Source organism: Dermochelys coriacea, chromosome 6 (assembly GCF_009764565.3).
Source record: "Dermochelys coriacea isolate rDerCor1 chromosome 6, rDerCor1.pri.v4, whole genome shotgun sequence".
Taxonomy (NCBI): domain Eukaryota; kingdom Metazoa; phylum Chordata; order Testudines; family Dermochelyidae; genus Dermochelys; species Dermochelys coriacea.
This window is the reverse complement of record NC_050073.1, coordinates 60,433,557-60,662,678: the sequence shown is the minus strand read 5'-3', so window position 1 is coordinate 60,662,678 and position 229,122 is coordinate 60,433,557. Positions and strand designations below refer to the sequence as shown.

The 229,122-nt window shown below is 43.8% G+C and overlaps 1 protein-coding gene, 1 long non-coding RNA gene and 1 pseudogene across 7 annotated transcripts; 2 read left to right on the top strand and 1 right to left on the bottom strand.

Annotated features, from left to right (window-relative positions):
• Positions 1-30,853: 30,853 nt before the first annotated feature.
• On the bottom strand, positions 30,854-228,363 carry SMOC1 (SPARC related modular calcium binding 1). Of its 6 annotated transcripts, XM_043517477.1 has the most exons (14): positions 228,012-228,108; positions 170,968-171,124; positions 164,670-164,841; positions 158,971-159,083; positions 130,784-130,883; positions 122,688-122,735; positions 86,810-86,899; positions 82,716-82,796; positions 60,164-60,356; positions 56,968-57,050; positions 52,739-52,844; positions 39,432-39,679; positions 34,410-34,460; positions 30,854-31,178 (listed from the first exon to the last, which is right to left on the bottom strand). In XM_043517477.1, the coding sequence occupies exons 2-14, from the start codon at positions 171,058-171,060 to the stop codon at positions 31,162-31,164; spliced, it is 1,395 nt and encodes a 464-aa protein (XP_043373412.1). In that variant the 5' UTR covers positions 171,061-171,124; positions 228,012-228,108; the 3' UTR covers positions 30,854-31,161. The 6 variants fall into 6 exon arrangements, with proteins under 6 accessions (XP_043373412.1, XP_043373411.1, XP_043373410.1 ...); XM_043517476.1 differs by lacking the exon at positions 170,968-171,124 and having other exon boundaries at positions 30,854-31,175; positions 228,012-228,363; XM_043517475.1 differs by lacking the exon at positions 170,968-171,124 and having other exon boundaries at positions 228,012-228,362.
• Positions 41,811-126,155, top strand: LOC122460815. Its single transcript, XR_006282331.1, has 3 exons — positions 41,811-41,889; positions 107,379-107,471; positions 125,764-126,155. It is a non-coding gene; the product is annotated as an uncharacterized LOC122460815 (long non-coding RNA).
• Positions 171,506-172,585, top strand: LOC119856722 (annotated as a pseudogene).
• Positions 228,364-229,122: the final 759 nt, after the last annotated feature.

Here is a 229,122-nt window from a genome sequence, read left to right as displayed (position 1 = left end):
AGGGCAGCAGGGTGTTCCTTTTTGCTTTAAAGTGAAGGTGAATTCATGTAAATAATTTGCTCTTCTCACATTTTGGTGCATTCGAGAAGCTTTGAGGCATAATATGCCACTCAAAGGTTTTGAAGCATCATCTTAAAGGGTTTACTTTGTCCTTAAAAACACACATGCTTACCAAAGGGAAAAGGTTCATGATGACTCTTCATAATGCCTCTCTTGGCGTCAGGGCCAATTGATTTCCCTATGTCTTTAAGGCCAAGTATGTCCTAATGGATGATGACCCACATCTGGTTACTGTAATTCACTGGGATCAGATATGCTGAGCAAAGATGACACCTGTCTCCTTTTCGGGGAAAAAACAAAACCAAATCAAAACCATATAACAGTATTTTTCCAGTGCATGGGTCATTTCCCATTTTGATTTGTATCATGTCTGCCAATTTGCTCCTTTAACACCTGTTGTTACAAGGATCAGAGCTCCACTTGTGGTCTTTGCTAGGTTAAGAGGTACAGTACGGTCTTAAAAACTGCCACAGATTTTAGGACAATCTGTGTCATCTTAAATACATTTTAGAAAAGCACCCTTTTAATTTTAAGTGCATTTTCTAAAGAAAAAATAAAAAGGGGGAATGTGAGCAAGATCTCATATGAATTACATCAACAGCTGTGAATTGAAATGTTGAGTTGGTAAAAAAATAAAAGCTATACTTATATCTCTATAAACATATTATCTATATACATATTTCTTACGTGCAAGAACTGGAAGAGGGCATTGCAGCTTCATTCTTTTTAAAGTGTTTTTAAGATGAAGATGTTTTCTTCTGTCAAAAACTTAGGTACTGTAAAGGGAAATGTCTTCTTCATAAATTTCACACTCATTAAACAAGCCTGGAGTATTAGAGAGTAAACCAGGAAATGAAAAGAGGTCCTTCTTTACCTGTGTTTTCATCAGAGTGAGTCAATGCGCTGATAATGCCTTAAAGGCTGGGCAAAAGCACACAGAGGGAAAATAGTGATGGGAATGAGAATTGTGTTATTTTGTTATGGAAAAGAAGATGCAACATGATCTCAGATGTATGGAAGAGTGTGAAAATGATCCTTAATTGACAAATGAAATATTTATTTTCATACAGATGTGTATCAAGTATATATAAAAAGTGTGAGAGGGAAAGGAAAGATTCTTCTCTCAGATATGATATGAGCAATGGGTGCTTTGCCTGTTGAAACTAGCGGTGGGTGAACAATAAAAGGTATGAATCCAATAAGCACCCACGTTTTCTGAATGCTTATCCTCACTTTAGCAGAGCTTTTTGGGTCTGCAACATCAGGCAAGAAAACGTAAGAACAGGTTGCCTACTGAGATTTTTAGTATATCTTGCTTCCAGAATGCCAAGAAATACAAGAAGAGCTTTTGTTAACTTATTTCAACATTGCAATTCTCATCCTGGCTGTGACCCAGGAAGCAGAGGTGCAAGAAATTGAAAACACAAAAAAAGGTTTGAAAAAAACATGGTTTGAATTTGGGGCAGAGGCTCAGATGGGTTCTTATTTTATCCAGACCGGTTCTCCCATTCCTAGTTGAAACCTGGCTTGAGTATTTGAAATGCTGTTACGTTGCTTGCGCTGTATCAAACACATGCTTTTCATCTGCTTCTTTATTAAGATCACTTTGTCGGGGGATGAGGGAGGGTTAGCGGCGAGAGGGAGGAGACTATGCTAGTGCCAATCTTATAGTTACTTTGCTGCCCCCCTTACATACACTGAGAAAAACTGCTCCAGGCCAATAACATCTGTGGAGTGTTTCTTTCTTTTATTTTATTTTTTACATAATTAAAACAATACAAGAAAAGAAAAACAAAATCTTCATTGCCTTTTGTTTTGTTTTATTTTTGTTGTGGAAATTTGCATGGAAGCATTTGTACTTTTCTTCCCCTCCCCCCTACCCCTTCCTCCTCCCCCCCTCCCCCCCACCGTTTGTCTCAATTAGATTTTGCAGGAATAAGCCACCTAAAGTTGCACCATGGATGTTTTGCACACAGGAGACCTCACTTCTTCATTAGTTAAAGCTCACTGGTTTCATTGCCATTGTTCCTTGCTCTTTGTTTTTCCTGTCAGCTTCACACCTCGGTCTGGAATAAAAGCCGCTTTCCTCTTTCTGTTGCCTTGTTGCTTTTTAAATCACACTCTACAGTTCCTTACCAATTTCTACAAGTTCCTTCTTTTCTCCTTCCTTGATTGCTGGATGAGAACACATTCTGAGCAGATCTGAAAGTTAAAGGGGCGAGGAACATTTGGAACTAATCATTAGGTGTGATTTTTTTTTCCCTCTTGTAGGTACTGCAGGAAAACTGGTAAATCCCTCTTACCTCCTTGCTGTAAGGACCCCAGAAGCATTTGAATTTCTTCATACGGCTGCTGATACTATGCCTGCTGCCAAACTGGATTTTGATTGGAGAATCAGTCTTGCTTGGTTTGACAGATGAATAAATACTAAGACCAGTGATAATATTTTTCATGCCAAGTAGATCAAAGTGCTTTGCAAAGCAACAGCTAGAGATTAAAATGGTATCATGCAATTGGGCTGACCAAGATTTCAAGCCTCAAAAAGGGGCCTCGATGCTATGCAAGAATGTCCCAGTGCTGTGACGGGTCTCACAAAAACCATGAGAAGTCCCGTTGCCCCCTTCATGAATGTAAGAAAGTTGGCCTAGTCAGATTCAATTTAGCCTTAAACAATTTTGTAATTAGGTTTTACTTTTTCCTACCCATGGGTGAGCTAGTGTGTCACTGCAATAGCACCCTCTTTATCCCAGAGTTCACCCCATCTGGCAGGGTGGTCAGGGCCTCTATGGTAGCCCTTGTCTGAGCTATGAAAGGTGTTAGCCTCAGTCCTGATGGGTTGTGTGGGTTTTCTCCTTATACATGGCTGGCGTCAGCTGGTCCTGGTGCTCAGGGGAGCCTCAAAAGCCCTTAAATCTCCCAGAGGAAAAATAGGGGAACCTAGGCACACCCACTCTCCTGGGTTTTAGCTCAGGGCCCTTAAACCAGGCAGAGTCAAGACTCAACAACTCCTGTTATGTCCTGAGCGCTAACCTGCCTCCCTGGGTTTCTGTCGGCAGCTCCAGCCTGTAGGGTCAGGCACCCTTTTGTCATGTGGCTTCTCAGCTGCTTGCTGGCTGGAGTTTCTTCTCCTGCCTGTTTGCTCCTCTGGCAGTCCTTCCATCCCCCTGCTGCTCCACTCTTTTATTCTCCCAGCTGCTTTGAGACGGCCAATCAGCATTGACTGGCAGTTCCGACACTAACCTGTTGGTGGCCAAGCCAGGATGAGGGCTATACACCCATGTAACCCAAATAAACAGGCTGGTCATTTTACCTCAGGCAACAGTGGACTAATTCATCACCTGACACACATGACACGTGCATGCTCGCTACCTGCAACTTTGCTGCAAAACTCATCCAGGGTTTTTCCTGGTCATTGCCTCTTTTTTTGATTCTCTGTACAGGAGGATTTTTCAAATAAAATGCAATGCCCGGGATTTTTCTGGAGCAGACCCTGCAGCTCAGAAATTTGGTCTGCTTCCCGATTGGGTCCCCCGCCGCCGGCATCCACATCTGATTGGTCCCTTGCAGCTGCTAGATCTTGCCCTCTGAGGCCCAGGCTCCCAGCCCTGGGCAAGGGCCCCGCAGAGAGGCGCTGACATGATGGCCAGATGCCTGTCGCTGCGGCCCAGGTCTGCACCAACCATCCTGATACTGTGACAGGGAACGACACTGCCCTCCCCACCTCAGCAGTGAGGCGCCAGGTACATATGCCAGCATCCCACAGGGACCGCTCCCACACACCCTAGTCCATACGCCCTCCAACACCCCCTTCCCCCCAAAAAAAAAACACACCTCGCCCAGTGCATGCACACATATCCAGCAACCCTCCCAGTACACATAACCACTGCCACAACCTCCCAGGTCCTCTTCCCAGTACACACACACACACACACACATTCCAGCACCCCTTCCACATACACATCAAGGTATGCCTCCCAGTATACACACCCTCCAGTCTCAGAGCTCCAACATGCCCCCAGGTACCCCTCCCACTACATACACCCGCCTCCAGCACCCCTGCCAGGGAACCCTCCCAATACAAACACATTCCTTCCAGCACCCCTCTCACTGCCTCTGCGCACATACTCCAGCACCCCTCTCTGTACACAGAACCCCTTCCAACACCCGCCCCCAGATACGCTTCACAGTCCATTCACATCCTCCACCACACATACACCCCCTTCCAGCACCCCTACCCCTGGTACCCCTCCCCATACACAAACACACATATGCCCTCCTAGTACATATAGACTCCTCCCAGGGCTACCCAGGTACCCCTCCCTGTACATGCACAAACCCTTCCAGCACCTCCTCCAGTACACAAACACCCCTCCATCACCCCCCCCCCCGAAAATACCCTTCACAGTAACGTACACCTCTTCCAGCATGCCTTAGGTGCCCCTCCCCACACACACATCCTCCCTACAGCCACACACACATACCCCTCCATCACCACCACCCCCTGAAAACATCCCTCTAGCAGCCCCCTTGCACCCCTCCTAATACACACACCTGTTCCGGCACTGCCACAAATACCCATCCCAGCGTGCGCACCCACATACCTTCCAACAGTCGCCCAGGCAACCCTCCCTCTCATATGCCCGCCTCCAGCACCCTGCCTGGTACCCCCTCCCCTTACGTATAGATGCCCCTTCCAGCACCGCCCTGCTATGCCTCCCAGTACACATATACACCGACAGAGCTACCCCCTCTCAGTGTACACACACACACATCACTACTCCTCCCAGTACACATAACCCCTTCATGCACACACCCCTCCAGGTACACCGCCCCGCCTCCCCTCACCCCCACTGCCCAGCTACACAGCCACACATACACCCTTCAGTACCCTGCCTACTACGTAAAGATGCCTCCCAGGATCACCCAGGTACCCCTCCCAGTGCACGCATGCACACACACACACACACATCCTCCAGCACCTCTGAGGCCCCCCCCATACACTCCTTCCAGCACCACCAGGTACCCCTTTCAGGACACACAAACCCCTTCCAGCACCCTCCCACCCAGGTATGCCTCCCAGTGTGTGTTTGCACGCGCGCGCGCGCACACACACACACACCTCCAGTATCCCTCCTAGTACATATAGATGCCTCCTAGGACCACCCAGGCACCCCCTCCCAAACCCTTCCTGTACACCCTCCAGTACACAAACACCCCTCCATCATCCCACAAATACCCTTCACAGTACACCTAAACTTCTTCCAGCACAACTCAGGTACCCCTTCCAGTACACACACCTCTCCCCGCAGCATTGTCCCCTCCCCCCCCCACAATACTCCTCACAGTACACACACACATAGCCGTACAGCATCCCACCAGGTACCCTACCAGTACTTATACACCCCAGCAGCACAACCCCAATACCCCTCACAGTATATACACACACACCATGAACCCCTGCCAGTACACCCACCCCCAATTACACACGCCAACACTCCCCAGTTAACCCTCCTACTTCACACACACACCTTCCAGCACCACCCAGGTACACCTCCCTGTACACAATCACCTCTTCCAGCACTGCCAAGTACCTCCTCCAGTACACATACACCCCCTCAAGCACACCTCAACACCTCTCACAGTGTACACACACCCCTCCAGCACCCCACTAAGTACACATACACTCATCCGCCAGCACCCCAGGTACCCTTCCCAGTACACACATCCCTTCCAAACCTCTCAGGTATACTTCCCAGTAAACATAAAGCCCCGCCCCGAGGTACCCCTCCCAGCACACACACCCCTCTAGCACCTCCCGGTTACACAGACCCCCCCCCCTTCCAGCCCCATTAAGTACCCCTCTCACAACACATACACCACCCCTCGGGTACACTTCCCAATACACACACCCCCCTTCCATCACCCCGCCGAGTACAAAAACACCCCTGCCCAGCATCCTCCAGGTATCGTGCTCAGTACACAAAAACCCCTTTCCAAAATATTCTCTCAAATACCCTCCTAGTACACACACCCCTGCACCGCCACACGGTACACATACACCCTTTCCAGAACTGCCCCATAGACCCCTCCCAGTAAACAAACACCGCTCTGCTTCTCCAGTACACAACTATTCCTTCCAGCAGCCCTGAGCTACACTACCAGCACACACACACACACCCCCTGGTATCCCTCTCACTCCACACCCCTTTCAGTACCCAGGTACCTCTTTCAGTACAAACACACCCCCTTCAGCACACACACCCTAGTACAAAAAAACCCTCTAGTACACCCCCCAACCCCCGGCAAGGTAATCCTCTCAGTACACACACACTCCTTTCCAGCACCCACCAGGTAGCCCTCCCAATGTACATATGTGACACTGACAGATCCCCCCCCACCCCTGATCGTTGGGTGGGATTGAACCTGAGGCTTCTGGAATTTAGTGCATGACCTGCTACTGCATGAGCTAAAAGCCAACTGGCTGTTAGCTAAGACTGTAGAGCAAACTCATTAAGCTCTCTCTCTCTCTCTCTCTCTCTAAGTGGTCTTGGTGCCACTAGACAGGACAGAACACCACACGCAGAAGTTGTGTCACACACACACACACACACACACACACAAGTCCAGCATTCCCCAGGTAACCATCCCAGTATACATAGACCCTCCTCCAGCACACATAGCCAGTACAAAAACAGTCCTTCAGCACTTCCCAAAGTCTCCCCAGCCCCTTCCAGCACCTTCCCCAAATACCTCCACAGTTTACCCTCCCCCCCCAACCGTACTTGCCCCCTCCTACCATAGCCTCTTTTTGGGAACTTGAAACATGGTAAACTTCTCTCTTTGGCATGGAAGATTGTGTGTAAAATGGCCAGTGTGCATCTGGGGCAGGCGGGGTGGGGGGGAAAGGAGGGGAGGAAGACATTGGAAATGCACCTAATTTCATTTTCAGCGGCACTCAAATGTTGCCAAACATTTGTACACTATGGTCTGCACCGTGCACTATGTAATCCTGGCTAGTGTGCAATAGAACAAGAGCCCTGAGCAGAATCATTACCCAGTATTTTAAGACAGCTGGACGCTCGTGTAGGTGGTGGGACTTGCTGGCCAACTCTAAGCTATGGTAGTATAATGCTGCAAAACTTCAGCCATACAGTAAAGCCAGGCTAATCATGGATGGGGTGGGCAGCAAGAAAGGTAGGTCCTATCTGTAGCTGTACCTTTGGGAGTGGCGGGGGGTGCTCAGCACCTCTGTAAATAGCAGCTGGAGCAGAACTAGTATGTGTCATGCTCAGGAGAATGCCACCTGCTGAGGTCTTAGCCAGGGCAGGGTAGTGATTAGGGCAAGCCCAAGTGGTTAAAGCCAGAAGGGACCACTAGATCAGCTAGACTGACCTCCTGTGTATCACAGCCCACAGACACCACCCCTGCACCGACACACTAAACCCTGCAATGGCAAGGAGATCCACAGGAAACTAGACTACTACATGCCACAGGCTGAGAATAGGAGTGATCAAGGTCCACCAACGTGTGAGTGAAACGATTAACTGAGCGCTACATGAGCATCCTTGCAAGTGATCCACATGACATGCACCGGAGGAAAGCAAAATACTCCAAGTGTCACTGCCAATCTGAGCCTGGTGGGGGCAGGGGGCGAAGTCTATCCCAACTGCATATATAGTGATCAGCAGGGAACCTGAGCCTCTGAAAACTTGGCTTTCATTCCTGAGTTCACTATTGTCTGTCATCACTGTGGTGTGTGAACACTTGCCTCAGGCTCCCATCAGTAAAATGGTGTATAATATTACTTAACCACTTTCATAAAGTGCTTTATTAGTATTATTACGTGTCTGCAGGGCAGCCACCAGACTAGTAGCTAAAATTTGAGGACATGGCTGAAATGTACTAAGAGCAAATAAGAGGTGATTAGTGTCAGTTTTTAAAGGCCCAAAAGATGGACACAACACAGCTAGTAGCATTGGAATAACATCACACATCACGCAAGGTGCTGATGAGCTGCCACAGCCACTGGGCATTGAGGGCCCTTAGCATCTTGCAGACGTTACTCAGAATCTTACTGTCTTTGCCTGATGAGCTGCACCATAGATTTCACTTAAGATCTGCATATATATGGAGAACCTGAACTTGGAGTTGCCTCATGGGCCACCAGCCAAAGCCAGTCGCTCACTGATGCTGTTTTCGGTTTGTAGGTGGTGGAGTATGGTTTTAGCAGGAGGCGTGGCTCACCTGCAACTGATTTGCCCTTTCTTGCAGGACAAAAGGGACTTAGCTGCATTCATTTAATTAACAAAAGGGCTTGCTCAGATCATGACAACAGCATTAACCTTTGTGGCTTAGTTAGTGAGTTCAAAGAGACATTGCAGCCATCCAGTTCAGTCCAGCAGTAGGAGCAGTCACACACTGTGAAGAGCTTATCGCTACGAATAAAGTTGGCAATGTAATTTTTTAAAACATTTTGAATCACAATTGTCATGTCTGCACCCAGTGCCAGAGAGGCTGCTCTTTGTGACAGTGGCAGGTAGTGCCCAACAGGGGAGCCTGTGAATGTTTCTAACTTGCTGTACTGGGGCTAAAGGAGTGCTTCTTAGGTAAACACAATGTTTAATTTCTAGGTAGTTAATATTATGGGGCATTCAAATTATTATGCCCCTACCAGGCAGCTGTGTGCTGGGAAAGCTCTGTGTCCTCACCAGTGAGGGGAGGAAGCGCTGCAGGACACTGCTGGATAGCCTTTGAAATGGAGATAACTAACACGCCCCAATGCCTTCCTAACCCAGACACTACCTTCTGAGGTCACTAGAGCAGGCAATGGCAGAAGCATCCTGTTCCCGTCCCTGCCCCTCCTCCAGCAAAAAAAACCTGCAGTCAAATTGCATCTGTCCTTGGTGTGGGTGTGTGAGCGGATTTGCGGGAGGAAGGGCTCTTCGTCTGCTTTCCCAATCTATCACTTGACCCTAAATATCCTCTGATTTTTTACATCAGTGCTAAAGCTGGGTGGAAGCTGGGTTATGGCCTTTGACCTCACACACTACTAGTGTCACACAGGCCATCACTTTCCAGCAATTCAACATGCGGCTCTGAAAAGACAACTGGCCTGACAAACTATTTGCTCTGTGTGACACCTGTGACAAGCTACATTATGGCAGCACCAGCCATGGTGCCTCTGTTACTGTTGGATTTTGCACCTACAGCAGGCATCTTCAGCCCCTTTATTATTAATGACCTAGCCAAAATTTCATTGGCAGCATAAACTTTCAGAAATTTAAATGAACAATTGTCAATTAGTTGGCGCTAATTAAATGCTGTGTTCTTTAAGAAATTTTGCACCCTGTGTCAGAACTACCAATTCCTGCCCAAGTGATTGTTTTAACATACATAAGAATGGCCATACTGGCGCAGACCAATGGTCCATTTAGCCCAGTATCCTGTCTTCTGACAGTGGCCAATGCCAGGTGCCCCAGAGGGAATGAACAGAACAGGTCATCATGTGATCCATCCCCTGTTGTTCACTCCCAGCTTCTGATGAACAGAGGCTAAGGACATTTCAGTGCATGGGGGTTGCATCCTTGACCAGCCAGGCTAATAGCCATTGATGGACCTCTCCTCCATGAACTTATCTAGTTCCTTTTTGAACCATTATAATCTTGGCCTTCACAACATCTTCTGGAAAAGTGTTCTAAACACTATGCGGTGTGTGATGAAGTACTTCCTTTTGTTTGTTTTAAACCTGCTGCCTATTAATTTCATTGGGTGATCTTCTAGTGTATGAGTTATGTGAAGGAGTAAATAACAAACATGTCCTTATTCACTTTCTCCACCGTAGTCATGATTTTATAGACCTTTAGCATAACCCCCTTAGTCATCTCATTTCCAAGCTGAAAAGTCCCACTCTTTTTAATCTCTTCTTATATGGAAGCCATTCCATTGGCCTAATCATTCTAGTTGCCCTTTTCTGTACCTTTTCCATTTCCAATATATCCTTTTTGAGACAGGGAAGTCCAAATCTGCACACAGAATTCTATATGTGAGCATACCATGGATTTATATAGACGCATTATGATATTTTCTTTCTTGTTACCTATCCCCTCTCTTACGGTTCCTAACATTGTTAGCGTTTTTTGACTGCAGATGTTTTCAGAGAATTAGCTCCAATGATTCCTGAGTAATAACAGCTAATTGAGACCCCATAATTTTGTACGTATAGTGGGATGACATTTCCCAATTTGCATTTATCAACATTGAATTTCATCTGCCAGTTAGTTGCCCAGTCACCCAGTTTTGTGAGATCCCTTTGTAACTCTTTGCTGTCTGCTTTGGACTTGAATAATTTCAATTATTCAATTAACTATCTTGAATAATTTTGTATTGTCTGCAAATGTTGCCACTTCACTGTTTACTCCGTTTTCCAGATCATGTACGAATATGTTGAACAGTACTGGTCTTAGTACTAAAGCTTGGGGGAACACCACTATTTTCCTCTTTCCATTCTGAAAACTGAGCATTTATTCCTACCTTTTGTTCCCTATCTTTTAACCAGTTACTGATTCTTAAACAGACTTTTCCTCTTATCCCATGACTGCATACTTTGGTTAAGTGCCTTTGGTGAGAGACCTTGTCAAAGGCTTTGTAAAAGTCTAAATAAACTATCCACTAGATCACCCTTGTCCACATGGCACATGCTTATTGACCTCCTCAAAGAATTCTAATCCCTTTACAAAAACCAGGTTGATTCTTCCCCCAACAAATCATGTTCATCTATGTGTCTGACAATTCTGTTCTTTACTGTAGTTTTAACCAGTTTGCCCAGTACTGAAATCAGGTTTACTGGCCTGTAATTGCTGGGATTGCCTCTGGAGCCTTTTTTTTTTTAAATTGGCATTACATTAACTGTCCTTCCGTCATTTGCTACAGAAAGCTGATTTAAATGATAGGTTACATACCACACTTAGTAGCTCTGAATTTTTCTGCTCTTTTCAGAGCCTGGATGTAGTAAAACAAAGTCCCTCAAAAGGTCTAGCTCTTGTTAGAGTCACTCTTACCAAGAGTTTTAAAATAATACATAAAGGTGAATCTTATGACAAAAGGTCCCTTTTTCCTGAGCAAACTAGAAAAGTCCCCTGCATAGCACCAGCCATTTTGAAAAACTTCTAAAACTGCTCCAAATTTAAACATGGATTTACTAACTATGGACATGTCTACACTTGAAATTTTAAATTGTTTTAATATGTTATTCTGTATTCTTCCCTCCCACGCTCTAGCTTTTTGCATCTTAACTCTGCAATGTCCTATCTTATGACCAAATTAGATTAGGGTAATTATTACACCATTAGCACACTAACAATCTACTGACAGGAATTTCTTTAAAGCATTAATAATTTAAACTAATCTAATTGGAATAAATTGACATCTTTTTCCAACAAGATTTTGTTTGTTTTTATATGAACATCTTCAAGTCTCCTAATAAAGAAACCTAGTGTAGTGTTCATAGGTTGTGTGTGGAGATTCAGTCAGGACTTTAGAAGATCAGAATGTATTTTTGTGACATACCAGGGTACAATCCAGATGAACGAGCAGCTATGCTATGTCACACCTGCCTTGCAACCTTGGGTGCCTTATAATGCCTTGCTTTGGGCCCACTCACAAACAGCCTTCCAATATGCAAGCCACATCCTGAGTGTATGTGTGTGTAACTGCAACCTGCCAGCCACAACTGGATTATACTCTGGCTCTCACCAGCCTAGGGTATACTGCAGGGTGATCCCACCACACACCCAGTCTTAGATTCTCCCCCTTCCCCACCCCAAAATCTATGTCCTGTACTGCCTAGCCATCTCCTGGACAATACAAATTATATAAAGTCTGTTATTTCTTTATTAGAAATAATATGCACACAATTTACCACCCCAACTGGACTTTCCCAGACACTTCAATAACACACTGGATTAGATAAAAAATTTATTAACTACAAAGAGATAGATTTTAAGTAAGTACAAGTAATAAGGCATAAAGTCAGAAATGGTTACAAGAAAAATAAAGATAAAATGCAACTAGTGGCTAACTTAAACTACATTAAATTCAAAGCAAAGTTTTCTCACCATATGCTTTCAGTGGTCTTACAGACTAAACTTCTTAGATCAGAACCCCTTCTCACAAAATCTAAATAACGCTTCTTTTGTCACTTCAACTGCTGTGAATGTGATGGGTCGGGGGAGAGAGAAGTGCCCCATGGGGTGTTTGTCCTTACTTTTTATAGTTTCAGTCCCCCTCTTGAAAAACATTTCCAGCTGGGTACCAGGAGACACAGTCTATGGGGAGGGATGTTCCCTGCTGCTTTTTCCTGTTTGAGCTTCCTTTGTCTCCCTTCCTGCTTGATGAGTGTTTACTGCTTAAAATGCAAATTAAGCATAGCTCACATTCCTTTGTTTGAGACAGACCTGTTTGCCGACCTCGGTTTGGAACTTGTGTTAATAACACCATAGAGTGGATGCTCATCATTTGCATACAGTGTTGCAACACATGTTTTGTCAAGACAATAATGACCAGCAAATTATGAGTTTTCAAATGATACCTCACAGGGCATTCATTGTACAAAGATTATTACAATAGTGTGTATAGTGTGGACGCAGAGGTACATTCTGTCACAATCATTTATTCGATATTCAGCTCAGGAACTCAAAGTCTGGTGTCACTATTCAGGAGGCTGTGTCACAACTGCCCGCAGTTCCCCCTAATGTATCTATTCAGCTAAGCTAGATACAGTTCTTAAAGGGATATAAATTCACATCTCCCCTTTTCCAATTAAAGAACTTATTCAGCTTAAATCAAAACTATATCTATCAATCTATTTACACTTAAGCTTGGCTTGTTATAGCTTTAACTATTCTCAATTAGTCTTGGAGGTTTTCTGTGCAGTCTGGTGATCTGCATGACAATGGTACTGTCTTTGCTTCAGTTGGTCCAGCCATCTGCTGTTCTGTCACATGCTCCACTTCCCTTTCTGTTTCAGTCACTGAAGTTTCCTCCTCATCCTCCCTCTCTTCTGGAACATGTTGCTGATGTCTTGTTTCAGCAATAACTGGTTGCCCATAAATCAATACTTGAAATTTCCTGTGACCGTGCACCAAAGGTAAAGTCTCCTTCTCAATTTGTGCATATTGACACAGTTTAAGTGAGTGCCCTGGAAGTTTTAGTGAGTGACACTGGTCTCCAGTATTCATCATATTTTTCTAGTAAAATTGCCCCTACACCTTCCTTTGAGGCATCTGTGGCTACCTTAGTCTCTCTTGCAATCATAAGATGTAAGGACAGGAGTTTTCTTAATTAGCTGTTTCAAGTTTTCAAATTCCATCTCTAGGTTGGCATTGCATGTCCATTGATTAGTTTTGTGCAAGAGTGCTCTAAGGTTGCTGATTTTAGCATCCCAATTAGGTACATACTTTCCCACAAAGTTGACCACCCCTAAGAATCTTTGCACTCCTTCTTTGCCTGCTGGAGATTATATGTTTTTAATTACCTGAACTCTGTTAGATCTATTTGGACTCCATGTTCTGTGAGACTTTCTCCCAGGTATATGATCTCTCGAACATGATATTTACATTTCTGCTTGTTTCATTTTTAATCCTACTGCCCTAGCCCTTTCCAATACTCTCTGTAACCTGTGGCCATGTTCTTCCCCATATTAGAATGTCATCTTCTTTATCTTCAAATATTTGTTGTGCTGTTTGCTGAAATGTCTCTGGTGCAGATCTTAAATCAAATTGCAATCTGCAAAAGCAGTGTTTTTCATATGGTGTATTCAAAAGTACATAAATATGTGCTACTGTCATCTAAGGGGATTTGCCAAAAGCCTGCTGATGCCTCCTACCTGGAGAAATATTTAGCACCGGCCGTTGCTCCAAAACTCTCTTCCCGAGGGGGCACATGCTCTTTTAAGTTCTCTAGGGTCTAAACACACTGTAAGGAATTTTCTACAATTACTAAGGAATGAACCCATTCTGTAGGTGGTTCTACTTTCTTGATTATCTTTAGTGCCACTAATCAATCTAGTTCCTCTGAGTTTTTTTCCTCATGGACAGAGGAACATTCCTAGGGAAATGTATGATGGGACAAATAGGCTCTGCCAATTCAATTTGATATTCTGTTGGCAGTTTTTCTATGCCCTGAAAGACATCCTGAAACTGCTCCTCAGTACCCGAGTTCCCTTGCCCCTCTAATGAGTATAGTCTCTGTACTAGCCCTAGACCTTGACATGTTCTCAGAACAGGCATTTTTTTTTTCTTGGCACAATTACCTTTCAGTCTTATTTTTCAGCTTTCCCTCTGGTTCATGTGTCCAGAGTAGGAATGAGCTCTCCCCTGTAAACCCTTGAATTTAGTGGTCTATTTTCAATGTACTTGCTTTTTTTCTTTAAGCCCTATAAAATATATTCTGTTACCACATTTGCTTGAGCACCAGTGTCTAGTCTGAAAGTCACAAAAGTTCCAATCATTTAGTGCAGTGACTTTACTCAAAGCTCCTGAAGAAAACTTTTCTTTTGTGCTGCCAGCAGTGTTCTTCTCCTGGCACACAGCATGCATACATGTTTTTTTTTCTGCGCGCCTGCTGTTCCTGCTGGCACAGTCTTGCAAAAGGATTGAATCTGTTTTACTTGTTGCCACATTGTCCAAAGGCAGAACATTGCTGAGGTCTGTGTTTGATTCCACCCCTTGTGCAATTCTTTATGTTGTCCTCAATAACATCCTTTCTTGCAGGCTTCTTGTACATTTCTGCTCTGCACCGCCTTTGGGCTGTCCAATTCTGTCCATCAAAGCAGCGTCTTGTTTTCCCTCCAAAAGTAGTCTTACTGCCTCATGATCTTCCAATCATAGGTGCCGGCTCCGTGGGTGCTCCTGGGTTGGAGTTAGAAAAAAATGGTGGGTGCTGAGCACCCACGAGGAGCCCCTCTAACAGAACTTCCCCCTCCCTGCAGTGCCTGCTGCCTGCAGGAGGGCCCCGCCAATCAGCACCTCCCCCTCCCTCCCAGTGCCTATCAGAAGGTGCTGGGCTGGGAGGAGCGAGGGCACAGCATGCTTGGGGGAGAGGGTGGAACTGGATAGGGAAGGGGTGAGGCCTAGGTGGAACAGAGGGTGGGAAGAAGCAGGATGGGGCATTGGGGGAATGGGGGCAGGCCCTGGGCAGAGCCAGGGAGAAGCACCCGTCAGCAGATTAGAAATTTGGCACCTATGCTTCCAATGGTCTTTTTCTAATCTTTGGATCTTGAATAGCCATCATCTCTGATTACTGACTCTGTGAGCTGTCCATAATTAATTGTTTGGCTCAACAGTTTGAGATCCAATATAAATTCTTCAAACGACTCTCCTCCTCTCTGAGTTCTCATGTGAAATTTGTGTCTTTCAAAAGTTTAATTTATCTTGGGCATGCAGTAGTTTTAGACTTGTGAAGTACCATCTGATAGGATGCTTGCATTGTCTGACTTAAGTGCACACAATTATAAACATCTAGCACTTCGGGCCCCACAATATTTTTCAAAAGAGCTACCTTCTGCTTATCTTTTTCAACAAAGCTGCTTACTTGCTTATACAGGCTGAACCTCTGATGACTCTTCTTCCCGTTACCTGCTGCACTGACAGATAACTTCAACTTTGGTGGAGTTAGCAGCTGCAAAATTTTCTTTACCCCTTTTTTTCCCTTTACTTTTTGCTCCAATCACTCTTATCCATAAATATGTGATAAAACATGTGAATCCACTCCTGCTACCATGTAGTGTTTGTGTGTTCTGCGTACGGAGATTCAGTCAGGATTTTAGGAAGATCAGAATACATAGTTTATTATAGATTCAGTTCAGCCATTCAGAGTCTGGTGTTACTACCTAGGTGGCTATATCAGAACTGCTGGCAGCTCCTCCAATGAATCTGTTCAGCTAAGCTAGGCACAGTCCTGAAAAGGGTCAGACCTTCTCACCTATTGTAAGAAGTGAGCAAATCAGGGCTGTAGGTACAGTCATTTGTAAGAATGAGGCCCACAGTGACTGTATTTTTGCATATAAACCACCTAAACCCAGAACATTATATTATGGAATTTGCCTGGTAATATGGGTTTAAAGATCACTCTTATTATTGAGTACATTATAGTACTGCAGTAGCACCACCATGCATCTAGTCATCTGTTTAAAGGTCAACGTTAAGATTGCATCTAGTCATCTGTTTACAGGTCAACCTTTCTAAGTCCTCTACAATTGACCTGCGTAGTTGGATTTCTTTGAAATCTGGTGTGCTTCAGGAGGGTGCAGGGTAGGGTTAGAGACCCAAATCTGGAGTCTAGGGGTTCTGGAAATATAAGCTTTGTAAACATAGCCATTTTAAAAAAAAAGATTTCCAGGTTGGAGGAAGCAGGCATTGTACAAAGCTAGAGATCAAATGATTGATGTGATCCAGGTCAAAATGGTCTCAGTTGGTCAAGTTTATCCAAGGTGGTACATGGCACCCACTAAGTCTTTGGAGGATCCAAATTGAGAATGTTATTTAAGAAAGGGTCCATTTTTACTCTACATATGCACCAATACAGAAAAATAGACAGGTTTCCATCCCTGTCATTTTAGATGCATGAAAGCTTGCCCTTTGGAAATGCTCTCAAACCTGTACAGTTAATCGGCCTGCTGTGAAATCTGGTGTGCCCATGGGGATGGGGCGGGGAGCATTAGTGATACAAATTTGGCATCATTTGACCAAAGGCTTCCCGAGTTATCAGTGCCCTAAACAAACCACTTTCCTTCTGCTGCCTTGTGTGGTTAAACAGATCTCTGAGAGTGATGGGTGTGAACTCACCCTTCAATTAACCTAGCTAAGGATAAATTAATCACAATCCCCACCTAAGACAAAAGGCGTTTTAGATAAAGTGCCTGGAAGTTGCTACAATTTGTGAGTTATGGGTGGCAATTTCATTTTGGAGGAAATGTAATCAAAATATTTGGGGGGTGGGGCATTAGATGTATGAATGCTTCTTGGGAAGAGAGGCATATTGGGGGCAAAGGAGTGAGGGAATAGGGGCTGTATGAGGGAAGGGGGTTATGAGGAGGATATATGGGAAGGGATGGTAAAGGAAGCAAGAGAGGTTGGGTGCAAAGGTGAGAGAGGCATGGCATCCTTGAGCTTTGCCAGCTTACCCCAACCTCTTGCATGCCAGCCCCTTGCACTCTCCAGCTCCGCCAGTGAACTCCAACAATACGGCATGACAATCTGCAGCTCTGCCAGTGCACTCAACACTCCCTACAGCTCCACATCTCTGCCAGTGACCAGTGGATCTCAACCATCCTGCACCCAAACACTATGCCACTATAACATGAATGTCCTTCACTCCAGGCACTGGAGGTGACTGATTACAGGAATGGGAGGTAACTGCAATAGAAACATTTGTAGACCAGGGAGTGAAAGCTTTGGGGAAATGCGTTCCCTGCTTGCAGTGGTGAGGGAACAAGTTGGGGCTCTGCAGTGAATGGGTTGGGGATGTAGCTGGCGAGATGTCATGAAGCAGGGCTGGTAAGGCACAGTAGATAGGTTTGGGGGGGTGGATGAGGCATACTGGCTCAGGGCTAGTCTACACTGGCAACGCTAACGCTGTGGCAGCCCCTTAATGTGGCCTGTGTGGTCGCGGCATAGCGAGATTGAGAGGTCGCCCAGCGCTCTAAAAACCCACCTACACGGGTGCTTTACAGCGCTGAAACTTGCTGGACTGTTTTTTCACACCCCTGAGGGAGAAAGTTGCAGCACTGTAAATTGCCAGTGTAGACAAACCCTAAGTACACTACTTGCAGGACAAGAGAAGTATAAATGCCCAAATGACTGCTAACGACATCATTATCTTCTCCTGGTTTTTTTGAACCCTAGAAAATTAAATTGCAAAAAACTACATTAACACAGAGTTAAGGTTGCTTGGTGGTCTGTCATCCCCTTGAAGAACACTGAGTTGAGCAAAACACAAACTTTCCTGGTTTTCAGAATGCAGAGTTAAAGTGGCCCATACACCCTTAACTCTGCCCTCTTTCAGCAATGCCCCAATATGCCGTTAACACACACACACACACACACACACACACACACACACACACACACACACACACCCCTTTACTCTGCCGACCCCCTCACTGCTGAAATGTACAAGTACTGCAACTCCTGCTACAGACCATTCACGCTCACCTATGGGATTCCAGCTAACACTATTAAAGAACAAAAAGGGGTTGGGAAGGAAAATTGCCCATGTCACCTTCCCTCTATCCTCTTCGAGCAATGGCTCGCTATGCACGTAGGCACTGCTCACCCTGGTGCTTGGCACTAGAAGATTCAGCAGGGGCCAGAACCTGGTGTACACTCACATTGAGAGCCAACTCCCCAGAAAGCATACCACATCTGTATTAAGAACCACTTCCCAACCTTTTTCAGCACTCGTACACTTACTAACGGGATACCATCTCAATCTACACTTCCACTTAACCATCATGAAAGCACTGGAATCTTCCGAGAGCCCATCTCACTGCTGACAATCTCCTTAGTAATAAAAGCCCTATGCCATGCTACCAGCATAGCCTCCACAATTTTGCACTGAAATGATGCATGCTGCGTCCTGAACATGCATCTCTTCCCTGTCCTCCCACACAAGAGAGGGGAAAACATAGATCTCACATCATAGGCACTGCTCCGTCACACACCTCAAAGTAATCCACAGATCTACCATTCAGGACAGCTACACCTAACACTGACCACACTCACACTACCTGGAGTGCAGACAGATACTAAATGCTCAGCCTGTTCTTGTATCCCCGCTTGCTACAGACAATGCCCTTTGTAATAACCTTCCTAGGCCCTGCTTATTTTATGCTGTACACAATTCTGCATACTGGATCCTGAAGGTATACATGCAGCTCTTTCCTTTGCTCACACACACTGGAAGATGCAAAACTCAGAGAGTTCATCATATAATCACAGCTGTCACACATCTTGATGCAACCCACACATCCTCATATTGCAAACACGCCTTTACCAAGCAGTCCCAGCTACTGCCTCCACCGTTTAGTGTAGATACACCTAATACACTCCAGGTGCAATCAGTGTATCCAAATAATTCCTATTGGCTACTTTCAGCTCCAGAGGAACTTGGGGGAGATGGCATAGGCAACCTAATAGCGTGAGCTGGAATCCTGTGGGTGAGAGTGAATGGGCTGTAACAGGAGGTGAAGAGCTTGTACATTTCAGCAGCTGTGGGGTGAGCAGAGTAAAGGTATGTATGCCAATGGGGCAGACTGGGCCCTGGCTGACAGAGGGAAATGCTGTGCATGTCCTGGTTTTCAGAAGTTTGAGTTTTGCTCAACTCAGCATTCTGCAAGGGGACAACCTACCACCAGGCAACCTGACCCCAGCGTTAACCTAGTCTTTTGCTGCCAGCTATGTATATACTTGTGTTGTAATACACGCTTACCACTAACTCTATATCCAAACTATTCAAATCCCAAGGCTTTTCTGAACTAAAGCTAGTCACAGCCTATTGGGTGGATGGCTTAACCCCCTTAAAAATAAAAATGCCCTTTAAAATCATTCATTCAAAAGAACAGCTTAAGAAAACATCATCGCTTACAAAACAGGTGGCACAGGCCTGCTAGGAATGGCGCGATGGAGCAAGACAAAGTTAAGGTTCCATGAATAGCTTAGCTGTGCATACCCATGCCTTCTAGTGCCTGTTAGGTGGAATGTATAAAGGAAATGATGTTGTAAGGTATTTTCCAAAGTAATTTGTAATCATCCATCTCCCTCATTTAACACAAGCTTTTGGAGTTTGTTTGGGGGGGTTGTTTGTTTGTTGCACTTGGGAATTGATTACAGGGCCTAGAATTTGAGAGGCCAAAAGGTCAATGATGTATTTTTATTATTTATTTCAAAGTTCAGAAAAATGAAATTTGAAGGAAAGGGCTCCTGGAAATGTTGCTGCTGGGAAGAGTACTGTACACAGCTCATTTTTATTCCTGTTTGCTTTGTGGGCCTGCAGCAGCCCTGACCGACAGAGCTGGATTCTATTCCGAATCTTGGAGCATCAGCTAAACTGTCAACTAAATTTGGACTTTGGCAGTCGTAATTACAGGTAGTGATGTCAGAGGCAGGAATAACACAGCTGCAGTTTCAGATCCCAGGTGGAATTTTTAGAGCTGACAGTTAGAAAAATCATCCCTTTCACTGATAAATTGAGCATATTTGCTTTGGACTCATTGAAAGATTGCTCCCCACGATGCCCACTTTGCCGTTACTTTTCTGTCTATAACTAGAGAGAGACTGAGGGGTATTTCAGCTGGAGTGAAGAAAAATACATTTGCCATTACATAATATTGGCACTTGAACACATCACGTTCTGCAGATTTACATTACATATATTTTTTAATTTAAGTTGCTAACCTTAGTTGTGAGTAAAAGCTTCCCAATGTGATCCTACTTCAGGGCTGTCTGAGGCTGCAGAGATAGAACCAGTAGTTTTATGATCAGCATGGACTATGCCATTGCTCTCATTATGGTAACTAGAGGAACAGGCTGTCAATCCTACGGCCAATATTTACCAAAGTGACAGGCGATTTGGGTGACTTCATTTTCGAGTGCCCAAAATGAGACACTTTAGAGGAGCCTGATTTTCCAAAAGTGCCAACCACCCATGCTCTGAAAACCAGGACCCTTTAAAGGGTACCCAAAAATAGAGGCTCACAAAATTATTAGTCACTTGTGAACATTTTAATTCCTTCCTTAATATTCAGGTAAAGATCTTATGTCAGATCCGTAATGATATTTCAGCTCTGAACATCTATTGAAATCAATGTGGTTGCTCTCTCTCTCTCTCACACCACTTCAGCAAATTCTTACAGCTCTTATAGACCTTAGTACTCTGCTTTGAATCTGTAACAGAACTGCTATTGCTACACACCTACTCCTTCAAGAATAATTTTCTCTTCAGGACTCCCATTGGTGTTCTGGGACCCCAGCCTCAATACAGGTCTTACCTTCATACCTTACCTGGTAAACAATGGTCTGCTTTTAAAAGCAGAATACTCCTGGGCTTGGATCTCCACATGATTAACTCCCTGTCTGTGAGTGTGGAATGAAAACGGAGGCCAGGTGACTCCCATGGTTTGGGATTTCACAGCCAATGTTCTGCTGAGCCCTTCTATGGGCTAGAGACGGTTGCAGACAGGAATGTGGGGTTTGATTCCTTCCCTTGTTCCACTCTGCACTTAGGAATATTCAGATCACAGCTTGACAACTCTGGCATGTCTCTGTACTGGAGCCTGCAGCAGAGACTTTGCTAAGGACATGATCTGAATCTACCTGCCCTGAATGTTCTGTTTGGGGTGCTGAAAGAGATGATGGGGATTCTCTGGTCCTAACAAGAGGATGGCCAAGAAGTTATTACTAGTCACAATCACAACACTTCTGGGAAGTGAGAGAACGTGCAGCCATTTGATAAGGCAGGAGAAAGCATGTGTGAACAATGCCTTAAGACCACTAGCATTTTTCATTGGTAATTGTTGAAAATGCCCATGACCTGTAGGTGGCAGTATTTGCTCTGCTGTTCAGTTCACTAGGGAAACATGCTTATATAGTGCATTGCCTAAAGTATTTTATTAAAGCTAATGTTAAAATTATATAATACACAGGTTGAGAAAAGTGTGTCTGTACATCTGGGTATAGTGCTTGGATTGTCCACAAATACAAAGTTTGTTTTTTAAAAGTCATATGGTACATATAGTACATAATCAGCAATAACCCAAATTTAGGTGAATAAATTTAAGAATGCAGTTTAGATATTAGCATCCAAGTATTCGGATACATCTTTCAAGAAAAGTTGCACAGAGATTTTACAAACCACATAGACAGTGCAACTGAAATGCCACCACCTCTGAGTGAAGAACAGCAAAGCTCAACCCAGCTCCGCCTTTGAGAGATCCTGGGCTGATTCAAGGGGCTGTTTTTGTCCAAGTTTCACTTTGAGCTCTTGGGTGTGTTTCACCCTTCTCATGAAAGTGACGTGTGGGGCTCACCCCATGTGGGCCAGAATAAACGAAGGACTGGTGTGGACCACTGTGAACAGAAACTGCCCAGTTCCCAAGGTTCTGCTTAGGCAACTATCAAGGTGAGCTGCAGAGGAAGGGGATGAACTCTGGAAATTAAAGCTCCACAAGACTCCGAAGCAACATTTATCATTATTTTATTACAAAACCAAAACCGACCAGCCACCTGTCAGTTGAATGAACAATGCAGTAAACAGAACTGCTGGGGGAGACAATACCAAATTTACTTCATTGGTGATCAGTGAACAAGGAAGTATCTCCCCCTCTAACAGGACCAGTGCTGGATGTGGACCTACTCTATGGGGCCCTTGGCCTCTTCTCCCTTGTCCTGGCTGTTTCCACCACTCACTCAGCACAGCCATGAACATATTCAGAAGGGTGGGCGAGACATGCACAAAGTTCTGCTTTCCTGTACACCGGTGTGACCAATGGACTTCAGTGGCATAAATGAGAACAGCATTTGGCCTGCTACTGCTGGGGAAGGATGTGCTCGGCTCGACCTCCCAACAGACAGGGGTGGCACTCAGCTCTCTGGTGGGAACTATAGCACTGCTGCTGGAGAACTTGCTGCTAACATGGCTACTTTTAGTTCTAGGAGAACTGGCAGAGAGCAGCAGCCACTGTACAGTTTTGATATGGACAACTGAATGATTGATTTATGCCACAGGGCCAGGAATCAGTGCGACTGTCCAACACACAAAAATCTAGACCACATTTATCGTGCAATTATGGTCCGCTGCACAGAATCACTCAGAACCTCATGCACGGACAGTAATGTAAAGCACAAGCCATGCAAGAAACTGCTCTGGACCCTATGTAAACCCACCAACTCAGAATGCTGCGACTCATTCTCCAGCGGGAACGGAAGGGACAGCAGCATACTGCTCGATTCCCATTCCATCAGCAGAACCAGGCCGGAAGGCAACCCCCTGGCAGATTTCACCTAGGACCCCACAGGTTTTGAGGCTGGCCCTACAAGCAGATAATAGCTTGGCTTCCTTGAAGAGGCGCCCAGAGTATGAACTTGCAGACAGTAGTAGCATCCTTTAGAGAGAAGGGAGGCAGGGCTGACAGCAGGACAAAGGTTGCAGAAGGGTTTACATGGCAATAGGCAATGTGAGCTCACTGGCTTAAAAGTTTCCAGCAGAAAAGATGTAATGAGTTTTAAGAGTGTCAGCCACCAAGACTGGATTTAGGGGGTTTTACTGCCCTGAGCAAACAGGCAGTGACCACCTCTACCAGCCAGCTTCCGATGCTGAAGATTTGCTGCTCTCAGAGACCATATGAGAAAGCCTACCCTGGCATCCAACTCTCTGCTCGTGCTGGCTGTAGCTATAAGTGAGAACAGCAGCCAGAGCTTACCATTCCTAAAACTAGTATACAAAGAAAAGGTGTTTTTACAAAGTTGGGTTCATTCTTCACTCCTACAACAGGATTAGAGGAGGAAACTGACATTTCTTATTATACACCAAACCAAATCGTTTCAACGTACACATACCCGCTGCCCCAAAGTATAAAAAGGAAAAGCCAGAAGAGAACATACAATGTATGTAATTTACAATGAGAAGCCAGCAGCAAGCACTGCTGTTCACTAAAGACAACAGTTCTTCTTTATGGTGGGTTTGTGAGATTTGTGCTTCAGGGAGACACTTGTCATGAGTTTGTTGCTGTTGATTTTTTTAATCCAGACCAAACACTTTAACTCAGCTTCAATCCTGCTCTCCTCCAGGAGGTCCCAAGCTCTGGAATCCAATGAGCAATTTGTTTTTGTAATCAAGCCCTGCTCCCTCTGAATATTTAATTAGTGAACAGTGTGGTGTGAACTTGCTGTGTCGACATGTTGGGATGTTTGGGTTGTGATGCAAGTGCAGCACACACACTGCTGTCACTAAGCGAAGTCACCGCAGCACCCTGTGAGTGTGCTACATCACAACACCATGTCACAAAGCCACGCAGCCCAGTGTGATGCCAGGCCTCTCTGCCACAACGCAGTGCTGCTGTGAATCAATGTTCTGGGGTCACCCTACAACAGCACGGCACAATGCCTGGCACTATCAGCAGTATCCATGTCAGGACACTTCAATGGTATTGCACATATAGCTTTGCCACTGCCAAATCCGGACTAGTTTCAAACCCAGATCACACAAACAGTGTACAAATTGGTGCCTGCCTACCATTTCTCATTAGCCTGAGAGTAGATTACACATTGCAGGTGTACAAATGAGAGAGATGAGAAATCCTGTTCACATTATATGCAATAACACAGCAGCCCCGTTGTGAGCTGACTTAGGATGAAAATGGCTCAGTAGACTGTGACCCTTGTCTCTAGAGAAAGAAGGGTTACATGGAGGGTCACAGTGAGCCTCTGAGGCTAGTGAAATCTGCCAGGAAACACGGGACCCACGGAGGCAAGGACAGAGCTTTGTCACAACTGGTGTCAGGGGTGGGATTTTGTTCACAGCGTAGCGGAAGAAAGAGGGTTTTTTTTGTTTTGTTTGTTTTTTTAAAAAGTGCACTGGGGGGTTTGGATTTTTTTGTTTTTGTTTGTTTGCTTTGTACCACAATGGAGGAGGTGGTAAGAGCTCTGCTACAAGCCACGGCAGCCCAGCAGGAGGCCACCCGGGTTCAGGCAATGGCACAACAGGAGTCTATGCAGCTACAGCAGGAAACCAATCAATTATTGATGATCCAGGCGACCCAAGATCGTGCTCTCTTAAGAGAGGTGGTGGACCAGCGGAAGAGCCTCACCACCCAGGCCCAGGGGTCCAGTAGGACGCAAACCCTGAGGGCCACTGGTTGTCTGCCAAAGATGACGTCAAGAGATGACGTAGAGGCATATCTCCTCTCATTCGAAAGGACTGCTCAGCGTGAGGCGTACCCCCAGGAGCAGTGGGCCAGCATCCTATTTTGTGTGGAGAGGCCCAGAAGGCCTACTTTGACTTGCCTGCCACAGATGCCACTGATTATACACCTCTGAAGGCAGAGATCCTAGCACGAGCAGGGGTAATGGCAGCGGTAAGGGCCCAGAGGTTCCATGAGTGGAAATACCAGGAGAACAAACCCCCGAGGTCCCAGCTATTCGACCTCATACACCTCGCACGGAAGTGGTTACAGCCCGAGGTGTGCAGGCCGGAGAAGATTTTGGAAACCCTGGTCATAGACCATTACATGCGGGGACTGCCGCCAGATCTCCGCAAATGGGTAGGCCAGAACGATCCGTCTATGTACGACGAGATAACACTGGTAGAAAGACGGATGACAGCCAGGGGACTGATCTGACTACCCAAGGAAGGCCCCTTTCAAACCAAGCATCCGACTCCAACCCTGGAAGTTTGGGCAGCCAAACCCCTGGGGAGTCCTAGGTGGAAAAAGGGGGGGGCACGAAAACCAGCGGGGATCCCAGAAGGAAGGGATTGGCCTGAGTTGGGGGAGCCCCGGGACTAAATCCCCTAACCCCCGGGAGAGGGGAGTGATTAAAAGCAATTATAGATGTTATACATGTGGGGAGTGCGGACACATAGCAGCACAGTGTCCCACCACCGAGGAGCCTATGCAATGTAACTTGGGGGATAGGGAGGTCCCATGCTCCCTTATCCACCTTGCAGGGGCTGCATTAGCCCCGTATAATTACACCAGGCCAGTGAGGATAAATGGAGCAGAGACTACAGCGCTTGTGGACTCTGGGAGTGCTATCACCCTCATATCGGGTAAGCTGGTAAAAAATAGTCAGCTGCTACAAGCCAAACGCATAGCAGTGACTTGCGTGCATGGGGCCGTGAGTCATTACCCCACCATCCCAGTGGAGATAGAGGTTCAGGGAAACCCCATTGAGCTGACCGTGGGCGTAATTCCTAAACTCCCATATCCCGTAGTCATTGGGAAGAACTATCCAGGGTTTGATAATTTACTCCCCCTGAAAAGGCTGGAGGGAGGTGGGGACCCTGAGGACAGCGACTTTTCACCGGGGAATGTCAACCCCCGATATTCGCTGAGATTTCTCAGGATCTGTTCTCAGCCCCCCGAAAGACCTGGAAGACAAAAAAAAAAGGAGAGGAAGGCGGCGAAGGCCTTGGGAACCCAGATCCTGATCCAGGGCCAGAAGACCTCCCTAGTAGGCAGATGGACGCGAACAGCCAACAGAGAAATTTCCACCACAGAAGGGGAGCCAGAAGCTGCCCCCAGCCATGACGGTAGCGAGCCGTTGGAAGAAGCAGAAGCCAGCCCCTGGGAACTTAGGCAGGTTAGTCCCGGGAGAGAGACTTTTGGGCGGGACCAGGTGGAGGACCCCAGACGTGATAACGCCAGGAAAGAGGTGGCCGAGATTGATGGGATACCCGTGGATGGGAAGGTCCGGGGTCCCGGACCTTACTTTATAGTGAAGAAAGATCTCCTGTACCGCATGGTGCAAACGCAGGAGCAAGAGATACAACAACTTCTGGTGCCACGAAAACATCAAAAAGCCATACCAAGTCTTGCCCACAGTCACCTGTTTGGAGAACACCTAGGGGTAGAGAAAACCCAGGCCTGGATCCTGCGGAGGTTCTTCTGGCCAGGAGTACATGAAGATGTCCGGCGATACTGCACCTCTTGTCCGGAGTGTCAGTTACATAGCCCTCGCCCGCTCTTGTGGGCTCCTTTGGTACCTCTTCCAATAATAGAGGTTCCTTTTGAACGAATAGCCATGGATCTGGTAGGGCCCCTAGAGAAGACAGCTCGGGGCCACCAACATGTGCTTGTTGTACTGGACTATGCAACCTGGTACCTGGAAGCTGTTCCCCTGCACAACACAGCTTCCAAGACAATAGCTAAGGAGCTAGTACAGATCTTTGCCTGGGTTGGGCTACCCAAGGAGATATTGACTGATCAAGGGACACCTTTCATGTCCAAGTTGATGAAAGATCTCTGCTCACTGCTCCATGTACAAGCCCTACAGACCTCTGTATATCATCCGCAAACAGATGTGGAAAGGTTCAATAGGACCCTCAAGGCCATGATCAGGAAAGTGGTGAGCCGGGATGGGAAAGATTGGGATACCCTATTGCCTTACCTCATGTTCGCCATCCGGGAGGTTCCGCAAGCCTCCACAGGTTTCTCTCCATTCGAACTACTATATGGGCACCACCCTTGGGGCATATTGGATATAGCCAGAGAAGCCTGGGAAGAGGAGCCAAATCCCGGAAGGAACATAGTTGAGCATGTACTGCAGATGAGAGATTGGATAGCCCGAGTTACGCCCATTGTACGGGAACACTTGGGGAGAGCACAGGAGACCGAATGAACGCATTACAACCACCAAGCGAAGCTTCGATGGTTCCAACCAGGGGGATCGGGTGATGGTACTGGTGCCCACAGCAGAAAAACTGTTGGCCCAGTGGCAGGGACCCTACAAAATAATCGAAGCCGTGGGAGAGGTGAACTATGAGGTGCGGCAGCCAGGCCACTGGAAATCAGAGCAATCTTCTAAAACCTTGGCATGATTGAAAGACATGCTTAGTCATGCAGGAGACCCTTCCCCAGGAGGATAACTTACACGAGCAAGTGAGGATATCATCCGACTTGACACCAAAAGATTGAGGCAGCCGACATGATTAATCGGAACAGAGATGTGTTCTCTACAAAACCAGGGCGGACGATTGAGACCTATCACCATATCCGCACGATCCCCGGAGCCAAGGTAACATTGAGACCCTACCGAATCTCAGCAGCCAAAAGAGGAAATCAAAGCCGAAGTAAAGAAAATGTTAGAATTAGGGGTTATTGAAGAATCTTACAGTCAGTGGTCCAGTCCAATTGTTCTAGTGCCTAAACCTGACGGTACCATGAGATTCTGTAATGACTTTTGCCAACTGAATGAAATATCCCAGTTTGATGCATACCCCATACCATGCATCGATGAACTGGTTGACCGATTTATGACTACACTGGATCTGACAAAAGGGTATGGCAGACTCTTCTGACCAAAGAAGCTAAAGAAAAGACAGCATTCTCCACCCCGGATGGGCTATTCCAGTACACCGTCCTCCCTTTTGGGCTACATGGGGCCCCAGCCACATTCCAGCGCCTCATGGATAAGCTGCTGCGCCCCCATACTAGTTATGCAGCTGTATACCTAGATGATGTCATCATCCATACGCCAGACTGGGGAACCCACTTGGAGAAAGTTGAGGCAGTACTGCGCACCTTAAGGCGGGCTGGCCTCACTGCTAATCCCGCTAAATGCGCCATAGGGCTAGCAGAGACTAGGTACCTGGGATATATTGTGGGAAGGGATATAGTGAAGCCCCAAATGAATAAGCTAGAAGCAATTCAAAACTGGCCCCGGCCAACCCGAAAGAAGCAGGTCCGTGCGTTCCTAGGCATGATAGGCTACTACCGATGGTTTATTGCCCACTTCGCCACTAGGGTAAGTCCCCTAACGGACCTGGTGAAAGCCCGAGGTCCAGACATGGTAAAGTGGATCGACACAGGAGAGGGGGCATTTACAGACCTTCGGACGGCCCTCTGTAATGACCCTGTACTCATAGCCCCGGACTTTAACAGGGAATTTGTTTTACAAACAGATGCTTCCGAGGAGGGGTTGGGAGTAGTTCTGTCGCAAATGGTGGGAGAAGAGGAACACCCAATCCTCTACCTAAGCAGAAAGCTTCTCCCAAGAGAACAGAAATATGCAGTAGTCGAGAGAGAATGTCTTGCTGTCAAATGGGCTATGGAGACACTGCGTTATTACCTCTTAGGCCGGCAATTTACTCTTGTGACGGACCATGCACCCCTCCAGTGGATGCAGCGGAATAAGGAAAAGAATGCAAGGGTCACCAGGTGGTTCTTATCCCTCCAACCATTCCAGTTCCGCATATGGCACAGGGCTGGATGCCACCATGGTAACGCTGATGGTCTGTCACGAGCACACTGCCTGGCGTCCCAATTTGCCCAACTCTATCGTGTTAAGCAGAGCGGGGGGATATGTGACGGGGCAAGGCCAGATGGCTATGGAAGAGTAGTGGGAGATAGATATATTAGCTCCAGGCTAAACAAATCGCTGGTACCAGGATAAGTGAAATGGCAACTGCTCCAGGTCAATTAAGACACCTGGGGCCAATTAAGAACTTTCCAGAAGGCAGGGAGCAGGCTAGGTTGATTGGGACACCTGAAGCCAATCTGGGGCTGGCTGAAACTAGTTAGTCAGGTGGGGGTGCATGTCAGGAGCTGTGGGAAGAAGTTGCGCGGTTGGAGAGGCTGAGTAGTACACAACATATCAGGCACAAGAAAGGAGGCCCTGAGGTAAGGGTGAAGTGGAGCTTGAGGAAGTGAGGGCTGCTGTGGGGGAAGTAGCCCAGGGAATTGTCCATGTCATGTTTCTAAAAGGTCAGCTACCATAGCTGATACTATTAGGGTCCCTGGGCTGGAGCCCGGAGTAGAGGGTGGGCCCAGGCTCCCACCCCCACCTTTGCCCCTGATTAATCACTGAGACTAGGAGACAACAGAGACTGTGCAAGGAAGGATAACTTCTCCTCACCTCCATCGCTGGCTTATGATGGAAATGGCTCAGTAGACTGTGACCCTTGTCTCTAGAGAGAGAAGGGTTACGTGGAGGGTCACAGTAAGCCTCTGAGGCTAGTGAAATCCTCCAGGAAACGCGGGACCCACGGAGGCAAGGACAGAGCTTTGTTACAGGTGCCAAAAGTCCTCCTTTTCTTTTTGCGAATACAGACTAACATGGCTGCTACTCTGAAACCTATGATCTCTGAACGCAGCAGCCTGTTCAAACTGAGCCACTGCCAGGGCTTTAATAGCGTGCATCATTATGGCTTACACTAGAGACATCAGAACATAGAGACTGATGTGAGGTGGTAACTGTGATATATCACACTACTGCGTGGGAAGATAGTTATGGATTCACACACAGCAAGGAACCCATGGTATGATCAGCTATTGTTCAGGTTGTAATGAATAATGCCTTCTTAATGGGCATAGGCTAAAACGACAGAGATGAAACTAGATTCCCAGACACAGGCCTCTGGCTGTATCTTTCTGTGTTGACATATGTGCTCTCATCTGTAGCATTAAGCAGGCTGCAGGAGCACAGCAGAGCTACATCATGCTTTGTCTTTTGTATTATTCTTATATATGATAGAGGGTATTTCTATGATCACTTTGTGATACATGAAGATACAGGACTTTAGTGCCAGTGGAGTACAGGGAAGGCACAGATGGGGCCTATACTGAGCCCTGCCACTGCTGGCACCCCTTCTTGTGCTCTTGGAGCCATCTTTGTGCCTCCCGTGGTTCAGGTTTGAACTTTGCACCCATTCCTGCTGGTTTATCTGCAGTTCATTGATGGAAAGGAGCGCTGTTCTCTCAAGGGCCCATTCCTGAACACTGCAGCGGGCCCTCAATTCTAGTGGCAGCTGGGTGTATTCAGTTACTCCCAAGAAGCATCTGGCCTACTGCACGAGTGGGACCTGCAGTGCACATCTGTGAGCATAAGCTGTGGCAATACACTTGCTTTTATGCACACGGAGGTGTTAGAGAGAGACAGCAATTTGTGGCCAGAGGATGGATCGGTTGCAGACATCACTGCATTACTGGATTCCAGAAGTCAAGGTGTCCCTTTAACCCTAACAGCCTATGAAATCGAGGGAAGGGACCAAACAGCGACCCCAACCCCTGTACAAGACAACTGTACAATTTACATATATATTTATATACAGTATATAAAAATCTCTCTTCGAGTCCCCGTGAACTCAGAAACTTAAGTTGTCAGTAGCTGTCCAAATGTTTTTGTTTTTTTAAAGTCATGCTCTCATTCCCCTTCCCCCAAAGTATTAGATAATGGCATTAAAGAAAAACAAACAAATAACCAATCATTAAAAAAAGTGCAAACGTTCTGGGTGCCACTTCTGCTACACTAGATGTTGCCAATGCCACATTGCAGCCGGGTGTCCGTCTGTCCATCCTTCGGGTGGCCTCCTGTCTTCTATTCATATCTGCTCCTAGACCAGGCGTCCTACTGAAGGAGGTGGGTCAGGCAGAATATTGGTGTGGGGAGGCAAGAGGGGAAAACCAACATTAAAACCAAAATTATAGCCAGCCAGTGCAAGCATACTGTACAGCCTCTCCGTGACAGAAAATGCTTCTGGAGGGCAACGATTTCATAGTGAGCTACAAGGCTGACAAGGACTTAACAAGTAATAGCCTTGTGGAAGAGTCAGTTTTGGATGAGTCACATTTACAGCCTTAGGCACAGATGTATTTTTAAACACAAACCACAGCTGCTCATTCCCTCCTGTGGAATGGTCTGGGCAAAACAACCACACCCTCTCTTCCACCTAAGGCCAAATCTTGTTCCCACTAAAGAGCAGAACTCCCACTAATTCTAATGAGAGTCGGATGGAGCTCTCACTCCACTACCAGTGTGAATCATCTCCAAGGGTGGCCAGCTGGGTTCTTTCCCATCAAGCAAGCAGGTTTGCCAGGAATTCAATCACACGTCAAAGCAGACTCTCCCCAACCGTCCAGCAGCAGTACCTGGAAACCTCTCTGCTAACCTCTCGTAGTGGCATTCCTGGACAACATGCTCCAAAGCCCACTGTGCTGCTGAAGCCCCATCTCCAAAACTAATGCTGGGGTTTTAGGAAACCCAGGAAACTTGGAGCGTGGATTCATTGGGAGGGGAGGGATGTCATTACTTGAAAAGCCCCAGAGCTCTTCTAAGATCTGGAGGAGCCACAGCAGTGAGGGAGTAATGGGGTTGCTTAGCCAATTGTATTGAGGTTCAGATACATTGCTGTTATGAAAGGCCTGAGGCTACAAACTGCTGCCACGTGGTTCCAGTAGCAACCCTTCTGAGATTAGAAATTCCACACCGAGTAGCATAAAACAAGGCTGAGAGCGACTGGAAGCAAAGCTGCAAGTGTCACTAGTGCACTGGCCTTCACTTAACTGGAAATGAGCAAGAGACACATCCTTGTACTTTAATGGAGTTACACATTTTGCCCTGCAGTACATCTCCTCTTATGGCTTTCCTGTCCTGTTAGCCAAGACTGGCATACAGATGGTGTTCACATTACTGGCCCTTGCTAGCCCATTGGACCAGGTTGTGGCTGGCCCTTGTGTGGATACAGAAAGGATTTAATAGCAGGAAGGAGGCAGAACTATGGCTCTGTCCCCTTCTGTACTGGCCGGCAGAGCTGGCTGGTCATGGAAAGGAGTTACACTCTCCTATAATGGTGGCTTAATGTCCATGTTCCACATATGCAACAGGGAGCTCAGGGAGGACTGAAAATTGCCATTTTTACCTGAAGGCAAAGGGGAATGTTCCTGCAAGGTCTGAACTAAATTAATTTGATAATCTGAGCTACAGTTAATTAGAAAACTGCCCTGGTTTGAAATTTTTCTTGCCTAATGTTTTGTCAAATACTATTTCTATTCTAAAATAAAACAGCTAAAATATTTTAACAAAAATTCTTCTGTCAATTGATCAATGTTCGAAGGATTACAGTTACATGGGAAATATTAAGATACAAGAATCAAGATCACAACACATAAGAAATGCAATAATCCATGGTGAGAGTTACAGGTTGTTCCATTATTTTAACAGATTCCGAGATTTTAAAGCCAGAAGGGACCATTTCATCACCTAGTTAGACCTCCTGTATCCCACAGGATATTACATATCACCCAGTACCCCAGTACTGAGTCCATTAACTTGTGTCTGACTAAAACATGTCTTCCCAAAAGGCACCCAACTCTTGACTTGAAGACATCAAGAGCCAGAGAATCCACCATTTCCCTTGGTAGTTTGTTCCAAGGGTTAATCACCCCATTGTTCAAAATGTGAGCCTAATTTTTGAGTTTGTCTGGCTTCAGCTTCCAGCCATGGGTTCTTGTTATGCTTTTCTCCACTTGATTAAAGAGCCCTTTAGTATTCAGTATTTTTGCCCGGTGAAAGTACCCGTACACTGTAATCAGGTCACCTCAAACTTCTTTTTGCTAATCTAAACAGAGAGAACTCCAAGTTTCTCATTGGAAGGTATTTTCTCCAAGCCTCAAATCATTTTTGTGGCTGTCTTCTGCAACCTCTCCAATTTTTCCACCATCCTTTTAAAAATGTTGTGCAGTATTTCAGTCTTGGTCTCACCAATGCTGTAAACAAAGGTAAAATCATATCCATACCGCTAATCACTACTCCCCTTTATAAACATGAGGATCATGTTAGCCCTTTTTGTCACAGTTTATGTTGAGTTGTTTGTTCTCTATGATCCCTAAATCCTTTTCAGGGTCAGTAATTTCCAGTGAACAGTTCCCCATTCGGTAGCTATGGCCTGCATTCCTTGTTCCTAGACATATGACCTTGCAGATGTATTAGAAAGAATTTTGTTTGAATGGGCCCAGCTTCCTAAGCAATCCAGATTGCTCTGTATGACTGTCCTATCCTCATCATTTGCCACTCTGCCAATCTTTGTGTCATCCACATCTTAAATCAGTAGCGATTTACTTCCAGGTCATTGATAAGTGTCGAATAGCATCAGTCCTAGAACTGATCCTTATGGAACCCCACTAGAAACAGCTCCATTCCACATTAACAGATCTCAGAAAGTAGTTGTCAGTTAGCTAGCTCTTAATCCATTTAAAATGTGCTTTATTGATGCTGAATTACGCTAATTTTTTTTTAAAAGGAGAATGTTGTACGGTAGTAAGTCAAACATCTTACAAAAGTCTATTACATCTACACAGTTACCTTTACCAACCAAATTTGTGAGAAATATGCATTTCTTAATTCTTTAAAAGAATCATGTGCTTGTTTATTATGTGGGCAACATAAGATTTATCACATCCTTCAACTGGCTTTTGAAATGCAATTTGTGGTTTTTGGAAATTTTAAATAGATTTGAATAGGAAGCACTGTAGAACAAGGCCTGAAGTAAATTCAAGGTTCTTTAATAACCTACCTACTTTATAAACAGTGGATATTATTACCCTGTTTGGAAAACTGATGCTCATGTTAAAAAATTACTCAAACTCACACATGTTGACTGAGAGGGTGGGGAATGAAATTCACAGTCCCCTGATTCCAAATTCCATGTCTTAGCTACTCTCAGTCTGTACTGGGAAGTACTGTACTGCAGGATCAGCTCATTGGACAGATGTCAGGCAAGAAAATTGGGAGGGACCCATGAATTTTGAGGTATGTGAGTGCGACAGAAGAAAAAGGAAACAAAAAGAAGAGATAAATACTTACTGAAAGGGTTAATGCCTTGTCTTTTTCCATGGGAGAAACTGCTAGCACTACCTGCAAAATGAAAGAACATTATTTGCTTAGCACTGTGAGCAGTTTTTGATTCTTCTGAGTTTGGGGGATAATTTTAGGAAAAAGCAATGATTGCTCTACTAATGACAATGAAGGACTATTGCTGACTGCAGCTGGGTGCAGTAATGTAGGCAGGCTCTGTGAAAAACTCCCTTATACTTACACACACCTATCTCCGCCATCGCATCTGAGTCCTGGCCTGCATCATCTCTTAGAGTTAGACTTTTAACATCTACATTTTAATCCAATTTAAGATCTGGGATTGTGATGTGGGAATCTCATGAAATCCAAAGGTTCAGTTTGGGTAAGAAGCCCCAAATCCCAGGATTAAACTTCTCTGCCTTCTCCTGAGCAGGAGCAAGAGCAGTAAGAACTGAAGGATATTTAGTGGTACGAGTTTCCTGAGACTTCTTCCTACTACTGGAAAACAGGACAGAAGAAAAACACTCAGGTTTCTCTAAAGGCCACTAAGAAGAATGGACAGTTTTATACAGTGCTCATACTGGATGAATGGGTGGCCCAAACTTATCTGAACGTCTGGTGTCTACAAAGTTAGGCCAAAATGTTCACACTTGGATACCCAGGCCCACACTGAGGGAGAAGTGGCCTGATTTTCAAAGGTGCTGAGATTGCATCTCTCAGTGGGAATTCAATGGGAGCTGCAGGAGCACAGCACGTCTAAAAGTGAGCCCATGTCCATATAGGTGCCCACATGTAGCTTTTAGGTGCTGATTTTAGGCACCAATATTTGATAATTTTGGTCACTCTCTGGAAACAGAGGAAAACCAGCACGTCTACTTCCAGCCAGAATCAGCAAGTGAGCTTTCCATTTCCATGCTGGGCTGGAGACAGACACATGCACAATTCAGGGACTTTGATATCTATGTGATTTAAACTGGAGGTGCAAAAAACTGATTTTTCACACACACACACACACACACACACACACACACACACACACACACACACACACGCCAACATTTGAAAATCTGATCCTGACTGTGCAGGAGAAGGACAAAGGGACACTTAGAAAGATGGAGGGAGGGAGCCACAGGAGAACTGTGGAGACAGAGGCACAAGCAGTAGAGTGAGGAAGAGAACGGAGAGAGAGAGAAGTCAGGGAGATAGTGGAGTTTAAAATTAGAACCCACCATACAAACCTGTTGGATTATTTAAATCATTAATAAGAGGAACTGTATAAATGTGGTAAATTATTTAAAGCCCCAAGAACACCAGTTTCGTGCCAGCCACCTGTCCTAGTAAGGTCAGAGAAGTTCTAGCTAATCTATTTCATTGCCTGTGGATCAGGATGTAGAAGAAAAAAAAAAAAAAAGCACAGCTCTGTTGTCAAAAGGTAGATTCTTCTATAGCTAACTGGGGCTCTACTCAGGGTCCTAGCAATAAAAATTCAGGATCTCTATGAGTTTCTCCTTCTTTTAGGTTTCAGAGTAACAACCATGTTAGTCTATATTCGCAAAAAGAAAAGGAGTACTTGTGGCACCTTAGAGACTAACAAATTTATTTGAGCATAAGCTTTCGTGATGCATCCTATGTAGTGAGCTGTAGCTCACAAAAGCTTATGCTCAAATAAATTTGTTAGTCTCTAAGGTGCCACAAGTACTCCTTTCCTTCTTTTATCTTAGACACACGTACAGATCTGGGTGTCACCAACTGGCTGACACCTCCTGCAGAGGCCTCTAGGAGATATTGCTCAGTTCTGCTTGAAACCACAGTTAACTGCAGTGGTTTTTCCTCTGAATATTTTGGGTGTCCTACAGAAGCAAGCACCCTTCCTATTCCTCCCGCCACCAAACACATGAATTTAAAGCATTGTCATACACCTGTTTACCCCTGGAACTCTCTCGAGTGGAAATCACACAACAGAATACCTTTTCAGACCCACCCAGGCCCTGTTCATTCTATAAACTAGTAAGGCACCTTGTGCACCCCAAAGCAATGCTTCCACCAGTGTACCCGAGTCTGATGAGCAAGAACACAGAGCCAAGCCTGCTCTCCCATGGCAGTTTGAGCTTCCGCGGGACTTTCAAACATTTCTCTGTGAATCTGTGTTATTGCGACTGTACTGTTTGAATATGGTTGAAAACAACCTGAAGTCTACACTTCAGTAACTCTCAAAGGTTTATTTCCCCTCCTGGTCTTAAATGGGTAATTGCTTTTACAGAGACTGTTTACTCCTCCTCTAGGCCAGGCAGAATTTACACATGAAGAAGGAGATGCTAGAGAAAGCCCTTTGCATTCAAATTTGGTATTGCGGAGCCAGACTGCTGATCGTGACAGTCATTTAAACCTGCTCATCTTTAAAACACAAGTGGGAAAACTCCAGGTAAATTGATACTGAAGATCTAATATGGCAGGCAGACAACTCCACTCCTCAGATCCAAGCAATCTTTCTACCATAAGTGCGTGAGAGGCTAGCAGCCCTGAGTATGATCCCATCTCAGCCCATAAGCATGTACTCAGGGTGGCAAGCTCCTGGTGCCATGGAGGCTACACTTCTATTTTTAGTGGGCTAGCTTGATCCGAGCTACTGTGGGTATGTCTCCTCAAGCTGGGATTTACACTTTCCAGCTCGAGCGCAGACATGGTGGCTGGGAAAGGTGAAGTGGAGTGTGGGACGAGCTACTGGCTATTTTTAAAATGGGAAGACTACAAAGGAGAGAGGCAGAGCCAACCTACTCTTCAATTCTTCACAGACTCTTTGCTTCTTTCATTGGTTGTTTAATGCCATCTCTTTAACCACAGAGAAGAGAGAAGAAATGGCAAAGGAAGATTGTGTCCCAGGTTCCCCCATTCTATGATATCCTCAGTAGCACTCTCTAATGTTCAGTATTGTGCCTCCACCCCATTCCCTCCCCCACAAAACTCACCCACCCTACTTGTGCATTTGAATGCGACATGGAGAGGATATTACAGTGAGGGGGAACCTGGGATAAAGAATCTTCCTTTGCCATTTCTTCTCTCTTCTGTGAGGCCAATTTTTTAAAAAGGCTCCAGAGGCAATTCCAGCAATAAAAAGCCACTAAACCTGGACTTCACGACCAGGCAAACTGATTGAAATTATAGTAAAGAACAAGAATAATAAGATATAGATGAATACGATTTGTTGGGGAAGAGTCAACACGGTTTTTGTAAAGGGAAATAATGCCAAACCAATCTACTAGAATTCTTTTAGGTGGTTAATAAACATATGGACAAGGCGGATCCAGAGGATATAGTGTACCTGGACTTTCACAAAGCTTTTGACTCGGTCCCTCACCAAAGGCTCTTAAGCAAAATTAGCAGTCATGGCATAAGAGGGAAAGTCCTCTCATGGACTGGTAACTGGTTAAAAGATGGAAAACAAAGGGTAGGAATAAATGGCCAGTTTTATGAATGGAGAGAGGTAAATAGTGGTGTCTCCAAGGGGTCTGTGCTGGAACCAGTATTGTTCAACATATTCAGTAATGATCTGGAAAAAGGGGTAAACAGTGAGGTGGCAAAATTTGCAGAGGATACAAAACTTCTCAAGATAAGCAAGTCCCAGGCAGCCTGTGAAGAATTACAAAGGGATCTCATAAAACTGGGTGACTGAACAACAAAATTGCAGAGGAGGTTCCATGTTGATAAATGCAAAGTTATATAAATTGGAAAACATAATCCCAACTATACATAAAAAATGATGGGGTCAAAATAAGCTGTTACCACTCAAGAAAGAGATCTTGGAGTCATTGTGGATAGTTCTCTGAAAACATCTGCTCAATGTGCAGCAGCAGTCAAAAAAGCTAATAGAATGTTAGGAACCATTAGGTAAGGGATAGATAAATCAGAAAATATCATATTGCCTCTATATAAATCCATGGTATACCCACATCTTGAATACTGTGTTCAGATCTGGACGCCTTATCTCAAAAAACTGATATATTGGAATTGGAAATGGTTCAGAAAAGGGCAACAAAAATGATCAGGGGTATCACACAGCTCCATATGAGACATGATTAAGATGGGACTTTTCATCTTGGAAAAAGAGACGATTAAGGGATGTGGGAATATAGAGGTAAAATCATGACTGGATGGAGAAAATAAAGAAGGAAGTTTTATTTACTCCTTCTCATAACACAAGAACTAGGGGTCACCCAATGAAATTAATAGGCAGCAGGTTTAAAACAAAAACATATGGAAGTATTTCTTCACATGACACACAGTCATCTTGCAGAACTCTTTGGAACATTCTAAAGCCAGATAGCACTAACTCTGATTTTTCACATTAATCTTAGTGAAAGAAGGTAATAAAATTAAGGAATACAGTTACTATTATTGTATTTTATTCCACGGACTGGGGAGTAGGGAAAAACTTCCACTACACTAGGGAAGCCAGTTGCTTTAGCATTCTGGACCAATGATCTTCCAGGCTTGCATTAATTAAAGTTTGTAATGCACATAGAAGATAGCACCTTAATATTAATGTTAGAACAACCAAATGCAACCACCCAGTGCTAATCTGGAGCAAATGAGTTTTGCATGCGGCATCAAAGACAGGGCTGACTTGGAGAAGGTTATGCATGGACACACACACACACACACACACACACACACACCCCTGATGGCTTGGTCCAGGAGTTGTAATTGTAGCCAAGGGGCACGTTTCCCCCTACACAGCATGTTAGATCTACAAAATTTCCTGTGGTGAACCCCACTGGCTGTGCCCCTTCCTTCCCGTAACAAAACAAATAATCAGTAAAAATAATAATAAAACAGCCATCACGAAACAAATAATCAGTAAAAATAATAAAACAACAAGAATGAAGTGCGTATGCAGGGCTGGCTGCTAGATGCGCACATCTTTTTGCCTGTAAGCTGAGCAGCTCAAACATTCAATGCCATGTTGCTGATTTTGTTTTAACTCAGCACAGCTGGCTGCCTTGTTGCTCCAGTTCCGAAAGGAAAATGGCTCACCTCCTTCCTTGCTGACTCCCAAGCACCCCTTCAGCTCCTGCAGTGAGATAGACTTGTCCTTGTTGAGGTCGCAGTAGTCGGCGAAGCGTCGAGCACATTTCTTGGGCTTGGCTTTCTTCTTCACATACCGCTTAAAGGGCTTCATCTCCCGCTTGTTGATGTCATTGCTGCTATTGTTGTCCAGCTGGTTGAAGTACCAATGTACCACCCGCTCCTCCAGTGTGTGGCTGGGATCCGGCTCAGAGAACCTAGAAAACAAAATACACAGGCCCTCATACAACCAGGATGCTCTTGTTAATGACTAAGTGCCTTTTCCCTGGCCAAATCCCTTGCTCCGTTTATGACAACCTGTATCGTATTTTGCCTCCTATGACCAGGAGAAGCAGATTCCTGGTCTGGGAGGCTGTTATTTCTAGAATAGGCTAGGTAACCTGGATAAATATTCCTCTGTGATCACAGGTCTCAAAACTCCTCCCTCTATACTTACGTTTCATGGACTACGGCTGGTTTAGGAGAGGCATAAACAGAAAAAGAATGGATTTGCACACCACTGAAAGGTAGCAGATGGACAGGCTTAATGACTGACATCTTTTCTATATCCACGGAGCAGGGACAACCCAGGCAGCAGCAATACAAACTTCCCTACCACTTTCTCCAAAGCACTGTGCCTCAGCCTTGTCCCAGAGGGATCTTTTCTTGGGGGAGACTATAGTTCAGTCTTCATGGCCCATTTAGTTCTTGGTCTCTCAGCTGAGACTGCCAACAAAGAGAACAATTAGTGCCAAGTGTGACAGTGGTTATATGATGTGGACCCCAACCGTTAGGAACAAGATCAAGCTCTTTGAATTGATTTAATGCAAGATGCATTTATTTATTTGAAAAAAAAAAAAAAAAAAGTCTTGGTCAATTTTGCTATGCCTATCTATGTGATCTTGCCTCACATATTTTATTCACTGCATTTTTTTAAACTGTTTTCACATTGTTTTAAGGCATTTTTCAATACTGCAGCAGGAATAAGGAATAAGGAAAAATAAGGAAGCAGGAATAAGGAATAAGGAAAAGCAGGAATAAGGAATAAGGAAAAATAAGGAACTGGCAAACTCATTTTGCCTCATTTCAAACTCCAACATTGCAGGATTGATGCAACACTAGTGGGTTCAAATTCTGCTTCTGTGAAAAAAAGGAGCAGAGCGAGGGAGAAAGAAAAAATGTGATGAAAAATCCAGGGGTCAGGACCAGCGATGTTCAATTTCAAATCATTACTTCACTAGCAAAGAATGGTGGGGAAAATAGCCACTGTTTTTGTGGAGCCATTAAAAAAAATCAAAACGTCTTGTGCTCTGCATGCTGCCTATCTAACTGCAGTGAATAAACAGTCCTCAATGAGGAAGAAACAAAACATGTTCAAGGGAATGACGCTATAAAAGCTGAATGGCTTCCAAAGGTGACCTCCCTTTTCTTTCCTCTGCAAGTGGAGTTAGAGACAGGGCCAAGACAGATTAAGACTAAACCAGGACAAAGACTTTAGTCTCTTTCTCAAGAGTGAAGTAGCTCAGCCAGCCCTCCCCAGAAAGTAGCTTGTAGGCAGTAATCGGATGGCTGCACTGCTACCTGGTGCTCTACCTCTGACTTACTGCTGTAAGACAACCTCCAGAAGTGCAGCCCAGATTCCAAGCATGCTGTTTTACTCCACCCCAATGGTGACAGGAGGAAGGTTGGCTAATTATAAATTCAGATTCCTGTGTGGGTTTCGGGTTCTATGGTTGTGGGTGCAAGTATATATATCTAGATTCAATCCCATTATAGGTGAAACTTCTGAACACATTGAAACAAGACTGGTGATAGTTTTAGAGACTAGCGGTCTCCTCTGTATCAGGGATCTATGTGAAAAGGGCAAGGACGACATCTTCTCTGTTGCGCAGCTGGGGAGAAGAAAGGGCTGCCGTACTTTGGGCCCTCCAACCTTCTCAGCATCCTTCGACAAAGCAGATACTGTTGCTTAAGTAAGTGAAAAACAACAGCCTCGTCAATCTTCACTTTAATTCAGAGCAGTAAGGAGTGGGAGTCTACAGCATGGCATAGAAGGTCGTGATCAGAGCGTGGGGGAAGATGGTGATTACTGGCAAGCTTCTCAAACAGCTTTACAAGTAATAAAAATAGATTTTTGAAGGGCAGTCTCTGCCCCAAGGCCTTGGGAAGCCTGAAATAAATACAAATGAACCTTAAAACCAGGGAGAATAAAATAAACTATAAAATCTATTTAAAAGATTTTATTTGACAATTTCTTATGCATAATTCACTTCTGGGCTGTGTGGCAGACAAGCATGCAGAATTACAGCATCTGATCAGTGCCCAGAGTAGAAGGCAGGCAAGGAGGCTGGCTTAGCTCTCAGAGCCAAAATACAAGCCAAACCACTGGAGCCAGGGGAACACACAAAACAAAGACAGCATCATGAAAGTAAGGGGCCACCTTGATTTTTCAGAGCTTTGAAACTCTGCATGAGGTACAGGTTGACAGGGAAGGAGAAAATGCAAATTAGACCTTGTTATGACTTGCATTTGTGAATGTGGTCATTGGCGCTTTTTCCTTTTGTAAACTAGTTGGCTATCGCCCGAAGACTGGCTGATTTCCAAGGCTTGAGGGAACCATTGGGGTTCGGTGTTGTGGAAGAGAGAGGAGTTTTGGTTGCTGGGCTACAGAACTAGGCTAGGACTCCTGACCGGACTGAGTCCCAACCAGCCTTACCTCCAACCTGCACAAACACTTCCCCAACCCACCCATGTCAATCTGCCCTGCTGCCATTTCCCAGCCTCTTTGTAAGGCTGGAACTAGCAGGGCTGAGATGGCTCATGGCAGAAATGGTACAGAACTCAGAGCAGCAGCTGAGAGGAGACAGGATGTGACTCAGTCTGTTGGAAGGACAAATGGTGGTGCTCAGTAGGGGCAGGTGTCCAGGCAGGGAAGAAGTCTCCCTGTGTTCAAGAAATATAGCAAGAGTGGGTAAGAAGGAGGGGCTCCTCTTGGTGGAGAAGGAGGTGTGGGGGGGAAATATAACCATCTCCAACGCCTTGGTAAAGAACACAGAGGACAGGTGCAGCCCTTGGTGTTAATATAAACATACCAAACCACTGGATGAGGATAAATCTAATACAATCATTCCAGCCAATGTGGGTGCTTGTACTGAAAATTGCAGGATGGTGGTGGGGGGTAAAGCCATAAGGATTACTTTAAGCTAGTGTGTAGTAGTGGGGAAGAGAATATATAGCTCATCTTGATCTTTAGCACCCTTAATGACTAGCTATGCAGTGCTGCAGTCTCCAAGGTGGTAACCTGCCCTTGACTGCATGGACATAGGCCAGTTTAAGAGAGAATGGAGCAGAAGAGACTTAGAGGGATCCCTTAAATATCACAATTCTATGTCCAGGGTTTCCCTGGTTTACTATTACATTAAACAATATAATAAAAACATCTTGAGATCTATGTTTCCACATAAAGATGCTCATATTTCATCAATGTGACATGGCTTTATGTGATCTCATATCATTACTATGCCTCCATGTTTTGAGGCTGCATTGTGATGCAATGTCACTATATTGCAACAGCTGAACTATATATGGGACTAGAATTGTCCTGCAAGCACAATGCTCACAGGTTGTGGGACTGGCAAATTTCAGAGGACATGCATTCTGCTGACCCTCTAGTCCTGCCACTAAGAAGAGAGAGCTCAAATCAGCACTTGGAAGCAAAGGCCTTTCCTGAGCTGCCTCTCTCCTGATCCAATCCATCAAGAACTAGAGAAGACTGAGTGAGAGCAATGTCAGCTGCTCAGTATGTTACTACATCATCATCTCCTGCTAATACTAGCCACATAAAAGGTCCACTGAACATTCCAACTCTCTTGGAAAGGTGCAGTAACTCATTGGGTAAGACCAGGGGAAAACACACCATACCAAAACCCCAAAACAAGTCATGCGCACAGTACGGGAGGTCCCCTCAGCCTTCTCTCATTGACCACATCAAAACCATGCTTGCCTTTATCCTGACTGTGCTCTTTAATGCTGCGTGGTGAAGCAACCCATACAGGAAGGATGATTAATAATTCAGAGAAACACAAAAACTGCATCATCCCCTTCCCCATCATATGCAGTGAAGCCTTTCAATAGAAGCAGGTCTTTAAAAGAGGGTGTGTGTTTATTTCATCATTTTGGAGGAAGAGAATTAGCACATCTCAGAGAGATTGCCTCACTTTTGCATCTACTGTGCTAATAAATATTTATATACCAATAGAGGAGGGAGACTGATCTATAGGTCAAAAGTGCAGGAGTTGGAAGCAGGGTTCCTATCCCAGCTCCCCCAGTGACTCACAGTATTGCCTTGGGCATATCATTTTCCCTAACTACATCTTGATTTCTCCACCTATAAAATGAAGTAGCATCCACCTCACAGGGGAGAAAAAGAGTATCCATTTGTTAACTTGCAAATGCTTTGAGATTCCTCGATGAAAGCTGCTACCTAAGAGCACAGTATTGTTATGATTCCTTTGTACGTCTGTAGCACACTTTGATGCTATTTGGTTAAACTGGCATACAGACAAAAAAGCAAAGAGGTCATAAGTATGTATATGTGTGTTTTTAAGTGATCGTACTGAACTCTGAAGCAGAGTAGGTGGGAATAACCTGAAAAGATTCCAAAAGGACAGATTTCCTGAACTGATGTCTGTGCGCTGTCTAAAACATCTTTAAGCCCCAGGGCCACATAGTCTGTCCTGCTAGCAAGATGCAAAGAGTTAATGTGGCAGCAGAGAGACAGGATAATGCGGAGGAGAACAGCAGTGTCAGACATCACTGATACTCAGGACCACAGTCTGCATTTGATAAATCTCATTATCTTCCATAGGATTACAGTTGGTGTAAATCAGAGCACAGTAATCGGAAAGAGGATGTAGCTAGTAAATTGAAATCTGTACACACAGTAATGGATCCATTGCTTCCCACTCACTCACAGCATCCTCATCATCTCCAAAGGCAGGCAAACCAGATACACAATAGGTACAACTAATGTAATGTCTATGTCTAATACAAAAAGACTGTAATTAGACAGAGACCTACTGTAACTGTGCGTTAGTATAAGTCCTGATCAAGAACACAACCCCTTTCCTGTCACCATGAGAAACTGTGCACAAAGAAAACTAAAAGGTGTGTACACTTTGGGACACATGGCATGTACCCCATGGAAACCCATTAAGAAACCTCCCCATTTTGATTCAACCTCTGTTTGGCAATGAGAGTAGCTCCAGGATGGAGGGATGTGACTTGTGCAGTACCACGAAGGCCATGGTTGCATACACAGGCTACTGACTATAAATCAGAGGAAGTTATTCTCATCCCATGCAAGCTGGAAGGAAGAAGTGGGGAGGAATGCAAGGTTGCTGGTAGAGTTAGGGCAAGGAAGAGACATAGTTAATTCAGCTTCCATCTCTTAGGATAAGGATGCGCACAGTCAGAGTTTTAAGAACTAACCCTGACATTTTCTTGCAATCATTTATACCTGCTTGGTGGGGTTGCTGAAGAAAGGATGGACATGGGTGAAACTAAAGAATTAATAGGATAGCCTCTGCCAGCCTGTCTATGCCTGTGAGAGCTGATGTCTAGATAGATGCCCAAAAGGAGGAGTAGAGGGATAGGAAGTGAAAGAGTTTAATAACCTGAGATTAAATTCATAATTGTTCTCACTTTGCTTCTATTTCTTTGTTTCCTTTTATTTTTCTCTTTGTCCCAAAGTTAAATCACTAACTGTGGTACATAGCTTGAATGGAGGCAGGTTACTCTCATTAAATTGTGACAGGGTCGCACATTTGTTTGCTCAGCCTCCTTTTCCAAAAGAGCCAAGAAGCTAATCTCAAAATATGATGTGCTCAGACTAAACAAAAAGCTACCCCACACAGTCCAAACTCATTATGGAGAGACACACCACCCTTTCATGGTTAAAACTGAAGTTCTCTTCCTTCTGTAAACCCAGTTTTTACCCCTACCTCCACCTAATCTAAACCCAAAGCAATCCACCTGAAATTATACATGTGACATATCATTCTTAATAACATTTTCTCGGGAAAGTATGGGATAAATCATTGGGGGAGGAGGGGTTTGTAAAAATGGCCACCATTCACTTTTCAAAGATCCACACCCTTATGGTTTTTTATCTTGTATCTTTCTTTAGGCTTGAATTTCCAAATAAGCCTAAAGGGAGTTTGGCACACAACTCCAACTGAAATTCAATAGGAGAGGGACATCTCTCGTGCTCCTTTGAAAACCCCTAGCTTTTGTTCAAATAACTTCAGAATGTTTGGCTTAACTTCAGAATGCAGTGGAGATGTTCAAACCGAAGTTAGCTTTTTCTTCGCTTGCTCCAAATTCCTTGTCAGGAGCGCAAACGGGGATCCTCAGGGGTGATTTTGGAAAGGAATCTTCAGAACTCTTACATAGGGTATAACTGGTAACTTAAAACAAAGGGATACACTTGCTCTGCTGTGATGTGCCATGCATAGGGGAGCTCCTGAAAACTGCATCCTAAACTAAAGTTTCCCAGGATGTTACACGACCAGCAAAATTGCTAACAAGTGACAGCACACACATTTTGACATTTAACATTTATTTGTGGAAGTTAGTTCTCTACCACAGACAGAAACTGAAACCAGGTATTTAGGATAGGGAAATCCCAGTAAGGATCACCCTGGTCTATTTTGGAATATGAATTTCTGCACCATATGAATGGGCCCGGCTCTTGCAAAATTAATCATAGATTAGAATGTACCCCAAATCAGCCAAGTGTAACAATTTAAATTAAAAAAAATGAAGCTTCCATTTGTGTTTAGATTTTCTTCTGTATTACTTTGGCTGTGGATATTTTTTCAATAAGGGCACCAAATTCAGGATAATAAGCCAAGTCTCTGCTAAATATATGTTTAATTACTTTTGGAACTGTATACTAACAGATATGCCCAGCTCTATTTCATGAATGTAAAGTTAGAAATGCATTTTACTAGAGATTTTCTATTTTTAAAAGGTTGAATAAAATCTATTTAGCTATTTGCTGGTTATGTGAACTGGGGTTAGGGGGAGGAAAACATAAGGTCTGATCTTATTTGCATTATTGTAAAGTAGGAGGAGTAACTCCATTAGAATCAATAGCTTTGCATTTGTGTAAGTAAGAGTTATGCAGATGACAAATTTGATTTTTTGCATGTCCAGTAAAACAAAAAACAAAAACAAAACCAAAAAAAAGGTCTTACCAGGTTTTTACTGACATTGCCTGAAGCACTACAGAGTTGCACAATCCCACAGTTCTGCAGCTAGATTTTTTGGGTGTAAATATAGAAGGGTGCAGTTTAGCACAATTCTACTTACGTTTTAAATGCAATTCTCTTTTTCTCCCCATCTTTGTCTTTCCCATCTCAAAAAAAAAAAAAAAAAAAAAACAATACAAAGAAGGAAATTAAATGTGAAGCCACATGAATGGTTTTGTGGTATTAAAGATAAAAATTTGAATGTGAAAAGATTGAGAAGTTCTTGTTTCTTCTCATACTCAGATTCATAGGTTTAAACCAGGCAGAAGGATCCATTAGACAATCTAGTTTTACCTCCTGTATATCACGGGCCATTAAATTTCATCCAGTTAACCCTTTAATGAATGCAATAATGTGTGTTTGACTGAAGAACATCTTCCAGAAGGGCATCCAGTTTTGATTTAAAGACTTCAAGGGATGGAGAACCTACCATTTCCCTTGGTTGGTTGTTCCAATGGTCAAATCACCCTCACTGTTAAACTGTGCCTTATTTCTACTCTGAATTTGTCTGACTTCAGCTTCCAGACATTGGTGGTTCTTATGCCTTTCTCTACTAGACTAAGGAGCCCTTTCGTTCCCAGCCTGTTCTCCCCGAGAAGGTGCATATACACCATACTTAAGACACCTCTTGATCTTCTTTTAAACAAGCTAAGTGGACTGAGCTCCCCAAGTCTCTCAATGGAAGGCATTTTTTTCCAATCCATAAATCATTTTTGTGGCTTTTTTCCTGCAATTTCTCTGGTTTTTCCACAACTTTTTTTAAATATGCGGACACCAGAATTGTTTACAGTATTCCAGTATCTGTCTCACCAACGTCATACACAGAGGTAGAGTTTCCTTTCTACTCCTACTCGCTACTATCCTGTTTATACCTCCAAAGAGAACATGGGCCCTTTTTGCCACACCATTGCACTGGGAGCGCCTGTTCAGTTGCTTGCCCTTTATGCAACCTAAATCCTTTTCAGAGTCACTACTTTCTAGGATACAGATTCCCATTCTGTAGGTCTGGCCTGCATTTTATGTTCCTGGATGTAGGAATTCACATTTGGCTGTATTAAAATGCAAGGGTCCAGCTTACCAAATGATACAAATTACTCTCTATTAGAGTTGATCAGGAAATTTTCAATGGAAGTTTTTCCTTGGAAAATGCCAATTCCCTGAAACCAAAACTTTTTGAGGGAACATACCAGTTTTCATGTAGCTACCATTGGGAAAAGTTTCTCAGGTCAAGGATGGAGAGCGGACCCCACCCTCCGAATAGCTAACAGCCCAGTAATCAGGGTACTCACCTGGGATGTGGGAGACCAAAATTCACATCCCTGGTCTGAATCAGGCAGAGTTGGGACTTGAACCTGGGTCTCCCGAATCCCATGAAAGTGCCCTAACCATTGGGCTATTGGCTATTCCAAAACGTGTCTTTTGGCTGTCTCTTTTTACATCAAAAAACTTAAAAATGTCTTGGTTTGGTCCTGATAACAAACAGGAACATTTCTGAAATCTCAAACATTTCAGCGGGATGAGAAATTTATTTCCTGCCCAGCTCTACTCAATATGACTGCTCTGTCCTCATGATCATGTATCATTCTGCCAATCTGTGTGTCATCCAGAAATGTTATCAGCAATGATTTTACATTTGCTTCAGACCATTGGCTATTTTTGCTCAAACTTAATAAAATAAAGTAAAATAAAATAAAATAAAAATGGGATGGCAGTGAGACTATTTGGGCAGACAGCAAGCACTGGAAATTTCAGCCTGAAAGATGAAAGTGTAGTAAAGTTATGAGAAAGCAGAAAAGGGTATTAGAATGGAAATCGTTGTGCAAGCTTAGTTGGAGTGCGTCTGGCTGCTATAGTTGTAATATGGGTGGTGATGGCCACACAGTAAATGCAATTTGTCTCACAACTTTGATCATCTCAGCTGACATTAAAAAAAGTAAACGAACAAAGCCATCATATTTTTCTTCTTTCCTCTCACATATGCCCAGTCCGTTCAGAGAACTGTAAAATTAACAAAAAGAAAAGGAGTACTTGTGGCACCTTAGAGACTAACAAATTTATTTGAGCATAAGCTTTCATGAGCTACAGCTCACTTCATCGGATGCATTCAGTGGAAAATACAGTGGGGAGATTTATATACATAGAGAACATGAAACAACGGGCATTACCATACACACTGTAACCAGAGTGATCACTTAAGGTGAGCTATTACCAGCAGGAGAGCGGGGGTGGGGGGAACCTTTTGTAGTGATAATCAAGGTGGGCCATTTCCAGCAGTTGACAAGAACATCTGAGGAACAGTGGGGGGTGGGGATAAACATGGGGAAATAGTTTTACTTTGTGTAATGAACCATCCACTCCCAGTCTCTATTCAAGCCTAAGTTAATTGTATCCACCTTGCAAATTAATTCCAATTCAGCAGTCTCTCGCTGGAGTCTGTTTTTGAAGTTTTTTTTGTTGAAATATTGCCACTTTTACGTCTGTAATCGAGTGACCAGAGAGATTGAAGTGTTCTCCAACTGGTTTTTGATTACAGACCTAAAAGTGGCAATACTTCAACAAAAAAAACTTCAAAAACAGACTCCAATGAGAGACTGCTGAATTGGAATTAATTTGCAAGGTGGATACAATTAACTTAGGCTTGAATAGAGACTGGGAGTGGATGGGTCATTACACAAAGTAAAACTATTTCCCCATGTTTATCCCCACCCCCCCCTTCAGTCCCCACTGTTCCTCAGACGTTCTTGTCAACTGCTGGAAATGGCCCACCTTGATCATCACCATAAAAGGTACCCCCCCCACTCACCCCCGCTCTCCTACTGGTAATAGCTCACCTTAAGTGATCACTCTGATTACGGTGTGTATGGTAACACCCATTGTTTCATGTTCTCTATGTATATAAATCTCCCCACTGTATTTTCCACTGAATGCATCCAATGAAGTGAGCTGTAGCTCACAAAAGCTTCTGCTCAAATAAATTTGTTAGTCTCTAAGATGCCACAAGTACTCCTTTTCTTTTTGCGAATACAGACTAACAGCTGCTATTCTGAAACCTGTAAAATTAACATTTATTATGGACACAGTGGCAAGGTTTTGGTCCAGTATCTCATAAACCAAAGATGTCACAAAATGTCAGGGCTAATAATGAGGGTTTTAGCCTTTTCAAGAGTTAGGAATACCTCTTTCTACTAGGATAAAGATTTAGGTTCTAGCACTGGTAAGAAGTTGGACCTTATATATAAAACAGAGAGAATAAAAGAACAATTTGAGGTCATTTTTAGAAATTTCTGAAGTGTATTAGAATCCCACCCCCGGGGAGGACTGTACAGTGGGACTTGCAGCACTAAGGCAGCTGGCTGACTCTGCAGACTCAGAGATCCAAAATAAAAACTGTACCAATACATTATTTATTTCAAAGTCTCTGATTCCTAAGATGCTTTCTCTGCAAGATATATGGTACCAGAATGGTGTGGTACAATGGAAAAGTTGGACACACACCCTTTGGAGATGGCCTGGTGCATGTGGAAATTTATGCCAGAGGAGTTTCTTGCATTTAATTATGGCTGCAGGTATGCAAAATATTTGGGTGGTGGAGCAAATTGCCTCACTTGGAGTGGACTGTTGAAAGGTTTCTTTTTCCCCTTGTGCACTGGCTGTTGATACTGTAGCTTGAAATAAATCAGCATGAAGATTGTGAAGAGCAAGATAGCGAAGGATGCTGCCAGAAAGGGCCCCATTAAAAGGTTAGAAATACACAATGCTTTGAAGACTTAGGAAGTAAGCATGCAAGGTTTTTAGAAAGGTAGCTGAACATCTCTTCTCCCTACAATACTGCTTTGTGGTCAGCTTTATTTGCAAGAGTGCAACAGAGAAATCCAAAAGGGATGCTAAATAAATATGAAATATTCTCGAGGGCTTGCCTTTATCCACATCCACTGTTTTTGTACCATGCAAATTTCACAAAATTGGCATTTGGAGTGCTTATATCTAGGAAGGCAACAATGTGTCTCCACTTTAGTGTATTTAACTTCTACTACTGTACAAACATTTTTCATTCTGTTTGTATGTATTCTGATATGCCAGGCATATTGTTACCTGATGGACTGTACAGTATGCAGTTCATAGGCGCTCAGCCACCATGATGACTCGGCGGACGTTAACTAAATATTGATGCACAACTACCAATACTGAGAATAACTGGGCATAAGGTGAAAACCTCAAAAATAAATATTTATGTCAGGCAATTAGAGACCATTCTGCTCCCTTCAGTATCTTCAAAGATGAAAGTCTAGTACATTTTCACATTGACCCTCCCACATCAAACACATGCATGGCTCTCACTTTCTCTGGAGCAATAGGGTATGCCAGCGTGACTGCCCTAAATAAAATATACCCATACATGAATGTCTGTCATGCACACCTCTAAATACTTCAACATGCACACCTTTCTGCTGGCATTAAACACTTCAGTGTTATCCAGCAGATCATACATAAACCAGAATAATCATCCTTTGCCTTTCTATACACCAAGACCTCACCAACACCAACACATTAATCCTCACATTCCTGTGAGGTAGGACAGTGTTGTTAACCCACTTTACAGATGGCCAACCACAGGCATGGAGAAGTTTAAAGGCTGCCTGACGTTACATGCACCATCTGTGGAAGAGCTGGAAACAGAACCCAGTGATGCCAACCACAGAAGTTCAAAAATCATAAGCCAGCCCTCAAAATATCATGAGATTTATTTTAAAAAGATTGCACTGGGGGGGTTGGCCTGTCTTTTGAGGTTTGAACTCCCCCTGCCCAGCCCTAGTGTATATGTGGCAGTTTAAACAGCTCTCCCAAATGTACACAGTGAGGTGATGTTGACGTCAGCTGCAGGAGCTCTCACTGGCTGCCTGGCTTCTCCCCAAAGCCCAACATTCCAGTTAATTCATTCTGTGTCCCCACCCAGCCCCACATCTGCCCATCTCTCAGCTCAGCAATTTACTAGGCACCTCCCCACACCAGTTCTGCCTGTGCCCCCAGCACCACCACTATTCCTCTTGCAGCTCCAGGGATTCTTCAACCCTCTCTCCCAGGTCTGGGGGGCTACAGCAGGGTCCCTTCTCCCCCTTTCCAGAGAGGGAGAGAAGCTAAGAGCAGAATGGCCCATTGTTCCCGGGGGGGGGGGGAGGAGGGAGCAGAAACACCCCAGCAGCTCTGCTCCCTCCTCTCCTTCCCCTCCTGTGAGAATGGTGTCGGCTGCTCCTTCTCACCCCTTCCCCACCCAAAAATTCCTCTCGTCTCCAAAGGGAAGGGGGAGAACTCTGCTTACCTCCCACAGCAGCCTGATTGGTTGCTCTTCCCCAGGAAGTGGGGAAGGCATTCAATCAGAGGGGTTTTCCCCATAGGTACTGGTCAGGCTGCCACACCCCCTAGCTTAAAGTTGTTTCATTATATACAAGGTTTACAGTTTGGCTCAATGGATCTCAGCACCTGCACTATAAAAATTGTTCCAGTGCTTCTGGACCTGGCTGAAATTTGCAAGAGGGTTGGAGCTTCTCACAACATGGCCAGAGGGCCTCTAGCCCCAGCTGAAATTGCAAGAGTTGGCAACACAAGAATTCTGATTCTCAGTCCCATTATAGCCACTAGTCCACAGAGCCTCCATAAACAGATCAGAATTTTATTAGGCCTCTCTTTATGCCCCAGAGGATGAAAGACAAAGTGACTTCCACCTACTGAGCTCTCATTACACACTGTAAATGGGATGAGCTGATCTTGATGGTAGAACAGCTTCACAGGGGCAGGTGGTCAGGGTTACAGTGACAGAACAGAGTTTGGAGCAGTGGCATTAGTTCTCCTTATATCCAGTAGAATTAGAATGATCTCTAGTTCAGAGCAGGAAACCCCTACCCCACTTAACTCGCGTCCAGAGCTCTGTAACTGTCTCATTCATGTTTGAAATCTTTCCAGACTCACCTTCCACCTCCAGCAGGTGCGGCTGAGTTAATGGCCTGTACCATGTCCGTAGTCAGAGCGTCCAGTAAGCTTGTAATAAATTCTACTTTCTTCCCTTCTGGGCAGCCTGCAAAACATGAAGTGGAAGAGTATCTTGAGAACACAGAAAGTCAATCTCCTACCTTGATTCAATGCTATTCAATGGGGAGATAGCATAGTCTCTGTATCTGTAGGGTTGAATATGGCACCATTAATAAGTCTCTAACCAAAAGGTAGAAGAATCCTTGAGCAGCTTTTAGCCTCTCACATGTACTTAGCTAATTCCAGCCACCTCCAGATCTGCCTGTGTTTTCCATGACTACTACTTTTGTTCACTTCCTTCCTGGTTGGTACCCCCAGTTGTCTGTCTTTCTCACTTCATTGGGTGACTCCTCTGGGGTCTAGTAATGGCCTCAGATCACCAGCTTCCCCTGTTGACCAGAATCAGCATTCACTGCTCATTCCTGGCATGCTCACGGTAACCCCTGCCAGGAGGATAGCCTCTCACCAACACAGAGCACCATTGTCAACATTTTCTGCGTTCCCATTTGCGCACACACGACCCATGACAGTGATCTAGAAACTTACTACAATCACTTTGACAGCTGAAAGTGACTTGCAAATTATTGTAACTAAATTCCTCCTTTGCAGTAATGCAGGCTCCATTTTCTGCCATACCCAACCTAAGAAAAACAGTCACTAGCATGTCCCCATATCATGTATATTACACACACTCACCCGCCCCTTAGTGCTCATTTGGCAGGCAGTCCAGAAAATGTCAGCAACTTAAAGGGTAAGCTGCTATAGCAGCAGCAGTAGACCTCTAACTTAAAAGAGCTTTTTTTTTGCAGAAATGAGAAAGTTGAAAGCTGTTTGCTAGAAGTCATCTCCCAGGGGTCTCAGCATCTCACCCTCTGCTGGGACTACCAGAGTTGCTTGCAGATAGCAAATGACAAACTCTCCTTCCTTCCTTCTTCTCGTTTTTGTGGAAGCAGCCATGACACGATTTGTATAGCATAGTATGTGCGCGTGTTCACATGTGTGTAGGTAAGTTTCTCTCCCCTTGGTATCTGCAGGATTTTTTATGAAGGGGCAATTAACGTAGTGGCTGTAGTAATGTAGGTTTCAAAGGATGGAGTGACTCTTTGGACAACCACACTGAGTCCTCCAATAAAGGGGTCCCTCTCAGACAATTAAGAGTAATTGGGAAGATCTCACTGATGTTTGGCTTGGGAGTATTACTCAGTTCGGGGAGCACATAGGAATGAGGAAGTACAGAATATCCTATAGCTCTCCTCTCCTTCCCTCACTCCTTTGATGCGACTGTGTGGATCGCTAATGGCTCATCGTACCTAAGCCCAGTTAATACATTGACGACGTGATAGAAATCTCCAGCCTGAATCAAATGGGATGGTATGATGAGACTGCCTACAATGGCACGTAGCCAATCTCTGACTGTTCGTAGCAAAATATCCCCAGTGGCCCATGATGGGACATTAGATAGGGAGGACTCTGAGTTACTACAGAGAATTTTTTTCCCAGGTGACTGGAGCACGGGTCATTTGCAGGTTTAAATTAGTGTAAATGGCGGATTCTCTGTAACTTGAAGTCTTTAAATCAGGATGTGAGGACTTCATGAACTCAGCCAGAGGTTATGAGTCTATTACAGGAGTGGGTGGGTGAGGTTCTGTGGCCTGCAATGTGCAAGTGGTCAGATTGGATGGTCATGATGGTCCCTTCTGGCCATAAAGTCTATGAGTCTATAAATGGAGTCACAAATGAACAAGAACCACAGCAGTTCTCAGACAGTTTGCAGCTGGGGTCAGCAACCCTCTGCAGGGGGGGGGGGTGTTCCTGAACAACACCAACAGTAACCATCGTGCAAGTCAATACACCCAAGCATCCAGCTGAAGGAGCTGCCCAATACATCTGGGGAGGAAGAAAGAGGAAGCTGCAGGGGATACACATTTGCAGAATCTGCCATTGAGACCATACCTCATCTCTGCCACAGTATGCAGTCCGCTCCCTATTACAGTGGTTGCTGCCACCTGTCCTGCTGCACTGCCTTCTCAAGCAGTGTCCCAAAGGACAGGGAGCAGTAGCTGCAGTTAGGGCTGGGGCAAAGGAAGAAGAGATGCTCTTTTCTGGAAGCTCTAGACCCTTCCCTTTCCCCAAGGAGCAGAGCGAGGTTCCAGGGAAGGAGCCCAGGAGCAAAAAGGATGGAGAGGAAGAAGTGAAGCAGGCCCCGAGCTACTGAGCTCTTTATAGGCTGGAAGGCTCCATTCCCTCCCCGCAGTGGGAAAATGTGCCAACCCAGCCTGTTTCCTCCAACCTCTCTCCCTCCCTTTTGTGAAAATAAGTTTGGTCTCTGAGCAACTGGGCACCTTCTTTCTGTTCCTTAGAAGGGTGTGAGAGAGCAGGAGGCAGAGTAACAGCAGCTGGGAGGACAGCTCTCGGGGGAGAGCACACAGCAGGGTGCCCAGGAGAGAGTGACTGGATAGCAGCCAACAGCGTATGAGGGAGAACAAACAGCCCAAATTAATTGTACCTGGGAGTTTGGGGAGTGGAGGGCACTACAAGTGGCCACCTACATTAGCTGAGGGTGGGGCCTAGGCAGGGGCCATCCATCCCTCTCCAAACCCCCTTTCCTTGATGCTCCATGAAAAGCCCAGGCAGGGACTCTTCCCTCAAGCCCCACTAAGTATCTGGGGCAGAGATTCTCTACCTCACTCCTTCGTTAATAGATTGGAACTGATTCATTCACTTCCCTCATTGAGGAAACATCCTTGAAAATAGGTTCTATGTTTCAGAACCATTATAACTGTTTTTTATGGGGCAATGATTCTTCTCTAAACCCATGACATCTTGAGATAACGCTTCCATACAGTGTGTCTCTTGGAACATGCTGGTGAGGAGGACCTCTTTCTGTAATGCAGAGGTTGTGATAAGGTCCTCTTCCTGATTGCCCGGGATATACTGGGTGATGGGAGACTGGACCCTCTCTGTTTCCCCCAGAATACGCTGGCAAGTAAGGCACACACTGCCCATTCCCCCAGGGAATGCTGGGCGAAGAAATAGGGCCTTCCGTCGGTTTCCCCAGGGCATGTTCTTTTAGGCTGTATCTACACTAGCACTTTTGTTGGCCGGGGTGTGAAAAAAATACCTCCCTGACTGACATAAGTTTCACCAACAAAAGCACCAGTGTGGACAGCACCGTGTCGACAGTAGATGCTCTCCCGCTGACATAGCTACCGCCACTCGTTGAGGGTGGTTTAATTTATGCAGACGGGAGAGGTCTTTCCAGTCAGTATAGAGCAGTTACATGGGAGACCTTACAGAGGTGCAGCTTACAGAGGTATAGCGGTAGGGCTGTGCCACTGTACGGTCTGTAGTGTAGACATAGTCTTACTCCAGCATAATACCCAATTTGTGTGAACGTATTTAGGCATTACACTTCTGATAAACTGATTTTAAAAAGCGACTATGCCTCCCTACATTTGTCCTGCCTTTGTTTTTCCTTCACTCCACTTTTCTTTTCCCTTCTACTGAATCTTATATCTTTTCTCATCTTTTTCAGCATTAATTTCTTTATTCTAGTTTTCTGACAAGGTTAACAAGCAAGTTGTTCCTTTATTTCCTTTTTGCCCTCTATCTCCTAGTGCTCTGTGTTTTGTTCTCTCCTTTCTTAATTGTGTTATTTTAATTTCTCCTTCTCCCTTTCCCAGTTTCTCTCTGCCTCCTCCTATTCTATGAACATTTCCCTCAGCTCATTACTTCTACTTGCTTCTCTCTCTCTCTCCCGGCTGCCACCTGTGGTCTCTGCACCAATCATTTTTCTGTTCTCAGACAGCTGTATTTTCCTATGTGCAAAGCCATACACCCAGCTATTTTCTTGCACGCACGCACGCACACACACACACACTAGGTTGGGGCAACCCTGCAGTTTCTACTCCATGTCCAAGCTCCATACAAAGAAGGGAAGGGGCCAATTTTCACCCTCTCCCTCCAAAGGGAAGGAGGCAGCAATTAGAGTACACAAAGGTGGATTAGAAGCGATTTTCATCCTCTGCCTTCAAATGGTGGGGAACCACAATATCCATGCTAAAACATACACATACAGCAAATCCCCATTCTCCTAAACAAAGCATGGACTTTCCCCTTTTCGCACGTAACCAGCATTAACGACAGACAGATGTCTGCTCCACTCTAACCTGGAAGCTCTCGGTCCTTGAATGGATCATCAATCTCTGTGCTCTTTGATCTGGCGTCAGTTTCACACACTGGGGTCTCATAGCTGGAAAAGGAAGAGGGGAAAGAGGTTCAATCATTTGACATAGTTTCAGAGAGATCAGGTTGTCATTAAGATGTTGGTGAACATTTCAGTCTTGCCTCATAGGCTCAGTATGGGGACACAAAAAACAGGAATCCAGGTGAGAAATAAATTGGCTCAGACTCAATCTGCATATGACCAGGGTGATGCTTGTAGGAAGAGGGAAGCACTTAGAGGAATCAGCATGAATGTAATTTTGCCTTCTATATCCCAGGCCTCTTCCTTTTGCTTGTCAGAGCGTGGTCAACCCTTGGAGTCCTCAAGAACTGTTCACCATCAGTGGTTGCCTAGATGGCCAAGAAAACCAGCTGGCCAGGTGGTCATGCTCATTTCTCTTAGATGCAAGCTTAAGCACAGCAAGCCAGGAATTCTGCAACCTTGAGGTGGGGGAGTGCAATGCATTGTACCTTCTAAGGAAGGAGTCTCCTTCCTTAGAAGATACAATGCATTGCACTCCCCCACCTCAATCTCCTTCCTTGGAAGTTTTTAAGGTCAGGCTTGACAAAGCCCTGGCTGGGATGATTTAGTTGGGGATTGGTCCTGCTTTGAGCAGGGGGTTGGACTAGACCTCCTGAGGTCCCTTCCAACCCTGATATTCTATGATTCTATGATCCCTTGCCTTGATCCAGATGAGCACCTGCAGAGTACGCATTTCAGCATGCAGCAGCCTATTAAATAGAGCAGACCAATAAGAGCATCTCTGGGACCTATACTAGCTGCCAGTCCAAAGCGTTCAAGTTCGGATCGCTCTCTTCAAAAGGTTTCAGAGTAGCAGCCGTGTTAGTCTGTATTCGCAAAAAGAAAAGCAGTACTTGTGGCACCTTAGAGACTAACAAATTTATTAGAGCATAAGCTTTCGTGAGCTTCATTGTGGCATCCGATGAAGTGAGCTGTAGCTCACGAAAGCTTATGCTCTAATAAATTTGTTAGTCTCTAAGGTGCCACAAGTACTGCTTTTCTCTTCAAAAGGTTTCAAATAGCCCAGGATTGAGCTATCTCAAGGGTGCCTCTCTCTACAGCAGCTTTGTCCACTACTAATGACAAAGCCAGGTTCAAACTCACAGAGGCTAGTTATCAGAGCTTACTAGCCTCACAATTTGTTCCTGTGGAGCTTTCAAGTTGTGGGGCACAGAGGATCATGCCTGGAGAGCTTTACGCTGCATAGGAACATAAAGATTTCAATACAGAATCTGTTTCTGTATTGAAATCTGACTGCACATGAAGTTCTCCACTCAGAGCCCTCTAGATCAGTACTAGCCATGACAACGTAGGGTCAGACTATTCCTGGCCACTACATGGATACACAAGGATGGGGTTTCAGAGTAGCAGCCGTGTTAGTCTGTATTCGCAAAAAGAAAAGGAGTACTTGTGGCACCTTAGAGACTAACAAATTTATTAGAGCATAAGCTTTCGTGAGCTACAGCTCACTTCATCGGATGCAAGGATGGGGGTAATGCAAGCCACTTTCTTCCCTGATGTACCATTTGGTTAATGGTAAGGGACAATGAACACAGGGATTTTTTTTTCTAATGGTCCAGGGCTGCAAGCCAGCTCAAAGAGAGCAGGTATAGGGAGGAGGCAGGACCGTTCTTCCTCTGCATTGGCCATCTTTGCTGGCTAGGCAGAAAAAAGCAGCATGCTGTACCACCCTCAAGGATGGGCAGCAGTAATGTTCCCCCTGTGCAGTAAAGGACTCTTGAATTTCCTTCTGTGGGGACTCTGCTCCTCCATGATGCAGACATGTGCCTATCCAATGCAACTGAGCCCTTAGTGCGATAGTTAGTATCAGTGCTGCTAACCTAAACCTAAGCCACTGCCCCCACCACTCAGGAAAACCAAGTTTCCAAGTGTTTCTAACTCAGTGGTGGTGATCTTTTCTTTGCCGATAAAAACCAGGCCCAGTCCTCAGAGAGGACCAGCCATTCTGAGCATTTCAAGTTGTAAAAGTTCAGCTGTGTTTGAGCTGTGTCAGAGCGGTAAAGGTTCTTCAAGTGTAGTTTATATGGGAAGTAGTTGTTCACTTCACATTTACATTAACTCTCACATAGGTTACTGGATTCTGCAAAAAAAGAACTCAGAGTGAATATGGCATATTTGAGCCTGAAGGCAGCATCTGTCAGAACATTAAGAGCATGTGGAAACAGTGAATGATGATGAAAGCCTTGACAAATCCCTAAGTTTGATGAGTGCTATATATATGCGCTATAATACAGGTCCTTTCCTCTCGGCTTCACTGAGTCCAGTGCACACAACTGGAGCGAAAGATGCATTCTTCTCCACTTCAAGTACAGTACCCATCAGTGGGATTTTAAAAAGTGTGCATTCATGTGGGCAAACATACACACACATTCCATGTGTATTTTCTCTTCCTCTGCCCCTCACCCTGCAAGTAATAATACTTAGCACTCCTATAGCACTTTTCATCCCTAAGTCTCCCAGAGCTTTTCAGCTCTCATTAACCCCATTTTACAAATGGAGAAACTGAAGCAGGGAGAGGTGAAGTGACTTGACAGTGAGTCAGTGGCACAGCCAGGAACAGAACTAAGGTTTCCCAATTTCCACCCCCGTGCTTCATTCACTAATCAAAAGGTGCTCCCTTTGCTGAACTAATGGTAAAGACTAGAAAAGCAGAGCGTATGATAGAGGTAGGGAGATCCTTCTAATATAGCTGTACTTCCGAGTTTAATTTGTGTGTGTGTGTGTGTATTCTGTTAGAATTGTCCTTTCAGCTTGCCCTATAGTTAAGCCCTGACAAGTTCAGTGCACATAACAGAAATGTGATACTAATTAGTCTATTTGGCTGTAGAAGGGACTGGGTCCAGGGTGAGGGGAAAATATTAAGAAAATATGAAAAGTCATTTAGACAAGGAGGCTTAAGCACCCAACTCAGGTCCAATTGAATTGGTTGCTGACTGGAGCATTATCTACTGTTGTAAACAGGAATATAGATTGCATAACTCTGGTGTGGCAATTCCCTGGTTCTTTGGTTCCCTTGTTTTCTCTGAACTGGTGTCCTCTCCTTCATAGTTATTTCATGCTCCACATTACAGGCCCGGTTCAAAGCAAGTTGCTCTCACCGTGTAGAAGTACCAGGCAAGGGGCGCCCCGTGTCCACCAGGACGCACCAGCAGTATCCCGTGGACTGATGACATTGCACTGGTTTGTACAGCCCACCAGGAGCACACTCTGGGATGACAATACCCTCACGGGGGTTCTGCCTGGCCTCCTCCAAGGCACTCTGTCTCTCCTGGTCACAGGAGTGAACTTTCTCTGGAAAAGAAGGAAAAACAGAAACATCACCCTCTGCAACAAAACATGGCTTCAGGGCAACTCTCAGACCTCAGCATTCAGGATGCTAGTCAGATCTGAGAATGCTAGTTCTCTCTTCCATCCCTAGGAAACGCCAATATTTAAAAAGGAGTTTCCCAGCATGCACAAGGATCAGTGTTACATTCCGGACCTGAAATCCTCCTCCTAATAATGTCAGCCAGTCACTTGTGAAGGGGTGCACCAAACACATTTTCCACTCCGGCCATCAAAATGGCTAGGGCTGCTCCTGCTTTCAGTATGTCCTAGAGAGAGTGCATCTACTGCATACCCTGGGGGAACAGAGAGGAGGTCCAAACCCATCACCCTCCCTGGGGCATGAAAAGAGTGTGCTATTGCTTCCTTACTCCCCAGTATGTCCTGGGGAACAGAGAGGGCACCTAGGCTTCCCTTTCCCCACACAGTACACCCTGGGAGACTGGAGAAAGGGCTTTGTCCCTCTCTGTCCTACTATACAGAAAAAGGGCCTCCTTGTTGGCATCATCCACAAGGGAACAGATAAAACAGATGATATGCACTAGGGAACAGACCATTTGGAAATGTCCCCTAGAGTCATCAAATTCTGTTTGTTGGAAGACCGCAGACACGTCCCCCTGGCCTTTGACCTGAGGGCTGAGAAAATTGTTGCTTCAAGTTCTCTAGTCACCTAAGGAATCTAGATAAAAGTGGAAGACAAGACTTGACATTCTTAAGGTTAAAAAAAAATAAAGTAGAGAACACCCCAATAAACTCTCTGGATTTTCTTAAAATATGTATCATGATAAAAAGTGTGTGTGGGGGGACAAATGCTCCTCTCTTCCCTACCCCCTTTTGCAGGTCACTTTAATAGATCATATTGCCCCAAATCCTTTCCCATGCCCAGGGGTTACTTCAACTTTTCAGTAAAGAAACTAACTCAGAACCCTGACAGGAAGTGTCTCAACCTGAACTTGCAGACATTTCGATGGTCAGTTGGGACACATTGCATTACACAACTATCTGCTCTTTTTGAGGGGCAGGTGGTGTCAACCACAGAATTAGTCTGGCAGTTCTGAATGGAGTTATTTGGGCACAGATTGCTTTGGTTACCAGAGGCCAACTGGCCATTATTTATAATTGTAACACAGCAGCCAATGAAAAAGGTTCCAAGAGACCACAGATGTCCTCCATGCCAAGCATTTCAGACCCTCCTTGTGAACAAAAGACACTTGAACTTTGTCACACACAAATCCACACAAATGAGGTTTAATATAAGAGCCATAACTATGTGCAAGTCTGACTCAACCAGAAATAAACTTGATTGGCAAGGAGTGGGGGAGGGGTGGGATAAAAACAACACAACTGAAAGGGCTCAAGTCTCAGCTGATATTTAAGCTAACTTCACTTTGCTGACAGATTTCACATCTTAAAAAAAAAATTGTGACTGTTCCTGAGCTGTATGCAGACAGAGGAGTCATTCAGTAAGAGGCCTGTGGGCTTCTGAACAAATCAATTACATCACAAGGGGCCAGCTTACTCAAGGTCCCTGCCTGACAGCAATGTACACCTGGGCCATGGGGTGAGAGGGTAATTCATTTAGTTCGATGAAGCAAACAAGAGAGCCAGAATTCCATGCTTACGATCAGCTCATTTTTGATTAATTCACTTTATTTAATAACCAAAAGAAAAAAAAAAACCATTGAAGAGAAGTGCATTCCGGACATTTTTCTGTCCAAATCCCCAAAGCTTCCTCAGTGCACAAATTCTCTCAAGTCCTTTGAGTCTTGCAAAACTGGCACTAAAAGTGTCTTTTGAAAAAAATAAATAAATACTAATGCTTTTTTTGGCCCTGCACAACAACTTGTTGTAAATTAATCACTTTTCTTTTAATCAGCCATAGCCTTAGTTGACACATATGCAGTACTGTGTTAGTGTACATCACTGTGCTTGTATATGCAGTGCACAAATGTACATTCATATACACATACCTATGCTTGCATTATACCAGTGGCATTTAAAACCATTTTCTCTTTGCCCAGTATACCAACAGCAGAAATGTGGGGGAATGGATGGCCCAGGGAACTCCTAATAGTAGGAGTGGATTGATAATCACTACCATCTGATGGGTGTGTAATGGGGTATGGGTCCATCTACACAGCAAAAAAAAGCCTCTCAGCAGCAACTCTCAGAGCCCCGGTCAACCAACTTGGGCCTGGTCTACACCGGGGGGGATCGATCTAAGATACGCAACTTCAGCTATGAAAACAGCATAGCTGAAATCGACGCATCTTAGATCGACTTAGAATCACTTATTTCACGTCCTCGTGTCGCGGGATCAATGGCTGCCGCTCCCCCATTGACTCCACTTCTGCCTCTCGCCCTGGTAGAGTTCCCGAGTCGACAGCAGAGCTATCGGGGATCGATTTATCGTGTCTATACTAGATGCGATAAATTGATCCCCGATAGATCCATCACTATCTGCCGATCTGGCAGGTAGTGCGGACATGGCCTTGGACTCATTTGGGGGGGCTATGAATAGCAGCTTAGGCCCCGGGCTGGAGCCTGGACGCTGAAACCGTTGAAGTGGGAGTGTCTCAGATCTTGGACTCCAACCCAAGCCTGAACATCTACACAGCTATTTTTAGCCCCGCAATACAAGCCCTGTGAGACCAAGTCAGTTGACTTGCTGCCACAAAGTTTTTTGGGTTTTTTTGTTTGTTTATTTTTGCTTTGTAGACCTACCCAGTGAACTGAATTTGGCAGCCTTTGTTTAGTTCATGGCACATAGGCATCCATGTCACAATGAACACCATCATAATTGGCACTAATTGGTTCCTTGCTGTCTTTCTGCTGAGATTTCCTAGGACTGAATGGCCTATGGAGGCTCTAACCCAAGCCTATCTAAGCTAGCAAATTGTGTAGCCATCACTCTCCACTATTGGTGAAAGATGCGATGTAGGCAGGACTGCCGTAGTAATTTTACTACCATGCCTTCTAGAGCAGTGATTCTCAGTGACCAGTCTGTGGGCCAGCGCTGGTCCCTGAGATCTCCCTAACACAGTTGAGGAAGGCAGCAAGCCACCCCTTGAGAAAAACACCGATGAAAATACTAGAATCCTAGCTATATTTCAGCATCCATCATGGCATCACTGATGGTGAATTCTGACTTTGAAGTTTGCTAATGTAGAAGAGGCCTTCTAGGAGGTTCCCTGAGACAAGTCTGAGGTGCTGCTCACTGGACGGAGGACTCCAGGGTCACTCTTTGGAACAACTTCCTTCTCAAGGGGTCGCTCTGGCACCTTTCACTAGTGCCATATAATACTGCTGTAATTTTTTTGAAGTGAATTAACATTTAGGGCCTGATCCAACACCCACTGAAACCAATGGGAAGATTCCCAGTGACTTCATTGGAACTGGATCAGGCCCTCACTGTGCAGATTGTTTTTCTGGGAAACCATCTCACTGGCACCATATAATCTACATGCAACATGTCACAGTGGGCAGGGCATCTAGAAGGTATGTATAGAGGCTTTTTAATCATTCGTACAAATCCATGAATAAAGATGGCATGCAAAACCTCATTCATGGCCACACACCCCTCTCTCTCTCTCTCTCTCTCTCTCTCTCTAACACCATTGTATATTATTAACATAGATGTGTGTGTGCACACAAAAGTTTAATCGCTCGCCCAGGTTTTATTCAGTTTTCTTCTGTTGTGTTGGATAGGTTTGAAGGGCATCACAAGATTTTTAACATGGAAAAAATGTTTCTATAAAAATCATATATGGAAAGGTCATGCTGACCTGAGCCCTCCTGTATGATTTTGGGAAGTTTCAGTGTTAGAAAATTACAAGATATACTTTGCAATTTAAATATTACATACATTTCAAAACAGTTTTTAATTGTGATATAGGGATGCGAGAATAAGTAACTCAACTTCAGAGGCAAATTAACCAATTTGCAAGGAGTTGATGTTGGTTTAGTCATGGGAGAGGAGAATGGGACAGTTGCAGGATAGCTGCTTCCTGTTGGAGGGAAATGTTTATCTAAATGCACGTAGTGATAACAATTTGCATACAGGAACCCTACAAGTTTTTTCTTCCCTTTACACTTAAACACTAGGATTTCACACCTGTGTACTGTAACCTCCCCAATTACACCACAGCTGTGAAATAGGACTTGTTTATTAGCAGGTGGTGGCATTTTTGCTATATCTGTTAAATAAATATATCCTCAGGTTTCATCTTTAATACTTTCATTAACAGTGAACAGAATTTGCAAGTGATACAAAATTGTGAAGAGTCGCCAATACCTGCAAAAAGAGATAAAACAAAAAAAAATACTCAGTGCCATATCTAGACACTCAGAGTCACAACAGTGGCTGATGGCTAGATAAATAAGAATGGACAGATGACCAAAAAAAATTAGTAAATTAAATTAAATTAAAGTTGGATAAATATATGAAGGGCAAACAAACATTTTCTGGGAAATAGTCTCTTAAAAAGCAGTATTGTAATAGAGAATTCAGTGCAATGTGTTAGCAAAAAAAAAAAAAAAAAAAAGGATCACTGCTATTTGGAGTTAGATACATGGATGCAGCGTGCCACAGAGCAGGAAGGCACTTAAGCACTTGTGAGACCTCTCCTTAGCTAGCGTAAATTGGCACAGCTCAGTTGACTTCATTGGTTTACACCAACTGATGATCTGACCTACTGTGCTCATTTCTAGGCACTCTATTACAAGAGACATGTGGAATTCAGAAAGTGACAGTGATTAAGGGGTTAGGTGGATTGATTTATGAGGAAAGACTGAGAAAACTAAGTATGGTATTTTCAGAAGCACTTAGCATTGGCCAAACTCCATTCTTATTTAGATCAATACGAGTTTTACCGTCGACTTCAACAGGGACAGAATTAGATGGATGTTGAGAGCTTCTGAAAATCCTAATCTAAATATGTGCAACTTCCACAAATGGTAATAACTAGGGGCTATGACAACCAGTTATAAGAGCATTAACACCACTAATGGAAAGGAATTGTTTAGACTGGTCCAAACCCCTAACGCAGCGTAATGGAAAACTAGTACAACAATAATTTATACTTCTACAGCACTTTCCACCCAAGGATTTCACAGACGTTACATGAATTAGCCTGAGACCTCCCTGAAGTAGCAAGCAGAACTATTCCTCTTTTATAAAAGAGGAAACTGAGGCACAGAGGGTGTAAGTGATATGGCCATGGTTACACAGAAAGTTGGGGACAAAGCCCAGGTTAAAATTCAGATCTCCTGAGTTCCAGCCCTGCACTTTAACCATAAGGCCAAGCTTGCTCTTATCATCAGGACTAGAGAACGTAGGCCAGAGGAGTTCCCTGATGGCCAGTTCTGTTAGAGTAAGGAACAGTTCCACTGAGGGAAATGGTGAACTCTCCGTTGCTTGAGACATTTAGAAGTAGACTGGAGAAAGCACTTGTGACTGTGCTGTAGCCACCAAGCCTACACTGACAGCGAAGGTAAGATGTCCAAACAGATCTCCTGAATCTCTCAGATTTTTTATTTATTGAACCTCCTCAGAAGTCATCCCAATCTAGGGCAGTGGAATCTTTGGAATGCCAAATAAGCTGTGAGCCAGACGCCAGCTATAAAATTCATCAGCAGCCCAAAAAAGAAGCTTGTCTTCTTAATTAAGTGCAGGGTTTCTACAAGCGTGACTCCCTACTTGAGTTAGCAGGAGTTATAGGCACCAAGAGGCAAAAAGGAAAAAAAAAAAAAAAAAGAAGAAAACCTTAAAACATGCCTATATCCACAGTTAGTGAGAGAAGAGCATGTTGTGAATTGATGGGAGCGTACCAAGTAAGAGGCTACCCAGGATCAACAATACTACTGTAACCATTTTAAAAAGAAAGACATTATCATGTTGTCCTATTTTCCGCTGTGACTTGTGACAACCGTCAGCAAAAAAGCCCACTAGCTCAGCCAAACTGCTGCTGCTGCTGAGGAACAAAACCTCTGGGAGTCACCAAATCAAGATTGTATTACCCACTGACAATGAGTGCGCAAGAGAGAGTGAGCATGAGAGAGAGAGAGATAGTGTGCGTGTTTCAGAGTAGCAGCCGTGTTAGTCTGTATTCGCAAAAAGAAAAGGAGTACTTGTGGCACCTTAGAGACTAACAAATTTATTTGAGCATAAGCTTTCGTGAGCCACAGCTCACTTCATCGGATGCATGTGTGTGTGTGTTAGGGGAGAGTTACTGGCAGAAATATCCATTTTAACTGTAGCTGCTCAGCTCTAAAATGCTAACTACCTTTTTTTTTTTTAAACTCTTGGCTACTTTTAAACACTTCAGAGCATTTTAAAAACTGGCTCTTCTGAAGCAATGAGCTACAGCAGGAGAGATGGGGATAGGACATCTCCTGTTGTGGCTTTATTAAACAAATTTTCCCTGGCAATGATCTTTTGAGAGATGCATCATCACATTCCTAAAGGTCTCTTGCTCTCTCACACATTGAGAAATGCACTGTCTGACACATATCTCCACACAGAAACCAAAGTGGACTGATGAGGTAAGGGACTCATCCACTGTCTAATTAGGCAGTTGATTATTAAAGAGCTGGGGAATTTGGTTATGCAAGGCAGTGCTGGAGAAGAGCAAATGCCAAGGAGCACTAGTAGAATACATTACTGCTTAGATTCCTGCTCGAGGGGTAGATACTGTTTCACTAATGGTCAATAATTGAAAAAACCCCCAAAGACTTTCCCAAAATCTTGCTTTGTCATATAGTCTCAGCAATAATTGCCTCTCTCTCTCTCTCGGGTGTAGGTGAGCTTTAGAAAGCAAACAGTCACTGAGGTCCAGTGGCTTAAGCACAGGCCTGAAAAAAATTCAGGGTTTTATTCCCAGCTTCATGGAATGTGCATATGGATAATCACCTGAAGGAGATAATCAGGGTTTTATTCCTAGCTCTGCCATAAACTTGCTGTGTGAGGGTAAGTCACTGAAGACATCCATGCCTCAGTTTCCCCAGGGCTTACATGGCTCTTTTAGGCTAAGTTTATCAATTAAATTGCTTTGAGATCCTTGAATGGAAGGCGCTAATATTAGGTCCTGTATTATTAGCTGCAATGGTAGCTCTGGTGCTAGTCAGCCAGCCATATTATCCAGACCCATCAGTTCCTACTAAAACAGATGAGATGCCATGAGGAATGGGAGTAGACTGGTCACACAACATAGGTCAGAATGCGTTACCTGAAAGGCAAATCATTTGAGACAAGCGGATTCAAAGCATAAAACTAGCTACCCAGATTCATGCTTACAGAACTGCTTCTTTTGGAGTGTTTTTGCTCTGCCTTGTAAGGTACTTTTCTCCACAGACACATATGCCTGTGTGGTAACAGCAACATGCACCATCTTCTCTCTGGTTTGGGCACTAGGATTTCCTCATGCGCGGTATCCCCGACCTCTGCCTGCAATCCAGCTCAATCCTGCAGGTTAAAATGCAAACAGAACCTGGAGGACCAGCTACAGAATCACTTTGCAGAGCTGGTATTTGGACTCACAGCCTACTGCTAACCCATGGACAGAAGGACCAAACTCTGTTGATAATGTGCTACCAGGCAAGAGATCAATGCTGAACTGTGGGCCAGCGCAGTTAGAAATATAATTTTTAAGTAAAAAAGTGCTATCTTGCCATGCCATTGTCACCTCGCTGCAAGATCTGCTATAAGATAGGGAGCTAAAAAGGAGTACAGCAGCTGCTGGTGGATGGGCTGAAAAGCAGAAACATCGCAGACTTGGAGCCAAGGTTCCTCATTTGTGTTTACGCTCTGCCAATTTATGCTCAAATAAATTTGTTAGTCTCTAAGGTGCCCTGAGTACTCCTTTTCTTTTTGTGGATACAGACTAACATGGCTGCTACTCTGAAACCTCTCATTTTTGTTTCTAGCTCTGCCATTGATGCATTGGCCTTCAGCAAGTAAGGGCCTCTGTGCCTCAGTTTCCCTCTCTGTAAAATGGGAATAACACTTCCTCCTCTCAAAGAGAAGATTAATACATTGAGCCTGATTCTCATTTACACTTAAGCCCCTTTACACTGTTGTGGTAGAATCAAGAGGCCTTAAAGAGTAACGTGATGTAATTTACACCAACTCAAGGCTCTTTTAGAATGTCAGAGCAGTGCTAAGGAGGTTTAGTGTAAGTGAGAAACAGATCCATTGTGGTGTATACAGCACTGAACTTGTGGAAGAATAGGTGCCTTTCTGTCCAGCTATGACGCTCAGAAGCAATGGACCAGAGAAAAGGAAAATTCCATCCAGGAAGCAGTTTCAACACAAGTTGGTGCAGGTTTGCATCCCTTCTACTTCAAAGGCAAAATGGATTTTAAATAACTGGAGGTGCTGGCACCCGCAAGGCCTGCTAATGCAGCATGGTGAACAGTACTAGACACCACTCTGCAAAGCAGGGACATGGGTGGAGGAGTAGAAACAACCTCTTCTGTTTTCTCAAAAAGCACAATACCAGCTGAGCAAATATAGGCCCTAGGTATAGTATAAATCTCTCCCCACCTCTTACTCAACAGCAGCACCACCACAGCCTGTCTCAATCTTGGACCGTCAGCCTGAAAGAACATTCAGGGTTTATTTTATTTATTAAAGTAAAAAGAAATATTCCCGCAAGTGTCCCCAGAGCACACATTCAACTGTCCTTGCTTTGACCGTTAATCTCTCAGCAGACAACAAGGTAAAAAGTTACTGTATATACTGCATGCTGCAGAATTTTATCTGTTGATTTATTATGTTCAAAGTGCCTTGTAGCAGGTGGCACGTCAGACCTAAATTATTCAGCAACACATTCCCCCTACCCCCCCAACACACACTGCTCCCTATTGACATGGCAGAGCTGCACTGAGTTATACTGCAATAGTAACCAATTCTAATTCTATTCAATATACTGCGTAGCCCCTTAGACAGAAAACACCCGTCAGCAGAAGGGGTGAAACACTGTCTTGGGAATCAGGACAGACTTGCAGAAGGAGATAGCTTGCTACTTTGGCCTCCAACTGCAAAAGAGCAGCGTGCTATTCATGCAGGAATTAACTGCTGCACGGCAGGGAAGGGTCCTGCTATGCAGGACTCCTAAGTCCTGCAGGAGCAGAGTTCTGCTCTACTTGGATGGCAGCCACCTATTCCTGCAAGCCTACCCCACTTGCCTTCCAGACTGTGCTTAACCCCCTTCTGCTGCCCCAGTCACCCAGGCAAGCAGTCATATAGTCCTTGCAAACCTTCTAAAACAGCAGCCAGACAAGTTATGGAGCTAGAGGACAGCAGGAAAATGACCACATTTTTATGCAGGCAGTACACCATCCTGGCAAAAAGGTAAATTACAGCAACTATTTTGCCTGGCCACATAATACTATTGCACACAGGTTACCTATTACCCTGATTCAATTACAGCTCAGAGCACTTTGGAAGTTGTGTGTGTCATCTTGTTGACTTGATTGGATTAGATTAGTGGTTCATAGTACATAGAGATTGAGACGCTCTCTTAGATCCTAGACCACTGAAGTCCCACCGCTTATACAGCCTAATATCCCCAATGGCAGTGGTAGGCCTGAACCAAAACCCCTGAGCTGCTGAAGTTCCCAAACTTTGTGGAAGTTTGGGAATGAGCTTCACAGCCAGCCTAGTTTTCATTTAGCACCTAGTCTGGTTATATCTAAGCATTATCTCCACAATGGCCAAATGACAACCCTGAATTTGAACACCTCCGAACTGAGAAAATTGGATCCAAATGCAGCTATGAACAATGCTTCAGGCCAGCTCCACTCAGATGATGTGTCAGACAGGAGATGGAAACAGAAGATTACTCCACTCCTTCTTGTCTATATAATTCCTCGCTATCAAGTGGTAGTTTGTGGCATAGTTAACTCCTGATTGCCTCCTGGGCTATAGCTGACCCCATTATTTTACTCCCCATTGCTTTCACTATTCGATCTTAGCTCCCTTTGCACAACTGAGGAATACACAACAAATCCTATTTGACTAGAATGAGAAGTTGTATGCGTTTCCACCCCAGCCTTTCAATACCTGGGGATGACCCCCCATCCCTACCCCTCCTGCTCCCACACCTTTTGTTAGCAGCAGGAACTATTGTTGAAGAAAGTCACCCGCCTCTGCTGGCTGCACTGTGTAAGAATAGCATTTCCCCAACAGGTTTCAGAGTAGCAGCCGTGTTAGTCTGTATTCGCAAAAAGAAAAGGAGTAAACCTTTTCTATTTCCCCAACAGTATTGGCGATAGGGGACATAGCTGTAGGGTGTCACGTAAGAGACTGTTTTAAACTGATTCAGGCTAATTTGCATTAAACATGGTTTGGCTGCCCACTGTGACGGCCACCTTTTGCATCTAGGGGTGCTTGTGTGTGCACATGTCTATGCACAGGCCAGGGTGTGCATGCATGAATGTGTGTGGGGGGGGGAAGACTAGTGTGTGTGTGCCATGCAGGGCACGTAATGCACGTGCAGCATGCCATAGGCATATGTATGTGCATGCGCGTCACTACTAAGGGACTTCTCCCTGCAGGTGCACAGAACCCCTTCAGTTGGGCACAGCCTTTGTAAAACCAAACTCAGTTCTCTCCAACCTCCCCTTCTCTCTATAGGCCAAAAAGCTCCCTGGACTAATCCCCTGGCCTCAGCAGAAGTTCCTCAAGAGAAGAATTTGACCCTCTTGTTTTTTGTTTTAACCATAAATGGAAACCTGTGGGGGTTTAGCAAAGAGCTTTGCTCCAACTCCGTGTACCTCTCTGCTGCTCCTCACCCCCCCCCCCCCCCCGTTCTCTCCAGCCCATTTTCCTTAACAGGCAGCTGTGGGGGTAGCAGTTATGACTGTGCCTAGAGTAATTTGTTTTCTTTCTTTGGGGGTAGAGGAGACGGAATTCTTTGGGAATGATTTATCACATGGCACTAAGGGAGAGCTTCATTTATTTGCCTAGCTGCATATGGTTTAGCACCTAGGATTGCAAACTGATTATTATACATTGTTATTTTTCCCACTTGTATACTTTGCACCTTTTCAGAGTGGATTAACTGCTCCCCAGTGGCACATTATTGATGACTGTTTGCTGACAGACTGGCTGGGAAGGGTCCTGGCTCTAGACTCTTCCAGTGTGTCTCCCTCCTTGCCCCCCCCTTCTCAGCCACTTCAGGTCTCCTGGAGGATCACACTTGCTAGTGATACATCACTCCAATTCTAACTTTAAATAGCATCTAGGTAAGAGACTCGATGATGGAGTCTGGATCCTTCTGGCAGCAGCCAAGAAAGGAAAGTGTGATTGGATTGCAGCTGTAATGAGAGAGAGATGTATGCACAGCCAGAAAAGCAGCTGCATATGCATGCACATACACAAAACACACGATATTAGGGCTTGTCTACACTGGCAATTTACAGCGCTGCAACTTTCTCGCTCAGGGAGGTAAAAAAAAAAAACATTCCCCTGAGCGCCGCACGTTTCAGTGCTGTAAAGCGCCAGTGTAGACAGTGCACCAGCGCTGGGAGCACAGCTCCCAGCACTGGTAGCTAAGCCTCTCGTGGAGGTGGTTTTTTAGAGCACTGGGAGAACTCTCTCCCAGCGCTCTGCCGTGATCACACAAGCCACGTTAAAGTGCTGCTGCAGTATTATAGTATTATGTACTATACTCTATTAACATAATTTAAATTAAATACAAAAAATAATATTAAGCTGTATATGTTTGCTGCCAAGTTTTAAACAAGTCAGACCACTGAACTGGTGGAAGTAACTGGCTAAGCACCTGGAACCAGAGTTTGCTGAAGTGCTAAAGCATTTCTCACACCTCCCCCCCCGTAGTAGCCTCTTCTGCAAGTGCAGAGAGAATATTTTCTTCATTTACATTTATTCAATTAGTTTAGTTCAATCACTAGTTCATTCAAAGTTAAGAAACCAGTTTGCAGCGGAAAAAGTAGGAGAACTTGTTTTCCCTCTTTTTCTCCATGAATAAAAATTAAGTGTGAGAGAATGAGATCTACTAATTCTAAAATCTTGAAGGACCATCAGTTCAATTCACTAAATACAGAGAATTTCTTTGTTTAATAAATCAGTTAGTTTTAAATACAAAAAAGAGATTAAAAAGACTAGGACTGTTCAAGTTAGCGGAGAGATGGGGCGGGGGGATATGATCAGTGTTCCCTCTAAATTTTCCCACCCATGTGCGGAATGAATTTTGTTATGTGCACCAATATGGAGGTGATGTGTCACACATCACCTCCATATTGGTGCACATAAAATTCATGCGGTGGGGTGGGGCAGAGGGGTTCGGAATGTGGGAGGAGACTCAGGCAGAGGGTTAGGGGTGTGAAGGTTTCAGCTGGGGATGCAGACTCTGGGGTGGGGCTGGGGTGGAGGAGGATGCTCCGGGGCTATAGCTGGGAGAGAGGACTCCCCCCAGTTTTCTCTCCCTGCAGCAGCACCTAGGCTGGATGGGGAGAAGCACCTCTCCCAGCTGTGGCAGCTCCAGGGCTAGGACTGCAGGATAGGCATCCCTTCCCCAGCCCCAGCCAGTCCGGGCTGGGGCTGGCACAGGGGTGCTCTGGCCGCAGGAGGGCCAGGATGCCCTGGTAGCAGTAGGTTGGGGCTGGGCTAGGTTGGGGCCAGGGGAGGGGCGCCCATCCCCCGGCGGGTTTCCTGAGCAGTGTTAAATAGGCTTACAGGGAACTTAGGATATGACAGAGGTCTATAAAATCATTAATGGTATAGAGAAAGTAAGGAAGGAAGTGTTATTTACCCCTTCACAACACAAGACAATGAAATTAATAAGCAGCAAATTTAAAACAAATATAAGGAAATAGTTTTTCACACAATGCACAGTCAACCTGTGGAACTCATTGCAAAGGTATGTTAAGAAGGCCCCAAGTATAACTTGATTCAAAAAAGAATTAGATACGTTCCTGGAGGATAGGTCCATCAGTGGCTATTAGCCAGGATGGGCAGGGATGCAACTCTATGCTCTGGGCATCCCTAAGCCTCTGATTGCCAGAAGCAGGGAGTGGATCACTCAATTATTGTCCTGTTCTGTTCGTGCCTCTGAAGTATCTGGTATTGGCCACGGCTGGAAGACAGGATACTGGTCTAGATGGATTATTGGTCTGACCCAGTATCACCATTCCTATCTTCTTAAAACAGGTTTTGATAACAAACAAAATAAGTATGTATCCAGCACATTTAAGGGTGTTCTATTCAACTAATAAAAATGAAATAATAATAATAATAAATGAAATAAATGAAAATGCTGTTTTAGTACATTCCAATTTCCATCCAAATGCAGCTTGATGAAAATCATGAGTAGAAAATTAATCTAGTAAATAAGAAATGCTTCATTCACCATTTTCTAATGTAATGAAAATGTAAAAATTAAAAATATAAATAAATGAGAGTTTAGCTATATAATTGCTTAAATAAGTATACAGATATAATATATCCTCCTGGATAACAACAAGAAGCACTACATTTAGTGTAAAGGCTGTATTTAGTTGTAAAGCAACATGTTTTTACAGTTACCAACCAGGAGGGGGGGAAAAAAATCAATATTTCTCTAGGAAAACAATTAAAAATTACATATGCAAAACATAAATCAATTATTTATATCATGATTAAAATAAGTGATTTAAATCAATCCCATCTGTAACTGAGTGACTTGACAGTGGTGAGTTTTTATACCAATAAAGGTTTCTCCTCAGTGGTGGCTGCTAAGGACAGTTGCTGGCTTGACACTTACCAAAGGCCAAATGGAAAATGTTGGCTATAGAAGAAAAAAATAGGGCAAATAACTAAACTTGGAGGGCACCCAAGGGGTAGGAGGGTGATGAGGTGACTTTAGTGTTGTAGTTCAACACTTCCGACATATCAGGGAAATACTGCATAGGGAGGCATGAATCCAAGACATGGGACTGCAGCCAGGAAGGACATCTGATGGATGCACAATAGCTATGACCACAAGCTTTCCAACCATCTGTTCCCTCACATCAACCAGACCCCTTTCCTGGTGCAAGAGCTGAGCTTCGTTCTCTCTCCCTTTTACACCCACAGGGACCAGTTATGTTTGAACAGTCCCATACACATGCCAAGAAGAGACAGAAACTTGGAAACGCAAGACAAAAAGGGCTGGGTGCAGAGTAAAAAGGTATCTAATGTTTACATCGATTCTCTTGGTTCTAGCCAATCTTGTTTTGGTTTCACTGAAACTAGCTTTCTGCCTACTTAAACTGTCTACATCACTGGCTGCTGCCCTCTCCCTTGTTTGTGTGAGGTCCAGCTATGCTTGCGCTGGGCTCAAATGTGGAAGACATTTGCACCTTGCTGACAGTCCATTGACTTTGTGCCAACTACCAGCCAAAGACTAGGAAGGGACAAGTCTGCAATGCCCTATAATCCACTGTATGGTGATGTGGTCAATTCACTGACTGGCAGAGAAGGATAACATGTCTGGGATGAAAATAGCCACAGCCACTCTAACAGCAGCAGGGAGTGGAAGCGAAAGTCATGGTGGCAGCTAAAGCTTGGCCCAACAGAGGCAGTGGGACTCAAAAGTTCTCTAAGCCGGTGGGATGGGGGAAGGTGGGAAGTTGCATGAGTCACGTGGGAAGCAGGATGTTGGCTGGGGAACAATTTAAAAAAAAAAAAAAAAAAAAAAGCTAATAAGAAAGCCAGCTATACCTTTCCCACTCTGCCCCCAGCCACAGGTCTCTGTTGTGCTTTTCAAAAACCTCACCACCTTTACTGAAGTTCACCAATACCACCAAAAACTGCAGAAACTGTGTGGGATATGCCCATCTACTCCCACCAGGTGCACCCTGCAACCTTCAAATGCCCAGCCACCAGGATATGAAGGAATTTTCTTCCGACTGCAAATGATAATTAGTTTAACCCACAAATATGAATGGGTTCAGTGCCTCTCTGTCCTTAACAGAGAATACACGCCCTGAGTTAAAGTCCAGGCCTATCACATTCCTGAGGGTTGGTTTTATTGGTAACAAGACACCCAAACAAAACAAACCTCAGTCTAAACTTTCTCCTCCAGAACCTCCTCTGTCCCACCCCTTTTATATCCTGATTGGACCCACCTGCCACTACAGCTCAGCAATAATCATATAATTCTTAATGCAGCTCTATAGCATCAGCGGTCCAGGTGACTCAACAGAAGAGTCCTGTGTTTACCTACAGGGACTTAGAGTTTGCCATCTTGTTACAGTGAGCAAGAATCACCCTGGTTAAGCAAGTACACAAGTATATCTGCATCTACCTCTTGAGATTTCTCACTGTCCCGTGTCCTCAAGCAAGACACGCGACAAGGTGATAGACAAGCGAAGAAGGCTGTTAGCTCTTAGGATATGTCTACACAGCATCTGGGAGGTGTAATTCCCATCTTGGGTAGACGAACACATGCTAGCTAGCACCTAAAAATAGCAGTGTGGACGCCATGGCATTGGTGGTGTCAGACTAGTTGCTTGTTACATACCCTGGGCCGTACTTGAGCCGCTAGCCCAAGCGGCTGCTACCCATGTCACTGTGGCCACACTGCCTTTTTATTTTGCGCTAGCTTGAACATAACTAGTGCATGTTGGTCTACCCAAACTGGGAATTGCACCTCCTCACTGCTGTGTAGACATACCCTCTGTGGTACCAAGCAGGGTGCACTCAGCCTAGCTAAGGGCACAAACAAAGCCAGAGGAAAAGGGCTACAATGTGTGTACATGGGGTGGGACTGAGGAAACTCAACCTCACCCCAAGGACTAGCAGACATGGCTCCCTGTTCCCCCCTTAAGCAGGTATCTGGCCATTTGGAGATGAACTTTGTAAAACAACCCAACCTCCACCTCTGCACATGATGCCGCCACATTCCACCTCACCATGAAGATCTGTGGAGACCAACTTGGAACATCTCCATGTTGCCCATGGGGGTGCACTATCCCCCTGCCCAGGATCTCTGATGTGCAAGGGAGCAAAAGCAGTAGACATCCAGATTTCAGGTTGTTTCCAGCCCTTATGCCTCTGTGCAAGATACTCTGAGCCTGATCCTCAAGGTAAATTAATTTTTAAAACTAACATATGAACAATACTATCCTAGTTTCTGTACACTTGTTTTTCACAGCTCATTTATAGCTTTGCTCTATGCTGGAAGAGCTTCAAAAAGCAAAAAGTTGCATCAGTGGAAAGCAGTAATAAAGGATGCCCAGATGGCCTTTGGGTGCCAGAGCAGAACAGAAAAACCCACATGGAACTGGCACACATCCAAGGAGCACGATTTAGAAATAAACAGCAAGATTCAAAAACACACACTTGTCTTCAGCAGCTAACCTTAATATATTACTCATTCTTCCTTTCAGGTAACGTCACGTTCAAAACCCTGGTGATTGCAGAGTATTTGCTTGAGACTACTACTGCTGGTTTTCCTAGAGCTGTTTATCTTTCCATGCATGAGCTCATTACATCACCCTGTGGTTTTCTTAAGAGTTGTCAGGATAGGTTGGGTTACATGGTTAGAATCTCTCTCCAACCAAAATCAAGTCACTCATTAGCATGAATGGATTTGAGAATGCCCAGCAAGGAGCAGCCTCGGTGGAGAGGAACACTCCTGAAAGGACAATTACTGGATTTATTTTCTTGAAAATAGAGGAGTTTTCAGGAATCGCCTCAGAACAAAATTTGTAATAAACAGTGAGAGTATCCATGATAGCACTTCAGTGGTTATAATGCCAGGGGGAGAGGGGAAATGCAAGAAGAGCTGCCATCCATCTATATTTTAAAATCACAGTAGATAGCTTAAAAGGCCATTCTACACATTTTGCTGCAGTGGTAGTGAGAGACAGAAGTGCCATATCTATTGGAGCATGTAACTGAGAAGCAGTGGGGTCTGGTAGATCAAGTTTGGAGCTAGGAGCCAGATAGTATCGCCAAATCCTAACCCTAATTCAGCCACTGACTCTTTATTTTACCTCTGGCCTCACACTTATCTTTCTGTACCTAGGTTTCCACTTCTGTAGAAGTGGGGTAATACCTACTTCACTTGGTTTGGGTAGGGGGGGAGGATTAGCTAGTTATTAATGTAAAGTGCTACACATTATATTAAAGTATTAAGATATGTAGTATATGAGGAAAGTGAGGGAAGCAGAAAAAAGGTGTCTGTCAACTATTCAGTTACAGCTCCAGAAGCAGAACAAGACTTGAGGCCAGACTACTGCACCTGGAGATTTGTTACCAAGTCAGAAGGTGGGAAGATGCTAATGAAGGTAGTTTTGTTTGGGATTTGTTTGTAATGGAGAAAGCATTAACTGAATTTTTATTGCTTTTATGAGTTCCCAGCTTCGCAGTTCATCCTCCAGCATGATCTTCGCAGTTCATCCCCCAGCATGATCCCTTCACTTGTATTTTTTTATTTGCATTATATCATAATCACCAACTGATGGGAGTTAAAAAGAAAATCAGCAAGTTATTGAAGATTCTAACAGCTTCCTCTGAAGCATCTGACACTGGCCAGCCAGAGAAAGGACACCACTATACAGACCACTTATCTGATCCGATATGACAATTCCTATGTTCCTACCATGATGAATGTGGCTACAATGCTACGTTTCCGGGATGTCCAATGCCAGTGCAGACTGGAATGACACTTAATCCTGTGAAACTGATATTTACTTGAACCCCGTTCACTACTGAACATGTGGCTAAATGATTATAATGGAGAACATGAGAACTAGGTAAAGGCATTTGAAGAACGTGAAGGAATGAAAGGCTGATTTAGGCTGGTACAACGAGGGAGAACTTGGAGTAATAAGAAGAAATGGAGATAAGAAATTTAGGCTAGATATCAGGAGAAACATCTGGAGGGTGAGTTCTATTAGAAGCCATGTCTACCTACAAGCCAGGGGTGTGATTCCCAGCTCACTTAGACATTCATGCTAGCTCTCATCTGCGCTAGTGTAACACCAAAGAACCCTGGTAGTCGGCAGGTGGGATCGAACCTGGGACCTCTGAAACTTAACATATGAGCCTCTAATGCATGAGCTAAAAGCCAAATGCCTTAGCTAAGGCTGTAGCAGACTCATTAATCTCCAAGTGGTCTATGTGCCACTAGAGGGAGACAGAGCACCAAACCCAGCAGGCATAGGTTACATTAGCATGCGAAAAATAAGACAGATAGTAGCATGGGCAGCAGCAGAAGCACAGGTTTGCTTCCCCAAGTACAAACCTACCTGAACCCTGTGGGCCCATAATTGGGGTAGCTAGCCCATGCTGCTGCTGCCACCTCCCGTGCTACCCAGTTGTACACTAACAATAGTAGTGTTAGTTCAGATGTCAGCTAACCCAAGCATGTCCACATAAGCTGGGAACCACACCCCTAGCTCGTAGTGTAGATGTAGCCGGAGAATAGAAGAGTCTCCCGCAGGAAGTGGTGGAAGCTTTATTGCTGGAGGCATTTGAACTCCAACAGAAACATTACATACAGTATAGAAGAAATATTCACCGGCCTGGGGAGCAGGGAGTAGATGACTTAGTAGACCTTCTCCACCTCTAACTTCAATGAGTCCATTAAAATACAGCAAGAAGATAGGTAAATTTTTATGTTGTCTTAATCTGAGGAGCTTTCGGCTCAGACGCAATACAGCCAAGCCAATGCAGGAAAAACTGGCAACAAAACTTACCTTAACCTGTTAAAAACAAAAATACAATGAGAGAAAAAGAAAACATACTGTGCAATAAGGTCTAAAACACTGCTGTAAGCTAAAGTTATCAAAAGCATCCACTAATTTTGGATGCCCAATTTAAGACACATAAGTATCTCATCCTGGGCATCCAAAACATGTAAGCAATTAACCGTCATCATCATCTGTTCAGAAATGTTCCTTATTAAGACTTAACTCATATATAGTGCTTTCCTTCCATAGCTTCCAGATGCATACTGGAATATCCTTCATTGTGTCTGACAAAAATTATAAATCCATAATTGCTTTCATGATCCGGCCTTTATCGATGTCAGTAATTCATTGTAGCAAACAGAGATGACCACAGGTTTGTGTGGCACAGTGTGAAAAATGGAGTCTAGAATTAGCAACTTTCCCCTCTTACATCAGTTACAAGGTATTATGGCAAGTACATCATATGGGGGCAATCAATTATGCTCAATGAGATTTTTTAACAGCTCTTTTTACCTTGCTGTGGTAGTTGTCTTTTTTGTACTCATTTGAAAATCTCCAGCTGAGAGTTTATTTTTGGATTAGTAATGTGTGCCCATTACAATCTCTGAGCTCATTTACACTCATTAAAAAAAAATCATTAATTTAGAACAAAATGGCCCATCGTAAGCTCACAAAAGGAACTCCTTCTCAAGCAACACTCCTTCTAACATAAGGAGTTTCCTGAGGGAAAGCTTGTACAAATAGTGCTTGCAGCATGCTGGGTAGGTCAAAAGATCTATAGGGCCAAGCAAGAGTGGTAAGCAAATTCTAGAGAGTCAAAGACCCTCCTCTTCCCTACTGAGGATACCTATTTTTCATACACATCCCCCCTCCCAAATTCAGTCCGGGAACTGGAAGCAAGAGTCTCTCATTGAATCTCAGATACCAGGAGTGTTGCATAAGGAGGCAGGTGGTTGCTAAGATAGCCAGGACCAAAATCATACAAGGCTTTACAGAGAAAAAACACCACTTTGGATGACACCAGGAATAAACTGGTAGCCAGTAAAGTTCATGGAGCACAGGTGTGGTTTGCTCTGCATTTGAAACACCACTAAGCCAGCTGGCCAACACTTCTACAGCGGCTGAAGTTTCTGAGTGGCCTTCTAGGGTAATTCCATGTTGACCATGCTGCTGTAATCCAATCTGGAGGTCATGAAGGTTCTATTTTAGTTTATCCACATTAGCTAATTAAGCCTATTTTATTTCTGCCATTTAGCTCCATATCACCTTCACTTTGTGATTGGGAGAAGGCAGAGAGAGGTTAAAGTGAATTACTGAAGATCAGAGTCCTAGGCTAAGCTAGGAATAAAAGCAAGAGATTGACAATAACTACTAGTTTAAATTGCCTCCACAAGTTACCTGGGGTTTGTGGGGGGTGTGTGTTTGTTTACAGAAACTGTTCCAGATATATTACTTGTCTCTTTATAAAAAGTGTGTGGATGGTGATAGCCATTTGTCAAATCTTAAATCAATATCTTGGTCATCTTCTAGCAGCTTCCTCCTGTCTGTCTTCCCAATTCCCATATCATTTCCCTCTAATCTACCCAAAAGATTCAGCAGATCAAATCATCAGCTTCAGCCATTGGTCATATCTCACTCTCCTCTTCAGATCTCTCTCACTCTCTGCCTCAAGTTCTAGCTCTCCATTCTCACATCTCTGCACACCCTGATATCCCTTGGTGCCAACTGGTGGAATACACAAGTGGTGCATAAGGATTTACAAGGATCCCCTGGGTCTGATGTCTCCATCATAGTGTGCCAAAGGGTGGCATGTGAGGTCTCTATCAGCAGTCATTAATGCACTGATTGTCCTAATCATTAGGAGAGACATGTATGGATGATATTTACAGAGTTAAGTATATATATTTAAAACTACATTCTTAAGATATGTAAGTTAAGGCAGGTCACCTGAAGGTGATAGACTCTGTTCAGGCAGGGGGTAGACGACATTTATCTCCCCGGCTGACCATTGTGTCTTACACTGTACATGCATTTGCTAACAGGAAGCTAACAGCTAATCAAGACTGACTTTGACAAGAGTTCATAAAATCTGCAGGAAGGAACACACAGTAGGGAGGATGTCCTGTTTATGACCAAGACCAAAGAATTAGTCTGGTATATGAAAAGAATGTAATGGGTCACCAACTATCCTTCACCTAGGCCAGTGTTTCTCGAGCTATCTGATGTGAGGGACCAGCAATTTTTTTTCCAATGTGCGCGCAGACCGGCAGCCAATGGCTCGCGGACCGGCACCAGTCCGCGGACCACCACTTTGAGTTGCACTGACCTAGGGGTCAAGCTGTCTGTGTGCTTGGGAGGCTCACAACCAGCATTCTGACTGAAAGCTGGGAGAAGACTTTGGGTGAGCTCAACTTCATTAGACAGGACAACGTCTTGTTAGTTAAGCATTAAGGTCTAGAAAGAGCATTATGATTTTATTTTACATGTATTCGATTGCTTCCAATACTTCTATCTAGCTGCTATTATTTGAATCTTTGTTCTTTGTTAAATAAACTTAGATTTGCTTATAGTGAAAACACTTACAGATGCTCAAAGTTAAATGGAGCGGTGAAACTGGTAAGATGAGGTGCACTGTTCCTTTGTGAATAGCAGAGCTGGGAATTCTTTAAGTGTCTAGTAGATCAGAGGCTGGATGCTCCAGAGGGATGCTTGGAGTGTACCTGTCACTAACCTGCAGAGGGACAGCATGGCCTGCATAGGCTGAGAGGGGAGCGCTTGTGTTGCCCTTGGCAATGAGAGAGCTGACAGCCAGCAGGTACCCACAAGAAGGGCAGATGGTAGTGAAGTGTCTCACAGCCCTGGACACTGCAGGATCACACACACACCGCCTACATCTCTGTTCTCATTTCTGCCTATTCTACCTTTTGTTCTTTGTTCCACCTGAGCCTCTCACCTCCCTGAGCCCAGTGACCTGCTCACTCCTCTCATCATTGGTATGTTTTCTGGGCTGTCTTTCACATGTGGAACTTCCTCCCACCCTTCTATGCAAAACAATAATTCTCTCTTCACTCACTCATTTACAACTCACATCTATTGCAAAGCCCACCAAAGATAACTCATCTTAGAGTCAGTGTCACCCACTTATCCAAAATATCATTACAGATGCCTTGGGTGATCACATCTACTTAGAGTGGAACCCAAGTACAGCAACAACCTCAGTTCCTTGGGAACCACACACACAATGCAATAAGGATGCTCTCAGGAAAGTGTTAGTTCATGGAGTTATGAAACAGGGTTAATGAGAGAGAGCATGGGAGTTGAATGAAGACTGGCAGTCTGGTATGAAGCTGTGGGTGAACAAACCCAAAGCTTCCTTCAGTATCCAGAGTTTCTGTTTTAGGGAACAGAAACTCTCCTCAGCATACATCTGGTACACATTGAAGAGACCATCCCTCATTTGTTGCCTGGGTTTCCCCACACTGCAGTGTTGAGAGAGAGAGAGAGAGAGAGAGAGAGAGAGAGAGAGAGAGAGAGAGAGCAGCATTGTAGCTGCAAGAGGAAGAATAAAATGAGAAGTCCTGGGAAAAAAGGATCAGGCTGCTTAATTAATAGCCATTTTTTTTAAAAGCAGAAATTCATTACCTGAATTTCTCATACTAGAGCTGTTCAGTTTGGAATCTTTGATGACCAAGTGCTTGATCCAAAGTGTGGGAGCTGTGATTTCTGAAAGACAACGAGAAACACTTAACAAACCCATATTAGTTCCACTAGTGGGGGTTGGGGAGGCACGATGGCGATGGAGGTGTCCTGACTGGTCCATTCTAGTTCTTGGGTTTTGACGTGTCCTCCAGGGTTCCTTTGTGCATTTTGTGTAGTGTGAGCCTTTAATCATCTCCCACCACAAGCACACACAATCTCTTCCTCTCTTTCCATATATTACATCTCTGTTTCCTTCTTTCCATAGCCCCCAGTATCCTGCCTCATACCCTTCAGCCCCGACTCAGAAGAGGTACGGACTATGTTGTGTGGTACTGCATGTTTTGTTTTCCATTAAGAGATGCATGAAATTCAGCAAAATACTTCAAAATCAGGAATGTAAATGTTGCCCTAGACCCCAGAAAGCAGTTGATCACCCACTTCCAATTATAAATTCCCTTTTTAAAAAAATCAAAATCAAATAGATAAATGAAGAGCACTGCTGGGAACACTTAAAAGAAAAAGAAACAGATCTCGTTAAGGACATGTATTTGATGCACTAAATCAAAACACACACAGATATCAACTTTCAGGAAGTGCTTAGAGATCCGTGGATGAAACATGTTATACTGTTTAAGTTCAAAATACAGCAAACCCTGCCTTACGCAACCCCTCAAGGGACGATACAAACTGGTTGCTTAACAGAGATATCCAAATAGAGGTTGAGCGGGGTACTTGATACCTTAAGTGGTCTTTAAAAGGAACTTTTTAAAAACCTAACTAAAGCATCCTCTATTGAAAACTGTAATATTTTTTAAAATAGTAGGGCCTGATTGATTTTTTTTTTATTCTAAAAAAAAAAAAAATGTAACAAGGGTTTTTCTGTTTGCTTATTGACATTTATATAGCTCTGTTCAACAAGGAAGAAGCTGACTGACTATATAGGAGAAACAAATACTACAAAAAATGCATCAAATGCACAAATTAAACAAACTGAAAGGTTAGGAGGGCAAACATTTTTTCTCTCTCTCTCAGCTACAGCAATCATGTTTGCTTGTGAAAGGAGACTAAATTGCTTGATTCATCTGCCCCAACCCCCCACCCCCACCTCAATTCAGGGTCATGGAGCTGCTGAACTGCAACCCAGAGTCAGAAGCTACACTTCCCTGACCTGTTTGCTATTCTTTTTGAGAGAGACAGGAGAGAGAGAGAGAGAGAGAGAGAGTGTGTGTGTGTGTGTGTGTGTGTATGGGGTGGGGTGTCAGATTTAAGGGCAAATTTCAAGGAGTGCGTTAGTCCCACAACTGGTGCCTGCTTTTCAAAAAAGCTCTGCTCTCATTCAGTCACTTATATAAATGACCAGACTTCCTAATTGGCCAGCACATAGGGTTATAACCACATTTGAAAAATCTGGCCTCAAACAACATAACCCAAGAGCTACTATCTAGAGCTGACTTTTCCCTTTTCCCTAACAAAGATACTTGATGCCATTTAAGGGATTTCTTTCAAGCAAGAATTTTTTCCCCTTTCAAGGATATGTGGAAATACGTTAGTTTAAAAAGTTTATTGAACAGCAATTTAAACTTCAGGGTTTTGCTGCCAGGTTTTTCTTTTTGTATTTAGTTAAAGAAGAAATGGTTTTCAAACACACATTTCAGGGGGAAAACAGAGTATTTAAAACTCTAAACATCAAGTCAGTCTTCATTTTAACAATCTGACATCCCCAAACCCTGTGTGATACTCAAAGCAGTTTTCCTTTTTGCTTGTCACATGAGTAAAAGATTCTGAAGGCAACATTAACTGCTTTTCCTTCCACTCCTACAACCACAATGCCTTCAAAATTAAGCTCCAGTGGCACTTTTGCAGCCCCAGTGCCTCCAAGGCAATAGCACAGGTATAACGGATTGTTTACTAAAATCCCATTACTGGGTCAGAGTTGTTTACTAATTCTGTACCCATAGGGTGAGATTTTCAAAAAAGAGCCTAAAGGAGTTAAGCATACAAATCCTACCGAAATTCAATGGGATTTGTACACTTAACTCTCTCTCCTTTGAGAGTCCCAGCCATAATGAATAGATAACAGAACAATGCTTTGGCCTTCTCTGTTGCCTCCCATTAGAGGGTCTCAAACCAATGAAGTGATCATCAGAACCCCCAGTGCAGTAGGAAGTTTACTTATCCCTATTTTAGCAGTGGGGAAACGGACATATAGAGAGATAAAGTGACATATCCAAGGTGTCACAGTGTGCCAGTGTCAGAACTTGGATAGGTCCCAGTTTCATGCTGCCTCTCCACTGGGTCAAAAGGAATGCTGCCCTAGTTAACAGAAGGCCTAAAATCTGACCATTCCTGTTACAAGATGTGCGTGGTGCAAGAGGAAAGAAGTGATTGCATGATGTGTTGCAAGATTCACAGTAACACACAAAATAAACAAAGCATGTGCATGGTCCTTCATTACGCTGCACAAGCTTGCTATGGTCCATTTCCCTCTTGGTCTCACCTATAGTCTCAGTGCAGAATGTTGGGTCCTTTGAACGAGCAAAGATTGGGGACTTTAAAATATCTTACACAGAAGAGAGGCATATAAAAGCTATTAGGCTCTACATGTCCTGTTGGTGGCCAGGGCAGGACTGTCTCTGCAGTGTACACTCTAGTGTTTTGTCTGAATGACCCAAGGGTTGGGGACTTTCACCATTCCCTTAGGGCTTGTCTACATTACCCGCTGGATCAACAGGCAATGATCGATCCAGCGGGGGGTCTATTTATTGCGTCTAGTGCAGACCAGACCTAAGAAACTTCTGACAGGGCTTCCACAGACTAATCTAGTGCACTGTTTGGGAATGATTCCTGTACTTAAGTCCACATTTTCTTAGTGCATTCCTTCCGTTGTGCATTTACCACCACTATCTTGGGGTAAACCAAAAGCCCAGAAGCATGCTGTTATTACAAACAGCAATTTAATACAATACCAGATGGCTGCTAGAAGGAACACGTTTTTTGGGGGGAGGTTTTTATCTAAACAGGAGACTGACAACTAGGGTTTTGTTTCCTTTGTTTATTTATGTGGGAATGCAATATTTTGGCCTAGGTATCTTTTTTGTTTTTTAAAGCGGATACAAAGAATTTTATAAAAGCTAGATCCATGCAAATGAAAATGATGGAACTGCAGTCACTTGCTATTAAATACACTTATTTCAGCGCAAAAAACCCCTCCAAACCAAAACCCACCACCACCACCTATTCATGTGAGGTGAAGGGAGGAGCTACTGACGGCATCACCTGGTCCTGCCAAATCCCTTCGATTTTTGGTTTCAACTCTATCTTAAAATCTTAGGGACCCATAAAATCTGCAGCTCTCCCCTGGCCATCCGAAGGGACTCATAGTGGAGGTTCAGGTTTTGGCTCCCATCTAAATTATAACTGATCACAGCAGTCTCCCTTTAATTTAAGGATTCCAGGGAACTGAGGTACAACAGTTCTTAACGGTCACTGGGTTGGCACACCTGAAAGAGGAAACTGCCTTGGCGGACTATGGATCAGGTGGGCCCAGGACCCAGACTTCATTTACTTAATGGAAAGTGCATCACTGAAGGCAAGCGGTCAATGAAGAAATCTCCCAACATTTTCCCTCCAAGTCAACATTCACAGACTGCCGTTTAGTCTTCTCCTCCCTTTGGGGAAGCTGCTGTGCTTTGCGGAGGTTATGAAACTACTTGTACCAATACGGGGGGGAGGAAGGGGTGAAGGGGAGGAGGACGGAATATACGAAACTGTCATTTCTGACTCAGTGCATTTTTTAGCCATGACGCCCTTCCTCTCTGAGGTTATCCAAAGGATCCGTCCAACTTGTGTTATTCTTGGATCCCAGGGAAGAAGGGAGGATGGAAAAGGATTTGGATAAATACCTCAAGTCCCAAGGGCACTCTGAACTGTAGATAATTTATAAGATTCAGGGCGTTACTGCATTGCAGGTTAAAGCCAGGGTTTGAACAACAAATGTGAGGGAGAGAGAAAAATTTGTTTAAAAGGGAGGCTCTTACCTTCACCATCAAAAATAGGCTGGGTCTCCACAGTGGGCGTGGGCTTCGAACCATCATCTGAATTGAGAGTTAAAAAGAACCGAAAAGAAACTACCATTATTGAGGTAAATACTATCTACTCTCCAGTACTGTTGAATGATTGGGATTTGTACATGGCCCGGCCAAGTCCAAGAGAGAGAGAAGAAAGATAGACAGAAAGACAGAAAGTCAATACATAATACATTTTCAGAGTTTACTTGGACACTAGTGGTATGTCACAGTTCACAGTAAACATGCACTGATCACTACCTTTAGATTTGAGAGAGAATTTCCCGCACATAACACTGACATAAACTATGGGTATTTGCCCTTTCTCCCTGATTCATTGATTAGAGATCATCTTTTAGGATCAGGTGGGCCTATCCCACACAGTTGATATCCTGTGATACCGGAGAGCTGGGAATTAATGGACCAAAGTCCTTCTAATTATCTTCTTGGTTTAAAGAACATCTTCTGAAACTTACCAACATGGAGCCAGGCATCACCATTCATTGAAGCGCTGTTAGAAAAGGTCTGTCAATAGGAAAACTTATTTCTTACAGTGGTAACGTCAAGCTGCCCTCTAGCTCCGACATGATTATAAGACATGGGGAAAAAAAACTTTTCTTAGATTAGCTTTCCCCAATACATTATGCTCCGATGCCTTCTGGCAACAAGGGTGAAGTCTTTCCCTTTTAAAAGCTTACACCAAACAAAGTCAAATCCACAAGAAAAAACAAAAATCACAGGGGCCATAGAGGCAAAAGATTAGATGCCAATCACATTATGCAGACAGGCATTGATTGCTAAGTTTGGGCTCAGGTTGGGATCCACCCTCTCAAAGTTATGGGGTGTTTGAATTTGTTGTCCCTTTCTAGGCCCATCTCTACATGACCTTAAAATAGTATGTGTGGTGGTGGTAGAAGTAACTGAAAGGAAAAACACTGAGTTACACTGAAAATAATTGGGAGAGTCAGTTCAATTCCTCGGTTCAGTCTTGCTGTAGTGTGTTGTGGTGATGTATAAAGTGAGGGTGAGGGGAAAACCTGTATATTTCTTGCTTGTTGTGCTTTTAGAGAACTTACAACACAGCCTTTGTTGCATGACCTCACACCAGACACATTATGGGAAAGGGAGGGAGCTCACAGTTACAAAGCCCGTAACAGAATATTTGAGGCCGGGGTGAGGGCGGAATCGATGGAAAACAAGACTATTCAGGCAATATTCTCATGATTACAAAGACTTCTTTTTTTTTAAATTGACTTGAGCTTAAATACCTTTTCATCAGAGCATTGATTATTTATTTCTAGGTACATCAATCAGAAAGGGAACCAAAACTGAAAAAGTGTGGTTCAAATTTCATTTAATCTGTGCAATTCCATGAAAGTAAAAGAGATGGGAGACAGTAACGGAGAACCTCTATTCGTTTGCCTCTTTGATTCATGCATTGTCTGTATGTTTAACAAGCGTAGTTAAAATACATTTGAACACACGGAACGCATACCATTTTTACCATATAATGTATAAAACAGGGCTATATCCGTAGGCCAAATTCTCAGCTGAAATGGCGAATGCTGCAGGAGTAAGTAAAGAGACTAGTGACGGCTAGTCCTCAGCAGCTCACGGGATCTGGCCTGGGCAAGGCTCCCATTTATTGATGGTTTTGCCTGAATAAAAGCCAAGTAAAAGCTAAATAGGAAAAAAGAATCAGGGTTTAGCCCAATACATTTAACACTTATGCACTGGCTGTATCTTTTAATCATTCTTTGTATTTTAAATAGAGTTTGCATCAGTGATCAGGCCAAAGAGAAGGGTGTAGGGTTCCATCCAATCTCCTTCCATAATCCACTGCTCTGCCTGCACGCCAACAATAGCTAGATTTCTAGATTTAGTTTCTACTAAAATGACCAGGAGTTAAATAGTTAATGTTAACACTTCCATATTAGGCTTCAGAGTTAGCATGCCCTTGTGATAAAATGGGGTCAGTGTATTCCTCCTTTACAGTGGTCATTCCACGCTGGCTGTTCACAGGTTCAGGTAAACAGCATACCAATGAGGTACATTCTAAATGTCTTCTTTACACCTAAAAGGGCTAGAAATGTGTTTTCGCTTTTAACAAAATGAAACTAACTGGGTAGACACCAACAGAGTGCTAGGGTGTCTTGCTGAGTAACAGACAAGTTCAACCTCTGTTTTGCATAGCCATTTATATTAAGTAAACATATAAATGCATTTTATTTCCTGTAGACCAATCATTTCCTTATTCTAAGAGTCGGGGATTTGTCACACCAGCTCAGACCATTGATCCAGCCAGCCCAGCACCCTGTAGTCTGACAGTGATCAATATATTAGGCTTCAGAGAAAGGTCGAAACCCCCACAATGGATCTAGTCCTGTTTTAATACCTTACATGAAGGGGAAATTCCTTCCTGACCCCTGCAGAGAACAAACTTATTACATGAAGTATGAGATTTTATGCCATTTTTAATAAGTAAAACTACAAATGTTACCAATCAAAGTTATCCAGCTTAAAAAAAAAAAAAAAAAAGTCTAGCCTCAGTACTGGGCTTCCTTCATAGGAGATGGTACGGGGTGAAGAAAAAGTTTGTAGGAGTGGCTGAACTACTACTTGCATGATGCAACCATCTCCTGTCTGACTGAGCCATGTTGTGCATCATGGGAGATGTTGTCTAGCCCAGTCCATAGGCGAGAGAGCATCAAGCAACAACTCCCGGGAGGCAATGAGGCACCAATGAGAAACAGTTTAATGTTAAACTGAATCCAAACAAAATGTTTCTAGTTAGTTCAACAAACTGAAATGAAAAACATTGCAAACATTACCTTGCATATTTAGTTTTAGTTTTCTTGGCAGAAATATCAAAAAGTTTTGGAAAAGTTGAAATTTTCTCAACATTCAATTGTGCAGAAATTGCATTTTGCCAAAAAGCCTTAATGGAAAATTCCTGACCAGCGCTATACAAATGAACAATCCTGGTCCTATTGAAGTCAAATTGGAAGTTTTGCCTTTGGCTTCAGTGGGGTCACGCTTTAACCTAATATGAATAAAAATGTCAATGAACTTTCAAGGAATAGGTTTTGCTTTCAATTTAAGTTTAAAATTTCCATGTAGTGTCAGAAACACACACACACACACACGCCAGGAAATAAAACAAGAAAATGAAAGTGAAATAGACCTGTTACTGACCAAGCTGAGCGAAATGAAAGAAGTTCGCAGACAGCAACAATGAAGAAAAGTAAAATGAAGTGTTCTTAGTAGAAGTGATAACATTTTTGGTTTAGAGATTTTTCCAACCAAAAATGGCCCCTTTATGGGGGATGTGGAAATTTTCATGGAATTTCGTGGAATTTACTTTTCTTTTGAAATTTCCCAGTGTTTCCAACAAAAACCTCAAAACATTTTGGCTTTCAAAATGGAGAACAGTGGAAATACAAAAACACAAACTAAAGCACTTTTACTTTTTTGTCAAAATAGAAAAATTCCAGTTAAATCCTCACTACCACCATTTTTACCCCCCGTGAAAAATGTTGAACTTAGTTTTACAACCAGCTCTTAATTTTAATATTATTGAGTATTACCCTTAGTAACAGAGATAAGGAAATTTTTAGGTATACAGGGCAAATACTTTCTTGGTATAACGCTTTTGGCTTCATAGGAAGTAGAGGACAATTTGGCCCTTGATTTTTATCTTGATGTTATCCCTTTAAAAATGAGGCTCTCTAACGAAAGGTAAGTCAACCTTCATACTAAGTCAGAACAAGGTGTGGGTTTCAATATGACTCATGAAACCACAGCAACTACTTAAAAAAAAAATTATAGTTCTTAGATGATATTCTACCACTCCATTGAAGCAGTTAACAACATAACAGTTTAGAAGTCAACACAACATACAGCAGTCTGAAAAAGTTATATGATTAGTAAAGGACTGGGCACAATGAACTGCCAGTATGGTAATAAGCTTATTTATAATGTTACCATGAATGCTTATCCACTGAGTAACTCGAGAATTGCTTTTCAATTTTAAAAGCAGTCTCAGAAATCAAAAAGGGGGGAGGGGCTAGAAATAGATCCGAGCCACAAATTTTGTATCCAAATCTAGATCTGAACTTTGCCAAAGTTCAGCATGATTTTAACCGGAAGGTTGTTTTAGGCCTATCTCAAGAACAAACAAAAAAACCACAAAACAGTCACAAATACAACATTTTTGGTAAATACTGACTCCTTCTCAAGAACTGAGGCCTTCCTTTTAGAGTTATCCAGAAATAGCCATTTAATGATCAGTTTGGTTTGATTTTCAGGATAATGCCCAAATGAAAAACAAAAAAACAAAAAAACAAAAAAAACAACCAAATCTTAAAAAAACCAAGCCTATGAACTATGTGTTTTTATTTTATAAAAAATATAGAAGTATAAATTAAATAAAAAGATCTTCCTAAAAATTAAGTATCTTGATATTACAAATAAAACCTCACACAACACTTTCCCCCATTTAACTGCCAAGGCTGAATTGCAAGTATTCAATCCATCATGGTAGCACCCAAAATTATACTTTCCAAACACAAGACAACACAGTACCTGTCCTGTTTAAGAAACACAATTCCTCCTCACATTTACTTTTAAAAAAAATACAGCAACAGAGGTGAACTTATTTAAAAATCAAAAAACCAGAAACTCATGGTATTTTGTTTTGGTTTGTTTAGGGATCATGTAATAGTCACGAGACAAGTAGTACATTTTATTTTACAAAGTACACGCTGGTGTTGCTGCTGCCAGCTACATGTCTATTTCTCGGACCAGAGGATTTTTTCCAATAACTCACTGTTACCAGCAAGTTTTATTGAAACTTGTTTTATGTCTCACAATGTTTTGACTTGGAGCAGAACAGCAGCTATGATATTGTCTACTCTCCTTTGAGTTTTCTTTTCACTCCAGCCATTGCTCATCACACTGAACTCTCGTTCCACTGGGCTGTTTGTTCCTGGTAAAACACTGAGGTAAAACTCTGGCATAGCAGTAAGTTATAAACAAACATTTTGTAGTTATTAAAAAAAACAGGGTTCTGATAAAATGAAAAACCAGGGTATTTCAGATTTCCCAGAAGTTCCTGGAATACAATATCATAAGGAAAAAAAGCAGGATATGTAGTCCCTTTAAAATGCCAAGAAAATGTTTGATCTTTATTAATTACAATCTATTGCCTCCAGCAAGGAACTAAAAAATCCTATAGCTTTAAGAAAGCTGTGCAAATGTAGCAGCTCCCCATATAGAATATGGGCAGAGGGACAGAAGTAGAAAGTGAACCATGTACCCTAGCACCACTAGATGGCAATGTTTCCAGATCAGAATTGACGTGCACTTACAGAATCATCAAGAGGACTTCGCTCTTGGCTACAGTTTCCCAAAACTTGGGGTGAAGAGAGAGCATCTGTGCCCTATCCTCAGATCCATAGCAACCCAGCATGGATGATGGGATCATATATTTCATTTCTCGTGGTGTTCTTTGGATTGCTAGCAAAAACCGTTATCTGCCTTTTGTAACTGTTGTTCTTTGAGATGTGTTGCTCATGCCCATTCCATTCTAGGCATGCGAGTGCTCATGTGTGCGGATGGAGATTTTTGCCTTAGCAGTATCCGTAGGGTTGGCTGTGCTGCCTTCTGGAGTGCCACCCTCATGCATTGGTTTAATCAGACGCTGCCGGCTCTATGTCCTCTCAGTTCCTTCTTTCTGGCAACTCTGACAGAGGGGCAGGAGGACAGGTAATGGAACGGACATGAGCAACACATCTCAAAGAACAACGATTACGAAAGGTAGATAACCATTTTTTCTTCAAGTGCTTGTTCATGTCGATTCCATTCTAGGTGACTCAAGCAGTAGCCCTAGAGGTGGGCTCCAAGTTCACAGTCATGCAACTTGCAACACTGCTCTACTGAAGCCAGCATTGTCTCGGGCTTGCTAGGTAAGTGCGTTGTGAGACATGAACGTGTGAATAGACAACCAGGTGGCAGCCCTGCAGATATCTAGAATTGACACATGGGCACGGAAGGCCACTGAGGCGGCTTGCGCCTTAGTCGAATGGGCAGTTACGATTGCCAGGGGAGGCACTTTTACCTCATCATAGCAAAACCGGATGCATCCACGATAAAATTCTCTGGGTGGACACCAGACGATTTTTCATCGTATCCGCCACCATGATGAACAGCTGCATCAACTTACGGAATGGCTTGGTCCTTTCAATGTAGAAGGCTAGTGCTCTCCTGATGTCCACAGAATGCAATCTATACTCCTCTTCAGACTTATGAGGCTTTGGCAATAATATATGTCCTGGCTCATGTGAAATTGCAAAACCACATTGCAGGAAAGCTGGGTACAGGGCAGCTGGACCTTGTCCTCGAAAAACACCGTATAAGGAGTCTCCGAGATTAGTGCCCTAATCTCAGAGATTCTTTGTGCAGACGTTATCGCCACCAGGAATGACACCTTCCAGGAGAGCAGAAGAAGGGAACAGGAAGCCAAGGGCTTGAAGGGAGCTCTCATGAGCCGTGTGAGCACTAGATTCAGGTCCCATGGAGGGACAGGGTCTCGGACATGGGGATAGAGTTGCTCCAGACCTTTCAAGAACCAGATCGTCATGTCATGAGCAAAAACAGATCTGCCCTGGAATGTGGGGTGAAAGGCTGATATGGGGGCCAAGTGGACCTTAATCAATGAAAGGGACAAGCCCTGGAGTTTGAGATACAGAAGGTAGTTCAGGATCGATTGCATTAAGGCCTGCTCAGGCCTAACCCCTTGGGTCAAGGCCCAGCACGTGAACAGTTTCCATTTGGCCGGGTAGGTTGCTTTGGTGCAGGGCTTTCTACTTCCCAGTAGGACCTGCTGGACACGGGCCGAGCATTCCTGCTCTTTTGCATTCAACCATACAGCAACCAAGCTGTTAGGTGCAGCACTGCTAGATTCAGGTACAGGAGCCTGCTGTGGTTCTGGGATAGGCGATCCAGTCAGAGCCCCCTACCACGGGAGTAAGAAAGCATCTGACAAGGAGCCCCTGTTGATCCCCCAAAATGAGAAAAATGTGTGGCATTTCCTGTTCTGACGAGTTGTGAACAAGTCCACTTGGTGAGATCCCCAAGATTTTGGAAGATCACGCTGACCACTTGACTTGGCAAGATGAGAAGGTTCTGATGAGGCGATCTGTTAATACGTTCCTGGCTTCAGGGAGGTGCGCTGCCATAAGATGAATGACATTCTACACACACAGAAGTCCCAGAGCTGGAGAGCTTCCTGGCAAAGGGCTGACGACCTGGCTCGGTCTTGCTTGTTTATATAAAACATTGTGATGGTGTTGTCTGCCAGGACTTGAACCACCTCACCCTTCAAGTGGGACCAAAAAACCTTACAGGCCAAGCAAACCGCTCCGAGCTCCCTGATATTTATGTGGAAGGAGCGGTCAACCCACAAACAGCAACCTTGTGTGCTGAGCTCGCCCAGGTGGGCTCCCCAGCCCAGGTCAGAGGCATTGGAAACCAGGGTCAGCCACAGGGCCAGGGCTGCGAAGGAAACTCCTTCCAACATACATCCAGGATCCAACCACCATGCCAGTGACAACTGGATGTGGTCCAGCACCTTGGCCACCAGGTCTAGGTCGTGCTTGTTGGGGGATATAACCAATGTCAGCCATGCCTGCAGCGGCTGGAGATGGAGCTGGGCATGATGGTACAGGCTACCATGCAAGTACAGGCTACCATGTGGCCTAACAACCTTAGGCAAGTGTGGGTGGTGCTGAGCAGGTACATGGGAGATCACATCCAACATGGCTCGAAAACGAGCCTCCGGAAAGAAAGTTCTGGTCCGCATGGACTCGAGGACCATCCCTATAAGCTCTATTTGTTTCACTGGTATGAGGGTCGATTTCTAACAGTCCCAGGTCACAACAGGTGGAACGCACCAGATTGAAACTGCTCAGCACTTGATCCCATGACCTGCCGTTGATGAGCCAATTGTCGAGTTAAGGATAGACCTGGACTCTTTGATGCCTCAGGTAAGCGGCTATCAGGGGCACACATTTTGTAAATACCCATGGAGCCACGATTTCTAGCAGTCCGAGGTAACCCATGACCAGGCCAAACAGTAGGGATGAAAACAACTGAGGAAAGGAGGCGGCGGATCCGGGGAGTTGACTAGGACGTTGCTCTCAAGTGCACCCTCAAAACGAACGCTTCTGGCCCCTGTGATGTTTTGCCATGCCAGGTTGCGCAGGTGAATGGGAAGAGAAAGGGCAGTGATGATTAAAACTCGTGTTCCTATCCCTGCTCCTTGCAGACCCCCATCGAGACTGACAAGGCCTTGGCAGCAGGGGTGTTTCCTCGCCGACTAAGGCATATGCAACCAGCGAGCGGAGGGTGGCCCGAGTATCCTTTAGTCCATGCAGCCTCGCATCTAGCCTCTGCTCTGCAAAGAGCCCAATCCCATCAAACAGGAGACAGGCCTGCGGTCTGAAGCTAGGAACTGCGTCTCATGACCACTGCTGAGGCAACCACCGTGGCCACCGAACCGGCTATGTTCCATGCCATTTGGAGGGAACACCGAGCCGCTGTAGCACCCTCCTCAACAAGGGCCCCAAATTCTTGGGCCACGTCCTGGGGCATGGAATCCTTGAATTTATGGAATGGGAGTCCTGTCAATTGAAGTGATATCTCCCCAAAAGAGCCTGGTGGTTCACGACCCTGAACTGAAAACTGGCCATAGAATAAATTTGCCTTCCAAAAAGGTCAGTCTCTTGGCTGCCTCCTTGTTGGGGATGGAACTAAATTACCCTTGCTTGTCTCCCTCATTGGCCGCAGAAACCACCAATGAACCTGGGGGTGGGTGGGTGTACAAGTATTCAAACCCCTGGGCTCAGACAAAATACTTGTTTTCAGCTCTTGGAGGTGGGTGGGATTGAGGACGGGGTTTGCCAGAGAGCTTTGGCAATCTTTAGGACCCCTTCTTGCACCGTGACACAGGCAGCGGTTGATGAGGAAAGCACATTAAACAAGGTGTCTGATTGCTCCGCCATCTCCTCCACCTCTAGGCCTAAGTTAGTAGCCACCCTTTGGAGCAGGGCTTGGCGCTCCTTAAAATCGTCCGGTGGGTGAGCAGGAGAGGGCCCCGCCACAGCCTCATCTGGAAAGGATGAGGATGACTGGACCACTGGGGGAAGGCCCGGGGCATCATCCGCTGTGGGGAAGAGGGTAGGTCTCTGAGTGGGCACCTGCCTTTCCACCCTGGCATCTGACTGCGCTTTGCGCATCAAGCCCAGTGCTGCCAAATGCTTGTCTGAAGTGGCGACCGACAATTGGTGCGAAGGGGGCATCAGTATAACTGGCATGCCCCAGGCATTCCAATAGGGCCATTGGGCTGGCCGCTGGCCCTGCTGCCAGGACGGCATCACGGAGGTGGACGCAGCCTCAAGAGCCCAGTTGCCATGGTGCTGTCTCAGCGAGGGGCTGAATTCCCTCTCCATACTGGAAGAATCCTTTGATGGCCACGGAGGGGCTGTTGATGCCTACGCCTGGGGACTAACCGTGAACAGTGCCTTGAAGATGGGGATCTGTGCCAGGAATAGGGGGAGCAGCACCATGTTGGGGAATGTTCCTGTGGTGTAGGTGACTGCGATTGACGTCATGGATGGGGTTGGCGGGAGGATGACTGATGCCGACCATACGGTGACTGGCGCCTCCCTCTGGGTGAGTCTCAATGAGAGGATGGAGACTGGGAGCACGGTGTCAGCGATCTGAAGCAGCGAACTGGTGACCTGGGCTGATGCAGAGACCGGGGTGCAGCAACAAACAGCTCTGCCTCAGCTCCAGAGACCAGCAGTGTTTACTCACCTTGTGGGAGGCTTTCATGGCTGGCTTGCCCTCATAGGGAGCCTTCACCGATTCCATCGCAGCACATGGTGTCAGCTGTGCTGGGAGAGCCCTTTGCTCTCTGGGAAGGCATTGACTCCGCCATGAATATGGGTCCCCTTCCGCTTCCTGGAGTTGATGGTGGATCCCTTGGGAGGGGGGGAGCAGGAGGTCCCCTAGGGGATGTATCCCCATGTGGCTCTGGGGTGGGCGAGCAGCCCAAAGAGGGTCCTTTACCCGATGCCCCTTGATCCTTCTTTCTCAGTGCCGGGTCCTACTTTTTCAACTTCTTCTTGGGCACCAGTGAAGAGAAACGGTGCTGGGTAGAGCCTGGTGCTGAGGGTGCACTGTGCAACGAGGCCAAAGTACTGGGAGTCGAGTCCAGCTGGGACAGCTTCAAGGCCAGGCGAAGAGCAGCCTCCATGAGTAGGGCACTCAAACGGATGTTGTGCTCTGTGTGTCTCCTGGGATGAAAGTTCTTACAATGAGACACTTCTTTTACATGAGATTTCCCCAAGCACTGCAGATACCTGCCAAGCGGGTCATTAACAGGCATAGGCCTATTACAGTCAGCGCAGGGCTTAAAACCCAAAAGAGTCCCCACTGGGACACTAACTACAGTGCTTAACAGCTACTTACTAATTAACTAACTACAGTAAACAAAACTATTTACAGCTCTAATACACAAAGCAAAGAAGGAAACCGCTGATCATTTGCAAGGCCAAGGACAGAGGTGCTTTGACCAACTACGATGGGCAGTAAGAAGGAACTGAGAGGGCACAGGGCTGGTGGCACCTGATATACCGACATGTGAGTGTGGCACTCCAGAGGACACCACAACCGATCCTATGGATACTGCTAAGGGAAAAAATCTACGACTGTGCACGTGGGCGTGCACACACCTAGAATGGAATCAACATGAGCAAGCACTCAAAGAAGAAACTGATATGTCTAATAGGGCAGAGAAGACAGTGTGGTGTGCAATCCTGAAACCATGCGTCTTCATCACAAGTCCCCCTTCCTCTATTGTACACTTGCATCACCTGTTGGGAAGAGGGAGAGAAAAATAAATGTCTGCAAGCAGAGCTGGAAAATCTAACCTTGGAAGGTACGACGGTGACAGCTGCAAACACTTCTTTCCCCATGCCATTGTCTCAGGAGGACACTGGCTATAAGCCAGAAAGCCACCTAGCTTCCACTATCACGGGCCTCTCCTGAGGACAGAAGAGGATTATTCCTTCATTTTAGTGTGGCAATAGCGTCGCTAAGTACCCAGATGACTGACAGTAAGGGAGAATTTCCCCTGTAACCTCCCTACGGAGCATTCTGCATGCATCCACATACAGAACTCTCACTGAATATGCAGGGGAGAGCCACACTTCAAATAAGAGGCCTTTTCTACAATGCAGGCAAAATAATTTTGCTCTAACAAAGCAATCTTTATTCTCCAAGACACAGACTAACTGCTTGCGACCTATATGTTTATGTCAGAAGTAAAATGAGTTGCAATTATCAAGGAAAGATGCACACTTATTGGCTGTTGAGATTAATCAACAATCTTGCCAAAGGCATAGACCATATGGGGAGAAGTTGGGGAAGGAGGAGAGAAGGGCTAAAGCTGGTCTACCACTGCATTGCCTGCCTAGTAGAGATGTCCTTTGCGCCAAAGTGAGATGTATGCATTTGTGGTGCATGCAGACAAGAGAAACAAATGAACCTGCCATTTCTGCAGTGTGATCTGAAAAAAAAAAAAAAAAATCTCTATTTCCATTGCCATAAAGCAGCACTAAAATCGGAACTCTGTCGAAGGCAACCTCCAGTAATTCCCCTGCTTGAGCCATTCTTTTTAGGTGACAAATCTGAGGAACTGTCCCACACTGAGGTCTCATTAGAGGAGGGTTTGGAACAAAATTAAACAAAAAATAATAAGTCACCAAGACCAGATGGTATTCACCCAAGAGTTCTAAAGGAACTCAAATGTGAAATTGCAGAATTACTAACTGTGGTATGCAACCTATCATTTAAATCAACTTCTGTACCAAGTGACTGGAGAATAGCTAATGTGACGCCAATTTTTAAAAGAGGCTCCAGAGGTGACCCCGGCAATTACAGGCCAATAAGCCTGACTTCAGTACTGGGCAAACTGGTTGGAACTATAGTAATGAATGGAATTATCAGACATATAGATGAACATGATTTGTTGGGGAAGAGTCAACATGGCTTTTGTAAAGGGAAATCATGGCTCAATCTATTAGAATTCTTTGAGGTGGTCAACAAGCATGTTTCACATTTGGGGACAATGTATACCTTCAAGTCAGCGGCACTGCGATGGGTACCCGCATGGCCCCACAGTATGCCAACATTTTTATGGCTGACTTAGAACAACACTTCCTCAGCTCTCGTCTCCTAATGCCCCTACTCTACTTGTGCTACATTGATGACATCTTCATCATCTGGACCCATGGAAAAGAAGCCCTTGAGGAATTCCACCATGATTTCAACAATTTCCATCCCACCATCAACCTCAGCCTGGACCAGTCCACACAAGAGATCCACTTCCTGGACACTACGGTGCTAATAAGCGATGGGCACATAAACACCACCCTATATCGGAAACCTACTGACCGCTATTCCTACCTACATGCCTCTAGCTTTCATCCAGATCATACCACACGATCCATTGTCTACAGCCAAGCTCTACGATATAACCGCATTTGCTCCAACCCCTCAGACAGAGACAAACACCTACAAGATCTCTATCATGCATTCCTACAACTACAATACCCACCTGCTGAAGTGAAGAAACAGATTGACAGAGCCAGAAGAGTACCCAGAAGTCACCTACTACAGGACAGGCCCAACAAAGAAAATAACACAACGCCACTAGCCATCACCTTCAGCCCCCAACTAAAACCTCTCCAACGCATCATCAAGGATCTACAACCTATCCTGAAGGACGACCCATCACTCTCACAGATCTTGGGAGACAGGCCAGTCCTTGCTTACAGACAGCCCCCCAATCTGAAGCAAATACTCACCAGCAACCACACACCACAAAACAGAACCATCAACCCAGGAACCTATCCTTCCAACAAAGCCCGTTGCCAACTCTGTCCACATATCTATTCAGGGGACACCATCATAGGGCCTAATCACATCAGCCACACTATCAGAGGCTTGTTCACCTGCGCATCTACCAATGTGATATATACCATCATGTGCCAGCAATGCCCCTCTGCCATGTATATTGGCCAAACTGGACAGTCTCTACGTAAAAGAATGAATGGACACAAATCAGACGTCAAGAATTATAACATTCAAAAACCAGTTGGAGAACACTTCAATCTCTCTGGTCACTCGATTACAGACCTAAGAGTGGCTATCCTTCAGCAAAAAAGCTTCAAAAACAGACTCCAACGAGAGACTGCTGAATTGGAATTAATTTGCAAACTGGATACAATTAACTTAGGCTTGAATAGAGAGACTGGGAATGGATGAGTCATTACACAAAGTAAAACTATTTCCCCATATTATTTCTCCCCTCCCCACCCCACCCCCCCATTGTTCCTCAGATATTCTTGTTAACTGCTGGAAATAGCCTACCTTGCTTGTCACCATGAAAGGTTTTCCTCCTTTTCCCCCCCCTGCTGCTGGTGATGGCTTATCTTAAGTGATCACTCTCCTTACATTGTGTATGATAAACCCATTGTTTCATGTTCTCTGTGTGTGTATATCAATCTTCCCTCTGTTTTTTCCACCAAATGCATCCGATGAAGTGAGCTGTAGCTCACGAAAGCTTATGCTCTAATAAATTTGTTAGTCTCTAAGGTGCCACAAGTACTCCTTTTCTTTTTGCGAATACAGACTAACACAATCATGTTGACAAGCGTGATCCAGTGGACATAATATACTTAAATTTTCAGAAGGCTTTTGACAAGGTCCCTGACTAAAGGCTCTTAAGAAAAGTAAGCGGTCATGGGATAAGCGGGAAGGTCCTCTCCTGGATCAGTAAGTGGTTAAACGACAGGAAACAAAGGGCAGAAATAAATGGTCAGTTTTCAGAATGGAGAGAGGTTAATAGTGGTGTCCTCCAGGGGTCAGTACTGAGACTTGTACTGTTTAACATATTCATAAAAGATCTAGCAAAAGGGGTAAACAGTGAGGTGGCAAAATTTGCAGATGATACAGAACTCTTCAAGATAGTCAAAGCAAACTCTGAAGAGTTACAAAGGGATCTCACAAAACTGGGTGACTGGGCTACAAAATGGCAGATTGAATTCAATGTTGATAAATGCAAAGTAATGCACATCGGAAAACAAATCCCAACTATACATTGATAGGGTCTAAATAAGCTGTTACCACTCAAGAAAGAGATCTTGGAGTCATTGTGGATAGTTCTCTGAAAACATCCACTCAATGTGCAGCAGCAGTCAAAAAAGCTAACAGAATGTTGGGAATCGTTATTAAAGGGATAGATAATACAGAAAATATCATATTGCCTTTATAAAAACTCATGGTATGCCACATTTTGAATACTGGCTGCAGATCTGGTTGCCCACCTCAAGAAAGATAACTGGAATTGGAAAAGGTATAGAAAAGGGCAACAAAAATTCGGGATTCAGAACAGCTTCCATATGAGGATAGATTAGAAAGATGGACTTTTCATCTTGGAAAAGAGACAGTTAAGGCGGGATACGGTAGAGGCCTACAAAATCATAATTAAGGCTACATTTTAGTCATGGGTATTTTTAGTAAAAGTCTCAGAAAGTTCATGGGCAGTAAATAAAAATTCATGACCTGTGACCTGTCCATGACTTGTACTATGTATCCCTGACTAAATCTTGGGGGGTAGCCCGGGGAGCACCGCAGGTGCTGGGGGGAGTGGTGCACAGCCCAGGACCCTTGCTGGTACTGGTGGATGTGGGGGTTGGCAGGGCTGGCAGGCTCCCTACCCAAGTCCTCGTGAGTCCCCGGAAGCGGCAACATGTCCTTCAACTCCTAGCTCCGTGTGCTGCCCCCACTCCAAGTGCCAGCTCTACAGCTTCCATTGGCTGGGAATCATGGTCAATGGAAGCTGTGAGGGCTATGACTGCAGGCAGAAGCAGCACGCAAAGCTAGGAGCTGAGGGAGGGACACGTCGCCACTTCCGGGGAGCCCCCCTGAGGTAAGCGTTGCCCAGAGTCCTCACCCCCTCCCGCTCCCCAACCCAGAGCCCTGGGCCGCCGCCCATACCCAAACTCCTCCTGTTGCTGGGGGGGGGGGGGGGAAGAGGGGGGCCAGTGGCCCGAGACAGCCCCAACAGTGGCCAGTGTGGCTGGCCCAGGGGCTGCCTGAGTGGCTCAGGTGGCCCCTGGGCCAGTCGCACTGGCTGCTGCAGAAGTCATGGAGGACCCGGAAAATCACGGAATCTGTGACTTCTGTGACCTCAGTGACAAACTTGCAGCCTTAATCATGACTGGTGTGGAGAAAGTAAACACCACAGGAATTAGGGGTCACCAAATGAAATTAACAGGCAGCAGGTTTATAACAAACAAAAGGAAGTATTTCTTCACACAACACACAGTCAATCTGTGGAACTCTTTGACAGAGGATGTTGTGAAGGCCAAGACTATAACAGGGTTAAAAACAGAACTAGGTAAGTTCCTAGAGGATAGGTCCATCAATGGCCATTGGCTAGGATAGGCAGGGATGCAAAACCATGCTCTGAAGTGTCCCTAGCCTCTGTTTGCCAGATGCTGGGAATGGGCAACACTTGATTACCTGTTCTGTTCATTCCCTCTGAAGCACCTGGCATTGGCCACAGTTGGAAGACAGGATACTAGGTTTAGATGGTCCATTGATCTGGCACAGTATGGCTGTTCTCATGTTATGTCTAATCCAATGAAGAACCTCTCCTTTGGAATCCCTGGCAGATTAATACTGCTCATTTCTGCCCTTTTTAAAGGGTAAACAAAGAATGGATTTTTAAAGCATGCACCTATCCAGGCTCCGTGTATAACAGTGTGAAATAGACAGCTTGAACTACTGAGAGCCCAAGGGCTTGTATACGTCATTCAACCTGCTGGCATTCAGAGATGCAAACTAACTGGGTAGCTGTGCCCAAGGAAGATACTACTTGCTTCCAAAAGAAAGTATTTGCCCTGCTATGTTCCACAATGGGTGGACATCAGAGGCTGGAATAGAACTGCATGTGTACTATTAGGTGAGCCTGGGGATATGATCCATGAGGGTGAGCAGAATGAGGCCAGACTCAACACCTTCAATATGATCTCTGTTCACATGTATATTGAATTCTCATTCACTGTTCAACATCACTTTGCAAACTAAGTAAGCAGGGCCTCATTTCAGCCGCTCACTGTTCTACAACTGTCTAGCAAACAGTTTTTTAAAATCTAGGTAAGTCCATATAAACATCTTTGTTGAAAGAACACTAAAATTGCAAAGTGAACCACTAAATGATGAAGTTAATATTATCCATGCATCCTTAGCTCTTCCCTTTTTGGTGCACGTATTACCATAAAGCAGGGATTCTCAAACTTTTTCCATGGCATGGATGACATAACAGATTGCTCTGTGAGTTAACTTAATACAGAAGAATATTAGTTTTGTTATTTCCTGAATTTTTAATAAATTGATTTTGCAACCTTATGTTTTTTCTTTTAAGTACAGTTTGACTGAGCTTCTGGACTTTTATTAAAAATTCTAAATTATAGAAAGTGTTCCATACGGTAAAAAAAATTGCCGGATAGCATCAGAACATTGCTTTATGCACAAGATGCATATTTCAAGATCACACAAGAGAGCTTTGCCTCATTCAATATGCATCTCCACACTGGAGGAAACAGGTTTTTACAAGTTCTTAATAGGATCTAAAATTCCATGCAACTGTTATACACAGATGCACGTTGCAAAAAAAAAAAAAAAAAAAAAAAATTGTGAAAAATTAGTGCTCATGCAGAAAGTATACATTTTTAAACCCTTATAACTTGGCCAGATCAAGACAGTTTTTCCATCAGGCAACTGAAACTTCAAAGCACATGTCCAGCCTGATCTCCCTACCAGCTTTCTACACCTCTCCCCACCAGGAGCCACTGAGCTTCTACAGCTATTAAGGAAAACAGCTTAAAAACCACAAACACACACGAGTATATTTTCCCCTCCGCTGTCTTCATTCTCAGAAATGTTTTCACCCCTTACGCTTAGTAATAACCACCACCACACCTTTGCACAGAGACAAGATCTGGAAAATTTTAACTTTATAAAACTTTTGCCTTTTGGGCTAACATGAAAAGGCTCTTTAGAACAGAAATGCTTAGGGAGCTTCCGCTATAGGGGCTGCTGTGCACTCCAGCAATAACACATATGTGTGCTTCCTAAATTAACCATACCGTATGTTGTACAAATGCTCATGGCATTTACTGCAATGATAATTTTCCGAGAATCAACTGAAGTAGAAAGGGTAGCATCCACTGGGCCTTCCGGAAGGCATTTGCTCTTCCCTTTCATGCTCCCTCCCCTTTTCACATCTCCTTGCAGGTGTGCCAATGTGAAGGAAAAAAAAAAAAAAAACCAAAAAAACAAAAAAAACAAACCCTCAGATCCTGAGGGCTTTGTGGTCCAGTACAGTCAGCGCATTTGTGACAGCACAATTCTTTGCCCTGAGAGAAAGCCTGTCCCACGCACAGTCCATTGGAAGTTGCTTCGACCCCTGATGACACAATTCAAAGCCTCTTCTGTTTGGCTTTTTGATTCCTGATTGACACATTCACTGCCGGAGATAAATGCTGCTTGGAGGACAATGTTGATCCGCTCGGACTATTCTTGTGAAGGACTTTCAGAATAATAAAACAAAAAACATTGGTGTGCTTATGTGTCTGAATAGAACTTGAGACAGACAGAGAGGGACTGGAGTGCTTTAAAGAGGCTGGCAAGTCAATTGAAGAGTTAATTGTCTGGGTGTACAATGAGTTTATTCTGACTGCAAACAAAGAGCTCTCTCTTCCTGGTCCTGGTCCTTCAAAAGCAATGTGTCAAAAGGACCCAAAGCAGCAGTCTCTGTATTAATGGCAACACTCTGGTCTCTGGGATTCAGTGACTTTTTTTTTTTTTTTTAAAAGCCTTGAATCCTGACATTCCGATGGTATCTCTCTAAAATCCAAAGTCCTTATTTACTGGCCAAGTTCTCAAACTCCAACAGTAATTAGCCAAAACAAACCTATCTATATCCCTCCCAGCCTCTTTGTAGCCATCAATTACAACAGCCCTCTTTTGAAAAATAAAGGCCTATCAAGCTATTATCCAGTAAAAGTTGGTTTTGTAGGTAACTTCTCCTAAATTTGATACGATTTTAGATATTGATTATACATTTTCACTAGAGGCGGGTTCAGACAAAAACCCTGAATCTGAATAGCTCAAACTTTGGGGTGCATTCAGACTCCAAATCCTCTGGATCTGAAATTCAGAGCTGGCACTATAATAGGTCAAACCAAAACCAGGTGCAAACCTCCCCCAGCTGTGGGAAAGTTTAGATCCAGATTTGAACTCTGTAGGTCAAACCTATCTCTGTGGTAATTACCACGTAAATATCTGGTTTACACTTGCATGAGTTGTGCAAAGTCAGCAGAAAAGCCTTCCCAATACTGTTGCATGAAAGGTAATACAATCAAACTAACCATTGTATTGTGCAGTTTCGGTAACAACTCTTCTGGAATTTTGTTTTAGTGTGGGAAAAACAGGGAGGGGGGCTTTATACTAGCAATGAGCAAAATTCAAAAGGGTCTGAGGGTCAGTCAGAAAAACACTCAAGTATGCACACTTACTCCAGTTTACCCTGTTTTGCAGCCTTGAGTTTTGGATAAGAAATATCAACCTCTTGCAGCCAGAATGAGAAGTAATGAAGAACTTGGAGATGAGATATAAAACATTATCTGTTTTGAACTTTGTAAGAGGTCATTTGACATCTTGGGAAAAAGTTCAGATTGAATATAATTAGAACCAATGTATTTGCCCATCTCCCACCCCATCTCTTTTATACCAGAGATCTGCATAGGAGAAGATCAGGTTTGGATTTAGTTTAGTTAGGGATTTGCATACGAGGTCAAATCAAGGGAAGGGTTCTGCACAGAGTTCAGATTCAACACGGCTGAAATCTCCTGATGTTTTCATGAGATTTAAGCCGTAAATGGAAAAGATCAGTCACTAGATTGCTGCTTATCTCTTGATATTTCCACTATCTTGGGCCTTCATAGCCATATTCACACCAGAACTGCAAAAATAGGCCTCTTCAGAGTTTTAGAAGTGACAGGGAAATAAAACCACAAGACCAAGTTTGAATCATGCTCCCTGAAAAACAAAAGGGCTCACAATTAAGGCTGCAGTCTCTAGTTTACACAGAAAGTTGCACAAAATTCCTTATTTTCATTCAAATAGAGACCAAAGCCACGTCTGTGCTACTGAAGCAGCTGTGCTGCTGTAAGATTGCTCATGTAGCTGCTCTATGCTGATGGGAGAGAGCTCTCCCATCGACATAATGAAACCACTTCCAAATGAGTGGTGATAGCTACATCAGCGGGAGAGCATCTCCTGCCAACTTAGCACTTTTCATACCTACGCTTCTGTCAGTGTAACTTACGTTGCTCTGGGGTGTGGATTTGTTTTTGTTTTTTCCAGACCCCTAATCGACATAAAAGTTATACTGACAAAAGTGCTAGAGTAGACAGCCTAAAATCATTCTCACAGCACAAAGGAATTGTCCTCTGTACATTGTCGTCAATGTACTGTATACAACTCTCTCATGCAGCAGTCTCACTTCTGCAGCTACACAAAATCATATGATGTCAGAGGACCTAGCCATGGCTATGATACCATAAACCCTGATTCTTTAAGTCAGGGCTAACCTCATTTGTCTGTGCTTCTGCCATGAAATGAGGGATAGCCATCTTAATTGTCTTTTGATTTATTAACACCATTACACCGAGTCAAAATCCTTCTGCTCCCCCTCAGCATAGTTTATGATGATCAGAAGAACCTTAAAAGAATGTGCTCATTATCTGTCACTCAAGATACAGGAAGGCTCCAAATGGATTTTACCGAGATGTAAGCTAGTGGATATTCTTAAATTCTAGCTTTCAGCTAAGCCACTTCTCCATATTAACACCTGCCATCCTCTCCCCTACAGGCAAAGTGGTCACAAAGACCACCCTGTCACTGTAAAGCTAGGAATTTCCCCCAACAAATTTCCTGGTCTCCTCTTTCTGTTCCCTCAGTTGCTCACTATTGGATTAGGCAACAGGAGAAGGAGAGAGGGAGGATCATATAAAAAAAGGCACTCTTCTAACTTTCAGAAGTCAAGAATATTTCCCTATACAAGGGCCAAACCCTACTCTTATTTATACCCTAGTCAACCCTACTGAAAGCAGGGGGCTGTGGAGGGTGTAAGTTGTCAGACTTTGGACTATAGTCCAGGAAGACTTGCCGTCACAGATGTAAGTGGGTCCCACATAACTGAGCTTAACTATTAGGTCTACAGCATATTGTCCAGCCATAGCTATAGCAGATCATTTAAAACATAACATTACAACATTACAGCTAGAATCTTGCACACAAGTTGCAAGTTCATTCTTGACGGTGATGTGGCCCTTTACCATAGGTTCACTCAGGCAAGTCTAAATCCCGTAAAGTGAAGTGGGACAAAGAATGCGTAGCAGTTCCAGGGGCTCTGCAGATTTGCTTCCAGCACACGGTAAGTTTTTGAACAGATACCTGCTCATTGTAGCCTAGTTCAGGTTTTGCAGCTTCCAGAAGTGATTTCAGCCAGCAAAACTAACAAAACCCATAAGTCTTCTTTGCAGACTTTGCACCTGCATGGGTGCTTCACATATTTACTAGGTGTTTCTCTTGTGTAACCTCTACTATGATTACATTTGGGAAGCATAACAAATTGGAGGGATAGCAAATAGATATAGGAGGTCTGAACCAGACAGCAAAGTGACCTGGAAAGGTCCGAGCCATGTGACCTGAAGGCAACAAGAGGCGATTAAGGGCAAGTCTACACTACAAAGTTAAGTCAGCCTAAATTATGTACACAAAAAGCCTCCACTGTAATTGAATTGGGTTTTACATATCCACACTACACTCCTTGTGTTGGCGGTGCACGTCCTCACCAGGAGCGCATGCACCAATTTAATTGCCAGCATGGGGCACTGTAGGATGGTTTCTGAAAGGCAGCGACAGTCAACGTAAGCAACAAAGTCTCTACAGACACTGCATCAGCCTAACTACATTGACTTAAGTGCTATGCCTCTCGCAGAGATGGAGTTATTAAGTTGGTGTAGTGGGTGACTTACATCAGTGGGAGCTACATTTTAGTGTAGACACAGTTAGGTTGATGTACGCTGCCTTACATTGACCTAACTGTAGTGTGCACTGGGTCTAAATACCAGTATAGATTTCTACATGCCATAGGAGGAAATAGTCACACAGTATGAAGAAGGAATGTTACCACCTTGCAACACCCTCCCACCCCATTTGAGTGAATTTATTTTCATTTTATCTCCTTAATATTGTCTTAGTATTAATTTCTCATAACTAAACACTATAGTTGCCACAAGTAAGGTCCAGCATAGGAGTTAAGAGGGGATCTCTGACGTGAGAAGTGCTCCACCACATGAAAATGCTGGAGAACTACTAAGTTCCTCAGCCCTCTGTAAGGACAATCCTCCAGTCACAGGGGGATTTAAGGAGGATGTGAACAATATTTAAAAGGATGGAGGAGACTGGATGGTTTAGGGGATTGGGTAAAGATAAAAAGACAATGGGTTTACTGCAGCCTAAGTTAGCAGTGATCAAAATTCATTACCATCTGATGTTTGTTTGTTGGCCTAAGTCATGGATCTCAACCCAGTTTCTAGCGGATAGCTGCCCATAGCACAATTGGCAAATCTCAAAAGCCAAGGATTGACTGGACCATCGAGACAACTCCCCCTCTCCATATCAGGTTTGAAGCACACTGACAGCAGGGTCTGGTAAAAGCCTTCATCGCTGCCATATGTGCTTCTCTCCAGTCACTGTCAATCCAGCACCTTTTCCCAGGACCAAATTTCATTAGAGAAGATTAAGACGAGTGAAGAAGGAACCAATAAAACAGAGGGAAAGATTTTTAAAAGGGAGAGTAGAAGTGAAAAAAACCAGCAGAAAGATAATAAAATAAATCATGTGCAAAACAAATGGATCACATCCTGCATTTATTTAAAAGGGCTGCACCGAGTGCAGGTCAGTGCAGATTTTGGCCCACTGACAAAGGGGAATATAGGCCACTTTCCACTAGAAAATAAGTGCTCATCTGGCCCCCAAATAAAGGGGGGAGGGGCGGAGTTCTGCTCCAGAAAACCTTTTTAAACTCTAGATTTTTGGAGGGTGATAGGGGGCGGGGGGGAAGAGAAGCAGCACAGGTAGAACAGTGATGGTGTCAGTGCCAGGTAAGTCATACACTTGCTAGCAACAGGAATCACAGAATACACTTTTTATTAGGTTTGTCATTCTTCCCAGAACAGGAACACCTCCAGTGTGCTAGCATTATTTAAACTGAAGTGAGTGATGAGGTCTAGAAATTGGCACAAGCCAGTGTTCTCTCTCAGTACACAGTGCAATGACAAGTTCTAAAAATAGACTGGGCGTGGGGGGGAAAAAAAGAGGAGAGAGACTCACTTTTTAATAGTTTCCCACATGGTTGGAGAGAACATTTTATCTGATCCCGTAAGTATTGCTAGTATGATAATAAGACTGAGAATTGCAGGTCTCTCTTCAAACCAAAATAGATGAATTTAGAATGACAACCCCAACTCTGGTTTTGCTGCAGGTGGACTAGTGGAACTTTTATATAGGGTGAAAAACAAAAACAAAACCTGCACAGACCTTACTTGTGACGCTCCAATTTTTAGCATCCAGGCTCTTTGCAACCTTTCCTTTCCACTTCCCACCACACAGCTTGCTGCAGAGCTTTGTGCATCCTCAACAGCCACCTTATGGGCATAGCATAGGCCACAGCAACCACCACACTTCTGGATTAAGTTCTGTATCAAACTAAAACTAAATCTACATTGCCCAAAATGCTTTCTTGTGTGGTCCCCAGCTTTCGTAGAAAAAAGTATTTTTCTTGTCTCCCCCTTCCACAGAAGCCCATCACATCAATGGCTGCTCAGGAATCTGACACCACCAGAAGGTGCAGAAGACCTAATACCTGTAGGTGTGTAAGGAAGGAGCATGTGTTTAAAAAGCAGGCACCATCTGCTTTTGAAGGAGGTCTCCCGATACAATATTGCTTTTAAATTGCTTCAGTGAAGTCAGAAAAAAGAAAGCTAGTGGGCCTGCTTTTGCAGGGAGCTCCATGGGAGCTTTGCCTGTCAGTAAGGACTAGGCCCATAATTCGTATTTTTCAAATTCTTTACCAATTTCTCAAAATATAAAAAGGGTTTATCCCCCCCACAACACACACACACACACACACACACACACACAGCCCTTCCCTCCAGCCCTGGTGTCTCGGAGGGAAAGTCTGTGTACAATCTCCTCACATCTTCATGGCATAGGGCCTAGAAGTGGGGGTGGGGGTGGCAGTAAGTTTCCTGGATCAATGGCCATTTGAAATTCAGACATATGGCTGAAGCCCTACAGCTGCATGTGTTAATTACCACATGTGTCCCCTGTAAAGCAGTCTGTTAAATACAAACAGAAAACAGAAGAGAAAAAGCTGTTCCAAGAGATTAAGCAAATATTCTAAATTTTTGACCCCACTCCCCCAGACACATGCTCATGTGTAAGAACACAAGCTCTCTTCCTTACTCCCTCCCGACACCTGCATGTTTAAGAACCAGGACACCCCTTTACAGCTCTACCCATCTGCACTGAACCTAGGCAAAAATTATCTCTAAATGTACTTTCACCCCTCTGCCCACCAGAACTCTTCTCTCTTCCCCACTCCTCTCCTTTTGAGAACTAATTCTTGGCTGACAACCAGACTAGTCTTGGACTTACAATACGCCTTTTCATTTCCTTGCAAGCAAAGAGAATGGATACCTCGCTGGCTATGTCTGCAGTGCATGTGTGCAAGCGAGGGGAAGAGGAAAAAAATTATTCCACCCCCCCAGAGATTTTTCTTCAGGACCACAAAGAGCAGAATTCAGAGCTGATGGGAGCAAGTGCAACTCCACTGACTTCAACTGGAGTTGCAGCACCTTGCCCAGGTCTGCATTTGTCCAAAAGAGTTTAATAATTCCATAATAAAAATATCTTTTATTAAAACACAGTCTTTGCATGCTTTGGGGTGGGGGGAGGGAAAGCAGTCCAGGACCTCAAAAGAATCTAGCACGTCACAAAAGAGATCTGTATGTACAAAAGATGCAGGGCTCATAAGGGTTTCCAAGAAAAAAGGGGGGCTAGAAGAGCAGAAGTAACCCTCTTCAATCCCCAGCTCAATTAAAAAAAACGCTACTCCACCCTACATATTGGTGAGGGGGCAGGTTCTGGGGGCCAATTCAATCCCTGGCACAATCTAGTGCCTCTGATTTATATTTGCTTGCATTATTGTAGCACCTAAAGACTTAGCACCAGGGCCACATTGAGCTAGGCACTATAGATTGTCAGCTCTTTGGGGCAAAGTCAATGGCTTCTATGGAGTTCTAGAGGACAAATGTCACCCTCAGTCACCACTGCAGTCTGCACTAAGCTGCCCATTTATTGGCAGTATAAACTATTGAGGGGAAGGACCAGATGGCCACATGATGGAGGGGAGTTTCCACGACCCCTGGCTGTATCTGTTCAGTGGATACCCTAATCCCCATAGCTGTCAATTCACAAGTATAACATTTGCCCCCCAGCTCTCCTGGCACAGGTGCTCAGTATGCATAGAAACTTCCATGTCACAACATTAAATATATCTCTCCCCTGTATAATCAACCCCATGGGGCCAATGGGGTTCAGAGTAGAGAGGCAGAAGAGCACTTCCTGATGCTTTCTATAGGTCCCTGTGGCCAACACTTGGGACCCAGTTCCCCCTGCATTACACTAGTTTTAGAGACTAGAATGAAAACTAAAAGCTAAAAAGTCTAGTGTGTACATGAGGTCCTGCTATAGGAGGCAAGTATCCAAAGCAACAGTATGAGGGATCAGACTAAGCTCCTGCAGGGCAATTTCCTGTACTTGCCCTTACCTAGTGACCGCAGTTGGTTTCTCCAGACTTTATCTTCTAATTTCTAAAAATTCTTTTATGTTTTGATTGAAAGGAAACCTTCTGAATGGCATCTGATGTGGGTTATCTGAATCGTCACTTACACAATAGCAAAAATTTGTGTCTGTCGCCATTAATTTCAGTTGAGGTTAACTCAGAAGTCAAAAACTGAGGGTGATGTAGTATAGGGTCAACATTAAATTATTTCACTGTTGAGCATCTTAGCAAACACACCCAACAACTTTAAGAGTGCAGAAAGAGCTTGAATAACATCATTAAAGATTTTTAAGGTGGGGAGTGGGTCTCTGGGGGGGTGCTGGGCTGTGAGGGGGCAGGGACAATGTGTGTTGGGGCACTAGGGAGAGGGGGGTTGTGTGGGTGCTGAGCTATTGTGGTGGGGCACTGGGCAGGGTCGTGTTGTGCATTTGTGGGGGGGATCTGGGTGTGTGTGTGCTGGGTATAGCAGGTCCGGGGCCAGCTCTGGCCATAGGCAGTCAGAGGGGTGTTGCAGAGGTGCCAATTTTCTGATTTCTCCGGGGGCCCTAGGCCCTACCTTCACTCCACCCTTTACCCCCACCTCAATGCCCCACCCCGACCCTGCCTCTTCCTGCCCCTGCTCCTCTTCCTCTCCTCCCAGCGCCTCCTGCCCACCACTGATCTGCTGATCAGCAGCTGGCAGGAGGTGCTGGGGGAGGAGCTGATCAGCAGGGTCACTGGCTGGTGCTCAGCACACACTAATTTTTTTTCCTGGAGCACCCATGGAATTGGGGGGGGGGGCTGTGTGGCATGGTATGGGCCCACCCCCAAGGGGAAGGGACATGTTGGTAGCACAAGACTGGGCAGGCCACTGTGCATCTGGAAACTGCTGGTGTGTAAATAGTACCATCATACTTGGCTGGCTGGAGCAGGGCTGCCACTGCCATGCCATGCCATGCCCCATTGCCCCTGGCTGGCCCCTTGCTCTAGGGACTGACCTCCCCACACCATGCTCCATTGCCCCCATGGGTCCTACAAATATGTTTGGTGCTGGGCCCACAAAAGGTTAACCTGGCCCTATTTCTGATACTTGTACTTTTCCTGTAAGTTTTTTGGATTGATTTTTTTTGCCGTAAGTGTTTAATATTAACCATTAAAGGGTGGTTCCAGCCTGAAAAGTGATCCAATAACAATGTAAGGTTCATAGAATACCAGGGTTGGAAGGGAGCTCAGGAGGTCATCTAGTTCAACCCCCTGCTCAAAGCAGGACCAATCCCCAACTAAATCATCCCAGCCAGGGCTTTGTCAAGCCTGACCTTAAAAACTTCGAAGGAAGGAGATTCCACCACCTCCCTAGGTAATGCATTCCAGTGCTTCACCATCCTCCTTGTGAAAAAGTTTTTCCTATATCCAACCTAAACCTCCCCCACTGCAACTTGAGACCATTACTCCTCGTTTGGTCATCTACTACCACTGAGAACAGTCTAGATCCATCATCTTTGGAACTCCCTTTCAGGTAGTTGAAAGCAGCTATCAAATCCCCCCTCATTCTTCTTTTCCGCAGACTAAACAATCCCAGTTCCCTCAGCTTCTCCTCATAAGTCATGTGTTCAGGGTCCCCTAATCATTTTTGTTGCCCTCCACTGGACTCTTTCCAATTTTCCCACATCCTTCTTGTAGTGTGGGGCCCAAAACTGGACACAGTACTCCAGATGAGGCCTCACCAATGTCAAATAGAGGGGAACGATCATGTCCCTCGATCTGCTGGCAATGCCCTTATTTATACAGCCCAAAATGCCATCGGCATTCTTGGCAACATGGGCACACTTAACTCATATCTCTCATCCACTGTAACTCCTAGGTCCTTTTCTGCAGGACTGCTGCCTAGCCATTCGATTCCTAGTCTGTAGCAGTGCATGGGATTCTTCCGTCCTAAGTGCAGGACTCTGCACTTGTCCTTGTTCAACCTCATCAGATTTCTTTTGGCCCAATCCTCTAATTTGTCTAGGTCCCTCTTTATCCTATCCCTACTCTCCAGTGTATCTACCTCTCCTCCCAGTTTAGTGTCATCTGCAAAACTTGCTGAGGGTGCAATCCACACCATCCTCCAGATCATTTATGAAGATATTGAACAAAACCGGCCTGAGGACTGACCCTTGGGGCACTCCGCTTGATACCGGCTGCCAACTAGACATGGAGCCATTGATTACTACCCTTTGAGCCTGACAATCTAGCCAACTTTCTATCCACCTTATAGTCCAGGTTACATATTACTGCTGTCTCTGCAAACTCAGCTAGGATTCTGAGAATCAAAGCTGCATTCATTCTCTGGCTTCTCCCCGTCCCCCACCTGTGCTAAAGGTTCTGCAAGCTAAATTGTGCTCTCAGTTATACCTGTGTAAACCACTGGCTTTCCACAGCTATAATGGATTGGAATTTAATGAACAATTCTGTTGAGAATGCTCAAGAAAAAGGATCCATCTCTCTCTCGGCACGATGGCTCTTTACAGGACTAGATAGAATAAGGAGAAGTTCTCAGGCTCCTTTGAAAGTCCCAGCCTTTGTCATTAATGTGTGTTGATAGGAATGAATTTCTAAACAAGCAGATCTGCAACTTAAGGAGAGATCACTCCAACAGAGTCACTTTTCAAAGGAGAGCCATATAAGTATACATTGGAGCTGGTCAAATCTTTCAATCCAGTTTTTGCTAAAAGATGAACTTTCACCTAAGGTGTTTTGCATAAACAATTCAATTTCAATTAAGTTTGATTTCCAAAGAAATTTTTTTTTAAATCCAGGTTTACATTTCATTGAAAAATAAAAGTGGGTGAGGTAATATCTTTTTGATTGGACTAACTTTTGTTGCTGAAAGAGGCAAGCTTTTGAGCTACACAGAGCTCTTCTTTAGGTCTCTTTCGCCAACAGAAGTTGTTTCAATAAAAGATATTACCTCACCCACCTTGTCTCTCTAATACCCTGGGACCAACACAGCTATAACACTGCAAGCATTGACAAGTTTTTAATTTTATTGCAGGGTCACACCCCTCTTAAGGTTGCCCAACATTTCCCATTACAAGATCCTGTTTTCAGTTACTTATAACTTTGTCAAACAAAGTTTACCATGCCAGGTGTCAGCCTGAGCCTGAATTTATTTATTTAATTTAAATTTCAGCCAGAACAGTTCAGCTGTTTCCAAGAACAAGGCTAGTGAAAAAATATGTTTTGCACAAGCAACCTGAATTCTGGTATTTCTTAACTATAGAACTTGACTTTTATATTTTTAAACAGTATTTTGGTATGGAATACATATATCCACATGTACAAAGAGACTAACAAATTACATTTTGTACTACAGTCAAAGCTAAACTTGGTTGAATATTTAGATTAATAGGGCCACTTTGCTGAGTGATAGTACATTGAGTTGTTCAGTGGGTCAGGGGTCAGTTTACCCCTTGAAAAGAAATCTATGACAAACTCGGGTATTTTCTAGGTTTTTTTTTTAAGGTTACAAATTATACCCAAGGCTTGTTTATCTTGAACAGAAAAGGCTAAGAGTGCATAGACAATCTCACTTGCACAAATCCACTTAAGTCACGATGGAACTGAGCTCTGTTGCCAAGAAACCATTCCCATCTCCCCCCTTCTTTGTCTCAGTCACTATCTGTTCCTCTCTCTCCCTTTGTCCTGTACTTTTTCACATGGGACATCCTTCTCCCCAAATTACTAGCCGTAAGGTAGTTGTGTTGCACTGATTTTCCCGCAACTGCTTCTCAATCTGCCTTGTTACCTTGATTAGTGTTTTAAGAGACAGTTGAGCAGCTCAATTCAATGAAGAGATATTGGAGGAGGAAAAGGGTGTTAAGATGCTGCCCTGTGTTTTCTTCTTCCCCAGCCAGCCCAATGGGCTGGGACCCTACATGATTCAGAAGGCCCAAATGAGGAAACATTCCAAATAAGTGGGTGGTAGCAGCAAGTCAGCATCCATTTACATTCTGCAAGAAAGTGTCCACAAAGTTTCCAGGCAAGTAAAACACAGTCCATGCTTTGTAAGATCAATTACCAGACATCCTACTGCTACAAAGTAGTTGTACCATCTCCCCCGGTCACTACAGGACAGAAGAGATTTGCTCCCCCCTGCAGCTGCCACAAGCTGTTAAGGAGTGTACAACACAGGGACTTCTCATATTTGGTTAGCTTTCATAACCAGGAAACAATTTAGAGGCAGTGGACACCCAGGCTGGGCTTCTGTAACTTCAGGGACAAGTTCAAATTTGGATTTCCACCTTATGTAACCAAGAAGGGACCGGTGAATGTGTACATCAGAAGGGAATCACCACATTTCAGCTTATTAACCCCCTTCCATTGTGTGGGACTCTCCACCTGAGGCTAAATGTTATTAAGCCTGGTCTACACCCAAAACATAGGCCTACCTAGCTGCGCTGCTCAGGAGAAGGAAGAATTCACACCCTTAAGAGACTAAATTAATCCAACCTAAGCCCCAGCCAGCGTAGACCCTGCTATGTTGATGGAAGAATTCTTCCTCCTAATGGGATGGATTTACTAGAGTGATGGAAAAACCCCTTCCATTGATGTAGCAAATGTCTATACGATGGTGTACAGCACCGTAGTGTAGATGTCAGCTAATACATCTAGGACTTACACTCCACAACCACTCACAACTAGATTCCTTCTAAACCAGGGGTGGGCAAACTTTTTGACCCAAAGGCCACATCAGAGTATAGAAATGTTATGGCGGGCCATGAATGCTCATGAAATTGGGGGTTGGGGTGCAGGGCGGGGGTGAGGGCTCCGGCTGAGGATGCAGGAGGGTGCTCTGGACTGGGAATGAGGGGTTTTGAGGGCATCAGGGGGATGAGGGCTGGGGAAGGGGGTCAGGGATGCAGGCTCCGGGCAGCGCTTACCTCAAGCAGCTCCCAGAAGCAACGGCATGTCCCACCTCCAGCTCCTACATGGAGGCACAGACAGGTGCTTCTGTGCACTGCCCCTTCTGCAGGCACTGCCCTTGCAGCTCCCATTAGCTGCAGTTCCCGGCCTTTGGGAGCTGCAGGGGCGGCGCTTGGGGCAGGGACAGCGTGTGGAGCCTCCTGGCTGCCCCAACACATAGGAGCTGGAGTGGGGACATGCTGCTGCTTCCGGGAGCTGCGCAGAACAGGGCAAGCCCCGGACCCCACTCCCTGGCAGGAGCTCTAGGACCAAAATTAAAAATGTCTGAAGGGCTGGATGCAGCCCCTGGGCTGTAGTTTGCCCACCCCTGTTCTAAACAGATAGGTGAATTAATGTCAATATACTCAGGGGGTTACTGCCAGCATGCTAAGCTTTTGTTTGGAGAGTTCCATTTATTTGAAGTAATCTAAAACTACCCTCCCTTGGGTTTGCCTGAGTGTGTTCTCCCCTTATTCCTCTGCCTCTTTGAAGATAGCTGCACAACCAGTAGATATCAGTTTGTAGTATAGGAGACTTCTGGAGGCAGCACTCTTGGGGGAACAACCCTCAAGAGGGGGAGTGACAGTCTGTGTCAAGAATGCAGATTTGCCAAGCTGCCACCCTCCCCATATGCAAGTCCTTCTTTAAGCCTCACTTCTTCCATGGAGCCAATGCAAAGGGAGCCAGGTCAAAACATTTAACGAATAAAAACACCTCCAAGGGACTCCTGGCTTCCCCAGCATGCCACGTTTTCCTCATTCTGATCTATTGGATTGGAAGCTGTTTGCCCAAAGAATGTAGTTTTGTGCATCTTGTACAAGGCTGAGCACTTTTCATTGTTTACACTTAGTAGAGCTGGAAATCTTAGTGATCTCATCACAGGATAAGCCTCTTCTGGCATTACCCGGGGTTACATTTCACTAACATCATAGGACCTTTCCCAACTTGGAGGAATCTCAGATACTGTTTCCAGCTTTTGCAAAAGGAAACAAAACAGCTCTTGAATATTATACTCAATGGTAACGTAGTTTATAAAAGTGAAACAGGAATTTAAATGGTTCAACACTATTCATAGTGATAGGGCTCTGACAGCTCATCTAGAACATATTTACCCTTGCTTTGCATTATTCTGCTGAGCCTCAATTATAAATCAAGCCTAGTTTCCAGTTTCCTTTACCCAGATGAGTAAAAGAATGACCTAAACACCTATTTAACAACATCCAGGAGAAACCGTGTCAGCTTACATTTTCATCTTCATTTGAAAGCCATATCCCTTCTAGCTTCCCTCACCACACTTATTTAATTCACTCATTTTGTTGCCAGTTCTAAGCAGGCAGATTGAGAGATTGTATGGAGATCAAGAGTGACACAGCCTGCATGTGTTTGCTTTCCACGCCCTCCGTCTCCTGACTGGTCTGCTTCCTAAAACCTCCCTAATGACCAGGAAAAGCACTGCTCATTGCTGGGGTTTGCAGAAGCTGGTGCGCTGAGCTCTTGAGACCTTGACATTCCATGGGAGGAAGAAGGAAGTTTCATTTTGTTTCATTTCTTTGCATGTTTTGTTTTGAACCTGTGCCACAGTTTCCCTTTGCCTGAAAAGGGCCATCCTGCATTCTTCAAGCAGGGAAGAAATCCAATCATGTCAGCTCCAAGGATGCATTTCATTGCCTTTCAGAACAAACACTTCACAGTGTGGGACAGCAGTGAGCTCACAATAGTAGGGACAGCATGAAGCTTCTAGGATAATCAAGGTAACTCAGCAGAGTAGGAAGCAGATGGGGTAAATCAGTTTAGACAAGTTCCTCATGACAAAGTGCTAGTGATTTAGAGTTAAGGGGTTTCCCATGTAACAAGTACAGGGCACATACAGGAATGAGGAACAGATAGGGAGAGATCAAAGAAGAGACCCAGAGATATTAGATATCCCACTCACACCCAGACAAAATGGTCCTGGGACCTTCTGCGGAGAGGGTACTGGGGAACCCTCTACCACTTGCCCAGGTAGAGGTGAAAGTATAAATCCTACCACCAGCCCAATTCATAGGAGGCCTCCTATTACACCACTCAATATATCTTTGTCATTAAAGACCTTCCCTTCTTTATTTAGAAAATGAATTAGTGGAGTGCCCTTACCTGTACTTGGAAGAGGACTAGTGTGGACCCATTGCTAGCACACCTGTATAACCAATAAGATACCAGTATAACTTATCACATGGGTGGCAGAAAACAGAATGTCTGTCTTCCTCTTCAACTGCTGGAGAATGAAGGAGGAAGGGTCACAAATCCACAGACATCTAGACCAGTGGTTTTCAAACTTTTTGTATTGGTGACTCCTTTCACACAGCAAGCCTCGGAATGTGACCTTCTCCCCTTATACATTAAAAATGGGGGAAGATAATATTAATGGGTGCTGAGGGCTGTCAGCCCCACAGAATGTACAGCTCATGACCTCCATGTAACCACCTTGAGGGGTCACGACCCCCAGTTTGAAAACCCCTGATCTAGGCCAACCCAATAATAATACAGAGGCATAAGCACTTTGTATAGTGCTGTGGGTGGGAAGAGGAAGAGGGTCACATACTCTCCCACAGCACAAATACTCGGTAAGGCTACAGTACAAGCAGGTCTTCATAAAAGCTCAGAAACTGTACAACAAGACTAACCCTGAGCAATTTGGGGAGACTGGTTCTTTATCGTACAAGGTCACGTGACTGAGCTGATGCTCTCGTCTTAATATCTGAAAGTTCTCCGTGATTAGTCAGTTCTTCCACAAAATTGCTAAAGCCGACTTAATCCTCGTCCTCCACTAGCACAGTGATAGGTAGGACATAAGAATCTGAGTAGACTAAAATAACTTGCCAAAATTAACACTAATCGGTGAAACATTTCAGCTGATCTGAATCTAATTTTTTTTTTTTTTGGCCAAACAAGTTTTTTCAGCTGAAAAAACTTCTGAGTAGAGCTGGGTGAACAATCAGCAGGGCCAAACCCCAGCTGCTCCTCAGGTTCTGCTGGATCTGAGCTCAGTGCTCTGGCCTGCTCAGGAGCGGGTGTTCCGAATAGAACGGGGTGAAGTTTTACAGATAAAACTTATTTCACACACACACAGAAAGATTCAGGTCAACTGAAACATTTCACAAATAGGTGTCTATTTTAGCAAGTTATTTTGGTCCAAACACTCATACCTTTTGGAAATGTCAGAATCTTGGAATCATAGAAACGTAGGGCTGGACGTGGAATAGCTGCAACAGCAGACACACACCCACCCGAGATTAGCCAGTAGCCTGGCGATTAGGGCAATCACCTTGGATGTCGGAGACCAGGGTTCCCAAGTCCACGAGCAGAGATTCAAACCAGGGCCTCCCACATCCCAGGTGAGCACCCTAACCACTTGGCTATTAGGTACACTGGGGCACCACAGCTGGTGGGTTTATGACTAGTCCCTCATTTCTTTTGTTTTTAAATAAAAGTGCCTGAAACTAAGCATTTCATTTGACCCCCAAAAAAGCTTTTCCACCTTCAATTAATCAAACATTCCTACTTCAGTTCCACCAGAACTGGAGTTTTTCTTTGATTTTTCAGAACTGGCAGGAAACAAAAAACAAAAACAAAACGTTATTGGCACAATTCTAGTTCCAAGTACTCCAATATCTCCCCCATGGAGCTCTCTGAGCTCTCCTAGGAGTTTTGCTAACTAGGTCCAACTGCTATCCCAATGCAGATGACTGATCCGAGGAGGCCCTATTTTTCTGAGGATCCCTAGGATCCAGGGAAGACTGTCACATTGGGGTCTGGCAGGATCCTTTCGTTGTGCAACCTCCTTTAAGCCACCATAAGTTTTATGACCAGAAGGGACCATTGTATTCATCCAGTCTAACCTCATGATTAACCAAGGGCAGGCCACTAGAACTGGAAGAAATGCCTTAACCTGTAGAAGCATTTCTGATTGTTCTGGACAGGGCCCCTTTACAAGAGAACAGGCCCTTTCAGATTGGGATTTTGAACCAAGGGCACATAGGGATTTCTCTTGCACTACTATGAAAACACATTTGTTCTATATGGAGCTGCCATTCATACCAAGACCTAAAGTAACTGATCCAGAACACACAGACATCTCCCCTCCCCACCCCAAAACTCACTCATGAGTCTTATAATTTAGCTAGTGATGCTATAGAACTGTGTACAAGCTTTTACTTAATGACATGGAGAAAAGGGAGAAGTTGGTTGCATGACTGCATAAGCAGGCAGGAACAGAGGTATGGTTAGAGAGGTTGGGGTATTTATATTGGGTCTATGGCATGTTGGGCTGGAGGGAATTGGATTTTTCCCTAAACTGCCAGCTCCAGCTCCAAATGGTTCTGCTGTCACATGGCTAAGTACAGCATATCCTTGCCACGGTGCTCCGCAGAGGCAACAACAAAGAGAAGTGATACATGATTCTTACAGGCAGGGTTAGCCTTCATTTTACAGTCTCCTCCTCTACCTACTCACTCATTCCCTCCTTCACCCAAGCGGTTCGAAAAAAGAGAGCACAAGTTTTCTCCCCATTGCTCCTTCTGCCCAGTGGAAATTAGAGTGGTACCAACTGCCTCAAACTCTAGCCCTGCGCTCAGCAGATGAGACTAGGACAGAGTTGCAAGTTTCCAAGGGTTCTATGATAATCCATGCCCTAAACAGTAACTTGATTTACTTGTACTTAAGGCTAGACCCACAAGGCATCTGAACATACATTATTAATATATCATATTATTCAGAGCTTCAGATTTAACACATTTACAGGTTTACAGAAACATGCCTTTGCCTAAAATAAGAAGCAGGCTGACCAGTATTCTGCATTGTTTTATCTGAGAAAAGCCAAATATTTTCCATGCACTTCTTCTTTCCCCTGCCTCAAGGTGAGCCACATAATATCTTGCTAAGAAATATCCTACATGTGCAATATACGCTGGTGAATGTACACGGAGAGAGAAGAAATGCATTCTTGAAATTTATATTGATGTGACTAAAAATGTAACAAGTCCCCCTTTCTCCAAAGCCTCCTCAAAAAAAGGTCAACAATGGCAGGGATGGGGCCGGGAATCAATGATTTCCCATTAACACTTACTGCTCTCCAAACCCCATCCCATCAGCATCTATTATCCTGTTCAAGATTTTTCAAACTGGTTTTACAAGCCAAGGAATGTGTATAACAATTTAGGAGTAGAGGTGACATTTCTAGTCTTTAGCTCAGGGAGGATCCAGCATGGAGAAGGGAGCTATAGGGGGAGGATGGAGTGGCAGAGAATTCTTCCGTTTAATGATTTCCACAAAAGAATTCATGCAGCAGCAAAGGGCTTAAGGGTGCCATTTTCTCAAGCATTCAGCCTAAATCTCCTTCCACTGCATTCAGTGGGAGTTTTACCTGGCAGACACTTTTGAAAATCTCACCTTAAGTAACTTGCAACAAGTATCACATCATTGCTCGTGGCTCCTAGTCCTGTGCTCTCACCACTAGACTGCATCTTTTTCTGGGTGAGCTTAATAAATAAAAGTGTTAATAATAAACGAAAAAGCAAACAAATGAAGGTTAGTCTGAATCTGTTGCCCCTCCAGAAGACTCTAAAAACCCTGTCCGCCTCATAAAAGCGGAGTTCTATCCCATGAGGACAGCGTACTGGACTTGATGCCACTTTATTCCACATGCTTTTGGAGTAAGTGCAAGACTGTCTCTCCAGGGCTTTGTTTTAAAAACAGAGGTGCTATTGGGTCTCAAGAGGTCTGGCTGGGGAAACCTAATCAAACACACACTTTACTGAAACACAGAACTCCACTCACCTTTCCTCCCCGAGTTACCCTGGCTCGATGGTTTATCAGTTACTGAACCTTAAAGGGGGAAAAACAAAACAAAAAAATAAAGACATGGTTTGTTTAGAGGCAGCATGACCAAACAGCACATACACACAAATATACTTCAATAGCCTAATCCTCAGGGGTTGTTTTTACCTTCCAGCAACTCCATCTAGAGTTCTAAGACTCCACTCTAGGAGTCCATGGCAAACACGCAAGGAAGCACAAGGAACAGTTTTAGGCATTAAGGCTGTCAAATCAGGGTCACATTAAACAAAAGCTCCTTATGCATTGTCTACACTATACGGTTTCGTTGACAAAAAACAGCGGAAGTGTACACACTACAATGTTCCTTCTGCCGACAAAACTCTCCTGCTTTGCCAGCAAAATAAAACCACCTCGACAAGAGGTATAGAGCTTTTTGCAGCGAAGTTAATATTGACAAAATGTTAGTGTAGACACTGCGCTTGGTTAGATCACTGTCAACAGCCTCCAGGAGATGTCCCACACATTGTTCCCTCTAAGCTGTGGGTGTGCAAACAGATCCTAACCTCACGCACATAGCGAAACACTGTGCGCACAAATTTGCACAGAAGAAATTTTTTGCGCACATGGCCTGTCAAAAATTAAGAGGGAAAATTGGTCCCACAATGCCCATCACGAGCGCTCTGGTCAGCAGTTTCAACTCCACTGCCCTGAACCCAGGTACACAGGCATCTGTCCCTTCTACTGCCCTTTAAAGGCCTGGGAATTTTTGAAATTCCACTTCCTGTTTGCTCGGCGTGGACAGTTCACATCCCATCTTCCCAGCTGACCATGGCAGTTCCATGGAGCAAATGTTCTCCCGCTTGGAGTAGATCTCCTGCTGAGTTGTTGTATCTACTGGTCCTGGGGGGAGGAGGCTGTGCAGTCCCAGCTCCACTCCAGCCATAGGAACTTTGATCCCTATGGTCAAATTTCTCCTGGCGTGTGGGATAAGGGCTATGAACAGAACATGCAGCAGTGCCATGCAAAGATAAAAGGAGCCGAGACAAACTTACTAGAAGGCAAGGGAGGTAAGCCATAGCTCTGGTGCTGAAAATCTGCTGCTTCTACAAGAAGCTGGATGCCATTCTTGGTGGTGACCCCACCTCTACGGCCAAGAGCCCCGTTTATTCTTTGGTGGGGCTGGTGGTGGCAGACAGCAGACTCAACCCCGAGGATGAAGTTGTAGACTAGGAGGTTGAGTTGAAGGACAACGTGGAGCACGCTGCAGGGTCATCCAATGGCATGGCAAGTCAGGACCTCTTTTCCACTTTTGGAAGGGCATAATGAGTGGGGTCCTGCAGGAATCAGTTCTAGGTCTGGTTCTGTTCAATATCTTCATCAATGATTTAGATAATGGCATACAGAGTACACTTATAAAGTTTGTGGACAATACCAAACAGAGGGGCTGAAAGTGCTTTGGAGAATAGTATTATAATTCAAAATTATCTGGAATTGGAGAAATGGTTTGAAGTAAATAAGATGAAATTCAATAAGGATAAATGCAAAGTACTTCACTTAGAAAGGAGCAAATCAGTTGCATACATACAAAATAGGAAATGACTGCCTAGGAAGGAGCCAACGGAAAGGGATCAGGGGGTCATAGTGGACCACAAGTCAGATATGAGTCAACACTATAGGAAAAGAAAAAAAAACAAAAAAACCACATGATTATGGGATGTATTAGCAAGAATGTTGTAAGCAAGACACGAGAAGTAATTCTTCTGGTCTACTCCATGCTGATTAGGCCTCAACTGGAGTATTGTGTCCAGTTCTGGGCGCCACATTTCAGGAAAGATGTGGACAAATTAGAGAAAGTCCAGAGAACAACAACAAAAATGATTAAAGGTCTAGAAAACATGACCTATGAGGGAAGATTGAAAAAATTGGATTTGTTCTGGAAAAGAGGAGATGGGGGACACAACATATTTCAAGTACATAAAAGGTTGCTACAAGGAGCAGGGAGAAAAATTGTTGTTCTTAACCTCTGAGGACAGGAAAAGATGCAATAGGCTTAAAATTGCAGCAAGGGAGATTTAGCTTGGACACTAGGAAAAACTTCCTAACTGTCAGAGTAATTAAGCACTGGAATAAACTGTCTAGAGAGGTTGTGGAATTTCCATCATTGGAGATTTTTAAGAGCAGATTAGACAAACACCCTGTCAGGGATGGTCTAGATAATACTTAGTCCTGCCAGAAGTGCAGGGGACTGGACTAGATGACTTCTCAAGGTCCCTTCCAGTCCTATGATTCCACTCCGGGGGTGTCCCAGCAGTCCATCTGTGGCACGCATGATGCAGGAGAGGAAAGCCCTGGTAAGGGATCTTTTTGATTTGATGCTTCTCGGTTACATGAGATAGAGCTGTCCTTTGCTCTGAATATTCTAGAAGTGGGTGAAGGGATAGACATGTACAAGACTAGCTGTGTCTGAGTGTGCTCCACATTCCCTTGTGCAGCTAAGCAGTGCGGCAGAACAGTGTTTTAAACACAGACCAAGATTTCAGAGGAATCCTTCAGAGAGCTCTAGGTAACTTTCCTGGAGGTACTCTGCAATCCTTTGGCAGAGCTGCTTTGTTCCTTCCCCCATTGTAGGAAACTCCTGCGCCACTCAGCAATCACTTGTGCAGGGACCAAAGCGGCACATAGGCAAGCTGCATAAGGACCAGGTCTGAAGCCGCACACATGCGGGAAATGCACTCTTGCATCTTCGCTTACCCTCAGGAGTGAGATATCAGCTTCAGTGACCCTTCCATGGAAAATGATGGCAGAATTTACAATATTGTCCCCACTTGCCTGCACTTATCCCCTTAAATAAAGAACAAACCAACCAACCACCTAGACCCTTTGTCCCACCTTGACCGCCCAACTCCCACCCGGGCCAAACTCACTATGTTTAGGGTTTTCGTTGAGATGTGTGCTTGTCAAGGGACAGTGAGAAAGTGATTTGTATGTTAAGAGGTATATTTTAACTATATGATTCAATGCTTGGTGTGAACTAAAGCAATCATGCTTCTGTGTATTGTTTCTTGTGCTTCTGCAGATGTGGCCTTCAGGGGAACCCCATGCACACCATTGGAGGGCATCCACCAGATAAGGACGCAACCAAGATGGAACAAGGAGGACACATTCCAAGAGGTGCTCCAATCCTCATAGGTCGAGGGTGGGGGGGAGGGGAGAAAAGAGCACAGGGAGTGGAGAGACCCTGAAGGAAAAATTTAAAATAGAAAGGCAGGACAGAAAGGAAAGTGAAGAGTGCATTGTAAAAGGCCAGGAGTAGATGATAAAAGTGATGGAAGAGCAAACAGATATTGAAGCCCTTAATCACGCTCCAGGCAGAACACATGAGTGCTTGCCTCTCCCCCTCTCGCAGCTGATACAGAATTGCTTTCTGTGCCCTCCGAAAACTCCTCCCACACATTCCTTGCAACTTCCTGGACCATCTCAGTATCCTGTTCACTCCACACCTTCAGACAGCCTCCAAAATGATAGTTGGAGTTACACACAGTTCTGAGAGCCTACACTGCTCTGCCCACCAAGCCTCGTGTGTGTGTTAATTGGTATTTAATAAGAACAAACTCTCTGAAAGATCACCAATCTTCATTTGTCTTCTACACAAGGTGGTTACTGCCGATAGTAATACCTAGTGGCAGTCTGATCATTTGCTGACTACAAATCCTAGTCAGGAATCACCATAGTTTTCATGCAAGGCATCAAGTTAAAGCATGGCAGAGTGCTGTGTAGAGCACCAGCAATGTGTCTTTCATCATCAAAATGTTGTCTCAAAGCCTTCCTGATTCGAATAGCCCCCCATTGTGCCCCTTTAATAGCCCTAGTATCTGGCTGCTCAAATTCAGACGACAGATGATCCGCCTCCATGCTCCATCCTGGGAAAGCTTTTCACCCTTAGCTTCACAAACATTGTGGAGCAAGCCTCAGGCTGTTATGACCATGGGAATGTTTTCCTCATTTAGGTCTAATATGCCATAAAGGCAGCATCAGCATGCTTTTAATCTGCCAAACGCACATTCCATGGTCATTCTGTACCTGTTCAGCCTATTGTTGAATTGTTCCTTGCTGCTGTCCAGGTTTACCTTGCAAGACTTCATGGGCCATGGAAGTAAGGAGTACACTGAGTCTCCTCAGATCACTATGAGCATTTCAACATCCCCCACTGGAATCTTCTGGTCTGGAAAGAAAGTCCCTGCTTGGAGCTTTCTGTGCAAGCCAGTATTCCTTAAGATGCGTGTGTCATGCACTTTCCCAGACAACCCCACACTGATGTCTTGAAACGGTCATGGTGATCAACAAGCACCTGCAATATCATAGAGAAGTATCCCTTTCTATTGAAATACTCCATCGCAAGATAGTCCATGGCCAAAATTGGAATATGCATGCTATCTATCGGCCCTCCATAGTTAGGGAATCCCACTGCTGCAAAGCCATCTACTATTTCTCACATATTGCCAAGAGTCACAGATCTTTGTAGCAGGAAGCAATTAATGGCCCTGCTCACTTGCATTAAACACAGCCCCAACGGTCAACTTCCTGACTCCAAACTGATTTGCAACCGACCAGTAGCAATCTGGAGTTGCCAGCTTACACACCATGAACGCCATGCACTTCTCCACTGACAGGGTCGCTCTCATTTTGATATCCTGGTGCTGCTGGGCTGGGGCAAGCTCTGCACAGATAATTTCCACATTTGAAAGTTCTGCGGCCACTGCTCGCCATCCCAGACCTGCATAATGATGCGATCCCACCATTCAGTGCTTGTTTCCCAAGCCCAAAAGTGATGGTCCACCATGTTCAGCTGCTCTGTGAAAGCCCAAAGTAATATGGTGTTATTTCTTTTCAAGGCACACAGCAGGTCAGGCACCTTGGATTCCTGTTCAGATTGGGAGCTCATGATATGGGATGCATGATCAGCTGCAATGTGTTCATAACAGCGACAACAGTAGAGAGCAGTGCAGGATCCAACCTTTCACACAGAGAAGGTGGGCACAGAGTAAACAGGGGGCTGTTGAAAAATGCTGTCAAATGCAGTCGGAAGCCCATGAAATGCCGGGATGGAAAGAACTGCATCATGGGACATTGAGTGCACACCCACAATGCACTGTGATCCATCCTGCCTTCCCACAACTCTTAGCTGCAGAAGGGGCAAGTAGCACAGTGGGATAGCTACCCACAGTATACTGCTCTCACTGTCAACACTAGAGCACCAAGTGTGGATGTGCTCTGCCAACAGAAGGAGTATTGTGTGAACACACACAAATGATGTAAATATACTGTTTTTTGATTGTTGGCTTAAACTTGCATCAACAAAACTCCGTAGTGTAGGCAAGGCCTTAGTATTTGGGCCCAGTGGTTTGAAGGGACTTAACGTGGCAGCAAGTCAGTAAGAAACCAAGAGTAAATCCAAGGGAGGTCTGGGGCAGGATCAGTAAGTCACTGGAAAGAGGGGATATGAGAGGACCAGTAGATTTGTAAGTGTCAGGGCGAAAGAAAGCATCAGATGGGAAAGAATCTGAGCAGGTGCAGTATGTGCCGTAGGTGCCGACTCCCTGGGTGCTCCAGGGCTGGAGCACCCAGGGGGAAAATTTGGTGGTTGCAGAGCCCTCATCGGCAGCTCCCCGCCCTGCGCCCGGCCCCAGCTCACCTCACCTCTGCTCCGCCTCCTCCCCTGAACGAGCTGCCCTGCTCTACTTCTCCGCCCTTTTCCGCGAATCAGCTGTTCGGCAGGAAGCCTGGGAGGGCTGAGAAGCAGGCAGTGACTTCCCACTCAGGCTGAGGTAAGCTGGGGCGGGGAGTGGTTCCCCTGTGCCCCCCCCCCGTTACCTGCTGTGGCATGGGCGGCCCTCCTCGCGCCCCTCACCACCCCAGCTCAACTCCGCCTCCCAGGGCCTGAGCGGGGAGCCGCCGCCTGCTTCTCAGCCTGCCTCAGCTTCCCTTGGGAACAGCTGATTTGCGGGAAGCCTGGGGGGGGGCGGAGAAGCAGAGCCAGGCGGCGAGTTCAGGGGAGGCGGCGGAGCGGAGGTGAGTTGGGGCTGGGGGTGGGGTGGGGAGCTGCCGGTGGGTACTCTGCACCCACCAAATTTTCCCCTTGGGTGCCCCAGGGCTGGAACACCCATGGAGTCGGCGCCTAAGGCGCCACTTTTGGCCAGTTAGATTTAGAAGCCCCTTTTAGTTTCTAAAAGGGCTTCTAAATTTAACAACCGGTTCTAGCGAACCGGCTCCAGCTCACCACTGGCTCCCTGTACCTAAACTCCATGTGTTGTCTCAAGTTCCAGCGTTCTTAGCCAGGCATCTGTGCAACTCCTGGTTGGGCAAAAATTTGACCTCCCCAATTCTATAGCATAATGCACCGAGCTCCCTCATTACCATGTGTCATCTGTTAACATGATCACGCCAAATAATAGAATAAAAAAATTGTTTAACTTCTGTTCTATTCTGAATAAGGGACAAACAGCAAGGCGAGTGTGAAGAATACAATCAAGATAAACACATTGGGTGTGCATATCGGCAGGCACAAGTCCATAGATGTACGAGGAGTTTATATATGGCACTTCTGAACATAATACAACATTGATCATTAACAGTATTTCCAAATCCACTTTTTAGTGAGGAGATGACATGGGGACCCAAACTTTTTCAAAATCAGATCTGGGTGCTAATGAGCTACACAAAAGCAGTCACCCATCCGCCCATCCCAGGGTGCTGTGTGCGCTACCTGCCAACTCATGGAGCCAGAGATTAGGATGGGAAAAACCAAGGCCAAATGAGTATGTACAACCCCATCATTAAAAGACCCAATCTTTTTTAAAATATTTGAAGTATTTTGCTTTAGAGGGTCTGCTATCATCTGTAATCAGTTTTAAATGTAAAACATTAAAATTCTGAGTGTTGAAGTACAAGACTCTCACCCTACAGTGTGCCATCTAGCTACAGTAACCAATAGCAGAAACTGGAGCACAGTCTCCCTAGCACTCTAACAGCAGCAAGCTAATTGAATTGCTGCCTTCGTACTCTACCTCTAGTTATCTCACATTTGCCCCAGTGGTCAGCGTTTGATGCCATTAAATCACCCAGTTTGCCAGCTTTCAATAGTATAGCCATGATACAAAGGAGAGCAGCACTAGTTCAGTGGCATAGCCAGGAAATTTTCTCCTCCATCTTCTCCAGTCTCCACCATCACCTGTGTATACTCATACACTGTTCATTCTGCTGGACATTCAATACTGCTCCAAGACACCCTCACCTCTGAAGGGATCATCCCTCCAGAGACAAGTGTAGAACCAATGGTGCTTTGAATGGCTGGGATGAAGCTCGTTTTATAGTGTTTCCAGGCATTGCTACAAGCCACTCACTTTTTTCCCCTTGGAGTAAAAAGTCTTGCTAAACCTGGACATCCATGTAAGACAGAGCTGCTAGAAGTGGAACAGCAGTGATGTACACCAAAAAGGGTAAGCATGTCAGTAAACTGGAGGAGTGAAAGTAGTTCACCACTTGAAAGTTGTGCCCATTGTGTTAGGAAGCTCTGGTGAAGCTCTCAAGAGAAGCTCAAACTTTATCTTGTCCTTCTGCACTAATTGAATAGTAGCGAGCTTTACTTCCCACAAAGATCTTACCATGTCTACCATACTTAAAACTGTATTGCCCCATTCTTTAAACACTCCCATTAATCCTTGAAGTATAGTTAAATAAAAAAAATAGCCCATCCCTGGATTCCAGGTTGCGGTTCCACTTTCCTATCTTAACTATCTTCAGTAAATCTTTCACTGCATGGCTGCATTCCTATCAACCCTGGAGCTGCCACAACCCTGAGAGAGAGAGAGAGAGAGAGAGAGAGAGAGATTGGGAACACAATTTGCCATATGGCTAGGGTGCACACAACTGATCGGGAGTAGTGGGCACAGCTGCAACTTTAGTTTGGCAAATTGGTAAAGTCGCTCACAAATACTGAACTAGTGGCACTAGGAACAGAACAGCTCCCCCACCCCTTCTCTTCCACCAATATTTAAAATCAATCAAATAAATGCTTATTTAATCCCATGCCACAGTACCTGAACATACAGGAGTTTTATTCTGAACAGAAGAGCCGCTGATGGGTTTGCCATCGGGAGTGACACACCAACAGTATCCGGTGTAGGTATGGCATTGCACCTGTTCGGGAAAGGAAAGAGCAATGACAGACTTCATTTCTCAAAGTATCCTCCACAATGCCCTCCTACCTTAGCTCTTGTGCATTCTTGCTTATCCAGCACCTTAAAAGTGAACTTCAGCTTGGGAGGCCCATCACTTCAACATGGGAGATTGTGAATAAAAAAAAATGCTTTTTCAGTTTTGGCAGACACCAGTTTGGACAATGGTGGTACTTTATGTTTGGCTAAGAAAGGTTCTTCTCCTTTATTCTAACCAATTAGCCAGTCTCCAGATCAGGGCTTGAAGCAACTGGCAGAATCTTCTCTGAAAACATAAGAATGGCCCTACTGGGTCAGACCAAAGGTCCATCTAGCCCAGTATCCTGTCTTCCAACTGGCCAGGTGCCCCAGAGGGAATGAACAGAATAGGTAATCATCAAGTGATCCATCCTCTGTCACTCATTCCCAGCTTCTGGCAAACAGGCTAGGGACACCATTCCCGCCCATCCTGGCTAATAGCCATTGATAGACCTATCCTCCATGAATTTATCTAGGTGTTTTTTTGTTTGTTTTTTAAACCCAGTTATAGTCTTGGCCTTTACAACATCCTCTGGCAAGAAGTTCCACAGGTTGTCTGTGTTGTGTGAAGAAATACTTCCTTTTATTTATTTTAAATCTGCTGCCTTTTAATTTCATTTGGTATCCCCCTAGTTCCTGTGTTATGAAAAGGAGTAAACAAACACTTTATCTACTTTCTCTACACTAGTCATGATTTTATAGACCTCAATCATATCTCCCCTTAGCCATCTCTTTTACATTTTATCTATGGTGTGTTGCATTACACCTCACTCTGGTAAGTAAAATGGTGGCAAGAATAAATATGAACCAAAAGAAGGGCCATTCTCCATACATATAAACTGATATCATTGGTATTTGTACTATCCCTCTCTATTGCATGCTGGTTCAATAAAGGCTTCCCCAATCCCTGCCACCACAATCCCGAGGCCCAACACCACTCTGAGTGGCAGATGTTTGTGAGCACAATAGTTTTTTCCAGTCACTGGACAAAGTGGTATAATAAAGGCCTTATTTTGATATTGACACTTCTACAGGTGAGTTTGAACACTCTCCATTTACCGCACATTAGCATTCCAGCTTGGCAGATAGGAACAACCAAAATATGCTTGCATTTGTGTATGCCCATGGATTTTAAATAAATACTTAAATGCTTCAGATAAAACAGTCAAAGCTACCAGGGTGGTATCCCTAGCAATGTCAGCATGGGTTTATGGTCAGGTGGCAGCACAACTCTTAACACATTAAACTAAACCATTCAGATGTTCATGAAGTAGTCAGCAGCTGGCTGACAGTCACACTTTTTCCACTTCATATTATAGACAAACAAAAGCACCCATTACTCAAGTGGTTGTGTTAATGCTAAGCTGTTTTTGCATTGCACTAAAAGACAGCATTTGAACTCCAACCACACACTCTCAACACTAGCTGGGTTTGCATAGCAGTACTTCCAGTATCTTAATGGTGGGCATGTATTCACAGTAGACCACTGTAAACTTAGAGAAGACTCCGACTAAGTTCTGCAATGAGAACAGCATAAGAACTGCTGGGCTCGGTCTGTCCATCTCTTTTTCAAGCCTTCTAAACAAAGTTCATCAGTCCTCTCCACATCAGGCAGGATAGTGGCACTGACCCACTATTGCCCTTCCTTCTTTAGGGACCACTTCAGACCTAGAGCATTTGTAGTCTTTGTCCAATAGCTAGACCCAATTTCCTAAAGTAGCTAAGTTTGGTCAGAGACTATGAGCAGCTTTTAAAAGGCTTTGCATATTTCACATAAAATGTGATCTAAATTCAAGTATAAACCCAGCGCTGTGTGTGTCTTGGGTTATACTAACTTACAAGGCAATCATTTGCCTCAAGCCAAACCCACATCTTGTGATCAAAACCAACAGTAAGTACAAAGAAAAGGAGTACTTGTGGCACCTTAGAGACTAACAAATTTATTAGAGCATAAGCTTTCGTGAGCTACAGCTCACTTCATCGGATGCATTTGATGGAAAAAACAGAGGAGAGATTTATATACACACACACAGAGAACATGAAACAATGGGTTTATCATACACACTGTAAGGAGAGTGATCACTTAAGATAAGCCATCACCAACAGCAGGGGGGGGAAGGAGGAAAACCTTTCATGGTGACAAGCAGGTAGGCTAATTCCAGCAGTTAACAAGAATATCAGAGGAACAGTGGGGGGTGGGGTGGGAGGGAGAAATACCATGGGGAAATAGTTTTACTTTGTGTAATGACTCATCCATTCCCAGTCTCTATTCAAGCCTAAGTTAATTGTATCCAGTTTGCAAATTAATTCCAATTCAGCAGTCTCTCGTTGGAGTCTGTTTTTGAAGCTTTTTTGTTGAAGTATAGCCACTCTTAGGTCTGTGATCGAGTGACCAGAGAGATTGAAGTGTTCTCCAACTGGTTTTTGAATGTTATAATTCTTGACGTCTGATTTGTGTCCATTCATTCTTTTACGTAGAGACTGTCCAGTTTGGCCAATGTACATGGCAGAGGGGCATTGCTGGCACATGATGGCATATATCACATTGGTAGATGCGCAGGTGAACGAGCCTCTGATAGTGTGGCTGATGTGATTAGGCCCTATGATGGTATCCCCTGAATAGATATGTGGACAGAGTTGGCAACGGGCTTTGTTGCAAGGATAGGTTCCTGGGTTAGTGGTTCTGTTGTGTGGTGTGTGGTTGCTGGTGAGTATTTGCTTCAGATTGGGGGGCTGTCTGTAAGCAAGGACTGGTCTGTCTCCCAAGATCTGAGAGAGCGATGGCTCGTCCTTCAGGATAGGTTGTAGATCCTTGATGATGCGTTGGAGGGGTTTTAGTTGGGGGCTGAAGGTGATGGCTAGTGGCGTTCTGTTGTTTTCTTTGTTGGGCCTGTCCTGTAGTAGGTGACTTCTGGGTACTCTTCTGGCTCTGTCAATCTGTTTCTTCACTTCAGCAGGTGGGTACTGTAGTTGTAGGAATGCATGATAGAGATCTTGTAGGTGTTTGTCTCTGTCTGAGGGGTTGGAGCAAATGCGGTTATATCGTAGCGCTTGGCTGTAGACAATGGATCGAGTGGTATGATCTGGATGAAAGCTAGAGGCATGTAGGTAGGAATAGCGGTCAGTAGGTTTCCGATATAGGGTGGTGTTTATGTGACCATCGCTTATTAGCACCGTAGTGTCCAGGAAGTGGATCTCTTGTGTGGACTGGTCCAGGCTGAGGTTGATGGTGGGATGGAAATTGTTGAAATCATGGTGGAATTCCTCAAGAGCTTCTTTTCCATGGGTCCAGATGATGAAGATGTCATCAATGTAGCGCAAGTAGAGTAGGGGCATTAGGGAACGAGAGCTGAGGAAGCGTTGTTCTAAGTCAGCCATAAAAATGTTGGCATACTGTGGGGCCATGCGGGTACCCATCGCAGTGCCGCTGATTTGAAGGTATACATTGTCACCAAATGTGAAATAGTTATGGGTCAGGACTATACTTCAACAAAAAAGCTTCAAAAACAGACTCCAACGAGAGACTGCTGAATTGGAATTAATTTGCAAACTGGATACAATTAACTTAGGCTTGAATAGAGACTGGGAATGGATGAGTCATTACACAAAGTAAAACTATTTCCCCATGGTATTTCTCCCTCCCACCCCACCCCCCACTGTTCCTCTGATATTCTTGTTAACTGCTGGAATTAGCCTACCTGCTTGTCACCATGAAAGGTTTTCCTCCTTCCCCCCCCTGCTGTTGGTGATGGCTTATCTTAAGTGATCACTCTCCTTACAGTGTGTATGATAAACCCATTGTTTCATGTTCTCTGTGTGTGTGTATATAAATCTCTCCTCTGTTTTTTCCATCAAATGCATCCGATGAAGTGAGCTGTAGCTCACGAAAGCTTATGCTCTAATAAATTTGTTAGTCTCTAAGGTGCCACAAGTACTCCTTTTCTTTTTGCGAATACAGACTAACACGGCTGCTACTCTGAAACCTGTGATTATGCAAGGCACTGAATTTAGCCGTATAGAGTGGAAATCTGTCAACTTCATGAAAAAACTCGCACAGATACAGACAGACATCATCTTCCTCTCCAAATGCAAACAGATGGACATCATACCGAAAGGACTGAAGGTAAAAAATCCATTACAATCTACATACCACACAGACTATGCTGACAGCTTGTGCCACACACTCTCAAGGAAACTGCGGAACCACCTGATCAACATCCTCTACAGCAAACAGGGAAAGATTAAGAATGAGCTCTCAAAACTGGATACTCTCATAAAGAACCAACCTTCCACACAAACTTCCTCGTGGCTGGACTTTACAAAAACTAGACAAGCCATTTACAAAACACACTTTGATTCTCTACAAAAGAAAAAGGACACGAAGCTATCTAAACTACTATATGCCACAAGGGGCCACAACAATGGTTCCCGTAACCCACCCAGCAATATTGTTAATCTATCCAACTATACTCTTAGCCCAGCGGAAGAATCTGTCCTATCTCGGGGCCTCTCCTTTTGCCCCTCCACCCCCACGAACATGATACAGTTCTGTGGTGACCTAGAATCCTATTTTCGACGTCTCAGACTCAAGGAATATTTCCAACACACCTCTGACCAACATATTAACCCACAGAGACCTTCCTGCCAACACTACAAAAAGAAGGATTCTAGGTGGACTCCTCCTGAAGGTCGAAACAGCAGCCTGGATTTCTACATAGACTGCTTCCGCCGACGTGCACGAGCTGAAATTGTGGAAAAGCAGCATCGCTTACCCCATAACCTCAGCCATGCAGAACACAGTGCCATCCACAGCCTCAGAAACAACTCTGACATCATAATCAAAAAGGCTGACAAAGGAGGTGCTGTCGTCATCATGAATAGGTCAGAGTATGAACAAGAGGCTACTAGGCAGCTCTCCAACACCACTTTCTACAAGCCATTACCCTCTGTTCCCACTGAGAGTTACCAAAAGAAACTACAGCATTTGCTCAAGAAACTCCCTGAAAAAGCACAAGAACAAATCCGCACAGACACACCCCTGGAGCCAGGACCTGGGGTATTCTATCTGCTACCCAAGATCCATAAACCTGGAAATCCTGGACGCCCCATCATCTCAGGCATTGGCACCCTGACAGCAGGATTGTCTGGCTATGTAGACTCCCTCCTCAGGCCCTTCGTTACCAGCACTCCCAGCTATCTTCGAGACACCACCGATTTCCTGAGGAAACTACAGTCCATTGGTGATCTTCCTAAAAACACCATCCTAGCCACTATGGATGTAGAAGCCCTCTACACCAACATTCCACACAAAGATGGACTACAAGCCGTCAGGAACAGTATCCCCGATACTGTCACGGCTAACCTGGTGGCAGAACTTTGTGACTTTGTCCTGACCCATAACTATTTCACATTTGGTGACAATGTATACCTTCAAATCAGCGGCACTGCGATGGGTACCCGCATGGCCCCACAGTATGCCAACATTTTTATGGCTGACTTAGAACAACGCTTCCTCAGCTCTCGTTCCCTAATGCCCCTACTCTACTTGCGCTACATTGATGACATCTTCATCATCTGGACCCATGGAAAAGAAGCTCTTGAGGAATTCCACCATGATTTCAACAATTTCCATCCCACCATCAACCTCAGCCTGGACCAGTCCACACAAGAGATCCACTTCCTGGACACTACGGTGCTAATAAGCGATGGTCACATAAACACCACCCTATATCGGAAACCTACTGACCGCTATTCCTACCTACATGCCTCTAGCTTTCATCCAGATCATACCACTCGATCCATTGTCTACAGCCAAGCGCTACGATATAACCGCATTTGCTCCAACCCCTCAGACAGAGACAAACACCTACAAGATCTCTATCATGCATTCCTACAACTACAGTACCCACCTGCTGAAGTGAAGAAACAGATTGACAGAGCCAGAAGAGTACCCAGAAGTCACCTACTACAGGACAGGCCCAACAAAGAAAACAACAGAACGCCACTAGCCATCACCTTCAGCCCCCAACTAAAACCTCTCCAACGCATCATCAAGGATCTACAACCTATCCTGAAGGACGAGCCATCGCTCTCTCAGATCTTGGGAGACAGACCAGTCCTTGCTTACAGACAGCCCCCCAATCTGAAGCAAATACTCACCAGCAACCACACACCACACAACAGAACCACTAACCCAGGAACCTATCCTTGCAACAAAGCCCGTTGCCAACTCTGTCCACATATCTATTCAGGGGATACCATCATAGGGCCTAATCACATCAGCCACACTATCAGAGGCTCGTTCACCTGCGCATCTACCAATGTGATATATGCCATCATGTGCCAGCAATGCCCCTCTGCCATGTACATTGGCCAAACTGGACAGTCTCTACGTAAAAGAATGAATGGACACAAATCAGACGTCAAGAATTATAACATTCAAAAACCAGTTGGAGAACACTTCAATCTCTCTGGTCACTCGATCACAGACCTAAGAGTGGCTATACTTCAACAAAAAAGCTTCAAAAACAGACTCCAACGAGAGACTGCTGAATTGGAATTAATTTGCAAACTGGATACAATTAACTTAGGCTTGAATAGAGACTGGGAATGGATGAGTCATTACACAAAGTAAAACTATTTCCCCATGGTATTTCTCCCTCCCACCCCACCCCCCACTGTTCCTCTGATATTCTTGTTAACTGCTGGAATTAGCCTACCTGCTTGTCACCATGAAAGGTTTTCCTCCTTCCCCCCCCTGCTGTTGGTGATGGCTTATCTTAAGTGATCACTCTCCTTACAGTGTGTATGATAAACCCATTGTTTCATGTTCTCTGTGTGTGTGTATATAAATCTCTCCTCTGTTTTTTCCATCAAATGCATCCGATGAAGTGAGCTGTAGCTCACGAAAGCTTATGCTCTAATAAATTTGTTAGTCTCTAAGGTGCCACAAGTACTCCTTTTCTTTTTGCGAATACAGACTAACACGGCTGCTACTCTGAAACAGTAAGTACATGCACACACATTTCTAGTCATTGTTATTGCTGTTTGCACACTTACACTTTTATTCCCTCCCGATACATCATAGAATGGATCGCAGATTGCATTTATGGCGCATTTGAGTAATGAACCATTCATCACTTAGTAATGATTCTTGTCAGTCACTCTAATTAGTGGAATGCTTGCACCAGAATAAAATGTTGAAGTATAAAGGAACTGTTTGTTTTTCAATGTACCTTATCTTTATTTTTGGTAATCACGTGTTTCACATGAAGACACATGAAAACAACTAAATTGTGCTGGTGTCAAGATCACCACCAGTAAAATCTTGCCCAAGGATTAGAAGAGTTACTGAGATTGGGATTCTAATTCTTTTTGTCCAAAGGGCATTACATATAGACATTTTCTTTTGCAATGTAATATTCTGCTGAGCTATTATTTCAGAAATGGGCAGTATACACCATGGCATTGACATGTAGTTCCTCCACTCAGAATGTACAGCAGCAAGGTGTTTATAACATTTTGTGCTAAGTGTTTGCTTTAATGGCACATGCAACTTTTTTATTCTTATTATATATAAAAAATAAAATTTTGCACACGCAATGTTTTCTGTGAAGTACAGTGTACCTGAACACATATATTATCTGGAATACCTGGGCAATATGGTGTTGCAAGTGTAATTTAGATCACATAGTATTCCTTAAGCTAGAGAGTTTAGAAAGACATTTAAGTGGGTGGTTTTGTTTTACTAGAACTCGCACAAAAATACTGAATATATAGTGTTGTTGTATAAACTGTTTATTGGCATAAATTTGGGGTGACAATTATCCAAGGATCAGTTATGCCCAAATGAGCTGATAAAACTCCTTCATGCCACACAATCATGCCACCCCTATAGGTGTCACATTCATTAGAGGATATTTTAAAAATAAATTATGAAACTTTCAAACCGATTCTATTTTTTGTAATCATCCATCTGTACTGTAAAGTCAGGTAGTTTAGTGTCCATGAGCCAGGCCACACGCATAAATTAGGGCCTGATCCGAAGCCCATTGACCTCCATGGAGGCCAGCTGACTTGAACAGGCTTTGGCTCAGGCCCTACTTGAGCTCAGGAAAAGAAAGAACAGGGCCCCCATGTGTGGCCTTGTCAACTGCCCCATCCATGAAAAGGAAGCACCATCACATCAACTAGGCTCGTTCCCTTGTTCCCATTGTTCTTCCCAATTTCCTCCCCCTTTCATTTTTGGCCCCCTTCCTTCCTTCCTTTTTCCAGAGGGGTCAGGATGGTGGAGGGCTCCTCCTGCTGGAGAAAGTGCTGTCTGATGTTATCACAGAGCAGTATGGCGAATTACAAATATTCAAAAAATCATAGGTCAGGCCCCCAAATATCATGAGATTAAAAAAAAAAAGTTGAGGTTCATTCTTTGCCTTCCATTTGAGTTGAGAGACCCTGGCGTCACATTTTCAAGCTTTTCTCCATAATCATGAGGGCTGGAAACTTTCATTAAAAAAGCAAGCTGAAAGCCTCACCTAATCACATCTCCAGGAGCCAGGGCTTGAAGTACACTGCAATGTGTCATGAGACGCGTGATAAAAATCTCAAGGGTTGGCAACACTGCATCACACTGCTCCTCCATCATTGCACCCTGGATAGCCTTCCTGCTGCTGCACTGAGACTATGGGCCATGCTCAATGGCTCACACTAGCTGATACTGGGCTCATCTATGCCCCTTTTACCTCCTCACGCATGGGGATCAGACAACTGCCCAGGAAATTGAGAACAGAGACATTTTAGAAACCTCAAACTTACCTAAACTAGCTTTTCTATAAACCATAACATTGGGAGATCAAGGACCGGGACACTAGACTTGACCACAGAATGTTTAGGAGTCAGAACAATGGCTGGCCAGCACCCAAAGAGTGCAATTATGACCCTGGAAGAATCTAACCCATCTCATTCTCACCGTATGTTTCTATGTTCAGTATTTATAGGGAAGGTAGGAAAATGGATGGTCTAGCACGATTTCTAATGGCAGGTAACTGGAAAAGTTACTGAAGTCAGCTTCCCCCAAATCAAATCAGGTGATGGTTAGAAATTTTTACCTAGCTCCTGCTTCTCAGGAATTTTGAGAGTTCTTGGTGCTTTCCACACAGTTGTGTGCTTTCCAATTGGTATCTGAATTTTTGATTCTTATTTAAATCCAATCCACAGCTTTGTGATTCACCCATAACTGTCCCTCACCCTGCACAATGGCCAGACTACACAACAATGATCAGTCAGAAAAAGCATTAACATGTTATGGTAACTTTGCCTTAAGAAAAATGTTTCCCAAAAAAAGACTGACCTTACGCCACAAATCAGCTTCTTGTGAAAATGCAGAATTGAATTTAGGTGTTACCTTCCTATAAATGTTCAGTATCATCCACTTTTATTGGAAACATTTTAAGTTCAGCTCCTTTTGGCTCCCCTCAGCTTTGAAAATCAACAGTTATTGGGGACAGCAATGGATCTTGCTCTGTCTCATGCATTGGCAACAAAATTGTTAGTTAAATTCCAGCCAGAATCTTCATTACCAGTGAAGACGTAGGAGTCTGAGATACAGCTGGACTTTCAGAACCCACGATGAATCTGTCTGGCTGACAGCTGAACATTAAGTTATAAACCCTGAGCATATATAATGATATGAAGTGACTGAGAGGAAGAGACTGAACCCAACAAGATTTTCAGATCTATGCTATGTACTACACATTAACTTTAAAAAAAGGAAGCCTGCTCCTACCAGACAGTGATTAGGCAAGAGGAAGCAATTTCTATGCTTCAGGAGTAAGGGATATGCCATCTCCATTATGCCTTGATTGAAGAATGAAAAGCAGGAAGGATGCACCCAACAAAAATTGCTTTATCCCTGTTACCCAAATTAATTAAAAAGAGTGCTACAGTGGCTCCCTCTATCTTCCTCCCCACCCCCTCCTACCCCCCAGTACAATATGTGAAATCAAACAGAAGCTAACACTCCAGCCACTGGCCCCATGAATAAATTCCTGCCCTTGTCAAATTCATTAGAATATGAAAACATTAAAACTGTAGTCACTGGCAGGCTCCTCTGCCTCTTAATTCTTGTCTGGAGAATGAAGCTATTGTTGAGATCTCTTCAGAACCACACTGGAGTTGCCAGAATGAGATTCTGAACCATTCCGAAAAATCTTTTAACAAGCTGGCTGGATCACCCCTTTAGAATGGATTTGACAAAAAGAGAAAATCAAGGGGTTGTTTTCCACAAGATAAACTGGAAACGGGAAAGGAGTCAGTCGCATGTGCATGTGCGAAGTAGATATTGGGGGCTGAACAGTAGTTTGGGCTAGCTTCTACCAGTCTTTTTGGGGTTAGGGAAAACAGAACTTTCTTAGAAGCAGCACTAGGGTGCCTGATATGGAATTGGAACAGCTCAGAGCAACATTGCACTAAAACACACACCACACAACAATGTTCAGACTTCAGAAAGGGCATTTGATAACTGCTTCATATCCAATAGCAGATTAGAAACAAAAAAAACCAAACATTTCCTGACTCCTTCAATAATAAAAGAGGGGCAGGGTAGAGGGGCAAGAAAAACATTCCTTTTACATTCAGAACAACATTTCCACAAGAAAAGAAAACAATTGCAGCCTTCAGAGCACATTGCAGAGAATGTACAGTGGAGCTACTCTATACACGTGGTGCCAGGTCCAGTTTTATTTAGATGCAGCTAACAGATACTGTAAAAACAGCTATTAAGATGGTCTAAAGCAGTGCTACTCAAAGTGATGGTCTGCGGACCGGTGCCAGTCCGTGAGCCATTGGCTGCCGGTCTGCACGCACATTGGAAAAAAAAATTGCCGGTCCATCACATAGCTTGAGAAGCACTGGTCTAAAGTGATTCATAGATTACTAAGGCCAGAAAGGAACATTAGATCTAATCTAACCTTTTGTATAATGCAGGCCATATAACCTCATCCAAAAATTTCATCAAGACCATAACTTCAGTTTGAGCTATTGCATTCCTTTTAGAAAAGGCATGCAGTCTCTATTTAAAGCCTTCAAGTGATGGAAAAAATCATAGAATCATAGAATATCAGAGTTGGAAGGGACCTCAGGAGATCATCTAGTCCAACCCCCTGCTCAAAGCAGGACCAATCCCCAATTTTTTTTTGCCCCAGATCCCTAAATGGCCCCCTCAAGGATTGAACTTGCAACCCTGGGTTTAGCAGGCCAATGCTCAAACCACTGAGCTACAGCGGTGGTCACCACCACATCCTAGGTAAGTGGTTCCAATTGTTACTCACTTTAAAAACATTGCACCTGATTTCTGGTCTGATCATCATCAAGCTTCAGTTTCCCATCATTGGATCTCATTATGCCTTTTTCTGCTAGATTAGAGAGCTACCTATCATTAGAAATCCTCCCCTATGTACATACTTGAAGACGGATGTCAAAATAACCTTTAACCTTCTCTTGGGTGAACAGAATAGATTGAACTCATGTCTTTCACTAGGAGGCACGTGTGACTTATTCTTTACAGTAATGTTATAAATATAGATATGATTATGGCATAACTAGGATGTATTTTATACAAGATAGGTCATGTAAGAGATCATTGAAAAGATTATGATTCACTGAATAGGATTATCCTATTTGTATGCATATATCATTTTGGTATCTGAAGTTAGAAATCATGTCTATGCATCTATTTCAAAATGTGTTTTCACCTGGGCAATGCCCACTAGACAGAATGCAATCAGTCTATATGGTTGGCTGTGAAGGGCCATTAGGAAGAACAATAGGTCTGATAAAATTCTTATTTCCCACTGGGGAGCTTTCCTGAGAACACTACAAACAGCCTCAGAGTCATGGCTGCTATGGCCCTACAGAGACATGTGACCAAGTCCCCTAGTACTGGACTCCATCATAGAATACTAGTGTTTTTCCACTGAAAGGGGTGAGAACTAAAACTGGGAGACAAAGGATTCCTGCCATATGCAAAAGCTATTTAAGGCAGGGGAGTGACATTGTGGTTCTTCTTCACTGACTCCCCGACCAAAGGAGATGCTTGGAAACACCTGAGAAACAAGGATGGAACTGGGGAAGAAGGGTTGAACCCAGGCTAGAGAGATTTCTAGCCTGTGATAGGAATACCTGGAGTTTTAATCTGCAAGCAAGTGCAGCTTGCCTTCAAGAATCTCTACAATCTGCCTAAAAACCTTTAGTGTGAGAATTTGCTATACATATCCAATTTCTTTGGTATATTACGCTTAGATTGCATTTATTTTTTTTTTGCTAGGTAATCTGCTTTATCTGTTTGCTATACCTTATAATCACTTAAAATCTCTGTTTTGTAGTTAATGTGTTTTTATTGTGTCTAAAAACCAGTGTGTGGAAATCCTGAGGACACACAAAACTGTTGCATCTCTTCCTCCACATTGAGGGAAGGGGCGAATTTCATGAGCTTACACTGTACAGTTCCCTGTGCAGCACAAGACAATATAATTTTGGGTTTAACCTTTAAAGGGGGATGTGCACTAAAGTAACTAGGCAGTTCCTTAGCTGAGCCTTCCCACGCAGAGCTGATCTCAGCATGTGTGTGAAGCTGCAGCTGAGTGTGTCCTTACCTGTAGGTGTGCTGGAAGGGGCTTGAGAGCCTGTCACAGCAGCACAGTCAAAGGGAGCCCAGGCTGGTGGTCAGGTGGGCTCAGTGGTACCCCAGCTCCCACAGAAGTCACTGGGAGCAGAGGATACTCATTTAGTACTCTGCATGAGTTGATCAGTATCTTGCAGAACTAGGCTCCAATATTTTGACATCCCTAGGGAAAAGGAATAAGAGATGGCACCCCCTTTTTGTAATACAACACCCTTCTAAGGAAGGAGCAATATGCAGAAGTCCTGTCAGATTGGCTAGTTTGGTAGGAATAAAGTTACTGTGGGGGAACCCCAGTACAAAAAAGAGTGTTCTATCAAAATCAGTCATATAGGAGAACATTAGAATGTGAGCCTGCTTAACATGAGCAAAAGACATTCCTGACAATCAGTATCAGCATAACTCCCAAGCCTCAGGTCACTTAAATCTAGTGCTTCACATATGCTTTTCTTAAAGAGCATACTCTGTACCACAGCAGGGCTGGTAGACCACTGAGCCAGCAGTTGCTTCTTGGAATGAAGAAGCTCCAAGTAAAGTAATGCACTGAAAAAAAAAAATGTTGCTCTTCTGGGATTGCTGTCAACCACATGAATGCCAACCTGCCAAGTAAAGGTGTCCAACTTTGACAGTGGACGCAGGAAGGACAAAATGAGACATGCCATGAAAAGTCAAAGACATGCGCCCAAAGCAGCAATGAGATTAGTAGCGTTCACTTTAGTTTGTCTGTAATTGATTGTTTAAACCTCAACCACCTTTTCGAAAACCTGCTTGAAAAAACCTATGAAGAATGCAATTCTCCCTGAGCCCATGGCAACAAGCCCTATGGCACTAAACACAAAAAAGCGCAGATTACCCAGTACAGTCTGTTTTTAGGAAGATCAGATCACAGCAGGTTAAATACAGCTTGAAAAGGAATGGCATTTATACAAAATATAGTACCACAAAAAAGAACGTACTTTAAAGTAGTTTCTATTTCCAGTAACATACAACTTTGCCCAACATGAATTAATTCTCAGTTGCATGCAATTAAATCAAATCAAACCAAACATTGTGTTGCAAATAAAACTCGACTTTCATCAGCCTGGTTGTACTACACTGTTAAGTGTTGACGGCTATTGTGATGGTGTCAAGGTTCCTTCTCCAGTCTGAACTCTAGGGTACAGATGTGGGGACCTGCATGAAAGACCCCCTATGCTTATTCTTACCATCTTAGGTTAAAAAACTTCCTCAAGGTACAAAAACTTTGCCTTGTCCTTGAACTGTATGCTGCCATCACCAAGCGTTTTAAACAAAGAACAGGGAAAGAGACCACTTGGAGACGTCTTCCCCCAAAATATCCCCACAAGCCCTACATCCCCTTTCCTGGGGAAGGCTTGATAAGAATCCTCACCAATTGGTACTGGTGAACACAGACCCAAACCCTTGGATCTTAAGAACAATGAAAAAAATCAAGCAGGTTCTTAAAAGAAGAATTTTAATTAAAGAAAAGGTAAAAGAATCACCTCTGTAAAATCAGGATGGTAAATACCTTACAGGGTAATCAGATACAAAACAGAGAATCCCTCTAGGCAAAACCTTAAGTTACAAAAAGACACAAAAACAGGAATATACATTCCCTCGAGCACAGCTTATTTTACCAGCTATTAAACAAAAGAAAATCTAACACATTTTCTAGCTAGATTACTTACTAATTTAACAGAAGTTGGAAGGCTGCATTTCTGATCTGTTCCTGAGAAAAGCATCACACAGACAGAAAGAACCCTTTGTTCCCTCCCCCTCCAGATTTGAAAGTATCTTGTCCCCTCATTGGTCATTTTGGGTCAGGTGCCAGCAAGGTTACCTTAGCTTCTTAACCCTTTACAGGTGAAAGGGTTTTGCCTCTGGCCAGGAGGGATTTTATAGCACTGTATACAGAAAGGTGGTTACCCTTCCCTTTATATTTATAACAGATGGGAGATAATTTATCCACATGGAAAAGTTGAAATGGGAAGAGGTAGTTGTATTCCACTTCCAAGAGTAACTTACCACCACCCACTCATATCTGCAGTCACAGAATTCCTACTAACTCTACCCTATGCTACTTGATTATATGCACAGAGTAGGAAGTCAATTTGACAAAAATCTCTGGAGCGTTTTAAATTTAACAAGATCTTTGCAATGCTGTGACTGTCCCTAGGACTGAGAATCACCTTGTTACCCCGTCTCCAGAATGAGGCACTCTTGCTTGAGCATCAGCTCTCTGATACCACCAGCCTATTAGTCACTCAAATGCTCTCCTCTGAGCAATGCCAACCCTTACTTTGCCTTGTGGGTCAACAGTAGGTGTACCCCACTCCCCAAATCCATTTGAAACATTCCCCTGTAGTATCTAGTCTCTTATCCACTGAGCACCCACAGCAATACCAGGTCTCCTATCCCCAATGGACTAGTACATACCAGTTTGTACAAATCAACTGAGGAGCAGCACTTTGCTTAATATCACAGCACTTAGCTATATTGAGTGTGAAAACAAGAATACGGTTATCAAAGATTGAAGATTCAAATAGTAAGAATATTAGGAACAAATGGTTAAATATAAAAAAAATCTTAATATGCTTTCTGGAGACTAAACTTAACAAGTTCACCTCCTGTCTAAAGTGTTTTATTTTACCCAGTGTCTTCTGCAGCTTTTTTAAACAAGGTTGGTTCAGATCCCATATTCGTGAATTTGAACACACTGCCGGTCTATTTCCTAGGTGCAGGATGATGGGGTGTCTTTGCCTCAGATATATGCCGAAAGCTTGTCATCTTTGCACACAGCCAGGATAACCACTCATGGTTTGGTTTTTCCTGTGTGTGCCATCTCTGTTGACTTTGTATGTAAAGGGACATCCATTGTGTTTAGTTTAAAAAGCTTAATTTACATGTCAGAGAGATACACATTACTTACCAGCTGTTTGGAGGAAAACTTGTTTTTCACCTTGTCTTGATACGGACTTTGAAATATTGTGTGTACACACACACACACACCCCCCACAAAGAATTGTATGTACAGACACTAATATTAATGACCAATGTGACCCCGGCTTTTATTTAAGACCTCACATGACATCTTTGGTGATCTAGAACGTACAGACCAGAATCAGGATAATCACGTAACCTCCTTACCAGCTGATGTTAAGGGGTTCTTGGGTCACAAATGCACTTTAACTCCTATGTGCAAGCAAAGTTCTGCACTGTGTGTAGAAAAAGGAGTGCCAGTTCCAACACAAAGCAGCTCACTTATGGTAGCACCTAAAGCATCCAAACAAGATCAGGCCCCATTGTGCTAGGCACTGTACAAATATAGCAAGACTGGCTCTGTGTGAAAGGTGACAAATCTAAATTGGGAGGGTAAGCTAGGAGTGGGAGAAGGTGTATTACCCACATTTTACAGATTCAGAACTGAGGCACAGAAAAATTAAGTCCACACAGGAAGTGTTATAGGTATGGGGTTTACACCCAGATCCAAGTCCCAGTCGAGTGCCTTAACCATAAGCAGTCTCCCCTTTCACTCTTGCCTTATTGTTAGTGCGCTAATATGTACAACCTATTGCTGATTCCACTGTACGTCTTCATCCCTCCTAATTATCTGAGCCCCAGAGGTGACTTTCTCCTCCCTCTATGGGGGAAAAAAGGGTCATTCTAAATTACATTGCTTACCTATAGTTCAACATGTGTTTGTTGGAATGCGTTTATGTTCCGATTGTATAAATGACTATTGTTACTGTAACTGTACTCATGAAAGGACATAGGAATTGTACAAGGTACGTCCTGGAGTAACTGGTCATCCTGACTTTACAGATAGAGAATTCCGGTTTGGTATTCAAGATCAAAAGAGAGAGTGTACAAGGCTCTGTCCTAGAGACCAGCAGCTCTCTCTCAGTGAGCAGACTCTGTCCAAGGGCCCTGTTTTGCTGGAGGTTCTGATTCCTGTGTGGAGCAATTCTCTGGTGCTGAACCAGACTGAACTCACAGCAGGAGTGCAGAGCTGCTTTCAGGGAGGCCTAGCCTGGCTGGTTGTAGCAGAAACAGAACTCACTGCCCAGCACCAGAGCAAGCAGCTGCACCACTGTATGCCCTGGTAGTGTGGGATTTTCTTGATCATAGCAGACAAGCAGAGGAGAGGCACTACCTGATGCCCTCCTGATTACCACTGAGTCTAACTGGACCCAAGAGGAATGTGATTAGATAGATAGCTAGATAGATGTTGGTTTTGTTCAAAGCAGCTCAGGTCTCTGACCTTGTGTGTTACACCTTCTCTTGTGATTAGAGATGGGTGAACCAGTTAGACTTAAAAGCTAGAATGACCTTGGTTAATTTGAGTTTCAGATGAATTTTCCACTTTCCTGACCATTAATTTTCCATTTTTAGTCCCTCTGCATTTTGGGTTCCAAATGAGCCCAGGACCTTAAAGTACTGAAATGCTATAAAGAGATTGTTCGTTGCTCTTAGACACGTGTCCAAAAATCTGGAGAGTTTGTGACTGAACCTCTGAATGTTAAGGTGGGTTCATTCACCTCTGGTTATAACACCCTGGACTCTGGAGAGGAAACAAATGGTTTTTGTCTGAAAGATGAGCCCAGAACATCAGAGGAGATTTTTTGAAGCTCTTTGTGGCAACAGTAATGAGTACAAGTTATCTGAGCCGACTCTGTCCTCCCTGTAACAGTGCTTCTGGGAACAATAGAAGAAATCCCTCTAAGTCTCAATTGCCTCCTTCCCAGTAAACCACAGTTATCTCAGACATGAGTAAGGAGGGTTGCCCAGTGGCTAGGGCACTAGCTCAGGACTTTAGAGAAGTAGGAGAACACAGCAATGGCTTAAGCAAGCAAGGCATAGAGCAGTTGTATCCTGTGTGTGCTCTTCCTTCACAGCTCTGAAAAGGCAGCTCAATCCTGGTCTGCAGCAGCCTCTATCATCTCAATCCTGGGTCCCTCTTGCAGCTCTACCAATATACCCCTATATTCCATATCACCACTGAGACCCAGGGACCTCTTGATGCCAGAGGGCACAGGGGTACATCAGAGTTAGAGATCCCCTGGGTCTCTCGTTTATCTACTAGTCTGCCAAAGAAAGGCTTTCATTAGAGACTTATGTGACAAAGTCACACTTCTCTGTAGGAACACTGAAGAGTTATGTATATATATCCTAAAATATATATTAGTTATGTACACACACACACACACACACACACACCTAAAAATGGTTATCTAGGTCTGTGAGTTAAGGCAAGTCACCAAACGGTGAGCCACATATCCCTGGCAGGCACAGGAGGAGAGAGACTTCTTTTACTCTGGCTGGTCATATGCAAATTGAGTACTGTATTGTTCACAATGGACCCCCATTTACAGTCTGAGCAAAATGCTAATCAGAAGATTGCAGGGGCAGGATAACGGCAGGGGTTATCCTGTTTTGGAGTAAAAATGAACTTTTGAAAATATAATGGGAGGTGCAGATGAACTCCCAGGTATTCCTTCAAATGTGTGAGGATAAGCCGCCAGGGGGCTTATTTTAGAAGAAGGGATTTAAGTAAAACTGGTTGAAAATGCTAGGAAAAGGACTTGGGTTAAGCTCTCTCGTAGGAGACAGGGGAATGCCTTGCAGTGCAAGTTTAGCCTCTAGAAAGCATGACGTGATTTTGTTTTAAATGCAACCATTTCTTTCCACTAGTCTTACTCTCTATCACTTGAATCTCTGTTCTTGGATAATGCACTTATTCTAGTTTTTACTATCTAGATCTATTTCCAAGTGCAATATGTTAAGCAGACTGGTGATCCAGAGTTGAATCTTCCAAGCTGGGATGTACTAATCCTTGGGAATCATGAGTCAGTTCTGTGAGTGTTCAGAGGACTCCAGGGGCAGCGTGTGGCTATCTAATCCAAAGCAGGCTTCCTCATGTTAAGGACAGGTGTTGGTGAGGTATCTCACAACCTTGGGAGGTGTCACAATCACCCAGTACTATACCATCCCTGCTCCTTTCCCCCTGCGTTTTTTCCAGTGCTATTCAATTCTGAATTGCAGCTTCATCCACTGCACCTTGTTCTCTGTTCTAGTCCCTCCCTGCCAATAACAATGAACAATGCCAAATTCTATGGTGCTTGTGTCACATGGACAAAAAAAAGAAAAAGAAATCAACAAATCATCATGAAACTCATTTAGACTGGCACACAGGTTAACTGAAGCTACCTGAATCCAATTCTGAACATTAAAGTGTCAAGAATGCTAGGTGGGTTAGTAAGACAGGTGGCTGTGTAAGGGAGCAACGAGAATAATAGAACAGGGCATATTATCATTCAGGCATTTACACTGCTCTTCTTACTTCTCCCATTTCTATCCTCAGACTGCCTGCATACCATCCATGAACTAAATAGCAAGAGCTACTGCTCTGCATTCATCATTCTGCCTAGACAGTTTACAGCAAAATTTCTCATGTGAGCCAAAGTTTGCAATGGAAAATCCAGCTTTCTGAGCCACTTTTTGGTGCTTTTGACAACGTACTCAGATGCCTGAGAGGGGAGTATCAACATTCAACCAAGGTTTTTATCTGGAGAGGCCTCAAGGAAGGCCTCTATCCTCTCCACCTTCTGGAGCGCCACCAATGATTCCAACTGCATTGTATGCCAGATAATACCACCATTGTCCTATATATTTGTGAGCAGGATACCCACCTACAGTGCCCAATTCTCCAAGGTGCAAAGCATCCTCGACTAGCATTCAAGCCAGAACAGCCATTCTCCTCTTCATCCCTTCTGCTAATCCGAGTTCCACTAGCCCAGAAGGTTAGATAGAAGATCTCTCCCTATGCTGCAACCTGTAGTGCTTCTCCCAAACAGCTGAGGTCCTGCTCTCAGAGCCCAATTCAGGTCTCACTTGAAAAAAGTTTGCAGCAGAATTGCAAAACTATTTACAGTTCATCTCCACAGTATCTCTCATCCGCTCACTGATCTTAGAGAATTCTTTAAAAGAATTAAGCACTCAAGCCCCCAAATGTAGCCTTTTAAAAAAGTTTGTACAACTAGTATGGCTAGAAATTTGTTTTCATGGATTTTACTTGAAATGAAAAAAATTGGGTATTAAATTCAGACCTCTCTATGCAATGTTGGAAACCCAAACACAATAGACTTGTATTACTGCAGGAGACACAGAAAGCGAACCTGTAAAAATCAACCAGTAAAAATGGCTAGTCTAGTTTCATTGTCCAAGCCAAGTGAAATGGGAAAAAAAGCAAGCAAAAAGCATAGAAAGAACAATGCTTGCTTTTTAGATACCATTGGCTTTAAATATTTGTATTTGGTACAGCATTTAAAAACCCACAAGAATTTCAAAATTTACTCTTATTTTACAGTAAATGTGTTCACTTCCTTTGTAAAAGTGTTAACTACATTTGTTTAACCATGAAAAATATGCTAGTATTATAGCAGTATTAGTAATTTTATCCTAGTAGTATAAAATTTGCATTAGAAAAGTGGTTTTAGGCATTTCACTAGAATTTGATTTTTGGGAACTTTTTCTCCTCCAAAGTGTCATCCCCCATTTCCTCATCAGAAATTCAGTGATCCCAACGATTAGAGAAACAGTAAAGCAGTCTGCACTTCCATGATAAGGTAACATACTAATTTGTATAAAAAAAATAAATTTAGAGACTTAGGGGTGTGATTACTTTAAAAATTAGATTGCAGGAAAAACCTCTTTCCTTTTCCCCTAGTGACAATTTAAATGGTTCTGAATCCTTCAGAGGCAAAGAAAGTGAGGGGATGGGGAAACCTTATAATTAAAATCCACTGGGGACCACAGCCAACCTATGGAACTTGCATGAACGCTCACACACACACCCTCTTAATCCACATGCACAGATTTAGTGCTAGTCTTGGAAAGAACTTTGAAGCAGTCCATATAGTACAAGGCCAGAGCAAAACCAAATCTGCCTCCAATCCTACTTGGAAGTGGAAAGGATAGAAGTTGATAAAGCATGTGCAAGAACGGAAGAGAAACAATCAAATGAAAGAGTCCCATTCAATTACATCACATAATGGCAGACAATTAAAAAGTGACAAATTTTTATAAATGCTTGCATACAATTGCTAGAAGTCCAACTACTAAGATGAGTGAACTTGAGTGCCTAGTATTAAATGAGGCTACTGATATAATAGGCATCTCAGAAACTTGGTAGAATGATGATAATCATTAGGACATGGTAATATCAGGGTACAAAATATATAGGAATGACAGAGTAGGTTGTTCTGGTGGGGGAGTGGCACTATATGTGAAAGAAACCAGAGTCAAATATAGTAAAAATGATAAATGACTCAAATTTTACCATTAAGTCTCTATGGATAGGAATTCCATGCTTGAATAATAAGAGTATACCAGTAGGAATATGCTTACCACCTGACCAGGATGGCGACTGACTGAAATGCGCTGGGATATTAGAGAGGCTATAAGAATAGAAAAAACAAACAACAACCAACAAAGGATTACAACTATCCCCATATTGACTATGTATAGGTCACCTCTGGACGGGGGAGGCCAAGACAGTTTCTAGACACCATTAATGACGGCTTCTTAGAGCAGCTAGTCCTGGAACTGTCAAGAGGAGAGGAAATTCCTGATTTAGTCCTAAGTGGAGCACAGCATCTGGTCCAAGACATGAATATAGCTGAACCACACAGTAATAGTGACAATACTGTATTACATTTAACATCCTTATAGAGGGGAAAACACCAAGTACATCACAGGCAGAAATCCTGCCAGACGATCAGTGGGGCCACTGGATGATCAAGGTGGTGAAGGAGAACTCCAGGAAGATAAGACCATTGCTGAGAAGCTCAGTGAATTCTTTGCATCTGTCTTCACTGCAGAGAATGTGAGGGAAATTCCCATACCCGAGTCATTCTTGTCAGGTGACAAATCCGAGGAACTGTTCCAGATTGAGATGTCAGTAGAGGCGGTTTTGGAATAAATTGATTAAGCAAACAAACAGTGATAAATCACCAGGACCAGATGATATTCACCCAAAAGTTCTGAAGAATTTAAATATGAAATTGCAGAACTATTAAGTGTGGTACATAAACTATCACTTACATCAGCTTCTGTACTAGATGACTGGAGGATAGCTAATGTGATGCCAATTTAAAAAAAAAATGCTCCAGAAGTGATCCTGGCAATTACAGGCGGGTAAGCCTAACTTCAGCACCAGGCAAATTGGTTGAAACTATAATAAAAAACAGAATTATCAGACAAAATAAATGAATGCGATTTGTTGGGGAAGATTCAAAATGGCTTTTATAACAGGAAATCATGCCTTGCCAATCTACTAGAATTCTCTGAGAGGGTCAAACAAACACGTGGACAAGGTCATCCAGTGGATGTAGCATACTTGGATTTTCAGAAAGCCTTTGACAACGTCCCTCACCAAAAGGCTCTTAAAAAAAAAGTAAGCAATCAGGAAATAAGAGGGAAGGCCCTCTCCTGCATCAGTAATTGGATAAAAGACAAGAAACAGAAGGTAGGAATAAGTGGTCAGTTTTCAGAACGGGGAGAGGTAAATAGTGGTATCCTTCAGGGATCTGAGACAAGCACTGTTTAAGATTTTCATAAGAGATCTGGGAAAAGAGGTAAACAATGAGGTGGTGTAATTTGCAGATGATACAAAACTACTCAAGATAGTTAAGTCCAAAGCAAGCTAAAGAGTTACAACAGGATCTCACAAAACTGTGTGACCAGGCAACTGAAATTAAATGTTGATAAATATGAAGTAATGCACAGTGGAAAACAAATCTCAACTATAAATATAAAATGGCGTCTAAATTAGCTGTTACCACTCAAGAAAGATCTTGGAGTCATTGTGGATAGTTCTCCGAAAACATCTGGTCAACGTGCAGCAGCAGTCAAGAGTTAACAATGTTAGGAACCATTAGGAAAGGGATAGACAAGACAGTAACTATAATGCCATTATATAAATCCATGGTACACCCACATCTTGAATACGGTGTGCAATTCTGGTCATCTTATCTTTACAAACAAAAACAAACAAACAAAAAAAACCCCCATACGCAAACCCAAACCACCACCACCACCACCACCACCACCACCACCACCACCACCACCACGTTGGAAATAGAAAAGGAGTACTTGTGGCACCTTAGAGACTAACAAATTTATTAGAGCATAAGCTTTCGTGAGCTACAGCTCACTTCATCGGATGCATTTGGTGGAAAAAACAGAGGAGAGATTTATATACACACACAGAGAACATGAAACAATGGGTTTATCATACACACTGTAAGGAGAGTGATCACTTAAGATAAGCCATCACCAACAGCAGGGGGGGGAAGGAGGAAAACCTTTCATGGTGACAAGCAGGTAGGCTAATTCCAGCAGTTAACAAGAATATCAGAGGAACAGTGGGGGGTGGGGTGGGAGGGAGAAATATCATGGGGAAATAGGTTTCAAAGTAGCAGCCGTGTGAGCTGTAGCTCACGAAAGCTTATGCTCTAATAAATTTGTTAGTCTCTAAGGTGCCACAAGTACTCCTTTTCTTTTCATGGGGAAATAGTTTTACTTTGTGTAATGACATCCATTCCCAGTCTCTATTCAAGCCTAAGTTAATTGTATCCAGTTTGCAAATTAATTCCAATTCAGCAGTCTCTCGTTGGAGTCTGTTTTTGAAGCTTTTTTGTTGAAGGATAGCCACTCTTAGGTCTGTGATCGAGTGACCAGAGAGATTGAAGTGTTCTCCAACTGGTTTTTGAATGTTATAATTCTTGACGTCTGATTTGTGTCCATTCATTCTTTTACGTAGAGACTGTCCAGTTTGGCCAATGTACATGGCAGAGGGGCATTGCTGGCACATGATGGCATATATCACATTGGTAGATGCGCAGGTGAACGAGCCTCTGATAGTATGGCTGATGTGATTAGGCCCTATGATGGTATCCCCTGAATAGATATGTGGACAGAGTTGGCAACGGGCTTTGTTGCAAGGATAGGTTCCTGGGTTGATGGTTCTGTTGTGTGGTGTGTGGTTGCTGGTGAGTATTTGCTTCAGATTGGGGGGTTGTCTGTAAGCAAGGACTGGCCTGTCTCCCAAGATCTGAGAGAGCGATGGCTCGTCCTTCAGGATAGGTTGTAGATCCTTGATGATGCGTTGGAGAGGTTTTAGTTGGGGGCTGAAGGTGATAGCTAGTGGCGTTCTGTTGTTTTCTTTGGTGGGCCTGTCCTGTAGTAGGTGACTTCTGGGTACTCTTCTGGCTCTGTCAATCTGTTTCTTCACTTCAGCAGGTGGGTATTGTAGTTGTAGGAATGCATGATAGAGATCTTGTAGGTGTTTGTCTCTGTCTGAGGGGTTGGAGCAAATGCGGTTATATCGTAGCGCTTGGCTGTAGACAATGGATCGAGTGGTATGATCTGGATGAAAGCTAGAGGCATGTAGGTAGGAATAGCGGTCAGTAGGTTTCCGATATAGGGTGGTGTTTATGTGCCCATCGCTTATTAGCACCGTAGTGTCCAGGAAGTGGATCTCTTGTGTGGACTGGTCCAGGCTGAGGTTGATGGTGGGATGGAAATTGTTGAAATCATGGTGGAATTCCTCAAGAGCTTCTTTTCCATGGGTCCAGATGATGAAGATGTCATCAATGTAGCGCAAGTAGAGTAGGGGCATTAGGGGACGAGAGCTGAGGAAACGTTGTTCTAAGTCAGCCATAAAAATGTTGGCATACTGGGGGGCCATGCGGGTACCCATCGCAGTGCCGCTGATTTGAAGGTATACATTGTCACCAAATGTGAAATAGTTATGGGTCAGGACAAAGTTACAAAGTTCTGCCACCAGGTTAGCCGTGACAGCTCTGCCATGTACATTGGCCAAACTGGACAGTCTCTACGTAAAAGAATGAATGGACACAAGTCAGACGTCAAGAATTATAACATTCAAAAAACCAGTTGGAGAACACTTCAATCTCTCTGGTCACTCGATCACAGACCTAAGAGTGGCTATCCTTCAACAAAAAAGCTTCAAAAACAGACTCCAACGAGAGATTGCTGAATTGGAATTAATTTGCAAACTGGATACAATTAACTTAGGCTTGAATAGAGACTGGGAATGGATGAGTCATTACACAAAGTAAAACTATTTCCCCATGGTATTTCTCCCTCCCACCCCACCCCCCACTGTTCCTCTGATATTTTTGTTAACTGCTGGAATTAGCCTACCTGCTTGTCACCATGAAAGGTTTTCCTCCTTCCCCCCCCCGCTGTTGGTGATGGCTTATCTTAAGTGATCACTCTCCTTACAGTGTGTATGATAAACCCATTGTTTCATGTTCTCTGTGTGTGTGTGTGTGTGTGTGTGTGTGTGTGTGTGTGTGTGTGTGTGTGTGTGTGTGTGTAAATCTCTCCTCTGTTTTTTCCACCAAATGCATCCGATGAAGTGAGCTGTAGCTCACGAAAGCTTATGCTCTAATAAATTTGTTAGTCTCTAAGGTGCCACAAGTACTCCTTTTCTTTTTGCGAATACAGACTAACACGGCTGCTACTCTGAAACACGTTGGAAATGAAAAAGATACAGAGAAGGGAAACAAAAAGTGATTAAGGATATGGAACAGCTTCCATGTGAGGAGAGATTAAAAAGACTGGGACTGTTCAGTTTGGAAAAGAAACTAAAGCAGGATATGCTAGAGGTCTATAAAAATCATGACTAGTGTGGAGAAAGTGAATAAGAAGTGTTATTTACTCCTTCTCATAACACAAGAACCAGGGGTCATCCAATGAAATTAATAGCAGGTTTTAAAACATAAGGAAGTACTTCTTCACACAAATTTAGTCATCCTGTGGAACTCGTTGCCAGGGAACGTTGAGAAGGCCAAAGTTTAACTGGGTTCAAAAAAGAATTGAACAAGTTCATGAAGGACAGGTCCACCAATGGGTATTAGCCAAGATGAACAGGAGTGGGCCACGAAAGCTTATGCTCTAATAAATTTGTTAGTCTCTAAGGTGCCAGAAGTACGCCTGTTCTTTTTGCAGATACAGACCAACACAGCTACCACTCTGAAACCTGTTATTAGCCAAGATGGTCAGGGATCCAACCCCATGCTCTGGGTGTCCTAAGCCTCAGCTGCCAGAAGCTGGGAGTGGACCAAAGGAGATGGATCACTCAGTAATGGCCTGTTCTGTTCATTCCCTCTGAAACATTTGGCATTCGCCGTTGTTGAAAGAAAGGATACTGGACTAACCAGACCATTGGTCCGTCCCAGAATGGCCATTCCTATGTTTGGGATCAAGTGCTGTACAATGAATGCTGAAGCAGCTCACCCAAGACCTCTCCAGCGACCATCACCAACATACTTAATAAAACTCAGTTTGAAAAGAAAGGACTGTCCATCACCAGGTCTCTAATTCCAGCAGTTAGGGCAGAAATTCCATCCCATCCTCTGATGTTTTAATCTCTAAATGTTGAAGCACAATTTATGGGGGACATGCTGAAATGCAGCTCCAGAAAGAAAGAGGGGGAACCAACAGACTTCACTGTGGTACATTTAATTAGCCCACTGTGCTATGTTTCATAAATATCCCACACCAACATCAATATAATCCACATACCCCTGCACAAGACCAAATCTTAATGATTGTCTGAAAGAATGATGCGATAGGAAGAAACACCTGCCATTTCACCCCTCGCCCCGTTTCCCATCTTTCCCAGAAATAAGGCACACGTTATTTACAAATAGGAGGTTGCCTCAGCAAACTGTTTAGGAAAAGAGGATGAAAAAATAAAAACATTCATACCAGAAAGATGGCAGGATGAATAAGACTGCACCCACTTTAAGGTAGAAAAATGCAACAGACGTGGAGGCAGGTGAAGATGGGGGGAAAATAAAATTGGGGGGGGAACCAAAAAACTAACTTTGCATCTTTAAGGATCTCATCATTGTGTGGGGCAGAGGGAGGAATGGAGATTGCAAGGAGAATCCTTGCTTTCCCTTTCCCCAAGGCATCCCAGATTGTTTGAACTGTCCCAAAAAAGTCTCCATCTCATCATTTTGAAGCCATCATTAAAGAATACTTAGACTTTTCATGTACAGAAGCATTTTATACATAGGGATTTGAGGAGTAATTCATTCACTATATAGCAGGGAAATTCTATCCCAATTTTACCCATGGGGAAATTAATGCAGAGAGGTTGTGCAACTTGGGCAAGGTCACAAAGGCAGGATTAGAGCTGGGTGGCATAGAGCCCTATGCCAAGTCCAATAGACTATTCACCTCTCCCATTTATCCAGCTTCAGGAGAAAACTGCTCATGGCTCCCTTTTATCTCCCTAGCCACTAATGTGTGACACAGGCCCCATGAGTGGCCACTGCAACAGCCACTCCAGGCACTGGCATGAAAGAGAGCTGAGCATCAAGACTAAATTTCTTTTACCCTTTTAGTCTCCCCAAACCTCTCTTCCTCTGAAAATCCACACTATGGCAGTCTTCCCTCTGGTTAAGGGCAACTGTTTGGAATGGCAATGGAAGCTGGTAGCAACACTCCCAGCTCAACCATTTGGGAAGGTCACTCTTTGAAACTGCAAATGAGTTGTTACCAAACACATTTCACATAAACCTGAAGGTTATCAAGCTTTTAGTAAGAAACAGGTGCTTTCCCAAACCAATTTCCCTTTTGCCTATTAGACAATCTGCAATTCCAGCACACACAGGTCTAGCAAGAGGAGACTATCCCATATTTGGAGGCTCGAGGCACCATTACTGGATGGGCCTGTTCCCTCATCACCTACAGGAAGGCAACATTGGAAATCCTACCACCATTAACTCCCACATGATCTAGGATTTTAAAGCAATAAGGAGGGGTTAGTCCTTATGGGTGAGGGTTTTTTCCAAGTGAATATAGGGACAATGAAAATGCTGAGTTGACAGCTCTGGAGACTAGCCCTCTTTTGCCAGAACAGACGCAGTACAACCAGCAGCAGAGGAAGCTTGTCCCACACTGTCCGGTCAGTAACCCTCAACCCTGACCTGGAGGAAGGAGCATGGAGCTCAGCCTCACAGCACATTAAGTCCCAGCACAGACCGAGGACTTATCAAGGGAGCTAATTAACACAAGTCATGGTGAAGGTGGATGTATAGGCTTGTCCTTTAGGTACAGGAGTGACCAACACCATGTTTTGTGCAGGCCGAACAGCTATCAACTGCAAGGACTTTTGATCTCCAAGTTAGTGCGGTTGATTGCCCACCACTGTATATTTTTACCACCTTGTCATCATTTCCTTTGGTCAGATACTAGTAGATAATTCCTTCCAGCCAGAGGAAAAACCGCAACAGACATAGGCTGATTGAAGTCTTACTTGTGTGAATGATCCATCCTCATTGCATTCTGGAATGAAGACCGCTTCCTGGGGTTTCTTTGCCTGTTCCAGCGCCTGAGCCCTCTCTAATCGACACTTACTTTGGCCAGCATCTGCAAAGGGAACCAAAAATCCACTCATTTTAAAGTATCAACTGGCTTCCCAGAAGATAGCTAGAGGCTACATTCAGCTGTGCAAAGATGCAGTGGGAAGCCATGTAGCAAGACTGGTTTTCCTACCATCTTTATCTGTACATTAGAAATACAATTATTAGGCAATTTAATATCTCCTGGAAGGAGGATCCAGGAGCTCAAAGTAACAGCCACTGCACACTTTTATAAGCAGTGGCAAATTTTATGGACAACAACATTTGGCTACATTCACCCCAGGGGACATTGGCCTCAATTAGCGAATGCCAAAGTCAAGGTCTGCAGTGGATGAAGGTCCACCAGAGGTGGCAGAGGAGTGGAAGACGCTCCTAACCTCGTCTCCCGCTGGATGGTCTTGAGCTAACCAGCACACGTTCAGTACCAGGCAATGCTGGCCGCAGAAGGGATGTAACCACAGCTGCAGAGGGGGTGTTCCAATTGCATGCATCCCCCAGGCAGCTTCCAACAGCAAGACCAACACAGCACTAGTGGCCAATTTAAGTTGCCCTCCTTCATAAGAGCCCCTCAGGCAAGGATGTGCTATCACCAGCTTCCTTTCCTAAGGGGTGACTCCTACATTGAGTACAGTCTGGTTGGAGGGTGGGGTGCAATGTTTCCCTCCTGCATCAGGTGTAAGTCAGTCAACCTGTTACTAAGGAAAGTGTCACAGCAGGAGCTGGGCCTATGAGGGGTTAAGGCCTCAACTCTGGCTGGTACTTGAATCAGGTGATGGCAGCATTTGGAACCTCAACTCCTCATAGGCCCATCTTATCCTGTGACAAAGGGCAAACAAATATTATACTTGATAAAGCTTGAGCGGATCACCTGCAGGGTCACAAAGAAAACTTCCCTCTGCCCTGCAAAGGCACAGTATTACGTTAGCATTTAAATTTATTTAAAAAACGCTCTCTTACAGCGCTGCTGGTAGGGTTTGGAAGAGGACTGAAAACTGCAGCTTCTTACTCAACATATCTGTTCTGCAGAGCCAGATTCGGCCACCTTTATGCATAAGGAGTAGCACTTCCCCCACCCTGGCTCCCCATTTCCAGGAGGCTTCTTAGGGAAAGGATAGCAGGATCTGACCCTCTACTTGATATCTGTATTACAGAAGTGCTGCAAAGCCAGGTGATCAGGATTGGGGCTTCATTGTACTAAACACTGTATAAATGTACAGAAGAGATTCTCCACAGCAATAAGTTTACAATCCAAGTCTAAGACCCCACCGAACAAATGGGTATAGCATACATACATGCATGCATACAGAAGGGAGTGCAATTGGATGGGTGGGGTAACAGTTATACAAATACTGTTTGCAAACATAGCTACTCTATATAGTGATATTAAGAAACACAGCCTCTTGCAAACTCTGGGATAGCCATGCCAGTATCCAGGGGAAAAAAGAGGACTAACCATCCCTGGCCAGAATGACAGCTGGGGCAAGTCTCTTCACACCAGACTTCTCACTGGAGTTCTGGTGTATTCAGGTCTCAGATCTCCCAAGACCCTGCTCTGGAGAGTTCCCTGACTGATGTTTGTACATCTAGATGTGTTCAGAAATTCCTGATTTCTGATCAGCGTTTAAGGCTTGTGTCAAGTAACAAAATGGAGAAAGTTCTCAGAACCAGCACTTCTACTCAATTTAAACACTCTGCAGTCAGCCAATTCTGCACACCCTGTGTATCCTCATGGGAGTCACCGAGCAAACATAGAACTTGCTCCAATGTGGTTTAAGGAACTGATCTCCAGCATAATAAAATCTCTGCAAGATCTTGCAGTGTTGCTGGCTCTCATTTCACAAATATTTGTCCTCCATCCCTGCAATGTTTTTTGGAGGCAGTATTGCTTATCTGTGGCGTGAGTTCATGAACTCAAATGCCTGTTGATTGACAAACATTTAACAAGCATTTGGAGAGCAGTTTAAGCCCTGTCATACTGTCTAGAATTGTTCTCTAGTCAGCTCTCATCAGTAAGGCAACATTGGCCTTGGATGCTATGTTGTAAATCATTTTAAAATACCCAGTACTTTCAATCCCCACCACCCCCATACAAATGGCAAAGTAAGAAATGAGGGGTATATGATAATAGGCAATGAAACAATTTCAATGAGCATGTCAGTACCTGGAGAACTAATAGGGAGCAAGAGCTCAGCAACAACACTGCAGCTCAATGAGAGCTACCATTCATGAAGGAATGGGAAGATTGCTCCCATTTTTAAAAACGTAGAGAGTTAAGTTGGACTTAAAGGGGTCAGCTCTGGTAGGACAACTATTATGTTCATATCAGTTTACTGTTTGCACAAGCACAATTCTAGTTATCTGCACATAAACAGTAAATTATTTAGGGTACAGAATGCCTGTGAGACATTCGATTCTTTGTTTTTGACCTTTCACCACTATGGAAATTGGACATAAAGTTGCCATGACCACCTTAGTCAGGAGGGTATGCGGATGGGACATGACCAAGGAACATCTTTGCAATGCAGAAGTTGTGATGGCGACTCAGCAGGCAGCACTCTGAGTCAGTGTGGTGAGTCCAGTGCCCCAGCACAGCGTTAGAGTGCTCTGCTGCAACAGGTGCCTTCTTCTGAAGGGAAGATAAAGCCAATGTGTACAACAACTTGCATCTGTTGAAGACCCTGTAATCTTTGCAGGAGTAAGGGCATTAGCCTAGAATCTGGGAGAGATTCCAGATGTTGGTTATGACATCCTGCCCGATTAAATACCACCTGCAGTTTCAACAGGACACAATATTCTTCATTTCCTGTCCTAGATTGTTTAGTGCTGTTGCATACCATAAAATAGCTGTCATATTCCATCCTACAGGTGACTATTCCAGTGATGGGTGAAATGACACCTAGATTTACAATATTTTGCAATACGTTTTAGTTTGACTTCTGAACGGAAGGTGCTGTCATTCTTCCACAACAAGAGGGCACTATTAATACCTTTTGTGATTGGGAATGGTTTTTATTCTGCTCTTACATACAGGTAGCTGATGTAGCAATATTACACAGCAATGCACTCCTCAGTCTCTTACAGGCACCATTATTCATGAAGGATGATCTTTATGCACTATTAGATACGTTTCTAATTTGACTATAAAGAACATTAAAGTAAATTGCAGCAGAACATGGCAAGAAAGGCCCTAGCATAGCAGAGTTAAATTTGAATCCAATGGCAGAGGGAGAACTGAGAGGACATTCCCCTTTACTTACTTCAGTGTAACTAGAAGCGCCCGTCTAAAAGTCTAAACCACCATGGAACACTGGGGGGCTGCAGACTATGTCTAAGGGGTTTGTGAGAGGTTGTCATTACCATAGACCAGTGGTATTCAACCTGTGGTCCACAGACCCCTGGAGGTCTGCAGACTAGGTTTAAGATTTCCAAAGGGGTCCGCACCTCCATTTGAAATTTTTTGGAGGTTCTCAAGTGAAAAAAGGTTGAAAAACCACTGGTCTAGACTCTTGTGCAGTCTTTATAGACTGTTTCATCTGTGGCCTGCAGCATGATAGGGTGTGCAATTAGCTATGGAACAGTTTTCCATTGGAATATGCTGATTAAATTGAAACGTTTCACTGGAACATATGGATTTTGTCAAAGTGTGTGGGAAGTCATCACATTTCCTTTCTAGTAGATAGAAAATTAAAGTTGAAATGAAATGTTTCAACTATATTTAGAAAAATAGAACAAATCAACACATTTCAACTTTATCAAAAACATTTTCAGAATATTTTGTTTCAGGAGAACTCCCTGTGATTGACTTTTCATCCAGAGCCTGTGGGGTGCGACAAAAAAATCACCAACAAAAGTTTCAAGATCTTGGAATTCCCTGTGGGACGAAAATTCTAAATAGTTCTATTATTGACTATGTCAAACTGAAGCCATTTGGGATGAAATTTTCCATGCCAAGTGTCTGCCTCCAGCTACTTTTTTTTTTGGGGGGGGGGGGAGTTTCAGCAAAAACCTTTCAGCCATTTCTGAGAATGAGACTGGGGGTGGGGAAGAAAAAAAACAAAAAAAAAAAAAACAAAAATACTTTTGCCCATGTTATTACTGACCCATTTAATTGCAAGTCTCTAGCACTTCTGTGCTTTGGATCAGGTTTGTGAAAAAGCTGTTGTGCGTAGGATCTCTGCCTCATTTGTTGCAGAAGTTGGCAGGTAATAGTGAATGAGGGAGGGGCTTGCAGGAAGAGAAAGGATTTTTTCATGGCTAAGATAGTTGAACATTGTCCTGAAGAACTGGATTCTATCCCTGCCTCTGCCACAGAGTTCCTATGTGATGCTGGCCAAGTCACAAATCAGGACTTTCCACAGGTGGCCACTAAAAATTGTGCTACTTGTGTTCTGGGTGCCCAACCTGAGACACCCCGGGTCTGATCTGCACAAGTACTGAGCACTCACAGCTGCAACTGAAGTCAAAGGGAGCTGCGCTTTCAACATATGATGTGCTATTTATAGAATACTAAGTATTCTAGAACTTAATTTTTCAGACATCTCAAATTGGACACTTAAAATGAGTTTAAGCCTTTGACTTAGTGTGTCTGTGCATCACCTCCCCGTCTGTAAAATCAAGATAGCAGCAGTCTCTCATCTCACAGTGGTAGTGTGAAGAGTAATGTTTGAAGAACTAAAACACGAGTACCACCACAGAAACAAAACACCCATAAGGAAATTAATTCTAAAATCAGTGCAGCATTTGACTAGTAAGTAATGCAGGGGCCCATTCCGAGGATATGACCAGAGGGAAATTCAGAGTTTCCATCCCACAGGAAATTCCAATATTTGTTTTCTGAATATTAAAGGGGAAAACAAAATTTTAAAATATTTGCAGTCCATCTTCTGATGTGACAGGTTGTTGTCTCTCAACTCTGGATGAGAAGGAGGACCCAAGAAGTTCTCATTCATAGCAAGAAGTGGCTGCACAAGGATCTCATCTACAGTTACTTCCTTTCTAAAAAAAAAAAAAGTTACCATTGTGCTCAAATGTCTCCACACTATTGCAGGCTGCGTGTCCCAAGTCAAAAATTGGCTGAATTGTTCGCCAAATCTTGGCCATGCTAGCAAATCCAAACAAACCTCTGTTCAAGTAACCAAGACAATTGACCGTGCTCCCAGTTGAATGCCTCTGACAGTAGATGACCCAAGAAAGTTACCAGTCTTTCAGCTGAAAGCGTGGGGAGGAACCTTTGAATATGGCAAGATAAGAGTGTACTCCTGGCGACGGGGAGAGGGGGAGGGCAAACCCACTTGTGGGGGCAGAAGGAGAGGAGGCTGATCCTGTGTTCTCTGTGTACCCAAACTCATAGCTCAATGGATACTTATTGGTCCCTTGATCAGCAGTATTCCCTACTTCCTCTGTAGTCAGCAATCATCCCTTCCTCCATCCTCTTACGGGCCAGATTCAGATAGCATACTCAGCTGAGTATGCTATTTCAATGCGTTACTCATGGAGTAAGGTACTGTTTAACATAAGCATGCCAGAATCCAGCCTTAGAGTAAATAGGACTCCCGCCCCCACCTCAAAAATAACCAGTTTGTGATTCACTTACCTTTGCATCTGCCTCGATGCACTACACTCAGACCCGAGTCCCTGCATTTGGCTCTCTGGTAGTCACACATTGACTCGTAAGTCCTGCCATCTGAGGCGCAGAGGGGTTTCGACTGGGACCTGGAGCAGTGGAGGTTACATTGTGGGTCTCTGTCACGGTCGCTTATTAAAAACTGAAGGAGGTGAAAAAAAGTGGGGGAGGAGAGAGACAAAAATATTTGTTTTGGTTTAAGTCATCCCAGATACTTTTTGAAGATAGCAGAGATAAATGAGGCAGTTTAAATTCTTGACCTCCATCTAGATTTTCACCAGAAGATTGAGTTGATTTAAAATGCATTTTATTCTGAAATGAACCACCATTCACCAATTTTCTTTGAACAATACCACCACTCAGTGTGCAGCCTCTGAAAGAGTGGGTGTAAAAGGTGCAAAGCCAACAACAAACCCAACACAGGAAATGCTGTACTGAATGGACCTGTGATCAGTCTAGTCAGTATCCTGTTGCTAACAGTGGCCAACACCATATGCTCCACCCAAAAGTATAAGAAACACTGCAGGAGGCAAAGATGAGCTAATCTGTATAGATATTGATTTAAGTCCTGAAACCAAAACAGAATTATGGAAAAAGTAGCACGGGAAGGGACTTCAAGAGGTCATCAAGTCCACTCCCCTGCATTGAGGCAGGACCGGGTATTCCTAGACCATCCCTGAAAGCTATTTAACCTGTCCTTAACATCCAATTATGGGGATTCCACAACCTCCCTTGAAGCCTACTCTAGTGCTTCATTATCCTTATAGTTAGAAAGCTTTCCCCCCCGATTTCTAACCCAAGCCTCCCTTGAGGCAGATTAAACCAAATTACTTCTTGTCCTACCTTCAGTGGACACTGAGAACAACTGATCACAGACCTGTTTAACAGCCCTTAAGATTTGACAATCATTTTATATCCCTTCCAAAAACCATTTTAAAATATGCATATAACATAACTCTGGATGTTCTTGCTATGCATATAGATGTACAGTACCTCCTGAAACCTTGTTAAGTGCTCAGCCTCAGTGACATCCTATAGGGAAGGTAATGATCATTTCCAAGTTACACACACACACACACACACACACACACACACACACACACACACTAATTACACGTTCTGTGAAAAAGTATTTCCTTTTTATCAGTTTTGAAGTGGTCATTTTTAAATTTCATTGACTAGTCACTTGTTCTTGTGCTACAAGATAAAACAGAAGTCCCCCCTCTACCATGTGTTATTTTATGTACTTTTATCATGTCCCCGCTTATTCTTCTTTCTGAAGGTAAACAATCCCAATATTTTCATACGAGAGGTTTTTTTGTTGTTTTTTTTTTGTTTTTTTTTTTTTGAAGTCCCTAATTATTCTCATCATCCTTTTTTGAAACCCCTCTAATTCTGCAATAGCCTTTCAGGTATTGCACACAAGTAAGGCTACGCCATTGATTTGCAGAATGGCATTATATTTTCCATATTTTTCTCCACCACAAAACCGTATTTGCTTTTTTGACCACAGCTGCACATTGAACAGAGGTCTTCATTAACCTGTCCACAATGACCAAGGTCCCTTTCCTGAATGGATATGAACCAAGAAACCTTGATAGCCAGTCCCCTGGTATAACCACTGAATGCATCCGATGAAGTGAGCTGTAGCTCATGAAAGCTTATGCTCAAATAAATTTGTTAGTCTAAGGTGCCACAAGTACTCCTTTTCTTTTTGCAAATACAGACTAACATGGCTGCTACTCTGAAACCTGTCACTAGATTACAGTTTCAGCAGGTTTGTTTTTTCTAGTAGCCTTTTACTTTTCCATTTCCTTCTTGGCCCCTCTTAATTTACCTAGATTTCAGTAAGGTGTTTGATACCTTGCCACATGGGGAATTATTAGTTAAATTGGAAAAGATGGGGATCAATATGAAAATTGAAAGGTAGATAAGGAATTGGTTAACAGGGGAGACTACAGCGGGTCCTACTGAAGGGTGAATTGTCAGGCTGGAGGGAGGTTACCAGTGGAATTCCTTAAGGATCAGTTTTGGGACCAGTCTTTTTATTACTGACCTCAGCATAAAAAAAGTGGGAGTGTGCTAATAAAGTTTGCGGATGATACAAAGCTGGGAGGTATTGCCAATTTAGAGAAGGACCGGAATATCATACAGGAGGATCTGGATGACCTTGTAAACTGAATAGTAATAGTAATAGGATGAAATTTAATAGTGAGAAGTGTAAGGTTATGCATTTAGGGATTAACAACAAGAATTTTAGTTATAAGTTGGGGACGCATCAATTAGAAGTAACGGAGGAGGAGAAGGACCTTGGAGTATTGGTTGACCACAGGATGACTATGAGCCGCCAATGTGATATGGCTGTGAAAAAAGCTAATGCGGTCTTGGGATGCATCAGGAGAGCTATTTCCAGTAGGGATAAGGAGGTTTTAGTACCGTTATACAAGGCACTGGTGAGACCTCACCTGGAATAGTGTGTGCAGTTCTGGTCTCCCATGTTTAAGAAGGATGAATTCAAACTGGAACAGGTACAAAGAAGGGCTACTAGGATGATCCGAGGAATGGAAAACTTGTCTTATGAAAGGAGACTCAAGGAGCTTGGCTTGTTTAGCCTAACTAAAAGAAGGCTGAGGGGAGATATGATTGCTTTCTATAATATATCAGAGGGATAAATACAGGAGAGGGAGAGGAATTATTTAAGCTCAGTACCAATATGGACACAAGAACAAATGGATATAAACTGGCCACCCGGAAGTTTAGACTTGAAATTAGATGAAGGTTTCTAACCATCAGAGGAGTGAAGTTTTGGAATAGCCTTCCAAGGGAAGTAGTGGGGGCAAAAGATCTATCTGGCTTTAAGATTAAACTCGATAAGTTTATGGAGGAGATGGCATGATGGGATAACGTGATTTTGGTAATTAATTGATCTTTAAATATTTCTTGGTAAATAGGCCTAATGGCCTGTGATGAGATATTAGATGGGTGGGATCTGAGTTACCCAGGAAAGAACTTTCTGTAGTATCTAGCTGGTGAATCTTGCCCACATGTTCAGGGTTCAGCTGATCGCCATATTTGGGGTCGGGAAGGAATTTTCCTTCAGGGCAGATTGGAAGAGGCCCTGGAGGTTTTTCGCCTTCCTCTGTAGCATGGGTCACTTGCTGGAGGATTCTCTGCTCCTTGAAGTATTTAAACCACGATCTGAGGACTTCAATAGCTCAGATATAGGTGAGGTTTTACACAGGAGTAGGTGGGTGAGATTCTGTGGCCTGTGTTGCACAGGAGGTCGGACTAGATGATCATAATGGTCCCTTCTGACCTTACTATCTATGAATCTATATGCCCCATTGTTTATTGATAGAAATTGAATCCTGACAATATCTATGTAAAATCAGAGCAACTATTTGCAACAAAATTTCAGTGCAGCTCCTGTAATGAGTCTTATAAGGACCAAGTAGGGATTGATCTATAGTCCTCTCCCATATTATACTTAACTTCACCCTTCCTTCTCAAAACCCCTTTCCTCTGTTGCCAACTCTCAAGCCTGGGAATCAAAGTCCCTTTCTCGAGCATCAGTATCCCAGGCTGCTGGCAAAGCACTTACGAGCTCAGCAGTCCAGAGCTGGCTGGCAAGTGATCCCTGACTGACACTCTCCTTGCATATACAAAGGCACAGCTCTTCAAGTGCACTAATAGCTGGATGCCGCACAGGGAAATGTGAGTCATCACCATAATCACCGTGGAGTTACAGTTGTCTACAAAGCTGTCTGATCGTTTCATGCTTTGAGGTTACAACTGTTGGGGGAGGGACCACCATTGCCCAACGTTCTAATTTGGATTGGTTTTTACCACTCCAAAAAGATAGACTTATTTTAAAATGAAACTTCAGAGAACATATCATTCAATCAGTTCAAGAAGCTGTAAAGGGATTGAGAAGGCTAATATCACAAAACTATCAAATTCATTCTGTATGCTGCTGAATCTTTAAATGAGATTTCTAATAATGCACTCGTACCTAAACAACAACTGACAAAAGTGGGCTGGATTTAATTTGATGGATGAAAGCCAAATTTTATTCTAAATGCTTATTTGCCTGGGATTTGATGAGTATCTAGTGGTAAGAGTACATGAGTCCTTGAAGTTTGTCAATTCCTTTCCTGCATTACTCATCACAATTGGGAATTTCTGTTCTTTTTATTATTTTTAAGTGTTGGTCCAGGTCTTCGCAACAACATAATAGGATTTGACAAATAGACAGAAGCTGGGTCTGTGTATAATAGGTTAGTTTAAATTTCTCTAAATTGCTATTGGTCTATTTGTACCCACTGGAGTGCTAAAAGTTTTTCCAATGACAATCCAGTCAGGTATGTCAAGGTCCAGAGACAAAGCTATATATGGGAGAAGCTGAGGCCCTCTACCAGTTTGTGATATCAGAGGCGGTTTTCCAGCTACCCATATATACAAATTTTAAGGAGGAATTTTAAGATTGTAGGGTACATCTACAATTAGTAGAACAAAGGTGATAAAAATATTCATTCAAAAACAGAAGCCATTCCCATCAGGAGAAACAGGAGGTTTCTCAGACAATCCATTCTGATGGCTTGAGCTGTTGGATTAAGGTTACATTATTGCAAATGCTTCACGTTACAGATTGAGCTCTAGATACCAAAAGATCCAGGAGGCACCCTAAAATGGAGTCAGTGTCTACCACCACACAGTACTGCTTCTAAGTTACAGAAACTCAGCTTGCAGCCTGAAAGTTTACTGAAACAAACATTCAGTGAATTCTAATGAGCCAATTTACAAAATCAAAAGCCTTTTCAACATTTGTTTGAATTACAGTAGTACCTACATGGCATACAAGGTGGTTTCCTTACACCTAAAATGCCAATCCTGCCAAAAAGAGTTTGCAATCTAAGAAGCTACACAAGCTGGTGCTTGTTTTATTGAAAAGTAGATTATGTTGAGAAGTCTGCATTAAATTCCCAAAGTATATACAATTCTCTATAAAGCATGTCTGATCAGGGCTGGGAAGTAGTCTAATTTAATAATCCAATAGGACTAGATGGGTTGGAGATGTTTCTAAAGGGCTGTGGAATCTTTTACTTGTAGAATACAAGTTCCAATCTAGCCCAGATCATGGGTAGAGAACTAGAAGTGATTTCCTTTGGGCAAATCTGTTAGCTTACAAGAAAAGAGATGGTTCTCAAATCTAGTTGGTGGTTCTCAATCTAGTTTTTGAGTTGTAGTGTGAACACCTCAGCAGCCTTGGTCTTTTCATCGCTGTCTGTGACAATCTGTTGGTATTTACAAAAAGAAAAGGAGTACTTGTGGCACCTTAGACTAACAAATTTATTTGAGCATAAGCTTTCGTGAGCTACAGATCACATCATCAGATGCATGAAGCAAGCTGTAGCTCACAAAAGTTTATGCTCAAATAAATTTTCTTTTACGGATACAGATTAACATGGCTGCTACTCTGAAACCTGTTGGTATTTAGTGAACCCATCACTTTAGTCTGTACACACTAGACCTATAAGTCCACCTCACCATACACGCAGTGCAGGATTATTCCTTATGGTATACTTGCTAATGCTTTGCCCCATTTCAAATTTAAACATCATTATTGTCTTCCTTATTGGTGGTCTCTACAGAAAAGCCAAGGAGGGAATGTGCCATGGATGCTGAGCTACATTTCAGGCCATTTAAGTTTGTGTGAAGCACTGTACAAAAGCACATAAGAGGCATCCCTCCCCCCCTTAAATGCTTACAATGTGTAAATCAGAATCTCACAATACGTGAAGGGAACCTTGTGGAAGTATTTCTGTACCAGAACCTAAACCTCTCCCTTCTGCAAATGCATTTACAGGTGCTCACTCAATCACTTCCCAAACTAGTTTCAGCTTCTTCAGACTTGAAAGAGAGGGATAAAAGGTCAGAATAAAGCTACATTTGCCAGCAAAGCATATCTGCTTTTTTTCCCCCCACACCTCAACACCACTGCTGACAAACACCACACACTGATTAAAAGGCTTTTAATGACTGTGAAGGAAAGCAGACTCCCTGCAGCTGCACAGCAGCTGGAACCACTTGTGTTATTTAGCAGAGAAAGGTCTGACCCCACAAGTGAAAATGAGTTTGGTGGTCACTCATTCTAGTCCCCGTCATAAGCACACAGAACAATTTAGCCTGGCTCTTTCTGAAATGATAGGCTCTACTGAAGCAACTGCCCTGAAACAGGAATAGCAAGTTTCGATTGAGGAGCACTAACCTTGTGGAAGTAACTGATTGTGGAAGTACACACAAGGAATGGAAGAGGAAGGGTGTGGCAGTTCTGGATTAAGGTGTATTGGCAGAACTGCATTTCAGGAAAGAGGTGCAGAAGATCCAGAATGTGAGAAGCTGGCAGAACTCTGTGGGGACAAAGACTGAAAAAAGATGGAGATGTGAGACATGATGCGGCCAGAAGTGAGGTGCCTTGGTAGAATTGCATAACTGTCGCCCCCATTAACAGCAGGGATTGCTGCATAATAAGACTGAAAAAAAAAAAAAAAAGAGCTTGAGGAAAGAAGCCTGCATACAGCGCGTCTCAAGCCAGTGTTACATGCCCGTGACTGTCATGGGCATTAAACTTCAAAGTTGGGGCTGAGGCAGGTGTAGTTTTTAATTATTTTATTTAAAAGAAAGATGCACATTCCTCAGTCACTAAATGCATCCGATGAAGTGAGCTGTAGCTCACGAAAGCTTATGCTCTAATAAATTTTTGTTAGTCTCTAAGGTGCCACAAGTACTCCTTTTCTTTTTGCTCATAGAGGAGAGGTTTTTGAGCTTTTTTTTTTAAATTCAAAAAGGGGATTTGCCCCATCCATACACATGGGCTTCTCTTATGGACTGCGGAAACCTTGTGTTCTGGGCTTTAAAAAAAAGCCCTTAGTTTTGTGCTACCACTTAACATGGACAGTCATGAATACATATTACTTTAATGTACTTTAAATGTTATATCCATGATATACCAAAAACACACGGATATAAAAGCAAGGGAAGACTACACAGAATGGAGAGTTTCTGAAGAGATGTATTAGAATGATGCAATCAGCATTGCCAACCCCAAGTGGTCAAAACTCGTGCAATTTTTTTAAAATCTCATTTTAGCTGGTAAGTTTTAGGCTCCTTTTATTTGCCTTCTGGCTTTTAATAGAGCTGAGCAAAACTTTTTCAGCGAATAAGTTATTTGCCTGAGATGGAAAAGGATTTTTTTTTAAAAAATTTATTTTACACACACAATTTCTGGACGTGGTTCAACCCAAATTGAGTTTTCCCCCTCCCCCCCCCCAACCCAATTTTTCAAGACTGCCAGCAAACCTCTTGGCGCTGCCTCTCAGGGTGGCCGCCATTAGCAACTGACACCATGACTGCCCTCAGACCCCTGGTGAAACCTAAGATCATCAAGAAGAGAACCAAGAAGTTCATCCGCCATCAATCAGATCTCTAGGTCAAAATCAAGCACAACTGCCATAAACCAAGAGGTATCAATAACAGAGCTCGCAGGAGGTTCAAAGGCCAAATCTTGATGCCCAACATTGGTTATGGTAGCAACAGAAAGACGAAACACATGCTGCCCACCGGATTCAAAAAGTTTCTGGTCCACAATGTCAAAGAACTTGGAGGTGCTGATGGGGAGTAACAAGTCTTATTATGCAGAGATTGCTCACAATGTTTCCTCCAAGAACCGCAATGCAATTGTAGAGTGAGCAGCTCAGCTTGCTATCAAGATCACCAATCCAAATGCCAAACAAAGTAAGTTTTTAAGTCTAGGATTCACGTTCTCAAGCTTTCATCTGTAACCATGAGGGCAAGAAACATTTTTTTTTAAATGAAAAATTCTCGTGTAATTTCATCACTTCAGGAAGTAGGACCTTAAGAAAACACACCCCAAATATCATGAGACACAGTCAAGTCACATGAGCTGGCCACAATAGGTCTGCTTCCACAAGGACGTTAGTGGGAGCCCTATTGCTTGGCCATATAATATTGCCGTGTCCCATTTTTAAGAAAAATAGGGCACTCACCTAGTATGTGGGAGACAAGTCCCTAGTCCAATGACTATTTATCTTATACAAAGTAGAAGAGGAGATATTGAGAAAGTCTCACACAAGAATATCCCATAGCCTGGTGGATAGGGCACTCTCCTGTAATGTGGGAGACAAAGTTCAAAATCGCTTTGCTTCAGGCAGAGATGAACTCAGGTTTCCACATGTTCAGTGAATGCCCCCACCACCGGGTTAAAGATGGCTGCCTCCACCCCACTTGAACATTTTGTGAATCTAGTCCTCCGATTTTGTCAAAAATGAAATCTCTCATTTTGATTTTGGACAAGTCTGATCAGGACAAAGTTTCTTTTTGCCTCTACTCGAAAACTTGATTTTTTTTAATTCACTAAAAGTTTCAGTTCTGGTTCAACCTCTGATTTCTTTTTCTTTGGCATTGCCACAAGCCAAAAAGCTACTGACCTGAGCATTATTTGAACTGGTGACCTAGAAATAAGTCACAACCCAATACAAGTACCAGAGTCAAAGATGTTATGGGGACTGGGTCTTCCTGAAGGATCTGTATTTACCACAGTCATGCTCAGGACTATCTTCACAAAGAGATCAAGAATTTAAGAGAAATTCTTAGAATTTGATCTTTACTTCCACAAGCTCTGCTATTGATTTAGAGGAGACAAGGACCAGACCCTTACACAGATTAGGAATTATTGTAATATCTAAATTCCAAAGCCGATTTTTGATTTACAGTCTATGTACACAATTCCTTCATCATAATCCATATGGAAGAAGATGGAAGATGTCAAGGTACTGGATAATTAGACATCCAACTAAACTAGCAATTGTGCAGTTTAATAGGATAGAATACTATTTTTAAAACACTTCAATATCTGGCAATTACAACACCTATATTTTTATAAGTCATTTCAGTTTTATATAGCTAATCAAATGATTTGGCTAAACATCCCTTAAAATCAAAAGGCCAGAATAGGAGGTATACTATTGAACTGCAACTATGGACATCATAATATTAAATGTTGAAATAGATAGCTCTGCTTAGCTTGTACTGTACATCAGTTAATACACAACACACTTCCAGGTCCTCTGCCCTAGGAATCAGCAACTTCAAGGCAAAAACTGGCAACACAACTATACTATTGAATAGCTACGGTGGTGAGAGAGTAGCTGGGGAGAAGATAATTGAATACTAACTCATACAGTAGGGAAAAACGGGTATTAAAAATGCTCCTGAAAGGAAGATTTTGGCTGCACTAACTTTAGCCAAGGTCGTATGGGTAGTCTGGGAAGCAGTCATGCACCCCACCTCTTCCCCCACCCCCAAGGATTTAACTTCACTCATTTAAATGAGCAGTATTTTAGCATTACTTGAATGAAAGCGCAACAGATATTCAAGCCACCAGAAGTTTCCACTGACACCCAAATACAAGAAATGCAAGTCTAACCCACAAATTAAGAAAGGTTAAACACGCTAAGGGACTAATATACCTTTTACGGTGTGGGGTTCCTCCCAGTATTAATTTTCCTATTATAAATGCTGGAGGAAAAACAGGAAATCCAGATGCTCACCTACAGTCAAGCCATGAAATTCTGGTCCCACTGAAGTCCATGAACAAAACTGCTATGGACTTCAATAAGATGAGAACTGCATCCTGAAAGTTTTACTGTCTTTAATAAAAAAAATTTCAAATCTGTTTGGTTTAGAGAGTCCTCTGCTTGTTCAGCACAATTCAAGAATGAAGCCATACACACAATGTCATATGATCTATGTTATACAAGTTCGTCTTCCCAATGTAGTTGTATCCCATACTATTATAATAAGTTGTACTGGTACCTGGGTTGTCCCCCACAGCCAACAAGGCAATCACATTAGATGCTTGTTGCCATTACATGGTTAAAAGACAGCTATTGTACTATAATGGGATGTATCTTCTCCTTAAACAGAAGGGTTTCAGGGATTTAAAGCCAATAGGATGGGATAAGCAAGAGAAGGTACCTCCAGCTGAAGAGATCTTGAACAGTGTCATAAATGGTTTCAGAGTAGCAGCCATGTTAGTCTGTATTTGCAAAAAAGAAAAGGAGTACTTGTGGCACCTTAGAGACTAACAAATTTATTTGAGCATAAGCTTTCGTGAGCTACAGCTCACTTCATCGGATGCATTCACTTCATGGAATGCATCCGATGAAATGAGCTGTAGCTCACAAAAGCTTATGCTCAAATAAATTTGTTAGTCTCTAAGGTGCCACAAGTACTCCTTTTCTTTTTAGTGTCATAAATGTGTACAGATTCTCATGTTTATCAGAACGTTTAAATCAGAGGTTGTTCCTCATATTCTTTGCAATCTGTAAGGCATCCTAATATTAGCGTTAGAGGTTATAGTTTTCTTGAACTCTGGTATAAAGTCAAAATATTGCCCTTTTCCACACCTCTCCATTGTACATCAATTAATAGGCACCTCTGACCATTGCAAAGTTCTGTCTATATTCCATATGAAACATATTTAGCCTTAAACACAGTTAAAGTAGCACAGCGTCTTAGAGCTATTTTTCTAAAGCCAGCTCTAAATTGGCAGTCCTAGTCAAACACAGATAAGCTTCTCTCTATGTGAGCATAAGTACGGTATGTTCATCTTGCTCATTTTGTCAACCGAAGTGCCTTTAATGCCAAAAAATAACTTTAATTTTAATTTCCTGAAGTGTTAGAAGATGCAAGTGAACGTAACTGAATCTAACCATATAATCCAGATGTCTTTCCTCCTTCCTTTCCCCCCCCACCCCATATATTCTGTAGGCCCCATGAAAATTTTGTTATGGTTATTGCCATTGCTGGAGAAAGAAAAGCCATAAAACCCCACCAGCATTTATTCTCTATCATCCTTTTCCATAAGTGTCATTTTGCCAACATTCCACTAATGCTTTTAATTGTGCTGTCCCAGAATAGTCTATTGAGAACTGCAAGACCTTCTTTTTGCTTTCATTCTGTCAGTCATTTAGGAGTATAGAAATAGCTTAATTTCCAAGTTAAATAGAGGTTGTAATCTTGGAAACGTGAATGCGATACGTACACCACATGGCACCATTTGGAAAAAAATGCCCAAATTTGGATAAGGCATTCCTTTAAGAATCCACTCATTCTATATCCAAGAGGGCTATATTTTCACCAGTTATTCTGATCTGTAATTTTTAAAAAATTATGTTCTATTATTTAAGTGATATCTAGCAATAAGAGTTATTCTCTTTAATTTCTATAGGTTCCTGTGGTTTGGTTAACTCCATAGCCTGAAGTTATTTGACACCACCATCTCTCACACGCTTTATGAGGTCACCCTTTTCCCAAGAGCCGTAGAAGTTGTGCACCTAGGGAAGGCACAAATGTGCCAACTGTGGAGTGCCTGTAACTCCAGAGGAAAGCCCTGCTACAATATAGCTTAGGTGTTCCACAGAGGAAGCACATACCCCTAGTGGGTCTACTTTGCAGTACTCCGAGCAGGTCAGAGCTATGAAGGCTTAGCAGCCCTAAAGTGACATTAAAATTATTGCATTCATGTAGTAAAGCTTTCAGTGCCATATTATATATAAAATAAAATGTTGGCTGCATTAACTCTGTCCTTGTCTAGATTAGAAGATTTAGACATGCAATGTTGTACCTTCTCGCATGCCTTGCGTCGCAACACAAGAGTTGCATCTGGATCATGCCACAAGTCATGCCAGGCACTCTGGGGCATGCCTAGAATTAACCATGACTGACAGACTGAATCACATCAACTCAAACACATCACTGCCCATGGAGTTCAATGTTGCAATATAGAAAACAATCCATGGAAAACTGTTCTTAAAGAGACAACTCTCCATTCTGCAAAGAGGAGAGCCATGCCAAAGGAGGCCATCAAGAGCCCTATGAGGAAAGTTGGTTGCCATGGAAGACTTTCCTAGTGAAGACTGTGGATGTTTTGAGAGTTAGACTTGTCCTCCTACAATCCCCTATGCATCAGCAAAGTATGCCAGAAGGCCAAGCAGAATCATCCTGGAAGCACTGTAGTTTGGGGCAGTGCTGAATGCATGCCCACAAAACACTACCAGAAACATAATGGAGTACAGCACTAGGGTGAATGCAAGGTGTAACAGCAAGCCCACTAAGCATGTATGTGTGAACACTTTGTTTGGATGCACCAACTTATGCCAGCAACAGTTGAGAACTAAATAGAGATAGGTACAACTAAACTATCAAGGGTCTCCTCCACAGTTCTTACTGCACATTTCCAGGTGACCTGGCCAATAGTCTTGCAGCTCTGGCAGGAGCCATAATGCCACAACAGGGCCCCAGTGGAGGGGCAACTGTTGCCATGTCACTCCACATATCTAAGGAATATTTTTCCTAGAGCTCCTAGACTCATGGACATTAAAGCCAGAAGGGACCATTGTGATCATCTAGTCTTACCTTCCTGCACATTGCAGGCCACAGAACCTCACCCACACCTGAAATACACCCCAACCTCTGGCTCAGTTACTGAAGTTCTCAACTCATGGTTTAAAGACTTCAAGTTAAAGATAATCCACCATTTACGCTAGTTTTAACCTGCAAGTGACCTGTGCCCCACGCTGCTGAGGAAGGTGAAAAAACCTCAGTGTCTCTGCCAGTCTGACCTGGGAGGAAAATTCCTTCCCAACCTCAGATTGGAAGATCCCACCCCCTCCAAACTCCACAGCCATCCAAGTTCCATTCTCCTTAAGAAAGCTATTCTCTGTAAATGCCCATAAGGTTCATGAGCAACCGGCAAAGAAGTATTCCAATGGAAACTGGAATCCGGCCTTGATAAGTCACTAGTGCCAACATAAGAAATAAGGCTACAACAAGATTTAAATCCCAGGAAGGTTGATGCTTCCCATCTGCATTCAGTTTATAGATCTCTAAAGGCTGACTGTCTCCTCTGAGAGACCAATGCACAACAAAAAGCCCAGTCTGCTCTTTGTGAGCATTAAAGAGTCTGTTGCACTTTTCATATATTTACCTCTCTGTCATCCTTAACTCAAGTTTCTCCTTAGGTTCCCCTCACCTGCCAGTCATCTTCCAGCCCAGAGTTCACTGCATTTCACTGGTTCTTTATGGATATAAATGTTTGAAGTTATTTAAGATTTTTACAGGGTTAAAGCAATTTTACACCACTCACACATACCTCTCGATCTGTCCTCCCTTCCTCAAGCCTTAAAATTCCATTTGTTCTTCCAAGTTTTGGTTGTGTTTCTTTTGTTTTTTTAAAGAGGAACTCAATATTCTTTATAGGGAATATAGGAATCTCCATATCAAATTAGACCAGCAACCATCCATCTAGTATCCTGGCTCTCACTAAGCACCAGATCTAGCCATTAACAAAAATGCAAGAAATTCTATAGTGAATAGTTCTGAAGCAACCTGCCCACAGGAAAAGTTTCTTCATAACCTCTTAGACCTGGTCTTCTATCTTGACACTTTTTTGAAACTTTATTATTGTAACTCTGGGTGTTATCAGTATAATTTTTTTTTTTAAATCTGCTAAGCAGCTCTTGGCTTCAATGTACTGTGGCAGTGAAATGCACAACCCAATCATGTATCGTGTGGACAGGTATTTCCTTTTATGTGTTTTAAAATTTGACCTGCATGACAGGTAGAGCTTTCAAGACTACAGTCTTTGTTTTAAGAAGTGTAGTAAGGGTGTAAATTGTCAGAATGGCATCCTAAAAATGTTAAGATAAGGTGCACAGTTTTTAAAAGTCTTACAGTTAACTATATGGGTAAAATACACTTATTTTTAATATACATACAGTACATACCCATGAACAGAGGTACACACTGAGATCTTCCAATGTATCATATGGAACCAGGTTCTGGATGTTCCGTTAATTGCTTCAAGTCCAAAATCCACCTATCTCCTTTAGCAGGGTTGGTTACATTGACCCAGAGATGCTCATATTATTTTAACTAGATGTATAAGGCATGGTTTAAATAAGGAACAAAAATAATCCTGTTAGCCAAAGAAATAAAGGCAACCTGGAATTTAGAGCAAGAGGAAGAAAAAAATCAGGACACATGAAAGAACTGAAACTCATATTTCCACTCAAAGCAGGATTGTTTTTCAAATCCCCAAGGGACTCCTTGCTTTAATACTCCTACTTTATTTGGCAGTTGTGTTACGTTGATTTTATCTTCTTTCCCTCATACCTATTTAAGTCAAATGCTCCTATCACTTCCAGGGTGTAACCAAGCACAGTTTTGGCCCTTTTTGTGTGAATTTAATGTTGATGAAAGGTGCCAGACTAACAGTCCTGGAAAGCGAAGTCTTGTTTTTAGAAGTGGGACAGCATGGGCAGCAACAGAGAAAGTTTTCCTACCACCTAGCTAGTCCTCTTCAGCTGGAGGACCCAAACTCTCTTAGAATAGAGTCTGCAGTCTGCCAGTAAAGGGAACTATAAGGTGTTAGTTGTGATGTGGGACCATCGTAGTAGTCACACTAGACAGCGAGTAGATGATGAAAGCTTTCTGTAACTGATCAATAAAGCTAAGATTTTGTCATAGGTATAAATTATAAGAGTCACGGACAGATCACGGGCAATAAAGAAAAATTCACAGAAGCCCAAAACCTGTCCCTGACTTTTACTAAAAATATCCATCACAAAATGAGGAGCCGCTAGGCAGCTGTGGAGGGTCCCACCCAGTGGTGAGCTGGAGTCGGTTCGCACCAGTTCACTAGAACCAGTCGTTAAATTTAGAAGCCCTTTTAGAACCGGTTGTTCTGCGAGGGACAACCAGTTCTAAAAGGGCTTCTAAATTTAACAACTGGCCACAAGTGGCAACTTAGGTGCCGAATCCATGGGTGTTCCAGCCCTGGAGCACCCAAGGGGAAAATTTGGTGGGTGCAGAGCACCCACCGGCAGCTTCCTGCCCCACCCCCAGCCCCAGCTCACCTCCGCTCCTGAACTCGCTGCCTGGCTCTGCTTCTCCGCCCCCCAGGCTTCCCCCGAATCAGCTGTTCCCGCGGGAAGCTGAGGCAGGCTGAGAAGCAGGCCGCGGCTTCCCGCTCAGGCCCAGGGAGGCGGAGGTGAGCTGGGGCAGGGGGAGGGGAGGCGCGAGGAGGGCTGCCCACACTGCAGCAGGTAACCGAGGGTGGGGGGTGCGCAGGGGAACCGCTCCCCGACCCAGCTCACCTCCGCCACCCTCGGCCTGAGTGTGAAGCCGCTGCCTGCTTCTCAGCCTTCCCAGGCTTCCTGCCGAACAGCTGATTCGCAGGAAGCCGGGGGAGGGGCAGAGAAGTAAGTAGAGCGGGGCGGGGCGGCGCAGCGTGTTCAGGGGAGGAGGCGGAGCGGAGGTGAAGGTGAGCTGGGGCCGGGTGCGGGGCGGGGAGCTGCCGGTGAGTGCTCTGCACCCACCAAATTTTCCCCATGGGGGCTCCAGCCCTGGAGCACCCAGGAAGTCGGCGCCTAAGACACCACTTTTGAGGTAATCAGTGGGGGGAGCAGCTGCTCCCCGCCAGCTACGCTCCCCTGCCCCTAGGAGCCAGAGGGACCTGCCAGATGCTTCCTGGGAGCTGCCCCAGGTGGGCATCTCCAGGACTCCCCACCTTGACCCCTAGCAGGTGCCTCTGGCTCTTAGGGGTGGGTGCCCACTATGGTTGCCCATGAGACCCTCCTTCCCAGTTCTGGGAGCAGTCAGGGGATGCGGGTGGATTGGGTAGGGGTCCTGTGGGGGGGTGTCAAGGAACGTGGGGGGGGGAGGGTTGGATGGGGAAGGAGTCCCAGGGGTGGGCAATGGGTCCCTCGTGGGGCGAGGAGGGAACCTGTTAAGATTTTGGCAGCTCATCACTGGTCCTACCCTGCCACCCACGGCAGCCTGGAAGCTGTGTGTTTCCTCCCCCCACCTTGCAGCTCCCAGCCACCTGCAGGCTGAGGTCACAGTGGTCTTCGAAAGTCATGGATTCCATGACTTCTGCAACCTCTGTGATAAAATCAGCACCTTACTTATCAGTACAAGCTGCTTAAGGAGAAGCAGCAGAGAACCCCATAATAAGCAGTTCTAGAATAACTTGACTAGGAGGAAGTTCCTTCCTAACCCATCTCAGATTTGCTTGCATCCTGAAACATGGGGGTTCAGATCCCATCAACAGTTTAAGCCTACATAATGTAACTATCTGTTCTCATCTGCCATAAACATCCAGGACTTTCTGCATGGGATTACAAACATTGCTTAACTGCAAATACATAATTTAGAAACACAATAAATTTTAGTTAACTTTGTCATAAGCAAATTAAAGGGATCCTGGCTGGGAAATGGCAGGAAATAAAGGTCTCAGTTACTGGGCACTAACTCCACAAAACTGAGGGTGGTTTTTTTTTTTTTTTGGTGGGGGAGGAAAACAGAAACCAAGCTAAAATTGCACTTACTTCCAAAGTAGCACAAGGTCTGTAATCTCAATATAGGACTCCTAATGGATTACACTAGTGTGTGACCTTGTTCTGACCTATTCAAACCCAACCCTTTTATGGTTAGAAAGCAAAACCTTGAATTTAGTCAACCAATTTACTAAAAATTAGAGGGTGGAGGGAAGGAATGGGATAATTATCTTTAATAGATTTCAGTATGTAATAATGTTAACTTAAATGAGAGCAGTTTGTTGCAGTAAGTGAAAATACTGTTGTACTGTCATTTTCTCTTTTTCTTTTCTGAGCTCTTTTCACAAAAAAAGAGTCTTGTTAAGCAAATAGCGGGGCAGAACAAGCCAAAGGAATCCTGACAGAGAGATTGAAGGTTAGTTCTATTAACATGAAAAGTCTTGTTTCACCAATGAAGTGACAAGATATTTCCAGAACTTAAGTGAAAGGAATGCTCAAGGGATATTTCTGAAGGAAAATCTTGCATGTAAACATGCTACATGGAATGCCAGCAAGCCATTAACATGGCCACTGCAGTAAGCCCATCAGAAGAGGAAAAAACATAGCTATTAAAGAATTGTGGGGAAGGGGTGGAAATGTTCCCCCAAAAAGAAGATCCATACTACCTATTGAGACATTAGAGGAAACTCCTCTCAGTTCTTAGTACTTATTCCCCCAATACAAGGCAAAATTCACTTTTGCCACACCTGCTTAGAGTCTATACCCTTGCAAAGACTAAACAGGGTTTTAAAAAGTGACTTAAATGTGAACATGAACAATTCATCTGTATACTTGCGTATTTCTTTCCAAGTCCAAAAGTTATGGACTGGCTTTTGGTTTAAGTGGACAGATTTTTCACAATAATTTTGTACTGCAGAACTGTTTTAGTGCTTGTTTATTTTAATCACAAGGGAGGCTGCAAAGTTACAATGAACTGTTTTCACACTCCTGGCTAGGAACTGCCGGCAACTGATCCAGGTTACCTGCTTCTAGAGAATGGCACTGCAATTTACATTTTTCATTCTTAGGGGGAAGTCAAGTTTGTAGACATTTATTTCCAGCTGTACACTACATTTCACCTCCAATGCACATAACGAAGCCTCCAACTTTATCAAATCACCAGTACTCAGCTGCTTGCAGACACTCGCTGGAACACTGAACTGTTTGGGGCTGATACTGGAAACATCACATCAGTAACAGAATTAAACAGAAGGGTGATATGCACCTCTTTTCACATTGCCGACTACCTCTGGTCCAAATTCTGTCTTCCAACACGTATACAAAAGTTTTCAGATAAACTTTCCTCCAGTTGCGCTCACAGGTTTCAGAAGCATTTTGCAAACATCAAAGTACAATCCACATGCATGTCCCTTCTGGCTATTAATCTAGCGTGCACATACGCGATCTATTTTTTTGTAATCTGTCTTCCTGAATCAGGGTACAGTATCAGGATCTCTTAAAATGAGACAGAGACCTTTGCAGAATAAATCTTTGCCAATTCTTTGTCAAGATTATTGGGGGGGGGAGGGGGCTCGCTCTCTCTCCCTCCCTCCAATGGCAAAACAGCTGTGGCTTTATCTAGATTCCTCGGATTTTCTGGATCTCTTTCAGTCTGGTTCAAGAACTGGCTGCGGTACTGAAACATCCCATCTCTCATTAGTCCGCACCCTTCTTCTGGTAACGGACACAGATCAAACATCCATTTTTAAAAGGGCTATCAGTCTGATACCAGCTCTAGAGTTTAATGTTTTTAATGAGACATTTGCAGACTGAAATAGTAGGAGTTATATGTGAACAGATGTTTTCGCAGAGAGAGACACCAGGAGGGCTATGTTGAATTGTTCTGTTCATGGTACAGCATGTTCCTGTTGTGTGTGTTTGGTGTGCATGTGAGGCTGCTGGGCCAGAGTGAGGTTATTTGGTGAATATGGAGAAGAGAGGTCACATGACATTTCCTTTCTAGCCAATGGGCAGTGTATTGTCTGCATTAGCAGGTCCTGAGAGGAGGGCATGGATGAAGCTCCATCCAGAAAGTAGGCTGGTGGGAAATATGCAGAAGAAATGGCAAGGTTTATCATCTCTGTTGCTTGCATGGTGGTGCGGAAAGAGGTAGATGGATTGCTTAATGATCTGGTCAGGCATCTTGTTAGATGAAGTAGCAGCAGTGGCAAAACTTCTTTTCTTTCTACAACTGAGTAGAAGACTGCAGCCTCTCCTTTCAAGATACAGGCTTCTCTAGTCTTTGATGTCTGTGGATTCCTACAATTTCCTGAAATGGTGCTACAGCAGATGACTATTTGGAAACTAAAACTACTGCAAAACAAGGCAGCCCACTTGCTTAGTGGTGCTTCTACAGTCTTTTCTGGCTTCCATTTAGTTCCCTGTGGTTAAAACAAAAAAACCATCACACTATATTGATGGTGACTTATGGTATAATACACCATGTGGTTTGGAGTTCCCACTATCTCAGGTGATTGTGCTGACACCCTCCAGGTTTAAAAAGGGGAGGGACCCTTCGCTCTAAAACTCACTTTTTGCCAATCCAGCACAGCTCCCATTTGGCAGCCCTCAAGGGATTTGCCTGAAGGGGTACTGAGAAAAGGGGTCTGACTTATTTCCTTTGGGGTAGGGTGTGCAGTTTAAGCATTGTCAATACTAAATCAAATTGCTTTCATACTGCATAGATACTAAAAAAGTGTGCAAACAATGCATTTAAAATTCAAGTAAATAAAAACAGACATTGACCAGATTAAAAAAAAGTCTGCACATAGAGGCCTTGTCTACACTAGACAATTTGAAAGGAAAAGTCCTATTACCACCACTGATTTCGCCCCACCCATGGTGGTACTAGTGTAGAAAAGATATTAGACTGCGAAGGATTAGACTGCACAGGGCTAGCTGGACAGTGTTTCGAATGCCTAGTGTAATACAATGGGCTGCTTGGAGCCCTGTCTAGACTAGTGCTCACACCGTTACAATCATCTACAGAGCTCAGCCACTGCTAGAAATAGTGGCAAATATTATAACAAGAACCCTAGCGCAGACGCAGTCCAACTTTAACAAGACTATAGCAGCACTCAGTATGCCCTCAACCACAAACTCTGTCTGGGGCTGATAAAACATTGCCTAGAAGTCAGTGTGATCAGGAGTCACACTTGTGTAAACTAGCCATCATGTCTCAAGATGTTAAGATCTATAGAAGATGGGAAATGAAAGGATTACCTTGTGGCTAAAAATGGGTTTATGTGACAGAAGGGCTAAGAGCTGCATCACGGCTATGATGCAGACATGCTGTATAACCTTGCAGAAGTAACTATTTCTATGCCTGAGATTTTCTATTTGTAAGCTAGGAATAAACACTTATCTAGGGGCACTGTGACGTAGAGCCCTGCATGGGACTAGTGTAGCATAGAGCCCTGCAGTGGGACAGGGATCCTGTGGGTCCCACAGGACCCGCTGCCATAACAGCAGGAATGGGATAAAAGAATAGTCACACACAGGGCTCTACTTGAAGCTTAAAGAACTGCACGGTGAGTGGAGAGATCCTCATCTGCAAAACACTACAGAAGTGCAAACAATTGTAAAGTTTGTATATGGCAATATGTACTTGCAGTCATGATTTTCTATACGTTTTAAAATTCCACTCCTATACTACCAAATACAGAACACCATAAGTGCCAGAAAGTCAGATGAATTTTCTCTTAGAACATTAACCTTCTTCTATTTTTACAATGGGGGAAAACTCCAGAGAACAAATCACATTGACAGCCCTATGTGGGAGTTCAGTAATCTCCATCTCTGATGAGATTCCAAGGGCTGAAAAAGCCTGCCCCACGTTCCACATGCACCCATATTACACACTGAAAGCTCATTATTGGTCCATAACAGTATGCAGAGGGTGACATTAGCAAGGGTTAAAGTAATCACTATTCAGTTTTGAGTAACTGTTTTTGCTTGATAGCTTCCTGGTACGCAACACTTGGCAAACTAAAAAGATACTGAGTAGACAGGTGCACAGAAATGCACATGAAAGTACATAGGGCACGTGAAGTGTAACCACACTGTTTTCGGACTAGAAAACTGCAGTAATTGATTTTTTTGGGGTTTGCTAGCAGTTCCAAGAAGATAATTTTTTGTTTGGTTCAAATCAAAAACATATTCCAGAACTTTTGGCAAATCAGAAGCGTTAGAAAAAGTTTTAGGTCAAAACAAAACCAAAAAAAACAAGGAAACAGAGTGAAGGAAATGGAGGGCTAGATTCCTGGAGAAGGGTATAAGAAGAGTGGCGGTGTTGTCACCAATAGCCCAGTGGTTAAGACACTCACCTGCAATGTGAGCCCAGATGCCCCCCTCCCAGCTGAGTGCCCTAACAACCAGATTATACAGTCACTTTCACTGGCCCAATGACTATTCAAGCATTTTATACGCAGTGGAACAACTTTAATAAAAAAAAAAAAAAAAAAAAAAAAAAAAAGAGGTAGAGCCATCCCAGAATAGCCAACAGCCTAGTGGTTAGGACACTCACTGGGGGGAAGAAAAGGGACATTGGGTTCAAGTTCTTGCTGCAGAGTGGGTCTCCCACATCCTGAGTGAATGCCCTAACCACTGGCTGAAGGTGCCAGTGACCCTTATAACCACCACCACCTTTGTGAATGGTGCCTAAATCCCCTTGTGAATTTAGCTTTCCAAAAAAAAAAAAAAACCACCACCACAAACAGGTTCATTTAAATATTTCTGAATTCTCTTTGTATGTTTTAGCCAAAACAATTTGACAAAAATCTGCACTAGCTGGCCAAACATTTGTCAATCTGAATCTGCATTTTAAGCAAATCAGTTTAGCCAGAAAGGTTTCACCCAGCTCTAATTATGACCTCTTTGTGATAAATCCAATTTAAGAGAGGGAGTCAGATTAGCACCTCCTTTTAAATTAAGAAAGCACTTTAAAATTGAATGACTCCTTTCATAGGCTCCAACCCCTGACTGCTCTCCACCCAAGACCTTACAAGTTAACTATGTCCAATATGGCTTACACTAATAAATGCGAGACCTCCAATGAAGAATCAAGTGCTGCTGTCCTCAGGACAACAGCAGCAGAAGCCCTGACAGTTTGTGACCATTAAAAAATGCTGTGCCATTTTACACAAGAGAGTTGGGGGTTGTTGGCACAGGTGTCTTTGCCAGATTGCAAAGGTATATTATTTTTTACATACCTAAATTTCTCCTGCCAGGTTCAGATGGATACAGTGTTTTTTCACACTTCCATGTCCTACACTTCTGCAAAGTATTGCTCTTCACTGTTCAACAGCTATCATGTCCCACCCCGACGGAGTTGGTTTTCAGGTGAGAGCTTCCTTTGCAGAGTGCATTTGGATAAAAGGCAGTGTATACAATTAAGCAATTACTCACCACTGAAGCAGATGTGGAGGACATAAGTGTGAAGAAAGTGCATCAGCAGGAAACAGTTTACCATTATTCAAGTAACTGTTGTCTTTAGCCTCCCGCTCATAATTCTCCTCTCCTGGAATTTGGATACAAAATGGGCCAAATTCATCCCTGGAGTAACTCCACTAGTTTCAGTGGATACATTTGCTCAAATGTCTCCTTGAGTAGTATACCGTACCTGACCACTTCCCAGCAAGCTCAGCAATACCTGCTTCAGTTGCATAGGATTTGAATGAATTAATGATTTACATTAGTTTAAAATCTTTGAAAATATACAGAGGAACCTCAGCTCTAGACTTAAACACCACACACAAAAGTGTTGAAACAGATCCTATTCTAGGTGGTTTAAATTGGCCAACACATCTGGAAGGATAAAACTGAGTAGGGGGGTTAAAAAAAGTCTAGAGATTAGCCAGGAAGCAGCCTTTCAACATTACAAAGATCTTTAAAAAAAAAAAAAAAAGACTGGATAAAGATCAGACAATTAAGACCAACCTTAAAAAACAAACAAACAAAAACAAACAAACAAAAAAACACCACCATTTTGTCGGCTGGAATATTTTGGTCTAATTTTGGCTTGGGGGTTTAATGTGCAGGTTTGAGGTCCTGTTGGTGGCGTGTGGTATGCAGGTCAGACTAAGTGATCTGATGGGCCCTTCTAACCTTAACCTCTATTTTCCCCTCTCCCCTCCTCCTTCCTATGCTCCTTGCCTGTTAAGGTCCAGATCTTAAAACAGAATCCATGTGCAGAGTTCAATCCACACTGGACCTGAAATCTCAAGTCAGTGGAGTTCCACTTGCAAAGATCCATGCACAGGATTGAGACTTTTGGTTGTAGGCTGCAGGGTAGAACTGTACCTTCATGTGGGTCCAGTGCTTAGCAAACTGTGGAAATTCTCAAAAAATTACCAGAAAAAGCACACAATCTCCTCCTCTATTCCTCTCCACAGAAGTAGGAAAAACTAGTGATATTTTATTTGACAACCCCCCTCCCCCAAAAAAACCAAAACACCCCTCACCCTGAGCAAATACAACCATAAGGGACTGATCTAGACTTGACAAGTTATACAAGTAGTGGTACATCTCCCATACTGGTTAGATCAAGATAGACCATTTTATCCACAAAAGACTCCATGGGCCACAGATCTTTATTAAGCAGGAGGGCAGTTGCACTCTGCTCCATTGCATGCAAACAATGTGCAGTCCTAGTTCCTGGCTACTTACCAATGCAGCTTTTGCTTGGGCCAGGTTTGCGTAGAGCTCTGGTGCTCTTTATCCATGCCTGGGGTGTTATCACCCACAAATGTGCAATTGAAAACATTGGGATGTTTAGAGAGCGTACCTAGCATGTTCTGCTGCACAACAAGTCTGTTCGACCTGTAATATTTGGCAGTGGTCAAGTGCTTAATGGTATGCCAAGTTCAGTGTCCTAGACTTTTCCTGCAAAAGCAGATGGTCACAGGTTGCCCTAAACCCATTTAGGCCCAGTTCTGATCTCACCAATTTTTACTCTGGTGACTCCATTAGCTGCAGTAGAAATTACAGCGGTGTAACTGTGTAAAGAACCTGGTCCAGCATACTGCTCAGGAACATCTGAACAGTTCACTCTGGAAAGCTTTCATATTAGGGTTACCAACTTTCTAATCACACAAAACAGAACAATTTAGGCCTGCCCCTTCCCTGAGGCCCCACCTCCTGCCCCACCTGTTCCAAAGTCCCGCTCGCTACATTCCCCCTCCCTTAGTGGCTCGCTCTCCCCCACTCATTCACTTTCACTGGGTGGGGTGTGGGAGGGGGTGAGGGCTCTATGAGTGTGGCCAGAAATAAGGGGTTCTGGGTGTGTGAGGGGGCTCTGGACTCCAGCTGAGAGGTGCAGGCTTGGGGGTGGGGCTGGAGAGAAGAGGTTTGGTGCAGGAAGAGGCTCCAGGCCGGAGGGGTGGGGCCAAGAGAATTGGAATGTGGAAGGGGTTGTGGGTTGAGGCAGGGGCGTGGGGTGCAAGAGGGGGTACAGGCTCTGGGCTGGGGCCAGGGATGAGTGGGTTTGGGTGCAAGCAGGGGGTTCCAGGCTGGGGCTGAGGGATTTGGACTGTGGGAGGGAGCTATGAGTTAAGGTGGGGGGGGGGGGGGTGAGGTGAGGTCTCCAGGCTGGAGCAGGGGGTTGGGGTGCAGGCTCCATCTGGAGGTTCAGACTCTAGGGTGGGTCCTGATGAAGGGTTTGGGGGGCAGGAGGGGGCTCCAGGTTGGGGTGCAGGCTTACCTCTGGTGGGTCTTGGTCAGTGGCACAGCAAGGTTAAGGCAGGCTCCTGGCACTGCACTGCGCCCTGGAAATGGCCAGCAGGTCTGACACCTAGATGTGGGGGCCAGGAGGCTCTGAGCGCTGCTCTCACTGACAGGCACCGCCTCCCCCCACAGCTCCCATTGGCCAGGAACTGGCCAATGGGAGCACGGAGCTGGTACTCAGGGCAGCGCATTGAGCCCTGTGGCCACCCCCAGCAGGAGTTGGACCTGCTCGCGTGCTTCTGGGGCACTAGCCTGCCTTAGCCCTGCAGATTTTTAAATTGCCCGGTTGGTGCTGACTGGAGCTGCCAGGGTCCCTTTTTGACCAGGTGTTCCGGTCGAAAACAAGACATCTGGTCACCTTAATTCAAATGCTTAACTGCCTAGACTTCTAACATGGGGGAAAAAAAAAAATGGGCAAGGGGGGGTGGAAATCTGACTACATGGCCTGAACTTTTTCAAACCTCAAAAGAGAAGGAGGAGTTCAGCTAAATGCAAGAGACAAAGATACGATTACTGGTGAAAGTTCAGTAGTTTTTCTTACTTGAATCAATTCACTTAATCTTGGTCAGTCCCTGCTTTGGTCTTTTAGACCATTGCCCTGCCCAGGTCCTTTGCACCCAAACTTCAAAATACCCAGACACCCCCAGCTCCACAAACTCACTCCCTTTTAGTTCTAACACAAAACCATGGTTTCTTATATATTTTAAACACACACACACACACACACACACACACACACACACACACACACACACCACCTTTGTGTGAACAATTTCAACTAGCTCTATCTGAAAGAACATTCCCCAAAACCAATAGGTTTTGAAGTAAGGCACCATTGATATACCACAAGGTGCTAATCTAAGACTAAAAACTAGAAGCTGTCACTTTAAATCCTAAGGGGAGGGTCTCAGTCCTGCTTGCAAATTAGGGGGTTCTGTAGGGAAGCATACTATATGAGTCAGTCTGTAGAAAGCCAGCAGAGAGTGAGGTGGGATGAGTTGTGCACCTCCATTTTAGGGAGCAGCCGGCTTTCTCGGATTTTCCTCTTTATTAGAATCCATCCTCATTGCCAGTTCTCCCTGGTATGTTCACAGCATATTCACAAAGAAGTTTTTATGTATGTCCTCTTGATGAAAGCTTGCAATGTAAGACTACTTTATTTCTTAGAACTCAGAACAAGAACCATAGAGAGAGAGAAACAAGCAGGATCAAGAAATCCCACATGCCAGCTCACCGCACACAGCCATTCTTTCCAAACGCTTTCAATAAGCTATCACAGTGCAATCTCTCTCCAGTTTATGTTTTTCCCCTTCTAACCCATATCACAAGCACACATGCTCCAGCTCCCACTCCCCACTTCTGCCTATCCTGATCTGGCCTGACTTCCAGCCCCTGCTTTTCTTTTATCTCAATATCACATACAATCCCATAAAGCTGGTTCAGCCTGGATTTTCCCATTCTCACTTTCCTCCCATCTGAATTAAAAATCCACTAACCAGACATTTAACAGCCCTGCATTTGCACCCAGTTTCTAGCTCAGTTGTACAATGAGAGTAATTCAGTCATCCCATCCTCTGTTCACAATACAGCAGTCCAGCATTGCTGTGTTCCTTAGTTTTTGCAGAAACAGAGTACAGGGTTTTAGGACTGGTTGTTGTTTTAACGTTTTATTCAAAACACCATCCTCCAAAAATTGCAATTCTTTTTGACCCAGCAAACCAAATGCTGGATTACTACACTTTGATTTAGACATTATTCTATTACTTTTTTTAAAATGGCAGGGAAAGTAATATGTAGTTTTGTTTCCTCCTTCCGGATTAAGTCCTCAGTTTCACCCAGTTGTAGACTGAACTAGAACTTCCCTGTCAAACAATTTCTTGAAGACTATTGCACCAAGCAATGTTGTCACACGTTTCGAAGTGCAGCAGAGCAGGACTTTAACAAAAAAGCACCAAAAAATTACTTAGCTAAAATAAGACAATGAAAATGAACTACACAACTATGAAGCAAACCCATACATTAAAAAAAAAAAAAAAACCAATCACCAAAGAAAAAAGTAAGTTTTCAAACATTCAGAGGCTGTCCAAGCATACAGACCACTTCAAGTTCAGTTTCGCTAAGAAAGCTTCTGAGAGGAAAAAATTGATTGTATGGTTTACATATAGGATTGAGAATCACCACCAAGTTCTATTACTGGATCTGCTACACAGTCTCTGATAAAGAACTTCACTTAATCAGTTTCCTCATCTGCAATAACTAACCACAGCTGATTGAAGGCTAGATTCATTATTTTTAACCCCTAGATACTAGACAGAAGGGTACTTTGGGGGAAAACAAAAAAGCGAGCCAGCTCCAGATTATGAAAATATCTGCTGCCCAAGCACAGGGACACCGTAGACTCTGGGGTTCTGGAAGCAAACATGTTTAGGTGCAAAATTTGGCTCTAGATGCAGGTTCACATCGCAGACATCCACATTGCTTAAGAAAAAGAAAAGGAATACTTTTGGCACCTTAGAGACTAACAAATTTGAGCATAAGCTTTCGTGAGCTACAGCTCACTTCACTGGTTGAATGCATTCGACGAAGTGAGCTGTAGCTCACGAAAGCTTATGCTCTAATAAAATTTGTTAGTCTCTAAGGTGCCACAAGTACTCCTTTTCTTTTTGTGAATACAGTACAACACGGCTGCTACTCTGAAACCTGTCAAATAGAGAGTGTAACCCAAGTATCAGGGAACATCACCTAAACTTTCAGGTTTGTTGGGCTATGAAAGTCTCCCATTACTGGAGTCATTTAAAAAGCAGGTCTAGACAGAGGCTAGTGACCAATCTTGCAATAACCTTCGGCAGACGGAGTAGTTTTACTCAAGAGCTCTTTTCCACTTCAATTATTGTTTGACATTTCTGCCTCTAGAGCAGCAATCCTATTCCCTTGTGATCCACATTGGGGGGAGAAAACACACACACACATTCTGTAGTTTGACCTACAGAGGAAAAGTTGTGCGTGCAAGCCTGGGTCCCTGACTCTACAGTGAGGTCTGCTAATGAACAACTAGCCAAGGAGCGGCGGCTAAGCTGGCTAATTTCCCCCATTGAAAACAGGGATAAAAGGGTGTCACCTGTATTAATAATGTTCTTCCCAAGCCTCTATTCCCCTTTCCTTATTTTAGCCATTGTAGGTTTTTATGGTGTATGAAGCTATCAGAGCTGTGGTGACTGTTGCATTGCACCTTTAAGGACTGGAACATTTTTCAAGTAGCATATGCCTCTACAAAAAAATGGTCAGTTGGAAGTTGCTGCAGGTACAACAAGTTGAAATGGAACCAAAGAACAAGGGGACATGTAAGTGAGGAAACCTAACAAAGCTGACTCAAGTGAGCTTATCATGCAGTTCAAGGCATGATTAGCTTATTTTGACCTAAAGACAGTTTCTTCTGCATTCTCAGGTGTTGCTCCTTGGGGGAGAGGGGGAAAGAGAGAGAGCGCGTGCACACACACACACACACACACACACACACACACACACACAGAGTGCAAGACTCCAGTATAGCAAGAGATCAGAGCTCTTTTTACTTGGCACAACTGTTTATAACAGTGGTGTGCTGGTGCAGGAAGACAAGGAGGAAAAAGACTGAGTTCTACACACAGTGCCCTGCAGACAGAGGAATATCTGTGGGGATTCAGAGAGGTATGTTGGTGTGTAGGAAGTTACAAAACAGCATTTCAGCACAGGATACCAAGAACCTAAGCAAGTACTAGAGCACAACATGGCCATCTTTCGATCCACTTATCCAAACCCTTGCAGCTCCTATTAGAAGCCAGGCTGTATGTAGAAGTATCTAATAAGGAAGGGAAGTTACTCTGTATGCAGAGTAAATTAAGAATCACCACCAGTTTCTGACTTTTGCTGACAAGTCAGCTTTCTACTCTCTTCCCTTACCTCTGCCTGGGTGAAACACATAGCACTAGAGTAGATGAAAGCTGCAGCTAAGTATAGCTTGTAGGAGACAGGGGTTTCATAACCAATATCCCATTCTTCCTGCAGAGCAGAATATTTTCCACAGAAGGAAAAACAGTTCTACTACTCAAAAGCAGAACTGTCCCAACTAAGCAAGATTGGGAAACAGGTGAGCCCAGATACATGCTAACATTGCAGCTGGTCCTCATCTCTATTAGAGCTAAAACCCATCTTCCCCCTAAATAGCCTGTCATAAATATAAAGGGAAGGGTAAACACCTTTAAAATCCCTCCTGGCCAGAGGAAAAACCCTTTCACCTGTAAAGGGTTAAGAAGCTAGGATAACCTCACTGGCACCTGACCACAATGACCAATGAGGAGACAAGATACTTTCAAAGTTGGAGGGGGGGGGGAGAAACAAAGGGTCTGGATCTATCTGTGTGATGCTTTTGCTGGGGACAGAACAGGAACAGAGTCTTGGTAAGAAATTTAGCTAGATACGAGTTAGATTCAGTTTGTTTAAATGGCTCAGAAAATAAGCTGTGCTGATTGAAATGGATATTCCTGTCTTCGTTGTAACTTAAGGTTTTGCCTAGAGGGATTCTCTGTGTTTTGAATCTAATTACCCTGTAAGGCATTTACCATCCTGATTTTACAAAGGTGATTCTTTTTACTTTTTCTTCTATTAAAATTCTTCTTGTAAGAAGTTTTTTCCACTGTTCTTAAGATCCAAGGGTTTGGGTCTGTGGTCACTTATGCAAATGGATGATGATTTTTATCAAACCTTCCCCAGGAAGGGGGGTGTAAGGTTTTGGTGAGGATTTGGGGGTCGGGGGGAGACGTTTCCAAAGGAACTCTTTCCCCAATAATAAATATCGGTTAGACGGTCATGGCAGAAAAGTCCAAGGGCAAAAGGTAAAATAGTTTGTACCTTGGGGAAGTTTTAACCTAAGCTGGTAAAAGTAAGCTTAGGAGGTTTTCATGCAGGTCCCCACATCTGTATCCTAGAGTTCAGAGTGGGAAAGGAACCTTGACATAGCCCCTCCTTTTGGGAAAGTTCTACTCTGAACTTTGCAGCTCTGGCCCATTGCTATCTAGGAGCCATCCTGCCAGCACTGAGCAGATTGGAGGAGGAAAGTGGCCGGGGTTTGAGTCAACATGTTCTGTAGCAACTCCTACGTCAAAAAGGAATAGCATGCACCTATTTCAATGTCTGGGCCTGGCCACAACTTCAAAACTGACTGGGTCCTTATGGGGCAAATCACAACAGGCTTTGAGGAGACCCGACTAGTGTGCCAAAGAGCACTAGCCCCAATGATCCAGTAAATCTACTCCTGAATAGGGCTAGTCAGAAAACCAGAATTTTGTGCAAGATTGAAAAGACATGTCAGCCTCATTCTGTTACAGAGTGCAAACAAGACCTTTTGAGAGGGCAAACGGGAAAGAAGAGGGACCACAAGACCTACCTCAGAACAGACCATAAAACTTAAGGGTCAGGATGCTCACCTGGGATATGGGAGACCTTGTTCAAGTCCCTGCCCTGAATCAGGTTGGTCCATGTGTACATGTACGCTCCCTGGAAACATATGTGTTGCAGATCCAACCAATTTGCATTTTCTGACAAAAGCCATTTAATTGAAAAATTGCCAGCCAGCTTGGTTGCTGAACTCAGGACATCCCACACAGTCCCTTATCCCGTCCTTACACCATCATGGGCTTGGGTTTTCTGACATCAGTATCACCCTTTCACAATGGTGGATTTAGAGTTAGTGGGGCCCTGTGTGCAGCTTCATTTTTGCCCCCAGACCCAGCCAAGAAAAAGAATGTTCTCTTATCTTCCCCATCCCCTGTTTTTCCATTGATTTTTTTCTTCCTCCTATATTAGGAGTAATGGGAACGAAAATAAAGTGAGGTACCTTAATTGGGGCAGGGGGTTGGGGTATGGGCTCTGGGAGATAGTTTAGATGCAGGCTCTGGGCTGGGGTAGGAGTGCGGGGGGGGGGGGGGGAGTCAGAGGGGCAGTGCTTACCTTGGGTGTCTGGCACACACACTCTTCTGGCAGTGGCTCCTAGGCGGGGGGGGGGAGGCAGGGGTCTCTGCTGCAGTTTCTGGCCAATGGGAGCTGCAGAGTTGGCACTCGGGGCAGGGGCAGAGTACACGTGCACGCACACGCACACAACCCCAGGAGCCGCAGAGACATGCCAGCCACTTCTAGGAATGAAGCCGTGCAGAGGGAGGGCAGCAGTGGGTCTCCGTATCATGCCTGGGGTGGGAGCAGAGCTGCCTTCCTTCCCCACCAGGGGCATGCAGAGATATGCCTGTAGCCAGCCGCTTCCAGGAATGGTGTGGGACTACTGGCCACAGCATGCATGCAGCCTGCCTGAGCCCTGCTGGCTGGGTCTCGGGGGCAGGTTATCAGATGTGTCCTACAACTTAGGAGGGCCCACAGTTTCATAGTAAATCCGCTCCTGCCCTTTCACAGTATCCAAATTCCTCACTTAGGCTGGAGATTGGTTTTTCAATATCAAGAACACTGCAGTCTTTTTATTAAAGCCAGACTTTTGAAAGTAGTTTGGATTCCCTTAAACAATGTGTCTAAACACGCTGACCACCACCTTGTAAACCTGCCAAAAAAGTCCCTCACAGGAGCCCACTAATAACTGAGTCAGTTTCATGTATTTCAAATAAATGCTTTGAGGGAGTTTTGTTTGTTTTGTTTTTGCGCAGTGACAGAACATAATGTAGTTGTCAGGTAAGAGGCTGACTGATTGCAGCTTGCTTGCCCTTGAGTTGGTATTCCAGGCAGTTAATAAAACCAGACTATTAAAAGGGTGTTTAATACATTGCTTTTCACAATTTGTTTGCACTTGGGGGAAGTTAAAAAATACAAATCAGGAACCTGGCATTTCAGGAAGTTTGAGGTTGTCAGGGACTAAGTGAATACACAAGGCAGTAGAAAGGAACATGGAAACCCCAAGATATTTCATGACACAGCAATATAGGTGCTGCCAGAGATTTCTCCAGCACCTTGCTTCTGGAAGGGCCTGCTGTTATCCACACTCCTCAGCGTTTTAGTAGTCCAAGAGCTTTCAGCTTCACTAAAGCATGGGCTTTTCAGAATGTCATGAGAGCTAAAATTCCATTTGCCTCAGTCCTACAATAGGACAAGTCTGAGACCTGGATTCCTGGGTTCTTTTTTTGAATAGGCCACAGACCTGCTCAGCAGGTCACTAAACCAGGACTCAGTTTTCCCCACATGCAAATATCATCCCCACTTTACCAATCTCAGAAGGCATGTAATTAGTCTGTGGTTAAATGTTTAACACACACACTTAGTCTGGGATGAAAAGCATGCCAAGGATTTCATTATTGCTGCTTCGGTGCTTTGGTCGGTGTAGTAGCTCTTCATTGCTGTGAATAGGGATTTGCAGCAACCACATCCTTTGTGACCATTTATTGCCATTTTATTGTGGTGCTATTTCATTTCCATAGCTCCTCTGATGCATTTTATAAGCTATCAGCTAGCCTGCATACTACCTTGTGCTTCAGATCACTAAGCAAACAATGTAGTCTATGTAAGTGAAGAACACTTTCTTCAGAAAGCTTGTACAGAGAAAAGGAAAAACAAACAAAAGAACAAAAAGCCTTGTACACCAGGAATAGGGATAGAAGGAGCCTGTGGTAGGGCAGCAGGTAGAAGGAATTTGGGGTCTGGCTGAAGAGTGGAGGGCCAGAGATCAAATTGAACAAGGGAAGTCTGAGTGTCCATATTTAAAAAGTTGCTTTTAAAAAGAGTTTCATATAGCCAAGTTCAGAGTTGGCCTGGCCAATTCAAATCCAGTTTATACATTAACATGCTATTCTGGGTGCTCTCTATCATAAGTATTCCATAGACATCAAGTCTTACTGTACATAAACAGATTAGCCAGATGTAGACTGCAAGCAGACTTAGTTCTTTGCATGAGAGCACATGTGAAGACAGAACATACAATGGTGATATGGGCAGTTCAAACATTAGAAGTCAACTTTTTAAAAAGAAATAACTATCAAGACAATGTAGACTTTTGCTATAAATCCATGCAGTAATTAGTATAAAAGAGGAGTTGGTATAGTCAAGGCCCACAAAATCATGAGATCAAGCTAGCCAAGTTAAGATTTAAGATCACAAATGTTAGATAACAGAATCGAAAAAGGAACTAGATAGATAATATTTGAAATGTAGCAAACTTATACGGTAGAATCCTCTTTTTACAAGACACTCATGGAGCAGTAACCTAAACTGTGCCTCGCTTTAGCCACCTGTAAAATGAATGCAATAATCACCTCTCTTCTTAATGCACTTGGAGATCCTTGTTGAAAGATGCTACACAAATGTTATATAGCATGAAGAGGATGAAATAAAATACTGTACTAAAAATGGCAGGAGTTGATTCATTCAATCCCCCCCGGGATGGTTCCTGGGCATCAATGAGGTCATTACCAGGGCATCACAGGCACTGAACTGAGAGTTGAGAACTTTCAGAGCACGGCATCAGGGCCCACACAAGCCAGTTAGTGTGCAACACATTAGTGTGCATTTGAATGCGCTACCCACTGATGTGCACGACTGTACCATGTAAACAAGCCCTTAATATTGGTTCTGCAGTATCCCATCTGTACAATGATAATCTCCTCCCCTGTCCCCCTCCTCGACTTTCCTGTCTTTTTGGATTGTGCGCTCTTTAGAGCGGGGACTCTTACTACAGTGTTTGCAAAGCGCCTAGTACATTGGGGGGCCCTCAATTTTTATATGGGCCTCTAGGACCAATAAGTAATGGCAAGACTCCCATTGATTTCAGTAGGATACACATTTGGCAACTTCCTTATTAAAAGATCAGAACTTATACCTATTTAAAACATTTGGTTAGGCCACCACTTACGCTCCTTGGCAGGGGTCAAAATCATCCCTCTAGTGTAAATTGAGCTAATACTGTACCCATTAAACAGCTGTTTAATAGAATGAACTGCTATGCATCTTCAGAAGCTACTTTGCACTACTGTAACTCATCTGTGGAATTCAACAAGCTGTATTAGGTACTAAACCTCATAACCAGTGGCAGATTAATGCACAGACTCTCTCGGTGCCTGCCCACCACCTGTCCTGCTGCTGCCACCAGGCCACCCTGCACCCCACCACCATGTCCTCTGTTCCGGGTGACAGACTGCCCTCACTACCACAGGGGCTTTGTGCCTGAGGCAGCAGCCAGGTGCAACACCAATCCTGTCACCTCTGGCCCAAGGCTTGCAGTTCAGGGGAGCAAAGACCCTCTGCACCCAGGTCACCACCACTCCATGCCTGCTTGAGGCTACTACACTCATGTTATAAAAAAAAAAAAAAAAAATGGGCGGGCCTGGGCCCCGAGTTCTGGAACCTTTGAGTCTCCAGGGTGTGGGAGGCCCAACTGTTTTGTGCCCAGGGACCCAATAAATTAATCTGCTTCTGCTCACAACACACCTAAAGGCAGGCATTATCCCATCTTAGAGAAAAGCTTTTGAGATAACCTTTCTAGGTCTTTAAGTGACACACTCAAGTTCACACAGCAAGCCTACAGAAGAGCTGGAAATAGAGCACTGGCACAGGCATTAAATTCAAAGCCCTTCTTTACCAACTCATTGTCACCCACCAGTGTTTCCAGACAACCTGAAAGGCATCTGAAGTGGATACCCTCCTCAAACCATCATGTTCGTGACCAAGAAAGCTATTAACCTGAAGTTGAACCAATAAGCCTAATTCAGTCTGCTATCCCCAGCTTTCTTGGACATGATAACTTTCCCCAACATATACAGTGGATTAACAAGCCACTATTACTATTTTACAGAAGAGGACCTTGGGGCAGTGCTGAGTTTAAAGTTAACACAGAACTCTGCTGCTAGAACGCTCGCCAACCCCTAGCCTTTGCACAGCACTGATCAGTGTTAACTAGTGAAGTCTCATTTTAAGATTTTTTTATTTTTAAATTAAAAGCCTCCAGTTGACTGTACGTTAGGAAGTCCTTTAAGGCTCATACAGCATGTTCTCTAGAATGCCAAAACTCCCAAAGCATTACAATGCATGCAATCCCAAGCCTGTCCTTTAATGGTGGCATTGTTGTACCCACCCTTTGGCCCATCTACTGCACTCTTGCTAAACATCTCTCTCAACCCCCAGGCTCTGGAGTGAGGGACAGGGACCCTGAAAATGAGGGACATCAATTTTCATTGAATACTATTTAAAAATTATATACATACACACACACTTTACTGAATACTGTCTTATTAAAAAAAATCAGTGTACACACATACATACACACACTAATTATATAAATAATCAGCACAAATATGAAAATAGCCTAGAACTATTTATAATGAAACTATTAGCTGACTGGCTTCAGCACTAATTGTAATCTAAGATCTATATGCAGCTCGCAACAAGGAAAGCTTGCTAAGTAGCAACAAGCACCACCTGTCCCCTATCAGCCCCTCACACATGAAGATCTGTCACCCCCACCCCCAGACATCTGCCCACTGCAGTTCCCAGACCCTTCTCCCCCAAGCATCCCAAGCCCACCTGGCCCCATTACTCCCCCACACACTCCAGATGTACCCCTACGCCTGCCCCCAGCCCCTCAAGCTCTCCCCACCCTCCCCCAAAAATCTCCCTCACTAGACATTCCCCTGGCCTGTATGTGGGGGGGAGCATTCCTCTCACCTGCTTGGTGACTGCCCCTGCCCCCGCACCCACCTCCTGCCTCTGCCCAGTAGTGACAGACAGGTCCCATGCCCTGACCAGATGCTCAGCCAGGCCACAAAGGGAAGGGACAGCCCCCCTCCTGACTCCTGCAGATCCTTTGGGATTTTATAGTAGTAATGTGGCCTTTGCAGTACAACTGTTAAAAAGTCATGGCCAGATGCCCCACACAAAGCAGGACAATTAGCTATGAACGACCTGCTAGTTTTCAGGTTCTGACATGGCATCCCCATCTTCACTCTCTGAAAGAGGACGATGTTTGAGATCTACTATAATGGTAGAGACTATTTGGTTAAGTATCAGTTTCTCTCCCCCTCGCCCATCCCCCCAATTAGCCTTCAGTACTGCAACTACCCTGATTAAAAAAAGAAAAGGAGTACTTGTGGCACCTTAGAGACTAACAAATTTATTAGAGCATAAGCTTTCGTGAGCTACAGCTCACTTCATCGGATGCATTTGGTGGAAAAAACAGAGGAGAGATTTACACACACACACACACAGAGAACATGAAACAATGGGTTTATCATACACACTGTAAGGAGAGTGATCACTTAAGATAAGCCATCACCAACAGCGGGGGGGGGGGGGGGGGGGGGGGGGAGGAGGAAAACCTTTCATGGTGACAAGCAGGTAGGCTAATTCCAGCAGTTAACAAGAATATCAGAGGAACAGTGGGGGGTGGGGTGGGAGGGAGAAATACCATGGGGAAATAGTTTCACTTTGTGTAATGACTCATCCATTCCCAGTCTCTATTCAAGCCTAAGTTAATTGTATCCAGTTTGCAAATTAATTCCAATTCAGCAGTCTCTCCTTGGAGTCTGTTTTTGAAGCTTTTTTGTTGAAGGATAGCCACTCTTAGGTCTGTGATCGAGTGACCAGAGAGATTGAAGTGTTCTCCAACTGGTTTTTGAATGTTATAATTCTTGACGTCTGATTTGTGTCCATTCATTCTTTTACGTAGAGACTGTCCAGTTTGGCCAATGTACATGGCAGAGGGGCATTGCTGGCACATGATGGCATATATCACATTGGTAGATGCGCAGGTGAACGAGCCTCTGATAGTGTGGCTGATGTGATTAGGCCCTATGATGGTATCCCCTGAATAGATATGTGGACAGAGTTGGCAACGGGCTTTGTTGCAAGGATAGGTTCCTGGGTTAGTGGTTCTGTTGTGTGGTGTGTGGTTGCTGGTGAGTATTTGCTTCAGATTGGGGGGCTGTCTGTAAGCAAGGACTGGTCTGTCTCCCAAGATCTGAGAGAGCGATGGCTCGTCCTTCAGGATAGGTTGTAGATCCTTGATGATGCGTTGGAGAGGTTTTAGTTGGGGGCTGAAGGTGATGGCTAGTGGCGTTCTGTTGTTTTCTTTGTTGGGCCTGTCCTGTAGTAGGTGACTTCTGGGTACTCTTCTGGCTCTGTCAATCTGTTTCTTCACTTCAGCAGGTGGGTACTGTAGTTGTAGGAATGCATGATAGAGATCTTGTAGGTGTTTGTCTCTGTCTGAGGGGTTGGAGCAAATGCGGTTATATCGTAGCGCTTGGCTGTAGACAATGGATCGAGTGGTATGATCTGGATGAAAGCTAGAGGCATGTAGGTAGGAATAGCGGTCAGTAGGTTTCCGATATGGGGTGGTGTTTATGTGACCATCGCTTATTAGCACCGTAGTGTCCAGGAAGTGGATCTCTTGTGTGGACTGGTCCAGGCTGAGGTTGATGGTGGGATGGAAATTGTTGAAATCATGGTGGAATTCCTCAAGAGCTTCTTTTCCATGGGTCCAGATGATGAAGATGTCATCAATGTAGCGCAAGTAGAGTAGGGGCATTAGGGGACGAGAGCTGAGGAAACGTTGTTCTAAGTCAGCCATAAAAATGTTGCCGACTTAGAACAACGTTTCCTCAGCTCTCGTCCCCTAATGCCCCTACTCTACTTGCGCTACATTGATGACATCTTCATCATCTGGACCCATGGAAAAGAAGCTCTTGAGGAATTCCACCATGATTTCAACAATTTCCATCCCACCATCAACCTCAGCCTGGACCAGTCCACACAAGAGATCCACTTCCTGGACACTACGGTGCTAATAAGCGATGGTCACATAAACACCACCCCATATCGGAAACCTACTGACCGCTATTCCTACCTACATGTCTCTAGCTTTCATCCAGATCATACCACTCGATCCATTGTCTACAGCCAAGCGCTACGATATAACCGCATTTGCTCCAACCCCTCAGACAGAGACAAACACCTACAAGATCTCTATCATGCATTCCTACAACTACAGTACCCACCTGCTGAAGAAGTGAAGAAACAGATTGACAGAGCCAGAAGAGTACCCAGAAGTCACCTACTACAGGACAGGCCCAACAAAGAAAACAACAGAACGCCACTAGCCATCACCTTCAGCCCCCAACTAAAACCCCTCCAACGCATCATCAAGGATCTACAACCTATCCTGAAGGACGAGCCATCGCTCTCTCAGATCTTGGGAGACAGACCAGTCCTTGCTTACAGACAGCCCCCCAATCTGAAGCAAATACTCACCAGCAACCACACACCACACAACAGAACCACTAACCCAGGAACCTATCCTTGCAACAAAGCCCGTTGCCAACTCTGTCCACATATCTATTCAGGGGATACCATCATAGGGCCTAATCACATCAGCCACACTATCAGAGGCTCGTTCACCTGCGCATCTACCAATGTGATATATGCCATCATGTGCCAGCAATGCCCCTCTGCCATGTACATTGGCCAAACTGGACAGTCTCTACGTAAAAGAATGAATGGACACAAATCAGACGTCAAGAATTATAACATTCAAAAACCAGTTGGAGAACACTTCAATCTCTCTGGTCACTCGATTACAGACCTAAGAGTGGCTATCCTTCAACAAAAAAGCTTCAAAAACAGACTCCAACGAGAGATTGCTGAATTGGAATTAATTTGCAAACTGGATACAATTAACTTAGGCTTGAATAGAGACTGGGAATGGATGAGTCATTACACAAAGTAAAACTATTTCCCCATGGTATTTCTCCCTCCCACCCCACCCCCCACTGTTCCTCTGATATTCTTGTTAACTGCTGGAATTAGCCTACCTGCTTTGTCACCATGAAAGGTTTTCCTCCTTCCCCCCCCTGCTGTTGGTGATGGCTTATCTTAAGTGATCACTCTCCTTACAGTGTGTATGATAAACCCATTGTTTCATGTTCTCTGTGTGTGTGTGTGTGTGTAAATCTCTCCTCTGTTTTTTCCACCAAATGCATCCGATGAAGTGAGCTGTAGCTCACGAAAGCTTATGCTCTAATAAATTTGTTAGTCTCTAAGGTGCCACAAGTACTCCTTTTCTTTTTGCGAATACAGACTAACACGGCTGCTACTCTGAAACCTGATTAAAAAGCTCCTCTTACTCTAGGTGGAGTTCTTGGCAACATTTTTGTTGCTACTTCTAAATCTGCTAGAAACCCTTGATGCTGAAGCCACAGAGTACTAACGGGAAGTTTAAAGCACTTGCTTGGAATATCCAGTTCAGTTGTATTAGTTACATATTCTTTCCCTCCCCCCTCCCCCAAGCCTTTACTAAATTGTGTCTATGAGAAATTCAGTTTGACATAGGTGAATTTTTAAATATTTGTTGATATCATTTCTTGTTTTTATTAGAATGGTAAGAGGATAATATTTAACTGTTTCATCTCCTTTGTAAGAGAAGGTTTTTTTGGATTTAAGACCTCCTAAGACTGCACCAGATGGAAGGCAAAGGACCAGCAAGAGCAGCGAACTACCACCCCTGCTCTCTAAATGTCACTACAGAGAGTTCCTGCAGCTGACAAGTGGGAAGAACATCTGGCACCTCCTACATACAGAGGTATTCACTCTACCCATCTACCTGCCCTTTCCGGTTCCTGAAGTGACCTCCAAAGCAACCAGTCACAAGAGCACCACACCTGGGAAGGCAGCAGCGACCTCTTGCTAACCACTAGCTTAAAACGGGCAGACACTAGAAGGGGTGAGAATAGGGGCATATCAGATTAACCAGTTACTTTATGAGCTATTTCTAGCCTCTGGCAGACTTGAAGCCTTTAAGAAAATAAAAATCCAAAGAACCAGAAGGAGGTTTCTAAAGAATTCCCCTGCATAGTTCATGGTGAAATGGAGTACAGGTTATTTGACAAATAGAAGACAGAGTGGTCCAACAGATGCTAGTTAGAGTTCTTTGCGTGAGGAAGGGCTACTTGGCTTCATATCATGGAAGAGTTAAGAGTTGTTGGGTCAGGCCCATCTGCTCCTGTGGTAGATTGTCCCAGCAGTAGGAATCTTGGTTTAACAGATAAACCCAACCCACTTAATGCTTGACAGAGTTGTAGAAATTCACAAGACGACAAGTCACGTTATGGCATGGAGTTAACTTAATTCCTATTTAAGATGAGAATCATTCATCCCTGCCCAACACTTGGAAAGTTTGGGGTTAAGGAGCAGACTTTCACAGGGATGACAAGGGTAATTCAGCAACTGAATGAGTGCTCAGTGAAATATAAGACCAAGATGTCGGTCCTGGTTTGGCATTTCATTACCAATTCAGATCAAATCTAGTGAGAGATGTGTCAAAAGTTTGCTAACCTGTCAAATGAAGAAGCTGCTGCTGCTTCTGATCTTGAGCAGAAGCCAGGCAAGTTTGTGGGTCTATACATTTCTTAGTGAGAACTCCACAATACTAGACTAAACCAGACAGAAATCCAACATCATGTTTTACCAGCATAAATAGACTGAGGGATTTATGTTACCACATATTGTCGTTTAAAGCATTACGTTTAAGCAGTCTGCAATCTGGGTGGGCAAGAGGGAAAAACCTGTGTGTACCAACAGCTCCTGTTTAATGGCTCAGTCCAGCTCCCACTGAAGTCAATAGAAGTTTTGCCACAGACTTCAATAGGAGCAGGACCAGGCCCTTATTCGGGAAATGTAAACCAGTTACAACTAAGAACAGAAGAGAAGTGGCAAAATATGCTTACCCTATAATTTATCAAAGCTTGCTTGATGAGAATGAAGGTTTTCCCTCAATATAAATTTTAAGACTAGAGTCTGGAAAGAAGATGCAGCATTCCATGGTTATAGAACAGATCACTTTTTGGCAGCAGTTAATACTCTCTCCTAATCTGGGGTGGGGAGAAGAGATGTAGGAATTCTTACATTTTTCATAACCTCATTCCCCCTGCCCCTCAACAGAGTTAGACAGGAATGCTGTAGTCCCTTTCAATGTAGAGAGGGTTACCTTCTTTTGCAGGACACTTGTAGCCATTTTAAATTTCTTGAACAAAAGGTCTCTTGACTCTGCTCCTCTGAAAGCCCAGCTAAGCTTGAGTTTATCCCATGTTTACTGGCAGCTCCATACCATAGCAGTCCATTTATTTGTCTTCTCTTTGAAATAGTATGCACCAAGTGGGTGAGGTGCTTAACTCCAGTTTAAGAAAAAAGGTGTTACATTTGAGTATTCACAGCGCCTAACAACAAACTGATAGAGTGCATAATTAAAATCAAGTTTAAAGCATCCAGAGCCCATCTGAACACATCCATAGCAAACTCTCCCCACAACAGAAGAGATGGGAGCTGTCCAAACAGCCAGCATTAGAATTAGTTTACAATTTTTGGCAATCTATGCAGTTGGGGAAGCGAAGGTCCCTCAAGTCCCTTGCCCTGATCTGTAATGGAAGGAGCTTGTGGCAATTTGGGTTTCCTAGGCTCTTTAAGACCATCCCCAGCCTTTCCCTTCTTGCAATAGCTGGAATTGGAACAGTAGACTATGCTGCTCAACTCCCAGCGGGTTAAAGGAAGATGGTATCATTGCTTTTTTTTGTACCCAGAGGTTTTGCCTTGAACACACACAGCTTTTATCTTCATTTATTGAACCTAGCATGCTCAATGCTACATGTAACACTCAATGCATTGATCCATGTCCTTGTATTTTCAGACTGAAGCGGATACTACAGAAAGTAGATATTACAAAGTAAAGAGAAAGTTGACAGACTTGACTGACTTGCTTTGAATTCTGGAGTTTATACACATGCTCCACGCATAAACGTACAAGCCCATGGGAAAGGAAATCAAACAATGGTTCACACTGACCACTTGCAAACCAAAAATCACCCAGCTCTACATACAATTAGTGCTTGACTGAATCCTATGCAATTTTGAAAGTTAGAGCTGGTCATCACGAGTCTTACAATATTTAGTGTTAGGAACCCCAATCAGAGTCACAAATGTACAAATCTCAGCTCTCATCTAAAAAATGAAAAGCTACTTTCTAGCCCTTGAGATTATGGAGAGAAGCTTGAATGCATACCTTCTAAACAGTCAGAAATCAGAAAGTAACCTGGGAGTCACAGATAGGCCTTGTCCTGGGACTTTAAAACCAAGAGATTTTGCTTTGACTATTAGAGGAAACAAATTCACATTTGAGGTCCCTTGCCCAAACAAGACAGACAGACACACTCTCAAATCTAAGGAACACATGTAAGAACTCCTTGCTGACCTCAACTGTGACAACAGCACATGCCAAGTTCCCAGACACCACGAGGGTGGCACAAGAAGTTCTTTACAATGGATTATTTGAGCTTTTTGCAACTGGCAGACTGTTACGATCAACAAAAGCCAACATGTGTTGCCTGACAAGAAACATGAACCATACCAATCCAAGCCATTTTCCCTGGCACATCAGTATGTGTTAAGTCATCTCAGAACTTAACATCTACCACCCCACTGTGATTTGCGAGGCAGAAAGGAGTCATGGGCAAACCCTCTCCCTCATTTGGGGACAGCAACATTGTCAGATTCCCCCTTTGAGTTAAATATCAGAAATTCTATTTGTTCCAGATCTACTACTCCCATCAATCCAGTAAGTACCTTGATCCTAGTTGTGAATGGAATGCCTTGACATACTGTATATATACACACACACACACACACACACACGACAAATTTTCACTTTCATGGACTGCAAATCTAAACAAGGAGAATTGAAGGCCAACTGACAACCCAGGCTTTAGCTATAACAAGCAGCAGATGAGTTTGAGAAGCCCAGCATGCATATGATCATCTCACTGTTCAGTTTCAAGCAAAGCCTTGTGAATTTGACAATAGAGAATAAGCAGCAGCTGTCAGGAATGTAGCAGACTGACTACTAAAACCAATCCCACTGCCAAACTCCTTTTTGCTATTAAGTCCACAGTGTCCCCTTACTAGTTTAATTCATCTGGCCTTCTACCCACACCTCCAGAATCCAGAGAGTTCTCCTAGAGTTCTCAAACTGTAAAACAGGAACTTTATTTTCCACCCCTGATCCAAAATGATTGTTACAGAATCAAGAATTCTAAGAAAAAGTTCAAGTCAGGAGAGTGTCTCTAAGCTTAGATCTTGCTTTTCCTCCAGCTTTCACTTCCAGATCAAATAGCTTATAAAGCAAACAAGATTCATTTTTCAATTGTCTACACTCCAAGTTCAGACTGACTTTTTTTTCCAAATACCTCCTTCTGCTTCATACAGAGCTATTTAGTTCCTAGAATCAGAATTCAGCTGGTGACTGAAGCTGTGCAAGTCAGAGTACAGTTCTCTTCCAAACCTGCCTCTGCCCTCCAAGACAGATTGCTGACAAACTGGTGTGTCAAAGTCAAGATATTTACCTGTAATAGGGAGCAAATACATTCAGCAGGAAAAGGTGCTCTTCATATGCAGTTCTTGTGACATAAACAGACACTTCAGATTGCCCCAGAACAACTGCCAGGCCAAATTTACCCAAGGGATAAGCAATCAAGGTGACAAGAACCAAAAGTTGGTAGTTTCTTTTCCAACAGCCCATATAAAGTATGAATTCAGTAAGTACACTCACTTATAGGTTGGTCTTATATGGTCATTATTAGTCTGCAACCAGGTTCTAAGGACATTCACAGTACTGCAATGGGTACCATGCAAACACCTGGATATATATTAACTACCAGAGCCGCTCTGACTGGGAAGGAAGTTTGAGCCCTTCCCCACCTGCCCTGAGAAGATGGAGAGCACTCATTCTCTACACCCCAGAGTAGTATTCCCTTCCTATTTACTGTTCTCACTACACTCAAGTACCCACCATGGTCTTATTTACTAGTTTATTCCTGCGCGTTTCTAGTTTAGAGAGATTATAAAGTGCTTAGGGCAGAGACCTTGCCCTAAGCACTTCCACTTCAGTGGAATTGCAATAGGACTGAGTTGTCCCACTATCGCCATAGTGTGTTATGCACAAGAGTTATGCTGCACAAATATGTATATAGTTCAGCTTGGAAAGTTTCTTCTCAAAGTATTTTAAGCCAAGTTGTATCCTTTCTGGGTTATGGTTTATGATGCAAACAAGCATCATGGGAAATTAAGGAGTGTGGGTTATACTAAGATTAGATTGGACAGATTCACGAGGAGACACTGAACCAAATATACAACTTGGTCCACTAAGGAGGGTATTTGATTGCCAGCAAATAGTGGTTTTTTTTGTTTTTTTTTTTAAAAGTAGGGAAACCAAGTGTTTAGGCTATAACAAGGCCTAATGCAATGAAGTGGAAAGGGAACTATACTAGCTTTTCAAGGCAAAGCTATACCACTGCTTATCTTCTTACTGCAGCACAGTGTAAAAGCATAAGGGAACATGGGCTTATCTTTAAAAGTGTCATTAAATTTGTTAAAGAGACCCTAGCCCCCCAAAGAGACCACCATGCTGCCAGCCTTTTGGTAGCTTGGCACACAGCAGGACAGTGTTACAGTTGCATACTCACCTCTTCAGCACTGGCAGTTTATTACTTAGCTACAAGTTCTTGCACTTCTAAATATAAAACTTTGGGATTTAATATATGTTGCTTTCATGTACTTCACTTCAGCTCTCAAAGGTGCCTTACAAGCCTCAGCTATCCTGCCTTTTAGACAAGTGCACAATACTGTACCACACAAGAGTCTGTGCCATTGCTCTCCAATGGCTAGAAACAGAATTCTTCCACTTTTGCTAAAGCAGATAAGAGGATCAGAGTTCTGTCTGCTGTGCCATGAAGTTCTGAATAGCCATCCCTGCAATAGTGACAACTGCCAAGTCCAAAGTAGCAGCTGATTTTACGTTCCTACATTTTTCAGAGTTGCCTCAAGTGTTTCTTCCACATGACAGGTTAATGAATTTAGAAGTGTCAAAAGCAGCTTAAGTCACTTCAAAAATGCTAACGGTTAGCATCTGACCACTGTGCCATAATGAATTGTGTAAGTAAGGAATGGAAGAAACCTATTAAATCAGCTTGTCCACCTCCTCAGCCAATAATGGCATGTTCACTGTTGCATATACTCCTGTGCTATTTTCTAGTACACCCTCCCTCATTTTATTTAATTAAGTGGCATCTTTTATACAAACTGTCTCACAACACAGTTCAGATAGTCACTTACATGTTTGAGTAAAGAAAGAGGTTAGAAAAAAACCCAACTGTTTAATTGAACTTTCAAGATCTTCACCTGCCTAACTGAGTAACTAAATGATCTCATTTCTTCTTTAACCCTTCCTCTCCTTACTGTTTGTTACCATTCACTGAGGCATGTCTAGAGTAAGCTCTTTGGGAAAGGTGTCTTGTCTTCATTTAAGAGCTAGACAGTACCCAGCACAGCACACCTTTGATTACTGTAAGAGTACCACCACAATATTAGCATCTCAGGCAATGGGATTTCCAGAGGCTAATAAAGGTCACTATTCTGGATATTCAGCCCACATTCTTTTGCGCCTCTCCCCAACTAGAGAGATCTGTACTTTGAGCATAGTGCTGCCGGAAGGCATGGCCAGCAGTGGAAGAGCCCCATATAACAAATGAAAGGAAGTATTACACTTTGGCTTTAAAGCGCAACAATAAATGCAAGGGCAGGTTAAGGTTTGGAAACCACTGAAGCGGAAAATGAATCCTTCATGAGGCACTGGGGAATGGGGTTGTAAAGGCCTCAGCCATCTGAGAGAGACTTATTTGTTGCACAAAAACAAATGGATCCTGGAGTGTTTGAAAGTTTAAAAAACTTCAGCTTTCACCAAACTGGTCAGTTTCACTGCTCTTGGGAGTTCTCTTGTGGCTGTGAAATTGTTAGCCTTTTTATTGTCCCAACAAAAGGTCAAAATTTAAAACAAATATTGGAACCCTTCCTGTTGCTTCAACCTCAAAAAGGGAGAAAAATAAACTCTCTGCAAGCAACTGATAGCCAGAGATAAAACCATGAATCTTGGTCTGTCACACTGGATGTCTAACAGATAACTACAGGGGGAGGTTCTAAACACTGGCTTTTCTAAAAGAATTGAAATACACTGACTATAAACCCTGAACTCTGATGAAGTTTCCCCTCAAACAGCCTCTCTGAAAATCAGCAATAGGCTCCACAATATTACTTCTGCAACTGTAGTTTGCATTTATATCAATATGCTGCATTCATAAACTGTTTTCATTCACTGTGGGATCACAAGTGATCCCACAAGCCACATGATTACGATCAGACTTCAGTATGTAGTGACAACTCAGCAGCTCTAGCCTTTGAACTTGGGGTCATGTCTGCTGCAATACTCCTCTCCAGCAAGATGAAAGAGGAGAAGAAGTCCAGAACTGAGAGGTCTTGACTTTTAAAAGCTTGTATAAAGTTATATTAAAGTTGGTCATTGATTAAGAGGGGATTTCCTTTCAGATTATCCATGATTTTTTTAGCAGAAGAGAAGCACCACCACTGCTCCCCTGAGATTGCCCATGTAATGCAAAGTATTCCACCTTCCCCTGGAACCAGTGGAGAAGCCAGCACTATCAGGGCTTGCTTGGATCAAGAACTGAGAGCTTGAGACTGGGATTGTCAAATGAGTTTAAGGGAGTCTGAGTGCCCAGCTCTTGCTGTAAATCAAATGGGATTTGGATGCTTAACTCCTTGAGGTTTTGGAATTCCCACCCCATATGGCTTAACATTTCAGAATCCACCGAGCCCTCCTACCATAGGGCTTAGATCACCACCCCACAATCTGAATCCTCCTTCCTGGGAGCCAAAAAGCCTCTTCACACCTTTCCAGATGTCAAAGGCACAAACATTGCACTACCCAACTGTCAAAACCTCCAGGTGTCCTCCTCAGCACATCCAGCCCAAAACAGCTATCCACCATCAGTGCAAGACACTGTGGCACACTGAAAATCTAGGAGCCAGTATAAAGAATTCTAGAACTACTTATTTTAGTATAAGGAATACTGTATTATATCCATTTCCATATTTCAATAAAAGCCTGAAGGTACAACTGAATTCAGGCTAATGCCCCACAGACTTTAGGTAAAGCTTGGAGCAGAGTACATAGGATCTTGCTATATTGTTTTTGCAAAAAAAAAAGTCACACAAAAAACTGTCTGCAAAGGGTCTTGCCATTTTCATCTATAAATCTCAAAAGTTCATTACACAAGAAGGGAGTGAGTTATTAGGCACAGAAACATGAAGTAATTTGCCCAGGATTACAGAGGAAGTCTGTGGCAGAGATCAGAATAGATCACCAATGTCCCAACTTCATCCCATGCTACAGTCACAGAAGCACATCAACGTTCCCAGCTTTCATAAGTCTTGCAATATTTGGGATGGGGTGGGGATTTTTTTTTTTTGAAACGCTCCAGCTCCTGAATTCTCCATGAGAATGTCAGCTCTCATTTGGGGGGGGGGGGGGGGGGGTAAGGGAGTGGGGGAAGAGAGAGAATGTTTCAAGCCCTCACTGTTGCAGAGAAGAGAAGAAAAGGAGTACTTGTGGCACCTTAGAGACTAACAAATTTATTAGAGCATAAGCTTTTGTGAGCTACAGCTCACTTCATCGGATGCATCCGATGAAGTGAGCTGTAGCTCACGAAAGCTTATGCTCTAATAAATTTGTTAGTCTCTAAGGTGCCACAAGTACTCCTTTTCTTTTTGCGAATACAGACTAACACGGCTGCTACTCTGAAAGCAGAGAAGAGAGTCATCTTTCCAAGCTCAAGTGCACCATGAAGGCTGAGAAACCAGAATTGCCTCAAGTCTCATGACTTCAGTTTCATGACTGAGGCCAAATTCATGATTAACAATTGGGGCAGGTGTACTACACACTGCCATGCTGTTAACATGCATGTTTGGACCAGATTCTGGCTTTGGAAATTACATCCTGTCTCCCTAAATTCAAGTGGCTGTGCTGTTGTATGTAGCATTAAGTAGATTCTGCATGTGAAGCCACAGACAGATGCAGTCAAGTGATGGCTGAAGCAGTGTACCTTTAGGGCCCAATCCAGCCCCTGTTGGAATGTGAACCCCCTCCTACCCTCATAGTTTGCAGCAAAGCAGTTTAGTATTTCAGAAGAGTGGGGAGCACATTCATGTTGTCATCACAGGTGCTGGAATTAGGAGTGCTGGCGGGGGTGCACTACTGTACCCAGTCTTGAAGTGGAGATCATATACAGGGTTTACAGTTTGGTTCAATGGTTCTCAGCATGCCCACCATACAAATTGTTCCAGTACCTCTGGTTGTCATCTGTATTGCTGGCTATACTGCGGATTATTATTTCAGAGGCAGACATATTAGCTTTTGGATCCCACAGATTAATGGTAAAAAAGAGGAAAATATAGGCAGAAAATATCTCAAAGCCATCCTAATCCCCTTCCCGCTAACATTTTGAGCCTCCATTCCCAAAATTGCTCTACATTTGCAATGCCCGTTCCACCCATCCACCACTGTCTTTTCTCTATATTGTGCTACCATCTTACACTCAACTTACCTTTAAAAAGCTTTCACCGTACTGTGGTTAAAATACAAACAAAACAGATAGTTTGATGGAAAGCAGGGAGAATTCCCTTCCCAGGTCTAAATGACTATTCCCGCAATTAACCAAGAAGGAGGGGGAATTAAATGAATGCAAGTGTGATTAATTGCATTGCATTTTAATCTTGTCATGTTGATTGACACAAAGTCAGAGGTGCTTTGCTCTCCCCTCTTTCCAGGAGAACTGTTGACCTTTCAGACTGATAAAGAAACATCTGCTTTTTTTTTTGCTTGTTTTTCTTTTCGAGTTTAAAACAGTTTATATCACAATTACCAAAGTGGATTCCAGACTTCAGCTAGAAAGGACACTTGCCAGTTATTTATTCAGCCCTCTTTAATGGCCTCTTCAGCAGCTTGAAACATTTCTGAAGCATTGCCATTTAAAGTAAGTTTCAGGGGATGGTAAGATCTGCACTGCAGTTTTCACAAACCAAACAGTTCTCCAGAGAAGAATCAATTTATGAAAAAGGAAGATTTTCCTTTGCTACTCTCCAAAAAACCGCTTCCATCAGAGATCAAACTGTGTTGCAGACAAAGGATTCAGCCTTGGCACCCTTGTGAGCTAAGAGGGCAATAGCTTAATTTTGTAATTACAGAGACCTGACTAACGCTCCCACAGAACTCGTCAAACAGCAGAAAGAGAGACCTGGTCTCCCAAAGGCAGGCCTGCATTTTAATCATTGAACAGTCTTGCCACCTCTGTTTTCTTTGACACAGTCCATCTCATGTTGTTTTCTATGGGGTTGAAGGAACGCCTTCGAGTCGTGCATGGGACACTCCAGGGAGATGCCATTCCTGTTCCACTGGACAATCACTAGTCAGATTCACACTATTCCAAAGAAGCAGTATGCTCCAGCTTACTAGTTACATCTCAGATCACCGTTCTACTTAACACACAGCACTGGATGTGGTTATAGTGAAAACAAGCAGAGAGTTTATTTAACAAGATTAGAGAGATTCCAATGATGGAAAGTTGGAGTACTGGAACCAAATGGCTACACATCAAATAAAAATCATAGCATGCATTCTGCAGCCTAGACTTAACTAGATACTTTCATATCTTCTAGAGCAATGGACCCAAAGTCCTTCCAGCGTTTTACAGCCGGGTTTGGTTAAGACCCCCCTCATTCATAAGACAAACACTTAACTTGCACTCTCAATCCCTCACTGAGGGGGTATCTCTGCACCCCCAGCTATACCCCAATAATTCAGTGTCTTTACTCAAAGAGGACCCCTCTTGCTGTTCATTTCTTCCTGAAAGGGAAATTTACAGATTTCCTAATGTCTGATCATCATTTGGCTCAGTATGCAAACAGGCATCCATTGGGGACATAAAATGCCCAATACACACGGCCAGACAGCAAGATAAGTTTTATTTGCCTGCTATTTGAAAGAAAAGTGGTAACCAGAAGTTGACCTGTATCTTAACATATTTTCAGTACAAACTCCTTAAATATTATCTGTATATACATTTTGTAGTCATTATGACCACCAGTGGGATACTAGCTCTCAGAGACCTCACATGCTACTTTATAGTGAATTATTAGGTATTTATCCAACCCAGAGAAGATCCATAAAACTCTATGCACCCTCTGCCAGTGACATTAAGAGGTCCCCAAGTCACAGGGATTTTGGTTCAACAATTGACAAAAGCTGAAATACTCCAGTAAACGTGGACTGGCGGTGGACTTCTGAACCAGAAAAGGTAGTGTTGCCCGACTAGTGGGCACACAAAGTTTGGGGCTGGACCCATGCTCTTTCCATGGGGGGGGGGTAAACCCCACCATCTAGGAGCATTTAGAAGGTGAGACTGACAATATCCTGTAATTTTCTGAACAAACTTTATGGAATTTAGAAAAGTAAGTTATACTTTATTGAATTAGTATTAAAAATGCAACTGTGTAATAGGGTTGCCAGCTTTCTAATTTCTGAAAACCAGATCCCATCACACTACCTCTTCACCCCAGGTCCTGCCCACCACTCACTCCTCTCCCCCTTCCTCATCACTTGATCCTCTCCACCTCCCTCACCCAACCAGCTGGGCTCCCTCTGCTCCAGGACTGGTACAGGAGCTGCAGCCTCACATGAAGACAACTGCCTGCCCACTCATGAGATGCAGATAGGAGGCAGCCCTGGCTGTGCAGGGTCTGGTGCAAGTTGATGACCATGGTTAGTGGACTTTTGGCGAGTGGATATTTGGTGTCTGATCAGTACATCAGACCAGACACTGCCAGGTCCCCTTTTTGACTAGAAAGTCCAGACAAAAACAGGACACCTGACACAGTAAGGTTGAGTGAGTGAGTGAGTAACTGTGGAATTGTATATTTTTCCATGGGAAGGGTAAACAGATCAGCAGGGGGTGATTAGGCAAATTCACTCGGGTCCTAAATCTCCAGAGAAGTCACCTCCCTGGAGAGGTTTGCCTAAACCAGTTCAAACTGGATTCTCCAGGGACCAACAGACAAAGAAATGGGTTATGACTAAATAGCCTGGTTTTAAATTGATTTAGGTCCTCCTTCTTGATCCAGCAGAAGTGGACAGAACCCCTGGTCCACAGCCCCCCACCCCCCAAATCCGTTGGGTTGGATTGGCAAGCCTAGGTGCTTGTTCCAAGATGAAGTTGTGATGAACTAGTAACCACAAGGAATCCCCTTGGGGTGGGGGCTGAAGGACTGTTCCTGCCAGAATCAATGTTAGGATTGGGGCCAATTCCGGTAATCTTATTAGCATACCTGTTGGTTTTTATTATGGTTTGCTCTGTAATACATTTTACCTTAAGAATAAATTAGGCTTGCATAGGATGTGCTGCGTGGTACCTTAACTGTAGCATTATACCTGGTAATCCTCTCCAAAGAACAAGCAAGCAGGTGTCCTTGGGCAACCTATCTGTGCTGAGACCACTACACTGTAGGCATGGAACTGTTCAGCCTGGAAATATCCCAGGGAGAAAGGAAGAGAAATACATCTCTCAACTTGAGAGGCAACAGCTGAGGAGCTGGAAGCCTAAGAGTAGGTGCCCTTGCTGAGGGGAAATACAAGTGTAGTTCCCCTGAAGTGGGCAGAAAGAAGCCATAGATATGTCCTCTCTCAGATTTCCACCATAATACATAGATCCAAATTGTGCTTAACTAAGCAGTAGGTTCCCTAGACTCACAGATCTACTTGAAAGAGTGTCATCACTAGACAGTTCCTCCTATTGTTGGCTCTTGCAGGGACTTCAGAATCCTGTTGACCTCTATTACACAGAAGCATCTGATGTAATAGTGTTGACTTTGGTTACTTCACTGCAGGATTAATACACAACTAAAGTCCCTGGGTTTTGTTTTATGTTGAACATTAACAAGTGAAATCCTGGTTTGCTCTCATGCAACAAATCAGAAGGGAATTACTCACATGTTTAAATCTACCTTTAAAGCATCAGTCATTCTAAATAGCACTTTGCGTGTCAACGACCATTAGTGGTGATAAAATCAAATTAAAGGAAAAATTACTACTTTGTGAGTATTACTGTTTGGTTAAAAGTGTTCAGTCATGAACAGGGATTTCTTAAATCTCTCCTAAATAAAAAACTAGTGGAAATGAATGTGCAATTCCACCATACAAAAATGTACATCCATGTATTTCAGAAGGTGAATAAGGACTGACTGGAAGAAGGGATCTGAAGGTTAGTCTTCACCATCCAACTATCAAAGACTCATTGTCTCTTTTTCCTAGTTATCAGCTTTGGCTTCCTCAAACCTTTCCCAAATAATCTGGGAAAAGTATAGATTTACCATGAACAGAACTAAAGTGAACATTCTATTTGTTATGTGCATGCCATTAAACATATGCAGAAAGTGCCAGACATTCTAAGTTCTCTTCTCCCCTTGTAGAGTTTTGTTTGAGATTTATGGGGCGACTGAGCGACTCATTGAAAAGGTGGTCTTCAATTCCTGTTAATAAATGCTTTACAATAATCATTTCTTCAAGTTGGAGTAAGATTAGAAAAGTTCTATCCTTTATGTTTTGTTGAATTCTTGCTGCTGCAAGAGCCTTCTGATCTAGAACACTGATCAGTTAGAATATAAAGGACTTGCCAGAAGTCTTCCATATGTAGATATCCCCCAAAGGCAGCGCCATTGGATGGGTGACCCAGACCCAGTGTTGAGAGAAAATTCAGGACACTCCTTTCCCTCTTCAATATTAGAGACCATTTCTGCTTCTATTGGGATAAGTGTTGTGGAACAACTAAGAACACATTACATTTTGCTAGAGAAACGGTCACTATAAATAGAAAAATATGACAAAGTACTTCAAGGTAGACAAAGTATCTGCCCCCTCACCCCCCAGGAATAACAGTATCCCTAGTTGAATAAAGAATCACTTCCTAAACCACACATTTGCCAGCTCACATCAGACTTCCCATTTGGGAATGTCACTCACTCCACAGCAAAAAGGTTTTTTTTGTTTGTTTAGTTTTGATCAGAACCAAATCCTGCTTTACAACAAGCCATGTAGCATTTGCCTACTCAATTCTTCCCAGCCCTATTTTGTGAGCTTTTAAGAAAATCCCTGGGGAATATGAAAACTGCACAGTAGCTTCATGCCATTATGTTGGTTTTGATGCCAGCAGTGATGTACTGGAGGCAGCTGTTGGGAGTGCCCAGCTCTAAGCGTCTGCAAATCAGAACAAAGACTAAATTTTGAAATACCTTTCTCCACCTTATTCTAGTGTGCAGCTCTTTGAAAAGTCAGGCCCCTTTAAGGAAACAAGTGGGGTATTCAAAAATTGAAGCACACAAGATTACTAGTCACTCGAGACTTTTCGCCTTTGGGCTCAGATGACGTTAGTATGCCGCCACCACCACCCAGCTACATGTCTTGCTCCTCTAAGAGGATACGCCACCACCTAGGCACCACAGTGTCAGTAGAAACAGGATCTAGGATGAAAAACAGCCCCCTCAAGTTTAACCTGGGTGAGACTGAGGTGATTAGCAGAAGAGAGAGGTGGCAGAAACCAAAGATCTTATCTCCTTGTAAACCCACAGATGAGCCCTCCTGGATCAATTCAGTCACCACAGGCATCAATACCTGCAACATGCCAGTGCCATGCTATTGCATGCTGCCTTTTTAGCAGTTATCCCCACTCCATCTGGATGAGAGATGGACTAGTTCAAGGTCCTTTCAGGAAAGATAGAAATGATGCAGATAGGAAGAAAGCCACAACTGTTAGTTGTGACATTGGCCACATCCTCACCACCTAGAGGGCTACTCAGAGTGCTGATGCAAGACAGTGAGAAATCTCATCATTGCCTTAAATTATTCAGATAGCAAGAAATGCCTTCTTTCACCACTAGCTTGCTAAGAGACTTCACCTGTTCTTCTAATCTACATGCAGACTTAGCACGTAGTATCCACATGATTGCCACTTCTAGATGAGACTACTGCAAGTCAATACCTTGGTCTGAAGGAGACCACCTCATGAAAGTTCCAGCTTCTATAAGATGAGGACTGCTGCATGTTAAGCAACACATCATGTCAAGAGCACATCCCACCAATGCTCTGAACTCTCCATGGGCTCCTCATTAGTTTCTCAATCCAGTTCAGGGTGCTGGTTCTAGTCCTCAGAGAAGCACAGATAAGTAGCTTGACACAAAAGAGTGCCTCCCAAAGCAGACATAAGGGCTGCCATAGGAGCAAGATACAGGATCTCTCACACACACACACACACACACATACACACACACTTCCCCACCCACCACAAAGCTTCTTTAGTAGCCCCTCTCCCCAAGGCTGCAGGAAACGCTGTCCACTAAGCATGCCCAGTCAGCTAGTTTGGGAAATCCTGAACCGAGCTATATTTTGTTGCTACTAGTCCGCTAGGGCTCCATCCCCATTCTGGATGTCACCACTGTCCTGACACCCTTTGTTGCATCAGCATAATACCTGTACTATTCATGGTACTGCCCTAATGGCACCAGCTAGGACAAAGTGAAGCCATCTAGAACACACAGCACTGGGAAGCAAAAAACAGAAGGACTGCCAGGGATAGAGCAAACTTGTACGTCAAACTTGGAGGGACTTGTCCTCCTACATGAGTAGTTCACAGGTAATATGAAAATGCAGGGGAGGTAGATAAGGAGTATTGGACTGTTCTGATCTCATGCCAGCCATAAACCTTTAAACAAGTTGGCAGTGTCCTTTTAAAAAGAGAGGAACTTTCTCTAATCCAAAATGGGGGAAGTCAGGGAAAGGATGACAAAGCTATTGAGAGAAGAGGATGTTGCATGAGTGAATAAAGCAAGAAGGTACTACTGGCTATTACTCTATTGCAGCCACCTGCCAGGATTTGAGTCAGGGTCAGAATGCTGCTGTGGACAGCAGCGTACAAGAAGGGAGACAGAAGGTAGCCATCCTGAACAATTTACAAGCTGGTCAAATACGCACCTAATTCAACCCCCTCTCGGGCACTGCAAACCTCAACATTAGCCTGAAGTTCATTGATCTTACTGAACAATTAAAAGCATTACATATGGTAACAGTGCAGTTGTTTGAGAGAGATAAGTCTCCACTCTGAAATGGCCCAGACGGAGTCATGAACAAGTGCCCTAGGTTCTTTCCATCTCCATTTTGTTCCCTAGCTTAAACATATCCAATACATTTTTACATGGAAGAGGCCAACAGACTCCTTCACTTTGCATGCAAGGATCTGCAAGTCTCTTAATGACAAAGACCTTTACATGCATGCATTTCACTACCAGTTTCAATACTGGACTTTCTACTAAATAGATAGGCCCTGACCAAAAGGGAAACAGAACCTTGCAACTGCAGCACAGCAGTGTTTGAACGTGGCTGTTACTAGCTGGGCTCCAAGGCACAGTTCATCTGATGGGCATGAGCTGGCATTTTTTGTTAACGTGTGCCACATACTACAGACCTAGGGAGCCTGCAATAGTACATCACAGCCAAAGCAGATACAGATGCAGTTGTCACACTGCTTAGTTCTAGAGAATGCTGACCGTGAGCACAGCAATCCATGAGCATGTTGTCACCTTCACTGCCTCCACCAAGAAGCATAAGCTACTTCTGCCTCCTTTATATTTTAAGCAGTAGCACCTTTGGGTTTCAATCTGGCCAGAGAGGCTCCCAAGTCATAGTGCTGGTGATATTCCATGTGCCCCAGAGACAAGCACTAGTGTTCAACTAGACAGCACATGTGGCATCAAGGACAGAACCAGGACTTTCCATCCAAAAAAGTAAAACAAGCAAACAGACCAATCCACAGAATTTCTATGACTGAGCTAAGGAGACTTCATTGACAGTAGTAGGGCTTTTTTGCTATGTGAGCCAGCCACTAGATGGAGACATGACCACATAATGCACTCATTAGCCTTTCCCCAATTTCCCCATCTATAGCAGCGTGTTTGGATCATGTCTGTAGCCTCACATTGCCGAATAGCAGAGTAAGTTTTAAACCTAGTGCTGAAGTGACACCATTGCCAATAGCGATGGCAACCTCTGCCATGCCACTTGCCAAAATCCCTGATCGAGGGATGCAAGATAAAGGGCAGAAAGCTGTAAGTGATGTAGAATTCAATTCCGTAGCCTTAGTTTTTATTTGGACTATACATTTACAATTAAAAACTAAAATATTAAGTTTGTGCGGGGGCAGGAGCTACTATCCCCATTCATTTAAATGGGGAGTTTGCAGCCCTCTCTGCTATTGATTCAGACGGCCTATAAATTCAGGAAGTCGCAGCATCAGTTTTACACTAGATTCATTAAGATTGTTGTTTACACAAAGCATTTTAGCATGTGTGGTAGTGAAAACAGCCATGGATGACTTCCATAGCACAGCTGTTTTCAACCTGTGGTTTGGCAGACCCCTTGGGAGCTGCAGACTATGTAAGATTTTTCAAAGGGTCTGCACCACCATAAAAAAAAAGAAAAAAAAAAGTTAATAGGGGTCTGCAAATGAAAAAGTTTGAAAACCACTGCCATAGCAAGTTCTGTAGCTACATAATACATGGGGTCATGAACTTTACCTGTGACTGCAAGTTACATAGAGTCAGGGATTGTATCCTCAGTACAGCGCTAAGCACATTGTCAGTTAAGGTGACCAAATAGCAAGTGTGAAAAATCAGGACCAGAGCGGGGAGAATAGGCACCTATAGAAGAAAATGCCCCCAAATATCAGGGCTGTCCCTATAAAATAGGGACATCTGGTCACCCTACTGCCAGTACAGTTAGCTGAGGGTCTTCATGTGTTTTACCTACCCACTTTTATATGTTACCAGCCTTCATGGAAGCTGAATGCCAAAATTCATCCCTTGAGAGAGACAGATATTTAAAAAGTAGAAACTTGGCCAAAACCCCTCTATCCCCAAAAATGAGAGGGTAATAAGGGAGGTCCTGAAATACAGACCAGAAGTAAAGTTGCTGAGAAAGCCTCAGTAGTTGGCTAATCAAACAAACATTTGTATAATGGTTTATTTTTCAAGTCACACAGAATGAGGAAAGCTAACCAAATATTGTACAATACTTGCAAAGTGTGAGTTTTTGGGTGCTGTGCTACACAGATCTCAGAAATAAAAAGTCAACCCTTATCCTACTACACAACTGCATAACCAACAATGCAAATCAGATCAGCACATTTTGCCTCTTGGGTGCATAGTTAAACAGCCAGTAGGTTTTTTGCATTAACCTCTACATAATCCAGATAGTAAAGGGGCCCCATAACAGTCAACCTGCTAAGATTCCACCCCACCCCCCCGCAACGTAAAATAGATATACAGACCCAAAAGACAAAAAGAGCTGGAACTGTTCTATGTAGAACTAGACTCTCTTAAATGAAGATAGGTTTCAGAGTGGTAGCTGTGTTAGTCTGTATGAGCCAAAAGAACGAGAAGTCCTTGTGGCACCTTAGAGACTAACAAATTTATTTGAGCATAAGCTTTTGTGGGCTAAAACCCACTTCATCGGATGCATGCAGTGGAAAATACAGTAGGAAGATATATACTCACACACAGAACATGGGGGGAAAAATGGGTGTTGCCATACCCACTATAATGAGAGTGATCAATTAAGGTGATCTATCATCAGCACGAGAAAAACAAACAACCTTTTGTAGTGATAATCAGGATGACCCATTTCCAACAGTTGACAAGAAGATGAGAGTAACAGGGGAGGGAGGGAATAAGCAAGGGGAAATAGTTTTCCTTTGTGTAATGATCCATCCACTCCCAGTCTTTATTCAAGACTAATTTAATGGTGTCCAGTTTGCAAATTAATTCCAATTCAGCAGTTTCTTGGTGAAGTCTGTTTTTGAATTTTTTTTTTGTTGGGGGGGTGAGGGGGGTAATATTGCAACTTTTAGGTCTGTAATCAAGTGACTAGGGAGATTGAAGTGTTCTCCGACCAGTTATTGAATGTTATAATTCTTGAGGTCTGATTTGTGTCCATTTATTCTTTTGGGTAGTGATCATCTGGTTTGGCCAATGTACATAGCAGAAGGGCATTGCTGGCACATACCACATTGTTGGATGTGCAGGTGAATGAGCCTCTGATAGTGCAGCTGATGTGATTAGGTCCTATGATGGTGTCCCCTGACTAGATGTGCGCAGAGTTGGCAACAGGCTTTGTTGCAAGGATAGGTTCCTAAGTTAGTGTTTTTGTTGTGTGGTTGTTGGTGAGTATTTGCTTCAGGTTCGGGGGCTGTCTGTTAACAAGGATTGGCCTGTCTCCCGAGATCTGAGAGTGAGGAATCATCCTTCAGGATAGGTTGTAGATCCTTGATGCACTGGAGGGGTTTTATTGGGGGGCTGAACGTGACAGCTAGTAGTGTTCTATTTCCCCCCCTCCCACCACTGTTACTCTCACCTTCTGTCAACTGTTGGAAAGGGGCCATCCTGATCATCACTACAAAATATTTTTTTCGCCTGCTGATAATAGATCACCTTAACTGATCACTCATTATAGTGGTTATGGCAACACCTATTTTTTTCATGTTCTGTGTGTGCGCGCGCGCACGCGCATGCGCACACACGCATATACATACACATCTTCCTACTGTATTTTCCACTGCATGTATCCAGTGAAGTGGGTTTTAGCCCACAAAAGCTTATGCTCAAATAAATTTGTTAGTCTAAAGGTACCAAAAGTACTCCTCATTCTTTTTAAATGAAGATCTTATCCAGTCATAATTTAAACATTTGAGACCAGAAGCCATGCATAATACTATAGCAATTCTGCTGTGATAGAAGTAGTATTATGCTCAGAGGAATCTTGCCCAGAGAGTTCCCTGTTGTGTACTTACAATTTTCCCACTACTGTAGACCCTCCAAAATACACCTGAGCCATTACAACTTTTCAGTCAATCAAAAAAATTTAATAAGTCTGAAAGGTAAGCTCATGGATGAGCCCAAACCAAGCACCAAACATCAGGGCAGTTTTAATCCAGATCTGAATTATGCAGTGTGGGCCCTGATCTTCTCTGTGTAAGATATTAAGCAGAGCTTCAGCCTAACAGACTGTACTCTCTTATGGTGATACAATGGAGAGAACAGAGGGAATCTGGTTTATCGGAACAAGCAGGGCAATCTCCCTTGCAGGAGGTTATAGAATTCACAGACATTACTACAATACAGGCTTCCTCATACAGGTTTTATCATTTCAAATTCCTTCAGCAGTCTGTGCCCCTTATTTAGGGGGTCGGGATTGCTGTAGTCTATTTCAGTTCCTTATTATCTGAGGTTGTGATTTGGGGTCCTTACTTGTGGACAGCTGTAGGGGAAGAGTTACCATTAGCCCACATAGTAAGCCACCCCCCATGGTGAGTGCAATCTCATGAGTGATTTCTCTGATTCCTGGTTTATGGCTTTGGCACCCATGGTTCTGTTCCATGACTTTACTAGTAACACCTCCCCCAGCTGTTGTGTTCTCTCCAGGTAGGTATTCTCATCATGCACCATCGTTCAGAATCAGTGTCTGGGTAACTAGAGTTCAGACTATGTAAATCTGGCTATTTTCCACTCTCTATCCTAGGAAGCATAGAATCCTTTCCTAAAAGGCTTGTATGATGGTTTTTATTTGCTCTACAGGGAAAGGAAAGATCCTCACAACCTGCCCCCATCTCATGACCAGTTCTATAGGGATGTTTGGGGTTCAGCTCCCAAAGTCTCATCAATCCTATGCTTTTCAGGAAAGGGGAGAAGGACTTTTCAAGATTGTGCCACCATCTCATAATGTCTTCTTCCTTATGGGGACTTCTGGAACACTGCAACCCAACTTTATCCCTCTTACATAAACCCACTTCTTTCATGGCCTAAGGCACCACAATAGTGCCACTACCCTCTGCTGTGACATACAGAATTGGAGGCTGTCCTAGTGCTCCTCACTCAGGTATTGGTCTCAAAGAGGAGGAAATGGATCTGCAGAAGACCATGCTAGCTGGTCTTGTGCTGGGGGATCAAGGTTCCTGCCACCACTCCTCTCCAGCCCCAAGTGAGGAAAGCAGGGCTTGGGGACACAATCCATCTTGTCTGCTATTTGATGAACAAGTCCTACTAAATGGCACATAACAGTCCAGGACTTTGAGAGCCAGCCAAGCGTTCTCCTTAGGCTTGAGGAACAGACTCCTGAACCTGGTCTGTGGACTGCTAGTGCTCTGAAGACCAATTGCTGGCAGGGTGAGCAGAACTGGTGCCAGAATTACATGGCTCTGGCTCTTCTATTCCACCAGAGAGAAAGAGGAAAGACATCTATTAACTTTGCAATGAGACAACATAGGCAGCTAAAAGACATTACTACTTTTCCATATGATCAATTGCTGCAATTACATATGGATGTTAGACTGCACAGGAAGAGGGTGGTAATGTGATCACAAAAGAGCAGAAGCAGTTCAAGAGAAGAGTGTCTGTTAAGACATAGACCATGTTATGAAATATTAGATCAGGAATTCCAAGTTACTTCTAGGGAACCCTAGATACCAAAGTTTCCTATAGACCATCTCAGTGATGGCATGTTTAATTATTATGAGTCCGAAAGCTGGTCAGATTGCACATACTAAATTAGGAGTTTTCTGCATAGCAAGTCACTGGGAAACCTAGACTAGCATCAAATAGATTCAAGCTGCTGTCATAATTTTATTAGACCAGGAGACAAAGATAGCAGGTACGAGTATTGGTAAGCCCCTTTTGAGGGCCACATCAAGCCATAGTGAAGCAGCAGACCCACATATCAGAACTCCAGTAGGTACAGGCAACCACCTGCACCATACTGTGACTTTTATTGGCAGTCAATTTGTACAAAAAAAAAAAAAAAAAAAGACTTCTGAAAATTAGATCTATTGTAACAAGAAACATCAAGATTACTCTAACTGAAAGGCTCCTGTTTCTAGTTTTACTCTGTCTAGTCATCAATACTTTCTGAATCCACCTGCCCCTCTTAGCCCTATATATTCCCACCATTTACCAGGTCTTCCACTCAGCAATAGGAGAAAAACTTTCTAGAGTAGGAAAATAGGATTGTAAAAATCAGATGTCACATGGAGGACTCGGGCACAGGAGTAATACTTGGAACTACTCTAGTCATGAAAATGACTAGACTAAGTTAGACAAGGTAGGTGAGGTAATATCTGTTATTGGACCAACTTCTGTTGAAAGGTACAAGCTTTTGAACTCACACAGAGCTCTTCTTCCGGTCTGGGGAAGGAAGCAGACCAGTGGTGCTGGAACAATTTTTATGTGGGTGGGTGCTGAAGGCAGAAACCCTATATTCAAGCCAGGGTGTGTAGCGGCACTTCCAATTCCAGCACCTAGGAAGCAGGGAGCATCTCTGCTAAATAAAAGTTGACAGTTTATTAAACCAGAAAAGGCAACACAAATGACCACCTCCACCATGCGTCACCTCTTCTACTTAACTATTTGTCCCAACTTTTATTTAGCTCAGACACTCTGCTTCCTTCCCCAGACCTGAAGAAGAGCTGTGTAAGCTTGAGCCCTCCACCAACAGAAGTTGGTCCAATAAAAGGTATTATCTCACCTACCTTGGATCTCTCGTATCCTAGGACCAACACAACTACAACAATACTGCAAATTGAATAAGTCAGTGGTGAAGGTTTAAGTGTTAAGGCCTACAAACACTACAAGATCTAGTGCCTAGTACCCTAAAGTAGCCTGACTTCATTGTAATAAGCATTGCACCCAAAACCAAGTGTCTGCAGAATCAAACCCTAGAATTGCAACCCTGCCCACTTCCAAAGAGGTAGGAGTTCCTGAGGGGGATATGGTTTAACAAGCCAGATGTTTCTCTTCACTCTTATCACAGATCTGTTCTCAGGATCACAGAAACAGTGAGTGGTGTAGCTTAGTGGCCATCATAAAAAAAACACAATGAATAATTCGAAGAACTTTTTGTAATGTAGATGGAAATCTAAAGCATGGCACCTTTAGACCATTGACAGCTTTATTGGGAGTACCTAATCAGGTGAATGTAATAGACAGGATCTGAATTTCAACATGCTAGTGCAAACAGTTGTGGGGAAGAGAACACCACTACACAACTCCACTCTTTTCAACAAACTACTTGAAGAGGATTTACTAGTTAAATCAATATAAAAGTATGGATTGTGTGTGTAAGAGCCCATAAGCTAAACTTTTAAAGGCACAGGTCTTGCCAATAAACAAAAAGCTATGATGTCAGATAAGCTGACTTTTCCCCACTGACTGTGGAAAAAGTCTTTGGAGAAAAAAAAAATTAGTTCATTGAATGCATGGGGTGAGAACACAGACTCAACAGCTGTTTGTGTTTGGGTTATAGATTCTCTTGAAGTAACTTGCATTTCAAAAAAGATAGTGTCTAGGGAGCAGTTAAACTGGCTTGTAAAATACAGTATATAAAAAAGTCTACAAGGAATCTGTTTGACAGAAAGGCTTGTTGTGCAATTATGCAGGCTGGCATCAGGATTTGTTTGTTTTATTCTTCATCTTAGCTGTTCCTAATTAAGGCTCTCAGCTACTTCACTGAGGAGGGGCCACATAAGTGCCTAGATAGATTCTTCAACAGCCCAATGTTCTTTTTTAAAAGAAAGAAAAAAAACCCAAGAATTAACTGCCCAGACCTTTGATAGTGAAGCACTTGCTTTCAAAATCCCAGACAATACAGCTTAATTTAGAAGAACACTTATGCACATCTTAAAACCTTGCGTTTCCTCCAACCTTCAAAATTCCTGTCTCCAAGGATTTATGATATGCACTGGACCCAATCTGCCACATTTTAACTGCTGCTGTTACACATCTGGTCATAAAAGGGCTACAAGGTGCAGCTGAACACAAGGATACACATTTCTTAATGTGGCAGCTACAGTTTTTCCACAGTCTTGAGAGGGTTTTTTTTTGTTTTTTAAAAAAAGTGGGTTTATATTATTCAGACAGTAATCCTGGTTTAGTATGACACTTTAATTTAAAAAAAAAAAAAAAAAAAAAGCCTCCTATTGCTATACTCCAAGTAGAGATTCCTACATAAAGGTTTCTAGACCTTATCCCTATTTAGGATGATAGTTAGATTATGTACTAAATTAAATGTTTCAGACCAATCAGCAAAAAGTGTGCGTGGACAGTGCATCCAAGATGCTTACATACAGATTACGTTTTTCCACTTATCCAGAATTGTGTTATTGCAGCATTGACTTGAGAACAGCTACTGTTTTGAGGCCCTAAGGCCCTATTACCCAAATCTAGGGGCTGTACTAGTAACATATCAGCTGGAGAACCATACTTAGAAGAGAGGTGTTCTCCCCCAGAACAGTTTAATACTTTGGTAAGTAAGATTATCAACCCCAATAAGAACCCACCATAGACCGAAAGACAAAAACTAGACACCTAGAGGGAGAAGTTTGGGCTGAAGGCATCTAGATTTCTTGCAGAGATTCATTTAATCCCTACTTGGAAGCATAATAAGAGTCCTAAAGCTACATTCTGGGAACCAAGGGGTCCTATTAAAAGCAAGGCAAGCGATATAAAAATAGGGCATATTAACTTGCTCCTCTCTTTTGCACTAACCGCTGCCAAATGCGTGCCTCAGTGTTTTGGGTACTCAGCTTGTGCCTGGGCTCTTGATTTGAGGGATCTTCTGAACAGGTAACACCGACCACACAGCAGGCGGCTCTCCCTGGCGCGTGTAGCCGAACTCCAGAGGTAGCGATGGGTCAAGCCCAGCAGGGCTCCGTCCGAGCAAGCCCCAGAGAGACGCTCCAGCGCCCGTCTGAGCAGAGCGGGGAGCCGCTCTGGGGCGTGGGAGGCAGACAACAGCTCACCGGGCACGTCTGAGCGGGGGGGAGGAGGAAGGGAATCCGCGGTGCCTCCCAGAAACAAGGAGCAATGCAGGACCGCAGCTGAAGTCCCCAGGCACCCGAGCACACAAAAGGCCGTAGTGTGCCTGACAAGTATGACAGGGTCAGTGCGGGGGGATTTTCCAAGCGGGAATGAGAGGAGCACCTGGCTGTGACCTGACATAATGATTCCCTTGTGCTGGGCGAGCGCGCGCGCTGGGGGAAGGGAGCGCGCGCGAGAGCCTGGGGAAAAGCAAAAAGCTCGCACTTACCCGGGGCCCAGTAGCCCTGTGGCTCCGAACCTGAGGAAGATGCGGCGGCAGCAGCAGCACCAGGAGCAGTTGGGGAGTCACCCCGCTACACCAGGGTCTGGAGAGCATCGTCCCTTGGGGTTTACAGGCACGAGACAAACCCCCTTCCTTCCCTTCCCTTCCCTTCCCTGCTGGCCGGGGTGCAACTTGCTGCTGGAGCCCGGCCCCTGCCCTTAGCCTGCGGGACAACAGCCGCCCTGAAAAGGCAGAAGCAGTTTCTTGCCCTAGCCGGGGCGTGCGGGGCACTTGAGCAACCCAGCTCTGCCCCCTTCAGTGGCACCAGGTTAAATGCCTCAGCCCTAGCCATTGGGATCCCCGTTATAAAGACCTTGCCTGGGCGGGGCCAGGCAGGACTGACTGAGGGAGGCACCCATAACAGCGGAGCTACTGCTGGGCGAGAGCCAATGACAGGGAGCGAGGGGTGTGCCCCCAGCCCTTCACTCCGGCTGCCCCCGTGAGGGAGGGGGCAGCGGGCTTCTCAGGTTGCCCCCTGAGGCTGCATGTTTGGGGACTAGAGGCAGAGATCCAGAGTGAGGAACAGCAGGAATCACGCGGGGGGGGAGGAACGGGAGACACTGGCGGGTTCAAAGCACCGTGCACCTCAGTCGCCCCTGGCGCTAGCAACACCTGGGATTAGCCAAACTAGCAGGGCCCTAAAGAGCTCTTTCCCTGTGCCCCCGCAATGCTGTTTGTTCACCCGCTCTCCTAGCTCCCGCAAGAAAGAGGGAGAGGCCAGACCGTTTCTTTGGTTTATAATCAGTTTCCGTTTCCAGCTGTCCTGAGCAGACACAATGCTGCAAGGCTTACAGCGAAGGGTGATGGAGGCGCAAGGAGCTTACATTTCCATGTCGCTTACTTTGTGACGGCCTAGAAACCTCCATATGGGGTTTAGGAGCTAGTGGAAGTGTCAGGTGGTTTAGCAATCAAAAGTGCTAGTGCTCCCCCCCCACACACACACGCAGAGATATTCCCCCCACCCCCATCTTCCTCAAGGCCTAAGTCTTTATAAAGTCCAGCCTTTGCAGGAAGAAAACTTAAAACGTTCTTACAGGAGCTAATAACCAATGGGACA

Coding starts and splice junctions, on each gene's coding strand:
- SMOC1 (XM_043517475.1), bottom strand. CDS start 228,119: ATGCTCTCCAGACCCTGGTGTAGCGGGGTGACTCCCCAACTGCTCCTG. Junction 52,845..56,967: donor CAAGGACCGAGAGCTTCCAG/GTTAGAGTGGAG, acceptor CATGTTTTGCAG/GCTGCCCAGAAGGGAAGAAA. Junction 34,461..39,431: donor GGGAGTCAGCAAGGAAGGAG/GTGAGCCATTTT, acceptor TTCATTTTGCAG/GTAGTGCTAGCAGTTTCTCC.